This window comes from Oryx dammah, unplaced genomic scaffold, assembly GCF_014754425.2.
Source record: "Oryx dammah isolate SB20612 unplaced genomic scaffold, SCBI_Odam_1.1 HiC_scaffold_22, whole genome shotgun sequence".
Classification (NCBI taxonomy): domain Eukaryota; kingdom Metazoa; phylum Chordata; class Mammalia; order Artiodactyla; family Bovidae; genus Oryx; species Oryx dammah.
The window spans coordinates 21,595,797-21,818,571 of NW_024070206.1; the positions used below are offsets into that span (position 1 = coordinate 21,595,797).

Genomic DNA, 222,775 nt, shown 5'->3' on the forward strand with positions numbered 1-222,775 from the left:
GAGATGCTGGGTTCTTTTTCCCCCAGTTACTCCCCACACTTCCCCCTCACGCTCTCCCTAAACATGCCTCCCGCACAGGAACTGCTGTGTGACTTCCCCTTAAGTCCTTCAGAGCAGCCACCGCCCTCTGAGATTACAGGATTTACGACTTGCTCAGTGCTCCCCGATGGACGTGGACGCCATACAAGGAGACACGGTGCTCCTGTTCTCTGTCACCCTATCCACTGAAACACTGACCCACACATAATAGGTGCTCAATAAATATCTGTTGTGCACACGTACTAAGTCGCTTCAGTTGTGTCCGATCTGTGCAACCCTATGAACTGTAGTCTGCCAGGTTCCTCTGTCCAAGGGGTTCTCCAGGCACAAATACTGGAGTGTGTTGCCATTTCCTTCTCCAGGAAATGTTTGTTGGGTCTTTCCCAAATAAACACCCTCCTGTGGGTGGAGTGTTCATGCTTCACTGTGGTTCAGGGCAGGGAAGAACACAGCCAGCCTAGGAGGTATTTCTTTCCTATTCTGGAGGGTGTTCAGAAGGTTGACAGGATATTTAATACATATCTGTGGAAAAAAGAAAAAATCTAGAGCAGTGGGCTATACAGTGTTGTCATTGTATGTATTCATTAATGTTTCTCACACTTTAAACCCAAGCTTCCTACAGTTGACATAGACATCGCTCAGCATTGCCTGCTTCTGGGAAGTATTACACACACACACACACACACACACACACACACACACACTGGAGTGAGGGAGTGGAGGTCCTTCCTGAGAACCCCAGAAGCTGAAGAAGAGTTAACGAGGTTTCCTTCTGGTCTTTTGCCTCATAAATCTAACAGAGACCTTCCTTTTCTTTCTCTGCTGCAGATACATCGTTTGATTGAGAATCACTGTTTTCCAAGCCAGCAGAGGTTTGGGTGCATCTTAGGAGCAACATGGGGCTTCCCTGGTAGCTCAGTGCTAAAGAATCTGCCTGCAGTGCAGGAGGCCTGGGTTCAATCCCTGGGTTGGGATGATTCCCCTGGAGAAGGGGATGGCAACCCATTCCAGTATTCTTGCCTGGAGAATCCCATGCACAGAGGATCCTGGCAGGCTACAATCCATGGGGTAGAAAAGAGTCAGACACTACTGAGTGAGTGACTAACACTTTCCCTTGCACTAGGAACAATATGGGTTTCCAGTTTGGTTCAGGAGCACTACTGTGTCTGCCTTGCAGACAATGTGGTCATCAAGTGGCAGAATGAACAAGACCATTTGGGGACGGCTCGTGATGTGTGTTTGCTTCTTCAGCAGCTCGATTGATTTCATCCTCATACGAGTCAAAAGAGGTGGGTCCAGTACTCTAGATGCAGATACTAGGCTTAGCCAGGTACCAAGCCTTAACTCTGCTAAGGCCAGCCCCGTAGCATGCTGAACCTGATCTCTGAGCCATCCCTCTGTAGCTCAAGTGTCGTCCTGGCCCCCCAGGTAGCCTCAGTGTCCACAGGGCAGAGCAGAATCAATCGCTCTCTGTTGAGAGGGAGTGGCCGGGGCGTCTTCTCTCCAACCCACACCCCAGCACAGCATCTCAGGGAGGTGACTGCTGCCGCCAGCATCCCAGCCTCATGGTGGCAGGTCCCTGGGGAGCCGTGAAGCAGGCTCACTTTGAGAATGACAGCAGGGTAGTTGAGATAAGAAATAACACAATTCTCCCGGCAGAACTGCAGTCTTCCAGCCCATATAAATGATTCCTTTAGTCATTTTGCCAAGGATTATGTGTTATGTGTGCCTGGGGAACCAGCCCAGCCTGAGAATCCGTCAATATTTCTAGAGAAGGGTGCGTGTAATCAGTCAAACATCTCCCCACAACGCCAAAAAAAAAAAACGTAGTCAGTGATTTTAACAGCAAGTGGTTTTGACTGTGAAAGCATTTAACTATAGTTTTTCAGGTTTTTTTTTCTTGTTCCCCAAGAATCACCCAGAGCGATTTCTTAAAGAATTAAAATGAAATGTTTCTGGGGTAACAAATCACCCAGTATTCTGGCGCAGAGCTTTATCTCTCTGCAGATAATGGGTGTGAAGAGAGATTTTGGAAGCTACTCCAGACTGCCGTAGGCAGCCCGCAGCCAGGGGGAGACACGGGGAGCTGCTGTCGGAAGAAAATCACACAGGTTACAAGCTAGCTTCTTCATTATGCCCTGAAATAACGAGGGGAGGATGGGACAGAGTGAGGGTCCCCAGGGAAGGTGGGGTCCCGCTCAAGGGGAGTATGGGCTGAGGGGGGCCAAGGTGGTCTCCGGGAGAGAGGTGGTGGGTGGGTCTGGCACGACGGGGCCTGTCATTCACGCAGTCCCCTCATTTCTGCCCCAACTGTGCACCCAGGTCTGGCTGGGTTCATGTAATGGCTGTCCTGGTGTGGGGCCATTTGTCATCTTGTGGAGAAACCGAACTGGATGTCTGTCCTGGAAGTGACATTTTCTTTGGCGAAGAAGGTATGATGATTTATTACCAGGTGACTGAATTCTGGACGCTGGCTCAAATTTGTAGTCCTCCAGGGAACATTACTGACAGAGCTTTGCTGGTTTCTAAAAAACATCCATGAGCGCCTCAGCTGCACAAATGATCCCTGAGGGAGAGAGAAGGGCAAGGCGGCCCCCTGCTAAGAACGGAGCCACGTGCTGCCCTCGGGGCTGAGACGACGTTGTCCCCAAACCACCACCTTGTGAAAGGAGGCCAGGATGGACTGGACCGTGACTGAACTGTCTCAGGGGGCCCTGAGAGAGTCACCCGCTGTGAACCCTACAGAGACGGGTTCTGGCCTCACACCCCCACCTCCCGCAGCTTCTCTGTGACCTGTCCCTCTTCTCCATCCCTCCTGGGCCTGTCACACCTGTCACAGGTGACCTGGAGCCAACGCCAGGCCCACGTGCCTATCCTGCTGCTGCTGCTAAGTCACTTCAGTTGTGTCCGACTCTCTTCGACCCCATAGACGGCAGCCCACCAGGCTCCTCCATCCATAGTATTTTCCAAGCAAGAGTACTGGAGTGGGGTGCCATTGCCTTCTCCCCATGCCTATCCTGCCCACCTGAAGTTCTCCTCAGGCCTCTTAGCAATTTCTACTGATTAAAGAGTTCGTGACCCAGGTTGGTTACAGGAGAGGGTGTCTTCAAGTAAAGCCTCCCCGCCTCCGGCCGGGTAGAAAATAGGACTAGAGAGGGAAGGGTTAGAGTGGCCGTGTTGGCTGTCGGGGCCAGGAGGAGACCGGTGCGGAGCCATGGGAGGCCTGAAGAAGACACATCCCTCTCCTCACCCCAGAGGCGCGGGTGCAGATGAAGGCTGAACTTAATGACAGTGCTAGGCACATTTCTGGGTCTTCATTAGCTTAGATTTTGAGTCTCAGACCTGTATTTTCCAGGTGTGGGCGCTGGGCTTGGAAGGGGCAGAGAGGAAAGAGGGTTGGTTGGAGGGTGCGTGTCACCGAATCACACTTGGTTTCACTGAGATTAAGGACCGAAAATAATAGCTCGTAAGAAGTCTGTTTTGAAAACTCAGAGTGCCTGCCCATCCAGAAAGACTGAGCTTTGAAGTCCAAAACGAGTTGAATGAAACATTTTAGAGCCGGAATGGAGAAATTAATCAGCTTATAGTATACACCAAGGCACCTGCAGTGTAAAAAGGAAGGGAAAAAAACACAGAAAGAATTGACTATAAATTTCCCAGGATATCAATAGACATGATTTTTTGAAGAAAAATTCTTTTCCGGGGGTTGGGGAGATCTATTTCGCCTTACAAGAGAGATAGAAGGCGAGGGAGACACTGAAACCAGAAACGTGTTATAAGCTGTTTGGGGAACAATGAGAGTTGGGGTCTATTTTCTCCATGCCCTTGTGTGTGTGTCTCCCCAAAGCTTATGTGAGCGATGTGGCAGAGACTTGGGAGAGGGGCATCCATAGTGCTTAAGTGATTTCTTTATAATCTTTCCCAAAGCACTTATCAGTGCTCATGATATCAAACTAAAAGCATGTAATCCATTCAATATTGGTATTTATATTAAAGGCACCACAATTTGGGAACCACTAATGTGGATGGGATTAGTAATTCAATGATTAAATGATACGGATTTTATGGCAGAGAATGCATTTTCAGATTCTAATTAGAACCAAAATGAGCTGTGTGGGTTCTTGTGAACTCACATGGATTATCTTATACATTATAATATTAATAAAATTCTTATGTGTCATTTCCCAAGGCATCTGGGAGCCAAAGTGGGCAACCACAGGACACAAGTTTCTCCAGCCAAGTCCAACTGTCCCTGGGATCTGAGGACAGGCATGTGTATCACACACATACAACTCCTGAACCCCCACCAACAGGCAAGTCACCCGGGACATCCACAGAATGCTGGGAATCAGGCGTCTGACCAGAGCTGGACAGATGACCTTAAATTCCCTTGTGGCTCCAAGATTGTTGGGTCTATTGTTCTTGAAGAAGTTATTCTGTGCTTTTCCTCTGTGGGCAACTAACTGCCTGCTCCACAAAGGATGGGAAAGATGAGACTTTCCATTTCTGCCTAAGAGGATGATCCTTTCTGGGCACTGAGAAGGTGCAACCATCAGAATTGCTGTTTACTGATAGCAATTCTGCCCAGCCACGGGAGCTTCCCAGCTAACTATTCACACACTTTATTTTTTAATTTTTTTAAGATTTACTTTTATTTATTTGGCTGTGCCAGGATTTGGTTGTGACATGTGAACTCTTAGCTGCAGCATGTGGGATCTAGTTCCCTGAGCAGGGATGGAACCCAGCCAGAGCCCCTGCATTGGGGATGTGGAGTCTTTGCCGCCAGGCCATCAGGAAAGCCCCTCACACACTTTAAGCTCTTACAACGAGTCCCTCTGTGCCAAGACAAACCAGCACCTTCACTAATTGATCTAGAAGACTTAACCAGTCTACGCAAGTCATTAGCACTAACCAGTCTCAGCTCATCCTCCACTCCTGCTTAAGGAAAGAGGCTTCCTTGGTTGTGCCGTGAATCAGAAATGTGGGTCAGCCTCGTTCACCTTACCCTTGGACCTTGAGAAAGACATGATTCTTCACTTCTGAGGAAGAAAAAGGGAAAAGAGAAATAGTACTTTTCTGGTGTCGAAAAACTAGACCCACGCCACTTGTATGAATGTCCTCTCATTGAATTCTCACAAGATCCCAACAGGTAAGTGTTGCTGTCTCCACTTTACAGATGAACAAATTGAGACCAGTGAGGTTAAGCGACAGGCTCATGCTCATACAGCTCTCGCTCAGAGTTGATGTACTGAATGGCCTCTGTTCTACACGGGCCTTCAGCAGGATGACGCGGCTTCGCTGCAGCCACCTTGCTCCTGAAGAAGGCAGCTGCCCAAGTCGCAGAGAGAGGGGCCACACGTACCCACCACAGAGCTCCAGGAGCTGGCGAACTGGCAGGCCTGCACCGTGGACTCTCCCGGCCCCCCTCCCTCCCTAGCCTCCTTCTCCAGCCTGGCCCACTGCGTCTGCAGGGAAACAGTCATAAATGATTGAGGAAACAAACACGTCTCCCGAAGTTTGTGTAGCTCCCATCTCTGCAGACTGGGAGCCTGTGCATTGTTCCTCTCTGCTGAAGACAGTTTTCATATAAATAAGGGTTCCAGCATGACTCCTTTCACCAATGTTAAAATTCCATTTAAAAGTAAATTGACTTCCTGAAATATATGTATTGGCAGCGGTGGCCACTGCAACTGGTATTACATTTTGCATTTAACAGAGTGATGTTTGCCTTGACAGATTCCATATTTTTCCATCCATAAATCAATAGAGTGATGTTTGAGGAGCTGGAATCCATCTCTCACCCTCCCCTCACCCCAACCCTGTGTTCTGAAACCCATAAAGAAGGAACTTTCCAGCAGGTGTCATTTAGGTGGGGACTATTATTTACAGTGTTTGACTGTAGCACCATTGACTGTAAACTCAGACAGGAAATGCTGGCATGGAGAGGAAGGAATCTAGCTCTGAAAGAAAGCATTCTAATAATTTTTAAGAATACATCACATGTGTGTGTGTGTCCGTGTGTGTGTACACATGTATGTGTGTGTGTGTGCATGCACATGTGTGTGATAGTCGCTCAGCCATGTCTGACTCTTTGTGACCCCATGGACTGTAGTCGGCTAGGCTCCTCTGTCCATGGGATTCTCCAGGCAAGAATACTGGAGTGGGGTGCCATGCCCTCCTCCAAATGTGTGTGCATGCATGTATGCTTATGTATGGGGATACGTGTATGCATGTGTGTTTAAGACTAAGTATATGTAGCTTTCTCATGACCCTCTGACCTGACCATGGTGGCCTTTGGTATGGGGAGGAGCTCCCCGCCGCATCGAGAGGCATGAACTGTCAGACTGAGGTTGCTGAGAGAAGTCGGGAACGGACAATGGTGGACAATAGTGGGGTGGTAGATGTGAGAAGTTAAGGGAAGTGTGGCTTCAGAGGAGGCTCAGAGAGGGTGTGCATTTGGCGTTTGCTTGCCAAGGGCCTTTGATCAGCATCTGGCTTTGAGAAGGAAGAAAGCCACTTTGCCTTAAGCCTCTACCCAGTTCTTCCACTCAGCCCTCAAGGAGGCTGGTGCTTACCAGCTGATCACAACCTGGGCTGAAGACCCAGTTCATTTTCTAGGGAATGGAGCCCAGGACTATTCAGGAGCTTGTGAAAACTACAGGGAACCTTCCTGTTGTTTTTTTTTTTTTTTTAAGTAGCAGGAAGTCAAAAGTTTGACTGAAACCTTTTGTGTTGCTTTTGAGACTAATGACCCATCGTTCATTGTTCGCATAGAATGACATGACTTGTACCATTATTTTCTGAATTGGTTGATAGATTTAAGAGTTCGTCAACAACTCTCTGGGGCCCTTTAGTGTGTAACATTTTAGGTGATGTCAGAGATGCTGAGTCATGATAGAGGCCTGATGAAGGGGGATGGAGAGGATGGAGGGGAGAGGGTGGGCATTTCCAGCCAGGGGCTGACCCCAGTGTCCACGTTCAAATGGCCCAAAGGACAACGCCAAGTCCAGCTGCTGCAGGAATCCGATATTCAAGGTCGTCTCCAGAATTCCCCTCCTCAACTTGCTTATGAAAAAAATTTTTTTATTTATTCTAATCTGAAGCATTCTGATTGTTTACAGATTTAAACTTCTCAGAATATCTCACCTCTTTTCTAGGCTATGTAGTGCCTAGATTTTCATATTATGTATTCTTTTCTATAAATGACATTCACTTGAAGGGGCGCCCATTTGATTTGGTTTTTGTTCCTTTGCTGCCTGATGGATTCTAACTTGGGGTCAGAAATGAGGGTCACTCTTGAGACTTTTTAGGGGAGAGGTGTCTCCCTGCGCTACTCTACAGTCAAGGAGAAACAGAGCAGGACCAGCGGCTCCAGCTGTCTTGTCAGGTGGGTCGAGCTTACAGGGAAGCATCCACTGTTACAAGGAAATTAGGGCCCTGTGCTGGTTCTTATCAATCTGGGGTGTAAATATGGCTTTTCTTGGTGGAGCAGTATAATCTGAAATTTAGGTTTGGACAGAGAGAAATGCGACTACTTAGACCTCAGCCTGGACAACTGAGTCTTTGCTCGGATCTGGCTGAGTCTGTTGAAGTTCTGCATGGGGATTTGGGTCAAAAATAAAGGCAGGCTGAGTAATACTCCATTGTGTATATGTACCACAGCTTTCTTATCCATTCATCTGCTGATGGACATCTAGGTTGTTTCCATGTCCTGGCTATTATAAACGGTGTTGCGATGAACATTGGGGTACATGTGTCTCTTTCAATTCTGGTTTCCTCCGTGTGTATGCCCAGCAGTGGGATTGCTGGGTCATAAGGCAGTTCTATTTGCAATTTTTTAAGGAATCTCCACACTGTTCTCCATAGTGGCTGTACTAGTTTGCATTCCCACCAACAGTGTAGGAGGGTTCCCTTCTCTCCACACCCTCTCTAGCATTTATTGCTTGCAGATTTTTGGATCGCAGACATTCTGACTGGTGTGAAGTGGTATCTCATTGTGGTTTTGATTTGCATTTCTCTAATAATGAGTGATGTTGAGCATCTTTTCATGTGTTTGTTAGCCATCCGTATGTCTTCTTTGGAGAAATGTCTATTTAGTTCTTTGGCCCATTTTTTTGATTGGGTCATTTATTTTTCTGGAATTGAGTTTCAGGAGTTGATTGTATATTTTTGAGATTAGTTGTTTGTCAGTTGCTTCATTTGCTATTATTTTCTCCCATTCGGAAGGCTGTCTTTTCACTTTGCTTATGTTTTCCTTTGTTGTGCAGAAGCTTTTAATTTTAATTAGATCCCATTTGTTTATTTTTGCTTTTATTTCCAGAATTCTGGGAGGTGGATCATAGAGGATCCTGCTGTGATTTATGTCAGAGAGTGTTTTGCCTATGTTCTCCTCTAAGAGTTTTATAGTTTCTGGTCTTACATTTAGATCTTTAATCCATTTTGAGTTTATCTTTGTGTGCAGTGTTAGAAAGTGATCTAGTTTCATTCTTTTACAAGTGGTTGACCAGTTTTCCCAGCACCACTTGTTAAAGAGGTTGTCTTTACTCCATTGTATATTCTTGCCTCCTTTGTCAAAGATAAGGTGTCCATATGTGTGTGGATTTATCTCTGGGCTTTGAATCAGTTCTGATGAGGTGGATGAAACTGGAGCCCATTATACAGAGTGAAGTAAGCCAGAAAGAAAAACACCAATACAGTATACTAACACATATATATGGAATTTAGAAAGATGGCAATGATGACCCTGTATGCAGGACAGCAAAAAAGACACAGATGTGTATAGCGGACTTTTGGACTCAGTGGGAGAGGGAGAGGGTGAGATGATTTGGGAGAATGGCATTGAAACATGTATAATATCATGTAAGAATCGAATTGCCAGTCTATGTCTGATGCAGGATATGGCACGCTTGGGGCTAATACGCGGGGATGACCCAGAGAGATGTTGTGGGGAGGGGGGTGGGAGGGGGGTTCATGTTTGGGAAAGCATGTACACCTGTGATGGATTCATGTCAATCTATGCCAAAACCAATACAGAATTGTAAAGTAAAAATTAAAATAAATAAATAAATAAATAAATTTATTAAAAAAAATAATAATAATAAAGGCAGGGACTTTCCTAATGGTCCAGTGGTCAAGACTCCGTGCTCTCAATGCAGAGGGCCTGGGTACAAACCCTGGTCAGGGAACTAGATCCCACATGTTGCAACGAAAAATCCTGCATGCTAAGACCCAACCAATGCAACCAAAGAAATAAATTAGTTTATTAAAAAAGAGGCAGTGCAGATATCCCTTAGCCTTTGACCTACTAATCATAGTCCTTGAACCTCAGAGACTTAGGAGGGAGTTGGTATGATGGGCAGGATTTAATAGCCCTGGCTCCCTGAGCAAGTGCTTGTAACACCATTTAGTGGCTTCCAATCTCCCCATATGACAACTTTACCAATATGTTCCAGGATATTGATTGTTGCTGTTGTTTAGCTGCCAAGTCATGTCCTACTCTTTGCTACCCCATGGACTTCAGCACGCCAGGCTTCCCTGTCCTTTACTATCTCTCCTGGAGTTTGTTCCAACTCATGTTCATTGAGTCAGTGATGCCATCCAACCATCTCATCCTCTGCTACCCCTTTATCCCCCTGCCCTAAATCTTGATAGTTGGGGCATAAAGAGAACTCCAGTCAACCAAGACACATGGCTAAAAATTGGAGGAGAAGAACCCCGTTTAGATTCACTGGCCAGAAGATCACAGAGAGAGAGAAGCAATGTGATGGAGGCAGAGGAGACTCAGTGAGTCCAAGGTTCCCTGACGGGGGCTGGAGGGGAGGGGTCAGCACGTGGCCGTCTCCAGTGAGGTCTCTGATGAGTTTTCACAGCAGATCACTCTGCTTTTCCCATTTAGTGGAGCACAGAACATCCTTTACCACGGTCTAGACCTTCTTTCTTTCTCAAGATCCAGCTGAAGTCCAAAGTCTCCCCCATGACCCCAGACCACAGTGATCCTTCCAGGATTATTTGAAACATAATATGATGGCTTTGTCTGTTCGAGTTTTTCTTTTCTTTTTTATTCTATGTGATTTCTCTTCTCAACTAAGTTATAAACACCTCAAAGGTTGTTATCATATTTTATATTTCGCTGTACTCCCCACAAAGCCTAGCAGAGTGACTTGTATACAGCCAGTGTTCACATATACTATAAATGGGTTTTTGAATGAGAGTCTAAAAGACCAAAGAATGAGAAACCCTACCTGAATTTTTGGTAAAAAGGAAAACAAACTCTTCAGATCTACATCGTCAAATCTTTGATGACTTCTCGGCATACCATCACCTCTACCTATTTGTTTCAATAAATAAATTAATTGGAAAATATCTAGTTTCTCCTCTATTCAGGTATTGATTGATCCTCCCTCCTGTCGGTCCTGGAGTTTCAGGGAGGTCTTACATCACTCCACTCCTGATTGGCTGAAGTCAAGGCCCACACCCCGTTCCAGAGAAAGTATTTAGCAATGGACACGTGACCCAGGTTGGAGCCCTGAGATGTGTGTTTCTGAGAAAGAATATTCTCTCTGCTTCTGAGGAAGCCGGTAGACAAAATGCTTTCCTGTGGCTTGAACGGGGGTGTTTCAAGGCTGTGGTGTCCGTTCTTGATTAAGATTATGTAGATATTTGTTGGCTGACCTAGAAACCCAACCAATTTACATCATTTTTATAATAGATTATTTTTATCTTGGGGAAAACATCGGACGTTTTTTGGGAAACCAACCTGTTCATCGATCCAAAAGTAACAGTGACAATTTTTAAATAATAAGAGTCATTGATATGTATCAAAAAAGTGAAGATCTTTTCTACAATATTTCAAAAATTCGAGAGTGACATTGTGTCCCGAAGTGATATATGAGATTAGAAGAGAATATGACATCCTGATATAAAAAATGCAAGAAACAGAAGTAATTTATGAAGTGCCAGCAGCTAGCTTCATGTTATCTCTCTGGGTGGGCACTAAATTATTTTGGACACTGTGGTGAGATGCTTCAGTAACTCGTGTTTGGAAAGTACCGAGTTCAAGGTCCCATGGTCAAGGTGGGAAGGTCTGGGGAGCAGGGGAAAGTAGGCCTATTTCAGCTCAGTCTGGTCTGAGGAGCAGGCGCCGGGACATCTGAAGGATGAGAATCGTTTAGATCCAGGACGGTTCTGAAGAGTCTGCTTTGTGGGTCATCATCCCACTCACATAATAAATAAGGAAAACAATGACTAACAGCCCATGAGTTCAGAGGATTTTCTAGTTTGCAGGATGCTTGTACATTCGTAGGACTTCCCTGGTGGCTCAGAGGTTAAAGTGTCTGCCTGGAATGCAGGAGACCAAGGTTCAATCCCTGGGTCGGGAAGATCCCCTGGAGAAGGAAATGGCAACCCACAGAATCCCATGGAGGGAGGAGCCTGGTAGGCTACAGTCCATGGGGTCGCAAAGAGTCAGACACGACTGAGCGACTTCACTCTGTCTCTCTGTACAGTCATATCTCAGGTGAAGCTTAGGGAGGGGGACTTTCTCTTCTAGAAAAAACAGCATTTTGGAGAAGGGAAATCTCAGGCTCTCACAGCAGAGCTGGGACCCCAACACCCTTTTTGACTCTCAAACATGAAACTTGAGTTCCTTAACTAACAACCCAGATGCTCCTACCACAACATGTCTTGAGCTTTACCAAGAAAATTGAGACTACCCTTGGGAGTGGGGGAATCCTTTGTTTTCCATCTTCTGCATTTTCATGTGTCTTCCCAATCACCTGTGCTCTCTAAGCATTCTCATCTTAACTAAAAGGAAAACGTGAGCCCTCCCAAATCTACAGAGTGAGTCCAGTGGCCTGCTTCTTCTTCTTCTGTCCACCCGAGACCATCTTTGGTTTCTTTGTTTCCAGCTTCCTTTCCTTCCCTTTTGTCTCCCTTTTGTATCAAGCTCTCCTCTATACAAATAAAAGCCGAAAAACAAAAACAAAACAAAATTTTAATCTGTGGTTATCAGGTTTATCCTTTTTCTCCCTTCCCCTTTGTCCTTACCTTTTAGGAAATACGGTCTCCATGGGCATCTTCTCCCTCGCCCAAACATCCAGCCTTTCACTGAGAGTTGTTAGTTCTGCTTTCATGATAGCTCCAGGTGTCTTTCTTCTTCTCCATGCCCAAGGAAACCATCTTCATTCAAGCCCCTAGTATCCCTGTTATGGACTGAATTGTGCCCCTCTCCTCCCCTGGTGGCTCAGAGGTTTAAGCGTCTGCCTGCAATGCAGGAGACCCGGGTTCGATCCCTGGGTCAGGAAGATCCCCTGGAGAAGGAAATGGCAACCCACTCCAGTATTCTTGCCTGGGAAACCCCATGGATGGAGGAGCCTGGTGGGCTACAGTCCACGGGGTCGCAAAGAGTCGGACACGACTGAGGGACTTCACTCACTCCCCACAAATTCACAGCTTATAGTCCTAACTCCTGGGACCATACAATGTGACTGTGTCTGGAGACAGGGCTTTTGAAGGGGTGATCAAGGTAAAGTGAGGTATTAGGGTGGTCCCTAACACATTAATAATGTGACTGGTGTCTTTGTATGAAGAGGAGATTAAGATGCAGACACACACACACACACAAAAGACCAAGTGAAGACAGAGGAAGAAGACAGCTGCCTTCAAGTCAAGGAGAAAAGCCTCAGATGAAACCCACCCTGCTAACCTCTTGATCTCAGGTTTCCAACCTCCCGAACTGTGACCATCCGTGTCTGTTGTTTAAGTCCCCAGGTCTGAGATGCTTGGTTATGGCAGCCTCAGCAGACAAACACAACACCCAGCTCTCATCAGCTTACTGGCTATTTTCCATGCCCCAGTTTATCCTCCTCCACTGGGGCTTCCCAGGTGGTGCTAGTAGTAAAAAAAAAAAAAAAAAAAACAAAACACCTGCCAATGCCAGAGATGTAAGAGACTCGGTTTTGATCCCTGGGTCAGGAAGATCCCCTAGAGATGGAAATGGCAACCCACCCCAGTCTTCTTGCCTGGAGAATCCCATGGGCAGAGGAGCCTGGTGGGACACAGTCCATAGGGCCGCAGAGTTGGACACAAAGTGAATTAGTTGGCTTTTAGTTGGCTACTTCTTGCCAGAATGCTTTATATATAGCAAGTGATCAGTTACTGCTAATAATAAGATAATAAATCATAGTACAGGTTAAAGTGAGTCCTTACCGTTTCCTCTGTCCTAAAGAGTAAAAATAACATGATGAGAGGTATTAGAAATTTGAGCTCTGTCTCTGTTCTACAATGGACCTTATGTATTTTTATATACTTATGGCCTTGGTTTTCACTTTTACCTCCTGTTTCTAACCTATGGATTGTTTTGTTTTTTATCTGATTACAGGGAACTGTTGGTATAGAATACTGCTCTATTTCACCTGGGTTCTCACTTAATTACTTTTGTAATGTATTCATTGCCTTGTTTGAAGCAAGCAGCTCCTGCATGACTTTCATGATTGAAAGTCTTCATTTCATGCAGATTAAAAATGGATGGCAAGCCATTTTTATTATCCTATATGTGTGGTTAAAGAAATGATGCTATTGCTTTGGAACTTCTGATTCAGAGAGAATTTCCCTTTGTTTACTGTGTGGCTGAATAATTCTCCTGCTCGCCACCCCAGCCACCCTCCAGAATAGCTCTGGCTTGGCAATGCTTGCTGGCTAGACAAATAGATCATTGCGATTGGAAAAATATCACAAGAGGGACAGTTCCAGGTTGGAAAATAGGGCAATTAGCTCTCAGCGTGAAAAGTTGTGTCAGATGTTCTTGAAACTGAATGACAGATAGTGTTGGCTCGAGCCAGACATGATACCAAGGGCTGAGACGGCGACGGGGACTGCTGCCCTGCATGCGTCTGCCAACGAGGATGACTTCTGACCTGCATTCCATTGAATTCTGCTGCTCAGCCCAGGAGAACTTGCCTGTGGGGAGTCCTACAGAGATAGCAGGTGTGCCCGTGCCTGCTCGGTTGCTTCAGTCATCTCCAACTCTTTGCAACCCTATGAACTGCAGCCCACCAGGCTCCTCTGTCCTTAGGATTCTCCAGGCAAGAATACTGGAGTGGGTTGCCATGCCCTCCTCCAGGGGATCTTCCCAACCCAGGGATTGAACCCACATCTCCTGCATCTTCTGCATTGCAGGTGGATTCTTTCCCACTGAGCCACCGGGGACACCCTGCAGAGATGTGTGGATATGGGGTCAAATATTCACTCTCATTGTTTCCTTTATCTGCAGGAGGAGGAATTTGCTGCACACATGATGTGCTGACTCTTCAAAGCAGTCACCACCGTAGACAGTGTGGGAACCTTCCGTTGGAGCCACTTGTCTCAGCTTTTGTGTCTGGTGGGTCTACCGATTCTGGTTTCTGAGACCTGCCAGGGACACAGAGCGCCAGCCCCGTCCCAGTGGCTGGTCACAGCAGTGGGCCAGTCACCCACACCAGGCCAGTGAGGGAGCCTTGGCAGGAGGAAGACACACCTTTCCTCTGGGGTTGCTGCATTGACACGATATAAGCCTGGTTTTAGCTGGCGGATATAAATTGTTTACATTAGAAAGTAAAGAACAAGTTGTTGTTGTTCAGTCGCAGTGTCCCACTCTCGGCGATCCCATGGACTGCAGCACGCCAGGCTCCCTGTCCTCCACTATCTCCTGGAGTTTGCTCAGATTCATGTTCATTGAGTCAGTGATGCTGTCTAACCATCTCATCCTTTCACCCTCTTCTCCTCCTGCCCTCAATCTTTCCCCAAATCAGGGTCTTTTCCAATGAGTCATCTCTTCACATCAGGTGGCCAGAGTATTAGAGCTTCAGCTTCAGTATCAGTCCTTCCAATGAATATTTAGGGTTAATTTCTTTTAGGATTGACTGATTTGATCTCCTTGCAGTCCAAGGAACTCTCAAGAGTCTTCTGCACTACACTACCACAGTTCGAAAGAGCAAGGCAATCTACCAAAATAAGCAAAGACAGGCTGGAGAGGGAGAGCGATGACATTACTTGCATCACTGCCTCCAGTCTTCCCTGAGGCCAGTTCTCCCTTGGCCTTCCCAACCCCAGGAGTATGCAGTTACATCATGGATCCATGTGTGTGTTAGGCTGAAGCGATGCCCCTGGAGAAACTATGGAGGTGGGGTTGTGAAAAGTGGGGGACCCTGCCTCATAGGAGGTCTGTGTCTTTCCCTCCCCATGCATAAGGCATGCCTGGGAACATTGGCTGGGGATCAGGAGTGATTACAGTGTCCTGGTCAGGTTGCTGGGAGCCGAACTGCCAAGCAGGATAGACATGGTGGTTGGGTGTTGCTCTCTGGCTTATATTTTCTGTCCAAGTCTCTTCCAGTCTATTCAAGGAGATCAGACAAGACTCAGAGAAAGAGAATTCTGGGGTATCTGTGTCAGCCCACCAACACGCATGCAGGTTCATCGTGCCACGGGTGCTTGTGGTCCTTGTTCATGGGCTTGGATGGTCAGCTAGAGTTAATAATCAAATAGAATCCCAAGTCTTTTATTAAAGGGTATTCATTATAGTTCCCCCTGCTATGCCATAGGAGCTTGTTGTTTATCCATCCTATGTGTAGTAGTTTGCATCTGCTAACCTCAGACTCCCAAATCATCCCCTTCCTCTCCCTTGGCAGCTGAGTGTCTGTTCTCTATGTTAGTGAGTCAGTTTCATAGATAAGTTCATTTGTATCATATTTTAGATTCCACATACAAATGATACCATACGGTATTTGTCTTTCTGTTTATGACTCACTTCACTTAGTATGATCATCTCTAGGTCCATCCACGTTGCTGCAAATGACATTATTTCATTGTTTGTATGCATGAGTAATATTCCAGGGCTTCCCTCATTACTCAGACAGTGAAGAATCTGCCTATAATTCAGGAGACCCGAGTTTTGTCTCTGGATCTGGAAGATCCCTTGGAGAAGGAAATGGCAATCCATTCCAGTATTCTTGCCTGGAGAATACAGAGGAGCCTGGCGGGCTACAGTCCATGGGGTCACAAAAGAGTCAGACACGACTGAGTGACTAACACTTTCACTTTCAGTATTCCATTGTATACATATATTCCATATATCCCATATATACATATATAGTATATATATCCCATATATACATATGCATTGTATATATACAAATATATATTCCACATATACTATGTATATATATTCTTTATCCATTCATCTGTCAATGAACATTTAGGCTGTTTCCATGTCTTTGGTATTATAAATAGAGCTGCTATGAAAACAGGACTATTATATCTACTACTGTGGGCAAGAATCCCTTAGAAGAAATGGTGTAGCCCTCAGAGTCAACAAAAGAGTCTGAAATGCAGTACTTGGGTGCAGTCTCAAAAACAATAGAATGATCTCTGTTCGTTTCCAAGGCAAACCATTCAATATCGTGGTAATCCAAGTCTATATACCAACCAGCAACACTAAAGAAGCTGAAGTTGAACTAGTTCTATGAAGACTTATAAGACTTTCCAGAACCAACACCCCAAAAAGATGTCCTTTTTAAAAATAGGAAGTCAAGAGATACCTGGAGTAACAGGCAAGTTTGGCCTTGGAGTACAGAATGAAGCAGGACAAAGGTTAACAGAATTTTGCCAAGAGAACACACTGGTCATAGCAAACACCCTCTTCCAACAACACAAGAGATGACTCAACACATGGACATCACCAGATGGTCAATACCAAAATCAGATTGATTATATTCTTTGCAGCTAAAGATGGAGACGCTCTATACAGTCAGCAAAAATAAGATGAAGAGGTGACTGTGGCTCAGATCATGAACTCCCTGCTGCCAAATTCAAACTTAAATTGAAGAAAGTAGGGAAACCACTAGACCATTAAAGTATGACCTAAATCAAACCTCTTATGACTACACAGGGGAAGTGACAAATAGATTCAAGGGATTAGATCTGATAGAATGCCTGAAGAGCCATGGATGGAGATCCGTGACATTGTACAGGAGGCAGGGATCAAGACCATCCCCAAGAAAAAGAAATGCAAAAGGAAAAAAGGAAAAAAGAAGAGAAGCTAAAGGTAAAGGAGAAAAGGAAAGATATACTCATTTGAGTACAGAGTTCCAAAGAATAGCAAGGAGAGATAAGAAAGCCTTCCTCAGTGATCAGTGCAAAGAAATAGAAGAAAAACAATAGAATGGGAAAGACTAGAGATCATGTCAAGAAAATTAGAGATACCAAGGGAATATTCCATGCAAAGATGGGCACAACAAAGGACAGAAATGGTATAAAGGACAGAAGCAGAAGATATTAAGAAGAGGTGGCAAGAATACACAGAAGAACTATACAAAAAAGATCTTCATGACCCAGATAACCATGACAGTGTGATCACTGCCTAGAGCCAGACATCCTGGAATGTGAAGTCAAGTGGGCCTTAGGAAGCATCACTACAAACAAAGCTAGTGGAGGTGATGGAATTCCAATTGAGCTATTTCAAATCCTAAAAGATGATGCTGTGAAATTGCTGCACTCAATATGCCAGCAAATTTGGAAAACTCAGCAGTGGCCACAGTTTTCATTCTAATCCCAAAGAAAGGCAATGCCAAAGAATGTTCAAACTACTGTATAATTGCACTCATTTTACACACTAGCAAAGTAATGCTCAAAATTCTCCAAGCCATACTTCAACAGTACATGAACCATGAACTTCCAGATGTTTAAGCTGGTTTTAGAAAAGGCAGAGGAACCAGAGATCAAATTGCCAACATCTGCTGGATCATCGAAAAAACAAGAGAGTTCCAAAAAAACATCTACTTTTGCTTTATTGACTATGCCGAAGCCTTTGACTCTGTGGATCACAACAAACTGGAAAATTCTTCAAGAGATGGGAATACCAGGCCACCTGATCTGCCTCCTGAGAAATCTGTATGCAGGTCAAGAAGCAGCAGTTAGAACTGGACATGGAACAACAGATTGGTTCCAAATTGGGAAAGGAGTACATCAAGGCTGTATACTATCACTCTGGTTATTTAACTTATATGCAGAGTACATCATGGGAAATGCTGGGCTGAAGTAAACACAAGCTGGAATCAAGCTTGCTGGGAGAAATATCAATAGCTTCAGATACGCAGATGATACCACCCTTATGGCAGAAAGTGAAGAAGAACTAAACAGCCTCTTGTTGAAAGTGAAAGAGGAGAGTGAAAAAGTTGGCTTAAAACTCAACATTCAAAAAACTAAGATCATGGCATCTGGTCCCATCACTTCATGGCAAATAGATGGGGAAGCAGTGGAAACAGTGAAAGACTATCTTGGGGGTTCCAGAATCACTGCAGATAGTGACTGTAGCCATGAAATTAAAAGATGCTTGCTCATTGGAAGAAAAGCTATGATCAACCTAGACAGCATATTAAAAAGCAGAGACATTATTTTGCCAACAAAGGTCCATCTAGTCAAAGCTATGACTTTTCCAGTAGTCACGCATAGATGTGAGAGTTGGACTATAAAGAAAGCTGAGCACAGAAGAATTGATGCTTTTGAACTGTGGTGTTGGAGAAGACTCTTGAGAGTCCCTTGGACTGTAAGGAGATCCAACCAGTCAGTTCTAAAGGAAATCAGTCCTGGATATTCATTGGAAGGACTGATGCTGAAGCTGAAGCTCTGATACTTTGGCCACCTGATGCGAAGACCCAACTCATTGGAAAAGACCCTGATGCTGGGAAATATTGAAGGTGGGAGGAGAAGGGGATGACAGAGGGTGAGATGGTTAGATGGCATCACTGACTTGATGGACTTGAGTTTGAGCAGGCTCTGGGAGTTGGTGATGGACAGGGAAGCCTGGTGTGCTGCAGTCCATGGGGTTGTAAAGAGTCAGACATGACTGAGCAACTGAATTGACTGATACTGATGAAAATAGGGGTGTATGTATCCTTGAATTACAGTTTTGTCCAGATATATGCCCAGAAGTGGGATTCTTGGGCCATATGGCAATTCTTCAGAATCCCAGCTCTTTAAGTGACAGGATACAATTATTCTCTTCAACTTTTAGAATAGCCAGATGTGTTTCATTTCTACTTCCCTGAGGGTTCCAGGGTTTTCTTCCTGTCTTACTCTTTAATTGTCCCAGGGATGATCAAGACCCATCCAAGAGAGCAATACGAGCTCTGCACTAATCCTGTCTTGGCCAAACTGGGGGGCCCGGCTGTCAGAGCCACAGGGAAAGGAGTGGGTCTTTCCAAAGTGGTCAACTGGGGGCATGCTCCTTCTTGCTTTTCCCACCTCCCAGCATTATTATGACCGAACAGTAAGATCAGCTGTGTGACAGCACTCAAGAAAAGCAAATACTGAGCATTACCAATCAATGAGTCTCACTCCAATACATTACCCAAAAGAAATGACCACAGCTTGCAGATTGGGTCTGAGTGGGTCAGCACGGTCCTTTCTCCTTGACAAGATGGACTAGGGGAATCCATCCAGACTGTTATCCTGGCCAGTGATGCTACTGATCCTTCTATTTTTCACTATCTACAAGGAAAGAACTTTTTCAAGCAACTGTGAATGGGAAATAAAAATAAAGCATTGATTGAAACCTCTGCAAGTTATACAATTGCTTTCTATTTATGAACTCATAATACAATGCATATTTAAGACAGACTAAAACTAGAAAAAAAGAACAAATAGTAGTGGGAGACAGAGCAAAGATAAAAAATCTGTGACAAGGACTGTTCACAATGATTTAAAGTTTCAGGGACTACATTCTTTTCCTGTGGATCAAGAACCCCTGGGAAGACAGAATTGATGGAGCCATCTCAATCCATCCCACGTGAGTACTAACACCTTGAGTGAGATAGTGAACAGCTTTTAAAGAGATGAATCTTCATTCTGGGGACGAATATTAAATTTCACATTTCATAAAAGCCTTGAATCAGATTTACTGTGTGAAAAACGATTCTCAGTTAACATTGTCCACAGGAAAGAGGGTGCCCTCTGCTCACTTTTGATTTGGATTGTCTGGCTCATACCAGCAAAAAAAGACGATTGTTTCCTCCAGGAATTCACCTCAGCTGTCCCTTGTACATTAAAGGTACTAGAAGGACATTTTAATTCTGCACCAGGAACAAGAGGTTTCTTTCTGAAGCTATCAAGATTTGTCTGAACCTACATTTGGTCACCAAGAAATGCAGCAAACATAATCTCTCGAGCTTCTTGAAACTTGTCCAACTGGTAAACACACTGACGTAAGACTAACTCATCAGAGAAAATGACTTTATAACGGAATGTGTCTTTTTACTGTGCTCCCCTCACACCTCTGAATTAGTATGTGTTTGTTCACAAAAACAGAGACCACTCTAGTGGATGAAGTAGGAAGGGACTGAGTAGAAGAAATAAGGTGCTTATAAAAATTTTGGAGAAAAGCAAATATCATATTAACACATATATATGGGATTTAGAAAGATGATACTGATGAATCTATCTGCAGGGCAGGAATACAGGTGTGGAGAATGGACTTGCAGACATGGGGGGAAGGGAGGGGAGAGGAGCTGAGAGAGTCGCATTGACATATATACACCAACAGGTGTCAAATAGGCAGCTCGTGGGAAGCTGCTGTTATCAGTTCAGTTCAGTTCAGTTGCTCAGTCGTGTCCGACTCTTTGCAACCCCATGAATCGCAGCACGCCAGGCCTCCCTGTCCATCCCCACTATACAGCGACTCAGCTTGGTGCTCTGTGATGGCCTAGGGGGGTGGGGTGGGGCGGCGGGAGGGAGGTTCACGAGGGAGGGGACAGATGTATACTTATAGCTGATTCACATCGTTGCACAGCAGAAACTAATAAACGTTGTAAAGCAATTATCTTCCAATTATACATATATATATAATTTATAGTGATAGCCTATAATGGAAGAGAATATGTAGTATATATGTTTTTGTTTAGTCGTCCAGTTGCGTCTGACTTGTTTGTGACCCCATGGACTGTAGCCCGCCAGGCCCCTCTGTTCGTGGGATTTCCCAGGCAAGAATACTGGAGTGGGTTGCCATTGCCTCCTCCAGGGATCTTCCCAACCCAGGGATCTTCCAAACCTGGGTATCAGGCCTTGGCAGACAGATTCCTTACCACTGAGCCACCAGGGAAGCCTATATATATATAAAAGTCCCTTTGCTGAACACTTGAAACTAACTTCAGTAAACAAATAAAATTATATAAAAAGCCACACTGGATGCCTGATGGAGCGGGCACTGGGCACTGCTGTAGCTTTCAGCTTTGCAGTTAGAGACCAAAGAGCTGCTGTCTCCCCAAGTCAGAAAGCTACAGAGAGTCGCTGCGAGTCCCCCAGATGAACTCTGCAGGCCGATGCCAATGGCAGGGCGGACACTGCTGATAACTCAGTCCACAGAGACCACAACTGTGGCTTCTGGAGCAAGAAATGAAATGGCTGGCTTCCTCCCACTTTCCAAATATCAAGTGAGCTCCTCTCACTGGATGGAATGTTAAGCATATGCAGAGCACTTCTGGCCGGGGAAAAGGGAAATGGAGGTTCCATAACTTTGGCCTGTGAAACATGGGAAAAAACAGGAGATATATTGCCCAACCTTCATCTTCAGGATTTCTAGCTTGCTACTCTTCCCTGCTGGCTCAGTGGTAAAGAATCTGCCTGCAATGCAGGAGACCTGGGTTCAGCCCCTGCAAGATACCCTGGAGAAGGGAATGGCAACCCACTCCAGGATTTTTGCCTGGAACATCCCATGGACAGAGGAACCTGGTGGGCTACAGCCCATGGGGTGGCAAAGACTCGGATGTGACTGAGCGACCAACACTTTCACTTTCATTTTCACCCTTCCTTCACCCTGCACACGTTTGATTGCTGCTTGTCCTGGATAAATGCATCTCCTGGATGAAAAGCAACAACCGATGATCTTCAAAATAATTCCCCATTCAATTCCATTTTCTCTCCTTTGGACTTCAACCTCCTCAATACCTTCCACCTCTACTTTGCTTGATTTTTTCTTAAATGCGTAGGTCAACATTCTAACAAAGAATGGGAACGCCGATATGTGTCAAATGGATCAGATCTGACAACAGACGTTACCGTCATAATGAAAGCTGTTGAAAGCATAGTTGCTATGAAAGTGCATTAATTCAATTCAACACATCCATTTGCATTTAACAAAAGACCCACGATGACATTTTGGCATACTTTTCAGGCTCTTGTATCTGATTTTGATGAAAAGCAATACCGGGCTAAGAAAACGGGAGGAGGAAATGATAGAAGGGAGGTGAAAGATGAAGCAAGGACATTGTATTTGAATCTTCGAGCAAAAGAGAGGAAATAAAGTTATGCTATGTTCAGTGAAATTTTATGTCACATTGGGGCAATAAAAGGACATGGGTCCTGCTGGGCGTCTGGGTGGAGCCCAGGGGGATGGGAATGAAGCCAAGTTGGTGTGTGTGCAGCGACTCAGCTGTATCTCTACACAAAGCACCCCTCCCTGCGAGGCAGGAGCTATGACGGCTCACTTTTCCTGCTCAGTCCCTCAGTCGCGTCCAGCTCTTTGCAACCCCATGGATGTAGCCTGCCAGGCTCCTCTATCCACTGGATTTTTCAGGCAAGAATACTGGTGTGGGCTGCCATTTTCCCCAGGGGATCTTTCCGACCCAGAGACCGAACCTGCGTCTTCTGCAGCTCCTGCCCTCGCAGGCAAACGCTTGACCCCCGAGCCACCTGGAAGGTCCCTGTGATGGTTCCATCTTCACTTTTGTGCCTTGGCCCTGATCTGCCAGTGGGAGCTCTAGAGGAACCAGCAAGGAAGGAGGAAGAAGCCATTCCTCTGATCAACCCCTCTGCTGCACTTCTTCATCCCAGTGGGGGCAATGCCTGTCCGCAGCAGTGGCCAACTCCAGTTTGCAGGGTTGTTTTTTTTTTTAACACTCACAACACTGTTCTCATCACACAGGCTCAGAGACCTCCACCAGTTGAGCTGAGCCTTCTCAGGGCTGGGACCCAGCAGGTCTGAGCTTTCAGCAATGATACTCCAGCCCCACAACTCCCACCCCAGGGTGGGAGGAGGGTACAGCCACTCCCATCACTACCCCTGGAGGATACTTTACTGTTCTTTCGTCTATCTGGTTGTCTTGTTAAGAATATATACAGAGTTTACAATTCTTTAGAATAAATTCTCTCTTAAAATAGCAGGAGGAGATGGAGGGCAGGAGTAAAAGGGGACGACAGAAGATGAGATGCTTGGATGGCATCACCGACTCAAAAAACATGAGTTTGAGCAAACTCTGGGAGATAGTGAAGGACAGGGAAGCCTGGAGTGCTGCAGTCCATGGGGTCACAAAGAGTAGGACACATCTTAGCGAATGAACAATGAACAACAAAATAACTGATGGATTTTTGTCTCCTGATTGGACCCTGTCTGATACATGGGCAAACCACACTTTGGGAATATAAGAGGTCTTGCGCTTGCTGAATGAATGATTGCAGGAATGATTGAATGAATGAGTGCTCTGTTGCTGACAAAAGGCCAAGCTCAAGCAATAGTGGGAATGATGGTGCCCTGGGAGGCCAGCTGGGTGCCCCTGGGATTTGCCCCTGGCTCACTCCCTTGCCTGCCACCTACTCCCACTCAGCTTTCTGCAGAAACCTTTTCCTGGCTCTGGGCTCCCTCACTGCAGACAGGGGAACAGACAGGCTCCACACTCAGGCAAACAGGACAGTCAAGGGTGTCTGCACGAGGCCACCTGGAACTGTCAAGACACCCAGCTCGGCATGAAAACACAGCACCTCACCGCCTCCCAGACCTGCACTTACCCCTAACTCCCACTCTGGCAAGTCTCAAACCTTTTCCCCTGCTCAAGGAAAGAACACAGCCAAGGGAGAAGTCGGGTTGACTATTACCCAATTGAAGTAACACAGTAGGAAGCAAATGAACCTGATTCTAAAAAATGGAGTACATTTCTGGCTTGGCAGAGGGAAAAAAGTGCATAAATTTTTAAATGCACCTGAAATTTTCCGTGATTACCGCCTCACCGCGGAGCTGGAATCCTAAAACGAGAGCGCCACCTGCTGTTCATAATCAGAACCTACAAGTCGTGCATATTTCAAAGCAGCTGCCCAGAATGGTACAGCTAAGGATAAACGTTCCATGTTAACAATGTACCAAACCAAACATGCGTGATGCCTAGAATTTACTTAGCTCCCCCAAGAGATGTGGCTCAACTCAGAGCAGGTGAACTTACCACACGTCAGAGTGATTCCTAGGAATGCATGTTGTCCAGCATCTGGGACTTTGAAGAGGTTTCTCTCCTAAAGATTGGCAGTATGTCCCACACTTTCTCGCAAAACTCTTGGCAGATGAAACAGAAAACAAACAGTTAATGCGTGAAAATAAATAGTTATGGCTGTGGACTAGACAGGATAAGAAGAGCACAGGAGCCTGTTCCACGGAACTGGCAAACCCAGGATGTTAGGACTAGGAGGGATCTTTGAAATCTTTTACAAGGACCGTAGCAAGCCTTAAGAGTAAGTGATATGATTAACAGCTTGTAGATGTTACTGTAGGGTCCTGGAGGGGATGGTGCTTATGGAAGAGCTTTGAAAGTCCAGAGTGGTGCTGGTGATGATGATGATGATGATAAACATTATTTGTTAGCCCACATGCAGGGAGACAGTGAAAGACAGGGAAGCCTGGCATGCTGCAGTCCATGGAGTCGCAAAGAGTCGGACTTGACTTAGTGACAATCCTAGGAAAAAGAGACTACTTTTCCGGATCAGTTTCTGATAATTCTAAAAAAAAAAAAAAGACATAGCTCTCTTAGAAAAAATTCAGGGCGAGGATTAAAATGCAAATACTGGGACTTCACTGGTGGTCCAGTGGCTAAGACTCCAAGTACCCAATGCAGGGGGCCTGAGTTTGATCCCTGGTTGGGGAACTAGATCCCATAGACTGCATCTAAGAGTTCACATGCTGCAACTAAATATCCTGCAGGCTGCAACTAAGAGCCAGTGCAGCCGTATAAATAAATAAATACAAAATACCACAGAAAAGAAGAAAACGCAGACTCACCTGTGTTTCTCCAAACAGCAAAGTGTGTTATTGCAATAAATTAAGTTCTTCCCTGAAACAAGTTTTGAAGGATGGCGGGGAGGGGCAGAGTGTGTAGTGTGGTGTTGCTAGTGGCTCGGTCATGTCTGACTCTCTGCGACCCCATGGGCTGTAGCCCTCCAGGCTCGTCTGTCCATGGAATACTCCAGGCAAGGATACTGGAGTGGGTAGCTCTTCCTTTCTCCCAGATATTTTCCTGACCCAGGGATCCAAACTGAGTCTCCTGCATTGCAGGCAGATTCTTTACCATCTGAGCCACCAGGGAAGCCCCCTAGCATGGGTGAACAAGAGCTAAAAAACCAAAAAGGGTTGACAACGGCGATCACATCAAAGGGGCCCAAGGAAGCACAGATGACTGGGGTGGCATCAGCCCCAGGACACACGGTCAGGGCAGGTGATCTCAGACCTGCGAGGTTGGGAGGGTCCTTTTCCTGCCAGTTCAGCCCCTCCACCCTGCAGCCTGGGAAAGTGGGCAGGGGCCATGGGAGCCACAGCCCTGCTTACAAAGCCAAGGGCCTGTGTGACCTCTGGGATAACTTGATGCTCTGGTCTCCAAAGGAAGAGGGTCCTTTTCTGTTAGGGTGCAGTGTTTCACCTTTTTTCCTGCCTTGTTTTTACCTCGTGTGGGGCTTATTGCACAACTGCTGGTGGATGTATGATTATCCCCTGTCCCACTGCCAATGAGAGTCTCCATCATGGTCCCCGTGAATTCATGCCATCTCTCTCTGACCAAACAATCCATCATGATCCCCTGACACCCGGCAGAGCCAAGTGGTAGTCAGTGAGACACCACAAGACCCCGAGGTGCTTCTGAACCATCAACAGCTGGGTTATAATCAGTGAGATTCTAGTGTCACGTACATTTTCTGGTGACCCAATTTCCTGAAATCACACATCAGCTTTGCCAAACATGACATTTGGCGATTCCCTGTTAACCAGGATATCAACTGACCAGAATTCCTCTCCTAAGGGTGTTCGCACATCATTTGCAATAAGAGCCTATAAAGCCAAATTAATTTCTATGCTGATATGACATTTTCATTTCACTGATAATTGAAGGCTTTCTGGACCAGAGAAATATTCCTTAAGGTAAATCTGAAAAAACCATTAAAGCATGTCAGTCATAATAGATATTTTTATGATACTGATAACATTGGCTAAGAAAATTATTAATGTTATCCTGTAGCTCCTCGGACTTTGCTCAGCAGTCTAAGGAGGAAGAGTGAATAAGATGGGGTCTTGTCCTCTCTGCAGGAGCTTTTTTTGAGGCTACAAAGATATCATTGCACATATATTTCCCAGAATGATTGGCAGGTGGGCAGAGCAAAGACCTGTCCACGTCACACGCAGCCAATCTGGCCCTGGGTGAGTCTGCAGTTATGCTGTAGAAGGACTTTTTAGGCAGTGAAGAAGGCCATAGGAATGCAGGGACAATTCAAATGTTTTTGTCTCCGTTAGAGGCAATACCATTTAATCACTGTTGACTTAAAAAAAATATACTCACAACCTAAAAGTTGAGAGTTAGGTTTTATTCGGTGGGAATGTTAGGACTCGAGCCCGGGAGACAGCATCTCAGGTGACCGGGAGAGAGCTGATGCCCAGGAGGCAGGGGAGGAGCCAGGCTATATACAAGTTTGCAGCAATGGGCAGGTAATCTGAATATGAAAAGATTATTATTAATTAAGAGAAAATGAAATCTCTCGCATGAAGAGATTTAGCAGTCTCCTATATATGGGAAGATGCAAGCATCTGGCTTGCTGAAATCATTTCTTTCCTATGCATCTGTCTATCTGGGGCCAATCCTGCTTTCTTTATTGTTCAGATACTAATTCCTTGTTTACCGTAAGAGATGGCTAATGTGTTGGATGGCCACTTCTCACGCGGCACGTCTCCAACCCAGCTCCTTAGCACTTACCAGGGAGGCAGTAGCTGATGGCTTCCAAAGAGCTGTCTTTATTTCACCTGGGCTCAGTAATTTGCACTGGAAAAGGCTTATTTAGTGGTAGAGAGTAGAGAATAAAACATTTTGCTTCTCATCATCAAATGAGAATAATCCAGAAATGGATGCAGACTGCCTAATATATGAATTAATAATGGTACCATGAGTTGACTAAGCAGTTTGGTCTCAAATTAACAACTCTATTGATTGTGAGCCTGGGAATTCTGAATAAGGGCTTTTTTTCCTTTTCTTTCTTTTTTTTCCTTTTACACTGCTCAACAGAAAGCTGAAAGTTGACAAAGCCTCAGCTGACCCCAGTTTTGTGAACAAGCAGACCAGCCGCCATGCTGGGGAATGTCTATTGTCTGCCTCCTCCACACACAGCAGACACCAAATTACAAGGTGCCAGCAAAGAGGAAGGATTCTTTCCATCATCCTCTACTCAAGAAGGGAGCTAGCAGGAAGCCTGTGCAGATTCTGTCCACAAGGGAACGAGAGACAGAGTAACTTTCTAGGTGTCCTGAAACTCATGGTTTGTTAATTAGAGGAAAGCACCCCGGGTTCCCTCAGAGGATGGGAAAAGAAGGACCTCCTTCCCCTGACTCGAGGGGGTGCCACGTTCAACCAGCAGTCTTCCAGAATGTTTAGCCACTCAGGTGTCTCATCGGGGGTGTTTTAGATTATTAAATGAGACTCTTGTAAAACAATTGATCATTTTTCACAGGAGGGCTCAGCTTTCAATGCTTTCTTTTGCCACACCTGTGAAACTGTCTCTCTCTTTCTGCTTCCATTGGGTTCCTATTCCCCAAGTGCTGCTGCTGGTGGGGAGTCCTGGAACAGATGGATAGGTTGGGGCATCAGCAGGAAGAAGGCCGAGGGAGGTGTGGACAGACATCTGGTTAGTCTTGTGGACAGGGTCAGGACTCAGGCAACAGACAAGGAAATAAGGGGCCACCCGTAAGTCTGAGCAGTGAGCACACTACTCTGATCCTTGGGGCTGTCGGAATGCCCCAGGCAGAAGTCACTCAAAGGTTGTTCCCACTGAAAGTTTTGTGGTAGGACATCAGTGCACTGTTTGCCTCTTTATTCCAAGATCTATTTCTTCTATATGTAGGAACGATGTCCACATGTTGTCCATATGACGACTTGCAGGACAATTACTAGGTGCTACTATTTACAATAGCCAAGACATGGAAGCGATCTAAATGTCCATTTAGGAGTGAACATATACAATGGAATATTACTCAACTGTAAATAAGAATATTACTTAACCGTAAATAAGAATATTGCTTAACCGTAAATAACGCCATTTGTAGCAACATGAAGGGACCTAGAGATGATCATACTACGTGAAGTAAGTCAGAGGAAGAAAAATATCATATGATATCATTTATATGTGAAATAATGATACAAATGAACTTGTTTACAAAAGAGACTCCCAGACTTCAAAAACAAAGTTATGGTTACCAAAAGGGAAATGTGGTGGGGGGGGAGTGGGGGGGGGAGGGATAAATTAGAAGTTTGGGATTAACAGATATGAACTACTGTACATAAAAGAGGTAATCAATAAGGACCCACTGTACAGCACAAGGACCTTTATTCAATATTCTGTAATAATCTGTGTGGGGAAAGAATCTGAAAAAGAATGGATATGTGTATTGGAGACAAAGCCAGGTCGGCCCAAGGTGAGAAGTCTCCCCCAATGCCACAAAAGAATTTAGCTTCAACCAGATTAAGCCTCAAGATACAAGTAAGCTACAAGTAAATCCACATTCCTCTCCCCAGAGGCGAGCTAGAGAAATGTCTGATTTTAAAGATTTGGGCTGATTCGCGAGAAAAAAAAAAATTCACCGAGAGTTCATAAGGACAAGTCAGGCCTTAAGCAGGCTGTCATTCTCTGAGGAGTCTAAAACTTTAATTCTGTACCTTAGCTAAAAGCCACCCCTGGTAGTCTGGTAGCTGGAGGCGCCTGGAATCAACAGAAGCAACTGCAGAACCTCTCTGAAAGAATCTCCTTTTGACCTTCAACCTGGTTTTCAAAGGGTTCAGTTTCTTCAGGGAAAGCTTCATGGTCCAAAATCATGAGATTTACAAGGAGGACCCATGAGCAAGAGGCAACAGAAACAAAACTCAGCAGAACTGGAATAAGATATTGGATGTTGGATTGTCAGGCAACAGACTTTAAAATAAGCACGTTCGATAAGTTCAATGACATAGGAAAAAAATGGATCAAAAAACAGCAGTGAGGAAGAGATTAGAGAGAAAGACCTAGGCGACTGGATTAAGAACCAAGTGGAATGCCTAGAAATGAAAACTATAACATCGAAGCTTAAAATTCAGTGACTGCTGTTTAACTGATCAAGATTCAGCTGAAGAGAAATTAACAAATTAAAAGATAGACTTAAAGAGATTTTTCTAGAATTCAGTCCAGAGAGGAAAAATCAGATGAAAAGAGGTTAAGTCCCATGATGTGTGCTAAGTCACTTCAGTCGTGTCTGACTCCTTGCAGCCCCATGGACTGCGGCCCCCCAGGCTCCTCTGTCCATGGGACTCTCCAGGCAAGAATACTGAAGTCGGTTGCCACTTCCTCCTCCAGAGGATCTTCCCAACCCAAGGATAGAACCCCGGTCTCCTGCATTGCAGGTGGATTCTTTATCACTATCGCCACCTGGGAAGCCCTTAGGTTAAAATTATAACAAGCACTGCAACATGGTCTCTGTGGCTACTGATTGCACGTCAGGCAGGGTTTCAGGCAGCAGTGGGGTGTGCCATTTAATTCACACATCGCTATAGAGTGTCCACAAGGCCACAAAGCTCCTATCACCCACAGAAGGCACGAAAGGATCTGTTGACTCAATCAGGTGGCATCGTTCGATAAGTGGCCGTCACAGGCATGTATCTGCAACTGTGCTCGGGCGCCATGGGGTCATCAGAGCTGGAGGCTGTGGACACAGGCGGTGTCCCTGTACAGTACTGGGATTAGTCCTGTCGAAGAACGTGATAAATATAGTGCAGGACAGGTGGCTCCACTTCGTGACTTTTGAAATGAGAGGCCCAGCGAGAGCCTCAGAGATGAGTGATGCTAATCCCCTTCCGCCTCTTGACAAGGACAGCCAGGACCGTGTCTCATAGCTCGTGGGGACAGATGATCCCAGGACAGCATCTCAGGAAGTGGGGAGGGGGCTGCCACAGAGCCCTGGGATCAGAGAAGCCAGGGGCTGACCTCCACAGGCGAGATTTCTCCCAACAGAGGGAAATAGCTTCAGAGGACTCGGAAAGCAGAGCCAGAAATGGAGATGGAACCAATGTGACAGGTAGACAATGGGGCTCCACAGTACGGAGACTTTAGGACACAGGAGGAGCACCTGGGCCGTGGGCTTGGGAGGACTCCGCTGGTGAGACAGGGCAAAACGCATCTCTGAGAGATGGGGTGGTCCCGGAGGATCCTGCAAGGATCCAGGGAGGGCCTGGCAGAGCTGCTGACTTCTTGGTTGTTTGTCTCTCCCAAGAGAGGCTAAATGCAGCATAGTGTGCCTGGACTCCCATCTCTTATAAGGATATCCCAGGGCATGGAAGCTCCCATGGGATGAGGCTAAACTTTGCCTGACATAAATTTTTTTTTTCCCTTCTGACCCAGGATGCACAGTGTAAAAAGCATCCTCTGTGTCAGCAGCCAAAGCCACTCACCTGGGACACGCAGCCTCATCCTTCACGTTTGGCATTTTGATCCCCTGTTCTGTCTGCGGCTTAAAATGACACAGCTGCCATGGTATGTGAAAGCCGCCTTCGCTCTGTTTACTGTTTCATTTCATCCTTGATTTCCCATCATTTTTTGAGGTATTGAACGCATTATTGAAAGGCTGGGTTGACGTCTACAACTCTCCTTCAACTGTCTTCGATTTTCTCAGCCAGATATTTTAACAGAGTTACTGCAACTCTGTTGCAGGGTGTAAAAACGTTTGTGTTCTCTTATTGGAAAAAAAAATAATCAGTAAAATCTGACTACAACATCTGTGGATCTTACTACAATGTTTGAGTCAGAAATGATAGAGTTTCCATCCAGACCCAGAGGCATTTGAAATTCTGAACGATGAAGATGTTCTGGAGCCCATGATGCAGGGGCTTAGCGCAGTTAACCATGCTGTCCAGCTGGACTGTGGCCGGGAAGCAAGTCTCAGACAGAGTTCCACTGGGGGACCACTGCTGCCAGCCTGAGCCCAGAGTCCATCTAGGGGGAGGATGCTCGTTGAGGGGGGAAGGAGGTAGGACGGGCCGCTTGAGGCATGGGCAGAGTCCTCTCTGCCAGCACGCGACACACAGGAGACTTTCTTTCCCAGCAAACACCCATCAGGGAAGTCTGGGAACAAGGTACCCACAGAAGCCAAGCATGTACTGGAGCCTGGAGCGGAAGGCCTGCATTGGAAGCACCCTGACTCCCCAGGGCTGCAAGTTTGGGCATCAACCACTAGGGCCTCAAGAATTGTCTTTGGGAGAAATGTGACAGGAGTGAGGGTGATGTCATGCACTCCATGGAGCTAAGGTGCAGAATCTGTCCTTGGAGGATGTGACCAAGGTTACCACGGCACAAAAACACCAGCTTTCTTAGAGGAGCTGGTTGTGATCTCGGAGGGTCCACTCTAACTGTGACAGCAGGGACTCTGCTGGCCAGAAGGGAGGTGACAGGGAGGGCTTCCCAGAAGCAGACAAGACTGTTCCCAAGGCTCCTGGCCGGTGGCCGGAAACACGAGGACCGGCAGGGGTCTGTGTGCCAGGCCAACTTCTTCAGACATATTTACACTCCCAGCATCTGTGTGGAAGCTTTGCCATCTAGCCCTCTCTGGTTTCGCCTGCACTGGCCACCCTGCCTTTCTCTCACTGGCTTCAGCAGGGACTCACACTGACTTTGGCCCTACAGTGGTCCCAGTCCCTGCCTCAGTGACACCCCTCCCCGCCGCCCCATTCACTTGGGTCCTCATGTTTCCCTAAGGCAAGGAGATGAACCCAGCATCCTAGGAGGTGGGGGCGGGGAGACGTCTGCTCCCTCCAGGCTGGCTCCTCCTGGCATATGACCTGGGCACAGTGTTGGTCCCACTTCCCTCACTTATGGAAAGTCACCAGTTCAGAGAGTAGTTATAGAGATGAATTAAGAGACATAAATATAAATTGGGCTTCCTAGGAGGCACTCGTGGTAAAGAATCCACCTGCCAATGCAGGAGACGTAAGGGACTTAGGTTCAATCCCTGGGTTGGGAAGATCCCCTGGAGAAGAAATATTGGCAACCCACTCCAGTATTCTTGCCTGGAGAATCTCATGGACAGAGGAGCCTGGGGGGCTACAGCCCATGAGGTCACGAAGAGTCAGACATGACTGAGCAACTGAGCATGCATGCTCAGAGAATGAGGTGATACTGCCTGCAGTGGCCATTCTGTCCCCAAGCTCATCATTTATTCATTCAACTCATGACTGTCCGTTTAATTATATATGCACTGTTAATGTAAGTGTTAGCCTAAATAAGTGATGACCACTCTCCTCTGTTTATTCTTTGCTTCTCAAGTGCAATATTTTTAAACGAATGTTAACTTTGTTTTCTGCCGAAAAGCACTTCTTCATTAGGGATACATGCACATCATTTACTTCATTTGGTTGATAAAACAAATTTCAATAAAGGCACAATTTCCAAATTAATGATTTTGAATAATTAGATGTGAATGCATTCTGTACAATGCATTCAGTACTTACTGTGGGCCAGAGAGAAAGTTACACGCCAGGCGATGCAACCATGCTGCTGCTGTCACACGTTGCGGGGGGTGGGGGGGGGTAAATCCTTATAAGTTACACATCTGTATGTGTATCTGTGTGTTGACATGCATTTATTCATGATCATACTCTAATGCATGTAATTTCAGCTGTGGTAGGGGCAACGAAGGAAAAGCGGAGAGTCAAGGAAAGCTTTTCTGAGAAAGTGTGTTTGATCTGAAACTTGGAGAGCAAACAGGTGTTAGCCTTCAAGGTCATTTCAAGAAGAGGGAAGAGTGCACTTAAAAGTCCAAAGACAGGATAAAATCTTCAGGAACTAAAGAAGCCAGTATGGGCACACATTTGTAACAGAATGAACAGTGGAGGATCTCTCCTGATGGTCCAGTCGTTAGGAATCTGCCTTGCAGTGCAGGGGATGCAGGTTCAATCCCTGGTCCAGGAGCTAAGGTCCTGGACAGGGCAACTAAGCCCTTGAGCCCCAACTAGAGAACCTGTAAGCTGCAAAGACCCAGAACAGCAAAAATAAAGTAAAATAAGTAAATGAATAACAGAAAATTTCATCTGCCCCCCCCCCAAAAAAACAATGACCAATGGAGCTGAAGTTTGTAAAACCTTATAAATCATGTGAAAGATTTTGGATTCTATTGCAAATGCTGAGCAGGGGTCTGCCACACTCCAATTTGCATATTTAAAAGGCCCCCTTGGTACCTATGCTGGTTGATGAAAAGGGGGTCAAGGAGATGAATGAAGAGGCCAGAATGAGGTGCAGTGTCAGCTTGAACAGGACAATAGAAAAATTTTGGAGGTGGAATCTCAGGACTGGGTGAGAGAGTAGATGAAGGATTAAGAGAGAGAGAAGACTAGAATGCATCTTAGGTTTCTGGGTGGCTTGGGGTATCATTTCCTGAGATGGAAAATGAGGAGAAGACATATCAGGAAATTAATGGACTGAACCATTTGCACATGGGTGAGCCCTCTGTTACTGAGAGTGTTTGAGCATAAATGTTTTTAAAGACATGTATGGGGGAGAAATTTAGATGAGGTGGATTTTAAGATTTGTTTGTTCTAATTCTAGAGTTTGCAAGTATTGGATAGATGTCAGCCTGGTAAAATTAAGAGAAAAAACATAAATACTTGGCCATCTCCTGACCTATAGAAATGGGTACAAGTAAAGTTCTCTATTACCTTCATATGAAAAACTGACACGTCTCTGAAATTATTGCTCAATTGGTAAAGAATCCGCCTGCAATGCAGGAGACCCCAGTTCAATTCCTGGGTCAGGAAGATCTCCTGGAGAAGGAAAAGGCTACCCACTCTAGTATTCTGCCCGGAGAATTCCATGGACTGTATAGTCCATGGGGTCACAAAGAGTCAGACACGACTGAGCGACTTTCCCTTTCTCTGAATTATACAATATTGTTACAGTATATGAAACTTTGAAAGTTTTAAAGATTTGACATAGTACAGTGACATCATTAACAACACTTCATTTTTGCAAAGAATTCTAAATACTGTCAATCTTCTTTCCAAGTTAAAGAAAAATAAGAATTTTCCATCAACAGATCAATGGATTAAAAAGATGTGATATGTACACACACAATAGAATATTAGCCATAAAAATGAATGAAATAATGCAATTTGCAGTAATATGGATGGACCTAGAGATTGCCATACTCAGTGAAGTAAGCCAGACAAAGACAGATATTACCCAATATCACTTATATGTGGAATCTAAAAAAACAATACAAATAAACTTACTTACAAAACAGAAACAAACTCACAGACATAGAAAACAAACATGGCTATCAAAGGGGAAAGGAGGAAAGGATAAATCAGGAGTTGGAGAATGACAGATACACACTATTGTACATAAATAAACAACAAGGATTTACTATATAGCACAGATAACTATGTTCAATTTCCAGTAATAACCTATGATGGAAAAGAATCTAAAAAAGAATTCACTTTGCTTACTTCTGAAACTAACACAATATTGTAAATCAACTATGGTTTCAGTTTAGTTCAGTTGCTCAGTCGTGTCCGACTCTTTGAGACCCCATGAACGGCAGCACGCCAGGCCTCCCTGTCCATCACCAGCTCCCGGAGTTCACTCAGACTCACGTCCATTGAGTCAGGGATGCCATCCAGCCATCTCATCCTCTGTCATCCCCTTTTCCTCCTGTCCCTAATCCTTCCCAGCATCAGAGTCTTTTCCAATGAGTCAACTCTTCGCATGAGGTGGCCAAAGTACTGGAGCTTCAGCTTTAGCATCATTCCTTCCAAAGAAATCGCAGGACTGATCTCGTTCAGAATGGACTGGTTGGATCTCCTTGCAGTCCAAGGGACTCTCAAGAGTCTTCTCCAACACCACAGTTCAAAAGCATCAATTCTTTGGCACTCAGCTTTCTTCACAGTCCAACTCTCACATCCATACATGACCACAGGAAAAACCATAGCCTTGACTAGACAGACCTTAGTCAGCAAAGTAATGTCTCTGCTTTTCAACATGCTATCTAGGTTGGTCATAACTTTTCTTCCAAGAAGTAAGCGTCTTTTAATTTTATGGCTGAAATCACCATCTGCAGTGATTTTGGAGCCCCCAAAAATAAAGTCTGACACTGTTTCCACTGTTTCCCCATCTATTTCCCATGAAGTGATGGGACCAGATGCCATGATCTTAGTTTGCTGAATGTTGAGCTTTAAGCCAACTTTTTCACTCTCCACTTTCACTTTCATCAAGAGGCTTTTTAGTTCCTCTTCATTTTCTGCCATAAGGGTGGTGTCATCTGTATGTCTGAGGTTATTGATATTTCCCCCAGCAATCTTGATTCCAGCTTGTGCTTCTTCCAGCCCAGTGTTTCTCATGATGTACTCTGCATATAAGAAAAATCAGAAGTTGTCATTTCAAAGGTGGTTAATCCTGTGAATGTTGAATTGTGTTTCTGTTCCTTTCCTAAGGCTGTGTAATTTTAGCTGGTAAACAGAAATACTGATCATTCTTTCCTCAAATGAATGGTGAACTATGACAGTTTTGAATTAGGTAAGGAATAGAGGAAAATATCCTCATTTACACTGAGACTTCCTAAGTAGCAGAATTATAGGAACTTAGCTTAGAAATGAACTTGTCCAACTCACATAGATGTAGCTTTATATAATGTAATACAGCCAGTAGAATTACGGAAACTTCTCTTCCAAATATTACACATATCTTCTCAAATGTATTATTTTAAGTTCTTTCTTCTCTTCCCCTTTGTCTCTCATTTTCCCAAAGCATAGATTTAAAGTAAGTTTTTAGCAAGTGTGTAGACAGTCTTTAAACTGCAGTGGTACGTGGGCTGAACGGCAAGTATCAAATCAGAAATTATTCCTTACATTTCTATTCTCCTGAGGAGGAGGAACAGCAAGATGGAAAAGGGCCTGTCATCATCAAAACATATGTGGGGAAAATAATTTCCCAGTGAGAAGATAAAATTCTGGGGCTGTCTCTGTGGCTGGAGCTTGGAGCATGCAATCTGTTCAAAACCCTTGTGTCTGTAAGAAGCAGAGCATCATGGGGTTTCTGGACCAATATGTGGGAAAAATAAGTGCACGAGCATGCCAGCAGGACTTTTTCTTGGTTTTTCAAAATTGTTCAGCATTTTGTTTTGTTTTCTTTCAAATAGCCTGTGCGGGGGTGGGGGGGGGGGAGGCGGACAGAAACAATAGATCATAGCCTGCACTGATCCCAGGAAGAGCATCCTTTTCTGTCTATAACTGGTATAAAACCAGATCAGAATGTACGGGGCAGTTTCTCAGCTTCTCATGTAAGTGCGTGTGTGCTTAGTCATGTCTGATTCTTTTGCAGTCCCATGGACTGTAGCCCACCAAGCTCCTCTGTCCATGGGATTTCCTAGGAAAGAACACTGGAGTGAGTTCCTGCTCCAGGGAATCTTCCCGACCCAGAGATCGAACCTGCGTCTCCTGCTTTGCAGGTGGGTTCTTTATCACTGAGCCACCTGGGAAGCCCAAGCTTAAATAGGAGGGACACTAGCAATTCAGATCAAGAAAAGCAGCAGAATACACATTGCATCAGAGAGTAGCAGAGGAGCCTTCTGGACTTCTTGCCTTCACCATTAGGTGAAGCAGGTGTACACAGTGCTCAGGTGGGAAATTGCTTGTCACATCTTGCATTCTAACATGTTTTTATTAGAGGGAGGTGGGAAGGGGGTAAAGGATCGGGAACTCATGTACACCCATGGCGGATTCATGTCAATGTATGGCAAAACCAAAACAGTATTGTAAAGTAAAATAAAAATTTTTTAAAATTAATTAAAAAATAAATAAATAAAAATAAAATGTTTTTATTAGAATGATAGACTGGAGGGAAAATTTTCCTTTCCAAAGTTTGGAGAGGAAATCTAGCGCGAGTACGAATTTTGCTCCTCCTCATCCTTCATTTAAACAAACTGAATCATGTTCCTTAAGTTCTGCTGCTAAGTCACTTCAGTCACGTCTGACTCTTTGTGACCTCATGGACTGTTGCCCTTGAAGCTCCTCTGTCCATGGGATTCTCCAGGCAAGGATACTGAAGTGGGTTGGCATGCCCTTCTCCATCCTTAAGTTCTAAACAAACTGAAACACGTGGAGAAGGAAAAAGGGAGAAGGAAGAGGAACTGAGGCTTTTCCAACTCTGTTTTGGCGAATCTTGAGCAAAACCAACATATATCTTTTCTTGCTGCTGCTGCTGCTGCTAAGTCGCTTCAGTCGTGTCCGACTCTGTGCGACTCCAGAGACGGCAGCCCACCAGGCTCCCCCGTCCCTGGGATTCTCCAGGCAAGAACACTGGAGTGGGCTGCCATTTCCTCCTCCAATGCACGAAAGTGAAAAGTGAAAGTGAAGTCGCTCAGTCATGTCCCACTCTTAGCGACCCCATGGACTGCAGCCTACCAGGCTCATGGGATTTGCCAGGCAAGAGTACTGGAGTGGGTTGCCATTGCCTTCTCCGATCTTTTCTTGAGAACTGACTAAAATCACCTGGCAGTTAGGGCAGCGGGAGGGGAGGCTGTAATTTAGCAGAAAGAAGGCAAACGGGCATCAGTGTCCACTCAGAACTGGCCTTGCTATGCTCTGATTTCTATGTGACTAGAGGAAGCCTCTCTTCTGTTAACCAACACTTTCAAGGGTTTTCTCCTCTTTAACTCATTCTTTTTGGGGCTCCTAAGAGCACCCTAGGCTCAGTGATTTGCTAGAAGGACTTGTAAAATTCAGAAAATCTGTCATACTCATTATTATGACTTAACACAGGGAAAGGACACAAGTTAAAATCATCAAAGATAAAAGGAGCATATTCAGGCATGGTTTCCCATTGTCATCTCCTGGTGGAGTAATCTGATGATACTTGATTCTCCCAGCAATGATTTGTGACATGTACGCACTATTGCCAACCAAGGAGGCTCAGGTGAGCCTTGGTGTCCAGGGTTTGTTTTGGTTCAGAGTTTGTCTTGGAGGCATGGAGCTTCCCTGTGGCTGACCTTAGCACCTGGGTTCCCAGCCTCTCCAGAGATTATACAGATTGTGTTGCCCAAGACCCTACCATAAATCACAGTGTGAGTGCAGACTATCTGGTATGACCCCTGACCCCAGGTAAACAAAGATGTCTTTATGAGGCAGGGTATTCCAAAGGCTTAGAGATTATTTCCCAGGAGTTTGTCAAAGGCCAGACCTTTCTTTGAAATGTACAGTTTCAACACCCCAGACCTGCTGAGTCAACTTTTTATTACACACGTCATGTGATTTTGTCAAATTCATCCTTGGCCTTTGCACAATAAGATGATGACCACGAAGGACTCGACTTTGGTGGTAAAAAAAAAGGGGGGGGGGAACCTGCTCATCCTGATCAAAAAGGATTACATTGCCTCTTCAGCCACAGAAATAAGTTAGCTAAAATGATGGTAGAGGATGAATCCCTGAAACCTTGGCAAGTGCATTTACAAACTAAGGAGGTCAACTCAGTTTTCTATAACCAACATATTACACGGTCAGATGAACAGTTGAAGTTTTCTACAACAAGCATATTAGATACATTTCTGGGAGAGTAAACAGATTTCTTGATTACCAGCAACAGAAAAGTAATCATGATAATGAGAGGGTAACAGGTAGGAAGGCCAGAGGTCCCCAAATGGAAGGAGGAAATAAACTGCCGTTGCAGACATTTTTTCCTTCTCTGCACAAAATTAAAAGAGGCTTCTTTTAATTCTGTGTTGATGACACCTGGTTCTGCCTTGAGCTAACCGATGTGTTTTTCTTATGGAAATATTTTTCTTCAGCTATGTTAATTAAACTATGTATTTGCTTTGGAAACTGCCTTTCTTCAAAATGGTTCTGCCTAAGACTAACTTTTTTTTCTTTTCTCAAACCTTGGGTTGATAATGGCTCAACAAACCAGTATATTTTTTAATGGCTGAGGGATGATACACCTTGTGCCATCCTATCTCAAAAATTCGTATTGTTGGTGAGGGGCCTGGTGAAACTCCCTCAGCCTTGTGTTTCTTTCATCTGATTAGAAGCTTGCTAACAGACATAAAATGCCTTGCAAAAAGCCAGCTGGCGGGCACTCTTTCTGTCCCCTTCTGATGTCTAGGTCAGAAGCTTTCCCTATCTCTATTATACTTTAATAAAACTTTGCTACACAAAAGCTCCAAGTGGTCAAGCCTCATCTCTGGCCCTGGATCAAGTTCTTCTCCTCCTGAGGCCACAAATCCCGGCGTAGCCCACGGCTCACAGCAGCAACCTTTAATAAGAAAGCATGAAAGTAAAGCATAAAGAAGATGTTCCTTCTTCTTGCTAGATTCTTTGTTTGCACTGCTCCTGTGATTTCCTGGATGAAAATATTCCTGAACCGATACTCACATACCTCGGTGGAGAAGGATCATACCAGAACTGTATTTTCAATTTTCAAAGTACTTATGTATTTCAAGATTACTCAGGAATTCTTATCCAACACAACCGTAATTTGCCCTCCTAGAATGAAGGGAAATAAAAAACCAAATTACAGTCATTAATTTCTAATTTCCACACTGTAGATATTATCCATTTGTGGTTTTGATTAAAACAGTGGGGGCAGAGAAGTAATGTTATTAAGAATCAAAGAAACCAAAGGAAGAGCTGTTTTGCAAATGTCTGTCTACCTGAAGGAGTTGTTTCGGGAAATTTATAGCCGAATTCAAGTTTGACTCACATGTGTATTTGGACTAGGATGCAGAGAAAGCGTGACTCACTACAAATGTTCAGGTCAAGCTCTGGAACAGATTATGCTTTCTCTTCTATAAGACATTTCAGCTCTGTGTACCCAAATGATATTTCATCAAATCCAATTCTTTCTTCAAAAAATGGGAAACAGATAATTAAAAATTCCTTCTCTTCCAGAAACATAAGAGAAGCTTTAAATCTTTCACTCCCTCTGGACCTCCAAGGCAATAAAAAGAGATGGAGCCCATACAATCTAGAGATCTGCAGACTCCTGGATTCACGCTTCACAAAGCCTTAGCTCTTTTCATACTTCTGAAAGTCAACCAAAAGTAAATTATATTTTTTATTGTACTACAAGGAGATACTGATTTTGATCCACTGAGTCAACGTTTTTGGCTTTTCTTGAGTAATTACAATGACTCTAAGCTCAGGTAGCTATGCACTGGGGCATGAGACAAGGAGAAGACAAAGCAAAAAAATATGTATATTATATATATATGTATATTATATATGCATATATATAATATACATATATATATAGTCTGAATTTCAAAGCTAAGAAAAGCTTAAAGTGAGTTGACTTTAAAGTGAATTCAATCAAGGAAACTGGAACCTCAGTCTTACAACCCTATAGAAATGAATTTTGCTACCAGAATGAGAACGGAAATGAATTCTACCCTAGAGCTGACAGAAAGAAACACAGACCAGCTAAACCTTCATTTTAGAGACATCTGTGTTGACCTTCTAACCTACAGAATTAAAAGATAATAAATAATAAAATAAGCGAATTCAGTTGCCTCCCTTTGTAGAAAACTGAATCCTGGACAGGAGACGTCACCTGTACAGACTTGTTCACTTTTTCATTACTCACTGGATATGTTATGATTGAATCCTATGATTGAATCAATCTTATGATTGAATCTTCCCTATGCTGGATGTGAAATCCAAGTCAGCCAAGAGGACAAAGTCCAGTGGCTTTGCAGTCCGGGGACCAACAACATCCAGGAGCCTTGCCGCTGAGGCTAGAATACAGATTTGCCCCAGTGGCATGTCCTGGCTCCTCTGGGGAACTCAAGCTACTCAAGGCTGAAGAATATGGGGGACTCTGTGATGCTCCAAGGGTGACTAGCTCATCCTATGGAAGCCAGGCATCCTGTAAATTTCATAATGTATGTTTCCCTCAAGAATATCCAAAATTACTTTGACACTTTCCAGAAAGACTCAAGTTCACTTTCATTTTCTGTCCTGTGCTGAAATAAGAAGAAAGTTTAAGCAGTGGGAAGCAAGATCTCTCCTTGCAAATAGATTCCTATGACACTACTAAAAAAAAATCTGCATAGCAAGCTTGATGCTAATAGCTTCCAGTTATGCTCGCCTAATGATGCCCAAGCTCTTACAAATTCATTATGAACCCTCTCTGCTTCCCTTTTATTACTATGCTGTCCTTTTTTAAAATTAGTAATGCTTTGGATTCAATGTATAACTTAATGGGTACCTTCAAAGAACACTCGTAAAAAGTTCTTTTCTCAACAAGGTCAAGATTGTTCCTAATACTATTTATAATAGCTTTGATGTTCCTCTGAATTTTATTTCATTTTCTTACAATCTATGAAAAGTTGTATTTTGATGTGCTTGGATTGATTATAATTACCTGATGGTATCAATACTTAGTTGCACATTTAATCTAGGCTGGGAAATTTGTTTTTCTCTGTTTCTCACATGGTGCTGAAAATAAAATTCTTCGGTGGGATAAGAAGATAGAGAACCCACGGATACCTAAGGAGGTATTGTTTAGGATGGAGTGGTTGTTTAGTCGCTAAATTGTGTCTGACTCTTTGTGACCCCATGGACTGCAGCCTACCAGGCTCCTCCATCCTCCACTACCTCCTGGAGTTTGCTTAAATTCGTGATTGCATCGTCTTCCAGGGACCAAGCCCACAGGGCTTTCATCTTTCACTGTGTGTAACGCTTAGCCATCCACATGCATATTCAGTCTGTGCTTGGAGGATAGGAAATGGCATTCCAATGCAGTAACCATTCCCACAAGAAAAGGGTTTAAAGTATCTGTACAGATAATAACAGCTTTCCCTCTCGATCTCTTTGCAGGAGTGTCTTGTTGTGAAGGACAGGTGCATCCCGTCTGTCTCTGGTTACTACAGAGAGGCAGTACGTTGACTCAAGTCTGAGAACAGAGCACATTACTTCTATTAGCCATTTACTAAGTCAACAAGTAACTAATGACGACACGCTTCTTTCTAATGTGCAGCAGTTTTATGCATTTAGTGGTATTATTTCTCGAACAGATGTGTCTTTTCAAAACCATCTTCCTTTCCTAGGAACAGAGAATTTCTTCTTAATTGTGGGTTTGTAAGCTGCTTCAAAAGGTGTCTTCTTACTGAGAGCCTGGTGACATGCAACCACCCCACTATCAGGATGTGAACAGTCAGCTCCCTACATCAAGCCCCCAATTAGCTTGCCTTCTTTGGCTAAATGTACTCCACAGCCCTTGCAGTCAGCCTCAGGGCTTTGATTTCAGAAGTCTTAGAAATACCTGGGAGTGAAAAGCATCAAAACTACAAAAGATAAGCAAGATGCATTTCACCGCCCGTCAGCAAACTGTAGGGTTCTTCAAAACACCCTCCAAACTGTAGGGTTATTCAAAACACCCTCCACGTGGGTGTTTTGAATAACCAAGCACGTTAACCAGGTTTGTGCTCAGCACTTCCCTTTATCAATAAAAAAGGAGCATTCACAAAGAATCAATATCTACAGCCCATCGGGCAACTGCTATTACTTTCATGCAGTACTCAATGCTGACTGTTCACAAAGAAAACCTCGCTCTATACCTCTGAAAGGCACCGATGGAAGCTGCCAACCACACTGATACACCCTTTCCTTAAGAAGTATAATAAGCTCTCGGGTCACCTTCAAAATATGGTTATGTTCTTTCCCTGGAGTAGAGTTACTATGAGGTATCAAGTGACTGAAAAAGTGAGGAGTGGAAATAAAATGATTGCTCAGCAGGAAAAGGGTGATGGTGGTGCCCCAGCCTGACTCTCGGCCCAGAGCAAGGTCATGGAAATTCAGCATGAGCCCAAGTGGGTCTTCGGCAGCGGACACCAGGGGACACCAGAGGGTGAGATCCTGGCACGCACAGTGTTTGTGCGACAGCTGCCTGTATGGTCTCCAGCTCCAGCCTCTGTCCTGCTCTGCATAGAAAGCCTCACACTGCCGTTTCCCTCTGAGTCATGAGGTCGAGTAAGAATTCCACTGATGTCTTTAAATAGCCTTGGCTCCAGCAAGTGAACTTGGGTGAGGTTACTGAGTGTGCCTGTGTGTGCCCGGCAGGGATAAGCAGATCTCCGGTTGCTGCTGGGGGGCAGTGGAGGAGGGGAATGTGGAGGGGACTTCAGCTGCCTCCAGGTGACACTGCTGAGATCCGTTTGCAGTGGTTCAGCACATGTACCCAGGGTGTTCACAGAACAACGGTATCTGATGATAACGGCAATAATGGGCCTCTTTGACGGATGTGCTATTGACTTTGGGGTCTGGTGGGAAATCCATTTGTCCTGTGAATAAGTTACATGGACACACCCCTCCTTGATCAGTGCTTAGAAGAAGACGGCAGCCTATCCCTCCGCCACTAAAGCTGCCTAAGTCAGCACCTGGGAATGAGCCCCACAGTCCCCTGGGCTGTGCTCTCCCCTCCCCAATGCAGGGCAAAGAGGGTGGGGGAATTAGGGTGAGACGGCTGCCAAGAACCGGGGTTTGACTGATTCATCCTAGTTGTGTCCTTTGGTTCTGAAACTTGGGGCTCAGCCTGCGCTGCACACCATCCAGTGTGCTATCTTTTCTTTAATCTCTCTTTAGTGGGGGTCACGACTTGCCACACTGTGGAAACCCACGTACGTCTGTCTCTTTCGGCACACTTGGAGCTCCTTGATAGAAGGAGCTGAGCCTTATTCCTTTCAAGGTGCCTACCCAGGAAAGTTGCTAACAAATATGAATTTAACTGAATTAAACTAAGGGTAGTAAGAAATTAGATGATCCTGGCCACATCCCCCATTCCTGTCTTGCTATTGTTTGCTGTGCCCTGTAGACAAATGTGCCAAGAAACCTAAGCGCTTGTGGACCCACAGATCCAGATCTGTGGATCTGAAGGCATTGTACGTTCACTGCCACGCTCATGCTAATTCTTGAACTCTGAACACACAGTGACATCTCAGGGGCTCACGGCTGGGACAGTGACCGTGCGGCCCAGCGATTCTCGTGGCAGGAACTCTGTAATGGCCATCCTGATTCTGCGTTGAACTAACAGACGTGTAACTCTTGGAACTGAAAACAAAGCAAATAATATTCTTACAGAGCCTTTTCTCCAAACAGCTTTGCATGTTACTCAACTCACTTGTAATTTGTAAAATTTTGAAATAAGTGAGATCTCCAAAGTGTTTTATTTCATTAATTTATTTATTTTTGGCCACGCCCCTTGGCATGCGGGACCCTTGTCCCCTGGTCAGGGATTGAACTTACACTGCCTGCATGGGAAGAGCGGAGTCTTAATCACTGGACCACCAGGGAAGTGCCTCGGCTAAGTTTTAAAGGACCACAGGTGAAAGCCAAGTAGCAAACATCCTCCTCCTTTGAATATGAACAGGTAATGACTTTTGGGGGCGGGCTGTCTATGCCTTACCTCCTCTTTCCTGTCTTTTGAGCTTTTCCCCTGGTTGTTAGCTCACCTCCGAGAAGGCAAATCTAGGAAGAGAGGAGGAGTGAAATTACAACAGGGGAATGTAACCATCAGCCAGTGTCTCTAGAAAAGCTTGAGGATATGACTGGGCGCAAGAGAAGGATTGGAAAGAAGATGGACCCTGAGTGTTGGCTCTGTTTGTGTTTATTCTCTGAAAGCCAGCACGCTGCACCCCATCACCCACCCCCAGACGTCAGCAGGAGTGGCTGGACTGCTGCCCTACAGTCATTCTGGAGGCAAAGTTCCTGTGGCTTGTCTCCCCTGGGACTCAAGGGGAAGCTCTGCTGGATTTGGTCATTGCCGGGAGGGCTGGGCGCCAGCTTCTCTTTGGTCCCAAGGGATGCTGGATGGAGACAAAGGTGGGGGCATGTCTTGCTGGGGCTATGTGGCTGCAGGGTGCCAGCTCAGGGACTGAAACCGGATGCTCTCAGCCCCTCCTATATTATACCTGGCCTACAGTAAGTACTTAGTAAACATTTCACTTTGGGTGAACATTGAATCATACCTGCTGTCCTCTTTTCCAAAGGCTGAATCCCACGGCTCCCCAGAAGAATCAGAATTATTTTTCTTTGGGGAAAAAAACCCAAGTCCTCTATCCACTGATATTCAGAAGGAGATGATATTTGGGAGAGGTTTTTGGGAGAGGCCAGCAGGCTAAGTCTCTTCAGTCGTTTCGGACTCTTTGTGACTCCATGGACTGTAGCCCGCCAGGCTCCTCTGTCCATGGGATTCTTTAGGCAAGAATACTGGAGTGGTTACCATGCCCTCCTCCATGGGATCTTCCCATTACCCAGGGATCGAACCCACATCTCCTGGTGGATTCTTTACAGCTGAGCCACCTAAGAAGCCCATTTATAGAAGTATACAGAGCTAAAAAGCAAACACCTGCTTAGAAGGGGCGTTCAGCACAACTCAGCACATAGTAACACAAGCCTCGACCCACAGCAACAGGAAGAGGAGAGGGTTTAGACTAGGGAAGTCTGTCGGAGTCTGTCGGTGCCTCCAACACCCACATCAGGTATGTTTTCTGTCCTTCAGGTAACTGACGAGCATCTCCAGACCCCCCTCCAGCAGCTCGGGCAGAGGTTTGGATAAAGGGTTGCGGGAAATGTGCAGCCCTTTGTCCATGGGGTTCCAGGCGATCCTGGTCAGCTTGCAGAGCATGTAGAGCTCCGCAGGGAGCGTCTGGATGTCATTGTTGTTCAGGTTCAGCAGCTCCAGGCTTGTGAGCAGGCAGAGCGAGCGTGGGAAGGTGTGGATGTGGTTGCCCTCAGCGATGAAGATCTGCAGGCCGGCCAGGCACTGGATGCTCTCCGCAATGTTCTCCAGGCGGTTGGAGCCCACATGCAGGAAGTCCAGCTCCTTGAGCGAGAACACGCAGACGGGGATGTGAGTGAAGCGGTTGTGGCTGAGGTTCAGCTTGCGCAGCCGGGACAGGTCGGCGAGGCTGGTGGGCAGCTGGGACAGGCAGTTGTGCGACGCGCTCAGGACCTCCAAGCTCCGGCAGGCGCCCAGCTCCGCTGGCAGCTCCGTCAGGCCGTTCATGTGCACGAACAGGACTTTGAGGCTCTGCAGGAGGCTGACCTCCTGGGGTAGCGTCTTCAGGCGGTTCCCGCACAAGTTCAGGACCACCAGCCGCGTCAGCTTCCCCAGCTCGGGAGGGACTGCCCGGAGCTGGTTGTGGGACAGGTTGAGCTTCTGCATCTCCGACAGGCCCCACAGGAAGTCGGGCGCATCCGTCATGCCTTTGGTGACTAGGCTGAAACTGACATGGCGCAGCCCCCGCTTCAGCAGGCAGCGCGGGTCCCTCCCAGGAAGCAGAGCATCTTCCCACGAGGAGAACTTCTGCCTCCCCCGCAGGAGCCCCCGCCCCAGGGGCCCCTTGTCCTTGCGGCGGGCCCCAGACTGCCTGGCCCCCATGTACCTCCTTCCTCCAGCGCCTCTGTCGCCACAGATGGGGATGGAGTCCGGACCCCGCTGCTAAAGTCCAGCAGGGAGCTGATCGGGTGATGGGAGCCGTGGCCGGTGGTGCCGCAGGTGGAGTAAGACTTGGCGGGGATAAGGGGGGTGGGAATCCCGAATGCCCGGCTCTCAGGATCCCTGGTGCCTGGTCCTTGGGGCCCCAGACGCCTGGCTGTGGCTCCAGGAGCTCCGAGCACCCCCGACTGTGTTGAGGTGGCTTCTCTCAGAGAAGCGGGGCTGTAATGGCCCACTTGTCCCCCAGGCTGCGGAACGGAACTGCTTGGTTCCCTCTGAACTCCACGGGCAGCTGTTGCTGTCACTCTGCCTGCACTTTATTGGTCTGGTGTGAGCAAGCAGGTCACAGCGAGGCCGCCTCTGACTGTCCCCTCTCGGCTTCTCTGGGGTGTCACAGCTGAGCAGGGCGATTAACCAGCCCATCTCCAGAGAGAAACCAAGGGGGAAAATTGAAGCCAGGGTGTCGGCAGGTCTCAGGCTCATCCCGACCCCAGAGCAGAGCTGGGCTGACGGCTGGTCGCAAAGCTATTATTATATGTTCTCACAGCCAGGAATCGGTAGAAGGAATACACACACCCATACCCCGATTCAAATTGCTGTGAATCACGGATTGTGAAAACAAGTAGCAGAAGGAGTCTTGATGCCTGGAATCCTCCAGGCCAGGGTTTTACACGGTGCTGGTCAGAGGTGAGTTCTTGAGGAGAAGGTGAGGACAGGTGCAGACTCCACTCGCATTTTTTCCCAGAGGAGCTCTGGGGTCACCTGTTTCACAAAGAACTCCTGGATCTGTTCAGGTGACTCCAAATGTCAGGACAGCACTTGAGTGATGGCTTAGTAAGGAAAAGACGTAAGTAAGGTGCCCATTGTCCTGGAAAGTGGTCTGAAGAGGCTCCCTGGTACACACCTCCCACTCTCTCCATCCCTCTCTCTCTCGTTGAACAAGTTATCTTATTCCCCAAACCGCTAGACTCAGCAGTTGCTGTCATGGGCTAAACTGTACCTGCCCCCCCACCAAGATTTCCAGTGTTGGAGTCCTTCCAGTAACTCAGAATGTGACCGTGTTTGGAGAGGGGGCCACATTGAGGACACGGGGAGCAGATAGCCATCTGCAGGTCAAGGAGCGAGGCCTCAGAAGCAATCTACCTGTTCTCACCTTGTCTTAGATTTGCAGCCTCCGGAATTGTGGAAAAATACATTTCCCTGTTTAAGCCCCTCCATCTATGGAGATTTTTATGGCTGTAACGGTAAGCTCATCCAGCTGGGGCACTGGCGGACACATCTGCATAGATGAAAAATCCTAAAACTAAGTCGTGGTTCAGGGAAGAAGAGATACCAAGGTTGATGACCAGGTTCTGAGAAAAGGGCTAACGGGCTATGGGAGGCTGGCTTGGCCCAGAGGCCCGTGGCTTTCACTGGCAGAAGTCCTGGCCGGACAGTTCTCCTGGACAGTGATACTGGTCCTGTGATCGAGGTCTCAGAGCTGTCACCACCAAGCCGGGAGCTCAAGCTGGGCTCTGGCTGGGTGCCACCCTTGGGGAAGCTCAGATCCCTTCATGGAGGAGGAGCAGCTGGACATGCAAGACAATGCCAGGCCATTCCTGCCCCACTTGGCCTTTGAGAGACATCTGGCCCCTTTTGTCCGCCGAAGCCCCTGGCACTCCTGGACAAAGGTGGAAACCTTGGGTGTTTTTTATAATGGGATTCTTGACTGTTGTAGCTGTTAATTGAAGAGAAGAAAGCACCATGGCTAAATCTGTACCCCAGGATTTAGAGCAGATCACCCCTTATATACGTACATTCCATGTGACGATAGAATTTTGCTGCTTCCATGAGTCTGAGAAATTATGCTAGGATATCTGAACTGTTGGGACTAGCAGAAGCTGGGATGGTTTGAGAAAGAGTCACGGCTTCCTTCTTTGTGACAATTATCTGTCTCTAATACATTCTTACCAATAAATAATTTTTGAGTACTTATCAATAGCCAATATTTATCAAATATTTACTATATAAACCCTAGACACTTTACGGAGAAGATGAATGTTAAAACTACCTCCATTTCACAGATGAGGAAATGAAGACAAGAGAGAGGTTAAGTTACTAATACAAAATCAAGTCACTCTCCTAAGTTCAGGGTCTACTCAGTGGCAGAACCAGAATTCAAACCCAGGGAGTCCGACTCAACAGCCCTGATTAGAACCATAAGAAAGTGCTAGACTTAACCCTGTAGAGAGCTCGAATAACTACAGCTAGGATATGGCTTTCTGTTTTCAAGTTTCTATGGAGTGGGGCTGGAGGGACCATCGGTAAAGAAATGACTATGAAACCACACAATAGAAATAACTACACAATTAGGCATTCACCCTGCTTTCTCTGCCAACACAACCAGGAGAAGCCAGAGTTAAAATATTCCAGAAGACTTTGGCATAACAAATTCAATCCCCTCCCCCAAACAGTTCAGTTCCTTAGCGAGGTTCTCATCTGTCAAGTGGACGAGCTGTGTGAATTGCTGGCTTTCTTCTGAGTTTTTGAAACATGGGTGCTGCCTCTTGTTAACCACAGTGATCCAGTCAGAGCAGGTTCATGGAGGGGATGCTCACTGTCTCTGGGCTGTGTCCCTGTCTATGCCAAGGAAACCCCCTTTCTACCCTACGAGTCAGATTCTTACTGTAAATGAGACCATTGCAAGGAAGTGCAAGTCAGATTTAACCTCTTTCTGGTGAAAACAGGCAAAATCCAAGCAAGCTTTTATCTTGCTCGCATTAAGGCTAGTCCCTGAAGAATAAACAGTAACTGCTGTGGGCTTTAGAGTTCACTGTGAAGCCCATACATCTGACTTTTGCCGAAAGGGACTTTTTGAAGCTGAGTGGATTTCAGTTTGGCATTAAATCTCAGAGCACAGCCTTGTTGACAAGTTCTCGAAATTCCAGGGCATGGTAAGTAATGGGACTGTCTTTAAAACCTAAAAACGGTATGTAATTATCAAAGTATATTTATTATGCCCATCATGGTAACTACAGTTTTATATATTCCAAGTGATTCTTGTCCAACATACATAAATCAACATTTCTTACTTTTTTAATTCCCAATAAAATAAAACTGAAATGAGGAGAGTATAAAATAGTGGGTTATGAAAACATCCAGAACTACTCCTGAATTTACACTAACGGAGCGTCTATTGAAAATAATTCCCTTTACACATCATGTCTGTTAATTTTTGAAGGAAGAAATTTTCCTATTTCAATAGGTTATTAAAATAGCCATTTTACTGATTTTGTTTTAAAGTAGAAAATATAGAAAAATACGGACACAATCTAGTTAATGTTTTGCATGTGTAAATTTTGATATTTTTCCTATACATATCTACTTCGATGTATTTTCTTGTAACAAAAAAGATTTTTTTTTTCATCTCCATTAGCCCATATTTCCTCAATAGCAGAGGTGGAGGTAGGAGCTCCAGGGCTAAGCTGGCCACATCTTTGCCCAAGCTCTGCTTGCTGCTAGGTTTCACAGACATCTGCATAGAAAGCTGGACCACTGTGTCTCAGAACAGTCCCTGGATAAGCATCTGTAAAATATAATGTATAGACATGATCTGAAAAGCCGTAATGAGAATAAAGAGAATTATTTTCAATAGATGTTCTATTAGTGTAAACTTAAGATCTGTAAAATGTAATAGTGAAAGGTGAAAGCCAAAGTACGTAGCAAAATGCCCTAAATTCATGGTTATTAATGGTATAGTGGTGGTTCATGGTGACCTCAGTAAATGACAGTTGCTTTATGAATGGTAGCTATTCCACACATAGACTCCACACACCATTCCCCTAGATTCATTTACTGAACACCCCCACCCGTCTGATGCTGAGTTTGTCCTTGTTTGTGAACTTCACATCCTTGTCAAAGGCAACCAGACATGTGTCTATGAAGAGTTTCTAGATCTTGCACTCACCATCTGTTTACAGAGTATTTATTTAGTGCCAAGAGTTGTTTCAGACACTGTTATACAGTTTAATAGTCAGAAGGCTTATAAGATCACTATTGTTAAAGTGAAAGTGAAGAAGCTCACCAGACTCCTCTGTCTATGGGATTTCCTAGGCAAGAATACTGGAGTGAGCAGCCATTCCCTTCTCCAGGGAATCTTCCCGACCCAGGGATCGAACCTAGATCTCCTGCATTGCAGGCAGGCTCTTTACCATCTGAGCCATCAGAGAAGTCCAATATTGTTAACCTTATGTTAAATATAAGGAAACTGAGAGTCAGTGGGATTAACTGATGCAGAACTAGTTAGTATTAGAATTCTAATCCACACCCAGTCTTCTGATATAAATCCTGTTCTCATACTTGTTCAGTAGCCCAGTCATGTCTGACTCTTTGAGACCTCATGGACTGTAGCACGCCAGGCCTCCCATCGGTCACCATCTCCCAGAGTCTGCCCAAGTTCATGTCCATTGTGTTGGTGATGCCATCCAGCCATCTCATCCTCTGTCACTCCCTTTTCTTCCTGCCCTTAATCTTTCCCAGTATCAGTGTCTTTTCCCATAAGTCAGCTCTTCACATAAGCTGACCAAAATTTTAGAGCTTCAGCATGAGTCCTTCCAATGAATATTCAGGGTTGATTTCCTTTGAGATTGACTAATTTGATCTTGCTGTCGAAGGGACTCTCAAGAGTCTTTTCTAGCACCACAGTTTGAAGGCATCAATTCTTTGGCCCTCTGAATAACCTGCCTCTGTCTGCACAACTTCTCTTCTTAGTAAAGAGGCTTATTACTATTCTGATTAGGGCATGCTCTCAACTGCCACCTCAGAGCTACCGCATTGAGAGACAGCTAGCCTGGTGGTCAGCATTGTGAGCCTTGCTTGCCAGGCCGGGGACTCTTGGGTTGTCATCCTGAGTTTATTACTCAAAGGCCATGTGGCCCAAGGCAAGCTACTTAGCTTGTCTGTGTTTCCATGTTTTCATATGTAAAATGGAGATAATCATAGAATTTCATAATGGTACTGTGGGAATTAAATGGCTTAATACACCTAAGACCCATAGAACCCATCTCCACAAGTAACCTGTGCGTGGATATACAACAGAGCATATGAAGGACGGCCAATTGCACAGCTGCCTTGGGGTTCCGGAACCTCACCCGTGCAGAGCGAGCCTGGTCTCTTTCCTCTCCTGGACCTTCCTCTTAGCCAAGCTGTGCCAACCGTCAGCTTCCCGCGGGGCAAAGCACACTTCCCCCAGAGAGAAGGAAGCCCTCAGGCAGATCCAAATGCAACTCTTTCTCTCTCTAAGTCAAGCTTCTCTCCCAAACACGCTTGTCCACAAAGCTCCTTATCACCTCATGTCCCTGAAACAATTCTGAGGACACAGTAGGTGCTCAATAAATGGTCACTGAAACAAACCGTCTAGGTCCTGTTGGAAGTCTGATGTGAAGAAAAAGAACAACACAGAAGCCTTTTGGCTTTCATGTTTATCTGTGTGCTGTTTTTATCGACTGCTTCATTGATGTATGGTTGATATACAATACTATGTAATTTGCAGGAATGCAATGTAATGATTCGTACTTTTTAAAGGCTGTATTCCATTTACGATTAATATAAAATGTTGGCTATATTCCCCATGTTGTGCAATGCATGGTGTGGCTTGCATGCCCAGTCGTGTCCAACTCTTTGCACCCCTGTAGGAACCCACCCGGCTCCTCTGTCCACAGAATTTCCTGGGCAAGAATACTGGAGTGGGGTGCCATTTCCTACTCCAGAGGGTCTTCCTGACCCAGGGGTCGAAACTCATCTCCTCTGCCTCCTGCATTCACAGGCGGATTCTTTACCACTGGCGCCACCTTGGAAGCCCTGGACAGTGTATCCTCATAGCTTATTTTATGCATAATAGTTTATACTTCTTAATCCTTACCCCTATATTGTCCCTCCTCCCTCTCTCTCCCCACTAGTCATCTCTCTAGTTTGTTCTCTGTGTTTGTGAGTTATCTTTTTTGTTATATTCACTAGTTTGTTGTATCTTTTAAATTTCACACAGAAGTGATATCATACAGTATCTGCCTTTCTCTGTCCGACTTGTTCCACTTAGCACGGTGCCCTCTGGGTCCATCCATGTTGCTGCAAACAGCAAACTTCATTCCTTGTTTATGGCTGAGTGGTGTTAGCCTGTTTGCTTTGCATTGCGTCTCTGTTCCTATATTTTGATATTTGTCTTCCTAGAGTACCCCTCTTTTTACCCACATCCTGCACGCCCAGGCTCATCGCAGAATCCAGAACTGTCTTAATGGAAGTATAATTGACATATGACGTTGTATTACGTTCAGGTGTACCACATAATGATCCATTATTTGTAAACATTGTGAAATGATCCCAACAAGGAGTCTAGTTAACACTCATTGTCATGCACAGTTACAGAATCTTGTTTTCTTGTGATGGGAACTTTTAAGATCTTCTCTCTTAGCATCTTTCAAACAAGCAACATCGTGTTAACTTTAGTCACCATGGTGTACATTTTGTTGTCAGGGCATTTATTTCATAACTTGAGGTGTGTGGGTTTTGCCCACTTCACCCATGTTGCTTATCTTCACCTCTGCAACCCCTACTCCATTCTCCTTATCTATGAGCTCCTTTTTTGTTTGTTTTCAGAACCCCCAGTTTAGCCCCCATCACTGCAGCTCCTTGAACAAAGCTTAGTCCCACAAACCAAGTCTATTTCATCTCTCAGAGGAGACCTCACCTCAAACAATGATAATTGAGCTTTTAAAAGGGTTGCCTCCAGAGAGAAATACATTTTACTATCCCCACTCCTTTCCTTCTCAGGAGATCCTTCTGTGGGGAGAATGCTAGTTCTCCTTACTTCCATTTCCCCTGCATCCTCTGGTTTGTCCCTGCGGAGCTGAGTAACCACTGAAGGCATTATAATAGCTCATTTGGGCCCGATCCTCAGAGCACACTTCATGCTGAACAGCAGTGAAAGAATGAGGAAATAAAAAGATGTTTTGATTAAAAGCCGAGAGAGTAATTAAACACCGAGTCGACATCATGCATAAGTCCATAATGGAAAGCAAGGTCGTGAGTTTAAGAACAATGAGAGTCCACGTAACATCCTCAGACCCAAGCAGAGCTTCATGAAAGATTGAAGTCTCAAATTATTGTGAAATTTTAGGACGATAAATTTTTTAATGGCTCAGAAAATAAAAAATAGAGGCAAAAAGACAAAAGTTCAGTCAAGGGAAATATACAGCCCCATCTGAGACAGTTGCTTCAAACAGGAAATGTAAAATAGGCATGGTGTGTTATTGAACTTACATGTTTGATTAAATTATAAGCTGGAATCTCATTTTAAAACTCCTCCAATGGCCTATTACTGTTTTAATTTCAGATTTGGCGTGAACCATGTTAGCAGAACAAAGCTCCCCACCCTGTCAAGGTGAAGCCCTGAGTTGGAGGGATTCTACATCCAGTTTTAAATTCTTGTTCGAGTAGGATTTGCAGGCAGAGAGCTTGGGATCAAGTCCTGGTCTGTCACTTTCTAGCTGTGTGACCTGGCGCCAACCACTTAACATCTTTAAACCTCAATTCCCTCCTCTGAGAGACAGGGGTAATAATAATTTGGGATTGCTTTGAAGATTAAATGAGATGAAGCAGGTAAACCGTTTAGCTCAGCTCTTGGCAGAAAGTAATCGGTGAATGTTAGTGATGATGAGTACTATTACAATTACCCTTCTACTAGTTTCATGATCTGATAAAGCAAGTTTTCAGTCTGGCTGAGTTTTTTCTGAGGATTAGACTATGTACAACAGTGGCCCAGATTTGGGCTCCAATAAGTGATAATATTGGGGCTTCCCTTGTAGCTCAGTCGGTAAAGAATCTGTCTGCAAGGCCAGAGACCCGGGTTTGATTCCTGGGTTGGGAAGATCCCCTGGAGAAGGAAATGGCAACCCACTCCAGTATTCTTGCCTGGAGAATCCCATGGACAGAGGGGCCTGCCAGGCTACAGTCCATGGGGTCACGAAGAGTGGGGCACGACTTAGCAACTAAACAACAAATATAATATCAACATAATCATCATCGTGATCTGCCTGGGCCATTACTTGATTTTCAAGTGTTTGCATTTTAGCTGAAAGGAAGGGAGTTAAGATGCCTCTATACTTAGAATGAGAAAGACAAACACCATATGATATCACTTACATGTGGAATCTAGACTATGACTACAAATGAACTTATCTACAAAATAGAAACAGACTCACAGACATAGAGAACAAACTGTGGTTGCCAAGGGGGAGGGGGTAGGCAAGGGATGGGCCAGGAGTATGGGGTTAGCAGATGCAAGCTATTATAGAGAGAATGGTTCAATAACAAGGTCCCACTGTATAGTACGAGGAACTATATTCAATATCCTGTAATAAACCACAATGGAAAAGAATATGAAAATGAGTATACATATCTATATATATGTATATGCTGCTGCTGCTAAGTTGCTTCAGTATTAAGTATGGGAAATGGTTTAGAATTTTTGCAGTTACGAATTATGTCCAACTAAGTCAATTTTATTTGCACATTAGCACATGTCCTGTGGTTGCACAGTCTTATCTCTTGTGCTTGTCCCCTCGCAGGCTCTAGGCAGGCACCCAGGCTTCTTCTCCAGCCCAAGCAGGACCTGTGTTCCACTGCTCAGAATTCTGGTCTTTTCAAATCCCTGTGCACTGCCTACTGCCCCAGCTAAGTTCCTGAGGGAGGCACTTGTTGGAGTGGCTGTAAATTGATGGGATCTTGACAACCCCATACCCCTACCCCCCTGTCTAGAGACTAGACTTAAAGAAAGCAGTTGCCCAACTTCCTGTCTGGTTTCCCTACCAGGTTTTGACGTCATAAGTCCAACAGAGAGAGCTCAGAACCAAGGAAAGGATGCTGAAGGAGAAATTTTAAAATTTGGTTGAGTTTAAACCAAAAATTACTGCAAAATCTATGATCTGAATTGTCTTTTTAAGGAAGGTTTTGTGTATGTTTTCCATTTCCAGGCAGCTATGAGAGCTTGAGAAAGACTTCAATTTAGTTCTAAGAAAACAAAAAGTTATTTTTTTGTACACCTCGGTTTGGTTAAAAATCATGCAGGCTCCATCTCCAGAACTTTTTAGAACTCAAAAACAAAATTAATGAAAACATGATGGGAAAGAAAGCAAAACATGTTTTCTTTTTTTTGAAAGGGAAAGAAAACCTTTGCCGTGGTTTGTGGCTCTATAAAAATTTGTGTATTTGGTTCAATTTGTTCTGCAGTTCAGTAAATTGGAGCAGCTTGTTTTGGCTTTTGGTTCAGTTCACATCCCTGTAAATTTGTCCTTTGAGAAGCAAATATGCTCCCAAAGAATAAGTCTAGAATAGTACCTTTGTTATTGTTGTTCAGTTGCTAAGTCATGTCCGACTCTTTGTGACCCCATGGACTGTAGCACGCCGGGCTTCCCTGTCCTTCACCATCTCCCAGAGTTTGCTTAAATTCATGTCTGTTGACTGGTACCTTATGCCCCACAAAATCTCCTCTATCAACTTGTCAGCATATGAAATACAAGGTGTAGAATCAAATGTGCTCTCAGAGGCTTCTGTCTCCATGTGTGGACTTGTGGCCTCAGGGAAGCCCAGTCTCATTCCCATCCTGAGATATTCTCTTGTGCCCCCAGGTGAGCTGGATTCACTGAGAAGCTACTGCAGCTTAACCTTAGGGCATCTCACTTGCTCAAGATACTTCCAAGGCACCAAACAAGTCCCTAGTGATGAGCTCACATTGTAGAATTTTTTAAAAAATGAAATGTATAAAGGTAAGGAAATAATTTTCGCTACAATCCACTTGACTTCCCCTCCAATCGCTCTTCCCCCCAGTTCAAAAGGCATTGGAGCAGCTAAACATCATGGTGGGGTGGGGGGCATATGGGAAGAATTTGGACAAGATACGCATCTTGTTTGGAAGATTCTCTGTCACTTCCATGGATAATTAAATCATTGCCAGCCATCCTGGGGTGGCTTCCAGGATGACTTGACACTCACCATATTCCATGATTAGTGCCACGATGTGGAGGTGCAGAACTGGAGGTCAGATTGAGATATAAATGCATCATAGGGCTCCTGGAACCAGAAGCAAAACTTTGGAAAGTTCTTTCAGCTGTTAGATAATGGTGGTACATTGCTTGCACGTTTGGGTATAATAAGTCTTCCCACTCTGCACACTCACTCTTTCACATTGTTTTTGCTGCACTTCCCATGAAGAAATGGTGTCTGTTTCCCAATGTCTTGCATTCAGGCTACACATGAGACTTAGTTTGACCAACAAAATATAGCGGAAGTGATGGATTCAGTTTCTAAAGGTTGGTGAGTTGTTTAGGCTGAGGGCATTCAGAGTCCACTCTCTCCCTATTTCTATCATATGAAGAAGTCCAGGCTAGCTCCCTTGAGGATGAACATCCATAAGGAAAGAGATGTCCAGCTGACAGCCAATGCCAACCAGTGGAGCCATCGGACGACTGCAGCTCCAGGAGTGATGGCAGGTGAGACCAGCAGAACCACCCAGCTGAGCCCAGCCCAGCTCGCTGACCCAGAGAATCACGAACAAATATAATATCCATTGTTCAAAGTAGTTTTGTTTAAGAGTGACTTGTTATACTACAACAGATAACTAACTCATACAGGTAAAATTGTACACAGTAGATTTGGTTTTCATCCATGCATAGTAAAATCGGAAGTGGTCTTCTGTCTGGGGTGTTCTCAACAATGCCTTGTATAAAATTATAAGTCATACATTTTCCTTTGTTACTTTCCATCCTTCCTTCTTTCCTTGTCTTTCTCTTTTTTTTATAGTAGAAAATAAAGTTAAAGATCACTCAAACCTCTTAAAATGCAATTTGTAAAGATATAAAGTTTTAGTATAAGAAGTAAGAACTCATAGACTTGTTATTTGAATGTATAAGAAGAGAATCTTCTCTTGTGATCTTTAACTTTATTTTTTACTATTAAAAAAAACACAAACAAAAATCAGGTTAAAAAAATAAATAGCAAACCCTAATAGAGCACACCCTTGTTATATGCAGAGTACATCATAAGAAATGCTGGGCTGGAAGAAGCACAAGCAGGAATCACGATTGCCAGGAGAAATATCAATAACCTCAGATATGCAGATGACACCACCCTTATGGCAGAAGTGAAGAAGCACTAAAGAGTCCCTTGATGAAAATGAAAGAGGAGAGTGAAAAATTTGGCTTAAAGTTCAACATTCAGAAAACTAAGATCATGGCATCTGGTCCCATCACTTCATGGCAAATAGATGGGGAAATGGTGGAAACAGTGACAGACTTTATTTTGGGGGGGCTCCAAAATCACTGCAGATGGTGACTGCAGTCATAAAATTAAAAGACGCTTACTCCGTGGAAGGAAAGTTATGACCAAACTAGGCAGCATATTAAAAAGCAGAGATATTACTTTGCCAGCAAAGGTCTGTCTAGTCAAAGCTATGGTTTTTCCACTGGTCATGTATGGATGTGAGAGTTGAACCATAAAGAAGGCTGAGTGCTGAAGAACTGATGCTTTTGACCTGTGGTGTTGGAGAAGACTCTTGAGAGTCCCTTGGACTGCAAGGAGATCCAACCAGTCCATCCTAAAGGAAATCAGTCCTGAATATTCATTGGAAGGACTGATGTTGAAGCTGAAACTCCAATACTTTGGCCACCTTATGTGAAGAACTGACTCATTTGAAAAGACCCTGATGCTGGGAAAGATTGAAGGTGGGAGGAGAAGGGGACAACAGAGGATTATGTGGTTGAATGGCATCACTGACTCAATAGACAGGAGTTTGAGTAAATTCTGGGGATTGGTGATGGACAGGGAGGCCTGGTGTGCTGCAGGCCATGGGGTCACAAAGAGCTGAACACGACTGAGTGACTGAACTGAACTGAACTGAATAGAGCACAATTCTGCAGTGTAGATGGTTTTTACTTTCAAGCCAATAAAAAGAAGAAAAAAAGAACTAGGAAATTGTTCCAGAGAAAAGAAGCAAAAGGAAAACTGACAATTAAAGGTAATATATATGATACTTGATTGGATCTTGAACCAGAAAAAATTAATTTTCTTATTTTATTATGAGGACATTAGTGGGATGATTCTGAAATTTGAATAAGGTCTATAGAGTAGATCACAATGTTGTATCAATGTCAACTTTATGCTTTGAAAATCATTTCATGGTCATATAAGAGAAAGTCATTTTTAAAAAGAAATACATAGTGAAGTATTTAGGAGCAAAGAAGCAGGATGTCTATATCTTACTCTCCAATGTGTATACAAATGTGTAAGAAAATGTGTATAGAAATATAGCTTTATATATATATATATATATAAAAAACCAAATAATAAAGCAAAAGAAGTAAAATATTATTATTGGGGAATTATGGGCTAAGAATATATAGGAATTCTTTGTACCATTTTGAAACTTTTCTCTGTCCAAAATTATTTCAAATTAAAGTGTTGATTTTTTTTTAAGTAATGGGAAGATGAAACAAAAGTGGTAAAGATGAACAATTAAATAAATTGAAATTATTCTTTCAGTGTGGAGCAAACTGTAAGAACCACATGGTGAGTCGACAAGAAGAAAGGAAATTGAAGTTTTAAACAGGAGCAGACACATTTTAATACCTAAAATTAACAAAAGAACTGAGGGATTTACCCAAGATGTGTTTAGGAGGTAGGCAAGTATAGTTAAAGGCAGCAATTGGAGAAAACAAAAGCATTTCACTTTTGTGCTCCGAGCTCAGATTGTTCAATGCACGAGTCTTGCTCTATGACCTTACCTGGAATCTGGAAGAGAATCCTGAAAGCAGAGGGCTGAAGAAAAAGAGGATATAGAATCTATTTCTTCACAGGTGTTACTAGCAGAGGGTGGTGTAGCCGAGGAGATGCTGCTTTCAGGAGTCAGAATGCCAGGATTTACGTTCAGCCCCCGCTTTGCCCTTGGCTCTGGAGACATCACTCAACTCACTGGATCTCGGCTCAGTTATCTATAGATTCAGAGGCAGTAAACCAGAGACCTGGGAGTCCTCCATGCTTTATGGGCTAGGTTTTTGTTAACCTTTCTGTATGTTTGTGGTTGATGTTTATCCTTTTCAACTGTTTTGAGTCATGAGATTAGCATCAGCAGTGGAAGAACACAGACTTCTGTTTGCTGACCTACTTCAGAGGGCCTTTGGTGTCTCCTGGTTAAAAATAATTTGCTTGGCTCCAAAAAGATGGTTGTGAAACTTTTTGACAGGACCTTATATGGAAGGACTCGACTGTGGTTAGCCGGTTTCAAATGGTGCTTGTTGATGCTGCTGAAGACAAACTCTTTCCAGAATACTCTTGTAGAAAAAGAGGCTGCTGTGCCATCTTGATTCTGAGTTCAGCCCGACTCCTACGATGACTTTCAAAGACTGATGACCTTCTCAAATCCCTCCAGCTCTTATCCTCAGGCATCCAACTCCGTGTCCTCTTCGTGTTTACTCCTCACACTTTCTCTTCTTTCCCTCCCTCTCCCTCCCCGCCCCCTGCCTCTCTCCATCTATTTTCTGTTCCATTTACTTTCACTGTCTATTCTACTCTCTGGAAGAATGCCTAGGGCTCACTGTCTTACAGACTTTCAGTAAACAGAAGAGTTTTATTGTGTCATTGGGGCTAATCTAGCTAGTTGATGGAACTGCTGAATCTGTTAAACCTGTAAATGTCATTCTTGGGATTATGGTAAGCCTTGTGATTAGTTAATAAAAACCATTACCCTGCAAAAAGCCTATTTGGCAGTTGGGTTCTCATCTTCAAGGTCCCACCTGCCCCCTCTCCCCCCATCACCCTCCTCCTCTGGCTGCTGCTCAGGGCAGGGGTCCATATCCTGGTACCTTCGCCCTGTGAAGGGAAAGTGAAAGTCATTCGGTGGTCTCCAACTCTTTGCCTCCCATGAACTGTAGGCTGCCAGGCTCCTCTGTCCATAGCATTCTCCAGCCAAGAATACTAGCCCATATGCCTCTGCCCTAGCAAGATGTCACAGTGTCCAATACTCAGCAACGATGCTGGATTCAGAAAGAGACAGAGAACTAGAAAGAGCAGGTGTACCAGATAGTAAATGTACACAGGCAGATCGGAAAGGGAGGAAGGAGAGAAGCAGGAGACTCAGTTCCTTTGATGGTGACTACCTAATTTTCCTAATGTGCTTCCTGATTTCCCTCCCCTCCCCCTGCCTCCCTCCTTCTTCTTCTTCGTCTGGCCTTTGTTAAATCTCTTTTCACATCTTTTCTCTAGGTTCTCTCATAGTTCTTTTCTCATCAGGTATTCCAGTGACCTTATCCTTTCCAGGCCTGTCTACCCGCATAGACCCCCCCATTCCACCCCCTCTGCTTAGGTAACACGTACTAACCTGGTAGCTCTTCCCAGGCACAAGGATATTTGCATTTTCAACTGGGTTTCCCTGACTTTCGGATCTTTTTAGAGACCCAGCAGTCAAGTAAGGGTTATCTGTATTTAAGAAATCACCCACTGTGATCCATTCTGGCTTGGATGAAAAACTGTAGTGTTTTATTCATTTAGCTGACAGCTCTTGGCATTTGGTTTTTATTCAATGTCATCATTTGGTAATGTTATTTTTTAATATTCCTGACTGGCTTAAAAAAAAACAATTAAGGACTTTGGAAGTATGAAACAGTAATCAAAAGTCAGTATTTTTAAAAATTATGAAATGGAAATGAGATAGAGCCTAAATAAATAGTGGCAGATGGTAGAGGACTGGAAATCAGAATGATGGAGAAGAGGACAAAGGAGCCTTAACCAAGGAAAAGAAACATCTGTGCACATTTAGTATCTTAATTCAGGTGGATGTCAAGGAGTGTCAGCTGTGAATGAAACAAGGGAAGCGAGATGTCCTCATTCATATATCACCAACCATCAGGGAAATGCAAATCAAAACTCACATCTCTTAGGATGACTGTTATCAACAAGATAAGAAATAACCTTTGGCCAGGATTTGGAGGAAAGAGAACCCATGTGCACTGTTAATGGGAATGTAACGTGGTGCAGCTAGCATGGAAGGAAATTCCTAAAAAAAAATTAAAAGTAGAAGTACCTAGCAATCCTACTTCTGGGTATTTATCCAAAGAGAATGAATACAGGATGTTAAAGAGGTCTGTGCTTTCCCATGTTCACTGTCGCCCAAATATGGAAATAATTTAAATGTCTGTCATTGGATAAATGGATAAAGAAGATGTGGTATGCACTCATTTGATGGAATACTATCCAGCCACGAGTAAGGAGGACAACCTACCATTTGTGGCAACATGCATGGATCCTGAGAACATTATGCTAAGTGGAATAAGTCAGAGAAAGACAAATATTGTGTGACATCACCTATATGAGGGATATATGACATAACCCAGAGCCACATATTCAGGGCTCAGTCTCAAAGAGGAGTCAGACAAGGTACATAAACACAAGGAACACAAAGATTGAGTCCTAACTGTAGCCAGGTGAAGAGATGGGGAAGAGTTTGCTTCCTGGTACCTTGGTCCCTATGCTTCGTAGGGTCTCACTCCCACCAAAGGCTTGTCTCTACTCCTGAACACCTTCCTAAGCTTCGCTTTCGAGGGAGGGCACAGTTGAGCACCATGCCTATCTACACCCGGAAGATACAGCCCTTTCTTTAGCTAAGTTTCCATTAAGGAGAAGTTACTGCATGATTTGACTGGCAGTTCAAAGAATAAGCAGAAGTCTGAAAATCAACTCATAGCAGATCTGGAGTCTGCGGGGACCACCAGTGTCCCCGTAAAAGTTGGTGGTAGCCTCTTATGAAACATTCATTGGGATTGCAGTTTTGAAAACGACAAATCAATTTAAAGTAATGTTTATTCTGGTAGACGGAGAAACACAGCTAGCCTCACACCCATCCCAGGCTGACATTTCCCTGAACCCCCTAGCTTCGTCCTTTCAGTGTGTGGCAAATGTGTGACACAAATGTAGCAGAACTGAATGCTCCTGCAACAGTGCCAGACACTTTGCAAGGGCTGGCACAGCAGTCCACATGCCCAACATAAATAAAGCATCAGCGACCACAGGACAACAGAAGGCGTAAATGAACAGAGATGCGCACAAGAGTCAGGTTGTTTAAGATCATCCCTGAGTGGATGAAGCTATTGGCTTCATCATTTTTTCCCAGGCCAGGGCTGAATGGTTGAGTAGGAAGCTTTGGGAAGTCCCTAGCAATCAGGGAAGGATCCCAGACATGCAGAACTTCCAAGCAGCAAACCCAAGCTGTCTTGCTGGGGAAATAGTTTTTTGGGAGGCTTAGGAAATGAATGGAGGGAGAAGCATAAGGCAAAAGAGAAACGGGTAAGGGTGTCCTCTTTGTCAAAGTGAAATCCTCAAGTCTCAGAAAACTTTTACTATTTGAAATGTGGTGCTGGAGAAGACTCTTGAGAGTCTCTTGGATTGCAAGGAGATCAAATCAGTCAATCCTAAAAGAAATTAACCCTGAATATTCATTGGAAGGACTGATACTGAAGCTGAAGCTCTAATACTCTGGCCACCTGACGTGAAGAGACGACTCATTAGAAAAGACCCTGATGCTGGGAAAGACTGAGGACAGGAGGAGAAGCAAGTGGCAGAGGATAAGATGGTTGGATGGCATCACTGACTCAGTGGACATAAGTTTAAGCAAACTCCTGGAGATAGTGAAGGACAGGGAAGCCTGGCATGCTGCCGTCCATGGGGTGGCAAAGAATCAGATATGACTTGGTGATTGAACAACAACAACTGCATTTGACTCTAAATCCATAGAAGGTCATGGTTCATGCAAAGTCTAATGGCACCAAGCCTGATGTTTCACAGGTAGGAGGAAACTGCTGAAGGTATTGAACTATTTTTATCTTTAACTTGATTAATTCTTTCTTCCTGCTTTCCCCCAAACCCTGGATTCTCCTTTAACATGACTTTGGTTTCATGAAATCCTAACATCTGATTAGAAGTGGAAAGGCAGGCAGAGAAGACAGAATTATGTAAACTGAAATTAGTATAAATAGTAAATTTGAGGACTTCCCTGGTGGCTCAGATGGTAAAGAATCTGCCTGCAATGTGGGAGACCTGGGTTAGATCCCTGGGTTGGGAAGATTCCCTGGAGGAGGGCATGGCAACCCACTTCAATATTCTTGCCTGGAGAATCCCCATGGACAGAGAAGCTTGGTGGGCTAAAGTCCATGGGGTCACAAAGAGACTTTCACTTCCAGTCAAGATGAGATATAGAAAAAAGAGGACAAAATCCATGAAATGATGATTTTCAGAAATTGGACATGAGCAGAGGAGAATGATTCCTGAGAAAGGAGAAGCAGATGAGGTTAGCCCAGCATCACCTGGAGGGGAGGGCCATCAGGTAGAGCCGGGCAGGCTCTCTGAGTTCACGAGTAGGTACTGGGAGGAAGAGGAAGTCAGAAGGGCTGGAGTTCTCTGGGCAGAGAACCAGAGAGGCAAGAGCTCCATAGACAGAACTCAAAATCTGCAGAGGGCCCCCTCCCCTCAGCTTGCAGAATGCTGATCAGCATCTGCACGTGATGAAACTACCCAAGGCCAGGAAAAGAGCCACCAGAAAGAATTACAGAGAACAGCTGCTTCAGCTCACATGGGACCAGCCATCATTCGGGCAGAAAAACTGGAACCCTTGTCATTTATACATCAGTTGGGGTGCAGGGGGTGGAGGAGGGATGGAGAAGGAGTTTGCATTAGCAGATGCAAACTATTATATATAGGATGGATAAATATGATCCTACTGTATAGCACAGGGAGCTATATTAATATCCTGTAATAAAACCATAGTAGAAAAGAGTATGAGAAAGAACATATGTGTGTGTATGTATAACTGAATCACTCTACTGTAGAGTAGAAATTAGCATGGCGCTGTAAATCAACTATAGTTCAATAAGGTAAATTTAAAACTTATCTTATCAGTTTAAAGACTCATGTAGTACTGACATAGTAGTGAAAAAAACTTCAAAAGAGGATCCGCTTGGACCCAGTCAACAAAGCTAAAGCAAAAGGATCCAGTCCTTCTGAAGGAAATGAATGGCATTCCAGAAAGAAGCTCAGAAATATACATAGTAACACATAATATCCAGATTCTAACAAGGTAAAATTCAAACCACTATTGTTATCCAATCAGAGAGTGCTAGACAGGCAAAGAAACAGGAAAAGATGACTCAGTCGCAGAGTGGAGGTGGGTGGGTGGGAAGGCATTTGCAGCTCTGATACTTAAGGAAGAAATAATATTAATTCTATACAAACTCATCAATGAAATTCCAGATGAGGGAATGCTCACCTATTCATTCTGAGACCAGCATTCCTTGGATACCAAAACTAGACAAAAATATTACAAGAAAGATGACTAATATCCTTAAGAATATAGATATAAAAATCCTTAACAAAGTTGTAGCAAATTTAATCAAACAGTATATTAAAAGGATAACATATCAAGTCCAAGTGGGGTTTATTCTAGAAATACAAGGTTGATTTAACGTTTGAAAATCAATCATATAATTCATATAGTAACACACTATATGATCACCTCTATAAATGCAGGAAAACTACGTGGCAAAATTCAACATCTGATAAAAACTGATATTCCTGATTTTTAAAAAAAAATGTTTACAGACTAGAAATAGAAGGAAATTTCGTTGACCCGATAAACAGCATCTACAAACCACCTACAGCTCACATCATACTTAGTGGCTAAAGACTGGAGTCTTTCTCTCTGAGATCAGAAACAAGGAAAAGATGTCCACTCTCATCACTTCTATTCAACATTGTACTAGAGGTCCTAACCAATACAATTAGAGAGGGAAAAGAAAGAAGAATCTTTTAGATTAGAAAGGAAGAAAGAAAACAGACAGGAGCAAAAATTATCTAAGAATATGAAGAAACTTTGGTATATGTGTGTGTGTGTGCTAAAACTTTTCAACTTATATTTTAAACATGTACCATTTCTTTTATATCCACTATACCTAATAAAACTGAATAAGTAAATTAATTTCCTAAATTGTTCAATTACAAAAAATAATATTATTTGTGTGTGTGTGTGTGTGTGTGTGTGTGTGTGTGTAACCTTCTAGTTTCCAAAGAAATACTACTTTCATTTCTGATTTTCCCAAGACTCTAGGGGAGTTAGGAGGTGGAATAGTGCTGTTTCCATTATTCAGAGGATGTCTGATCTCAGAGAGGCAAAGAATCTTGAAGTTCCCATGATCAAGCAGCGGTAGACCCACAGTTAGAATCCACTGGAACAATCAAAATACCTGCGCTGTTTAGAATACAAGTCTCAGGGGAAACATTGTGGTTGACCTGTTGGAGATTCCATTAGCCAAATTCAACCAATAAATCTCCAACCTCATTGATAATAGGTTTAGAATAAGATCAAAGTTACAAGTGATAGTTTGAGAGGATTTTCAATCACAAAAAGCAAAGTACCTTACACTCCAGCCACCCTGATGAGTTATTGGATAGTTTATTGACCAATCATGTTGGTTAATCATTGTAAATCTGGAAGCTGTAGGACAGAGAACCGGTGTAATGGCACCCAAGTCATTCCCAATAAAAGAAGGAGTGCATAAAGGAAGGTTTTGTTTATGACTAACACACTCTCCTTGTGACTCTCAGATTCCTAGCGATGCTCTTGTTCTTAACTACAGATGCAATTTCTCTCCATGTGTATTTGAGTTTTTCCTTTATCTAAAACATCAAATAGCCAGTGAAGGACAGGGATGGCCCCTGCAGTTCAAAGCTCTACACTGTATCGGTAAAAAGGTTTGAATACATATGGGAACATAAACTCCCAAGTCCTGCTTTATTGCTCCCCAGCTAGGTTTCTTGGACAAGACTTGCACCTGAGCTCCAGCTTTCACGTTGCATCTAAAGAGGGCAGATTGTTACAGAGGAATATCTGAAAGTGACCCTGTTGCCCTTCCAATCAGTCTTTCTAGGAAATGAGGACTAAAGTAGGCAAACAATTCAACCATTGTTTTTATTTCCAGTTTTCTACCGGAAACTGGTCTGTTCAACTTGTGAACTAGACAGACTATTCATCCCTTGTCAGGGCCGCCCCTTTCACCAGTCCTTCTCGGTTAGCCTGATGAGCCCCATTTCGCTGTCTGCCCTCTCCTCTCACTTTACTGGCTGTGCAAGATTCCTAGCTGCTTTTCAGTTCCTCCCTTGAACTTTAATCGTTCAAGGACATTTGTTTCCTTCGGTGCAGTGTAAGCACCTTGAAAGCAGTATTATATTTCACTCAACTGTCTCCAATACTTCAGCCGCCTGACGTGAAGCGCCAACTCATTGGAAACGACCCTGATGCTGGGGAAAATTGAGGGCAGGAGAAGGGGGAAACTGAGCATGAGATGGTTGGCGGTGTCACCGACTCAATGGACATGAGTTTGAGCAAACTCTGGGAGATAGCGAAGGACAGTGACGCCTGCGTGCTGCAGCCCAGGAGGTCACAAAGAATCGGACATGACGCAGTGACTGAACAGCAGCTGGCTCATCATACCGACCTCTCTCCTGGCTAATTCATAACACAGATATGAAGATGGGTAAGAGAAAAGAAAGCAACAGATAAAAGGCACAACCGTGTGTCCATAGCTTAGATTATGAAACGGCGCATTACCACAACCTTGGGGATCCCACCTGTGTCTCTCACCAGTCCCATCGTTAACATTGTTTAACTTAATCACATTTAAAGTCACATAATATCTTAAAAACTTTGCTAAATGATATAAGGAATTTGGAACACCATAACTTTGCATACTCCTCTTTTTGTAGTGCATTTTTTATCTTGATTTTTAAATCCTACAAGTTGATTGATACTATTTTACACAGCCATCATTTGCATAGGTTTATCCCTCCTTGTGCTCCCTCTTATATCTCAGTTCAGTTCAGTTCAGTCGCTCAGTCGTGTCCGACCCTTTGAGACCCCATGAACTGCAGCACGCCAGGCCTCCCTGTCCATCAGCAAGTCCCAGAGTTCACTCAAACTCACATCCATCGAGTCAATGATGCCATCCAGCCATCTCATCCTCTGTCGTCCCCTTCTCTTCCTGCCCCCAATCCCTCCCAGCATCAGAGTCTTTTCCAATGAGTCAACTCTTTGCATGAGGTGGCCAAAGTACTGGAGTTTCAGCTTTAGCATCATTCCTTCCAATGAACACCCAGGGCTGATCTCCTTTAGAATGGACTGGTTGAATCTCCTTGCAGTCCAAGGGACTCTCAAGAGTCTTCTCCAACACCACGGTTCAAAAGCATCAATTCTTCAGCACTCAGCCTTCTTCACAGTCCAACTCTCACATCCATACATGACTACTGGAAAAACCATAGCCTTGACTAGATGGACCTTTGTTGGCAAAGTAATGTCTCTGCTTTTGAATATGCTATCTAGGTTGGTCATAACTTTTCTTCCAAGGAGTAAACGTCTTTTAATTTCATGGCTGAAATCACCATCTGCAGTGATTTTGGAGCCCCCAAAAATAAAGTCTGACACTGTTTCCACTGTTTCCCCATCTATTTCCCATGAAGTGATGGGACCAGATGCCATGATCTTAGTTTTCTGAATGTTGAGCTTTAAGCCAACTTTTTCACTCTCCTCTTTCACTTTCATCAAGAGGCTTTTGAGTTCCTCTTCACTTTCTGCCATAAGGGTGGTGTCATCTGCATAACTGAGGTTACTGAAATTTCTCCCAGCAATCTTGATTCCAGCTTGTGTTTCTTCCAGCCCAGCATTTCTCATGATGTACTCTGCATATAAGTTAAATAAGCAGGGTGACAATATACAGCCTTGACATACTCTTTTTCCTATTTGGAACCAGTCTGTTGTTCCATGTCCAGTTCTAACTGTTGCTTCCCGACCTGCGTACAGGTTTCTCAAGAGACAGGTCAGGTGGTCTGGTATTCCCATCTCTCTCAGAATTTTCCACAGTTTATTGTGATCCACACAGTCAAAGGCTTTGGCATAGTCAATAAAGCAGAAATAGATGTTTTACTGGAACTCTCTTGCTTTTTCGATGATCCAGTGGATGTTGGCAATTTGATCTTTGGTTCCTCTGCCTTTTCTAAAACCAGCTTGAACATCTGGAAGTTCATGGTTCACGTATTGCTGAAGCCTGGCTTGGAGAATTTCGAACATTACTTTACTAGCATGTGAGATGAGTGCAATTGTGCAGTAGTTTGAGCAGTCTTTGGCATTGCCTTTCTTTGGGATTGGAATGAAAACTGACCTTTTCCAGTCCTGTGGCTACTGCTGAGTTTTCCAAATTTGCTGGCATATTGAGTGCAGCACTTTCACAGCATCATCTTTCATCTCAGATCTACATTTGAAGTCCCCTTCCTTTTCATTAAACACTGCCTTCAGAATTTCATTAACAAAAGTTACTGCTAGAAGGCACATCACTGGTGGTCCAGTGGTTAAGACTCCCAGCTTCCAAGGCTGGAGGTGTTGGTTCTATCCCTGATCAGGTAACTAAGATCCCACAGGCCTTGGGACATGGCAAAAAAAGAAAAAAAAAACAGCTGGAAAAGTTTTTATTGATCTGAAAATTAGCTTATTTTACAATTTCTGATAGATTTTCCTTTTGCTAAAAATACAATTCAAGTTGGAATCTGTTTTCTCTGTGTGTGTGCTAAGTCACTTCAGTCATGTCCCACTCTGCAATGCTATGGGCTGTACCCCCCCAGGCTCCTGTGTCCATGGGATTCTACTTCTTCTGTGAGTCTATTTCTGTTTTGTAAACAAGTTCATTTGTATCATTTTTAAAAGATTCTTATTAGGTTATCAATATCTTTTTTTTATTTTGTAGCCCAGCAGGATTTGTTGGTGTAAGTGGAAGAATTGGTCAGGGTATCTTGTATCCAGACTGTTGGAATCAAACTTTCTACTGTCTTTTCATTGTTATTGCAACAGTGATCATGTGTAAACATAGTCTCATTTGCAATGATGGAAAAGATGTTACTCTGGGAAAATATGCTTCCTTTTCTTGTCACCTTAGCAAAGTTCTTGAGAGAGGGGGAAAAACAACAGAATCAAAAAACCAAGGTCACCAGGGAGACACAAAGGATTAAAAGCAGGCAAGTGGGAGGCGGGCTGTATTAACTCCTCAGCTGGAAGCAGTGAGCTCCCCTCAGCTGGATGGACTTCCGTGGTCAGGACAGGTGCATCTCAAGAGGCTTGGGAGGATAATGCTGGACACTAGCAAGGCTCTAAATTTAGATCTCTTTCCAGAAATGACACTCATTTAGATGGGGTTCTTAGACTCATCAGATACTGTTGATGAAAACTAATTGTTTGGAAACTCATTTTTCTAGGTGTCTGCATCAGAAACTCTATAACTCAACATGGATTATTAGACTTGTATTTCTGCCTGAAAATCCAACCAACTTTGAATGTTTCGCTTCCTGGTTCAAAGCTTGAACTTTGCTCTTTTCATTGAATGCCCCCAAATGGTAGATTAATATTAAATATTAACCACTCTATATTGCTAAGAGCTTTTCTGTAACCCGTGAATGCATTTCACCTGTGAATCAATTCCATGAATATGTGTTCTATTCAACAATTAGTAGAATCTGAAAGAAGTAATTTCTTCTCTGTCAAGGCATTTCCACTAGATTGTCAAATCTTATTGATTTGACTTCTGTATGTAATTTGTGGCTCCATGTAATTTGGGCCTTTGGGTCTCTTTTCATTTAATTTTAAAGTCTTCTGGGAATCACTTCTCTCTTGTCATGCATTACTTGAGAGTTATGCAAAATAATTTTCCATTTCAATGAATGAACCAGGTAGGGGAGACAGGAAGATTCCAATCTCTACTAAGCACTGTTCACACCTGGAGAAAAGAAAATTAGAATATGTGTTTCTTTCTTGGCATTTTATAATTTTCCCCAAATGTATTAGTGGAGCTTCTTAGCCATATTTATTAATTTCTCATGAAAATCCAGTCAAAATATTTTGATCTTACCAGTAATCTTTCAATATTTGCTGTTCTTTTAATAAGCCCTTATGACTGTTTTGATAAGTGAAGATGAATGATTGTTCTGAGACAAATTCACTTTTATCTTTTTTTTTTTTTTTTTCAGATTTAAGACATGAGTTTGAGCAAATTCTGAGAGATAATGAAGGACAGGGAAGCCTAGCCTGGTGCAGTCCATGGGGACACAAAAAGTCAGATATGAGTTTGCAACTGAAGAACAACAACAAAACTATGTAAATAAGTATATGGGGGACTTCTGTGATGTTCCAGTGGTTAAGGCTCCGCACTCCCAACGCCACGGGGCCCAGATTCAGTCCTTGGTTGGAGAACTAGATCCCACATGCTGCAACCAAGAGTTCACAAAGATGGAGCATATAAGGTCCAGTGCAGCCAGATATTAAATATTTAAGTAAAATATTTAAAAATAATAATAAACATAAAAATCAAGTGCATTATATGATGAAGTCTTTCAGTTATAAATATAATAGTTAATATATTGTTTAACTTATTCCTAACTGATAATCAGAATTTTTACTGATGGTTTTTTATTCTACTTCTGAAGATCTGCAATAGAAAAAGGTTTGATTCTGAATTCGAGCTGATGTAATAGGTCTCTGAAGTTAGCTCATAGAAATGTTTAGTGTTAGTCTCTCAGCTGTGTCTGACTCTTTGCGATCCCATGAATTGTAGCCCACTAGGCTCCTCTGTCCACGGCACTCTCCAGGCAAGAACACTGGAGTGTGTTGCCATTCCCTACGCAACCCAGGGATCGAACCAGGGTCTCCCGCCTGGCAGGCAGGGTCTTTACCACCTGAGCCACTCGGGAAGCCACAGAAACGTTTAGTACCCCTGTTATTTCACTAGGGGGAGCTGTTGATCCTTCGTTACTCAATGAAGCAGCCCAGGAATCCGCCCTGTCTGTGAGGCTCCTTTCTGATGAAGTGTTTCACCACGTCAAGCTCGGCACAATTATGAACAACCTCTCTAATCCTTCAGAGAGGCAGTAAAGAAGCTCCGAGAAAGCAGCTGATAAACTCAATTCAGATACCTTGGAAACTTCTAAAGCATGTTCAGCTGGCTTCAGGCCCATCATCAAATACTACTCTAATACAAAAAGTAAAAATTATAAAAATTCCATACAAGAAACTCATTAAAGTTGAAAGGCATGATAGATCAAAAGGGACATAGTAAATGGCCTCAAAATTGCTTATTAAAGAAAGAACGGCCATGAAAATGTTGTCAATTAACCAGGTTTTTCTTTTTTTTCCCTATTCAGTTTAAAGAGTATGGATATTCCTAACCCTCACAGCTTGAGGATGTGAAAGATTTCCTATGCTTACCTAGATCTGAATTTCCAGGGGCTTGCTAGACCATTCTGTGCCTTCGGAATCTTAGATCTGGCTTCTTCTGGGGTCCCAGTGGGTACAGAAGCGGGGAGCAAACATTCCCCCCAACCCCACCCCTTACCCCCCGGCACAGCACAGAGCCTTCACTCCCGGGATGTCACTCCAATACTCTGGCCATGTGATGCAAAGAACTGACTCATTGGAAAAGACCCTGATGCTGGGAAAGACGGCGGGCAGGAGGAGAAGGGGGCGAAAGAGGATGAGGTGGTGGGATGGCATCATTGATTTCAGCGACATGAGTCTGAGCAGACTGCAGGAGGTAGTGAAGGACAGGAAGCCTGGTGTGATGCAGTCCATGGGGTATCAAAGAGTCAGAGATGACTGAGCAACTGAACAACAAAACCTTTGCTTTACAGTGTGGTGTTAGTTTCAGGGGTAGAGCAAAGCGGATCAGTTATACATATACACGTGTCCACTTTTTAGAAGATTCTTTCCCCATACACTACTATATATAAAGTAACTAATAAGGACCTACGGTGCCTGGAAAATCCCGTGGACGGAGGAGCTGGTAGGCTGCTGCAGTCCATGGGGTCGCGAAGAGTCGGACACGACTGAGCGACTTCACTTTCACTTTTCACTTTCATGCACTGGAGAAGGAAATGGCAACCCACTCCAGTGTTCTTGCCTGGAGAATCCCAGGGACTCGGGAGCCTGGGGGACTGCCGTCTATGGGGTCGCACAGAGTCGGACACGACTGAAGCGCCTTAGCAGCAGCAGGGAGAACTCTTACTTCTCTTTTCCTCTTTTCTTTCTGTTATCAAATTCCAGCTCCTCAGAAATATCACCCAGATAATCTGCTGATAAGCAGACCAAGTTGTGTTTCTTTTTATTGTGGGGGCGAGCGAGGCAGGGCCTGGGTCGGGAGGGTCAGAGAATCAGAGGGAGGAGGCCAAAGCCGGGATCCTCACTGAGATTCTGACGACCGGTTAAGGCGGGTTTTCACGTGAAGGAGTCTTGATGAAGGTCGGGTGAGCACACCAGCCTCACTATTAGGACTGTTCGACACAGCAGGCAAAGATTCAGAGGCAGGGGTTGAAAGTGACTCGGGGAGTTAATTATCTGCAACGTTCCCTGTTGAAAAGCTGATGGTGTTTCAGGAAGACATGGGAAGACCAAGGAATCTGTAGCTTTCTGAGCAGGCGTTTCCTGGAATAGTAAACACACTCAGGAGAACAGTGGAGTCACGGCGATGCAGACAGAACAGGGGAGTCACATCAATGCAATGAGCTGGGTGGGAGGAGACAGATCCTCCTGAGACAGTAGGGGTCTCAATCCCAGAAGAGTCTGACGTAGAAGAGCCTGGTTCCGACAGGTGCGTGGTCCCCCGCACACGCTCTGCACTTATTCCACAGGCATCTGGGGCTGTTTACGCAGTCTCTGTGCCCGGGAGATAACTCAGCCTTGCATTTAACGTTATCAGATAGTCTCCTGAGCGCTCAGAGAACCTGAGCATTCCTGGAGTTGGAGTCACATGGGAGAGGCTGGGGTGAGGAGCAGGGGTTTCTAGAAGCTCCGGGAAACAGCAGACTAGTGGAAAGGTACATGCATGCTAAGTCGCTTCAGTCACGTCTCTTTGTGCCCGTGGACTGTAGCCCTCCAGGCTCCTCTGTCCATGGGATTCTCCAGGCAAGAATACTGGAGGGGGTTGCCATGCCCTCCTCCGGGGGATCTTCCTGACCCAGGAATCAAGCCCACCTCTCTTATGTTTCCTGAAGGTTCAACCTGCAGGAAAACCTGTCTCACAAGCAGGTTCTTTACCACTAGAGCCACTTGGGAAGCCCAGTGTGCAGATACCGAGTCCTGAATACCCACCAGCCCTCCTTACGCGAACTCAGGAAGAACTCTGCTTTATCCTTGGGGAGAAAGCCTAGGAGAAACACCCAGAAGGAACCAGAAAGAAGCCTCCTCATTTCCTCTCTCAGGGAACCTCGAAGAGCAAAGAAAGGAACAGCTGCTCTCCACCTACTACCATCCCTGGGGGGAGAAAGTTCTAGAAAAGCACTGACAGTGGTATCAGTGGTATAGTCTCCAAGTTGGCACGGCTTTGGTGGCAGTTCCAGATGAGAATCCGGGGTGGTCTTCCCAGGAGGCCCTGGGGGGGGGGGTAGTGCTGAGTGGTGTGCATGGACCCAGGGTGCAGAGCAAGGAGGCCTCCCCCAAGAGGGTCTGGAGGAGCAAGGGCCCAGGAGCCACGCAGGTGAAGAGGGGCCCAGGCTTCATGGTAGGGCGAGGCTGAAGACCCCAGGGTCCTCGGGCAGTCCCAGCCCTAGGCTCAGGGATGCAAGCTCTGTGGTCCTCAGACAGTCCTGGCAACCCAGTGGCAGCATCCATCAAGAACCAGCCAGAGGCCAGAGATTCCCCCAGCAACACGTCCCCCGAACCCACGTTAGCTTGACTTTGCCTGGATCAAGTCCCCAAAATGCCCACAGCCTCCCCAATCCCACTTGACCTTAAAGAACATTCTGGAAAGGACAAGTTGGAGTGAAAAGCCAGGATGCTCTTGAGCCATTGCAGGTAAGTCATCTCAAGAGCGTGAGTCGGACATGTCATTCAGGGCCCTGTGACAACAGTGCGGGTCCCTCTCAGGCCTCATGGGGACCACAGGGAGGAACCTGCAGACTCGCTGCATCTCCAGGGGAGTCTCCTCTGCGGGAAGGGCCCAAGTGTAAAGGGAAACAGAGGAAAAGATGAATATTTCCTCCCAGTGAAGCTTCGACTCATTAAACTTCAGATCTGGTCTCTGTTTAGAGGAAGTATTAACTTTCTTTGAAAAATAAAATAAATAGTAAGTAGCCACATAGTAATAAATTAAAGCTTGCTTATAAAGCCCTCACCATCAAAAATCAGATTTGGAGCAGGTTAAAAACATTTATCTTCAAACATTGAAATGATATGTGCAAGATATGTCTCTACGCACCTGGACATTTAAATATTGGTCGTTGCTTTCTTTTTTATAGTCTTTCTGATCTTTTGTCACTCAGCAGGTTATTGCTGTAGTTTTTGTTCTTGTTTTTTGCTTTATTGTATAGTTAAATTTTTTTTTTCTAAAGCTACTCTGGGGTAGCACATACAGAATATCTCATAATGGTTTCAGAGCACAGTCTTGGGCAAAATAAAGTCATTGCAGGTTAATTAAGAAATTTAAAAGATTTTTTCCATGGACATCTCTCTGCCCTGAGAGGAAGGGTTATAATTAAGATAGATTCAGTGTCATTAGGATCATTTGAGATGCCAGCTCTTCAAAAACTGAAGATAATAAAGTCAGTAGGGAGAAAACGCTCTGTGTGTTTAACTCATTTATGGAATGAACTGACCTTGATTGGGACAAGGAAAAGGGAACTTTTTTGCTCTGCCCACTCTTTCTACACACATGCACGAATGATCCCTATTTCCAAGGTCTGGGTATGCCCCTAAGCTGATTCTATCACTTTCAAGGATTAGAACCATCTCATATTCAGACCTTGAATATGAGAAGGTCAAGGTCAAGACCCTTGTGACTCACAATTAAATCTGTTATTCAAGTTGAACGAAGCCTCCCACAGCTCAGGCCTGGTGCTTTGGGAACTCAGGGGGCAGGGCCCAGAGGCAGGATAGAGCGGGCAAGGAGGAAAGGGCTGCTTTCCTCCCTCCCTCCTTGCCTGCGTGGGAGGAGGGTCCCAGGATGAGGGCTAGCCCCGATGCCTGCTCCCATGGGTCCTTTGGGCTCAGACACACCCAACCTGGGATGACTGAGGCTGCTGCTCCCTGAAGGGATAGATGGACCTTGAGTCCAGCCTGGGAAGCAAGGACAGGAGAATGGGGGAGGGGTGAGGCCAGGGCGAGCCTTCCAAGCCAGGCTCTGGGGGCCAGTAGGCGCAGCGAGGACCTTGTATTCACTTCCTAGGGCTGCTGTCACAAAGCACCAGACCCTTGGGGTGGGGCTGGGAGGGCTTAAAACAACAGAAAAGTATTGCCCCTCAGACCTAGAGGCCCGAAGTCCAAAACCAAGGTGGCCCCAGGGCACCTGTGTGTGCAGGGGACCCTTCCTCATCTGCAACTTCCAGTGTTTTGGGGACAATCTCTGGTGTCCATCCCTGGGCTCATGGCCGTGGGGCTCCAGGTGCTGTCCCTGTCATCACATTCCTGTGTCTCTCCTCTTCCGAGAGTGTTGGACCCCATCTTCCCTTAAGCAATTACATCTGCAGTGTCCTTCTTCCAAACCAGGTCACTTTCAAAGGGACTGGGGTCAAGACTTCATATCTTTCTTGGGAGGAGACACAGTTCACCCCTCAAGAGCCCTGGAAAGCCCTTGCCGGCTCCTCATAGCTTAGTATTTAGGTGGAAATGTCAGAGGGGATCCTCTTGGTCCGTCCTCCGCTTGGTTTCCGCCTTACAATCAGCCGACTCCCACTGACTGTGTACTCAAGCTTCCAGAACTTCTTGTCGGGCGCATGTGGGCCTCCCCAAGCCTTCCCACAGCTCCATTGAGAGAATTCTTTATGTTTCAAGCTCAGCAACACTTCCTCTTCTGGGACTTCCTTCAGCCTTCCACCCTCCACATTTTCTTCCAGCACTCACCACGGGATCCTGTTAACTAACTGTCATCCATGTCAATCATCCCCTTTGGGTTCGGGGCCCCTGATGTGATAGGATTGTTAGGATTGGTGGCTGAGTTCTCCACTAGATGCTCCTCCACCCAACCCATTAGTCCCTAGTCTGCTCATGCGTGGCCTCAGTCGCTTCAGTCATGTCATGGACTGCAGCCCGCCAGGCTCCTCTGCCCATGGAGATTCTCCAGGCAGGAATGCTGGAGTGGGTAGCCATGCTCTCCTCCAGGGGATCTTCCCAACCCAGGGACTGAACCTGCGTCTCTTGTGTCTCCTGCATTGGCAGGGGGGCTCTTTAGCACTGAGCCACTGGGAATGGAGTAAAATGCTGCATTTGACAAGTGGTCAACGTTTCTTGGAAGGAAGACTTGAGATGCCAGGATGCTTCCCTCCCACGGGCAAAGGGAAGCTGAGCCTTGGCTCTGAGTCTGTCTGTGGCTTCCAGAGTCAGACCAGGTGTCAGCAGGCGGGCCTGGCAGGTGGCTGATGAAGGGTGTAGGTGCCCAGAACGAGAGTTCAGGGACTGTGCCTGTTTCAGGGCAGCAGTGGAGTTCTGAGGAAAAGAGGTGGACGGGAGGGAAGGGAGAGAAGGAAATTCTAGGCGTGTGCTGCTGGAGGGGACGACAGCTCTGCAGTCATCTGGGAATCCTCAGGAACGGACTGAAGGTGGGGATGTGTTTGACAGTGGACTGTGTTCTCAGAGTGCTCCATAGTGTCAGGAGAAAGTGTTGCTTGTTTAGTGACAATCAGACTGTTGTTGTTCACTTGCCCAGTTGTGTCCGACTCTACCAGGCCTCTCTATCCCTCACCATCTCCCAGAGTTTGCCCAAATTCGTGTCCATTGCATCGGTGATGCCATCCAGCTGTCTCATCCTCTGATGCCCTCTTCTTCTTCAGGACAAATGAAATGGCACACTCACGCCGTGGTCTTGTCCAGGAATTCACATGTGTTACATTTGAACGGATGCTTGCTTTTGAATTGTGGTGCTGGAAAAGACTCTTGAGAGTCCCTTGGACTGCAAGGAGATGAAACCAGTCAATTTTAAAGGAAATCCACCCTGAATATTCATTGGAAAGAATGCTGCTGAAGCTGAAGCTCCAATACTTTGGCCACCTGATGTGAAGAGCTGACTCACCGGAAAAGACCCCGATGCTGGGAAAGATTGAAAGCAGGAGGAGAAGGGGATGACAGAAGATGAGATGGTTGAATGGCATTACTGACTCAATGGACATGAATTTGAGCAAACTTGAGAGATAGTGGAGGACAGAGGAGTCTGCCTGCTGTAGCCCATGCTACTGCTACTGCTGCTAAGTCGCTCCAGTCGAGACACCCACTTTGTGAGACCCCATAGACGGCAGCCCACCAGGCTCTCCCGTCCCTGGAATTCTCCAGGCAAGAATACTGGAGTGGGTTGCCATTTCCTTCTTCAGCTGTAGCCCATGGAGTCCCCCAAATCAGACACAGCTTAGCAAATGGACAACAGCAACAACATGTGAATAGCATTTGAAAACCAGCTCAGTGTGTGAGCTTTTTCCTGCTAAACGGATATGCCGCGCCATCTAGTGGCGCCCTGGACAAACTACCCGCAGTGTGGAACAGGTTCTCTTTTCCATCCAAACTCTTGTACTCTGGGTGTGCATGTGTCCAGCATAATTGATGCCAGATTAGGATAAAACTCTAATGAGAAAAGACTTTTCAGTGGCCATGATGCCTTTCATTAAAAAAAACTGTTGGAAGGAGAGAAGGGAGGAAACCGGAATCTTTGGCATGAACAATTTATCAATGACTAAATACTGAATGTCCACCGTGTACCAGACCCTGGGCTGTGGTGGGGTCGCAGCACAACGTGCCCTCCTGAGAAAAGTACAGTCATGTGTGCACATCCTCACATTTCCGAGGATCTGGTTCACACGTGTGCATACTCAGAAATTATAGAGAGAGAATCCTGAGTCTATACAATTTTCTAGAACACTAAAAAATCTGTGTTCTTCTCCCTTTCAGTTTTTCAGGTTTGAGGATTAGTGAGTGTTTTCTGAGCCGCCCCGATGGTGGGCTCACTTCAGTCCCAGCCCCTCTCCTCCTCTGCCAGGGCCCCCTGCAGCTGTTCTCAGCCCATGTGCCTGGAGACTTGTGGCTTTTTAAAATGGATTATTATTTTATCTTTTAATTAATTTTTATTGGATTATAGTTGCTTTACAGTATTGCATTAGTTTTGAGTGTACAGCAAAATGAATCAGCCGTACATACATATATATATCCCCTCCCTTCTGGATTTCCTTCCCACTTAGTTCGCCGGAGTGCGCGAAGTAGAGTTTTTATGTTTTATGCTTGCTTTCAAAATGTGAGGAATCCCGTCAGGATTTTTCCATCAGTTGAAATAAATAAGCCATACCAGCAGAAGGACATATACATATAAATGAAATAGATAACCTATCGTTGGGCCTATTTTAGAAGTGAAAATAAAACGACTAAACTTATTATTGGAGAAGGCCTTGTGTTTTTGTTTCATTTTGCTCCCTCATTTAATTTAAATATGCACAATATTTAATAGAACATTCCAGATAATAAAGTAGGGGGCTTGTCAGGAGTCAGCCCCCTTATGTCACTTAACGTTTGGTCCCCTGTAGACATTCCTAGAGAGATGCAGGGTGCTTCATGAATTGGAAGACTTAACTTTATTAGTGTTGATTCTCCTATAGTTGCTCTAGAAAAAAGACTGCTCCATGCCAGTCAGTGTTTAGACATTCCTAGAGAGATGCAGGGTGCTTCATGAATTGGAAGACTTAACTTTATTAGTGTTGATTCTCCTATAGTAGCTCTAGAAAAAAGACTGCTCCATGCCAGTCAGTGTTTGAGAAGCTTTGTGGAGTGAGGAAAAGAGAAGTGCTCACTTTTTCTGTAAATCTTAAAGTGTTCTAAAAATGCAAAACTTTTCATTTAAAAAGTAACTGTTCAGAAAGTGAAAAGACAAGCATATACTGGTAAGAAAATGCTTTTAAAGCATATCTGCTGAAGAACTGACATCCAGAGTACATAAAGCACTTTTACAACTCAGTATTAAGAAGATACCCTGAATTTTTTTAAAAAGGAACAAATGATTTGAACAGACATGTCACCAAAGAAGATATATAAATGGAAAATGAGCACATGAAAAGCTGCTGGTTACATCATATCATGCATCATCTCTGGCAAATGCAAATTCAACTACTTTGAGTCCCACCGCTGGAATCACTGGTATTAAAGAGTGAGAATACTGAATGTAAGCAAGGATGTGGAGCAATTGGAAATGTTGGAAATCAGAACTGTTGATGGGAACGCCGCCTTGGAAGCACTTTTTCAGCTTCTCAAGTCGTTCTCACATAGCTGCCTGTCACTCAGCAATCCCACCCCGTTAGTTACTGGAGAAATGGCGATACATATCCACGTAAAGATTTGTACTTGAATGTTCACAACAGCTTTGCGTGTGGGGGCCAAAAATCTGTCAGCTATCCGAACTGACAAGCGAATCTTACTATAGGCCGGTGGAGGGATCACTCGGCCACATGAGCCAAAGGCCACGGAGTCACAGAGCGTCGTGGAAGGGTCTCAGGGCATTAGGTTAAATGAAAGAAGATACACAGGCCTCAGACTGTACAATTCCACACATGTGATGACTTCACAAAAGCCAGTTCAGAGTAACATAGAGCCAAGCAGTTGTTTCTGGAAGGTGGGGAATGAGCTGACTGCACAAAGACAGTAGGGAATTTGGGGGGCAGTGAAGGAAATGTACATCGTGAATGTGCCAGTGGTTATAGGGCTGTTTACATCACCAGTCTTATCAAACTGCATACTTAAAATTGCTGGATTTTATTTTAGAGGTATAGAGGTATACCTCAGTAACGCTGATTAACAAAAGAACTGAGTCATGAGCCTTATATAAGCCAGCCCCTGGAGAACAGGACAGAATTCCCTAATGGATCTAGATTTATCAAGGTTCATGCCCAGGATGGGGACGAGCCCACCTTCCCTCAAGCACAGACCATCTGAAACCCAGATTAACTAGGGGTTTGTTAGCAAGAACGAAGGTGGAGTTACAGCCAGGTTTGTCTTCTACCTAAGGTCAGATGTACAGGCTTCAGAGAGCACTAACATCCTTATTCAAATTACTCATATATAATCATCTTGTGTTTAAAATCCAGCCTTTAGTGAATAGGTCATTACCTGTAGAACCATTCCTAGAGATGCAAAGTGTGTAGGTGTCGAGGTGTCAGTGGGTCATTCATGTCCAACTCTTTGTGATCCCATGGACTGTAGCCCGCCAGGCTCCTTTATCCATTGAATTCTCCAGGCAAGAATAGATGTCACTGAGCAACAGTTATTCAATGAAAAGACACATTTTGAGAAAATCTTCCAGCTCCTTGAGCTGGCACTTTAGGAAAGAGTGGATAAAGCTCGCCTTGAATGAGCTGTGACATTGTGACCAGCACATGTGGTGTGGGACCTTCATGAAATCTCTTTCCTTTCCTTCGTTTGGGTTATTTTGCTTTCAGTCCTTGGCTGTTTGACCTGTCCTGTTGGCTTTGAAGGGAGGACATTTTTGGCCAAACTCTCAGAGAGAGTTTGGCTGCTTTGCTCCTGAAAACTGTTTATTTTTCCCTGCTACATATGTTTTGTTCCCATTTCTGATGTCTGTGCTGAAATTTAAGAAGCCAGCCTACACCAATGGTTCTCATTAAAATTGACCTGCCCTGGTCCTTGCTACTATCTAGACTTGAAGAACAAAGCTCTTTTTGGGTGAGTATGGAACTGCGCATAGCTGACATTCTCTGTGGGTGATGAGCTCCTGGCCATTGTCAAAGAATCTGGGCATCAGTTGACTGAGCTCTAACCCAGGCTCAGCTGAAACATCTGATATGTAAGAAAGACAATCTGGTAGAAAAATAATCAGTGCCTTCTACATTCTTTAGGTCCTAAATACCTTCGGAATGTAAGTAATCAAAAACCAAACAAACATTATCTGAAGAGTCCCTTTTCTTCCTAAAAGCCCTCCCCAATGACCGACGTAAAGCTGGACACTCAAGCAGGTAATCGGAAGAATCTCTTTGGTTAGCCTGGTCACTTGGGAAAATGTAGTGAAAAATATTGTCTGTTATGCTGGGAATTTACACATAATAAATCCATCCTTGAATGTATTTACACTTAAATGTGTCTCTTTGCAGATAAATATCCAGGTTTCATTTTGTGAGCAAATGAAAACCATGTAGCCCGGGGCATTTTTGTCTCAGTTATTAGGAAACCTGAAGTTAATCCTCTGAAGAGTTGTAATGATGAGTCCGGCTTAGGCACCTATTAAGAGCTGATGTGTTTGTTTTTTTTCGAACCATCTGGCACATGCCCAGCCTTGGAGACCCGGGAATAACAAGACTCTGGTCCCTTCTCCTACTTAAGACCTTTCTGGTCCCAGGTGAAGTCCCCACCGCACACTTGAAATACTCTATCCCGGGGTTGACTTGGAGAATGTCTGGACTGAAAGGGAAAGAACCTTCTCATCCTAATAGGAAATAGAGTTTCCTAGATTGCCAGGGGTATCAGGAGACCCCCACGCTGCTGTGATAAGAGGCTTCTCTGTTCACAGCCTCCTCCATTTACCCCACTACCTTTCAGAGAGTGACGCTGGCTGTGCCTTGATCTTGCTTCCCTCCGCCACACCTGACCTCACCACCCAGCTCTGTCTCTCCTGTTCCCCATTTCATTCTACACGCTCAACTGGGGTCCCTATACCAACCGTGCACCACACCAGTGTTCTTGTTATGTGACTCATGTCATAGGAGAATCCACCAGAATGTGTCTGTGGTTGTCATTAGCAACTTTTCTCCAGTTATTTCTGGTTCTCCTGCACTTACAGGCACAGGGTAAGATTCCACTGAGGCTAATATGACCCAGTGACCTAAGCCCTGGCCTGTGACTTAGCTCTTTTGCAGCCTCCATGATTGTGGAAGCAGGTGTTGAAATGAGGCCTCCATCAGCTTGGACCCTTGAGTTATGAGAGGGAACAGCCCACTGCCAGCCCACCATCATCAGTCAGGAAAGATACCTTGGTCATTTTCTCCTCTGAGGTCCAGGAGTTTGTGTATTGCTACTACCATACAACCTGGCATATCCTAACGATATGGCTTTCCCTGTGTTTGTCAATTTTTCTCTTTCACAGTATTGCATAAACTTTTCACATCCTGTATTTTCCTGGAGCATTCAGGACATGGTTTGTATTCTTTTTTCCCCCCATTTTTTTTGCCTTATTATCCATCATTATTCTTACTGACTATAACAGCCACGTCCAAGAACTTCAGCATCCTCGACTCCCAGTTTCACCCTCCTTACCTTTAGAACTTTTTTCTTTGTGTTAATCAGCATGCAACTGGCTCATGTCCTGGAATTCATTATTCTAAGAAATATACACTGGGACTGAAATTACACAATGAAACCTATCTTCTACATTCCAAACTCCTGACCCCTCTGCCTGGATCCATCTGGGTTAAGCCACCCAGGCATTTTGTGCCTGTTTCCTCACTGGAAGATAAGCTAACAGCCGTGCCTGATGGGGTTGTTGTGGGGATTAAATGAGATCATGCACAAAAGCCCTTGGGTCAGCGGCTGGCCCACTGCGAACTCAGTAATGCCGTCGGCTCTAATCATGGCTGTTACTACTATGTGCTGTCGGCAACTGCTCTCTGCCACATGTTAGACCTGTTACTTTGGGTATGCTGTTCTCATTCTAATTTTATTTATTCTGAGTGTGTTAATTTCTAAGTCATCGTATCTATTAACATCCTAGGACCGTATTGATCTCCTGTGGGTTAGCTTCATGCATCTTGACCACGGCACCCCGAAACCACTATTTCCTTACCCTGGAGTTGATGGCAGGCTTGAGAACACCCCCAGCAAAGACCAACAGGGAAAGGGCCCCACTGAGCTGACCAAACCACACAATTGTCCGGAGGAAAAATACATGGTTATTTCCCTAAGCTATTATGTTGGGGGGTGATTTGTGGCCATAGCAAAAACAAACTGATACACATTTTAAAGACTGAAGGCAGGAGAAGGGGATGACAGAGGATGAGATGGTTGGATGGTATTACGACTCAATGGACATGAGTTTGAGCAAACTCTGGGAGATGGTGAAGGACAGGGAAGCCTGACCTATCACAAAGTCAGACACGATGTAAAGACTGAACAACAACATGCATTTTAGCTATGTGACTTGGAGCAAGTTGGCTAACCTCTCTGAGCCTCTTATTGTTTCACCCTTGAACTGGACATAATACTGATTTTGCACATGAGGGTTAAGCAGCAGGCACTGTAAACGTTCAGTAAAGTGGGTGTCACTCATCTTCCCTATAGCTTCCTGGACCACTCACCAAAGCCACTAGTTCATCCTGTCTTCACTTCTTCATCGAATCTCCTTTCTCCCAGCTCTCGCCTCCCATGGATGAATTCTGCACCTTCTCTCCATGGAAGTCTTCAGCCACCTGCCAGGAGCTCTGCTTTGTCTTGTTCTCACCTGAGCTCCTCATGACCTTTCTCTCTGAGCATCCCACTTCCTGAGTTTGCTTCTGTCCATGGTGTCACCATCACACAGAGAGAACGGAACTCTGTCTCAAATTTCCAGCTGTGTTTCTAACATCTCCCCCAGACTATCTCGTAATATCACAATTACAACAAACAACTGGACTTGTGACTTCCTCTCTCAGTGGCTCACCTTCCCATCTAACCAATTTTTTTTTTTTTTTTGCATTTTCAGAAAGAAAAATTTAAATCTCCAATTTCCTTGATCATCTGTATCCAATTAGTTAGTCATGTTCCTTCTTTTGAAATCTCGTTTCATCCTCTTTCTTCTGCATTCCCACTGCCCTCCTCTCTGCTCTATCCTCCGAACCTCGCCCACCCTCTTCCCCTCAACCCAGACACTTGTCTTCCATTTCTCTTGATTCCATTCTTTCTGTTTACTGCCAGAAGATAGATTTTCCTAAGTAGGACTTTACTCTTGTTTCTCTGATTAAGAATCTATAATTCCTTCTCATCACTTCTGCTTCAAGATCAAAGTCCTCACCTGGGTTTCTTCCTACACACTGTGGACTCAATGCAGCAACCAAACTGACTTCCCACTTCTCTCCAAGTGTTCTGAGCTAGCATCTCAGGCACAGATGAGGAGGCAAAGATTAAAACGCTGATGCTCTATTTGAGAGGTGAAATCCATGGCAACAGAGAAGAGGAGAATGCAGAGAGAAGGGGGAGATGTGACATAGAAGAGTAAGGCATGAAATGCTGATTCTGCTCTGGATGAACCAGAGGAGCTCACGGGGGTCGGGTCGGGGGCTTGGAAGGCATCTGAATGCCAGGCTTATCCGAGCAGAGAAGAGGATCCCGGGGCCTCCTGCAGGGACTGAGAGAGAAGCAGGAGGAATTCTCCGTCTCGCTCATTTGTCTTCTGTTTCTCATCAGTCAGAACTCCTAAGGAAATGGTCCATGCCTCTTCCACCATGACCTTGGGCACAGAATGTAAGCTCAGTGCATGATTGGTTCCCCAGGTTTTGGAAGACGAGCTGGTGAAACAAAGATGGAGCGAGCAGCTGAAGGTCAGATGCCTCTTGTGCTGTAGTTGGTGTCAGCTGTTCTGTTCAGGTCTGTGGTCTTGACCTTGGGCCTGTGGCCAAGCATCTGGAGTTCTCTAGGTTCCCATGCATCCTCCAAGCCTTGTCCTCCAGGTTCCTATGGATTCTGTGACCCCCACTCTTCCCACCCCACAAATATCTCCCCAGTTACCTTGCCCTCTTTAAGGTGGCCAGAGTCAGCTAGCGTTGCTTGTAACTGAGAGCTCTTTTAGCCCTAGTTGCTCACATTGCCTTTTACCACCTGGGGATGTTTAGAAAACTTTGAGATGATTTATATGACATGTCAGAATAATGTAGCAACTGCACCAGTATTATTACATAGTGTTGAATGCATCAACATCATTGTCATTTTCAACAAGTATTTGTTTAATTTCAGACACTATGGCAAGTGTTAAGACAAAATAAAACAAGAGGGGCAAGAATTCATTGTTTAATGTGAAAAATAAGTTAATAAAATTCACAGATCCGTTAAAATGGAGATTGCATTACAAGGTACGTTGGTGGCACAAAGGAACAAGCAGTCTGCGAGCATTGAAGCAATCACAGAAGGCTATCTGCAGGAGGGGATGTTTGAGCTGGGTCTTGAAGGATGGCTAGGAGTTCAATGAGAGGAAAAAGGAAGAGATGATGGGCATCCTAGCCGGAGGGAAATGCAGCTGAGCCCTGAAAAGATGGGATCAGTCAGTGGGATGGGAACAGTTTCCAGCAGGTCCTGAGATTGCTGGGCAATTCTGAAGGTCAGCTTTAATGACTGTGGGCATGGGTTGAAGAGATCCTGGTCGGTCTAGTTCTCCAGTCTTGTTCAGTGGCCATGAGGCAGCCCTAGAACAGAAATTGAAGCAGAACACCTGGGAACACAGATGTAATGTCTCCTTTCAAGGTTCTTTAACACCTGGGAGCTGTTATTACTGTTGCTGTCATTATAGGTAGTAATTATGTCTAGTGGTCTATATTGTTTTCCAGATTTTACAGAGAAGAAACACCGAGGCTCAGAGAAGGTAAATAATCTGTCCCAGAGTCAAATAGCTCATGTTGTCCAGAAACACAATTCTAATTTTAGATCATTTGACTGTCCAGTATACGGCATTGAATTAACTACTACAATGACCAGAATTAACTATTTCCTGAATCCTATAAAGGATCTTTTAATGGGAGGATACTGTCTGTTTCAGCCACAAATCCTATTTCTTAGTATTGGCGTCTTCCTAAAATTTGAATAGCGTCTCTGCTGCCAGATCACTGCAGGGTGTCTAAGTCATTTGACTGTCCTCTGGCTTCCTGATGAAAGGTACATAGGGGTTGTGACAAAATAAGCAAAGATGAGGATCTGGGGGTAAACAAGGAGAAAAGAAAGGCTCTGGGAATGGAAAGTGCAGAATATTGAAGAATATCTGCCTCCACGTGGAGTGAACAGGAGGAAAACTTAATAAAAACAGAAGGAAGCAACGTAAGAGTGATGGTTTATAAGCATCTTCTCCCAAACTAGGGCAGATGAAAATGACACATGACGAGTATCTTCATAAACACCATTTCCTGATGAAAATTATTATACAGGATGGATAAACAAAATCTTACTGTACAGGACAGGGAACAATACTCAATATCTTGTGATAAAACATAAGGGAAAAGAATATGAAAAAGAATATTTCTACACGTATAACTGAGTCACCGTCCTGTACAGCAGAAATTAACACAACACTGTAAATCAGCTATACTTCAATAAAATAAATTTTAAAAGAAATGGACATCTATTTCCTAATTTTCAGATAATTTGTGTCCAGCTTTACCAAGTCACGTGTGCTGCTAATCTTGATTTCCAAATCTAACTTTCCTGTTGGAGGTTTTGTTGTTACAAATATCCAGCAGGCAGAGACACCCTGCAGAGTCTGGGGGACAAATATTGTTTACATGTCCTTGTGAACAGCTGTCTCCCAGACACCCCCCCCACACCAATTTGGCTTCCTCTTCCTCTGTGAGAGAAAAAAGATACTTGCAAAGTTCTTTAATGACCAATTCTCTGCCAAATTTTTTGAAAAACAGATTCTCTTTGGGTCTTGCTGTACTGGTCACTATTTTCCATTAACCTCTTTCTACTACTTGGTTTTCAGGAAGATATTTTCTTCTAGCTTGCCTTTCCCCTCGGAGTCATCTCTGCGTCTTCCCTGTAAATAAGAAGATAAATAATGGTTTATCTCTTCACGTGTGTCCAACAGCCTTTTATAAACCTGTGCTGACAAACTGGCCCATCTTCATGACAACAGCTGTGCAACATTGCTTCCTAATCTTTTGACGATGGTGATGAACACAGTCATTGAAGAAAATAGTTATTGGATACTTACTTGATACTGGGCACTATGCTAAGAACCTTGCTTCTCATCTTTTGATGTAGGTCTTCTATGTGTCCCCATTCTACAGATGAGGAGATGAAGGTCAAGAAACTTAAATAATTTCCCAAAGCTCACTCAGTCAAGTAAATGTGGGAACTGTAATTTGTTCCTGTATTTTTTTTTAACCATGATTTTTTGTGTATGAGATTGCTGTGAAAGTCTATTTAAATGTATTTTTTAAGTCATGCTTTGAAAACTCAGATTTGCAAATTTAAAACACTATAAGTGTTTTAAGAAACCACTAAAGCACTGTCCTTCTCCCGAAGTTTGCCCAAACTCGTGTCCATTGAGCCAGTGATGCTATCCAACCATCTCATCCTCTGTTGTCCCTTTCTCCTTTTGCCTTCAATCTTTCCCAGCATCAGGCTCTTTTCTAGTGAGTTAGCCCTTCGCATCAGGTGGCCAAAGATTTGGAGCCTCTAGAAAGTGTTCCAGCCTCTCGAAGCCTCTCGAATTCCTGGACGCATGGTCCCATTCTCCTGTCTTTCAAAGTCGGCTTTGGCAGAGTGGGTTTCTGTCTCACTGAATTTCTCTGACTCCCTTGTCCCCGCTATTTCACTCACAAGGACTTCTGGGACTACTCTGGGCTCAGCCATAAAAATTGACAAAAATCGCCTCATCTCAAGATCCTTATTTATACAGAGAAATGCATGGATCCTAAATCTGTATAACAGAATGAATTTTGGTAGAGGTTTGTAGCCATAAAACCAACATGCCAATCAGGATACAGAACATTTCTATGACCACAGACTCCTTTTTTTCTTTTTCCAGTCAATCTTCACTCTCTCCATAGGCAACTACTGTTTTCCTTTGATTAGTTTTGTCTGTTGATAAACGTCACAGAAATTGACTCTTTTGTGTCTGGCTTCTTTCACTTAGTATCAGTTTAGTTCAGTCGCTCAGTCCTGTCCGACTCTTTGCGACCCCATGAGCCGCAGCAGGGCCAGGCCTCCCTATCCATCACTAACTCCCAGAGTCCACCCAAACCCATGTCCATTGAGTTGGTGATGCCATCCAACCATCTCATCCTCTGTTGTCCCCTTCTCCTCCTGCCTTCAATCTTTCCCAGCATCAGGGTCTTTTTAAATGAGTCAGCTCTTTACATCAGGTGACCAAAGTATTGGAGTTTCAGCTTCAAAATCAGTCCTACCAATGAACACCCAGGACTGAACTCCTTTAGGATGGACTGGTTGGATCTCCTTGCAGTCCAAGGGACTCTCAAGAGTCTTCTCTAACACCACAGTTCAAAAGCATCAATTCTTCAGCACTCAGCCTTTTTATAGTCCAACTCTCACATCCATACATGACCACTGGTAAAACCATAGCCTTGACTAGATACACCTTTGTTGACAAAGCAATATCTCTGCTTTTTAATATGCTGTCTAGGTTGGTCATAACTTTCCTTCCAAGGAGTAAGCATCTTTTAATTTCATGCTGCAATCACCATCTGCAGTGATTTTGGAGCCCAAAAAATAAAGTCAGCCACTGTTTCCACTGTTTCCCCATCTATTTGCCATGAAGTGATGGGACTGGATGCCATGATCTTCGTTTTCTGAATGTTGAGCTTTAAGCCAACTTTTTCACTCTCCTCTTTCACTTTCATCAAGAGGCTCTTTAGTTCTTCTTCACTTTCTGCCATATGAGTGGTCATCCGCATATCTGAGGTGATTGATATTTCTCCCAGCAGTCTTGATTCCAGCTTGTGCTTCCTCCAGCCCAGCATTTCTCATGATGTACTCTGCATATAAGTTAAATAAGCAGGGTGACAATATACAGCCTTGACGTACTCCTTTCCAGATTTGGAACCAGTCTGTTGTTCCATATCCAGTTCTAACTGTTGCCTCCTGATCTGCCCACAGGTTTCTCAAGGGGCAGGTCAGGTGGTCTGGTATTCCCAACTCTTGAAGAATTTCCCACAGTTTATTGTGATTCACACAGTCAAAGGCTTTGGCATAGTCAAGAAAGCAGAAATAGATGTTTTTCTGGAACTCTCTTGCTTTTTCGATGATCCAGCAGATGTTGGCAATTTGATCTCTGGTTCCTCTGCCTTTTCTAAAACCAGTTTGAACATTTTTCAAATTCATTCATGCTGTGTGAGTCAGTGGTTCATTCTGTCTTATTGCCAAGTTTATTCCATTGCAAACATTTGCAAACATTCCATCCAACATTTTATTTTAATTTTTAAAAATCTTTATTGAATTGTTAAAATATTGCTTCTGTTTTATGTTTTGGTATTTTGGCCAAGAGATGTGTGGAATCTTAACTTCCTGACCAGGGATCGAACTTGTACCCCCTGCATTGGTAGGTGAAGCCTTAATCACTGGTCTGCCAGGGAAGTCCCAAAATATTCGATATTTTAAAATCCATTCTTCTGGTGATGGACACGTGGCTTGGTTCCAGTTTGGGGCTATGAATGAATAAATAAAGTTATCGTAAAATCCTCACTTAATCACATCTGAGACTTTTCATGCACAACGTACTCCCAGGACCCAGCCATTAGGACATTCACATCTCTGTTGTTGTTCAGTGGCTCACTTGTGTCTGACTCTGAGACCCCAAGGACTGCAGCACACCAGGCTTCTCTGTCATTCACCATCTCCTAGAGCTTGCTCAGACTCATGTCCATTGAGTTGGTGATGCCATCCAACCATCTCATCCTCTGATGCCCTCTTCTTTTCCTGCCCTCAATCTTTTCCATCATCAGGGTCTTTTCCAATGAGTTGGCTCTTTGCATCAGGTGGCAAAGTATTCAGCTTCAGCATCAGTCCTTCCAATGAATATTCAGGGTTGATTTCCTTTAGGATTTACTGGTTTGATCTCTTTGCAGTCCAAGGGACTCTTAAGAGTCTTCTCCAACATCTCTGGGGTGATACTATTTTGCCTCCATCCCTAATCTGCCTACTCTGTCTACTGGACCATCCACCCCTCACTCTTGCTGAAGGCTTAGTCTCCTAATCACCTTATTTCTGCCATGGGGGTTTAAGCAACTTAGTTTATACTCAGCCTCTTTAGCTTTGTCCTGGCCCAGACTCTGACATCCTAACCCTATTTTAGTGACTGACCTCTTACCTCTTTCCTGGTAATCACATCCTTCACTTTATACTCCAGCTTGGTGCCCGGATCCTGGTATGATGTTTCTGTGTCCCAGTCCCTGCCTGGGATCTCAATCCCTTTAGAACTAAAGGACAGTCTTGCTTACCCCAACCTCCAGAAAAATGGTCCTGGCCATGCTCTGGGCCTCACTGGCTGGGTTCCTGCCCCACGGCTGTCTGTCCTCGCAGGAAGACATCTGCCAGGGTATGCTTCTTCTTCTTGTCTGTGATCATACTTCTCTGAGACTGGCTCCTGCAGCATGCCTAGCCATGACTAGACCTGGATCATCTTCTCTAGCCATCCAGTCTAGCCCAGGGTGTCTCAAATGTTGTTGCATGTTGGGTTCACCTGGAGAGCCTTAAAATATCTTAATGTCCAGACTCCTCCCCATACCAACTGAATCTGAATCTCGGGGGATAGAAATGAACAATAGTATCTTTTCAAACTTCTCCATCGATTCCAATGTGCAGGCAAGATCAAGGACAGGCAAGCCAGGAACTTCTGTTCAAGGTGCACTCTGCCTACCAGCAGCATGAGCATCACCTAGGAGCTTGTTAGAGGTACAGAAATTTAGCCTCCAACCGCAGCCCTACTGCACTGGAATCAGTATTTTAACATGATCCCCCAAGTGGTTTTGAAAGCTCTGATCTGGCCCATCCCTCTCTGAACTCTTGTTTCTGAAAATGTTCGTAATCAAGCTGGGTTTTCTCTTCTTTTAATTGAAAAATATGGTCATATTATAGAAAAATTGAAATAATAATTCATCTTTCTTGAGCATTTACCATAAGCTAGGCAGAGTGCTGGTGACTGACAGACATTGGCTCATTGAATCCTTATGAATAAGTTTCTCAGCAAAACCTTCCCAAACTGCCAGATCAGGGCTTGGTCTCAAATTCCTTATCTCAGTGACCCTTTAATAAACTTATTAAATTTATAATTTTAGCTTACATTTTTTTCTGCCTTAACTGCCAGACAATGTTCCACAGAGATGAGAACCTGTCTTGTTTAAAGGTGAAGCCATAGAACCTGATACCTAACAGGGACTAAAAAAATATTTGTTGAATGCATGAAGTTGGAACTATTATTATTTCTACGTTACAGATGAGGAAACATGCTCAAGATATCATTTCTAGAAAGTGAGGGGGAAGAATGGGAGCCATCTATGAGGCTGGCCTAAGTTCTTTATCATACGAACAACACTCCCCTCTCCTTGCACTCTTATCAGCTGAACACAACAATTTTCTTCTGCATCTTGCCTTCTAGTATCTTGTTTATACATGTGTTTATTTTATATAATTACAACCAGGACTCCCGTATTAACTGGAATTTTGCTTTTATTACTTTCAGTGTTTTTTGGTAACTTCTAAGTCTCATACTTTAAAAATGGGTACCTAACAGCTTGGTGACTGCAGCCATGAAATTAAAAGACGCTTACTCCTTGGAAGAAAAGTTATGACCAACCTAGACAGCATATTGAAAAGCAGAGACATTAGTTTACCAACAAAGGTCTGTCTAGTCGAGGCTATGGTTTTTCCAGTGGTCATGTATGGATGTGAGAGTTGGACTGTGAAGAAAGCTGAGCGCCGAAGAATTGATGCTTTTGATCTGTGGTGTTGGAGAAGACTCTTGAGAGTCCCTTGGACTGCGAGGAGATCCAACCAGCCCATTCTGAAGGAGATCAGCCCTGGTATTTCTTTGGAGGGAATGATACTGAAGCTGAAACTCCAGTACTTTGGCCACCTCATGCGAAGAGTTGACTCATTGGAAAAGACTGATGCTGGGAGGGATTGGGGGCAGGAGGAGAAGGGGATGACAGAGGATCAGATGGCAGGATGGCATCACCGACTCGATGGACATGAGTCTGAGTGAACTCCGGGAGTTGGTGATGGACAGGGAGGCCTGGCGTGCTGCGATTCATGGGGTCGCAAAGTGTCGGACCCGACTGAGGGACTGAACTGAACAGCTTTTCATGTCATTTACTGTAAATTATTAACCAGTTAACTCTTGCTTAGCATTTAGGCATTTTCGTTGCTCATTATTTACAGGTGACATTGGAGACAGCATCTTCGTGTGCCTTGTTGAGCTGAATTTCTGCTTTCTCACAAACCATGAACATTCTTACATCATTTTCACCTTGAACAGGCCACCCTTGACCTTCCATGGTGCTGTAGCTAATTTAGATATTTCCAAGCCTACTGAGCTTCTTGATGAAAGTGGCTAAAGAGGCTAAAGAACCTCCTGATGAAAGTGAAAGAGGAGAGTGAAAAAGTTGGCTTAAAACTCAACATTCAGAAAACTAAGATCATGGCATCTGGTCCCATCACTTCACGGCAAATAGATGGGGAAACAATGGAAACAGTGACAGACTTTGCTTTTTTGGGATCCAAGATCACTGCAGATGGTGACTGCAGCCATGAAATTAAAAGACGCTTGCTCCTTGGAAGAAAAGCTACAACCAACCTAGACAGCATACTAAAAAGCAGATACATTACTTTACCAACAAAGGTCTGTCTAGTCAAAGCTATGGTTTTTTCCAGTAGTCATGTATGGACGTGAGAGTTGGACTGTGAAGAAAGCTGAGTGCCAAAGAATTGATGCTTTTGAGCTGTGGTGTTGGAGGAGATCCTTGGACTGCAAGGAGACCAAACCGGTCCATCTTAAAGGAAATCAGTCCTGAATATTCATTGGAAGGACTGATGCTAAAGCTGAAACTCCAATACTTTGGCCACTCGATGAGAAGAACTGACTAAGTAGAAAAGACGCTGATGCTGGGAAAGATCACGGGCAGGAGGAGAAGGGGACGATAGAGGATGAGATGGTTGGATGGCATCACCGACTCGATGGACATGACTTTGAGCAAGCTCTGGGAGTTGGTGATGGACAGGGAAGCCTGGCGTGCTGCAGTCCATGGTGTTGCAAAGAGTTGGACTTGACTGAGCAACTGAACTGAACTGAAGCTTGCTGAAGAATGGGAAAACTGGTAGTGAAGGGGAATTGTGACATTTTTTTCTATTCAGACTTACCCAAGCTTGTTCATTACAGTGGCTTCTGAAATTCTTCTTTCACTGAAATCTTTCTGCTTAATTTTGAGCAGGGACAAATTGGGCCAACTTGGTGACTTTGGACACTTCCTACTCACTCCTCAAATGTGCTGACCCTTTGTTTCTCTAAATCAGGAGCGTGAGTTCCCTGTCTGCAGTTCAAAGATAGGGTCTGAAGTCCAGACAGAACTTCTAGGTACCCAGGATATGGGGCTACAGATGTGATTCTGCTGTTGCCTTTCAGATCATCCTCCAGGGTCTCAGTGCAGCAACCAGAGAACTCTGGACCAGAAATCAGCTCTGAGGCTGGCTCTACACCAGACATTTGCTGACACTGAGACCTTAACCTCCTGAATTGATTTCCTCACCTCTTCACACAGGAGTAACTAACTGCTGCCTTTCAGAATTGGGACGATCACACCAGCTAATCAGCATGGATGCTCTTAAGATTCAAAAAGATGTGTCTGCCCATGTATAATGTGCATGCAAAGTTATTTTGGTGCAGAAATACTTATAATTCTCTTTTAATATTAAATGCTTAATACTTGATCACTTGCTAAACACTGAACTTAATCACTGATTTGTTACTTAAATACTTAATACTTTACTACTTCAATGCTTTAACAGTTAATAATCTCTGTGTTTTAAATTTAGTACTGTGATGACTACCTTCTCATCCAACTATATTGCATCCTTTATAAAGGGCCAAATTCTACCCTCTTGTTCTGTATTTCTATGCTTAAAAGTAATAATAATTGCTAATATTACAATGATATTTTTATTCATTAAACGTTGAAGGAAATGTCTTGAGAAAAACTAGAATTGCTAAGGTTGTCACATTGATTAACACAACTAAAATTTAACTATCTCCCTATCAGGCAAAAAAAGAAAAGAGACATTTATGAGAGTGTGGGCCTTAATAAGTAACTTACTTTATTACGCCTGTTTATATTGTGAGAAAGCAAGATCTACAAAGCGTTATGAATACTTTCAATAGAAAAAAAAAAATCAGAGGAAATTAAAAATTCTTTAACAGGGACCATATGTATTTTTAAAAAAAGAACAAAGCAGTTGAGATATCCTATGAAGACTGAACTCCCTTCTCCCTGCTCCCCCATAAGATCTCGAACTGTAAGGGTATGCGAATGATAATAATGATAATAATTAAATCCAAGCGACCTTTCTTGTCTTAGACAAAGTGGGAAGCGAATGACTACTTCTTTTTAGAAAAGGCTTCACAAAACCCTCTGCCAACAGCAGAGGGGGTAAGCTGGTAGTTACGAGCCCCAGTCCCTTTCTGGGAGGCCCAGGCCACCCCTTGGGGGCCAGAGATGCGGGACGGTAAGCCAGGGGTCCCATCCTGGGAGCAAGCCCGACCCCCCGCCCCGCGTGCGGCGCTCCGTGGCGGCTGCTCTGGGGTCCCGGCTCCAGGCTCGGCCGCACGGCCCCCGCGGGGCGGTAAGGGTCAGCAGGGTGAATACTTTCTCGGAATCTACCGCCCAGGCCGGCAGATCTGCCCCCACCCCCGCTCCTCCTCCAGTCACTTTCTCCGTCTGCACCCCCAACTCGGAGCCCGCGGAGGCGGGGCGACCCTCACCCCCGAGTTGGCGATGGCTCAGGCTGTTTGTCCTCGTGAGAGAGAGGGGACCTGTGGCGGGGGGGGGGGCCCTTTAGGGAGAGAGAAGCTATGTCGGGAGGGGTCTCGGGGGGAGGGGTCTCGGATCGGGGGAGGTCTCCGCTGGGAGGGGTCTCCGGGGAGGGGGGAGGGTCTCCCGCGCGGGCTGCAGGCGGTGGGCGGGGCCGGGCGCCGGGGAGGTCGGCGGGGGTGTGTCCGAGGGGCCGGCGGGCAGCGCAGTCTCGCCCTCGGCTGAGTCTCCGCGCGCGGTCGCCGCTTTCACCCCGGAGCTACCCGAGCACGGCGGCGAGATGCGTGACGGCGGCGCGGGGCTGGCGCTCCTGGCCTCGCTGCTCTGGGTCTCCGCACAGGGCCAGCAGAGAGGTGAGCCCGGGTCGCGTCTGGGTCCCCAGGCGGCGGGGGGCTGCGGGACAAAGCCCCACGCCTGGCCGCGGCGAGGTCGGTGCGCGCATCCGCCTTCACCCCCAGCCGGGGATCCGACACGTGGGTCTCCCGCGCGGCCCCTGGAAAGGTCGCCGGGCAGGCAGGAGAGGGGTGGGGGCGCACTCCAGACGGATGCGGCCCCCTCCTCGGTGCCTCGGGCTCTGAGTCCCCGGGTCTGCCTTGGCGACCCGGGAGCCCCAGTGGAAAGCCGCGCGGGCCTGGCTGTCGGTCCGGGCCGCGGTGGGCAGGCGGGCGGGGAATGAATGGGAAAAGCGTCGGCGGAGCACTCTTACCGTCTGGCGGCAGAAAGCCGGTGGTCCGAGGCCCGGCAAAGGGGGGTCCCCGGGCCACTCGTGGAGGGTGGGCGCGCGGGAAGCGCACGGGGAGGCGCAGCCTTGGGGACCCGCTGCGGGCGCCTCCCAGCCACGTTGGGTGCAGGCCCGGAGGTGGCCGAACCGGCCGTTCCGCGCCCAGAGTAGACCGCGGTCACTTAGGGGTGAGGGAGCGCGGGCTCGGATGCCTGGCAACCTCGCGGGGCAGGGTTGGCCGAGAACAGAGATCCGCGGCCAACTTTCAAAGCGTCTGTCACTGCTCGGGAGGACGAGAAGCCCTCCTCCCCTTTCTGCGGACACCCGTGCCCCGCTCTCCCCAGAGACTAAGCCTTCAGGGCGCCGCTTGTTGGCTAGGAGGTCACGAATATTTCTTGAAAACGTCTATGCATGCAACCCGTGACCCCCGGCACACTCCCAAAGATACACGTGTTTTTCAAAACGCAGGAAGGAACAGGTCAAAAGTAGGGAGGCGGAGCGCACAGCACCCGCGTGGGAAAGATGCGTGTTTGGCCTCGTGCCCAGCTGTGCGTCCTGCAGCCAAGGGACCGTCCCTTTCCCGGGCGCATTCGCGGGCGACGCGCTGGACCGGAGCGGGCGACCGGGCTTTGAATGGCTGCGCGTCCTCTCCGCGCGCGGCCGGGCAGGGATGCAGGGAATTTGCATAGTTAGCCTGCAAAGAAAGGGGCCAGCCTTGCGGGAGAGCAGGCTGCGACTCTGCAAGCTGAACGCCTTTCTCTCGCATTGCTGACAGTGAAAAGCCTGGTTTCCCACAGGCTGGAGGGAGAGCAGCTGGACTCAGCTTTATTGTTCTAAGAATTGAAAGTCCTGGTCTAGGGAGATGCCCGGAATGTTTTCCGCGCCCCTCCGGGCGCAGCACTTGGCCTTGGCGGCTGTGAATGGTGTTTGGAGAAAGTGGGACCCCGTGGGGCTTTCCTGCTTTAAGATGCTACGGAAAACCACCCACAGCGGGAGGGCCTTTGAATCTGTCACACTGCCTTCCAGATTTGCAACCCCCACCCCATCAACCCATCACCCTCTTTACAGGCGCCTTTGAGGGAGTTTGACTTTTTAAAATGCAATTTGGGGTCCCATGTATATAGCATGAATGACCAGTGAAATAGTATCATTAGCTCATAATACAATAATAAAATAATTCTGACCAGCATCATCAGTGAGCTAGTTTATCTGGTACTCATATATATATATATATTTATTTAGAACAATCATCTGTTAGCTTTTAGATTATTAGGAATTCTTATTTTTAATGTGGATGATTTTTAAAGTCTTTTTTGAATTTGTTACAACATTGCTTCCGTTTTATGTTTTGGTTTTTTGGCCAAGAGGCATGTGGGATCTTAGTTCCCCAACCAGGGTTGGAACCCACAGCCCCTGCATTGGAAGGCAAAGTCTTAACCACTAGACCACCAGGGAAGTACCTTATTAAGAATCCTTTATCATTTCACAGTCTCTTTGGATTACTATTACTTCTCTGGTGGCTCAGTGGTAAAGAATCGCCTGGCAATGCAGGAGACAGAGGGTTCGATCCCTGGGTTGGGAAAATCCCCTGGAGGAGGGGGTGGCAACCCACTCCAGTATTCTTGCCTGGGAAATTCCATGGACAGAGGTGCTGGCAGGCTACACTCCATGGGGGTCCAAAGAGTTGGACGCGACTGAGCACTTAGACACACGCTGAACTACTGTACCCCTCATGATATGTGGCCCAATAACTCAGTTTCTTTGAGATACAACCTGTGTAAAGTGAGCTATTCCTAGAAGTGCAAAATACTAGGTGGTACCTTTCTAACAATAATGTTAAATCCACAGCTGGCAGTTACATGGAATTACAGTTGCTTCATAGGTTAGTTCATCAAATCTTGTTTTGAACTGTTTTTCTTTTCTAAGTTAAAAGTAGACAATGCCAAGGATAAAGGAAAAACTCTCTTCTATGACTAGAGGAAATTTACTTCATTCTCATAAAGGATGTAGTATTCAAATTGAGCATACATGTGCTGCCCAGCCAAGCGCGTGCCCGAATGGCTTTTAAAGGTGCATTTTTCTTCCCTGTAACTGTATTCCCCAAGTAAGGGCCAAGGAAAAAAACTAATTTTAGCAGTTGGAAACAAGGTTTGTGTAATGAAAACATCACTGCCTACCTCCTACGTATCCCAGACTTTGGCCCATTCCTTTTTCCTCTTCCACTTTTCCAGACGTTAAATATAGATCGGACATCTGTAGTTAATATAGCATGATGGAGAATTCAAATGCAACAAGGATAGGAAATAAACACATGCTGTTCCTTGGTGCTTTGCGCCATTCTTAGAATCACCAGCATCGTAACATGTTTACATGACCACTTATTTCAAGGTAATCATCTTTGAGACACAATTCTACAATTTTAGAATAACTCTTTCATAAAGTTCTGTAAGTACTCATTATCATCTCCAGTAAGTTTTATGGGGGGAATAACAAGATATGCCTTTAAGCTTTAGATGTTTTACTCTTTGGCTTTATAAGCTGTGGGAACTTGGGCAAGTTACTTAACCTCCCTGTGCTTTGGTTTTGTCATCTGTAAATGGGAGTAGTCATGGTGCCTCCTTGGAAAGACTGTTCATGATGGAATGAAAAGTGCTTAGAACAATGCCTAACCCTGGAGGTAGCCCTCAATAAACACCATCTAAGCATCATTATTGGAGAAGGAAATGGCAACCCACTCCAGTATCCTTGCCTGGAGAATCCCATGGATGGAAGAGCCTGGTGGGCTACAGTCCATGAGGTCGCAAAGAGTCGGACACGACTGAGCGAGCTCACTTCACTTCACTTCAAGCATCATAATTACTATTTTGGGCATGACTACATGCAAATATAGAAAATCACTTCCCCGCTATAGTCTCAAATTTAGAGTCTGGTTTTGGAGTCGACTTGAATTCAAACGCCAGCCCCGTTGCTTTGATGAGCCGTGAGGGTGATTAAGTTTCTCGGCGGCTCTGGATGTCAGTCTTCCCGATTTGCTAGACGGAGAGGACTGATGTGATGTAGTGACGCAGGAGAGTGTTGGCCCAGTGTGGGATGTGTCAGCAGCCCGGGCGTGTGGTCCTTGGCGATGGTCTACCTGTGGCACCTGCACTGCATCCTCCCCAGCCTGGATCCACCTTCACTTGGGCGCTAAGACCTATTGACTTGACTTCCTGAAAACCTGTGCAATCCATCTCCGTTATTTTGTCTCCACTGCTGACGAGGCTCAGGAACTGTGTGTGTTTCCCATGAAATGTTGTGATGGTTCCCTCACTGGGTCTCCCTCCTCCCCTGCTCTCCCTCCTCCGCACCATCACCATCATGATTTTTCTAGAAACACCACCCTATGGGCTAGGACTAACGCCTCCCAAACTCCTCATTAATGCACACACAAAAATGACATTGGAGCATCCGATGGGACCAAAGGAGGAGTCTGGGATCCACTGGCCCAGAGCTCAGGGGCGTTACCTGGGACCTCCGTGCCCCTGTTCATAGTGACATGGGATGGTCAGTGCTGGACAGGCCTCCCATTTGGGGCCTAAGCCCTGCAGAAACCTTCCTGATCCCGTCAGTGCTGAAGTATTTATGACATGCCCTTCCCTGGATTGCTGGTGCTCTGGCCACTCATTGCTACTATTGTCCTTATCTTGGTGGCTAAGCCAGTGGCTGGGTGATCAGTCTCACGCCCTGACCTGAACTTCCTGAGGGTGGGGGCTGTTTTATTCCCATCTTCGTGTCTGTCCATTGTGAGTGTGCTCAGTTGCTCAGTCATGTCTGACTCTTTGTGACCCCATAGACTGGCCCGCCAGGCTCCTCTGTCCATGGAAGTTTCTAGACAAGAATACTGGAGTGGGTTGCCATTTACATTGCTTTGCTAATGTTCCTGGTGGTTACTAACCACCTGTCTTGTTGAGTCACATTGAGATTAATATCTTTATTTATGAATCAAGTAATTTCAAATAATAATTTAGACTAGGTAATCCATGGTCGTGGTACAACATTAAAAAAAAACAAAAACAAAACCCAAAAGGTATATAGAAAAAGGTTAAGTCACCTACTTTTGAGGCAACTACTATTTTTAGTTTCTTGAATGTCTTCCCTTAGATGTCTGTTCATGTAACTCTTAAAAGCGAGCTACTTCATAAAAACCTACTTCCTCCTGAGCACTTCCTAATAGTATAAAGAAGGTACGGATTATTTTCTGACAAAACAGGAGACACTCTTCCCATCTCCACCTCCACTGCCCTCCCTCTCTCCTTCTTCTTCAATATCCCCACTGCTGGATGCTAAATGCATCACTAATACACATATACACCTCTCAACTTTTCACTTTCCAACTGTCCCTTTCAACGTGGCCTTTGACAGAAGATATTAGAGCCTTGTTTCCTAGATCTTTTGGATTTAAAAACTATAGCTCATTGATAGATTGCTTGACACTGCAGTCCTTCTGAAAGTATTGCTCACCGTAGCCTTCATGGGCTATTCCTGGAGTCATAAATAAGTTTTAAAAATAAATTTAGGTGATTTGTGATGTAGAGAGGTTAAGTCTGAGAAGAATACTATTAGAAGTTATGGATAGTACGTTTATTTTTCTAAAAACTTTGGTTTATTGCTGGAACATCTATAGTAGACACAGAAAAAGTTAATTTTTAAAAATACTTCCTGCACCCTGAATACGAAGCTAAGTGGAGATAACTAGAGAGAACTCCTGCTCGAAGATCTTAGCTGAAGTTGTTAGTGATATTCCTCAGAAATGTTAGGGTGAACAAGATAAGCCATAGTTTCTCTAGCAGGGTGTATGTAGCCTACTTGCATGCTTGCAAATAATTCTTTTACTTTTTTTATTGCTAAAATACTAACGTGTATCCATGCACAGTTGAGTAAATAAATGCATTTCAAAATTAATGGGGGGGTGCCGGGAAACTCCCTTATTGAAGTAATTTAGGTAAGGTCACGAACTTGGGTTCTGTTGGGACATGCCTGCCAGGGAGCTGTTTCAGTGTAAAATGCCACACTCCGGCTAGGTTCATTGCATCTCACGTCCTCTATACTGAGGGTGACAGCCAGCGCCCAGAGTAACCGTTTCTCGGCACAGACCCCCTTCCCCCGAGAGTCTTTGTTTTCTCAAGGCTGGATGGTGAGAGCTTTCTTTGGGACAGCTTGTTCCCATTTTGTGTCTTGCTTGGAGGCAGAAGATAGACAATAGGAGCACTGAGATTCCCGAACAGCGTGGTGGATAGCTTTCTGCCTAGGTGAGCATTTACTTCAGAGGTTAATCCAGAAAAGATGCTGTGGAGACACATCAGATCCTATTTTCAGCGAGTGTGTGCATTTTTTTTTTCCCCCTTTTTTGATTCAACCATCTGAAGCCTGAATCTCTTCATTCCTGAACTTATCTTTGAAGTCTGATCTGGCCCAGCGGGCAGTGTGACTCCAGTTCTTGTGCCAGAGAGCCTCCTGTCTTGCTGGTGGGAATGTCAAATTTAGCTCCAGAAGTGTTTCTGGGAAGTGCCCATCTTTTCCCATTCCCTGAAAGATTTCCTGCATTTTGCTTCATTGTTCTGTAACTTCCTGCCAGAGCCTCAGGAAACTCGACAACGTTAAAGAAGATGCTTAAGTTGAACAGATCCTGTTTAGTTAAGAGGGGACGTTTAGAAAGGAGAAGACCTCACCCCAGGACACTGATTATTGTACATCCTACATTTAAATGTCTTCTAATCTCTTTGTCATGGCAGGATTTTACTCAACAAAAGTGATTATCTTGTTATCTCAGGCCCAGCACATGAATTCTTTCCTGCTCCAAAGACTACTTTTCCTGTTTCTCCCAGTTGATGGCATTCTTTTGGTCGCCTTGGTTTCATCTTCCATTCCTTTCTTTTCTTTTTTCTGTATTCTCCTTATCCAAATCGTCTCTCTCCATTTTTGTTTCTTCCTTTAAAAAGGTCCCTGGGGACTTTCCTGGTGGTCCAGGGGTTAAGACTCTGCCTTCCAATGCAGGGGTGCAGGTTTGATGCCTGATCAGGGAACTGAGGTCCCTAGTGTGTTAGTGTTAGTCACTCAGTCGTGTCTGACTCTTGGCCACCCCGTGGACCCACCAGAATCATCTGTCCGTGGGAATCTCCCGGCAAGAATACTGGAGTGGGTTGCCATTCCCTTCTCCAGGGGATCCCCCTGACCCAGGGATCAAACCCAGGCCTTCTGCATTGCAGGCAGATTCTTTACCACTGAGCTACCAGGGAACCCAGTAGTGCCTAAGGTGCAGCTAAAAATTAAATAAGTAAGTTTAAAGGTCTCTGATTTTTTGGCCTTTGTTCCTCTTTATGACACTGCAGATGATCACTGGCTGTTAAGATGACTATCACATGAGGAGATAGGGCTTCTAATAGGACGGAAACCTTATTCCTGTTTGGATGCCAGAGGTGGAAGGAGTTTTACAATCAGCCTTCAAGATGGGCCTTTTGGGATTCTATTTTAAATAGTTGTTTCCAGAACTATTCTCTGCCACTTGACGTACTTCCTGTCCCTGTTGCTTGTCCAGTGGTGGGCACTCTTTCCCATCCTCAAAATTCCCATTGTCCATCCTTCAGCCCCTTCCTTCTAAATCTCCAGCTCTGGCGTTTCTGTCTTTGTTTTTCTCCACAATCTAGTTTTTCCAGCTCTTTTACACCTCTGCCCTGACTTCGTGGCTATACTTTTGTTCACTCTAGAAGTTTAGAGGTGGGAGAGTTCGAGATATTCATGACTTTGTGAAATGTCTTTGGGCACTCCACTGCTCTTGTTATAAGGGAGCTGGCATAAAGTCCTTGATATCTTCTTGGGCTATGGAGTAATGTTTTCTTGTGGGATTGTTGTCATTTCTAGTCAGTTTTTCTCCTTTCCCCCCTGTGTTTGCCCATTCATTTACCTGCTCAGCTTCATGGACTGAACATGTAATGGATCCTCCACCAGCCAGGCTCCAAGTCAGGAAGTGTCCCGTGGTCCTTGTTCTCAGCGGCTTTCCTCATTTTGATTCCAAGTGGACATTCTTCACAGAGGAAGTCCAAGTGCGTATCTAGAAAGAAATGTTCTCTGTGAGAAATTATGGTGGAGGAATGGTTGGGAGATTCAAGTAGCACCAGTGGAAATAAGTGTCTATGTTTTGCTTGCTTCCAGTCACATAAATTCGTGTTGCAGCCCAGTGGTGGGCAAGGAATGGGGAGGCAGGGGAATTGAGCTCCTGGTGGCTTCCTCACCAAACTTCCTATTGGGTGACATCTATTCCTCCAGGCTTCCTTTCTGTCATGGAAACACACAGCTCGCCTGTTTGGTGACTCCTCTGAGCCCTCACAGAGAGGGTACCGTTAATACAGACATTTTCTCTCTGGGCTGCACGTTTGATTTGAATCACATCAATGTGGAGGCCCCAGCCCCAGGGATTACAGCTTCTGTGGTCTCAGGTGTGGATTAGTCATTTGCATTTTTAGGAAATCTTTTCAGGGTTTGGCTTATGACTTCCCTCCTAGCTCCACCAGCAAAATAAGAGCCATTCTTCCTTCTACATTCCCAACACCCACCCCCGTCACCCCCCACATACACAACAGACACACTACACATACATACACCACGTAACCGTACATATTCAAAAAGTATTTGTTGAGTTTCTAGAATGTTCCACACTCTGGTGGCCAGTGGTCCTTGAATCCCTAGAGCTGTAGTCAAGCAGGCACGAGAAGTGCCTGAGGAATCCTACTACCTGTGTGCCTCAGCTCGAATTTGGAGGAATTTTTGTTTCTGAATGCCCACCACCATTGCCCAAGTTACTGCAGTGAAATAATGTCACTGAGAACAGAAAGAGAATGCTGGTTAAAAACGCTGGTTATTCCTACTGCACTGGGTTTTAGTTTAAAGACAGTGACTACTCTATTGACTTCAGTCTTATTGGCATTTGTTGACCATTTCTTGGAGTTATATTTTTATATAGAGTTTTTGTTCAAAAGAACTCTACCTGCCTGCGTTTGGAGGATGTTGTTTAAGTGGGAGACAGCTGTTCCCCTCCAGGCTCTTGGGGCTAAGCCAGCCTGGTCTTCTCAGGAACAGAACAAAGGCACACAGAATTTATGTCACAGATGGATGTTTGTTTGATAAAAATCACTTATTACTGAATGAAAGAATGGCCCATTCTCTCCAGAAATATGAGCAGAACATCTAGTAAGCCTTTAGAGCTTCCCACTTTGTTGGTTTGTTTTAACCATTATAATTGACCAAGTTGAGTTGTACCTCTTTTTCTGTGGTCAAACATTCCCTGAAAATTTGTGCATGAGAGGGTTTTCTGTAAGTGACATGATTTCAAATTCAGTGTTCAAATAATTCAGAAATAATATTTGAAGGAATTGGCTAGATTTTTGATATATATTTCTGGACTCTGTTGCTTTGTTGATCCATGTGTCTATTCCTAACCTAACTGTCTGGATTCCTCTGGCTTTGTAGTAAGTTTTGAACTAGGGGGTGTAAACCATTCCACACTGTTGACTTTCTCGGAATTGCTTTGACGGTTCTAGGTCCTTTGCATTTCCATTACTGTCAGCTTGTCAATTTCTACAAAAGAGACGGCTAGGATTTTGGTAGGAATTAGAGTGAATCTATAGATCCGTTTGGGGAGAAGTGCTTTCTGATAATATTGAGTTTTCCTGTCTATGTATAAGAAATATCATCATTCATTTTGATCTGATTTAATTTCTCTCAGAAATGTTTCATAGTTTTCAGCGTATTGGTATTGAATTTCCTTTGTTAATTTTTATTAAGTGTTTTATTCTTTTTCAGTAAAAAGTCTAGAATGTATGGAGAGCTGATCTGGCCCTTCTCTGATGCCCATTTCAGTTCAGTTCAGTTCAGTTCAGTCGCTCAGTCATGTCCGACTCTTTGCGACCCCATGAATCGCAGCACGCCAGGCCTCCCTGTCCATCACCATCTCCCGGAGTTCACTCAGACTCATGTCCATCGAGTCCGTGATGCCATCCAGCCATCTCATCCATGCCCATAAGTATTAATATATGTATAAATGAATCACTTTGCTATATACCTGAATCATTGTAAGTCAAATATACTCAATTAAGAAAAAAGGGAAGTTGTACATAAATGTGGCCTATTTGAGAGTTACCTATTTTGGTGGTCCAGCCTGGGTCTTGATTTCCTCATTGCTAATGTGCAGAAACAGACTAAATTTCCCTGACTGTATTATCATAATGAATATATAGGGAAGAATTTTTAAAATGAAAGAAAATTAATATTATTGTTGTTCAGTCGCTAAATCATGTCCGACTCTCTGCGACCCCACGGATTGTAGCGCTCCAGGTTTCTCCGTCCTTCACTGTCTGCCAGAGTTTGCTCAAACTCATGTCCATTGAGTCTGTGATGCCACCCAACCATTCTTGGTTGCCCCCTTCTCCTCCTGCTCTCAATCTTTCCCAGCATCAGGGTCTTTTCCAAAAAATAACTTGAGAAACCTTAATTGTAATCAGACAAGGGGTGAGGGGAGGGTGCCCAAGGGCACTGCTGTGTCCTTTACCTTCCCTGCATCTTTCCAGCTGTTTGCCTCACTAGGATGGGAAGACGTCCCCTCCTTCTGAGAGTGGCCCTGTTTTGCTAAGATCCTCTCCTCTAGCCCATCACCTAGACCTGGACTGTCTCCCGGAAGCTCAGGGAGGCCAGGGGATGTCCTCTGCCATGCTGTCCCCTCTGGCCCGCCCCCTCCTCCTTGCTGTGCAGGGCCCTCCCCAGGCCTCTGTGAAAAGACAGCGGGTCAGAACACCAGCAGCATCAGGACAGGATGGGCTGAGAGGGCTGGATCTCTGTCAGCGTTAGGCAGGGAGGGTGCATAAACTTCTTTACATTTTAACATCCCTGAAGCCTTTCATTGTGCCTTCAGCAGCATTGTTTTCAGTATGGATGAACTCAGCAGGGGCAGCACCACTCAGACCCTGGTTTGCTTTAATAGCTTGCCTGGTTGACGCAAAGGGGACCTTGTTCCTATGTTACATCTTTCAGTTTCGAGGCCTTGACCTTTTTTCCTTCTTTACAATAAGCCCAAAACCTTGGTTTTAACCAAGGCCCCCCAATTCCCTCTAAAAATAGTTTTCCAAGGTCTCCAAGATGTGAATGTAGGACGGGGAACCTAGAGTTCTGGTTAAATAGTGACAGAACACTCTGGAGGAAGCGTGATCTTACTCATCAGTCTGATGAACTTTGTGCCAAGCCTCAGCCAAATTAACCAATCCCGTTGTGTTAGAGCTGGAAACATCCCAAGAGATCATTTTATCTGTTGAAGTCAGAGCAGCAGCCCCAGGGAGATACTGAACCATGAAGAAGCTTAGCCCCAGCCCAGCCCAGCCCAGCCCTGCAGAATATTTGCATTTGTAACAAGATCTCCGGGTGATTTGATAAAAGTTTGATAAATTCTGCTTGAATGCTCTCTCTGCCCAGCTGAGCCCAGAATGAATTTCAAGTATCTCCTGCAGAGCTCAAGGATAAGGATCACAATTGTGGATGCCAAGGGTCATCTTCTATTCATTCCACCTCAGGTCACATTCACTTTTCTCCTAGCGTCATTTTCCTGTTGTGAGTCCTCATCACTGGGAGCTAGAGCATTTTTTCTATCTTGGCCCAGGTTGTGTGGTGCTTGCTGGTAGGGGGTGGGGTTGTGGGGTGGGGGACTGGTTTGGGGAAATGTGGAAGGTCCCGCACCTCCCACTGGGAGGCTTGTACTTTTTAAAAAATTTCAGCCACTGTTAAGATTCCGCTTATTCCAGAGCCCAGTGGGTTCACTTCCCACATGTTTTGATGCCCTGTTCTGTCCTTTCCCCCGTGGGGCTTGGTCATATTCAACAGGGAAGCGCTGGGCACATGGGATGAAGAACCCAAGTCTGTGTCCTCAAGGCCGTATTCTTTGTGTCACTTCTCTTGGGTTTGGAAATAGCTTTGGGGAAAAGTACATGCCTTCCTGCTTCCCCCTGAGGATCCGCCTGTTGGGGGGGCCTGCCTCTTCTGCTTTTTTCTTGCGACATCGGGTTACAGGAGAGTCTGGATCGCTGGCAGAGACAGCCAGCAAGCCGCTGTAACAGAGGGACAAACTGGGAGTCTGCAGCGTGAGAGAGCCAAGGGAGAGGGGCTTAAAGCCAGAGAGAAAAGCCCTTGTTTACAGAAGCTACTGTGGGGCCAAGTGAACGTCATGCTGGGGAATGGAGACTTTGACAAGGGCCTTTTGAGTAATGTAAGGAATAGAATCTGAACTGAAGTTGAGAGAAGAGCCAGTGTGAGGCCAGGAACCGGAGACAGTGACCACCACTACTCTCATATACATCCTTGATTCAGTAACAGCTTTAAAAAAATAAATAAGAAAAGTGATCACATTAAGTGTATGTATTCCAGGTGGAGCTAGTGCTAAAGAACCTGTCTGCCAGTGCAGAAGATGTAAGAAATGCGGGTTCAATCCCTGGGTCGGGAAGATCTGGTGGAGGAGAGCCTAGTTACCCACTCCAGTATTCTTGCCCAGAGGACCCCTGTGGACAGAGGAGCCTGGCAGCTACGGTCCATATTGTCAGCACGGAGTTGGACATGACTAAAGAGACTTAGCACACACCTTCTGGATAAAGAGGCAGCCCAATCGCTACTAGTACTATTGTTATTTTTCAATTTACCATTGAGAAAATAATGGTGCTAGAACTCAGAAAATGCAGTGTTATCAACCCCAGTGAGGTCAACACCAAGATAACACAACTCTGGACTTTTGATTGGGGTGTTTACCCTGGTTATCAAGTCAATTTGTCTATTGTTGGTCTCAGGTGGAAGATATGGCAAATGCTTTCGTTGTTTATAAGCTGTCCCTCTAGGTATGTTCTGGCTTAAGTGGAGCTGTAACCTGGTGGATGCAGCCTCCTCGGGGTCATTGTTCTGGTGTGAGAGATGGTGACGCATTGGGCGTCTCTACAGCCAAGTGGTTTGACCAGAGGTCCATGGGCACTCCCGAGGTCAGCCCTTGATTGATGCATTCAGGAGGCACATCCAGAACCAGATATGTAATTTTAAGAGAGTTGATGAGAAATGAAAATGTGGGGGGTCTTTGTTTAAATGATGAAAAACTTCCAGACAGTTTTGACAGAGCTTTAAACCAAGGGCGACTGCATACCCATGAAGTAGCCTTTGGAACAGAAAGAGAATGCCAAAACTTAAAGCATAAACAAGTGAAATCTATGTGATAGAACTCAGAAATGGCAGACGAAGAGGAGGAAAATTACTAAGACTGCTAAGACCTTGAAGGGTTTGTGGAAAAGTTGGTGGTCTTTGGAAGCAATGGCTGGTCAGAAAATGTTAAATTAATTGATGTTTTTAGGTATTTAAGCAAATATATAAACATTGCAGACAGGATCAATGATACAAGCAAAATATAACTTCATTTTCATTCTGCAGAGTTGTTCATTTTCCCACTCGAAAGCTGCACTTGTGTTTTGATTTTAAGCTGAATTCACTGACTCAGTGGACACAAATTTGAGCAAACTCCAGGAGATAGTGAAGGACAGGGAAGCCTGGTGTGCTGCAGTCCATGGGGTTGCAAAGAGTCAGACGTGACTTAGCAACTGAACAACAAAATAAACTGAATTCCCTCCTGTAAGAATTTGGAAGGAGGGGAAAAGGCAGCCTTCCCAGGGTAATAAGAATGATTTGAAATTAAAAAATACCTCGAATGTTGAGGTGCTTTTGTGCTTTGCCTGTGTGCAATCATGATTTTGATCAAAAAAAGCTTTTTAATTGCTGCCCTTCAATTTCAGTTTTGTGGCAACAAGAGAAAATCTCTTAATGAATGAATTGTAGCTATGGTCTTTTCTACTAAACTTGGGTGTTGAATAAAAACTCACGGTGTCATCAAACAAAAGCATTAAGGAACCTATGTGGGAGGAGGAGGCAGTCCTGATAAATTGTTATTTTCTACAGACAATATTCGGGCCAAGGTCTTCATGGCTTGTTTATCTTACAGTGAGAAACTCTGCCTTTGTCAAGGACACCTCCAGCCCATTGCCATGGAAATGGACACTGGAAAACGCTTCCAAGGCCTTTTGCCCACCACCCCCTCTGGGTTTTCTGAGATTAGACTTTTTTTTCATCTCCCCATGTGAGAAAAAAAGTTAAGGGTGTTAGATGCCAAACTCCCAGGGGCCGGGATTTGACTTCCTCAAGACCCTGTGAGGTATTTCTCTCTCTCTCCCATCTATTTTTTTCCCCACTGTGCTGGAAAGGGCCTTAGAATCTCTAAAATATTTTAATACTTTTTGTAACAGCCATCAGTGATTAAATTGTTGTTTCTCAGTCACTAAGTCGTGTCCGACTCTTTGCGACCCCGTGGACTGCAGCATGCCAGGCTTCCCTGTCCTTCACTATCTCCCAGAGTTTGCTAAAATTCATGTTCATCGAGTCGGTGATGCTATCTGCTATCTAACCATCATATTCTCTGCGCCCTCTTCTCCTTTTGCCTTCATCAGTCTTTCCCAGCAAAACGGTCTTTTCCAGTGGGTCAGCTCTTTCCACGAGGTGGCCAAAGGATTGGAGCTTCAACGTCAATCCTTCCAATGAATATTCAGGGTTGATTTCCTTTAGGATTGACTGGTTTTATCTCTTCGCTGTCCAAGGGACTGTCAAGAGTCTTCTCCAGCACTACAATTTGAAAGCATCAATTCTTTGGCACTCAGCCTTCTTTATGGTCCAACTCTCACATCCATACTGACTGCTGGGAAAATCATAGCTTTGACTATCTGAACCTTTGCTGGTAAAGTGATGTCTCTGCTTTTGAACACACTGTCTAGGTTTGTTGTAGCTTTTCTTCCAAGGAGCTAGCATCTTTTAATTTCCTGGCTGCAGTTACTGTCCGCAGTGATTTTGGAGCCCAGGCAAATAAAATCAGTTACTGCTTCCACTTTTTCCTTTCTGTTTGCCGTGAAGTGATGGGACGAGATGCCGTGATCTTAGTTTTTTCAATGTTGAATTTTAAGGCAGCTTTTTCAAAATTCTCCTCTTTCACCTTCATCAAGAGACTCTTTAGTTCCTCTTCACTTTCTACCATCAGAATATTATCATCTGCATATCTGAGGTTATTGATATTTCTTCCAGCAGTCTTGATTCCTGCCTGTGATTCATCCAGCTCGGCATTTCACTTGATGTGCTCCGCATAGAAGTTAAATAAGCAGGGTGACAATATACAGGCTTGTCATACTCCTTTCCTAGTTTTGAACCAGTTAGCTGTCCCACATTCCGTTCTAACTGTTGCTTCTTGACACACATGCAGGTTTCTCAGGAGACAGAGTGAGAAGAAAGAGAGTTAAAAAGCAGAGTCTAGTATCTGTCATAGAGAGTGAACTCAGAGAAAAAATATTGTATGTTAACGCATATATGTGGGATCTAGAAGAATGGTACTGATGATTCTATTTGCAGGGCATGAATAGAGACGCAGATGTAGAGAATGTAGATAGAGACGCAGATGTAGAGAATGGACAGGAGGGAGGGGGCGGGGGGAAGAATTGGGAGAGTGGCATTGACCTATACACGCCACCATGTGTAGAATGGCTAGCTAGTGGGAAGCTGCCGTCCAGCACAGGGAGCTCAGCTCGGTGCTCTGTGATGCCCTAGAGGGCTTGAGCGGGGTGGTGGGAGGGAGGCTTTAGAGGGAGGGGATGTATGTGTGTTTAGAGCTGGCTCACTTTGTTGTACAGCAGAAACCAACACGACATCGTAAAGCAACTATACCCCAATTTAAAAATAATTTAAAAAAAACTGCTGGTGAGTGAGAAAGAATTTCTTTCATGCTTGATGGGTTTGGCGTTATGAAGTCTTTAGCCACTGGTTAAACATAGGATGAAAAAATGAATCCATTGTGTGTCCTGAATGAGGGCAAAAGTACGAATCATGGTAACATTAGCTAAAGTAAATAATGTCTCCCGACAAAAGTGTACAGATGTCTCATGCATTAAGTGCACGGCCAGGTGAAGGGAAACCGGGATCCACGTGCCAGCTACAGTCCTCATTCTGCTTCCGATTTTTATGTGTAAATCAATCTTTTTTTCTTGGTGGACTCTTGATCCCAATGCCCTTTCTCACCCTTTAGTTTCCTATTTCTCCTCCTAACTTGAAGCTCATGTTAGTTGTTCTTTATTGAAATACTTCAGTAGTCTTTCGTTATGTATTTAGTGCTGGTTTTTTAAAATTAATTTTTATTGGAGCATAGTTGCTTTACAATGTTGGGTTACTTTCTGCTGCACAGCAAAGTGAATCCGCTCTAGGGATGTATGTGGTGTGCTATGCTTAGTCACTCAGTCGTGTCTGACTCTTTGCAACCCCATAGACTGTAGCCTGCCAGGCATTTCTGTCCATGAGGATTCTCCAGCAAGAGTACTGGAGTGAATTGCCAAACCCTTTTCCAGGGGATCTTCCCAACCCAGGGATGGAACCCAGGTCTCCCCCATTGGAGGCGGATTCTTTACCAGCTGAGCTATCAGGGAAGCCCTGCTGCTGCTAAGTCGCTTCAGTCGTGTCCAACTCTGTGCGACCCCATGGACGGCAGCCCACCAGGCTCCCCTGTCCCTGGGATTCTCCAGGCAAGAACACTGGAGTGGGTTGCCATTTCCTTCTTCAATGCAGGAAAGTGAAAAGTGAAAGTGAAGTCGCTCAGTCGTGTCCGACTCTTAGCGACCTCATGGACTGCAGCCCACCAGGTTCCTCTATCCATGGGATTTTCCAGGCAGGACTGGAGTGGGGTGCCATCGCCTTCTCCGAGGGAAGCCCTGAGGTATATATATATTCCTTCTTTGCTGGATTTCCTTCCCATTTAGGTCACCACAGACCATTGAGTAGAGTTCTCTGAGCTCTGAAATACTGAAGTATTTTGGTAGTCTTTGGAAACATTCAGCAACCTGAGGAATTTTTAAAAATTCTTTTTCAAACATGCTTCCTCCAGTGCAAATTTCCAGCTTTCATCCTCTCACAGCTGTGCTCATAGACAGTGAGGAATAATAATTATTCTAGAACTATGGAATGAGAGCAAATGTAACAAGAATAATTTTTAGTGAATTTTTCCCCCCAAGCATGAGCTTATCTGAGAAGAAAGATTCAGTTTTAGTGAAAGGCAGATGCACCACTGCAGGTTTTTGAAATTAGTCAGTTCAGGGCGTTTCTACATGATCGTGCTAGTGAAGGCGTTTCTCTTTCTTTTGCTTAGGAGTGTCTGCACAATACCAACCAGAGAAGCACCCATCTGCCAATATAGGAGACACGGGTTCGATCTCTGGGTCGGGAAGATCCCCTGAAGGAGGAAATGGCAACCCTCTCCAGGATTTTTGCCTGGGAAACCCCACAGACAGAGGAGGCTGGCGGGCTTCAGCCCAGGGGGTCACAAAGAGTCAGACATGACTGAGCAATTGAGCCTGCACGCAGGTGGTCTAAAACCTGTGTAGTGCACGAACAAGCTGTTGTTGGTTCCTGCAATTCAGATGTTATTCACCGAAATTACGTTGATATTCACACAGCTTAAACTTCTTTTTCTGGGTGACTCAGAGTGTAGGCTCCTGAATGGAGAAGGAGGTGCCCCCCTGACCCCACTCCCTCCAGAACTCAAGGCTCTTGCAGGTCAGGGTGGGGGGAGCCCCGAGCAGGAAGTAGGCAGTTCTCTTGATGTCTCGAAGCTGAGGGGGGGAGGAAAAAAAGAGAAAGTGAGGACATTTTTAAAGTTAGCTGGTAAAGGATTTGTTGACAGAGAAATGCATTGTTAACTAAATTCCTATGACCTTTTTTCTTCTCCTCGCTTGGCTGGGCTGTGGGAAGGGAATGGAGAGGGTTGACTGTACTGCCAATATAGACGCACAGACATGACCCAGAGCCCAGAAAACTCCGGTGCAGCTCTTTAGAGGTGACTCCACAGTTACAAACGTATTGTATTTTAAATTGTCAGTTCATAATATACTTTCAAACCGGATTACTAGAATATTGTGGTCATACAGGAAGGAGAAAATATTTGCCTCAGTACCAAAACCAATAAGTATCAGCTTCTCCCCCCATGTAAGCAGCATTCCCAAGAATTACGTGTCACTTTAAGAATTAGATCATTTTATTGCATAAAATGTGTCTTAACTACTGGTGGATAAAAAGAATAAATTGAGGAACTGCATAATTAAACATAAAAGTACATCTGTTTTATTCCTTAAGCCTTTTAAATTAACAAATCCCAAAAGCATATGATAAAAATGACCAACTTTAAGTTAAAAGTGAAAAATCATGTTTTATACCTAGTATACTGTGTATGTCTGTTATGTTTCAAAATTAAGGGTAATACTCTAGAATACAATATTCCATGACTATTTTCTGTTGAGAAACTTTGATTTGATTTGATTTGATTAATTTGATTAGCGTCATTCTCCTAGAATAAAACTGCTGATTTGTTGTTTTTTAGTAACTCAGTTGTGTCCAACTCTTTGCAACCCCATGAACTGTAGCCTGCCAGGCTATTCTGTCCGTGGGATTTTCCAGGCAAGAATGCTGGAGAGGGTTGCCATTTCCTTCTCCAGGAAATCTTCCCAGATCAGAGATTGAACCCATGTCTCCTGCGTTGGCAGGTGGATTCTTTACCACTGAGCCACCAGAGTAGCCCATAGAACTACTAGGGTAGCTCTGTTTTATGTGGAAAGTCTTTGGAAGACTACCTAGTAAGTTATTATTATTATTTTCTTATTAATAGATGCATGGTGAGGTTTGTTTTTTTTTAATGTACTTGAACTTCCTAGGTAGGACTAATGGTAAAGAACCCTTTTCCCTTTGGTGACCATAAATTGGCCCTCTTCTGTGGCTCAGATGGTAAAGAATCCACCTGCCAAAATGCAGGAGACCCAAGTTCGATCCCTGGGTTGGTAAGATCCCCCTGGAGAAGAGAATGGCAACTCACTCCAGTATTCTTGCCTGAACAATGCTATGGACAGAGGAGGCTGGTAGGGCTCCTACATAGACTGTAGGCTACAGCCCATGGGGTTGCAAAGAGTCAGACATGACTGAGTGACTAACACTTCTGCTTCACCAGCAGAGTGAGATGCAATGATATGACCTGTGCTTTCAAGTGGCTGAGCTGATCTGGTGACTTTGACTTTCAGGCCTGTTCCCTGCCATCCTCAACCTTGCCAGCAATGCACACATCAGCACCAATGCAACCTGTGGGGAGAAGGGGCCAGAGACGTACTGCAAGCTGGTGGAGCATGTGCCTGGGCGGGCCATGCGCAACGCCCAGTGCCGGGTCTGTGATGGCAGCAGCGCCAACCCCAAAGGCAAGTGGGGCCCCGTAGGAACATACCCCTTCCTAAACGATTACTGGAGACTTCTATTAGGAAGCCACGGGCCTGTGTTCTCCTTACTGCTGTTCATTTCCACTGTATTACAGTTGAGGGGTTAACAACATTAAACCACAATCTGAGAGCGTAGTGGGTTTTTTGTTTTCCTTCAACAGAACGGCATCCGATATCCAACGCCATCGACGGCACCAACAACTGGTGGCAGAGTCCTAGTATTCAGAACGGGAGAGAGTACCACTGGGTCACGATCACGCTGGACCTGAGGCAGGTGGGTGAGGCTGGAAGCGCTGCAGGATGCGGTGGGTGGCTGCGTTGTAATCTCACGTTGTTGTTGCTTAGTCGTTAAGTCATGTCTGACTGTGACCCCATGGACCGCAGCACACTAGACTTCCCTGACCTTCACCATCTCTTGAAGTTTGCTCAAACTCATGTCCATTGAGTCAATGATGCCATCCAACCATCTCATCCTCTGTCTCCTTCTCCTCCTGCCCTCAGTCTTTCCCAGCATCAGGGTCTTTTGCAAAGAATTGGCGCCTTGCATCAGGTGGCCAAAATATTGGAGCTTCAGCTTCAGTATCAGTCCTTCCAATGAATATTCGGGGTGATTTCCTTTAGGATTGACTGGTTTCATCTCCTTGCTGTCCAAATGACTCTCAAGAGTCTTTTCTAGCACCACAGTTTGAAAGCATCAGTTCTTCAGCACTCAGCCTTCTTTATGGTCCAAGACTCACATCCATTCATGACTACTGGAAAAATCATAGCTTTGACTATCTGGACCTTTGTCAGCAAAGTGATGTCTCTGCTTTTTAATCCACTGGGTTTGTCATAGCTTTTCTTCCAAGGAGCAAGCGTCTTTTAAATGCTCTTTATACACAAGGAAAGTCCACTTGTTCCTAACATGTTTACGTCCTGGTCTCACTGTTTTTCCACTTGGTGGATTTGAGAGAAGCACAGAGTTTGTCCTTGGTACTGGTTCTGGTCACATTTATCATGCCCAGGTATCCTTGGGGTGATGAATGGAATTGTTCCCATGTGGTTTGATGTTCTTAGACATTGTGTCAGGATGCTAATCATCTATCCACCCGTGATGCCTTGACAAGTGGTACCCAGTGTCCACACACACACAGCTGGTGGGGGCACAAAACACATGCATTTGCTGCCTTTCAAGCTTATTATCTTACTGTTTTTACCATGCAGCTCTAGTAAAGGGTGCTGTGTAGAAAATAAGGCTTGGAAACAGAAGGAGATAGCATTAAACCTCTGGACTCTTTGATGCTGTGTATGAGAGCTGTGAGCACCCTAGTGCTCAGTGAGGAAGCCTTCAGCACCAGCTAGGAAAGGCAGGGTTTAATTGGCTTAGATCACATGTGTATCTCCCTAGCTTTGCTCAAGACCACTCAGGAGAATGGAGCGAAATACAATATAAGCCCTGGTTGCCCCAAATATTTCTAGGGAAAGGAAGGAAAAGGAAAGAAATCCGAGTGAAAGGGATGAAAAAGAAAGGTGGCAGCTTTTTCTATTTCAGTTCTCCAGAAAAGCCATAACATAGCCTTCTTATTTATTTCCATTCTGTTCTTCTTGGGTCAGAACTCATCAGTATAATGGGAAATATGCAATGAAAGAGACAACTCGTTCAAAAAGTGTACAGTATGAATTTTGGAGACTTCATGATGAGGAATCATAATTTTTTGAATGAAAGTGAAACATGAAAGTGTTAGTCATTCTATCGTGTCCAACTGTTTGTAACCTTATGGACTGCAGCCCAAAGACTCCTCTGTCCATGGAATTCTCCAGCCAAGAATACTGGAGTGGGTAGCTATTCCCTTTTCCAGGAGATCTTCCCGACTCAGGGATCGAACCTATATCTCCTGTATTGCAGGAGATTCTTTACCATCTGAGCCACCAGGGAAATCACAAAATATGCAGAATTTTAAGTAAAAGCAAGACAATACTGTATATGTTCACATAAAAGGAACTTTTGAGCTCTAATCATAATGGTAAATGAGGTAGTAAGATGTGAAGCTGAGGAGACATTTTCCAAGTTCAGGTTCATAGAATCACGTAACTAAACTAATACATCTGGGCGTTTTCAGCCACAGATCCTGAATTAATGTGACATGCCTTTGCCTTTACAAATCCACCGAAAGGAAAAGAGCAAAACTCCCTTTTTGCCTTGGCTTTTTTTGTCTTTGTTTCAGTGGTAAGGATGCTTCTGCAGGAAGTGTTGGTTTTCTCATCATCTTCTCAATGTATTTTCCTTCTTTGAGGGAAAAAAGTACAACATTTTCATTATTAGGATGTGATACTATGTGAGTTTGGCCAAATTAACAGCTGGACATTTTACAGAGAAACTTCAAATCCCAAGTTCGACTGCTATTTATCTTGCAGTTTGTCGATCTTGGCTTCTCCTAATGAGAGCTTTTGCCATAAGTTGGACTGAATCAGCCTGAGGAATCCAGGGGCCTCAGTTTTAGGTCTTTAAGTATTATGCACACCGAGTCCTGGACAGAGTTATACAGGCTTCTGGGGCTTCCCAGGTGGCACTAGTGGTAAAGAACCTGCCCGCCAGTCGATCCCTGAGTCGGGAATATCCCCAGGAGTAGGAAATGGCAACCCATTCCAGTATTCTTGCCTGGAGAATTCCATGGACAGAGGAGCCTGGGGGGCTATGGTGCATGGAGTTGCAAAGAGTCGTACACGACTGAAGCAACTTAGCACAGCACAGCAGGTAAATTCTAGTGTTTTTAGATAAGCTTCTAAATTAAGATAATTTTAAATAACAAAATACTCAGAATTTTCTTCATCTTTTGCAGAATATAAAATTTCTACTGTGCTTTAAGTTTTTTTTAAAAAAAAGTTCAGATGGTTATATCTGAGCAAACCTTTCTCAGATATATTTATTTATTATTTTTATTGTGAAATATTTTGAATATGTAACAAATGTATTATTGTGACGCACATATAACCACCCCCAAGATTCAGGGATTTTTAAACATTTTGCCACATTGGGAATACTTTCCAAGTGAATTGCAGTCATGGTGACATTGGACCAATATGAGGTTTTTTGTATCTTCAGAAAATAGGACATTTGTTACGAATAGGCACTGTGCCATTAGCTAACAAAGCTGACAGCAATGTCCTAGTAACTATTTCTTCACTGAGATCCAGTTGTCCCAATTTAATCACGGATGTCTTTTATAAGTTTTGTTTTGTTTTTCAAACCAGGATCAATAAGGAACCCACATTGCATTTGATGACTATGCTTCTTAAACCTCTTCTAACCTGAATTGTTCTCCCTTTGGGGGAGGGGGGTGCTTCCCAGGTTTTACTAGTGGTAAAGAACTTACCTGTCAATGCAGGAGACACAGGGGATGCGGTTTCAGTCCCTGGGTAAGGAAGATCCTCTGAAGGAGGGCATAGCAACCCACTCCAGTATTCTTGCCTAGAGAATCCCATGGACAGAAGAGCCTGACAGACTACCATCCATGGGGTTGCAAAGACTCAGATATGACTGAAGCAACTTAGCATGCACACACTGTTTTTAAAAAGTGATATTCAGTTTTTGAAAACACAAGGCTTTTTGTCTTGTAGAATATCCCACATTCTGGACTTGTCAAGTGGTTTCATTGTGATTTTAGTATGTTCCTTTATGTCCTTTATTTCTCATGAACTGAACTTAGCTGTAAGACTTGATTACATTCCAGTGAAGTAGTTTTGGCCAGAACCCATGCGTGGCAATCCTGGCTGCTCTGTTGCGTCCAGGGCTGGTTGTCTCATGAGAAGCAAGGCTCTCTTTGGGTCCCACTTAGGTATTGGCGTCTGGATCACTCCCTCGTCATGCTGTTCCCTTTTTTTTACCATCTCTTATCCTTGTTTCCTGGGTCTCATTGACATGCAACTTTTAGAACGTGAAAGTGGTTACAGCTTCTGATGACTTTTCCATTGTCAAAGTCTGTAAGTTTCCCTGTCAGGCCAGCTATTCACCAGCTGCTAGTTAATTTCTAGATTATACACCCCATGAAAGCAGGGACCACAGCTGTCTGCTTCCTCTTTTCTTCCTCCTCTTTCTCTCCCTTCCTTGTTAACACTTATAGAGGCTTGTCTTGCATGCCCAGACATCAGCAGAGTTGAGGCAGTGAGTGTGGAATCACTGTGAACCAGTGCTTTATTTTTGCATTCCTTTTTTGGGTTCACAACTGGATTAAAAGATAAACAGCCATCAGCTGTAACCTATCAACTGCTTTGTTTCCCTTCTGTAAAAATGTAAGCTCTGAAGTACAGGTTTTAAAGTAAAATTGCTGCTGCTGCTGCTAAGTCGCTTCAGTCATGTCCAACTCTGTGTGACCCCAGAGACGGCAGCCCACCAGGCTCCCCCGTCCCTGGGATTCTCCAGGCAAGAACACTGGAGTGGGTTGCCATTTCCTCCTCCAATGCATGAAAGTGAAAAGTGAAAGTGAAGTCGCTCAGTCGTGTCCGACTCTTAGCGACCCCATGGACTGCAGCCCACCAGGCTCCTCCGTCCATGGGATTTTCCAGGCAAGAGTCCTGGAGTGGGGTGCCATTGCCTTCTTCGAAAGTAAAATTAGGCAGACCTTAATGTTATCAAGAATCATAGCAACTTCATGTTGTAAATGTGTTCATGCAACTTAAATATGTCAGCTCTAAGGTTTTATGACGAAATCAGTCAGCTTCATTCTGTTGGCAAGTGCCAAAGACATTGATCCTGTTCGTGACTTTCTAGTTGATGACAGCTGTAGAAATTATGGCATTTTTAGCTTCTGTATACAATGTTTGGTTACCTGAAAGATAAACTGAAGAAAAGATAGAAAGTGGTGTTATCAGAAAGTCCATAAATGTTGTTTGGTTTCCAGTAAGATTTAACTGTGGAGTGTTTGCCTTAGTAACATATTATAGGAGGAACGATTCAATTTATCTTTTTACTTCTTTAAAATAATGCCCGTGATTCATTTCTTTCATCGATTCACCGTATGTTAGAATTTACACTGTTACTTAGCAATGTCTTACTTAAAAAGAAAACAATCTGTAGGAATTGTTTTAAGAAAAAACTGATGAGTCACTTAACAAATATAAAACTAACATATACATGGATGGTGTCCTGGAGAAGGAAATGGCAACTCACTCCAGTATTCTTGCCTAGACAACCCCACAGACAGAGGAGCAGGGCAGGCTACAGTCCATGGAGTCGGAAGAGTCGGACATGACTTAGCGACTAAACCACCAACACATGGATAGTGTCCAGTCATAAACTATTGCTCACTGTCCAGTGACTTAAGAATATGTTCCATGGTGTTTTACCACTGACACAAGCCAGAGATCCTTTGTGATGACTTAAAAATTTAAAGATATCATTCTGAGAGAGGGAGCATGCACATTTGATAGATCTTGAATTCTATGACTGTCCGCATTCTTTCAGTTGTTAATCATAGGACACTGTATATATTCTACTGAACATATTTAAATGTATTCCTGTGGTAGTATTTTTCAACCAAGTAACTCAAGGATTTCCAGTTTGAGATACTCTGTGTTAGGATGCTGGGCCAATGAAAAGATGCTCAACATCTTTTGACACTGTGGAAATGAAAATCCACAATGAGATACCACTTCATACCCATCAACGTGGCTGTTATCAAAAAAAAAAAAAAACCAAAACCAGAAAATAAGGGTTGGTGAGGGTATGGAGAAGTTAGAAGCCTTGTGCAGGGCTGGTTGGTGCAGTGCTATGGAAAACAGTATGGTGGCTTCCTTAAACGTAGCATTTCCATATGATCCAGCAATTCCACTTCTAGATGTATCCTCAGAGGAATTGAAAATACGAATTCAAAAATGATATTATATTCGAACACCCATGTGTTATCGCAGCCTATTCACAACAGCTGGAAAGTAGAAGGAACCAGGTGTCTATCAACAACGAACGGATGAACAAAATGTGGTCTCTACATCGAATGGATCCTTTTGCCTTAAAAAGGGAACCGTTGTGATATATATGCTTAAACGCGGGTGAACCTTGAAAACATGTTAAGTGAAATTAGCACTTTTATTACCTATTCCCCTGGGCCAAGGGTCCTGCAGCCCCCTCATCCTGCACTGGCTCGTGGAACCCTCATAATCACACAATGAGTCTGGTTCCCCATTCGCTCCTTTTGACAAATGATGGAACTGAGGCTTAGTTGAAGTAATTCAAGGGTAGAACTCATGACTGTCTGCATTCTTGGACAGTATCGACCCTCTGGCTGGCTAAGGTTTGTGACAAATATGTTTGTGTCCTGATGTTTTATTTAACTGTATAGCATGATCATTTCCCAATATAACTGAAATCATTATGAATCATTTTAAAGCTCCACTAACATCCTGTTCTAGGGCTTACCCATCATTTGCACAATAGTTTACGCCTGACATTTTGGTTGCTTCTCTGTTATGGGTAATTACTTGAGGTTTCAGTGAAAAAGGAGTACCTGCCAGTGAAGGAGTGCAGTGTGGCCAGATCATTTCCAAGGCTCAGAATGCACGTTTCTAGTTAGTGTTGAGTATTTCTTTTAAAAGAAATATTCACTGCCTGTTGCGTAGAGGGATCTATACTACTACTACTACTAAGTCGATTCAGTCATGTCCGACTGTCCGACCCCACACACAGCAGTCCACCAGGCTCCCCTGTCCCTGGGATTCTCCAGGCAAGAACACTGGAGTGGGTTGCCATTTCCTTCTCCAAGAGGGATCTATACATGTATTCATATATACAGTTATATGTAAAGAATCTATACATAGTATATAGATTATACAGTATAGGTAGTACATAATCTATATATAATATATATGATTTAGTATTTCAGAATTTAGAATAGTATAGAGTTTAGTAATAGTGTATATAGAATATACATAGTATATTATCTACGTACCATATATAATCTATTAATGTTGTTGTTATTCACTCCCTAAGTTGTGTCTGACTCTTTGTGACCCCATGGACTACAGCACGCAAGGTTTCCCTGTCCTTCAGTATCTCCTGGAGTTTGCTCAAGTTCATATCCATTGAGCTGGTGATGCCATCCAACCATCTTATCCTCTGCCACCCTTTTCTTCTTTTGCCTCCAATCTTTTTGCCTCCCTTTGCCTTCAGTCTATTAATACATATGCATGAACGTTCAACCTATGTATTGTACACTCACATACTATGTGTGTGTATATATGTGTGTGTGTATATTGTTGCTGTTGTTCAGTTGCTAAGTCGAGTCTGACTCTTTGTGACCCCATGGACTGCCGCACGGGAGGCTTCCTTGTCCTTCACTATCTCCCAGAGTTTGCTCAAACTCATGTCCATGGACTAGGTGATGCCATCCAACCATCTCATACACACATACACACACACACATACATGTATCTACACAGGTATAGTTTGTAGACTCTACGGCATTTTTTCTTGTCCATATTACTTCATCTCTGATAGTCCTGGAGAGGAGACGGCCCTCTCCTTGGAGATTAGGAGGTAGCAGTGCAGAGTGTGGTCCACTGGCTTGCCCAGAGTCACATGGCTGTACAGCTACCCCTGGGGCTGGACACTGTGACTTCCATCTCCTTCCACACCGTCCAGGTAGTCTCCTCTCCTTTGTTCTGGTCTCCTATGATTGTTCCCTCTCTGTTATGAATTCACGGGGAGACTGGCAGGCACTCTGACAATTTCCTCCTGCCTTGGGAGTGTCTGGATTCTTCCTAAACCCCTCCTCTCTTTGCCACCCAGCAGGGTCCTATCCCCTGGGAAATGGGGCGGAGTATCAATGCTCCTTGCATGGTAAATCTGGGTGCCCCCTAACGTGTTTTTTGGTCAATAAGCAGGAAAATGCATCAATGTTTAGTAATCTCCTTTAAAAATGTTTCAACCTGGGCAAAATTTTCCCTGGGAGTGGCCCGATTTGTGAGTAAAAATTTGTAATGTCTCTTTAGAAGACAAAGTGTGTTTCGTAAAAAGAGGAAACATTTTCTATGGCATTGAAGATAAAGGCTGCTTTTTGAAGCAGTGCTTTATACTCTGTGTAGGTTTAATTAGGAAGTAGCACTTTGTTGTGGGAACATAATCACAGAAGGGCCTTTGTTTTACCCAAACCTTTAGACAAGAGCTGCTTGTGTGCTGGGTTTTATAAAACCTCATTAATCTGGATGTCTGCTGTTGTTTTTTTTTTCCCCCCCAAATTTCTGAAAAATTGGCAAGAGCTGGATTGAGGTCTGTCATTGTATCATCCAAATGTAAAGTGTTTGCTAAGCACATTGACAGGTAAACAAGAAAAGAACAGGCAAATTTTACATTGTTAAGGCAGAAAATCTTGAAAGACTTTTAGAACAAGAGTTGCATGTAAATTGGAGCTTCTCATTACGAATGAGTCTTGGGTGTTTGTTAAAACAGGTCAGGCAGAAATTCTTCCTGGAGATCCTGGTTGAAATGACCAGTGGCTGTGTATTTGCATCTATTCAAAATGATTTTATTTCAATTTTGTATTACTTCACATGGGTCTCAACTGATTTCAAATACTAAGTTTTTGTTGAATTTGTTTGGCAAAATGAATTGATTGGAAGAAACCAAGTCCCTCATGAGTTGGAAGTAAGCCACGAGAAATCCTTGCCCTTCAGACGTTTTTATCTCTTTTGTCCTGTTCTCCGTGAAGCCTCTAGTCTCAGAGACATGTCTGTCTTTTGTTTTCACATTTTTATTATCTCACTTTGTTTTCCCCTTCGCAGTGTCTCTTCCAGTTATCTACTGTTGTATAAGAGACCACTGCAAAACGTTATGGCTTGAAGCAACATTCATGTCTTTCTGGGATTGTTTCTGGGAGTCAGGGTTTCAGGAAGACTGAGTGGGTGTGTCTCAGGCTGCAGTGCATTGCCAGGGGAGCAGCTGGAGAGGGTGGTCCGGAGGAGGAGCCCCTGGGCAGTTGAGGGTAGGGTCTGGGCAGCTAAGGGAGGGGTGCTAGGGTAGCTGGGGAGGGGTCTGGGCTTCTGGAGGAGGGGCCCTGGGGCAGTTGAGGGGGGTGTCTGGGAAGCTAGGGAGAGGTCTGGGCAGCTGGGAAGGCGGGCTGGCCAAGGCTCTCCCCTCGTGTGGTCTCAGGGCTCCTCCTTGTGAGCTCTCCTTGTGGGCTAGGGTCTTCCTCACAGCACGGCGGCCCAAGGCAGGCTGCGACTGGGCAGTTCAGGGCTCCGGCACAGGCGTTGCAGAGAAAGTGACAGGTTGCATCCCTTTAGGGCCTGGCCTCAGTGCCACTCAGCATCTCCTTTGCTCTGTGGACCTCCCAGTCCCTGAAGTTGGCTGAGATTCAAGTGGAGGAAACACAGGGCAACCCCCACCTTTCACAGGAAGAGGGGTAACCACTCTGAGACATCTCGGAACCCCCGCTGCCTCACACTTCTGAAAAGAGGCTTCTCTCTGCTGTCTCCCATAGCTTACCTTTTAGGGGCTGTGCCTTTGTATTTAGGCGACATAAAGAGTGTGGACATACAGAAATCACACCTTAAATTGTTCAATGTTAATGATAAGTGAGCTGAATTTGTTGTTGTTCAGTTGCTAAGTCGAGTTTGATTCTTTGTGATCCCATGGACTGCAGTGCCTCAGGCTCCTCTGTCCTCCAGTATCTGAGTTTATTCAAACTCAGGTCCATTGGGTTGGTGGTGCCATCCAACCATCTCACGCTCTGCTGCCATTTTCTCCTTTTGCCCTCAGTCTTTCCCAGCATCAGGGTCTTTTCCAGTGAGTCAGCTCTTTGCATCAGGTGGCCAAAGAATTGGAGCTTCAACTTCAGCATCAGTCCTTTCAATGAATATTCAGGGTTGATTTCCCTGGTTGACTGGTTTTATCTCCTTGCTGTCCAAGGGATTCTCGAGTTTTCTCCAGCACCACAGTTCAAAAGCATCAATTCTTTGGTGCTCAACTTTCTTTATGGTCCAACTCTCACATCTGCACATGGCTACTGGAAAAACCATAGCTTTGACTATCCGGACCATTGTCGACAAAGTGATGTCTCTGCTTTTTAATACATGAACATAATTGAGGGCATATGTGGAGTTTCCTTTCCTGACAAGATTTATTTTTAAGCTTTATCCAATGTGTGTCATCAGTGGTAGTTTGCCAAATAGTCAAGCGTAACCATTTTTCCAGTTAGCACAACTTAGTTTACCAAAGCTCCCTGCTTTTTCTTTTCCTGATTTAAATGGCAGAGTGTTGGCTGTACTGTTAGTCTTGCTTGCTCTACGGGGCTTCTTAGATCAGCCTTGGGAGGATTTTGGAAAGTGAGTGAAGAGAATTTTGCAGGACTCTGTCAAAATATACTTTCCTATCTCCAACTGTTTTGGCTTCAAAATAAAGCTTTTTTGTATATTTATGGAAAGAAAGGGAGGTCTGTTCTGGAATTATTTCTTCCTGTTATAGTAAAGCTAAAAAAAAAAAGATGTTTTAATTGCTGAAGAAATTTTTCTTTGAAAAATACATTTTGGAATCCATTCTTTTGTTTGCTTTTAACTTTTTTTCCCCTGCTTTTTACTTTGCAATGTATTCAAATGGTAACATCTAACATCTTCATCTTTAAAAGGAAAGCTGTGGCAAAGTGAAAAAGAAAAAAAAAGTAGCTCATGAATACCTCTGCTGTATTTCAAAATGCTTTTAATGCCTTCAATGGACCTCTCTATGCAGAACTTCCTTTATTCTGATATAGAAGCAGAAAATATTTAACGTAAGAAAAAACTTAAACAAAAATCACTTGTGATGCTAACAGCCAGGAATTATCTTGTGATCCATTCCATCATATCTGAGAACACTGTCTATGTTTAATAATTCATGACATCTGCTTCTGAAGGGCTGACATCTCAGGATTCCTTGATGAATCCTGGGATTCAGTGGCCACATCCCTGGAAAGTAATCAACAAACAATTGGTTCCATATAAATGTAGATATGGTCGCTGTGTCTTGAATTGTCATTTAAGGTTGATCTTGGCCTTCAAGGGCTTCTGGTCTAGCAGGGGAGAGAGGCAAGAAAGCAGATGAGTGGTGTGGGGGATGGAGGGTTGAGCAGGCTCGGGGCACAGGCAGGAAGAGCAGCTGAGAGCATCAGAAAGTGAAGGTGTTAGTTCACTCAGTCCTTTCCGACTCTTTGGGACCCCATGAACTGTGGCCCACCAGGCTCTTCTGTCCATGGGATTCTCCAGGCAAGAATACTGGACTGGGTTGCCATTTCCTCCTCCAGAGGATCTTCCTGACCCAGGAATAGAACCCTGGTTTCCCACATTGTAAGCAGATTCTTTACCACCTGAGCCACTTGGGAAGCTTGAGGGTATCAGAGAAACAACCCAAATGCAGGACTGGGTGAGGGAAGGGTGCCCAGGAGTCAGCGGCACAGGAAAGGCCTGTTTATGGTGCTAAAATAGTCCATCCAGTGTGATCATAATGGATATCTTTCATTTTTCTTTTTACTGAGATACATAGTTTACATATGGGCTTCCCTGGTAGCTCAGATGGTAAAGAATCCACCTGCCATGTGGGAGACCCGGGTTCGATCCCTGGGTCGGGAAGATCCCCTGTAGAAGGAAATGGCAATCTAGTCCAGTATTCTTGCGTGGAGAATTCCATGGACACACAGTTTACATATAGTGAGGTGCACATTCAAAAATACAGCTCCGTTTATACACTCACTAACAGTGAATGAAAGGTGTGTCATAACCCCTTAGTAGCGTGGACGCTAACAGTTTCTTTTTTTGTTCTTTGTTTATTAAATAGCAAGGAATTTTCATTCATTTGGATATAATATTTACATTTTGTTACTTTATGGAACACCTATTTGGGAGCACTGAGCTGAATTCAGATGCTTAACAGTTTGTCTGATATTGTTGATCACCTTCTCAGGTGTAAATAATGCCATGTTTATTCATCTCTGCCCAGGCAAATGTTTTGTCAAATGGTGGTGACAGTTTTAGATCCTTGAATATGGTTGTAAGAGGCAGGAAAGAATTTTCAAGTCATAACAAAAGAGAACAAAGTTGAATGAACTCTAAATACCACCCTTTTGAGAGGTGCCAGTTGTCAGGAGAATAGCTATGGTACTTAGGGAAGTACCATAAAGTCAAAAGTCCGATAGTGATACCTGACATCCCTACTCTGCATTTTATAAAATGTTTCCTATTTATTATTTCACACCTATGATGTGAGAAATCTAAAGAACATGTAGTTCATAGTTATATTACTCATTGTGAATAATGCATTGTAGTATAGAGAATACAACTGGATTGATTATTTTAAGCCTGAATCCTGGAAACCATTATATTAAAAAAAATTTTTTTGTTTTATATTGGAGCATAGCTGATTAACAATGCTGTAATAATTCCACCTCATGTGAAGAGTTGACTCATTGGAAAAGACTCTGATGCTGGGAGGGATTGGAGGCAGGAGGAGAAGGGGACGACAGAGGATGAGATGGCTGGATGGCATCACTGACTTCATGGACGTGAGTCTGAGTGAACTCCGGGAGTTGGTGATGGACAGGGAGGCCTGGCGTGCTGTGATTCATGGGGTTGCATAAGAGTCAGACGCGACTGAGAGACTGAACTGAACTGAACTGAATTGAATAATTTCAGGTGCACATCAGAGTGACTCAGCCATATATGTATATACATGCCTCCATTCTCCCCCAAACTCCTCTCCCATCCAGGTTGCCACATAATATTGAGCAGAGTTCTCTGTGCTCCACAGTAAGTCCTTGTTGGTTATTCATTTTAAATACAGCAATATGTTCATGTCCATCTCAAACTCCCTAACTCTCCCTTCCCCACATCCTTCCCTCTGGCAATGAAAAGCTCGGTCTCTAAGTCTGTGAGTCTCTTTCTCTTGATTGTAAGAAATTTAAATCTATTAATCACCAATCAGACTTCCTTGGACTGCAAGGAGATCAAAGCAGTCAATCCTAAAGGAAATCAACCCTGAATATTCATTGGAAGTACTGATGCTGAAGCTGAAGCTCCAAGACTTTGGCCGCCTGATGCAAAGAGATAACTCATTGGAAAAGACCGTGATGCTGAGAAAGATTGACGGCAGGAGGAGAAGGGGTCGACGGAGGATGAGATGGTTGGATGGCATCACCAACTTGATGGATATGAGTTTGAGCAAACTCTGGGAGATGGAGGACAAGAAAGTCTGGCATGCTATAGTCCATGGAGTTGCAAGGAGTCGGACACGACTTAGCGACTGAACAGCAATAAATCACAAAGCGTTACCCTTTTTAGTGCATGGGTGGGGATTAATTCTGGAAGTCGGACTCTGCAAGCGTTGGTCTTAGTGAGATGATGACGCTGCCGAAGTCGTGACAAAGATGGAAACTCTTAGGGACTGAGGCGGCTGCGTGCTTGTGCCAGGGCATGCAGACCTGTTGCTCCTTTGAAATCTGTGCTCAGGTACGTGGAGGCACTGGCTTGCCCTGGCCTGGTGGCCTCCATGCCCTATAAGGTATGGAAATGAAGCCTGGGAAAGCTGGGAGATCAGATTAAAAGCTGCAGATAATTAGCTGGGATGCCCACATACCTGAGAAGCTCAGTGAAGCCTGAAAAGCACTCATCACCTTCTGTGCACCAGCTGCGGTGGCTTATGCTTTCTTAGAGTAGCTGATAGCCACTGCAACAGGTGCAAATGGCCCTGTCCTTTGTTTCGTGTGTGTGTTTTAATTAGGAGACTTCCTTTTCCAGCAAAGTTTTAGATTGGAGAAAAATTGAGTGGAAAGTATGGATTCCCATATACTCCCACATAAGAGTTTTTTTTTTTTTTAATCAAATTTGGGTTATTCTTTATCATTATATTTAACGTGAAATCATAAAGTGACTGAGCTAATGTAGTTTTAATAGTTTCCAAGACCTTTCCTCCGACAAGTAGGTGACTGTTGGGAATTGTCAGTCTTATAATTTAAAATTTTCTCTTTTCTCTACTATTTTATGACATGTAATCAGAAGATATTTATCTTTGTGCTTCATGTGCTAGAAGCACGAGAAAGCCCATGAAATAACTGTTTCTTAGGTTTCCACTGCGGTGGCGACCATTTAGCATCATTTACAACCTCGAACCAGACTCTAGGACCAGGCGAGGAGCAGGACTGCCCAGCGGTCAGCCCAGCATGTAGGAAACATCACCAGGAGGAAAGCCCGCCTCTGAGCTGTGGGTTTCCAATCACGTCATGCAGAAGCCTCCTTTCACAGTCAAACCCTAACGTTTGTCCTCCGATTCTGTATTTTGTGAAGCCATCAGGCCTTGCCAGGGCTTAGTAAGAGCCTGACAGAACCAGGGCTGGGGGAAAGACAGGACTTCATTCTCCCCTCTGAGCTGCTGGCCTGCCCTCCAGACTGCTCGGTGGGCTGCTCCAGACTTGGTTCCTGTTATTTTGGTTCAGTCCCTCAGTCATATCTGATTCTTTGCTGCCCCATGGACTACAACACGCCAGGCTTCCCTGTCCTCCACTGTCTCCCAGAGTTTGCTCAAACTTATGTCTATTGAGTCAGTGATGCCATCCAGCCATCTCATCCTCTGTCGTCCCCTTCTCCTCCTGCCTTCAGTCTTTTGCAGTATCAGGATCTTTTCCAATTTCTAAACAAGGGTTGGTTCCTAATCATTCTCTATTTAGAAATCTTCATTTTCCCCAAAACAGTTGAGTCTTTATATCATTCACTTTTCTCTCCCTAATTTCACATCTTTTTTTCTCTTGTGGTAAAACATACATAACCTAAAATTACCATTTTAACCATTTCTGGGTTCACTGGCATTCACATTGCTATGTAACCGTCACCACCATCTACCTCTGGAACTTTTCATCTTGGCTAACTGAAACTCTGTCCTCATTAAACACTAATCCCTATCCTTCCTTCCCTCCGCAGCCCCAGTTTTCCACAGTTCTAATATTCATTTCCATGAGTTTGATTATTCTCCACAACTCATATGAGGGGAATCATATAGTATCTATCCTTTTGTGTCCAGCTGACTTCATTTAACATAACGTCCTCCAGTTTTATCCATGTTGTAGCGTGTATCAGAATTTCGTTCCCTTTTTAGGCTCAATAATATTCCACTGTATCCCAGAGCTTGTTTAGCCATTTATTTTATTGCTTTTAAAATTTCATTTATTATTTATTTATTTATGGCTGTGCAGGGTCTTCACAGCTGTGTGGGCAGCTCTCCAGTTGTGGTCTACAGGCCCTTCACCATGCTGGCCTTCCTTTTTTTGGAGCACAGGCTCTAGGCTGTGCGGGCTTAATAGTTGTCACACCTGGACTCCAGGGCACAGGCTCAGTAGTTGTGGCACACCAGCTTAGTTGCTCTGTATGGCATGTGGAATCTTCCCAGAGCAGGGATCGAACCCATGTCCCCTGCATTGGCAGGCAGACTCTCCACCACTGAGCCACCAGGGAAGCCCCCGTTTAGCCATTTAGCCATGATTTTTGGAGGAATCACCATATTCTTTTCCGTAATGGCTACATCGATTTACATTCCCACCACATTTTTTAAATAAACAAAAGCCTTCCTGTATAAGACATTTATTTAGCAGTTTTTAAGTGTAACGGTTTGTCAAGTCGATGCCTGAGAAATTCTAGATGTTCCGTGAAGTTAGAGGTTCCTAAAGAAAGACGGGAATCTTCAAATAGGATGTGGACCAAGGTTCCACGTACTGAGTGAAATCTTGCAGAAACAAAAGAATGCTTTCTAATCTCTCTAGGGCCAATACTGTAAGCGATTCAGCTAGATTTAGGGACCAAAGGAAAGAAGCACATAATCATTGTGTCCAGAGGCTGTAAATGTGTAACTCAAAGGTTAATGTTTAATGGACTCGGTCAGGTGCAGATTCACACAATTTCTCTAGACGACATTGCCAGTTGGATTTCTGAGGCTTAATGATTAGGGGCCCCTTTTACTTTTAGGGAGTGATGGACTGTTTTCCCACGATGAGGGCTGAGCAGAGGGCTGTGGGGCTGTCTGCTTCTAACTTGCTGAATCTCCTGGGCACCAGAGGTCAGCGTGAGGACCAGGAGAGGAAGTGAAAGGAAGTTTTCAAGTGTCTTCAGCCAGAAATTCTCCGGGACTGAGGACAGAAGAGGGGAGTGGTGGCTTTGAGGCCACACGAGGGAGGCTTGTCCTGTCTTCCTGAGGTGTCTGGCCAAAGCTGGAAAAGCTTATTGGGCCTCCACGTTTTTCTTTCTCACTCACATTAGATCTTTAGGAAAACTCTTTAAGACTCACTGGCTTTTTCTCTACTTTAGTCTTGATCTTTGCTTTGTCACCACCACCATCTCTCCCGACTTCCTAGCACCAGCATCCAGTTCCATCTTCTCTTCGTCCCTGGTGATCTCGTAACTCTCCCTGGTGCAGGGTACTCAAAGGGGCAAGAACTTTGAACGTTCTGCAAAGAGCCCTGTCCTGTCTGCTCCCCTCCCGTCTCAACACTCAGGCCAGCTGGGCCTCCCGTTGTGTCCCACCTCCGTGCTCTGGCCTTGTAGGGTCCCAGCTTCCTGTCCCCCAGCAGCTCTCCCTCCTCCCCTAGATGTCTCCCTCTCTTTCCAGAGATCCTTCAGAGAAACCTTCCCTGACCCTACCGCTTCTCCAGACGAGGGTGCCCCCCCAGACATCCTGATCACCTTCTGCCCTTCTTCTGGGGCCCTGGCCCACCTGTCTGCCCATCAGGGCATCCAGGCCATAGTGATGACTGTGTCCCCCGCTTCAGCGCTGTCTTCATGGCCCCTGACACAGTCCTGTTACTAATACGGAGCAGACGTTCAATCAGTATCTCCAGTGAAAGGGTGTTAGAAGCATCCTTTGCTCTCAGCCTCCTGTGTCCTGGGGAGGGTGTTGGTGGCGAGGGGTGGGGACATCTCTGACAGCAGCAGCTCTGCCTTCCCACCCCTTCCCAGGAGAGGGGCTGTTGTTTTTCTAACGGGGAGCCAAGCTGACCCATCCCTCTGGGCTCCATCTGGCTCTGCGCTTCTCCTCCTGGACAGGCTGTTCTCAGGAGGCACAGCTCCTGACCCCAGGACAAGGCCACCAAGCAGTCGGGCATGTGTCTCTTAGCCTGTGATGCCAGAGGCTGAGCATTGGGCTGGCCTCTGCAGCCACCTTCTAGGCCACCACCTCCAGCTCTGCTTTTTCCTGGATCATCCCTGACCTCCTCCGGTCTCCATGACGGATTCCTGAGCCTGCTTCCACGGTCGGGAGGGAAGGAGGGACTGGTATTGACCGCCCACTCTGTTCCAACATGAACAAGTGGCACTGCGTCTGGGGGAGAAAGTCCAGTGTAATTTCAAAGGCTGAGATGTTCCTGGGTGAAAACCTGTGTCCCTAGGTGATGGGTGGTCAGGAGTCTGGGGACAGGAAAGGTGCTTTTTAGGTTTCTCAGGTCCTAGAAGGGTTGGTACCTGCATTTCCCACATGGGTTTATCTCATTCTTGGGCTCAGCTGTCACCCGGCACCTCCAGGTGGGGAAAAGTAGTGAAGATCTCCACAAAGAGTATTTGGGGACCTTCCTGGCTGTGCTTTTGAGGTTGTTCCAGTTCATCTTTCACAAAACTTAGCCAGATCTTCCCAGAATGCTTGGAGAAATTAAATGCTAGGAGCATTTCTACAGAGAGATCTATGAGACAAGGGATGGAAACCAGCCTAGTACTTCCAGTTTTGATTCTTCAAGCGGCTCAACATGTATCCTTGGAAATAATCCCCTGAGTCATCCTGAGATGGAACCAGGGGCTCGTGAACCCTGGGACTCCTTACCAGTGGGCTTTTAGAAAGAGCTTTCTTAGTTGATGAAAAACAGAACTTCTCCTGCAGGGGTTTAATTACCCCTTTCCCATCCCCAGGTAACTGGCCCCGGTTCCCTTTTAATTCTGCAATGGGCCCCTCTCTCTGCCCTTCCTTCCTTGCTCATCAGCTTTCTCACCCTGGCTTTTCCTGTGTCTATGTGGAGAATCTGAACTTGGTTCCAGAATAAGCCAACCTTGATTTTCTGAGACAGGAAGCTTAAGAATTTTCAGAAGAGAAACCTATTTGATCTACATTTGCCACTATAAGTAGCTAGTCCCTCCTCACCTCCATAAAAAGAAAAAACAAGAAGAAAAGAAAGATGGGAAAAGACAGTGGATTCTAACCTGTTTACCCTGCACTTCTAAGGACAGCAGCAGATTTAAAGAGCAACAAACCTCTTTTATTTCACACTTCTCTTCTCATTCATGAAGTCAAGTCCTTTTGTCTGGTCATTTTGGGTACTGGTCCTAAAATGAGGCAATAGGAGTATAACAGTCATTAGCATCAAATAGAAATGATATTTTAAGATCACTGTCCATTAGAGATTTACCTAAAATGTGAATCCCGTGGATTCTCCATACCAAGTAAAGGTCCAAGACCCAAACTCTTCTCATTCTGCCGAGTGTTTGATGCTGTTTCATATCTTTATCAATTGACAAGCTACTTCGGGATACATACTCTGTAAAACCAGAAGGGAATCATAGCTGCGTTAGTAATTAGCCTTCTGGTAAATAATTGCTTCTTTATTCTTAAGTAATAAATATTAGCTCAAATGATCACTCTGAATTTTATTTTCTGATAATATCCAAGGAAATACACTTTTACAAAGCACAGATTCACCAGCTTTATAAGAATAGTTGAGCAGTTGTCATACTCAGTCACTCAGTTGCTCAGTCGTGGCTGACTCTTTTGCAACTCCATGGGCTATAGCCTGCCAGGCTCCTCTGTCCTTGGGATTCTCCAGGCAAGAATACTGGAGTGGGTTGCCATTTCCTTCTCCGGGGAATCTTCCCGACCCAAAGATTGAACCCGTGTGTCCTGCATTGGCCGGTGGATTCTTTACCACTGTGCTACCTGGGAAGTGCCAGTTGAACAGTATGACTGAACTCTCTCTTTTCTAAAATGTAATTTGACTACAAAACTAAATCTCTTTTGGACTTCACTGGTGGTCCAGTGGTTAAGAATGAACGTGGCAATGAAGACCCAATGCAGCCAAAAATAAATAAAATGAATGAAAATTTACAAAACAAACAAACAAAAAACTTAAAAAAAATCTAAATCTCTTTTGCCTATGAAAAGGTCATTCCCACTGGGTGAGAGAAAACAATCCTCCATCCACTGTTTCACTATGGCCTGGGAGGCAGGTACGTGCTTGTGGGCAGAATTTCCAGCCGGGGTCCCGTGTGGCATCTGGGCCCCTGCAGCTACACAGCTGAGCTTTCCGGGGAGCAGAGACGCTTGGCTTCCCCAGCACATGTGAAGCTGAGCCCTGACGCTGGAGAATTAGGCTCCGTGTATTGTTCTTATCTGTGTGCCTGAGGTGGATTTAATGCATTAAAGATTGAGGCCACATGAAAGTTCCTGTCTGGATTCCTGTGTCGAAAGCGGTGTTGGGTGCGCATGCACTTTATTTATGTGGCACTGTTTATGTGCATTCCAGCGATCATTAACAAAGGCCGCTTGGTGGAAAACCCTGATGAAAGTGGATTTGAAAGTGGCTGTATCAGCTACAGGTTTTGGCAAGACCTCAGTGACGCTGAATGTAGTGAAAGCCCTGTGTCATCAATTTGTGTTCAGCCAACCTTATATGGAGAGACAAGGCAGTTCGGTCAACCATGCTAAAGAGCAGCAACAGAAATATCATGGATTTCATTTGGGCAAAGGTTCTATATATTAACAAAGAAGCCCTCACTTTTTTTTTTTTTACATTTGGTGCTAAGACTTGTTTGTCAGCACACAACGGGTGAATTAGACAAGCTTGTGTTCATTTGCTTAGGGCTGCTATAGCCCATACGGAAGACCTCGGGGTTTAAACAGCAGAAATGTGTTAGCAGAGTTCTGGGAACTGGAAGTTCAAGATCAAGGTGCTTGCAGGGTCAGTTCCGTCTGAGACCTCGGCTCTTGGCTTGCAGGTGGCCATCTTTTCACTGTGTCCTCACAGGGTTGACCCTCCATCTGTGTGTATGGGTCCTAATCTTCTCTTCTTAAAAGTACAACAGTCAGACAGGCTTATGACCTCCCTTGACCTTGATTAACTCTTTAAACACCTCTATCCAGATACAGTCTCATTCTGAGGTACTAGGGGTTAGGACTTCAGCATTTGGATTTTGGGGAGACATTTCTGCCAGTAACGTGATTTAACATATTGCATCTAGATGCTTCATAGCCCCCTCTTCCACTTTTGCAGATTTACATCTCATAATCTCTTTTTTGGTTTGTTTCCCAGTCTCCAGTTGGGGAACTACTCAGAGATTGTGAGAACAACGCCCAGCGTCATATCTGAAGGCCTTGATCAAGATACTTAAACAATTTGTCCTAAAGTTTTCCCAGTACGTTTGTTCTTCCACTGGATATCATTTTGTGACATGTGACTGACCTCTCTGTCTAAAAGCCAACAAGGGTTTGATGAAAGTACAAGAACATGGTATTGAAACAGTTGCTGCTGGTTGAGGTCAGATATATGGAAAACTGGGTTGGTGCTCACTTGTTGCTCAGCTCAGGGTTTCATTCTCTTCCCTTGCAACCTATAGAAGTGTGGTTTACATTTCAGTACCTGTGAGATCCTGGGAAGATTACTTAATCTATCTATGCCTCAGTTTCCTCATCTGAAGTAGCGGGAGTAACAGTACATATTTCATGAGAAGAATATAGTTAGAAAGGTTTGAAGTGCTAGTAATTCTAATAAAGCACTTAACTTGTTCTCAGCCACAGCAAGTACTGTGGCTGAGCAGCTAAAGAATCTGCCTACAATGCAGGAGACACAGGAAACTCAGGTTTGATTCCTGGGTCAGGAAAATCCCCTGGAAAAGAAATGGCAACCCACTCCAGTATTCTTGCCTGGAGAATTTCATGGATAGAGCAGCCTGACAGGCTATAGTCCATGGGTCTCAAAGAGTCCGACACAACTAAGCAACTGAGCAAACAAAATATAGTAAATAAAAAAGCATATAAATGATAGAATTTATGAATTACAAAATTGGGGAAAGGTTTAAAAAAAAATCTCCCCCAAAGAAAAAACCATGTCATTATGTTCATAGGAAAATTTTCTTGAGATGTTTATGCTCCAGCAGAATAGCCTTTGCCTTATTTTAATTATTGTAAGTGATTTAAATTGATGAAGATGGTTCTAGATTTTTAAACATGGAATTCAGTTCTGGATACAAGCAGTTCTTGATTTTCCTCATTACTGAAATCCAAAAACATTATTTTGCTTTTAATATGCTTTAGAAACAGGGGTTGTGCTTTATTGGGGGACGTTTCTTGTAGGTGACCAAAGTTATTGTAATGAGGTAGAATTGGCCTTCCCAGGGAATAGTTCAGTAGATAAAAGTAAAATATTTTGGTTTATGGTGAGTTAATTTTGAGGAATTGTGTTCCTGGAATTGGTGAGGGCTAAGAGGAGAGTGAAAATTTTGATTTTAAGCGACTGAACTGAACTGAACTGAAGATGGGGAGAGGCTTAAGACAAAAAACAGAAAACCAACAAGCCCAGAGGTCATATATAGTTGGACTCATCCAGTACGTAGCCTTTTTAGACTGGCTTCTTTCACTTAGCAATATGCATTTAAGGTTCCTGTATGTCTGTTTGTCTTCTTGTGACCTTAGAGCTCAATTTTTAAAATTATTATTACTGAATAATATTCTGTTGTATGGACATCACACTTCCTTTATCCATTCACCTGTGGAAGTTTTCAACTCCTTTGGGTAAATACCAAGGAGCATGATTGTTAGATTGTATGGTTCAGTTCAGTTCAGTTCAGTCACTCAGTCATGTCCGACTTTTTGAGATCCCATGAATCACAGCACACCAGGCCTCCCTGTCCATCACCAACTCCCAGAGTTCACTGAAACTCACATCCATCAAGTGGGTGATGCCATCCAGCCATCTCATCCTCTGCCATCCCCTTCTCCTGCCCCCAATCCCTCCCAGCATCACAGTCTTTTCCAGTGAGTCAACTCTTCTCATGAGGTAGCCAAAGTACTGGAGTTTCAGCCTCAGCATCAGTCCTTCCAATGAACACCCAGGACTGATCTCCTTTAGGATGGACTGGTTGGATCTCCTTGCAGTCCAGGGGACTCTCAAGAGTCTTCTCCAACACCACAGTTCAAAAGTATCAATTCTTCGGTGCTCAGCTTTCTTCACAGTCCAACTCATAGCCGTGACTAGATGGACCTTTTTTGGCAAAGTAATGTCTCTGCTTTTCAATATGCTGTCTAGGTTGGTAATAACTTTCTTTCCAAGGAGTAAGTGTCTTTTAATTTCATGGCAGCAATCACCATCTGCAGTGATTTTGGAGCCCAAAAAAATAAAGTCTGACACTGTTTCCACTGTTTCCCCATCTATTTCCCATGAAGTGATGGGACCAGATGCCATGATCTTCGTTTTCTGAATGTTGAGCTTTAAGCCAACTTTTTCACTCTCCACTTTCACTTTCATCAAGAGGCTTTTTAGTTCCTCTTCACTTTCTGCCATAAGGATGGTGTCATCTGCATATCTGAGGTTATTGATATTTTTCCTGGCAGTCTTGATTCCAGCTTGTGCTTCTTCCAGCCCAGCATTTCTCATGATGTACTCTGCATATAAGTTAAATAAGCAGGGTGACAATATACAGCCGTGACGTACTCTTTTTCCTATTTGGAACCAGTCTGTTGTTCCATGTCCAGTTCTAACTGTTGCTTCCTGACCTGCATACAGATTTCTCAAGAGGCAGGTCAGGTGGTCTGGTATTCCCATCTCTTTCAGAATTTTCCACAGTTTATTGTGATCCATACAGTCAAAGGCTTTGGCATAGTCAATAAAGCAGAAATAGATGTTTTCTGGAACTCTCTTGCTTTTTCGATGATCCAGCGGATGTTGGCAATTTGATCTCTGGTTCCTCTGCCTTTTCTAAAACCAGCTTGAACATCTGGAAGTTCACGGTTCACGTATTGCTGAAGCCTGGCTTGGAGAATTTTGAGCATTACTTTACTAGTGTGTGAGATGAGTGCAATTGTGTGGTAGTTTGAGCATTCTTTGGCATTGCCTTTCTTTTGGATTGGAATGAAAACTGCCCTTTTCCAGTCCTGTGGCCACTGCTGAGTTATCCAAATTTGCTGGCATATTGAGTGCAGCACTTTCACAGCATCATCTTCCAGGATTTGAAATAGCTCAACTGGAATTCCATCACCTCCACTAGCTTTGTTTGTAGTGATGCTTTCTAAGACCCACTTGACTTCACATTCCAGGATGTCTGGCTCTAGGTGAGAGTGATCACACCATTGTATGGTTAGATCATATTTAATTTCGTAAGAAATCACCAAACTATCTTCTGAAGTAGCTGTAGCATTTTGCATTTCCACTAGCTCTGAACGAGAGTTCCTGTCACTCCACAACCTCACCAGCATTTCGTGTTGTTAGTGGTCTGGATTGTAACCGTTGTGATAGGTGTGTAGTAAGTTAACTTTTTTTTCTCATGTTCAGATGTGTTATCTCCAAATCAATGTATGAGAAATACATTTAACACTACTATTAATGAAATATATTGCAGCTATGACCATTAAGAATCCTGCTGGAAAAAGACACTGAAAACAAGAAAACAGACACTTATTAACATTATTGGGAATTCCCTAGTGGTCCAGTGGTTAAGACTTCATGCTGCCATGCAGGGTGCACAGGTTGCACGTCTGATGGGGAAACTAGATCCCACATGGTACATAGCACACTCAAAATATATTTTAAAAATTACACTGCTAATAACAATAATACAGATTCACTTGTGAACAGTTTGAGTATATTTTGAAAGCAAATGCCACCAGCAAAACATTTACAAGATACATCTCTGATGAACACTTATGAGCAGTTATCTTCAAAAGGAGTAAAAGACACTGGAAGTCATCATATGCAGTGCTCTCAAGAGGCACTTTGGTTTCTGAGCACTTGTTACTGATTATTGATTGAGACTTTTCAATGGCTTTGTTCCAGGTCTTCCAGGTCGCTTATGTCATCATCAAGGCAGCTAATGCCCCTCGGCCTGGAAACTGGATTTTGGAACGTTCTGTGGATGGTGTCGAGTTCAGCCCCTGGCAGTACTATGCGGTCAGTGACACGGAATGTTTGACGCATTACAACATCACTCCGAGACGGGGGCCGCCCACCTACAGGGCGGATGACGAAGTCATCTGCACCTCCTATTACTCCAGACTGGTGCCGCTTGAGCACGGAGAGGTAAGGCGCCCCCTACCGGCTGGGAGGTCTGTTTTTCCCCACCTCCAATGACAACACAGCTGTCATAGGAGCCAAAGTGGAGGACTCCAAATAGATCTCTCCTGGTGCAGATCACAGAGATCTTTAACTGTTGAGATGCTGGAGCTGAGGTATCATTGCCTGCTGTCTACTGATGCTTCATGATGCCCCGGACACATGTTACTTTAGTGATTTCTTCCCTTCAAGGAGGTCCCTCAACTTCACTCTGCTGTGATTTACTAATTCATCAGGTCCTCCCTGGAGGATCCTTCCCATGACACCAGGGCAACAATATTTCTTGATAGAGCTCCCGGTTTTCTCCAGGAAGTTCTCGCTCTCCCTGGGGATGTTGTGGGTTGGATATGGTTGATGAAGTGTTCCAGTTCCGTGCTCTACATGCCCAGACTGCACACACATTAAATCAGGGTGTGATCAAAAATTAGCCATGCCTTGATAGAATGCCTTAATGAGCTAAAACCACAAAAACCCTCCAAAAAAAAAGTGCTTTTTCACACAGGAACTCTGCAGCAGGCCCTGCATTGTTTCAAGAGCAGAGATGAGTTGAGAGAGTGGGAGTTACAAAGCTCCCAGGCACCTTTTCCCACTCTCCTCAGTCTATCCTTGACATTTAGACTCTGGTTCACAGATGCCTGCGGATCCATGTTAAAATGCTCTCATCACACCAGGAGAAGTGTTCTTGTTTAAAGGTTTCCTGCAATCCCTGAGACACTAGAATGAATGACTTTAATAAACTGAACTTGGGTTGTGATCATTGCTGTTCACAAGCGTCAGTGAATATTAGATTCCTATAAGAACCTAGTTATTTAGTTTGATTTTAGATAATATCTGTAAAGATTATGTCCTGAATTTGAACCATTAGAGTTATATTTTTTTGAATGCTTAAAATGGATATTTCTTTATTTTAATGTTTTATCTTTAGATTCACACATCGTTAATCAACGGCAGACCAAGCTCTGACGATCTTTCACCCAAGTTACTGGATTTCACTTCTGCACGATACATCCGCCTGCGTTTACAGCGCATCCGAACCCTCAACGCCGATCTTATGACCCTCAGCCACCGGGACCCTAAAGATCTGGACCCTATCGTCACCAGACGAGTAAGTCTGGCCAGGCTCCTGACCTATGGAAAAACTTTATGTCATTTAAGGGAAATAGACATTTCTTCCCTGGTTGGCCTTTTTTCTTATTTTTGTTGACATTAAATACCACCTTTAAGTGAGGTAGAAGTTCTGATGTGGTGTCCTCAGGCCCCCTTGTCTCCACTCATCTGCTGACATCGTCTTGCAGGGGATGTGGTGGCCATTTCTTCATTCCGATCTGGCTCCACGACTGACCAAGCAAGTGAGAGTTGTTGGGTTTTGTTTTTTTTCACTTAAAAGTTTAAACTTTGAGATATACGTATAGTAAATGTACAAGGTTCATAGGGACAGACATTTTCAAACCCCTTGGATAAAGTAGGAGTGGGACGACCAAGTTATAGGATAGCTGTATGTTTAATTTTGGGGAATCTGCTGAGACATCAGAAGCAGCTGTGCCATTCTGCAGCGGTGTGTGAGGGCTCTGGGTACAGCACACACGTCCACACTGGGGTGTCGGTCACTGTCACCTCAGCCGTGCCGACGTGCATGGAGGAGTATCTCCTTGGGTATTAATTTGTATCTCCCTGAGAATTATGTTGTGTGTGCTTATTTGTATCTGATCACATTTTTATCCATCTTTAAACTGGGTTAGCTGTCTTTTTATTCCTGAGTTATAAATTATATATCTTGTGTACAAGTCCTTTGTCTGATGTGTCTCTACTGAAAATCCATTCTCCATCCTCTGTCTCTTGCTTATCCACTTTCTTAACTGACTTTTGATGAGTAGAAGTTTTAATTTTGATAAAATGCAATTTATTATTTTTTCCTCAGAATTAATCTTTCTATTCCTCTCTGAAAAATACTTGTTTACCCCAAGTTTACAAAAATATTTTCTGATGCTTTTTTGTAATAGTTTTATAGTTTTAGTTTTCACATCTATTATCTATTCTTCATTTTTTATTTGGTGTAAGGTAGAAGCTATTTATTCTCCATGTGCACCTACAATTGTTCCACATGACTTGTTGAAAATATATGCATTGTTTTTTTCTTTAAATTATTTTGTGGCCTGTTGAAAATTACTTGACCTTATTATTGTGGATGCATTTCTGGACACTGAACTGTTCTAATGATCTATTTGTCTATCCGTATGCCAGTAAAGGTCTTTCTCCATTACTGTAGAAAGTCTTGAAGTCAGGTACTGTAACAGTCCACTTCAATTCTTTTCCAGGATTGGTTAGGCTGTTCCAAGTTCACTGTGTTTCCTTATGAGTTTTAGAATCAGTTTGTAAATTTCTGCCCAAAAAGAAAGAAAGAAAGCCTGCTGAGACCCTCACTGGGAGTCCATTGATTCCATAGATCAAATAGATCAATTTAGGAGGAATTTTGGAAGACATTTTGATAGTATTGGGTCATCCAGTTCACAAATGTGCTATACGTCTCCACTTACGTCTGACTTCTTTCACTCCTCTTGGCATTGATCTGTTGTTTATTGTCCATTTTCTGTTCAGTTTATTTTTAAGTATTTCATGTTTTTGAATGTTTGTGTTAATGGCTTGCTTTCTAAAATTTCTTTTCCATTTGTTCATTCTAGTATATAGACGTGTAATTCATTTTTGTTCATCCCAATTTACAAATTCTTGTAGCTTTTGACAGATTTTCTATGCACACAATCATTTTATCTACAAATAATGACAGTTCAGTCTTACTGTGCCCTCTATTTGCCTTTGACTCCCTTTTTCTTGCATTATTGAACTGTATGGGCTACTAAAATGTTGATTAGAAATGGTGAGAGCTGATTCTAGGAGGAAAGTGCTTAACCTTCCACGGTTTGATCCAGGTTTTCCATAGACGCACCTTTATTAGTCTGAAGAAGCTTGCTTCTGCTTCTGGTTTGCTGAGTTTTTTGAATGATGGTGTTGCCTTCTTTAAAATGCTTTTTCTGCATCTAATGAAAGGATCTTAGTTTTTCTCCTTTATTCTGTTAATATGGTGATTCACATTTATTGATTTTTACATGTTAAATTAACTCTGCACCCTTAGGATAAGTCCTACTTGGTCATGAGTTATCATTTTTATATAGTGAAAAAGTGAAAGTCGCTCAGTCATCTATGACTCTTTGCAACTCCATGGACTTCTCTAGTCCATGGAATTCTCTAGGCCAGAATACTGGAGTGGGTAGTTTATATAGGGCTGTATTCAATTTAGGAATATTTTTAGAGTTTTCAGTAGCCTAGGTTTCGAATATGACTGCCTCAGTTTATGATGCAGCCAAGTTGGGAAATTCTTTTTCAACTCCTTTGGTTTCTGTTGATGAGATAATTTGAACATTATTTACTTCAATTGAACATAAATATTTTATTTATATTTATTTGTGCATGAAATATGATTTAAAAGGTATATGTGTATTTTTGATTACTGATAGCAACTGAGATATTTGTTTGAATGTCAACATTTTCTTTGCACTGAAATAGAAGAGGTTTTAAACTTTTTTTAAACTTTCTTTTTCCTTAGTATTATTATTCAATAAAAGACATTTCTGTTGGAGGAATGTGTATCTGTTACGGCCATGCTAGTAGCTGCCCATGGGATGAAGCTACAAAGGTGAGTAGTAGTATTTCACATTTTACTAAAACTTCAGAAGTTGTAGCTATAATGTTGGCATTGCACTTTCTATTTAAGGCAAGTGTTGAAAGTTTTAAAATCATGCCACAAAAAAAGAACTTTTCAGATAATTTAACTGGTTTAATTTTTTAAAGAGTTTAGTTTTGCTTTGGTTGAAGAATACGTTTTAATTAAATCTTTCTAGGAATTATTTTTGTTGCAAAACAAGATATAATATTTGCCATTTTAACCTTTAACTGTAAAATAGTGTCCAATCCAGTGGCCTTTTGAATTTTAAAGCTCTTTTCTGTAATATAGTAAGTGAAAATCATGTGCCATTAGAAATTATGCTTATGTTTTTAAGAGTCCCTTCCTCTTTCCTTTCTGTGGTGCTAAATCAAGATAAAGTTTTCCTGTTTTAGCATCATATTAAGTGAAGAAGAAGACATTCTCTTTTCTTCTTCTCTTAAACAACTTACATGGAATAACTTTTTATTTTTTCCAAATCTTTGTTATAATTTAACTCCTGAATAGGATTATTCTCTTATTAATGCTGAAAAATATAGAAATGAATATTAAGAAAGTTATTCAGGAACTTCTCTGGTGGTCCAGTGGGTAAGATTCTGTGCTCCCAATGTAGGGGGCCCAGGTTTGATCCCCGATCAGGGAACTAGATACTGAATTCTACAACTAAGAACTGATGCAGCCAAAATAAATTTTTTTTTTTTTAAAGAAAGTTGCTCTTAGGAGCTTCCAAACCTTTCAAGTCAACATATCTCTTTTGAAAAGTTTTTGTTAGTTAACCCATGTTAGTTTGTTTTATTTCTTCTCAATACTGCATGTAACCAGGTTCTATGTTTATTTTTATCTTTAAAAATGAAATACCAATTTGCTTATATCGTATATCCTCAACTGCAAACCCTTGCTATATATTTGACTGTGATGAATTTTTCTTGAAATAAACTTAAGAAAAGCATGCAGATCAATTTTCAGATGCAGTTTTATGTTCGTTATCGTCTAGAAATTCCAGTGTCAGTGTGAACATAACACGTGTGGGGACAGATGCAATCGATGCTGTCCTGGGTACCACCAGCAGCCTTGGAGACCTGGCACTGTTTCTTCCGGGAACACGTGTGAAGGTGAGGCCGATCAGAGGTGCAAGAATGTGAAGTCTTCCCCCTTTGTCTCCTTCAGTTTACAGTGACTTCATATTTATAGTGTGTAATGGTTAGGAAAAGACCCCGATGCTGGGAAAGATTGAGGACAGGAGAAGAGGGTGACAGAGGATGAGATAGTTGAATTGTATCACCGACTCAATAGACATGAACAACCCCAGGGAGATGGTGAAGAACAGGGCAGCCTGCTCTGTTGCAGTCTGGAGGGTTGCAAAGAGTCAGACACGACTTAGCAACTGAACAACAATAAAATGGTTTTCTTAGATACTCAAGTAATTCCCAAAGCTGCAGACTACTGTCTTAAGACATGAAGGATTGGGACCTGATATATCATTATGATTTACTGTTTATTTGATTTCCCTTACCATGTATTCATTTATTCTGTATTAATTTGGATTTAGATTTTAAATAGACAATATATTCAAAAGGTTCCAATATCTACAATATAGTAAAGCATACTTATATATTTCTATCTCCACCCTTCTCACTTTTTTATTTCTAGTAGGTTCTTCCTGAAATGTTTATGCAAGTAAAGCATGTTAACACCTTACACAATTTGTGCATAGAATCTAATGTACTGTGCATGTTGATCTGTGCATTGCTTTTATATTTAACAATATATCTTAAAGAAAATCTTTCCACATTAACGGTATAAAATGCTGCTTTAAAAATATTTGCACTGGGGAAATTTCTCTGCTGGTCCAGTGGCAAAGACTCTGCATTCCCACTTCAGGGGACTCAGGTTCGATCCCTGATCAGGGAAATAGATCCCACATGCTGCAATGAAGACCTGTTGCAGCCAAATTAATTAATTAATTTTTAAAAATAGTTGCATTGAACTCCATTATATAGATGTAACATTATCAAAGCATATACTTACCTATAGTATTTTGTTTGTTATCAGAGATGGTTAGATAGCATCACCCACTCAATGGACAGTTTGAGCAAACCTCAGGAGATAGTGAAGGACAGAGGAACCTGGCTGGCATGCTGGGGTCTATGGGAGTCACAATGAGTCACACACAACTTAGCGACTGAACAACAACAGCAAGTCTTCTGTTAACACAGGCAGTGGTACAGTGATTCACCTTCGTCACTGACAAGTGAGCAGGTACTTCTGCAGAATGTGATCCCAGGAAAGAGGTTGATGGATCCAGTGGAGGTGCAAACTCATAATTCAGATAGCTATTCCCCAACGCCTCCAAAAGGTGGCCCATGTCCTACTAGAATGACTTACTCTGTCATTTTAATTTATAGCCAGGCTTGCCTGGTAGCTCAGCTGGTAAAAAATCTGCCTGCAACGCAAGAGACCCTGGTTCAATTCCTGGGTTGGGAAGATTCACTGGAGAAGGGACAGGCTACTCACCCCAGTATTCTTGGGCTTCCCTGGTGGCTCAGCTGGTAAAGAATCCGCCTGCAGTGCAGGAGACCTAGGTTTGATCCCTGGGTTGGGAAGATCCCCTGGAGAAGGGAAAGGCTACCCACTCCAGTATTCTGGCCTGGAGAATTCCATGGACTGTATAATCTATAGGGTCACAGAGAGTCAAACACAGCTGAGCAACTTTCACTTTCTTCAAAACTGACTTAGGGAGGGAACGCTTGTGTTTATCTAGACTATGACGTCTATATTAACTGAGATGTGAAAATATTCTCCTAGAATGCAATTGCCACAATAAAGCCAAAGACTGTTACTATGATGAAGATGTGGCCAATCAGAGGAGAAGCCTGAATATTGCTGGACAGTTCAGAGGAGGAGGGGTTTGCATCGGCTGCCTGCAGAACACCGTGGGTGTCAACTGTGAAACCTGTGTGGATGGATTTTACAGACCCCATGGGGTAAGAGCGCCTTGGCTGTCGCCCAGCTTTGTGGTAGAAGGAAAGAGCCTCAGACCACCACGCACAACCACAGTACTGCAGACATTTCCTTCTATAACGTTTGTCTGTATTCTTTGACTGAAGATTTATTAGGGAGTGTTTTATAATCCAAGCAATAGAAGGCATACAAAGGTGAAAAAGAAACTTAAAACTTGATTGGGGAGACAGATGTGCCCAACAGTTAACTATAAAATCAATCACTAATGAAAGGGCTGAAATAGAGTCACAGGCAACCAACCATGAAGATAAAGAAGGTTTTGAGTCCTGACCATTTCTCACTTGTTTTGTTTTCTGGTTCAGAATCCCTTTATTGGAATGCTAGTAAGGGGTATGTGCATGTAATTATAAGGATTCTGGTTCTTAGGACCTTTCTTAGACTCATGATTTTTCTTCTGTCCTTCTACTGGCAGTTGCCCTGGGAATACCTGCCTCTTAATCTTTGTTTTTTAGCTTGTAGTGTTCTTCAGTAGAGATATCCTGCTCTATTGTCCTCTTTTCTGGCTCAGAGTAGGATGTTTGGTCACTGCTACTTAATTTGAATTCAGAGCCCCCTGGCTGCATCCTCTCAGAGTTTTGTGATACTCAGTGTTCACGCGGAGGGTCAGCCAAAAACTGAAGCAGCTGTCTCCTGCTCAAAGGAAGTGCTTACTTCTCACTTGACATGTAGCTGACATGGGAATCCCGTGGTGGCTGGGTTCTAGGAGATGCTTCTAAATAACTCCGGGTCACAGCAGAGCTAGGGGGCCTGAGAGCTGTGATAATGGGAAAGGAGGACACTTTGCTAATGAGGCCAGCGGCTCTCACCATCAAAAGGATGTTTGGTATTTTCTGGCTTGACCTACACAGCCTGGGTACATAAAATCATGGTGATAGCCACATCTGGGATGAAAAGTTTTACCACTTTGTCATTGATGTTATTGTCAGTGTTAATGCCAAGATTGCTATTATTTCTAGCAAGAGAATCTAGGACAACCTCTGCCTTTCAGGTGTCTCCTTACGAGGACAACCCTTGTCGCCCCTGTGACTGTGACCCTCTGGGGTCCCTCAGTTCTGTCTGTATTAAGGATGACCTTCACTCTGACTTACACAGAGGTACTTGATTCATTTCTGTGCTCGTAATCGATGTGTGTGTGTGTAAGATTTGCACCTAGCAAGACTGTTACCATTGTGTAATAATTTGGTGATGATTCTCTATTGATGTTTTGCTTATCAGATATTTATGAAGCACCTACTACTATGTGCCAGGCAGTTTTTTAGGACCTGGGAACATATATACATAGTTGAACAGATGACCAAGGTCTCTGCTCACAGGCAGATACTAAATGAACAAGTCCAGGAATAATATAAAGCCAAGTCTTGGTGCCCTGGGCATAAAGCAAAATTAACAGTTGTGATGGATTTGAGGAAGGGCGGGGTGGAGATGGTGATGTCAAGGTGACGAAATGACATTTGAGAGGTTAATTGAGCTTTTGATGAAAGAAGAAATGAGGCTTTGTTTCAGGTCATATGTGGAACAGTAAATATCAATCACTGCATTTAGCTCTCAGAAGACAGGCGGAGGCTTAAGCATACATCCTCCTACAATGCAGGCAAATCCTCCAGGTAACCTTGTAAATGTCAGTGTTCTTTCCATTTCCAAAACTGGCAAATGGACGTGCAAATGCCAGAGTCCCCTGAATAGATTGTATCTGCTCAGAGACCCCTGCGACCCCCTCCAGTGCTCAGTCGCTGGCAGTGGAAGTGGATATTGATCACCTGAGAAGGATGTGCTCACTGTGAGGCCTGCTGGTTGGGGGGTGTGGTGAATTACAGGAACTAGTGATTCATATCTGCAGCCCACAATAAGATGATGCTGATGATGACAATTACCTTTGATTGGGTTCACTAAAAAATATACATGATTTTAATTTTTAATCATAGCAAGTAAAAGTTATTTTACCCACTCCACGGGCAAGGAAACTGTAGCTCAGAGCACTTGAGAGACTTGGCCAAGAGTCTGCAACTTTCAAAGCTGGCGTTAAAGCAAAAGACAGTGCTCATCATCCTCCACCACTGGCTTCTGTGCCTTTTTTTAAAAAGAATTTTCTTATATAATTGACTAGCATACCGTACACCCATTTAAAGTACAGTTTCAGGATATTTATGGGTACAGCCATCACCACAATCCAGTATTGGAATATTTCCATCACCCTGTAAAGAAGCCCCCCTACCCCTTGGCAGTTTCACTGCCTGTTTCCCTTCACCCTTCCCCCGCCCCTGCCCCAGTTCTAGGCAACCACTGAGCTACTTTCTTTCTAGAGATTTGCTTATTCTAGCCATTTCATAGAAATAAAAGCTTAGAATATGTGGTCTTTAGTGACTGGCTTCTTTCACCGATCATACTGTTTTCAGGTTTCACCCCTGTTGTAGCAGGTGGTGGCATTTCGTCCCTTTTTTCTTGCTGTATGATAGTCCATTGTATGTGTGTTTAACTTGTTCAGTCATCAGTAGATGAATATTTGAGTTGTTTTGACTTTTTGCCTGTCGTCAATAATGCTGCTATGAGCCTTTGTGTAAAAGTTTTGGGGAAGACATGTTTCCATTTCTCTTGGCTAGGTACTTCAGAGTGGCATCTCTAGATCTTATGGCTACTCTCTGCTCAGCCTTTCAAGGAGGAACTGAATGGTTTTCAAAAGCTACTGCATCATTTTACAGTTACATGTGTCTTCCATCTTTTCTTTCTTTAAACCGGGGTGCTTGTCAACTACGTTCTGTAGGCCATATCTGGCACCATTGTCTTTATAAATAAAGTTTTATTGGAACAGAGCTGTTTCCATCTGTTTATGTATCATCTGTGGCTGCCTTCAAGCCATATGGGCTGAGTTGAATAGTTGCAGCAGAGACTGGGCAAAAAGCCTACAGTATGTACTCTCTGGCCTTTTACAGAAATAGTTGGCTGACCCCTGCTTTAAACCCCTTTTAGTTTCCTGTTGGATCATTTTGCCACTTTTCTTTGCAGGGAAGTGGCCAGGTCAGTGTCCATGCAAGGAAGGTTATGCGGGAGAAAAATGTGATCGCTGCCAAGTCGGCTATAAGGGTTACCCAGAGTGTGTGTCCTGTGACTGCAACCCAGCTGGCAGCGTGAATGAGGAACCCTGCTCTGAGTCCTGTCTCTGTAAGGTACGTTATGACAGAAAATAATCTTGAGCATTCATTTACAAGATGAATAAAGTCCCCTTCAGATTTTAAAATGCTTGAAAGTTTGGAAAACATAGAAGATTTAAGACAAAACGATACGAAAAAGCCATTTCAATATAACCACCAAGCTCTAGATCCTTAGCTTCAGTCTTGAGTACAAAACCAGGTGATGCTATTTCGGACTATGTGGAAGTGGTGACATCGTGAGGCTTTGCATCTGTCTTTTTGCCTCCCTGTGTCTGGGTCTCCAGACATGTTTCCTGCTAACGTCATGTTTGTTTTTATTGTCCAGTTGTTCAGTTGTGTTCGACTCTTTGTGACCCCCTGTGGCACATCAGGCTTCCCTGTCCTCCACTATCTCCTGGAGTTTGCCCAAATCCATGTCTGTTGACTCAGTGATGCTACCTAACCAGCTCGTCCTCTGCCACCGTCTTCTCCTTTTGCCTTCAGTCTTTCCCAGCATCAGGGTCTCTTCCAATGAGATGGCTCTTCGTATTAGGTGGCCAAAGTATGGGAGCTTCAGCTTCAGCATTAGCCCTTCCAATGAATATTCAGAGTTGGTTTCCTTTAGGATTGACTTGTTTGATCTCCTTGCTGTCCAAGGGACTCTCCAGCACCACGTGTCATGTTTGTGTCATTTTATTCTGTCCATTATTGGTTTCAAAAGCTAACTTTTTGCTTCGCTTGCAGGAAAATGTTGAGGGGAGTCACTGTGATCGCTGCAAGCCAGGATTCTATAACTTGGAGGAAAGGAACCCCCAGGGCTGCTCCGAGTGCTTCTGCTTCGGCGTCTCTGACGTTTGTGAAAGCCTCTCCTGGCCTGTCAGTCAGGTGGGGGCACCTTCCGAAAGCTGGAGTGTGGCAGGTGGCATGGGGATTACGAGGACAGGCACGGTGTCCTAGCTGTTTGGGAAACAGAGAGTCTGAGGGGTTGGTTTCTAGAGGGACAGCATGCTGGCTCGAGCTTAGGGCTCTTCCCTGACCTCCTTTCTCCTTCCTTGCTAGTGCCTGGGGAGGGGGGATTCTGGTCAATACTTGAGAAGGGCGAAGTGTGTCTGTGGGTGGTCTGTCATCTCTACATAGGTGACAGATTAGGAGGATAGTATCTGGAGGTTTTATACAGGTTTTGGCATTGGCTAAGAAGTAGGGGACAGCAATGAAGAAGTCAGCATTAGCCAGAGATGTTTTATTCAGTGCATTTATTGAGTTCTTTGCTATTCTTTTAATCTGAGATATGTATCCATGGGCTGTACAGTTTTGCTCATCTATTTGCTTCTAACTGACCTGGGTTTGGGGGACATGTGACTCATTCTTAGATTTTCTGGGTCCTTTGATGAGTAGAAGCCATAGTGTGTGAACTCCATCCTGGTTGAGCTCTCTGGGTCTGCCCCTTCATTGTGAAGTTGCTAGCACTGGGCTGAGGGAAACCCTAAGGGATCCACAGATCTGAAATTCTTGGATCTTTTTTGAAGGTGAGAGATATGTCCGGGTGGCTGGTCACCGACTTGGTCAGTTCCAACCAGATCCGGTCCCAGCAGGATGCGCTGGGTGGGCATCACCAGATCAGCATCAACAACTCGGCGGTGGAGCAGAGGCTGACCTCCCAGTACTACTGGGCGGCCCCGGAGGCCTACCTGGGAAACAAGGTATTTGTGGTGATGGTGTCTGGGGCAGGGATCTCGAGCACATTCTCAAAGAACTTTGGTTGGCCTTTCACGCAGTCTCGTTGTGCTCTTGGGCATTTGGCAGAATATCACATAGTGTTTACTCCCACCTGACTCCCATGGTCTTTTTATCCCTGCTTGACTTGACTACATCATTAAAATACGAACTTGTGTCCTTCCTGGCTCCATGGTAAGCCCCTGGTAGGTAGGGGAAACCTGTCCCCTTCTCCCATACAGACTTTCTGCCTTGCTTTGGGTTCCTGGGTCACCCGGGCCTTTGTGAAGGTCCCTTGTGTCCCTGTTTTGTGGAGTCAGCCGTGTACCAGTTTTGTGCTCAGTCCTGTCTGCTTCTTTGCGACCCCATGGATTGTAGCCTGCTAGGCTCCTCTGTCCATGGGGTTTCCCAGGCAAGAATACCAGAATGGGTTGCCATTTCCTTCTCCAGAGGATCTTCCCGACCCAGGGATCGAACTGTGTCTCCAGCATCCCCTGCTTTGGCAGGCGAGTTCTTTAGTACTGAGCCATCTGGGAAGCCCATACCTGTCTCACCGGGTGTATAGAACACTCCTAGGAAGGGTGTGCAGGGGACCCCCTGCTTCTTTCTCATGATTGTTACTCATGTGAAGTTCATGTTTAAGAACAGATAGGATCCTTTCCATTCTAAGAAAATGCTCAAAGGGCATTCTACAAAGTGGGAAGTTGGTTGATATGATTTAACTTCTCCCTCCTGTGACATGGTCCTGTCCCTCCTCACCAATCATGCACCTTCTCCAGATTCTGATCTGAAAATATATTCAGTGGAGTAACCCTCAATGGCTCTGGCTCCCTGCTTGCCTTAGCCTCGCCTTTGGTTTAAGTCGTGGTGTAGGTCTCATACCATAGTCCATTTCTAGTTAATCTGATGGTTACATTTAAAATTTTATAGCTGTTTTGTGTATGTTTAATTGGTGTTTTTGTTTTTTTTTAATGACTGCTTTTCCGCACTAAATTACAATCTTAGAAGTCATTTTCTGTTTAGAATGAGGTCTTATCACCAAAATTCAGTAGTTTGTGTGTCTGGGGATCACCTCTCCAATTTTTTAATGGTGTAGAAATTGGCTTCTGAACATTGTGGTGTTGTACCATACCTGGCAGGAAAAAAAAAATGTCTTTCTTTTACATTAAAGAATATGGGGTCAGGGAGAGAACCTTTAGTCCTTCCTTTGGCTGATCACGCATGTGTCTGTCGTCTTCCCACAAGCACAGTGATGAGACCCAATGTTGAGGCTATAGTCGGGGCAAACTCCCCACCTGCTGCAGTTCTTCCATGAAATAAAGGTCTGTTGCTGGACTAGCAGAAGTTCATAGAAATTTACCTCCTTAGCTCTAAGAAGGAGTGCATTTTCTGTGCATTTAAACAATACCCTGCATTTGGTGATGTCAGTTAAGCAGAAGATTCGTGTAACAGGCTTCCTGTCCACTGCCTTACATGTGAAGTCCTTACGTGCTGGGGCCTCGGGGACGCCTCGCAGCCCAGCAGTTTCCAGATGAGTCCTAGCCACCGTGTCCTCTGACTGCGGGCTATGCTCCTTCCTCTCGGGGCTCACTGTCCCTTCATGGTTCCAGCTGACGGCCTTTGGTGGATTCCTGAAGTACACAGTGTCCTACGAGGTCCCAGTGGAAGCGGTGGATGGTGACCTCCTGTCTCATGCCGACGTTATCATTAAGGTAACTGCTTTCTTGTCACTGTGCTAGAGCCGAGGGCTTCATCGGGGGGTCAGTTTTATGACGAAAAGTGTCTAAGAGGGGGTGCGATGTAGCGAGGAGCTCAGAGACAGGAGGACTTCCAGCAGTGGTCTGCTTCTCAGATCCCCTGAGACTAGAATTTCCAGAACTGCCTGGGGGCCGCGCTGTGGCTCTTCCCTTTATCCTGTAGTGGAGTTGTCTATTCACACTCGAAAGGGAGAAGGTTTTCCTCCATGTGGGGACTTCCTGAGCGGCCTTGGAGCCCCTCCGCCCCTCGGGTCTTGTCCTCCCCACTGAGTGACCAGAGTCTGGCTGGTCACAGAGTCTGGCTGTGTGGGGACAGGAGATGTGTCAATGTTTTTATCTCACCTCTGTCCCCTCCATCCCTGTCCTCACTCCCATCACAAAAAGAAACATAACTAATGAGAACCTCTGCACAGCACAGGGAATTCTCAGTGCTCTGTGGTGACCTGAAGGAAATCCAAAAAAAGAGGGAATATGTGTATACATATAGCTGACTCACTTTGCTGTGCAGCAGAAACTAACACAACACTGTAAAGCAACTATGTGCTTAGTCGTTCAGTTGTGTCCAATTCTTCGGGACCCCATGGACTGTAGCCCACCAGGCCCCTCTGTCCATGGGGATTCCCCAGGCAAGAAGACTGGACTGGGTTGCCGTGCCCTCCACCAGGGGGTCTTCCCAACCCAGGGATCGAACCCTGGGCTCCTGCACTGCAGGCAGATTCTTTACCATCTGAGTCACTGTGGGGTTTCCTAAAAGAAATGCTAATTGTCATATCAGTCCTTGAAATTCATTTTACAAGAATTAAATTTTCTAATTAAAATAAGTATTCTTCTAATTGTTATTTGACAGACTAGGTTAACAAACACTCCATGTAAACAAAACCTAAGGTTGTGAAAAAATGAAATATGAACATTACCCTTGGGGGTACACACATAGGTCAGAAAACACATGATGATAAACGGGCTCCTATGTGATTACGTTTATGACTTTTAAGAAGTGAGCATGACAATGAAATCTTTGTTTTCAGTTAGAGGAGGTCAGGTTCACAGTTTTAGCTCGTGACATAAAGTGAACCAGGAGACAAATCTACATCCATCAGATACAACTAATGGACTGACTTTTAAAATCCAGGCTATTGAAAGCTTGCAACATACCAGATATTGGTGTGTATTCTCTAGGGACAGAATGCCAGCAAAAGCTGACAATGAGTAGAACTTGTGGGGTTTTAATAGGTATTTTCTTACATTGCTAGAAATCAGGAGGTTTATTACATGTTTGTGTCCAGAAATGGGTTAAGATACTATATTCCAGTAAAAATTGCAACAAAACCAAACAAAAAACTCAGCAAGGCCTTGGCCTTTGCTATACCCCTGAAACATTGTAAATCAACTGTGCTTCAATTTAAAAAAAGACGAGGGGTATCAGATTGGTTGCTTTGAGGAAAACTTGGTCTGCCGCTCCTTCTAAGTCGCTTCAGTCGTGTTCGACTCTGTGCGACCCCAGAGACGGCAGCCCACCAGGCTCCCCCGTCCCTGGGATTCTCCGGGCAAGAACACTGGAGTGGGTCGCCATTTCCTTCTCCAGTGTATGAAAGTGAAAAGTGAAAGTGAAGTCGCTCACTCGTGTCCGACCCTCAGCGACCCCATGGACTGCAGCCTTCCAGGCTCCTCCTTCCATGGGATTTTCCATGCAAGAGTACTGGAGTGGGGTGCCATTGCCTTCTCCGAAACTTGGTCTAGTGCTTGCCTTTGTTTCTTTTCTGAGATTAGCAGAGGCACAGTCTTTAGACTTATTATCCAAATTCCTCTGGGAGGAACACAGTGAAATATCTCTGATCTTTCTGGACCAAGGGCAACATGGATATCATTACACGTTTGGCCAAGACATGAAAAGCCAGGTAGCTGAATACAAAATTTGCTTTTCGTGTTTCATCATGAAAATGAATCATGAATGTATTTCCTCCTTGTTTTAAAAATGTTAGGGAAACGGAATCACTTTAAGCACCCAGGCTGAGGGCCTGCTGTTGCAGCCGTATGAAGAGTACTTGAACGTGGTTAGACTGCTGCCAGAGAACTTCCGAGATTTCAAGAGCAAGAGGGAGATAGATCGCGACCAGTTGATGACTGTCCTCGCCAATGTGACCCATCTCTTGATCAGAGCCAACTACAACTCTGCTAGGACAGCTCTTTACAGGTGTGTACTGGAAAGGGGGGAAAATTTACAGTGGTCTTGCCTTTTGTATAGTTTATGAATTGTCAATTTTATGCATTATGCGTTTTAAGTTGAATACACTTGATTATTTTAAGGATGCAGCTAATGGAGCTGTCTGTCTTGAAATTATTTTTTGTCACTATAAGTTTATTAAAAGTGTAAGAAGAGTTGTCCATGGCCGATGTATCTAGTAGGAAATAGACTTGGTGTTAGGATCAGAAACTTTCAGGGTGGTTTTCTGAGAAATGAGGGGTCAGTTGCCAGCAATGTTGCACCTAGTGTTCACCTTCTTGATGTTAATGGTCTTAGATTTTCACAGCTTATGAGTTCAGCCTTAGTCGTTTTGTTACTTCAAGAAGGTCTGTTTCTGGCAATACCAGTCAGAGCGTGCACAAAGAATACGGCTAAAGCAAGCCAAAGGGCACACCCAGTGACAGTCTCTCTGCACTAGAGAGAGTTCGGCCGCCTGGGCTTGTTCTTCTGAAGTTCATTCTTCAAAAGGGGCCCCACAGAGCCTTGCCTCAGCTATGTTGGGCAGTAGCTCATCTTTTTCCAAATTTCGAAGGCATTTCCAGGGACTAATGACAGCTCCCAGAAAATGTTCTTTTGTGAAAATCTCTCGTTACTTAGAACACACTCACCTTTTTAGTTAAAAAAAAAAAAAAAAAAACCATTTTGTTGGAATTAAACCTTTTTTAGCAATTCGTCTTTTTTGAGGTTCTAGATGCTACGTGCAAGCGTGTTAAGTTGTGTAACGGGCCCTATCTGTCTGTTGGTAGGTTGGATTCTGTCTCTCTGGACGTGGCCAGCCCTAACGTCATAGACCTGTCCCTGGCCACAGAGGTGGAGCACTGCGAGTGTCCTCAGGGCTATGCAGGCATCTCCTGCGAGGTAACCCTCCTCCTCCTTCCTGTCTGCTTCCTTTGCTCCTTCCTATGGGGGAAAAATGCGTTGACGGTGATGTCATGATGTACGTTTGAATTTTAATTTTGGAAATCCAGTGTTTCTAAGTTTCAGACTTTTGAGGGATCTTGGAATATAGGAAACACATTGCTTAAAGAAATCTAGGGACTTTCTTGGCTGTCCACTGGTTAAGACTTTGTCTGTCAACGCAGCAGGTGCAGGTTTGATCCCTGGTCAGGGAGCTAAGATTCTGTGTGCTTCACAGCCAAAAAAAAAAAAACCAAACCCCAAACAGAAGCAATATTGTAACAAATTCAATAAAGACTTTAAAAATGGCCCACATCAAAAAATCTTTAAAAAAATAAATCTGATTTCTCTGAAGCCCCTGGGAATACCCTCAGTAGGTGTCACTGTCTGGCTTAGTCATTAGGAAAGTTGCAGCACCCAAGCCATATTTTGCATCATTCCAATCCCAAAGAAAGGCAATGCCCCAAAATGCTCAAACTACCACACAATTGCACTCATCTCACACACTAGCAAAGTAATGCTCAAAATTCTCCAAGCCAGGCTTCAGCAGTACGTGAACCATGAACTTCCTGATGTTCAAGCTGGTTTTAGAAAAGGAACCAGAGGAAGCAGAGGAACCAGAGATCAAATTGCCAACATCCGCTGGATCATCGAAAAAGCAAGGGAGTTCCAGAAAAACATCTATTTCTGCTTTATTGACTATGCCAAAGCCTTTGAGTGTATGGATCACAATAAACTGTGGAAAATTCTTCAAGAGATGGGAATACCAGACCACCTGACCTGCCTCTTGAGAAATCTGTATGCAGGTCAGGAAGCAACAGTTAGAACTGGACATGGAACAACAGACTGGTTCCAAATAGGAAAAGGAGTACATCAAGGCTGTATATTATCACCCTGCTTATTTAACTTCTATGCAGAGTATATCATGAGAAATGCTGGGCTGGAAGAAGCACAAGCTGGAATCAAGATTTTCTGGAGAAATATCAATAACCTCAGATATGCAGATGACACCACCCTTATGGCAGAAAGTGAAGAGGAACTAAAAAGCCTCTTGATGAAAGTGAAAGAAGAGAGTGAAAAAGTTGGCTTAAAGTTCAACGTTCAGAAAACGAAGATCAGGCATCCGGTCCCATCACTTCATGGGAAATAGATGGGGAAACAGTGGAAACAGTGTCAGACTTTATTTTTTTGGGCTCCAAAATCACTGCAGATGGTGATTGCAGCCATGAAATGAAAAGATGCTTACTCCTTGGAAGAAAAGTTATGAGCAACCTAGATAGCATATTCAAAAGCAGAGACATTACTTTGCCAACAAAGGTCCGTCTAGTCAAGGCTATGGTTTTTCCAGTAGTCATGTATGGATGTGAGAGTTGGACTGTGAAGAAAGCTGAGCACCGAAGAATTGATGCTTTTGAACTGTGGTGTTGGAGAAGACTCTTGAGAGTCCCTTGGACTGCAAGGAGATCCAACCAGTCCATTCTGAAGGAGATCAACCCTGGGATTTCTTTGGAAGGAATAATGCTAAAGCTGAAACTCCAGTCCTTTGGCCACCTCATGGAAAGAGTTGACTCATTGGAAAAGACTCTGATGCTGGGAGGGATTGGAGGCAGGAGGAGAAGGGGACAACAGAGGATGAGATGGCTGGATGGCATCACTGACTCGATGGACGTGAGTCTGAGTGAACTCCGGGAGTTGGTAATGGATAGGGAGGCCTGCTGTGCTGCGATTCATGAGGTCGCAAAGAGTCGGACACGACTGAGCGACTGAACTGAACTGAAGGAGGATCGAACTTTGATCATATTTGAACATTTACCAGTTACCAACACTTGACCTGGAAAGCTTTAGCCAAGCCAGCCCTGTGTGGAGACCTTTGACGACCCCCGGCTGTGTTGCATGTGTGGGCTCTGCGTCACATAGTCAGTGTATGAAAATACTCTTTCCTTCATTGCTAAAAGTAATCTGTTGCTTAAAAATGTTGAGGTATGTTTTGAATTATTTGGACATCCATATTGATAATAGCTCTCTCTTACTGAGAACTTTGTATGTATCTGGCACTGTTCTGAAACTTTTCCACATATTACCCCATTTAATCCTTACAACAGCCCCGTCAGGTAGGCCCTTCATATACTTCCTGTTCCACAGATGAGGAAACAGAGACACAGAGAGGTTAAGTAACTTGACCGAGGTCACACAGCCAGCAAGCGGTCATCTTAGGATTTGAACTTCACCCCTGGCTACTGCCATGAGGTCCTCTCACGTGTCCATGACTGACTGTAATTGTGAACATTTGTCATTGGCTGTGATTTCTTGGCTTGCACTTTTAAAAAGTGAGAACGTTTAACTTATAATCTGTTTTTACGTTTACTAACTTTGTAGTTAATAAGGTTGGCCTGAAGCCTCCTGGTGCAGATATTTAATTAAATATTTTTATCTCTATTTTAAATATTTAGAAAAGTATTTTTGGTATGGGGTGGGGACCAAAGAACTTTTTTTTTTTTTACATGTCATTTATTTTTAGGACCAACAAGAGTTCATAGGTCCTAATCCCTGTGGGTCTTGTGCTTAATGGAAAAATGACCCTCAGACCACCTCACAGTATGTGGATGTGGGCTTGGGGAGGCACAAGTAGTGCAGAGATAAGGGTGAAGTGGGAGCCTTGCCAGCTAGACTGGAAGGGGGAGTTACGGCTGGAGGGAAAGTGGGCGGGGCTTTGGAAAGCAGCGTTGGTGTGGGCGGGGCTTTGGAGGGTACAGTGCTGATGTGGGTGGAGCTTTGGGGGGAAAGTGCTGGTGTGGGCAGGGCTTTGGAGGGCAAGTGCTGGTGTAGGTGTGGCTTTGGAGCAAAACTGTGAGTGTGTGTGGGATGATGCTCAGGCAGGAACAGGAAGCTCAAGTCCTCTTTGTCAGGGTTTGTGTCAAGCAGAACTCATTCTGTAATCCAACTCTTGCTCAGAAGCTGACTTAAAGAATCAGGCAGCTGTTCACTGAGGATGGAATTTGGGGAGCCCTGTAGCTGCCACACAGACCCCCAGGCGGTTGCCTGCTCAATGCCCATCTGTAGAGAAGCCTGCTGTCCCCAGGGGAGCATGGCTGTGGGAGGTGATAGTGTACATTCCCGAGATCAGTGTGAATGAAGGCATCATATATTATCACTATAATGAAATGCTCTCTAAGAATCCTTAGAACAATAAAAAACAAACCCACACCCCCTCGTGCCATGGCCCCAATGGAGTGTGCCAGCCTCAAATTAATCAGTCCCTAGTCTGCACTCTGGATGCGTTTCTTGTCTGCCGTCGCCCTGGGCGGCTCATGGACAGGAGTCTTGCAGGTGTGCACACCTGGCGTTGAATCATTGTATGAGCGCCGAGGACCAGAGCTAATGCTTCATGTTTCAGATTGCATGTCTGTCAAATAGAGAGTCAATTTCTCAGGGTCACCAGGAAGATGACATGAAGTACAGTGTCTAGGGGACTCCTTGTCCCTGAACCTCCAAGTTGTCAGACCAGCAGGAAGACCAAGGGAAGCTCACCTGTAACACTTGTTTTATTAAACGGATGTTATTTGACACAGATGTGCATTTAACACTATGATGGCAACATTTCATAAATTTCAAGCAAAAGAAAAAATAGTAGAGGGAAAAATATCCTCTCCATTGAAATACTGGTTAAATGACTATTACATGATTTCTAAGAATGTTGCAGTGGAAAACTGCTATGATGAATGCTGGTTTATTGAATAGCTGTTAAGTTGTTGTGTGCATGTTTCTGCCTTTAAAACATATAAGGAGCTGGATTATGGTGGTAGCTGCACCACTCAGTAAATTTACTGAAAAAAACAAATCATTGAATCGTATGCATCATATGGGTGCATTTGATGGCATGTTTGGGCAAAAAAATAAGTTTTCTGTTCATGGAAGATGCGCGGTTTTTGTTTCTAACATATTTGGGAAAAGATGATTTGCCTTTTGTATAAAAAGTTACCTTCACCTGCATGGTCACCTGTCCTTTTGCAGTCCTGTCTTCCTGGCTATTACCGCGTGGACGGAATACTTTTCGGAGGAATCTGTCAGCCCTGTGAATGCCACGGCCATGCAGCCGAGTGTGATGCTCATGGTGTTTGCTTTGTGAGTCTGAGACCTCATGTGCCCCTCCCCCACCCTGAAGCCCCGGCTCTACTCAGAAGTGATTTTTAAAAACATACTTCCTCCACAGGGAACATCCCTGCCTTTGTGAACCCCAAAGGAAATCTGGAGATTTAAGTTCAAGACATAGACTATCTCCTGCTTTTTATTATTATTTTTTTTTGGAAGAAAAGTTGCTTTGGTAATAATAGAAAAGGGAGGTATCATTTCACTGCAGGTTTTTTCTTAAGACAGTAAGTAATGACTTACTTTACAAGACTAAAAAGTAACATAAAGGTAGAAAATATCCACTAATTAAGCAAAAAAGAACAGATCTTTTAAATGCAAATGCTAGTAGATTTTAACATTATATTACATAGTATATCATAAGAGGAATAATAAGATATCTGATAATCTCACTCATTTCTGCAATATATAATGCTTCATCATTGTTAGCAAATGATCTCTGCAAACAAGTCCCTCTTTCATGCAGTAGAAGTTGAAACAGGGCTTAACAAATGTGTGGTTAATCTTGAGAATGAACTTTGGGGCAGATACAGGGCAAGACTTGTTTTTTAACTTCAATCAGGAATTCTTTTAGGCTCTTGTGCCTGGGAGCCAGGCCACACTCCTGGGCTCTAATGGATTCACCGCTCAGAGACGGAATGAATGTGTATGGAGCCCTATTCACTGGCACAGCACAGAGGGAGGTTCATGCTTTTTCCCTAAGAGATTGATTGAGTAGCAGGGCAGGGAAAATTTAATGATCAGACCCATGGGGAAGACCTCGGCGTGGTGCCGCCCATTGCTTATGCTCTCTGGAGCCTCATTTTTCTGTTTCTCGAGAAGGACAGCTTTCATTTAGCTCTTTGTCCGTGTCTTTGTTCTCTATAAGTGAAGTGTCTGTAGGGTGGCGTGGAAGGATGGCTTGTACGCAGACTCAGTCTTTCCACGATAAGTTTCTCAAGCTCAGCTTCCCGTTGCTTGATGCGGTTGTTGTTCCTTTAAAAGCTCTCTCCCTTTCCCTTTCGGGTTTGGGGGCCTCTGCCCACACCTGGGTCCGGGGGAGGCGGGGGGTCCACATTCTGCACCCTCTGCCGTCCAGGATCCGAGAGCAGCTCTTGATCCACTTTGTTACTGCAGAGGAGACGAAATACAGTGGTTGGAAGTGAAAGGTCTCTTGCTTCCTGTTTTCACAAATTAAAAGATTTTATCAACCAGTCTGGAAATAGGCAGCCACTCCTCATGCAGGAGTGTTTGGTGGCTTGTTTTAGGGTTTTGCCTTTTTCTTCTGCTTGGACTGCAAGTTGTTTGTGGGTAACTCTGGGGCTCGCTCAGCAGGCCAGAGCCAAGCCTCTCCACACGTGTGTCCTAGGCCTGCCAGCACAACACCGCCGGGGACCACTGCGAGCGCTGTCTGCCCGGCTTCTATGGGCTGCCTTCCCGAGGGACCCCCGGGGACTGCCAGCCCTGCGCTTGCCCGCTCTCCACGGCCTCCAACAAGTAAGCCTGGCCCCTCCACCAACCAGTCCTGCCCTGAGGGGCCAAGGTCCCCATCCAGACCCGCACTGATGTCTTCAGAGCAAGACCTGTGTGCAATGAGAGTGTGAATTTGCCCCATGGTAATTAATTGGGACTCAAGATGGAGGAAAAGACTCTGTCTTTTAAGAAAAGCTTGACGTATTGAAGTATATAAGGCAAGTTGTATGGTGGCAAGGACATTTGCCTGCCTTTTTTCCTCTTGGTCTAATGTTGATCATCACTTCCTTCAGTGTTGTGTGCCTACCAGTGGGCTAGGAAGTAGAGGGGGACATGGATATGAATAAAACTTGTTCCTGGGCTTCAGGAGTTATTTGAGCTAATGACCAAAATATGTAAATATGAGGCTCATTGGGAATGAACTGAATTCATTAAGTTGATTCAACAAATCTGTATTGAGTGCCTGGTATGTGCTGGGTATCATGGTAGGTGTCCTGAGCATCAGAGTGTTCAGCCGTGGCTGCCGGCGCCATGGCATCCTCTGTGTGATCATGAGGACAGGGGAAGTATGTCCACTCTGCAGGGGGCATCTACCGGGGGTGATGCCCTGAGGAACCTCTCAATCTGAGACTTGAAGGAGGAGAGGAAATTGGAAGTGACCTTGCTCTTGGCCAGTGTGGGCAGCTCTGAGGCAGGCAGCCAGCCCCAGGGACTGGAGGAGAGGAACTTGGCTTGAGCATCAGAGCCGGCCTCCTGGAGGAGACCACTGAGGAGGGCATTGAGGGTGAGCCGGTGAGCGCAGACAGAGTGGGGAGAAACGCAGCCCAGGCGAAGGGACAAACAGGGAGTGTCTGGTGCCCACTGGGTGGGCTGTGTGACTGGGGGCCTTCGTTTCTGGGCTGAGGAGTGAGGAGCCAGTGAAGGTGTGTAAGGAGTGGTGGAAGGCAAGCGTTTCAATATTTAGGGGTTCCACACCATCCACCAGAGAACTGCATTCATCTCTGCTGTTTTGTCAGTTTCAGCCCCACCTGCCGCCTGAATGATGGTGACGAAGTGGTGTGTGACCAGTGTGCCCCAGGATACACGGGGGATTGGTGCGAGAGGTACTCCTTCTCTCAGCCGGTTTCCAAAAATGTTTACAATGTGTTTGTTTTTAAATGTGTAGTTACGTGTGGCTTTAGAGTTTTTGATATGTAATTATTATTTTATAGACTCAGAGAGGGAAGCCAGTCAATCAATTAAAAAATTAATGTTGAAAGTCCATGGGAATACTTTGATCTCTCTGAGCTAACCTGAGTTCTCATCAGTAGCAATGGGAAACAGCCAGGAGTTCATACGTCTGTTCACACATTTGAATGTCCTTTTACTCTGGAAATTCCACAAGTGAGAGCTAGTTTGATATAAGTGTCTCCTGGCGCCTGGAGGCCAGGGGCTGTCTTTCTCATGTGAGTCGTCGTGCCAGGTCTGGCTGGTCTCCAGGGGAGGTGGCCTTCCTGAATGGTGAGATGTGGGTTGAGTTGCCCGGGTCCCGAGCCTGTCCCAGGAGATTGTTGGCTTATTTGGGCGCATTCCCCATGTTTCACAATGAGTGATGGGATCTGTGAATGCCTGAACTGGGAGCCGCGTTCCTCTCCCAGTAAATCTTAGGTAAAGAGTCAGTCTGATTGATTAACCACTCAGAGAGTCCCTGGATGGTGGGGTACAGTCTATAGTAATTGCATTTGTGTGCATCTCTGTCTCCATCTTTTATACAGATGTGCAGACGGTTACTATGGAAACCCAACAGTGCCTGGAGACTCCTGCGTCCCATGTAACTGCAGTGGCAACGTCGACCTCTCAGAGCCTGGGAGCTGTGATTCCGTCACTGGAGAATGCCTGCGATGCCTTGGGAACACTGACGGCCCTCACTGTGAGAGGTGTGCTGACGGTTTCTATGGGGACGCGGTGACCGCGAAGAACTGCCATGGTGAGTGTGTGGGCTGTTACAGTTGGGTCCACTGCTTACCACCTTGTGAAGAGTGCACTCATCTTGTGCTCAGTTGCTAAATCATTTTGGACTCTTTTTTGACTGGACTGTAGCCCACCAGGCTCCTCTGTCCGTGGGATTTCTCAGGCAAGAATACTGGAGTGGGTTGCCATGGACTGTAGCCCACCAGGCTCCTCTGTCCGTGGGATTTCTTAGGCAAGAATACTGGAGTGGGTTGCCATGGACTGTAGCCCACCAGGCTCCTCTGTCCTTGGGATTTCTCAGGCAAGAATACTGGAGTAGGTTGCCAGTTCCTCCTTCAGGGAATCTTCTTGACCCAGGGATTGAACTTGAGTTTCCTGCATTGGCAAGTGGATTCTCTACCCCTGAGCCACTGGGGAAATTCCTCCATCCATCTATCTACCATCAAACAGTGCTTGGCCCAGGAGGTCACTTGACCCCATCTGCACGGGGTTAGCTCGCTCAGTTACTCCAAATGGAGGTCAAGTGACCTAGAAAACACAGAGCCTCCCGTTTCAGGAGGAAGTGGTACTCCACAGAGTGCTGGCACTGCTCCCAGGGACTGAGGAGGTGAAGGAAGCCTGTCCTGTTTGTCAGGTAGATGCTAAGGGCTTCTTGAGGCAGATGGGATTTCAAGATGTGGAGTGGGAAATGGGGAGACCCTAGCCCTCAAATTGGCACATCTCAGTGGTCTTTGCCTGAACTGCTGACTCCACGTTGCTCTGTAGGGCTCATCTCAGACCCTTGAAATGACAGACCATGCAGAATCAGTTACTGAGAAAAGCAGATTTCAAATTCCCAGGATGACAAACGTATGGCCTTAAGGCTGATACAGCTCTCAGTTTTATTTTTTGCACGGTTCTTGAAAAGGGAATGAAAGAGTAAAAATTGCAGTGATACGTTGTTTTGATGCACGCGTGTTAAGTTTCTTCAGTTGTGTCTGACTCTGTGTGACCTGTAGACTGTAGCCCTCCAGGCTCCGTCTGTCCATGGGATTCTCCAGGCAAGAATACTGGAGTGGGTTGCCATGCCCTCCTGCAGGGGATCCTTCCCACACAGGGATTGAACCCGTGTCTCTTATGTCACCTGCATTGGTAGGCAGGTTCTTTACCACCATCACTACCTTTTTGATAGTGAAGTCGCTCAGTCGTGTCTGACTCTTTGTGACCCCATGAACTGTAGTCTGTCAGGCTCCTCCGTCCATGGGATTTTCCAGGTAAGAATACTGGAGTGGGTTGCCATTTCCTTCTCCAGGGGATCTTCCCGTCCCAGGGATTGAACCCGGGTCTCCCACAGACAGACTATTTACCATCTGAGCTACCAGGGAAGCCCCTTTTGATGATTTCACCTTTCTGATGATTTCCTATAACTACTGAAGCCCTACTATGCTATTACAATGTAGAGACACAAGAGGGAGCCAGTGATACAGAAAAGATGCTGCCTAGGAGGACAAGAGATGAACAAGGTGTTAATCCCCCTGGGCTTAGGAGACTGACGTTCAGCATCTTGATTGATTATCATAGGAGATGATAATTATCATGATTATTATAACCTGTGATTGTGTAAAGCTTCAGAGTTTACCGAATGCCTTCACCGTTCTCATGGCTTTTCTTTTCGTGCTTATTGCAAACCTTGATGACAGTTCACTTGTCAGTTATTGCCTGCCTGTTACTTCCCAGGCACTATGCTAAGTATTGTGATGGGAGTTGGAACTTTTTCAGACTTGAAAATCCCAAGTCTAGTGTGGAGCTATACAGGATGGTGTTTCAGGGAAGCACATGTGTGGGTTCAGGGCTTTAGGGTCTGAATAACACAAGGTAGCATCCAGGGTTACACGGTCACCAAGCAGCTGTGTTATATTAGGCAAATTTATTAACCTCTCCTAGCTGCTATTTCCTCATGTGTAAAATGGACATAAGTATATGTGTACACTAGGCCTTTCTGAAAAATAAATGGGATAACAAATTTGAAGTTCTAGACAGTAAATAAATGGTAGCAATTATAATTGCTAGCAATAAGAGCAGTAATTTTTATTATTTTTCTGTATCAATAGTGTCCGATATAAATGCAAGCCATGTATGTAATTGAAAATTTTCTAGTAGCCACCTTTTAAAAATTATAAAGAAATTAGATGAAATACATGTTAATAACACATTGTATTTAACTCAGTATATAGAAAGTGTTATTTTATCCATGTAATCAGATTTTCAAAGTGCTAATGAGATGATTGCTTTCTTTTTTTTAATGAGTCTTCAAAATTCAGTGCGTCTTTTATAGCCTATCCTAATTAGTATGGGCTTTCCACGTGACTCCGTGGTAAAGAATCAGCCTGCAATGCAGGAGGAGCAAGAGACCCGGGTTCAGTCCCTTGGTAGGGAGGATCCCCTGGAGAAGGAAATGACAGCCCACTCCAGTACTCTTGCTTGGGAAATCCCATGGACAGAGGAGCCTGGTGGGGTACAGTCCATGGGGTTGCAGAAGCGTCTGACACAACTGAGTGACTAAACAACAACAATAATAAGGATGCTAAATTTTCATCAGAAATACTCAATCTGCATTTAGGTTACATAAAATTTAGTGTTGAAGAAGTGGATTCATACACCCAAGCTTTTCAAACACATTTACAAGTTTTCCTTTATGTACATCCAGCCTGACATAGCTGTGTGTCTATGGTAAATTATATCATCTTTCTAAGTCTTAGATTTCTCACCAAATAGAAAAACAGATTTTTCACCAAATAGAAAAATGTTAGTGCTCCCCTTCTGTGTTTGTTATGAAGGTTAATTCACTTATTCCACATTTTGACTATAATGTGACAGACATAAGCTGACGGGTGTATGCCCTGCAAAGCCTGCCACACACAGTGTGCTTGGGCCTGAGATATTTTGTGACGTTTTTCTTACATGATTATGCCATCGGACAGAGAGTGTGCATTTTCTAAGCCCAAGCATTCCTGAATAGTACACATCCTGGGATATCTTATCAGTGAACATATTACAAATCTTAATTAAGTTGACATGTTGACAACTGTGGTATGAATATCAATTAAACCTTTCTTGGACTCATTAAATTGCATCATTTTGAGAAGGTGGGGGACTTTGTAGCTTTAAACATCAATATTCTGGCTGGAGAGGAAACTGAAACCTCAGGGACTCAGGTCTTAGAATAAGAAATATTTCATTAAATCATGAACTATAATATTAATTATCTACATGGCTATAATTCAACTTAAAATATTTATATATGATTGGAATGAGCAAATGGCTAAATCGATTTTGAAATCTTCTTTGCATGTTTTTTATGAAGATTGGTTGATTTACATTGGCAGCTCATTTTAAAAATTTCAAGGGATTCATGAAATTGGTGAAGCTCATTTGCAGATTATTACCTTAATAGTTTCAGTACATTTTTTTCTCTATGATGGTTCCTTCCACCAACCTTATGTTGGCTCACTCAGAAAAAGAGTAAATTTTTAAAGTTACTGCAAAGCAATCATTTTGTTCTCATTTTCCGGTTTGAAACATGAATGTGTAAGATTTCTCCTTTGGGGAGTAAGGGATTATATAAGAGCCATATCCAGAAATAGGCACAAATATGTCCTCTGTGTGTGTTAGCCTGTGAATGTCATGGCCAAGGCTCCCTTTCTGCCGTCTGCCACCCGGAAACTGGACTCTGTGAGTGCAAACCACACGTGACCGGACAGCGATGTGACCAGTGCTTGGTAAGATGCCTCCAGGTCCTCGCGTACAATTCATGTGTGCGTCAGTGTTGACGTCTGGAACTGGTTCAGATGAAATGGGATCACGACTGCCAGAAAGAGTGGGTGCCTGCAGCACGGTGGTGGGAGCAGCTGTGCGTCCCGATCTGGAGAGTGTGTATCAGTTCCCAGGGTGGTGGGATGATGTCACGAGTCCTTTGTGAGCTTGTGACACATGCAGGTGCTGATTTGGGAAATGTTCTAGTAGGTACTTTTGGTTTTGCCATTCAGTCCCTAAGTCATGTCCGACTCTTTGCCATCCCATGGACAGCAGCGTGCCAGGCTCCTCTGTCCTCTGCTATCTCCCGGAGTTTGCTCAAACTCACGTCCATCGAGGCGGTGGTTAGTAGGTTGCTGCTACTGCTAAGTTGCTTCAGTCACGTCTGACTTTGTGCAACCCCATGGATAGCAGCCCACCAGGCTCCTCTGTCCCTGGGATTCTCCAGGCAAGAGTACTGGAGTGGGGTGCCATTTCCTTCTCCATTAGTAGGTACTAGTCATTGACTAAAATCAGTTCTGTCTTCCTCTGCTCTGCCCCCATGAAACAGTACGGCTACTATGGGCTGGACTCGGGGCTCGGGTGCCTGCCCTGTAACTGCAGTGCCGGCTCCCTGTCGGATGACTGCACGCCGGAAGGCCGGTGTCTCTGCGTCCCGGGTGTGGCCGGGGAGAAGTGCGACAGGTGTGCCCGTGGCTTCTACGCCTACCAGGATGGCGGCTGTACACGTAAGCGCTGGGATTCAGCGTTTCAGACTTTCATGTAATGCCTAAACTTTTCTTGGACCCCTGCTTAGACTTCGGACTGATTCTGTTAAGTTCCTTTATGCTTTTTCTTCACATGTAGGATTTCATTGCTTTTTTCTGTTTCCCGATCCCTGTTCTGGGAAGTCCATAAGCCTTGGTCAGGCTGTACTAACTGTGTGAGCTTAGGCTAATGACTTGCCTTAGCTTCGGTCTCCTCAACTATAAAGCGGGGGAGCCGATTAGACTCCGTCCAGGAGTTATTGTCAAGGTGGTACTTAGAGTTCTTGGCATAGTGATTGGCACACAGAGGCTCAGTAAGCCGTAGCGGTCTGCTCTGCCCGCCTGTGGAGGCCTTGCCTGGCCTTCTCTCTGTTTCTCCACTGCCTCCTGATCATCTCTCATGCAACAGCCTCTCTTCAACAAGGAGGAGCCTCCGCCTCTCATGAGACATGGTGGGGTCCTGCGGACCATGAGGTCTCTTCAGGAACTACAGGAGTGGTTGCGATTATTAACACAGGCAGACACTGCAGCAGCAGGATCGACTCCTTTGGTTGACCCGACGGTCCTGATCCCTAACAAGAACCCATCTCTCTCTCGTAGCCTGCGACTGCGCTCACACCCAGAATACCTGTGACCTGGAGACCGGGGAGTGTGTGTGCCCGCCTCACACGCGGGGTGCAGCATGCAAGGAGTGTGCAGACGGACACTGGGGCCACGACCCAGAGCTCGGATGCCAGGTGCGTGCGGCCACCTGCCTGTTTTCCCCGCTGAGAACTGCTTTGCTGTGTCAGGTTTCATCCTGTTTCTTTTATCTGTGTGCTTAATTTTAACCTGTTGAGTGGCTTAATTAGTCATAACTCAGCACCCATGGTGGGAATCAAAGTGGAAGAAGTGACAACCTTAAAACAATATTCTAAATTTTCTTGAAGAGCCTACCTTTGAGAAATTGATAGGTTAGTAGATCAAAATTTTATTTTACTGCCTTTTAAATATATTGTGCAATATACGCTGTCCTCCAGGAGAAGGACATACAGAGCTTTCCTGGGGCGGGGCACATACGTCCCATCTTCCGTGGTTCTATTTGCTGTGTTACTTTTGTCTGTTAAACGTAGAGTTTGCATTTTGAAAACAGAGGGAACATTACTCGTCTTCTAACGTGATTTTGCTGGACTGCTTTGACCTACTAAGTAGACTGAATTTCAGTCTACACCTGTGGCCCAGCATGCAGGGGTTCGATGATGTCCAGCAATATGGGTCCTGTCTCTTGATGGCTTGTGTCGTGAGTCCAAAAAGCAGTAGTGAGAGAGGTCCGTTTGCTTGTATGGTTTCTCCAGGTTTCCTCTCGTTCCTGTTTGTACACATTATGAAAATGTAAAAGCTACCTTTTGATTTATTTCACTGTTTTCTCTTCCAGGCCTGTAATTGCAGCAGTGTGGGATCAGCCAGCCAGCAGTGTGATACAGTCACTGGCCACTGCCCCTGTAAGCCTGCATTCGGTGGACGGGCCTGCGACCAGTGCTCCCCAGGGTACAAAGGCTTCCCCAACTGCGTGGCCTGTGACTGTGACCCGAGGGGGACCCTGGCCGACACCTGTGACCAGGAGCAGGGTCTCTGCAGCTGTGCCCAGGAAACCGGAGCCTGCTCTTGCAAGGTACTGGCCTCGACCCCACTTCCTTTCCACCCTCTCACTCGTCATCATGACTTCGGGGCTTTCACTATTTAAATAAGCACCTGGCTTCTAGATGCTTCTCTTAATGAGCTTGCACCGCCTTCTGGGTCTGAGGTTAAATTCTGTGTGTGCTCTTCTAGAGTGATGGATGATGCTTTAAATGGAATTTGTACAGTTTATTACAAGTGTCAGACGATGGAACTGATTTGAAAAACACGCCGAGTTTTCTATCATGTGTCCCAGTTGGCTGAATAGCCAATCTGTCTTGAATATACAGGTAAAATAGATAACAGGGCTTCAGGAAAATGTATGGTTGTACAGCTGGTAAGTAACTGTTCTCTTGTGCCTGCTGGGCAGACTGGAAGAAATTTGCATTGATTATTCTCCCAGGAGATTAGATTTCAACATCATACCTAACTCTGTATTTTCATTCATTTTCCCACTGTGCTTTGTTACTAGACGGTCCTTGACCACTTTCTCTGGTCCTTTCCTTGGGCCCAGGAGATGGAAGCCTGGTCCTGGGCTGATTGGTTGGGGGGGATGAGGGAGGGGAAACTCGAGTGGGTCGGGGGTGATGGGATCCTCAGTGGATGTGTGCTTGGTTACCCGCATCTGTGGTCTCAATTCTCACCACAGACGGCCAGTGCAGGAGAACCGGCCCAAGGCTCTTTACCTGACTGCTCACCAATCCCCTGGGGCCTCACTCCAGGAGGATCCAGGCCCCGTCCTGGAGACTTACTAGGGTGTCTGCATTTTCCTGAAGCTTCTGAGATAATTCAGATGATTAGCTGAGCTTGGGAATCACTGATTCTGAGAGAACTGATGCTCAGAGAGGTTGAGGAGCCAGCCTAAGAAGCACCTGGTTCATCTGTGCCTGTTCATCCAAAATGGTTTCTGTGTGATTCCATTTCTGTTTGTTCAGAAACCGTGTCTCCTTTTCTCAAGTAGAAGTGAGTCTATTGCTTTGTCCCCTTTAGGAAAATGTCGCTGGTCCTCAGTGCGGTGAGTGCCGAGCTGGCACCTTTGCTCTGGACAAGGAGGACCCTCGGGGATGCACGCCCTGCTTCTGCTTCGGGCTGTCACAGCTGTGCTCGGAGGCCGAGGGCTACGTGAGGATGCCGGTGAGTCACACGCTCATTAAGCGTTCTGTTTTTGACCCTCTGTCCTCGGGAGCTGGGTGCAGGTGGGAGAGACAGTTAAGTGCTTGTGTTGCGTTTTCCTCTTACTGGGTCAGAAATTCTAGGAAGCTGATTTGAGATCATTAAGAATCAGAACTCTAGGATTTCCCTGGTGGTCCAGTGGCTAAAGACTCCGAGCGCCCAATGCAGGGGGCCAGGTTTGATCCCTGGTCAGGAAACTAAATGCCGTGTGTCACAGTAAAGATTCCACGAGCTGCAATTCAGACCTGTGAGGCCTGAAAAATAAAAGACTCAGAGCCCTGCCTCTGCCGTCCAGGAAATAAATGGAGCAGGAACGAAGACGTTGGTGTCGCTCTGTGCTAACTTACCCACCGCTTTAGTCGAAAGATGAAGTTGCAGTATGTCAGTGGTCTCCTTCGTGTAGCTGAACATTGCCCAGTATAGCACTTTCAGTTCATTTTAGTCCAGCTGTTTAAGTTTAAAAGAAAAGCCTTTCTTATTCCTGTTTGAGTAATGAAGCCATGTCACCTGAAACAGCAAAGCCTCTAACAGTCCGAGGTGCAGAGTTCATTCACGTTCTGAAGTGGCTTGTCCTCCCCTCCCTGACCAGGTGACGCTGGGCTCAGATCAGCCTCTCCTGCGTGTGGTTTCTCAGAGTAACCTCAAGGGCACGACCGAGGGGGTGTACTACCAGGCCCCCGATTTCCTGCTGGACGCCGTGACCGTCAGGCAGCAGGTCCATGCGGAGCCGTTTTACTGGCGGCTGCCTGGGCCGTTTCAGGGAGACCAGGTGAGACAAACACCCAGCCTAGAGCCCTGTCCACCTTTCCTGGGGGCAGAGGTGCCCGTGGGAATCACAAGGGCCTGGGTTGGCCTATTCCTAACTGGAGTGGGTATTAGTCTTCTCTTCTGCAAGGGGATGGAGTGGTTAACACTTAGAAAAAGTCCTCCAGATGAATGGTTCTTTGCCTGTGATGCAGGAGACCCTGGTTCAATCCCTGCATTAGGAGGATCCCCTGGCGAAGGGAATGGCTGCCCACTCCAGTATTCTTGCCTGCAGAATCTCCATGGACAGAAGAGCCTGGCAGGCTACAGTCCATAGGGTCACAAATGACTTAGCACACACACACATCAATTTTTAAAAGTCTTTTCAGGTGAAAGTCATATTATTTTTCCCCCTTTTTAAAGCAATCACTCAACAAACTTTTTTTTTTTTTTTTTTTTTACTAATAGAGGCTCAATACAAGCCCGGGTGCTATGGCCTAGGAGGGTCTTCTCAAGAATTTGTCAACTATTTGGGGGGAAGAAAAGAAACTTGAAGACATTGTTTGCATTTTTGCTTATATAAATAAATGAGTCTGTGTGTGAATTCATCCTGAGTTTTGAAACTTGGAAACAGGTTCTCCAATGGTTATAGTCATGTTTAATTCAAAGGAGCTTGAGAATCATTAGAATGATTATCACGTTGCTTTGTTACTTTGGAGCTCACCTTTGTTGGCATCATCAAGAGAAGACACTGGGAGGTGATGGGTTTGACTGTGACTTTGATGGTGGTGGTGGTGGTTTCAAAGGTGTACTTATTCCCAACCCATCAACTTGTATTCAATACATAAATGCAGCTTTTTACAGCCAAACACACCTTTATAAAGTGGTTTGTAAAACTTCTAAAGGATTGCGTACTTAAGAACTACAGCTTATATCAACTTAAGAATCCGGAACTAAGTAGAATTAGAAGGAAGCACTTGTCAAATAACATATTACACTCACGTGATGTATTTTTAAGGGACAAGATTTCCTTCAAGTGGCAGCAGGCTTATGCTGAAATATCTTTAAACCAAGGCTATGTCAGAGACGTAAACAACACTTCTTTCCGACAGCTCCTGGCCTACGGCGGCACACTGCGCTACAGCGTGGCCTTCTATGCTTCCGATGGGATTGGCACCTCCAACCTGGAACCTCAGGTGCTCATCAAAGGAGGCCGGACCAGGAAGCAGGTCATCTACGTGGACGCGCCAGCCCCCGAGAACGGAGTGAGGCAGGAGCAGGAAGTGGGGATGAAAGAGGTGAGTGAGCACTCTTTCCACATACACTCTTTGGGCTGGGAACTCTGCATGTAATGAAATCATGAAGCTGCTGTACACAAGAGAGAGTGAAGGAGAAGGCTTTGGGTCAGAATTCCAATGGGTTTAGCAAGGTTTCTAAAAGGATTCAAATTTCTGTTCTCAAGAAATGCATATGAGGCTCATGTTAATTTAGTGTGAATGCAGCTTAAATCCTTTATCTGAATACAGGAGTCTCAGCCGTATGAGTATAATGGTTCTGGGTTTTTGGATGCCCTTGAATTTGGGACGTGTGTGTTCCTTCCTTCCTTCCTCCAGGAGAGGTTTACTGATTGTTCTCTGTGTGGCTGGCCCCTGTGGAGGTGTTATGAGGTTGTTGATAAATGAGGTGGTGGGACTACTGCGCCCAGCAAATGACAGGGGAGCTTCCATAGTTAAATTTAGGGTCACACACAGAGCTGGGCTTACTGCTGGAGAAATCTCTAAAGGAATTAAGTTCATGTGCCTCTGAGGATCTGTACCCTAACTTTAGTTGAATGTGCTTCTCATCCGCAGAATTTTTGGAAATATTTTAACTCTGTTTCTGAAGAACCTGTCACACGCTCAGATTTTATGTCTGTTCTTAGCAACATTGAGTACATCCTCATCAAAGCCTCCTATGGCCAAGGATTACAGCAAAGCAGGTACTTGGAAACTTCTAGAAGTTTTAATATATCCTTCTTATTTGAAAGCATACCTTAAGGACTTGGTTCACTTCATCTCCCATTACCCCATGTTGTTAATATATGTATTTCTGTTCCTCACCAAAATCTTATTAAATATTAACATTATTATGAAGTATGTGAAAATGATATAGATTATCCATCTCCTATAGTAATGTGGAGATAACTTGTAAGTACATGAGGATGATACCTTCCATATAAACAGCAAAACAGTTCTACCGTTTTCTGCCCTTCAACTGCAAGGCCCATTGTTTGTCGCAGTGCATCAAGAATGCCATTCCTTGCTCATTTAGTATCATGATACTTATCCCCTAAAGAAAGCCACCTAAGTTATGGCCAGGCTAGCACTTCGAGCTCTTGCAGGTGTGCTCTCTCTAACAGTGTTCTTAAGTTCTGAAAATCTGACCGAGGATTTTCCCTGTGGAATGACTAATGTGCTTTTTGTGTGTTTTTACCCATTTCCTTTATAACTGTGAACAGGAACGACCCTCCACCCGGCAGGAAAGTTCTGGTTTTCTAGGTGCGCCAACATGATTGTGTAATGTGCTGTTTCTGAAAACTCTCTTTGTAAATATTAGTGCCTGCTTTCACACTTCTTAACCCAACGGTTTCACAGAATCTCAAATATTTCAATGGAGGTTGGCAGAAAGGCGGAAGAGTCACACGCAGGCAGGGAGGTGACCCTCCTGTTAGAGAAGTGTGTCTGTCCTCCTGGCACGGCTGGACTCTCATGTCAGGTAGGAGATGGTGGTTGAAACCTGGCTCCTGGTTTGGGGTTGAAATATGCTTGATCAGCAGCTCTGAGTGATGAATAGTGCTGTGCATTTCTGTTATGTCGTTTTTTTTCCCTTTTGAAAATTACTTGTGGTAGGTTAGGCATTTATCATCTTGACTATTTCTAAAGTGTGCAGTTCATCAGCGGGTGGGTCAGTCCCCTTCAGAATTCTTCATCTTATAAAACTGAAACTCTGTACCCATTAAACACTAACCCCTATGCCCACCCCCAGTCTCACCCTTCTACTTTCTGTCTTATGAAACTGCTACTCTAGGCCCTTCATATAAGTGGAGTCATGCAGTATTTATCTTTTGGTGACTGGCCAATTTCACAGGGCATGATACCCTCAAGATTGATCTATGTTGTAGGCCGTGTCAGAGTCTGCTTCCTTCTTAAGGTTGAATCACATTCCACTGGATGGATGGACCACATTGTGTTTCTCCATCCATCCATTAGTGGACATCTGAGTTGCTTTCACCTTTGGCTATTGTGAATAATGCTGCTACAAACATGAGTGTACAAATCCAAGACCCTGGATTCAGGTCTTTGGGGTTTATACCCAGAAGCAGAATTGCTGGATCATGCGATAACTTTAGCTTTTTGATGATCCACCTCACTAACCATCATACTGCTTTCCTTAGTGACACACTTTTCTTTGTTCCCACCAGCAAAGCAGCAGCGTTCCAGTTTCCCCACCTCCCCGCCAACACTTACTGTTTTCTGGGTTTTTGTTTGTTTTTTTGATAGTAACCATATGAGCTGGCATCTCATGGTGGTTTTGATTTGCACGTCCATGATGATTAGTGATACTGAGCATCTTTTCATGTGCCAGTCACCTATGCATCTTCTCTGGAGAAATGTGTATTCAAATCCTCTACCCATTTCTTAATCGGGTTTTTTTTTGTTGTTCACTTCCTTCCCTTTTGCTTCCCTCCAGGACTGCGCACCTGGTTACCACAGAGGGAAGCTTCCGGAAGGTGACGGCAGGAGACCACGCCCTCTGCTGGACCCGTGTGTGCCCTGCAATTGCAACAACCACAGTGACACCTGTGACCCAGAAACCGGGAAGTGTCTGGTACGCTGGTTTGTGTGGGTGCTTGCCTGACACTCAAAATTACAGGGGGCTCTGAGTGTCTACTTTTCTGGTTGGAGATCAAACCAGTTCCTTGATTTAGAGTATTTAAATTTAGCTAAATGTAAAGTATACAAATATTTCCTTCAGAATGGTCTAGCTAAGTGGCCTGACATTTATGGTGGGAATTCTTTTATAAATTCTTTGAATTTGTTTGTGGGTATCAATTTGGAAATGAGTTAAGTGTCTCCTGTTTTAACCTGCAGTAGAGGTGGTACATGAGAACTTGCTGTCATAGAATCTGAAGGGTCACCTGGACGTTTTTAGATGAGTTAAGGCCAAAGTTGAAAATGTATTTCTCTGTGTAAGGTATTGCTCTCTCCTTGCCTTTGTTAAAAAGTACATGTTTTCCTGGAGGTCTTAGTGTGCATTTGCTTCCTGGCTCTCTCCCCCTAGACCATCAGTGACATAAGGAGAGCTCTGATCCCTGAAAAGGACCAAGAGCCTCAGACAGAAGGCTCGTGACCTTGACTGAAGACAAACTCTTGTGTCCAGGGTTTTGCTTTAGTCAATAAGATCTTATTGATAACACAGAATAATCTGATATTTTTTCCTTACTCCTGAAATCTCATTCTTTATGATAACTCATATGGGAACATTGATTCCCTGTCTAAATTGTGCCAAGACTGACTTGATGCAGGCAAAATAGCTCATTCAAGCAAAATGAGCTGCCCACCAAGACACACCAAAGCCTCCTAGATCCTGGCTGTAGCCTCATCACAGGAACCAGGGCTCCCACAGCAGATCTGTCTTCCTCTTCTTTTATTCGGAAGTGTCTTTCATATGCAGAATTTAAAGGCAATCTCCCCTGGGAAAACTGTTAAACCATAGCCATGCACAGGTGAATTTAAAAGCTGAAATGTTGCATGGATTTCCTCAATTAAAAAGATGTGTGTTCACCTTTGCTGACTCCGTTAGATATCTGGGATTAAAGAATTGTTCCATTCATTCAAGGTAAAATGAAGATGCAGATAGCTACAACACTATTAAAAAATTTATTCATTCTAATCAGTTCATGCCCCAGGCAAAAGTAAAGTCCTAATACCGAAAATGAGAAAATCTCATTTAAGGATTTAAGGAGAATCGATTTCAGGCAACTTCGGGCAAGAGGTAATTAGCTAGGAAGGTCCCTTGGCCCATCACAGAGACAAAGGTCATGTGGATAGTTGGGGAAATTCATGGTTCTTTCATGATGCTTCTTTCCTTGGGGCAACTAATCATTTAACAAGATTAGGTGCTCCTAGAGGCACTGAATCAGAGAAGGCAATGGCAACCCACTCCAATACTCTTGCCTGGGAAATCCCATGGGCGGAGGAGCCTGGTAGGCTATAGTCTATGGGGTCTCGAAGAGTCAGACACGACTGAGCGACTTCACTTTCACTTTTCACTTTCATGCACTGGAGGAGGAAATGGCAACCCACTCCAGTGTTCTAGCCTGGAGAATCCCATGGATAGAGGAGCCTGGCGGGCTACAGTCCATAAGGTCACAAAGAGTTGGACATGATTTGGTGACCCAGCATGCACACACCCGTTGGGTGAATGCAGTCTTGTGATGAATGAGGGCCACAGAGCAGCCAGTGTTCAGGATTTTTAAAATATGACAAAAAATGCTCACCCTCCCTTGAGAATAAAAAAAAATGTCAACTGATATGAATTGGGGTGTTGCTGGGCTGTCTCCACGTGAGAAGGTGTTCTAACAGTTTCCTATTGTTTTCTTCTCCTTTTGAAACGTGGGATCCCAGAACTGTGGCCACAACACCACTGGCGACCACTGTGACATGTGTGCCCCTGGGTACTATGGGAAGGTGACCGGCTCGGCCAGGGACTGCTCTCCGTGCACCTGTCCTCACAGCCTGCCGGCCAGGTGAGCACACAGGTGTGCCGGCATGCCTCTGCCGCCCACCACCCAGGCTGGATTGCTTCCACGGTCACCTTCACTTTCCAGGGTTTCCACGTGATCCATCTTAGTGGGTACTCTTCGTGTGTCCAGAAAGGCTAATTTTAAGAAAAAAGTGTTCATTCTCCCAATATTCAAAGAGAATCTTGGCAAAAACAAAGTATTTGTGTGTTAGCACTGAGTGTTAGAATGAAACTAATAAAGGAAAGGAGGTTCAGGTTTGGTTTCTTTGAAGACTAATTTTAGCCTCCAACCTCCATATACAGTGTGCCCAGAGATGAATTATTATTAATTTTATGAAGAATTCAGTTCTTATTTAATGTAAGGTGTTGGGATTAGAATGTATATATGCTGATGACTGATGAAGTTCAGAAATGTTGCGTGGTGGTGAAATTTGGGCCAGGTTCCACCTTGTACACATGATGCTTGTACAGAATTATCTGAACACGTAAAAAAACAGATTTTTAGCGGAAATTGGAATATCTGAGGGTCCTTTTTGGTTTCGATGAAAATTGTAATTCATAAATAACATTTCATTCTTGCTTAGAGTATTTGGTAAGGCATTGAACATGTATAGATCAAATACCAACTTTTGGTATACCGAAATGAAGTTTTCCTTTTAATTTGTTTGAATTTTGTCTCTTTTGTTGTCTCCAAGTGTTGCTTGACGTTGAATGCCTAATGAGAGGCACTGTATAAACTTCTCTTGCAAATTGTCAGGCATCTTAAAATTTATTGCTTACTATTGTTTACTGTTACTTAACTTTCTGTATTAAATCTGTGTATAAATGTTGAATCATTAATTCCACCCCTGTCATCTGAGCTATAGGAATACTTGCAAATGTGCATAAAGATGGGCACTGTTTATGTTGTTGTTTAGTTGCTCAGCCATGTTCGACTCTTTGTGAGCCCCTGGACGATAGCCTGCTAGGCTTCTCTGTCCATGGAATTCTCCAGGCAAGAATACTGGAGTGGGGTGGCATTTCCCTCTCCAGGGTATCTTTCTGACCCAGGAATGGAACCTGTGTCTCCTGCTTCACAGGTGGATTCTTTACTCCTGAGCTACCTGGGAAGCCTGGCATTGCTTGCACTCACAAGAAATTGGAGGTGTGGAGCTGAAATATACCTACAGGGGATTGATTAAATGCCTCAAGTGTCTTTTGGTAGACACCTAGAGTGCAATATTATACTAACACTGAGAAAAGAATAAGGCATATCTGTGTGTACTGAATTGGAGAAATGCCAGTCAAATTAAGAAATTGAATATATGATGTGATGCCATTTGGAGAAGCATTCAAATCCATATGTGTGTCCACATCCACAGCTCCATGGCTATACATGCCTGGAATGTCAGGATGGGTATTTCACCTTTCTACTTTGCACAGTTCTGTATTGGTGTATTTTACTTCTTCAGTCACAGAACGTCCACACCATCCCCATAACCTCCCTCACGCTGGTAAATTAATAGCTACACAATTAGGAAGTGGCTGTGAGATTGTGAACATGCCGTGTGGGCTGTGCATCTGAGAGGCCCCCAGAGATGTGCTTTTTCTCTATTCATACACATTTTGTGCTTCCATTGATGTCTGTCTCTTTAGTGCTGAAGGAGGAAAAAGGTCAGAAGTGAAGTGGGGCTCATAGCAACCAACTGACTCATGCTGGGAACTTCTCTTACTGGCCAGATACCGTGGCATTTTTTTTAGTGGCTTGCAGGTACCCAGCTGAGCCTCCAGTTGGTGACTTAAAAAGTGGAGGCTAAAGTGGTTAGAAAAAAAGGAATACACCAGAAGCTGAAGTCCCAGAGTGAGGGCTCAGCATCCAAACGGATTGTTCAGTTTTGAGAGGCTCCATCTTATTGCTACTAAAGCTCCTCATCTGACTCCCTACCTTAGGTCCAGGCACCCTTGAGCCCACCTTCACTCTCTGCTCTTTCCAGACTTTTCCCCCGGCCTTTCACTGCAGTCGGGTGAATTCCCAGCACTCTTCCAGCTCACTTCTCCCTGCTGGTCCCACGTTTGCTCACGGTCAGCTATAGTTCTCCAGCCACCCTTTCATCTAATCAGTCAGATAATTCACGCAAGTCTTAAACAAGCCCCTTTCCACTTGAGCAGCTTTCTCGTTTGGTGACTAATTGGTTGTCCTCTGTAAATGGGTCTCCATCCTCTCAACACTCATGTGGTTGTCACTGGATAGGCATCAGTGAATGTCTTCTGGACCCACTTGTATTGACTACATGGTTGTTTTGCTTCTGCCCAACAGAGTTTAAGCCCTAAAAAGCTTGCCCAGGTGTCTAGTTTGTAATCACTTATTTTTTAGAATAGTATCATGTACTCTTAAGAGTAATGAATAAGTACCGTAAGAAAGATCTGAAGTTGTATGTCTGAAAATTGAAAACAATTCTTCTTTTCCAGCTACAGTCCCACTTGCGTCTTGGAAGGCGATCATGATTTCCGATGCGATGCCTGTTTTGTGGGTTATGAAGGACAGTATTGTGAAAGGTATGTCGTCTGCTCCTTTTATATGCACAGGACATATTTACAGAAGCGATGGGGAGTCGTTACCAGTTTGATAATGCAAAACCAGGCCTCCTGGGTAATAAGGCAGGTAAAGGCACTTCCTTGTGACCGTCTTGTCCTCCTTTGAGGGAACAGAGTGCAGAGGGAGGTGAGTGGACCCCTGTGTGCTCTGCGCTTCACGGGGCAGAAGTGATGCCTGTCCTTAGGTGGCTGCTCTGTGTATTCACTCACTCACTGGTGTGGACCCTGCCTTCTGTCCTCCCGTCTTCTTCTGCAGGTGCTCACCCGGTTACTATGGGAACCCTCAGATGCCAGGCGGCACTTGCCAGAGGTGTGAGTGCAGCCCGCACGGCTCTGTCCACGGCGACTGTGACCGTGGGTCCGGGCAGTGCGTCTGCCGGCCAGGGGCCACAGGGCTCCGCTGCGGGGAGTGTGAACCGAGGCACATTTTGGTGGAAAGCGACTGTGTGTGTGAGTGTCACCCCTCCGAAGGGCTAAGGAGGGTTTCTTTTCTTGGATGGTTTCCTGGTGCCCAGTGGTGTCTGCAGGCTAAGCTCAAGGGCTTAGTTGCTCTGCGGCCTGTGAGATCTTAGTTCCCTGCCCAGGGATTGAACCCGCATCTCCTGCATTGCAAGGTGGATTCCTAACCACTGGAGCCCCAGGGAAGTCCCTAGATGTTATTACAAGATGCTATGGGCACCCATGGGAACCCGGGCAGACTCTTTGCTGTAACTTGAACATCTTCTTTCTTGTAGCCTGTGATGATGACTGTGTGGGTGTCCTGCTGAATGACTTGGCCCACATTGGGGATGCCGTCCTGTCTGTGAACCTCACCAGCACCATCCCTCTCCCATATGGGGTTTTGTCAGCCCTGGAAAGTAGAACAAAGTCTCTCTGGGTAGGTACTGTGCGTACAGAGATGGATAGAAGTGTGTGTCACAGGAAGTTGAAGAGTTGGTTGGGACCCTAGGGGTCATTCTGTCTGTCCTCCACCAGTGCGGGAGTCTCAGCCCCAAGTCTGGTGCTGGGAGGCGCCTAGCCTTCTCCCTCTGAACCTGGCCGAGAACTGCATTGTCCACACGATTACCGGTTTCACTGTGCAGCAGCCCTGACTGTTCAAGACTTGATCCACAGATACCTCCTGTGTATAAATTCTTCCTCTGTGCTCCTCCTGCTGCCCTGTGGAAGAAGCCAAGGTCACTCGCCCCTGTTGATAACAGGTCTTTGGACAGAAAGCAACTCTCTTAATACAAACACAGAAAATGCATTGAGACGGCATTGTCTTTAATGTGCTGAATGACGAGTCACTGTTTTCCATCAGTGTATTATTCTTAACTGGAGTTGCAGGACACAAAGGTTCCTCCTCCCTCGAAGACTATATAAAAATCTCAGGGGATAAATCATAATTTTATGTTTAGTTAAAATCTGTGTTTTTGATCTGGGTCCAAAAGACGATGGGAAGGTAAGAAACTGACTTGCTAGACAGCATTTTTTATTCTAATTGGGGGGAAGAAAATGAATCTAAATTTGGCTCAAACCCCATGCTTTAGAATTTGAGGTATTTAATTCACCATGTCATGACATAATGCCAATGTGTGTTTGTGTGTGCAATCCAGCTGCTTCAGTGATCCACTCTTGTTAATATTGGTCCTTTATAGATTTAATGGAGTTAAGAAAGGTTAGGAACCTGTAAGAGGTGTTTCTATGTTATTTTTCCTGAAATGGAACAAAATGTTTTCAAAGATAAGGGGGAAAAAAAAAGAAAGAAACAAATGTTGAAATTTCTTTTCCACTCACCAGAGACACAATCAATAAATACTACCTTCCGTCAGTTTGGTCTCCAACTGTATGACTATATTTTTTACCACGTGAGATGAATACTTGATTTCAACTTTAACTCTTAAGTGATTTGCTCCCATTTAAAGCACTTTGTCAGTTCCTTTGTATGAGTTTTTATGTTTATATAAAGTACTCAGGAGCTTGAGTTTGTGAACCCTCAACTATTTCTTGTTTCCACTGTTGACCTACATAGTGACTTGGGCAGGTTAATAACTGTCCTGACCATAGACAGTAATCTCGCCCCTTCACAGGTTGTTATAAGGTCTGAGTAGCGTCACACAAATAAAGAAATTAGAGGAGTGTTGGCATAAATTAAGTACTTAATTGTTGTAATTATAAAGGTTCTTCTTTGCTTAATACTTTTGTATTTTAGGTTAGTACGCTTTTTTTTTTAGGTGTTAGCAATTACAATTAAAATTTATGTGACTCTGCTGTTGAAATTCAGCCAGAGCCACCCAGGAACTGCAGCGGTTCTACATGGTACACCAGGCTTTACGTTTATATTTGCATAGGAAATATAATGCGAAAGACTGCAGTCTGGAAACGTGTTCTGTAATCCAGACTTCAGTGAATGTGATTCATTTTATTTTTTAATGCAACGTCAGGGAAAAGAGAATTTCTTTCCGTGAACAGAAAACGTAATGACAGGTGATTCTTAGTTACGAACCAGAAGATTTATTTTGAAGCATTATAATTTGTTTCCTTCATTCTTTTAGGACTCTTTATTAAAAGAAAATATGCAAAAAGAACTGGTGAAAATTCAACTTGAAGGCGTCTCAGAACAAACGGAGGACCTGCAAAGAGAAGTAAGTTCTTCATATGAAGGGTCTGCTCCGCCTGCTCCCCAACCCCCAGCCCTTGTGAACACTGGCACGGGGACTTCTGGGAAGGTTATGAACAGATCAGGGCAGTCCCCTCCTCCCAGGAGCTGTGTTCCAGCTACTGTAAAGTCAGATTAAGTAGGTTCTGATGCAGCCAGTCTCCATGCTTTGGTGGGAAGGGGCCCCTGACTTAATTTCTGCTGTCCCCTCTGCTGAAGGTGGAGTCGGGCTGTCGGTTCACATCACCGCTTACTTTCTCCTGTGAACCAAGGTTGGGCAGGATGAAGAGATGGGGGTCTCTTCCCCATCCTGTATTCACTGCACATGGTGAACAGTGAGTTTCCCCCCTCACCTGCCCCCAACACCAACACAGGCAGCTCCTCCTGGGGTATCTACAACGCTCAGACTTCGGCCCCTCCTTCTGATGGTCTCACTTTGAATGGCAGGAGAGGTCACTTTGATGTCAGCAGGGGATTATTCATTCTCTTCAGCCCAGGAGTGGTTTTTAGTGACCAAAAAAAAGAATCTGCTTATTTGCAGATGGCGAGGGAGGCCTATTGTCAAATTCATGATTTTCACTTTAAAATTGTGTGCCTATGTGTGTGCATGCACATATATGTGTGTCTTTGAAAGTGAAAGTGTTAGTTACTTTTGACCCCATGGATTGTAGCCTGCTGGGCTCCTCTGTCCATGGGATTCTCCAGGCAAGAATACTGGGGTGGGTTGCCATTCCCTTCTCCAGGGGATCTTCCTGCCCAGAGGTGAAACTCAGGTCTCCCGCTTTGCAGGCACATTCCTCACCTCCCAAGCCACCAGGAAAGCCCCGTCTGTGTATATGTACGTTTTGTCTCTCTCAGTGTTCACACATGCATACAATCATGCACCCTAAAATGCAGGAGCTTGGCTTCTGTTAATTTAGAATTAGTGACCATTTGGGAAGAGTTTAAGGGTTTCTGTGTGGGCTTTTAAAGTACCTGAGCAAGCATATGTTTGGTAGGAAGTGATAAGCCAATTAAAATAAATTCTTTCTATCCATTAAACAAGATTCTCTTTGGGGTTTGACTAGAAAACACTTTTAGAACCATTCTGAGTTACTTACTTTGGGCTTCCCTTGTGGATCAGCTGGTAAAGAATCCGCCTGCAATGCGGGAGACCTGGGTTCAATCACAGGGTTGGGAAGATCCCCTGGAGAAGTGAAAGGCTACCCACTCCAGTATTCTGGCCTAGAGAATTCCATGGACTGTGTAGTCCATGGGGTCGCAAAGAGTCGGACACGACTGAGCTACTTTCAGTTCAATGAGTTACTTTACATTCCTAGAAATTACAGACAACCTTCCTTCCCACAAATTGTTGTTGTTTAGTCTCACTAAGTCCTGTCCGACTCTTTTGCGATCCCATGAACTGTAAGTTCATCAGGCTCCTCTGTCCATGGGATTTCCCAGGCAAGAATACTAGAGTGGGTTGCCATTTCCTCCTCCAGAAGATCTTCCCGGATCAAGGAATGAACTTGGGTTTCCTGCATTGGCAGGTGGATTCTTTACTGTTGAGCCACCAGGGAAGCCTTTCACAAATTAGAATACCCTTAATAAAAACAACGGCTGAGAGTAACTAACAGGCATCATCACATATAATCCTCATGAACTCCTGTGATTCAAGTGTTCTAATTACTCCAAGTTATGGTTGAGGCTGTCCAGCCTGGCAGATGCCTAACTGTTTGCCTAACTCTGTGTCTTAACCGCTTGACTTAAGTTCTCATGGTTAATACAAATTAGTAAGATTTTACTTTCTAGGTTCTGCAGATTTGGGTCCTAGCATGAGCATGAGGTCTCCACAGTGGGCACACCCGGGAGAGTCTGTGGTTTGACAGCCGATTAGGCTGCTTTTTTAAATGTACCGTCTTTTTTCACAAAGAGTGAGCAGCCCATCATTTCATGAGCCACCTAGTCCGTTTCCAGCCCTGCACTGTTGACCTTGGGTTCCACGATGGTGAACCTTTTCTGTGTTCTAGAATATGTTTTGTTGCTTAAAAGAGACACCATCTGGCATACTGAAGCTTGCATTTTATTCAGAGTGAAACTCACCCGAGGCCTTTATTTTCCATCAGCTTGACAGAGTGTTGACTCGTAGTGAGCAGGTAACCAGGACCACCGAAAGAATCCTGGACAAGAGTGTGGACCTCATTAAGTTGACCGAGAAGCTGCAGACAGACATCGAAGGTAGTGTCCTCAGAACTTTGCTTGACGAGTCTGGCTTATTTGATAGGGAAAGCCTACTCTCTTCACTCAGCACTTGAATAGCCCTGACTTGCACTGGACTCCTGGGGCCTTCCGCTGTCCACACACAATGTGCTAAGTCAGTTCAGTCATGTCCAACTCTTTGAGACCCCATGAACTGTAGCCCATCAGGCTCCTCTGTCCATGGGATTTCCCAGGCAAGAATACTGGGGTGAGTAGCCATTCCCTTCTCCAGGGGATCTTCCCGACGGGTTGAAACCCAGGTCTTCTGCCTTGGCAGGTGGATTCTTTACCGCTGAGCCAATACAAATCAGACTTTATAAGGCAGAAAGTAAAGACATTATTAGGACGAAAGACATTTTTTAAAAAGGAGTAGTATCAAGTGTTGGTGGTTGTTCAAAGAGTAAATGTTACTGAGAGCTTCTGCACGCAGATGTTCCTGGCCGGGGCAGGGAATGCTGCAGTGATTGTGGTGCCTCGGCCCTGCCTGGACAGGGTTCATGGGTACCAGGGAAGCAGACAGGAAATAAACCAGGATCCCAGGTTCCTGAGTGTTTTTTTTTAACACTTTAAAAAATATTTATCTTGGGCTGTGCTGGGTCTTTAGTGCTGTGTGGTTTTTTCTCTAGTTGTGGCGGGCGGGGGGTACTCTCCAGTTGTGGTGCAAGGGCTTCTCATTGTGGTGGCATCTTATTGCAGAGCATGGGCTTCGGTAGTCATGATGTGGGCTCAGCAGTTGCAGCTCCTGGGCTCTAGAGCACAGGCTCGGTAGTTGTGCCACACGGGCTTAGTTGCTCCTTGACTTGTGGGCTCTTCCCAGACCAGGGATCGAACCCAAGTCTCCTGTATTGGCAGGCAGGTTTTTTACTACTAAGCCACCAGGGAAGCCCCTCCCAAGTGTGTTGACAGGGCATGTCCAGAGTGCACTGGATACACGGACTAACCTGCCCTGGTTAGAGGGTCAGCCCAGTGTAGGTGGGCAGAGCAGCCTCCCTGGAGAAGGTTCTAAGTTCTCCCATCCTAGGACTGTCTACTTTTGAGAGACTTATTCAGTGATTGATGAACTTTCTCCACAGAAATGATCGAGAAGGCTACGAGTCTAAATCAGACGCTGGATAACGATGTCCAGCTGCCCAGCTCTGCTCTCCAGGACATGCAGGAGAACATCACGGCTTTGCTGGAAGTCCTACGGAAAAGGCGGTTCCTGCCGCTGCACCAGAACGCCACCCTGGAACTCAAGTAAGTTCCTGAACAGCACCCATGACACGACCAGTTAGAGGGAAGAATGTGACAGCGGAGGGGGAGGGAGGCAGGTGGGAGGAGGGGAGGGGAAGTAAGTTCGCAGAGGGACAGAGTGCCGCAGGGGAAGAGAGGGGTGCCCCGCCCCCACCAACAGAGCACAGCGTGACCGATGGCAGTGCTTCGCCCTGTGCCATTACGTCCTGGGTTTGGTTTTTCTCCGTGACCCTGAAACACTTTTTCTACTTAGTATGAACAAACAAACCTCCTGATACTGTCTTTATTGAAGATTAAGTATAATGCAGGAAACTCTCACGGAAGCAAAGCTGTGAACTCTATGACAGACTGACATCATGCCAGAATAATTTTGCTCAGTTATGCAAACTGTCATCGAAACCTGGGCTTTGAAAAACAGGTCACAAAGAACTGTTGGACGTGGTCACGAGAAACTTTCAGTTTGCTTTCAGGCTCTTTTTTTCTTAGTATTTTCACACAAATTATTACTTGATGCAATAATAGCAAAGCTGTCTTTCTGCCAGGTTGTGATAAATATTTGATTACGTACTGGCCTCAGTGGTCACACCACACTCCATCAAAACTCCAATCTCTGTAATGAGATATTTAAGCTATTTTAATACATTATGCTATTTTAAATAACATTTTATAGAATAACTTAGATCAAAATCTTTTTCTGAATTTCACATTATTATCTTATCAGGGTGAATGTGAAGAAGTGAAGTCATTTAACCAGAGTTTGCATTTTGAGGATTCCTGACTTGCATTGCCACATTATTTTCTACATGGGTTTTAATTACTTTGAAAGTTACCTTTTATTTAGTGGGAATTTTTAGAACTTAAGCCTGGGAGGCAGTATCTCGAGTAACCACAAGAGAACTGCTCCAAGGAGGCAAGGGGTGAGCCTAGTTATATAGAAGTTTTACAGCGATGGACAGCCAGCCTGAACATCAAAAGATTATTGTTAATTAAAGAAAACAGATATCCCAAGTTTAGGAATTTAAAACAACATCCACTTCTACCAGCAGGACCCCGGAGAGCTGAGTTTATATATATTTTCATCATTGAGTGGGATTTTTGACATTGTTGTTGATATGGTAGGTGAAAAACGAAAGGTGGAACTTACTGTCACACAGGCTTTGGAGAAAAGGACTAGTAATTTAATTATGGGATATTTGTTAGGGCCCAAGAAGGGCCCCGAAAGGACTCTGGACTGGACAAGGGGAGCTCAGAATTGGGCGAGGACTCAGGAGATGGGAAGGGGGCCATTGTCTAGGGAGCACTCCTCTGCCGGATGAGTGGGGAGCTGTAGGTTTCCGCCCTCACCTCTGCATGTGCTCATCCTCGCCTCCTTGTGAGGTGGGAAGGATGCAGCTGAAGTAACTGAGGCCCAGAGAATATTTGCAACTCCATCAACGTTGAGCTGCCAGGACAATGTGAAACCTGGTGTGTTCAAAATATTCAAAGTTCTGATAAATTGAAGGAAGAAGTTAATAGGATATATTCAACCACTGCAAACTATATAGTTTCACTTTAAACTATAACAGTGAAATAAACCAAGCAATCAGGAAAAAAAAGAATCAATAAAGAGAAAAGTTAAAATCAAAAAAAAAAAGAAAGAAACCTGGTGTGTCCTGCATGTTAAGTCACTTCAGTCGTGTCCGACTCTTTGCAACGCTATGGACTGTCGCCCACCAGGCTCCTCTGTCCACGGGATTTTCCAGGCAGGAATACTGGTGGGGGTTGCTAGTTCCTTCTCCAGGTAACCTTCTCAACCCAGGGATCAAACCTGCATCTCCTGTATCTCCTTCGTTGGCAGGCGGGTTCTTTACCGCTGAGCCACCAGGGAAACCCATCTTTCTCTTTACAGCACCCTGCAAGTGATCCTTTGTAGCTGTGTTTCCTGACTGTTTTCCAGTTTCTTATGCAGAGGCCGAGTCGCTACCACAAGTCTTCAGGCTGAGTACTTAATCTTGAATCTCCACAGTGAGCCTGGAGAAGACAGCTGACTACGTGGCACCACGCAACCCTTTCTCATGGAACTTGCTTACCTGCTCACGGCACTAGTGTGGTGGAGAAATGCCACTTGAGAAACCGTGTTTTACTGTATTAATTGAATTTTACAGGAAGAAGCTGATCAGGAGTGCTGAGGGGTTTTGTGATTTTTCTTTGTAGTCTTTCAAGTCATTGTCAACTATATCATTTCATTTGGTCGTGGTTTAGATGGTAGTCATTTCACAGATGAAAATTTGATCTCTATTTTCAATTTCTTAGAGCAATACTTGATGTGAACTGAAGGATTCATGGCTAGATATTAGAAATATATTGGACTTTTTTGTGTGTCTCCTATGTACTATTTTTAGTTCTCTTTGTAACTATCATAATATAGCATCTTACTGTCTTTTTTATAATTCTTAAAATCACAAGAATGTTCAAATAATTCCTGATGATGCTCTAATGATGTCAGAGTTCAAACATATACCTTTGGAAAAATTTTTTTGTGGTGTTTTAGCTCAGCAATCTGATCATCAGAAAACTAAGGGGGATTTATAAGGCATTTTCCACAAAAATATTCAAAGTTCTTCTGACAAATTTAAGGAAGAAGTTAATAGGATATATTCAACCACTGCAAAGTTCTGTAGTGTGGAAACTGTATTATTTTATTCTAGCTTTAAGTTCAAATTTGATTTAAATAGCAATTTGATAGCACATTTATAAAAGAATAGAGGGAAATGTCTTTTGATTTCTTGAAGCTTGCTTTTATCAAAGTGGTAGAAATTATATCTTTCTGGCAATTTGGATTTGAAAGTTTTTATAAAATTTGTTTCTTTACTAGCTGCAGGAAGAACCTTTGTATTGTATGGATACATTGGTGACTTTGGAGCAAATCACTGAAGCATCTCCTTTTTTCGATTTCTGACCATATTGTAATGAAGATTTCAGTTGCCATCATTCACAGGCTGTGGCCCCAGTTTTCTGAATCCAAATCCACTGAGATGGTTTCTTTAATTCCACTGAATATGTTAGGAAGTTTGTTAAATCAAGAAAGATCATTAAGGATAAAGTGTAAACCTGCCATACATATAGCGGCCTTAGGGAAATTTTTTCCCTTTTTAAGGGATTGCGATGTACCACTTAGGACTTCAAGATGGAACTGAGAAGGGATATGTAAAAGTTCCTTTCGCTATACATCAATGCTGTGAGCTTTGTTGTTCATTTCTCACCATCTTTTATGTTCCCAGCGCTGCCGAAGAATTATTGTCGCAAATTCAGGAAAATTACCAGAAGCCACAGGAAGAGTTGGCGGTGTTAAAAGAAGCAGTAAGTAGCCTCCTTTCAACACACAACAGTGATATGCGGGCTGCAGAAGAGCTCCTGAGCGAAGCAGAGATGAAGACCCAGGAGAGCAGTCGCTTGCTGCTCCTCATCGGGGCCAACCTGCGAGAGTTCAACGTGAGTCCTGCCCTTTCTCGCCCGCTTAGAGCTGGTCCCAGATTCTCCCACGTAAATGACGTCATCCTTTGCTTTTTAAGAAAATGAGCCTCAGGGCTGACTTCAGCACACAGTGTCAGGCACCTGAGGTTCAGAGGCTGACTTGCTTTTATGAAGCATCCTTAGAGGTGATGTTTGCTGCAGGAGAAGAAGCTGCGTGTCCAGCAAGAACAGAACTTGACATCAGCGCTGATTGCTGAAGGAAGAGGACTGCTGGATGCGGCCGCTGCTCCTGCAAACGCATCGGGGGAGGCTCTCGCGGTAAGTCCCAACTCAGCACAGCCCAGGGTTTCCAGGGAAGCCTCCCAGGCCCCAGACAGGCTGTTAAACAGACGGGCACGTGGTCACAGTGTTAATCTCTGTGTAGCAACTAGAGCAACACCGGGACGAGCTGCTACTGTGGACTGCCCAAATCAGGCGCCACGTGGATGACCTGGTCATGCAGATGTCTGAAAAGAGAGCGCTGGAGCTTGTGTACAGGGCGGAGGATCACGCTGCTGAGCTGCAGAGACTGGCAGGTGCTCTGGACAGGTGAGGCATATCTGGCAGGAACCCCACAAGTTGTGATCCACAGATCAGAGAGAATAATTAGCCTGGCTGTTTCATTCACAGTGTCGAGTCACATTCTTTTTTGTGTGTAAAAACAAAGACCTCTTTTATTTTCGCGGCAAGGAGGGTTTCCTCCTAAGTCTGGTAGTGTATTTGACCATCGGCAGGAATGTACGATGGAAAAATGTGAACTGAAGCAGATAGGAATGAAAACAAATATGCTACGATATCAAGGCCTTCAGTATCTACCTGGTACTCAGGACTTTATGAGTTTGCCCATGGACAGAACCAGTTACTGATTTCCTTATGCGTCTTGCCTTCTTGGGACTTGTGAGCCAGCCGGCTTTCTGCATGGATGCAGGTTGTGGTTGCCCACCCTGGACTGCTAGAAGCGTTGAGGATCTATTTGCCAACTCCTGAAAGATACCATCTCCATTATTTTCTATTGCCTAAAAGGCTACCATTGTACTCATTACTTTAACATATATTTTTGGATATTTGTCAAGTATATCCTCAGTTTGTTAGATGTGCCTTTAAAAGAGAAGCGAGACTTTAGGCCAGTGGTTCCTGAATTGTTGCAGGAGGAGCCTGGGGAACTTCAGAGTACTGATGGTTCTGTCCCCTGACCCCTCCCGTGTCCCCCAGACTGTGGGATATGGCCTGTACTTTAAATTGTTTTTAAGTCCCCAGGTAATCTGATGGCAGCAAATGAGGAAATTGGGCTTTAAGGCTTTACACAATATTGTGAGTTAGTAAATTTATTTCTTTAGAATCTGCTATTAATTATGAGTGGAAAAAGTCTGGACACACTGGGCATATGTGTATTTCTGTGTGTGTTGGTGTGTTTTATGGCAGGAGAAAAATGAGTATGTTTTCTAATTTGAGGAGTGCTGCTGTAAAAGACAAGTTCACACAACGAAAGCAATTAAAAATGACTATTGTATAAGTCTTGTGCTTCAGTGAGCTCTACGGCCTCCGTTTGTTGTTGGAATCAGTAACAGAAAATGAAGTTAGGTACCCAGTTAGTTTTTCTCCTTTCCACATCTTTCCCCATTTTCCAAAAAGGAAAAGGATATTCTGACTACATCTGTAGCTACAACAAAATCTTTGTTACTTAGTATGAGTTGTAAAAGCAGTTTGGTGTGATGCCTAAAATTAATTAACTTTGTCTTTTGTTTGTAAGTCACTGAAATTTGCCAGTCAAGTAGTAGCAAGTAATAACTGCTGGTTTCTGCTTTGGAAAGCACCCAACTCAATAACCTTGGGGAGAAAATTAAGTGGGCTACTCAGCAGGCAAAGATGTGTCTGTTGTCAGGTTTCATTTTGAAGCGAGAGCGAGCTGGATGAAACAGCACCATTACCAGCTGGCAAGTTCCTGAGTGATCAGTCCCCTTACAAGAGTGAAGTTCAGATGACTGAAGTATTATCTCATCCTCCTCCCAAACCCCTGGTGAACTTCATCAAATTGGTGTATACTGTTTGAGGAATAAGCCTCAGCATCCTCACATATGCTTAGCTAAGAAAGCCTTTTTAAAATGAACACGTGTGTAGCAGGAGAGATTAAAACCAGCGCAAACAGGCAGGGGATTTGAACAGAGATGAAAGACTGGATGGTCTAAAAGGTGAGATCATCCCTTCTCTGGGTGTTAATTAAGCAGTAGTTCTTAGTGTTACCGAGACAAGGTGACCACAGCTTCTTATTTATTTATTTATTTATTTTCATTTTACTTTATTTCACTTTACAATACTGGCGTTTGGAATTAGAGTGGAATCCACACGTTGACACAGACTCCTGTCTTCCTCGTTCATGATGTTTCTCTAAGTGGGAGGCTTTTAGGAACAGTGGGCAGATTCAGTTCCATTGATCATAACATCTCTAAATACGCCGATTGCACAGTGGCCTTGGGAATGTCAGACACGTGTCCCTGAATGCCACCAGCGCAGCCCACGTCCACTCCAACATCCGGAGTCTGATTGAGGAATCAGAGAGGTTGGCGACAGATGCACTTGGAACTGTGAAAGAGGCGAGCGCGGTAAGAAGGGCCCCTCGGGTTTCCCTGTGTGCCTGCTTTGTCTGGGCGCTGTGGTCCAGTGAGCCTTCCGTGAGATGCTCAAGCAGAGAGGCAGCGGCTTAAATCTACGCTTATCAAAATTCTTTTCTGGTGGAATTTTGTCATCGTGTGCACTGTCTTTTCCTGCATGCCTAGTCACTCAGTTGTATCTGACTCTTTGCGACCTTGTGGGCTATAGCCCACCAGGCTCCTCAGTCCATGAGATTTCTTAGTCAAGAATACTGGAGTGGGTTGCCATTTCTTTCTCCGTAATTTATTCTAATGCATTAAAAATATTGTCTTTTCCTATGGGAGTAAATAGTGGGCCTTAAGCAAGCTCATTTACCCCTTAGACTACTTCCCTGTCCAATCCTGGATTCAGGGATTGAGCCCGCGTCTCCTGCATTGGCAGGCAGATTCTTTACCTGCTCAGCCATCTAAGTCGTAAATAATTCTTAGAACAAAAATGATAATGTTAATTGATATCTGTCTTGGACATCTCTTCTTACCCGTGGTGAACATTTTCATTTAAGGGCTGGTTTTTGTGTTTATAGATTTAAAAATGACTGTGTTCCTTCTCTTCAGCCGCAAATTAGCACATATGTTAATAGGCCTACTTGAGTTGTCCCTGCCTGCTATCTGCTTGACTTCCTAGTTCGGAAGGACCCTGGGAGATATTCTGACCAGACAGAGTTGCTCTCTCCACCTTCAGCCAGAGCCCAGCCTGCCCTCCAGGTCCATGTTTCAGTTGTTCTGTTTTACAGGCTTCCGAATCTCTTGTTTCTAATGGGAGAGCGGCCCTCCGGCGCAGTTCCGAGTTTCTCAAAGAAGGCAACCGCCTGAGCAGAAAGCATCGAGGTCAGTTCCCAGCTGGGGCTCTGTTGATGCCAGAGTGATTGTGGACACACCTCTGAACGTACTTCCAGAACATTCTTCTTTCCTGGAGCAAGTTGAATCTTAACATTTCTTTGTCACAATAATATTCCAATTTCCTATCCTAGACACATCATGTAATTTTTATTGTGCAGTCCCCTCCAATCTTCCATAGACTCAACAAGCCTCCCCTGAGAACGAAACCTTCTGCTCGCTTCTCTAGCTCCTGAGCTCAGGCTGGTCCTCATGGCGTTTGTCAGGATACCTGTGATGTCACATGCTTCTCTGTCCATCTCAGGGTCTCACCATTTCTTGAAGAGTCGTATTATGTTTGACTCTTGTCTTCTGCACAGGGCTAAGGCATTGTTAGAGCCATGGTAGGTTCTCATAAAGTTATTGAATTAAATCAATATTGATTTATCTATTTAAAATACCTATGCAAAAAAAATACCAATGTGGTTTCATTTTGCCTAAGACTTTCAGTAAGCAGTTTTTGGCACATGTAAGAGTTAGTCAGTAAGCATAATGCAGAATGGCAGACGACTCTGTTGTGTAAGAGAAACAGACAAGTTTTATAACATATAGTTTTATATATATATATATATATATATATATAAAACGTGAAGTCCTCAGTCGTGTCCGACTCTTTGTGACCCTATGGACTATAGCCTACCAGGCTTCTCCGCCCATAGGATTTTCTAGGCAAGAATACTAGAGTGGGTTATATCACCTTAATATACCCTGCCACTGCTCAGTCACCCAGTCATGTCCAACTCTTTGCAACCCTATGGACTGCAGCCCGCCAGGCTCCTCTGTCCCTGGGATTCTCCAGGCAAGAATACTAGAGTGGGTTGCCATGCCCTCCTCCAGGGGATCTTTCTGACCCAGGGATTGAACCCATATCTTTTATGTCCTCTGCACTGGCAGGTGGGTTCTTTACCACTAGCGCCACCTGGGAAGCCCTTTTCGACCTAAAGCTCTAATTGAATCAAGCATGAATTTAAGAAGTATTAGTGAGAAGGAAAACAAAGTAAAAAAAAAAAAATTATCAAGTAAGCCCCCAAGCATACAATTTGAGTGTGGGTTGAGTGGTGCTAAATCTTGTTAGACAAACTTTCAATATTTGGGCTCCCTGTAGAAAGCTGCTGATTTTATAGATGGGTCAGAAACGATAAAACTGTCATCCAGGCAACTTTTTAGGGTCAGCTTAAAAGGAAACACTTTTTCCCCTTTGAATAGGTATCACATTGGAACTGAGTAGATTGAAAGATACTGCAAAGAGATTTCAAGAGGATGCTGATAAAATTACCAGGCAGACCAACGAATCACTCTTGATACTTAGAGCACTTCCTGAAGGTAAGTAGAAAGGGGGGTTCTTGATTTAGATTAATATCTTCTCATTGCAGAACACTTGCAGATGAGCAGAAGACCTGCCGCAAGTCCGATGGAGACCCCTCACCCAAAACAAAACCAAGATTGACAGAATTTTCACTTGCAGAGGGATATTGTTTGGAAGGAAGAGCACTGTGTTTTTTATAGCTTCGGAACACCTGCATTGAAGTAGTAAAATTAAACTCTAAAAAAACAAAGCTTTAGATTCTGTATGCTATCATGTTAATTGCTAACTATTAAAATAGGCCTGAGATGAAAGAAGAGACATTCAAAGAAGCTAGCAAGTAAAGAAGCTGAAATATTCCTGCTTTAAGGCAAAATGCTAAATTCATTATAAATGTGATAATTTAGAGAATTCTTGTTTGGAAATTAAGGAAATCTTCCTTTTGTGAGACAATACGCATTCTAAAATAGATCACTTTAATATTGATGGCTTGAAAATACAGCGTTCCTTAAAATTTTAAGTAGGGTAACTTTTTAACACAGGCAAGTTGCACTGTGGTGCATTATTTATCTTACATTCCTTCAGCCTTTTCTTTTTTCTTAAGTCTTGCAAGATACTGAAAACATCTCCCAAGTTCTTCTTTTTTTTTTTTTTTAATTTAATTTATTTATTTTAATTGGAGGTTAGTTACTTTACAATATTGTATTGGTTTTGCCATACATCAACATGAATCCACCATGGGTGTACATGTGTTCGCCATCCTGAAACCCCCTCCCACCTCCCTCCCTGTACCATCCCTCTGGGTCATCCCAGTGCACCAGCCCCAAGCATCCTGTATCATGCATCAAACCTGGACTGGCGATTCATTTCATATATGATAATATCCCAAGTTCTTCTGTCTGCTGGTTCGCCTTATTATTGTTCTGTCGCCCAGTCGTGTCCGACTCTTTTCGACCCCATGGACTGCAGCACACCAGACCTCCCTGTCCCTCAACACCTCCCAGAGTTTGCCCAAGTTTCACATTCATTGTATCGGTCACTTTATAAGCAAGAAAATTACCGTGGGAAGCTGGACTTTGGGACACTTTGGACTGACTCCCTACGTTAGAAGAGTGGAGCATTTTCTGATCTGAAATTTTCTTTTTCTTTTATTTGTCTGTTTTTAAGGATACATGGTGTATGTTGATCAAACATTCAAAACTAACTTTTTAGTTGGAATCAATTTCACATTTGCAGAAAAATTACAAGAAGATTTAAAAGAATACCTGTATACCCTGCATCCAGCTTCTTCTAGTGTTAATCTTTGTCCCTTTTGCGTTAAACCCTTTAAAAATGAATAAAAGTGCCTTAAAAAAAAAACTCACCCAGATTTTCTAGAATAATTGAACTCCAGTTTATCTGTAGTGACCATTTAGTTCTTACTGTGCTGTTATTTCCAGGAGCCAGTTGTGGGCAAATACACTTCCTCTGGCCTAGGATACTTCTATGGCACCTTCAGGTTTAAATTCCTAAACCTTCTTATCCAGTCATGGAATGATTTGGAGAAGCTGTTAGTGACTATAAGAAAGGAATGATCGGAAAGAGAGCAACTAAGTTTAGATTGTTAACATATAAGATGCTGAGCAAATGGTGACTAGCAGTTGCTTTTGTAATCTCATTGTGTATTGAAATCATACTTCAATATAGTATTGTCACCAAAAACATTTCAGTTCAGTTTAGTTCAGTCACTCAGTCATGTCTGACTCTTTGCAATCCCATGGACTGCAGCACGCCAGCCTCCCTTGTCCATCGCCAACTCCTGGAGTTTGCTCAAATTCATGTTCATTGAGTTGATGATGCCATCCAACTATCTCATCCTCTGTTATCCCCTTCTCCTCCTGCCTTCAATCTTTCCCAGCATCAGAGTCTTTTCTAATGAGTCAGTCCTTCACATCAGATGGCCAAAGTATTAGAGCTTCCGCTTCAAGATCAGTCCTTCCAATGAATATTCAGGATTGAATTCATTTGGAATTGACTGGTTTGCTCTCCTTGCAGTCCAAGGGACTCTCAAGAGCCTTCTCCACTGCACTTCTAAAGCATCAATTCTTTGGCGCTCATGAATGAAAATCATTTCATTCATCCGAAAAAGGAAGTGGTAGCACACATGTGTGTGTGTGCTCTGTCACTTCAGTCGTGTCTGACTCTTTGTGACCCCATGGACTATAGCCCCCAAGGCTCCTCTGTCCATGGGATTCTCCAGGCAAGAATATTGGAGTGGGTTGGCATTTCCTACTCCAGGGGATCTTCCCAACCCAGGGATCCAACCTGAATCTCCTGTGTCTCCCACATTGCAGGTGCATTCTTTACCACTGAGCCACCAGGGAAACCCCAGCACATGTGATAGGCAGCCTTAATACTGTCATTAGAAACAGAAGCCCCCTTTTGTGTTCAAGGACCAGAAAGAAATTCTGTAACATGTTTCTGTTACATTGCATTCGTTGTGGTCTTATGGTTTTCTGCATGTTATAACCACGTGTATAACCACCAGAGTACGTACTTTAGTATAAATTTATTTCAGGTGTCAGAGACAGAGGAGCCAAAGTCAAAGGCCTGGCCATGTCGGCAAACCAGAGCGCCACCAGCACACTCAAGAATGTCATGGGGCTGAGCCAGAAGCTGCTGAACACGTCCACTGACCTGTCCAGGGTTAACGCCACGTTACAGGAAACAGACGAACTCCTACGAGACTCCTCAATGACCAGTAGGTCGTGGTCTCCCGTCCCGTTAGGAAAGTTTGCATCATGCCACGTGAGCTGGCCCAGGGCACATGGGTGTTCGCAGACAGCAATCCTAAATAATAAAAATGTGGCAACATCTGGATTTGCATTTATAAAGGAAGAGAAGGGCCTCGGGTACTGCCTTGGGATGGTGCATTTTTTATATATTTACCAAAATATCAGGGCTTTGATGATTTGGATATTCTAGTATACTCAGCACATATTCTAGTCATGACCAGCTAATTTCTCTTGTTTCCTCCCTGCCTCCCCCTGTTCCGCCCCTGCCACCTTTTTGTCACCTTCATATATTAGCTTTCTTAGCTGGAAGGAAAGTCAAAGATGTGGAAACACAAGCCAACCTCTTGTTGGATCGGCTGAAGCCTCTGAAGATGTTAGAAGAGAACCTGAGCAGAAACCTGTCAGAAATCAAACTGCTGATCAGCCAGGCCCGGAAACAAGCCGCGTCTGTGAGTGTGGGGCCCACGGGTCTCGGGAGCCCGGCACCACCCCACCAGCTGAAGCTCCTGGAACCACACATCCCAGGGGTCTCCTGTGCAGAGGGCTTCGGCCACACTTTCTACTGACAAGTTCTCAGAAATGCCCAATTTCTCACAGCCTTGTCTCCAAGTGTATTTAAAGCCTTGTCTTATATATTTTACTTTGTTGTTCAGTCGCTAAGTCATGTCCAACATTTTGTGACCCCCATGGACTGCAGCACGCCAGGCTTCCCTGTCCTTCACTATCTCCCTGAGTCTGCTCAGACTCATGTCCATGGAGTCAGTGATGCCATCCAACCATCTCATCCTCTGTCGCCCCCTTGTCCTCCTGCCCTCAGTCTTTCCCAGCATCAGGGTCTTTTCCAGTGAGTCAGTGCTTGGCATCAGCTAGCCAAAGGAAAGGAGCTTCAGCTTAGGCATCATTGAAGCTTCAGTTCTTCCAATGAATATTCAGTGTTGATATTTACATTAAGTATATTTTAATGAGTCCCATTTTCCTTGATTCCTGCTTTTGTTCTGTGTGTTTCAGAATGTTGTTAGCAAAAAGATCTCCGTGTCCTTATGGAGATTTATAATCATGGCCTAGATTTCTAGGTCCCCACCGATTCGCTGGATAGTACAAACACATTGGTTTAAGTGTTAGCATTGCTGGAAGTCTCACTGGTTGCAGTGTTCTTTCCATCATTTTCCCAACTCGGTGTTATCATAATCCAAGTGTTCTCCAGAATGTTTGTGCAGTGTGGGCCGCATCTCTAGAATTCTGACAAAACAGCTACCACCCTATGAATGTTGCTCAAACCCAGGTCACTACCTGCATAAAACACACAGCTTGAGAGAATGTTTCCTGGCCATCCTTTGCCATGGCCTTGGCCATGTGCTAAAGGAGAGGCGTTTCAGGGGAATGAGATTGAGAGAATATCATTTGTCGTGCTCCTGGGGACCTATAGACAATAATAAAGGTGACCTCTGGTCTAATGTTTACCTTCCTGAAGCTTCTAGCCAAGAAAAAGGAGCTCTGGATTCTTTGATCCTTGAGTGATTTCACTTTGGGAAAAGAGCTGGAGGTTTATAAGAGCTCTGGTTTCCATCTGCCTTAGTTCCAGTTGCCAAATAAAAAACCTGACGGATGGTTCCAAGTGCTCTGGTTAATATAAACTTATAGTCTTGAGGGTTAATATAAAGATTATGTGCAAGTAATTATTTACCAGAGTGATATGTGAGTGAAATAACTGGTCTATAAATATTTGCTGAGTGATAGATCAACCCTCCATTTACTACATATTATGCATGCTCGGTTGCATCCAACTTTCCTGCAGCCCTGCAGACTGTAGCCCGCCAGGCTTCTCTGTCCATGGGATTTCCCAGGTAAATGATCGTCAAATAGCCTCTCTGTGTCAGGTGTAAGATTCCAAAGTGATTTAGAAAAACTCCTTATCTTTAAGGAATCAAGTCTCACAAAATAGAGTTCCTTGTGTAAAATTCTTTTTTAAAACCTCACGACTGGCTTTTCCATAGTAAAATATTTTACCAAATGCAGTAAGTTTCAGCCCCATCCGATTTTCACCTTTTGAGACACATAGCACTATTATCCGGAGAGAAATCCTGCCTAGCAGCAAAGAGTCAGAACAGCACAGCACTTCTGAACTCCAGGCATGCTGCCAGCGTGAGTCCTGATGATTCTAAGGCACTTGGGGACAAATCTCTTCTCCTTCTCCAGATCAAAGTTGCTGTGTCTGCAGACCGAGACTGCATCCGGGCCTACCAGCCCCAGATTTCTTCTACCAACTACAACAGCCTAACGCTCAGCGTGAAGACAAGTGAACCCGACAACCTTCTCTTCTACCTGGGCAGCAGCACTAGCGTGAGTATGGCCCGCGGAAGCTACGCTGAGTCTCTTAGGCCAGAGGATATTTTCTTAATTGGTACATTTTTGGCTAAAAAAAAAAAAAAATAAGGCCTTCATGAAATCACTAGTGCTTCTAAGGTAATTAACCTTTTGCTAAGCTGGTAATGTTAGATTGAAAACAAACTGTGAAACTGCATGCATGTAAAAAGGAGAGCGGCGTTTATGAGCAGTGCCTCCCTCTGCCCCTTTAACTGTGAGCTATGGGGACAGAGCTTTTTGTAATGTCTCCTGTGACCTCTGAAGCCACGGAGCTTCACTTCGAGTCTGTGAAGTCGACCTTGGCAGTTGTCACCAGGAGAGGAGGTGTGCACCCCGAGGGACATGTCAGAATTGTCAAGCTTCCCCCAGACTCTTCCACCCACTGTGATTCTCGCGGTTCCCAGAGGGCAAGTCCCCTGGGGAAGACGGTTGCTTCTTTAGGCTGTGTCGGTGGGAACGGGTCAGACCCTTGGGCAGAAGATACTAGCAAGCACAAATGCCATCTGAAACGTATTCTTAAGACACAAGGTGCAAAGCACAGGTCAGTCCGTGCTGTAGGGTTTCATGGCTTCTGTCTTGTTGCACGATTCGCATTCATGTGTCGCCTTTTCAGGCTGGGCAGACAGACAAGTGCAGCGCCTTCCTTATGACCCCTGTAGAGGCTGCTGACCCGTAGCGAGTTTTCTTGGAGAACTTCATGGGAGGTTCCATGGAGGGCCATGCCAGGGAAGGGTGGTGGGTACAGATGGCTAATGGTGGCCACTGTCTCCAATACAATCCTTCAGGTCATGCTCCAGCTCCAGGGGAGGGGAGCATTTAAAGACAATAGAAGGTCTTTTTTTGGTGTTCATTTTTTAACTTTTTAAGAATAGAGAAAATGCTGTAAGAACTCCTCCTTTAAAGTGTGTCAGTGGTCATGCCCACAGTCTGGCCTGTGGACTAACCCCAGCTCATGCCTTGCACCCCAGGCTGATTTCCTGGCAGTGGAGATGCGGCGAGGAAAAGTGGCCTTCCTCTGGGATTTGGGCTCTGGATCAACACGCTTGGAATTTCCAGACTTCCCAATTGATGACAACAAGTGGCACAGCATCTATGTGACCAGGTAGCAGACGAAGTTCTGTCTGAGCTTCTCTCATTTCTCTGCCGCATCTTTTAAGTAACTACGTGTTTACCCTGATGCTGGGAAGGATTGAAGGCAGGAGGAGAAGGGGGCAACAGAGGATGAGACGATTGGATGGCATCACTGACACAATGGACATGAGTTTAAGCAAACTCCGGGAGATGGTGAAGACAGGGAGGCCTCGTGTCTACAGTCCATGGGGTCACAAAAAGTCGGACACGACTTAGTGACTGAACAACAACATGTTTGTAATATCACATAACAGTCCTTGAAATTTCTGGGGAGTGGGATTATAGTGAAAGAATAATTGGTTTAGATTTACTGTAGGGATTTTTTTCATTATTATAAGAGAAATAAACTTTGTTGCTAAAATCAACCATCAAATGAAGAAAAAAGTTAAAAGTTTGTATTACCTTCAGAATGTCAGGTCTAAGTCTGGGCAGCCAACCCAGAAGAGGGCAGTAATGTGCAGCATAGTGGAGACGCCACATGGCTGGCAGCGGGACAAAATGAGGGCAGGCCAGGAGGGAACCAGTGGGGTTGTGTTTTCTTAGAATTCAGGCAGGACGTGAAATTCTTCCTTTTACAGCCCCTCTGCAGGGACTTCCCTGGCAGTCCAGTGGTTAGGACTCTGTGCTTCCAACTCTAGGGGGCAAGGGTTTGATCCTGGTCATGGAACCAAGATCCTGCCTGTCATGTGGTTCTGCCAAAAAATAATAAAAGTTATGAAAAATAAAGCCCCTCCCCAGAGGCAACTACTGTTAAACAGCTTTATGTATATCTTTCTCTTCACTTTTCTGTAATATCACATTTTGTGGTGGTGGTGGTGGTGTTGGGAATTTGTGATTTTTACTTTGTTATTTGAGAAAACAGGGATATAATTAAAGCAGTGGGCTGTTGAAACATATTTAGTCCATTATCTGTAACTATTGTAACCGAGAAGATAACAGGATGGAATTGATGCTTTAGAAGAAATGCTCCACAAGATACTAGAGTGCACACTAGGGCTGGGCTGGGCAAACCTAGAAGCAGAGAGGCCAGTGGAGACGTGGGCAGAAGCCGGTGGAGGCTGTGTGTAGAACAGATGTGTGTGTGTGTGTGCGTGCGCGTGTGTGCACACGTGTGGACCAATTTGTCGCTCTGAAAGTGCTCTTTTTGCAACTGTCTGTGACCCCCAGGTTTGGAAACATTGGTTCATTGAGCATAAAGGAAATGAGTGCAGCTCAAAAGCCTCCACCAAGAACAAGTAAATCCCCTGGAACAGCCAAAGTTCTGGATGTAAACAACTCAACCATGATGTTTGTTGGAGGGCTTGGCGGACAGATCAAGGTAACATTCTGAAGGCTCATCTGAACAGGCTGATTTACCAATAGATGAAATGAATATGCTTACAGTTTTGAAAATATTCTAGGCAGAGAACGATTTTCCTGCTTCTATTATTTTGTTTAATGACAGTTCATCTGCAGAGTTGGGTTGGTTTTGTAAAGGATCATGCTTTAGAAATGGTATAAAGGGAAAAGCAGCCAACGGTTCATTTTACTATTTTTTTCCCCCTCAATAATGAAAGAAGAAATTCAGTATTCCACATTAATTTTTGTGAACTCCCTTATCTCTATTCTGACTCTAGAGGTGTATTAGTCATTTAGCCATGTCCAGCTCTTTGTGACCCCAGGGACTGTATAGCCTGCTCGGCTTCTCTGTCCGTGGAATTCTCCAGGCAAGATTACCAGAGTGGGGTGCCTTGCCCTTCTCCAGGGGATCTTCCCAACCCAGGGATTAAACCTGGGTCTCCTGCACTGCAGGTAGATTCTTTATCATCTGAGCCACCAAGAAAGCCCCGACTCTATCCTAACCCTAGTGTTTAGCAAAAGAGTTCATGGTATATTTTATGACATCAGTTATCCTCCCACCCAGTAAAGCTGGGGCTACCTGGACCTGGTTCAGTGCTCTGAAATGAGAGTGAGAGTCTCTGTTCCTGGCAGGCGTCATCTGACTGCATCCTCTGGGTCTTTTCTCATCTGGTAAAGGGCCTTCTCCCCAGTGACCCTAGTAATTGATGTGACCTCTGAGTTCTCGTCCTGCTGTCTGTCACTCATTCTAGGATCCCATTTCATGATTGGAAAGAAGTCCAGTGATTACAAACTGGCCATTTTCCTGGATGTTGTTTTCTCAAAATTTGGATCTGTGAAATTTGAGCTCCCAAGGAAGAGCTTTGGACACTTAAAGAATGTATTTCTTTTCACTCATTGTTTGTGTGTCTGTTTACACCAGAAGTCTTCTGCCGTGAAGGTTACTCATTTTAAAGGCTGCATGGGAGAAGCCTTCCTGAATGGACAGTCGATCGGCCTGTGGAACTATATTGAGAGGGAGGGGGAGTGCCACGGCTGCTTCGGAAGGTAACTCGCCCCACAGGTGACACCTCAGATGCTAATATGTACAGTGACCTCGTCCAGGGAAAAGGTTCGAGTTGTAGCATTTCTCAAATGCATTTGACCTTGCATGCGTGCTTAGTCGCTCAGTCATGTGCTTTGAGACCCCATGGACTGTAGCCCACCAGGCTCCTGTGTCCGTGGGATTCTCCGGGCAAGAATACTAGGGATTGCCATTTCCTCCTCCAGGGGATCTTCCCAACCTGGGGATCAAACTCGAGCCTCCTGTGTCTCCTGCATTGGCGGGCAGATTCTTTACCACTGAGCCACCCTGAACTCTTGCTAAAAATAAGGTTTTTTTAATGTTCTGTAGAACGCACTTTGTAAATGCTGATACAGACACAAACTGATGCTTTATGTCTGCATTTGTCACTGGATTAAATTGTCTTCATTTTAGATAAGTGTCCCTACCTAGACAAAAACTTTGCTCAGTGAGTTAATAAACTACTTCTAGTAACTGAATCCATTTGAGCAGGCCAGTAATTAGAATTCATTGTGCTTTTCACCTTTGTGTGTACTTTTCCATTATTAAATCATTAATATGGTCCAGTGATGCCCTTTAGATTTTAAAAAAGTTTTTTTCTCAGTGTGATCATGTACCTTTAGCTTTGGCTTATATTACCAAGGAGGCTAACTGGTTTTTTTTTTTTTAATTCCTCTTTGAATATATTTGTACTCCTTTAGAGTGGTGTCAGCATACATTTATAATTATGAAAAATCTCTTAGATCCTTAAAGGATCATATAAAATCATTGATTTTAACAGTTCACATCTAAATATGGGGGGGGGGGATCTTTAATCGGCAGGCCTTTATTCCTGTATAAGTTCTGAGTGGCTGGAACAGTAGCACATGGGCTGCTTAGCTGACCTTTGATAGGGCAGTCTTCTTTTCTTTACACATATTAAATCATGTATAACCCTTCCAGAGAGGTTCTCTCAGGATCCCTGTTTTACCGACAGAGGGAATGAGACACAGAGGGGTTGGGTGATTTTTCTGAGGTCACACAGCTAGTAAGTTGGGGAGCTGAAATTTGAACCCCAGCAATCTACTTCTAGAATCTGTGTCCTTCACTACATGAATCCAGTTGTCCGAAGGTAAAGCAATGGGACTTGCTTCTAGGAGGTGATTGAGAATTAGACTATAGCTGATTTATGCACAGTGCATTTCTTATACTTCTTTATGGGAGATCTCAAGACAGAAATTTTCAGAAAGAATAGGGCTATAGAAAGCTATCAATTTGAAACCTGGGGTTTTGCAGAGTACCACTATGTTTTACTTTGTTAATGGAAACCCTGTCATTGTTGGGTCTTCTGTCTCTGCTTGGAGTTGTGACATAAAGTTTGGTTATTACACCTTTACCAGGAGAAAGTGCAAATTCATACCCTCTGCCCAGACAGTCTAATCTAAATTTCACTCTCAAACCCTATGACATTCCAGAAAAGTACCTTTTGAACATAATAATGACATATTCCAAGTCCTTTATATTTGAAGAGTAAATCAAGTCAGCTTTTTGAAGCATGGGGAAAACTGGAAAACATTTATCTAAGATGTGCTGGGGTCCACAGTGTGTGACTGTGAGTTGTAAGCTCATCTTGCAGATTTTTGAGACTCTGTTCAGTCAATGATATTTTTGTAAGCTTATCCTTCTGGCACATTGGTACGGATTTGCTTCCCATTATTAGTCCAGTTTAGTTGATGCATTTAGTTAAAACCAGCACCAGGTCATAAATGCCAATATAAAATTTGTTCCAAAAGTGCTGAAATTAAGACAGGACATTAAAGGAAATGAGATATTAAAGGACATCAAAGTCACATTAAAGGAAATTAGAGTAAACGAAAATCTAGTTGCTAAGTAGAACTATTTTTAGCAGCAGTCCATCCTTTGAGGGGATTTCTTTTTACCACAGTGAATGCTGCCTACGTTAGTTAACTCTCTTTTCTTTATAAAGCAACTGGGTGCTTGTCTCGCATAATCTCATGGGGGACACATTTTAAGATATTATGACTTAACACTTGCAATCAAATTATGAAATAAATGCTCTATGACAGTTTTGTGAGGAGGAACTCATGAATGTCATGTGTCCTTGTGAACTACCTTCCTAAGAACAGGTTATATTTCACCCTCTCTCTTTGCAGCCCCCAGGATGAAGATGCCTCTTTCCATTTTGCTGGGAGTGGGTATTCTGTCGTGGAGAAGACTCTCCGGGCTACTGTGACTCAGATAATTATGCTTTTTAGTACCTATTCACCTAACGGGCTGCTTCTGTACCTGGCTTCAAATGGCACTGTAAGGGTCTTTAAGGGTACTGTGCCCTGCTGTGTATATACAGTTGGATTGCTGTGAGGGTCTTTATTAAATGATTGTGTTATGAGCACATACAAGGATAATATATACACATGTATGCCATACTAGTTTCCCATTTTAAATTATTATCAGTACAAACTCACTGACAAGCTTTTGGAAAAGCATGTCAAATATAAGATAGCTTCCCATCATTATGTGCATTTAGCCATGTCCAATTCTTTGCGACCCTACGAACTGGAACCCACCAGGCTGTTGTGTCTATGGGATTCTCCAGGCAAGAGTACTGGAGTGGGTTGCCAATGCCCTCCTCCAGGGGAATCTTCCCAACCCGTGGATCCAACCTGAGTCTCCTGTACTGCAGGTGGACTCTACCCACTGAGCCGCCTGGGAAGCCACGTCACTTAAACATTTATTATTAGATTTTGAGCCTAAATAAGAGGTCTTGTTTTATTCACTGTGACTTCCTAACCTTATTTGAATTCCATCAGAGGAGTTCATGTTCTTGTTCTTATCTTGAGTGCTGGTGATCTTTCTGGTTTGTGGTTGTATTTTTAGGACTGGCTCATTTGTCAATCTAAGTGAACAAGATGCAGAGAGTCCACTTGTCTTACTGTGTTGTGGACTTTGATGTTCATGAGTTTATCTCACATACGTCTGTATGTTAATCTAGAAAGCCTTGTGGACACTTTTAATGTCCAACTATTAGGCCAGATCCTGTTCTCTCAGTTTGACTGTAGGAGGTTTCCACCCTCCCTGACTTGGAGAGGAAAGAAATCTTGTGATAATAATGTAACCATGGATAAGTGTTTTCTCTTGTTTTTTTATAGAAAGACTTTTTATCCATTGACCTGGTCGACGGCAGAGTCAGGGTGACAGTTGACCTGGGTTCTGGGCCCCTTGCTCTGATTACCGACCGACGCTATAATAATGGAACATGGTACAAAATTGCCTTCCAGCGAAATAAAAAGCAAGGTAAGTGTGAGGACAGATGGACAAAATGCCCTGGTAGGAATGGAAATCTTTCCAAAGTTAGCAGTCTTTTTTTTTTTCTTTAGCTTTGTGAGTTCTTGAATGACATTCTATTCAAAAGCCCTTGTTTCTTTGGAATTCTGAGCACCAGGATTCACAGCTTGGTGAAGGAATATTCTGTTTGTCTGTGGTTTCCAAATGCATTGGGCTTCCCCTGGTAGCTCAGTTGGTAAAGAATTCCCCTGCAATGCAGGAGACCCCGGCTTGGTTCCTGGGTCGGGAAGATCCACTGGAGAAGGGATACGCTACTCACTCCAATATTCTTTGGCTTCCCTGGTGGCTCAGCTGAGAATCCCCCTGCAATTTGGGAGACCTGGATTTGATCCCTGGGCTGGGAAGATCGCCTGGAGATGGGAAAGGCTATCCACTCCAGTATTCTGGCCTGGAGAATTCCATGGACTGTATAGTCCTTGGGGTTGCAAAGAGTTGGACAGGAATGAGGAACTTTCACTTTTGTAAATGCATTATTTAACATTAAAGGCTAAATTAGAATCAAGGATCAAGTTGATTCCGTTTTCTTTCACACATTCTGGTGCTGTTTAGCGTGCGCATTCTGGATTTATTGACTTTTGTAAAGATGGTTTTCATTTGCCCTTTAACAGTCAAGAGGATTCCTTGATCAAATTTGCAGGATGGAAAAGAATGTCTTTGTTAATGAACTTTGTGAGACATCTGTGTTTTGTTTTACTGTAGAAAATGATTTTCTTATCCCCTTGATCTCCTCTAGGGCTCCTAGCAGTTATTGACGCTTATAACACCACCTACAAAGAAACCAAGCAAGGGGAGACTCCAGGGGCATCTTCTGACCTCAATCGTCTGGATAAGGATCCAATTTATGTGGGTGGATTACCGAGGTCGAGGGTGGTGAGGTATGATACCACACTGCAGAATTGTCGTGTCCCTAATTACTCTTTTAGTTTCCATAACAACATCCCACAAACCGGGCAGCTTAAACAACAGAAGTGATTAACAAATGTATAAGAAATGTCTCTTACAGTATCTGGAGCCTGCGATTCTGAAATCAGGTGTCCACAGAGCTGCTTCCTTCTGAGGATCATGAGAAAGATATCTGTTCCATGCTGTCTCTGGGCTTCTGGTAGCTTCAGGCATTCCTCAGCTTGTAGGTGGCATTCTTTGTCTGTGTGGACACATTGTCTTCCCTCTGTGTCTCTCTGTGACCAAATTTCCCCTTTTTATAAGGGCACCACTCGTACTGGATTAGAACCTATCCTAATGACCTCATCCTAACTTGATTACAACCACAAAGACCTATTTCCCAGTATGGTTACATTCAGTACCTTATGAATACTACGTCAAAGTAGGATGTTAGAAAGTCGAAATCTTTTTTGATAGGAGGTAGAGAACATAACTGAGCCCGTAGCACCCTGTTTTGACTGGTATGCCATGTTTCTTGTCGTTTGGTCTTCCAGTTGTGTCCAACTCTTTGCAACCCCGTGGACTGCAGCATGCCAGGCCTCTCTGTCCCTCACTGTCTCCTGGATTTTGCTCAGATTCGTGTCCATTGAATCGGCGATGCTATTTAACCATCTCATCTTCTGCCTTCCTCTTCCCCTGTTGCCCTCAATCTTTCCCAGCATCCGGGTCTTTTCCAGAGAGTCAGCTCTTCACATCAGGTGGCCCACGTATTGGAGCTTCAGCTCCAGCATCAGTCCTTGCAGTGAATATTCAGGACTTATTTCCAAGTATGCCATATACTTGGGAAGTAAAGAAAGCCTTTTGTAGTAAAATTTATGATGTTCTACTTACTGCCTGTAGAACATCTAAAAATGGTAACTGTGCAGTATTTGGAGACCTCACTTTCCATCACGCATCATTCTCCTGTCCAGACTTTCTACTAGAAAAATCTCTTTGGAGACCAAAAAAAAAAAAAGATCGTGCTTTTTTCAAACTTATCTGGATTCCCCTTTTGTGTGATTAGAGTGAATAATGTATGTGAAAGCTGAAAGACCAGTATCAGCAAGTTGGATTAGAGATAGCAGAGAAGAGGTGCACTGATTCTTATTCTTGTTTAGCTTTGCGACTTTAATAATTCACATAAACTTCCTGTAGTTTGCTGTTCTCAATTTTGTAATTTTGAATTGGGGACAAATTAAGCGAGACGTTTCTTTCACACCATTAAAAAAAAAGAATGCATACACAGCTGGCAGTCAAGGCAGCCGAGCTCCCAGAGACTGAACTGTAAACTATGAGCCGTAATTTCCTTATGACAGTGCACTGTCTTTCTTATAACTGGCCCCTGTTTTGGTGAGTACGTCCAAATGGTAATGACTGTAATAGTTTCCCTTAAAAATATTAAGCAGGCTTTTGTCTAGGTAGCCACCTAGGTTGTTGTTGTTCAGTTGCTCAGTTTTGACTGACTCTTTATGACCCCATGAACTGCAGCCCTCCAGGCTTCCCTGTCCTTCATTATCTCCTGGAGTTTGCTCAAACTCATGTCCATTGAGGCAGTGATGCCATCCAACCATCGCATCCTCTGTCGCCCCCTTCTCCTCCCACCTTCAGTCTTTCCCAGCATCAGGGTCTTTTCCAGTGAGTCAGCTCTTGGCATCAGGTGTCCAAAGAAAGGGAACTGCAGCTTCAGCATCAGTCCTTCCAATGAATATTCAGGGTTGATTTCCTTTACAATTGACTGGTTTGATCTTCTTGTGTCCAATGGGCTCTCAAGAGTCTTCTCCAACATCACAGTTTGAAAGCATCAATTCTTCGGTGTTCAGCCTTCTTTGTGGCCATCTGGGTAGTTCTGCTCACTAAATTTGATCCTTTTCTTTAGTCATAAGGCGAGCACATGTTTGACCTGAATTCTCACCGTCTCATGGTCAGTAGCCTTTTTACAGGGAGACCTAGACATTTCTGAGAATGACACCTGGAAGATCTTCCTTGTTTTTATTTCTTCTTTCAAACCTGGAGTTATAAGATCCAAACTTTGTTGTTGCTGCTCTCCTGTCCTTCCCTACAGGAAAGGTGTCTCCAGCAAAAGCTACGTGGGCTGCATCAAAAACCTGGAAATATCCAGATCGACCTTTGATTTACTCCGAAATTCCTATGGCGTGAGGAAAGGCTGTATACTGGAGGTGGGGAGTGTTTTATGAGTATTGAGAGAAGTGTAATAATATTAGGACAAGTAAATCAAATGCCTGTAGATTTACTAATGTCATAAGGCAACAGGATCTAAACCAGGGGATTGAATAGAAAAGAGGGGGTGGGGTAAACAGCAGCAGCCTCTGGGTGATGGTTGGGTTGGGGAGGTTCCACACACGGCGGACCTGATGGGCTTTCTTCTCTCCTCTCTGACCAGCCCGTCCGAAGCGTCAGCTTCTTGAGAGGTGGCTACGTTGAATTGCCACCCAAGTCTCTGTCACCAGACACGGAGTTGTTGGCAACATTTGCCACCAGGAACAGCAGTGGCATCATCCTGGCTGCCCTGAGCCAGGGTGGTGAGAAGCCAGCTGATCGTCAGGCCCATGGGGTGAGTGACTCAGAGGCTCTCAAGCCAGGAGCTCAGGGAGGAAATGACTTCAGGAAACATTGGATGGAAGATGACTTAGTCCTAACGTGTATTCTAGCCGTGTGCCTGGTTGTTTAGGGGGGCGCGCATTTTTACTTAGGAAACGTGTTCATTGCTGAATGTGTTTTCCTTCATGAGTCAGTGGTGTCTTTGTGTTGCAAAGTCCATCTTCCTTGTCCAGCCACTGAGAAGAAAGACATTTAGTGTCTACCTCGGATTGTAATAAATTAGGTGATATTTACCCTTTCCTCTCCTTAGACTTTATATATTACGTAATTTGAAGAGACTCAGAGAATGCTAATGTACTGTATTAATGAAATAGAAGTCACAGAGCTACAATTTAGAGTACGGCTCTCTACTGTGCAAGATATTTTATGGACACTCTGTGTGTGTGTGTGTGTGTGTGTGTGTGTGTGTGTTTATTCAGTGAAGTTTTATTCAGCCATAAAATAGGAGGAAATACTATGAATGAACATGTATGACCCTCGAGGACATTACATTACGTGAAATAAGTTAAATGGAGAAAGACAAGCACTGTATGATCTCATTTATATGGGGAAACTTTAAAAGAGGACAACTCAGAGAAACAGAGCAGACGGCTGGTCAGCAGAGTTTGTAAGGGCAGGAGGGAATTGGGTGGCGAGGGCCAAAAGGCGCAAACGTCCAGCTGTAAGACAAGATCAGGGGCGATGTACAGCACGGTGACTATAGTCACAACACCATATTGCATTTGAAAGTTGCTAAGAGAGTGGGTCTTAAAAGCTCTCACCATAGGAAAAAGATGTTGCAACGATATGAGGTGATCGATGTTAACTAAGCTCATTGTGGTGATCATTTTGTGATATATTCAAATATCCAATGGCTGTGTTATATACCTAAGGCTAATACAGTGGTATATGTCAATTATGTCTCAGTAAACCTGGGGAAAGGGGGAAATAGATCAGTGACTTACAGCATGACTATTGGTTAGTACGTAACGTAGCAATAAGTAAGTGTGAAGACTGTGCAGAAGTGGAAATCTTTGATGTGGTTAGTGATAACAGCCTAATGCAGAAAGTAAATTATGTGAGCAGAGATTAGAAAGTAGCATACGAAGTAGAAAACAGTTCTGTCACATGGTAATATTTTTAAGGAGCTGCTTTCTTGGCACTAATACAGCCACATTGCCTTCATCAGATGATAATTCTTTAAATCCTATAGTAATGTCTTTTCTATGGGAATTCTCTGTGTCTCCTTCCTAGCCCTTCTGGTCCATCATGCTAATTGAAGGCCACGTTGAAGTGCATGTTAACCCTGGGGACGGAACCAGCCTGAGAAGAGCTCTCCTGCATGCTCCCACAGGCACCTATGGTGATGGTCAAGAGCATTCCATCTCCATGATAAGGAGCGGAAGGTATTTGCCTTACCTTATGAAGGTTCCCCAGTAGGACGCTTGTATGGGGCTCTATGCAGTGAAATGATTGGGATAATTAGTATGATGTCATTAACATTCAGTTTTTAGAGTTCCAATATAATTCTAGAAGCTTGCTGGAAGACCTCCTTGGAAATCAATTTCATTTGCTTTGTAATAAGACATTTGCAGATTTTTCATAATTGAACAACCTTAACCCCGCCCTTTCGTGGGGCCCAGCATAAATTGTCTTTAGTTGGAGAAATTCTGTGTCAAATACCATTACAGTGTTAGTAAATTCTAATAGTGAATGGGAAAATAGTAAATAACTGTAGTGTGCTCAACTGTGTCTGACTCTTTGCGATTGAACCCACAGTCTGTAGCCTGCGAGGCTCCTCCGTCCCTGGGATTTTCCAAGCAGGAATATTGGAGTGGGTTGCCATTTTCTCCTTCAGGGGATCTTCCTAACCCAGGGCTTGAACCTGCCTCTCCTGTATGGCAGGCGGATTTTTTACCGCTGAGCCACCCAAGAAGCAAATTTTAATAGTGAATGGTATAATAGTAAATAGCAACAATGCAAATAGTAAAATGTAAATAGTAGTAAATAGAGTAACATATCTATATTAATCTCCCTCAAAAACTATGGACCAAATGTTTTAAAAACACACTGGACATTTTGTCACAGATAAAGAAATAAAGGACTTCCCTGGTGGCTCAGACGGTAAAGCATCTGCCTACAATGTGGGAGACCCGGGTTCGATCCCTGGGTCGGGAAGATCCCCTGGGGAAGGAAATGGCAACCCAGTCCAGTACTCTTGCCTGGAGAAATCCACGGATGGAGGAGCCTAATGGGCTACAGCCCATGGGGCTGCAAAGAGTTGGACACGACTAAGCGACTTCACTTTCACTTTCACTTTCTCCAAAAAGCACTCGAACTGAATAATGTTTAATCACATTACATTCATTTTGGGAAAATGTTCAGCTGTCTCTTTTCATGTTCAAGAGTTGCCTTTTTTTATTCACACATGTTAAATTTCGTGTTAAAAAATTTCTTCCAGGGAAAACTTTTATTAGTAAGAACTTGCTGGAATAAAATGGACAGTGATGTTTCATTGTATTTAAAAACCTTTATTTTCTCCTTTGACTCTTTAGAGTTGTCACTGTTCAAGTGGATGAGACAACTCCTGTGGAAATGAAGTTGGGCCCATCAGCAGAAAGCAAGACCATAAATGTGTCCAGCCTGTACGTTGGGGGCATTCCAAAGGGTGAGGGGACACCCATGCTCAAGATGAGAAGCTCGTTCCATGGCTGTATCCGAAACCTGGTCTTTAACATGGAGTAAGTATGACTGTACTCTCAGCCTGACTGTGCCCATCCTGATCTTTCAATACCCAGTACCGACACTAATCTACAGTCTAATTTTGCCATTGGAGCTGACCTCAAATTCTGCAAGTTCCCAGATAATAAGTGGATCCCATGTTTTATCATGAAAGTCCCCCCAGATGGACTTTACTGAACTAGAATGATGGACAGTCTGGTCATCATGCATGAGAAAGAAAAGAAACCCTAGGCATTAGTTCCACGGGTGGTGCTAGTGGTAAAGAACCTTCTTGCCAATGCAGGAGACTTAGGACATGTGGGTTCTATCCTTGGGTCAGGAAAATCCCCTAGAGGAGGGCATAGCCACCCACTCCAATATCCTTGCCTGGAGAATTCTATGGACAGAGGAGCCTGGTGGGCTACAGTCCACGGGGTCTCAGAGTCGGACGCGACTGAGGAGAGTGAGCATGCACATGGGCTTCTAGCCATTGTGGAAGACGGTCGATTCGGTTCCTCTTAAGAGTATCGTATTAGTATTTTTTAATGGGTTTTAAGTGTTCAGTAATCCTGTGACCTTGGTGCATGTGTTGGCTTGTATTATCATCATTGATTCTGAAACGCTTTGTGTCTAGACTTCTGGATTTCACGAGTGCCACCGACTATGAACACGCAGACCTGGACTCCTGCTCACTCTCAGAGAGGCCAAAACTAGCTGTCTACCGAGAGGACGGAGAGCTCCCGCCAGAGCCCCAGCCTTTACCAAGTCCAGTAAGAAGGCCCTTCCATTATGCAGTCTAGTGTTAGTCGCTCAGTCGTGTCTGAATCTTTGTGACCCCATGGACTGTAGCCCGCCAGGCTCCTCTGTCCATGGGATTCTCCAGGCAAGAATACTGGAGTGGGTGGGTTGCAATTCCTTTCTCCGAGGGATCTTCCCTACCCAGGGATCGAACTCGTGTCTCCTGAATTGCAGGCAGATTCTTTACCATCTGAGCCACTAGGGAAGCCCTTGTTAGCTTTCACTTTCCTTTCCGTTTGATGATTTCTCTGCTTCCTTGGTTGAAAACTCATGCTCTGATGAAGCAAATGGCTCAGTTGTACAGAGCAAGACCTGTCTCTGAGTTCAGGGTGGTGGTATCGGTAGTCTCCATCCACCGACCTGGGAAACTGAGTCTACGGCCTTACTCAGCCTGGACCCAGGTCACCTGCCCTCCAGCCCGGCTCCTCCTGGCTACACCTCGCTCCTGTCCAGGAGGAACCACCTTGGCCTGTCCCCTGTGGGCACGTACAGTCTCCTGCTGCCCGTGGGCCAGCTGTTCCTGCAGCCGCTGACCCCTCAGGCCCCCCCAGAGCAGTTTTTTTTTTTTTTTTTTTGAGGGAGTGGGCATTTGGGGCACAAGCAAGGTCTTTGCCCTTTGGACCTGATGAAAATTCATGGGAGTTTGGTGAACTTGAGTGGGGTTGAGGTAAAAAAACAGAAGCTCTAATTGCCTTCTAAGAGAGACAGAGGGGTGTGGAATTAACAGCCAGGAAGGTAAAGGCAGTGCTGGTGTGTTTGTGTTGCTGGTGTGTTTGTGTTGCTGGTGTGTTTGTGTTGCTGGTGCTCTGACACCCTTGCTTCTGAGATGTTTCCTTCGTGGAAAGACATGTTTGTGTTGCAGGGTGTGGGGAAAGGCAGGGATGGCGGGCCTGGCCTTGCATGGCTGTGAGCCGTGTGTATCTCTTACAGGAACTGTGCGCCACAGAAAGGCCCCCAGAATACGTGCCCAACGCCCTCCAGTTAGGCCTCGCAGAAGGCAGCCACTTGGTGCTACCTTTTAACCAGCTGGCTGTCCGAAAGAGGTAGGCGATGCTCTAATGTCCTCACGAGATGGCTCATTGCTAGAAGAATCCAGGGCATATTCTTCAGCAGTGAGTCTTTTCCGGAAGAACCTTCTCGTGTTTCACGAGAAATGAACACTTTGGAGTGTTCAGCTTGCCACCACGTGGCGGCAGTGAGAGGCAAAGAGAAACGCAGCTTCTGTGAGGCTCAGATGTGCCAGCGTGGCTCGGCCGGGTTTTGTGGTTTGTCTGGACCCTGTCTTGATGATGGTGGGTGGCTGCTTCTCTGGGGGTGTGGAGGAGAGCCCTGGCTACCTAAACCCCTCTTCCTTCTGGAAGCCCAAGTCCCCTGAAGCTGTTATCTGGACGCTGAACCCCATTCTACAGGAAGCATTCACTAATCTGCAGAAACGGCCCCTCCAGCTCTATCATCATGACCCCAAATTCCTGGAGCCACACACATGCCAGCCTGCGCGTTCCCTCTGCTCTTCACCCCTGGCTGTCCCAGGCAGCCTTCTCCAACCGGGAATGCTGGCTCACATCCCAGAGGGCTTGTGGCTGAGGCTCCTCAGGACCCACAGGCCTCCCTGTCCTCCTGTGGGTCTCAGCCCTGCAGTCCACGCCCTCGGCTCTGCAGTGTTCTATGCCTCTGTTGCCGCCATCTGGGGTCACTGCCCCTTGGCTCCTGCCTGCAGTCCCCATGAGCTTGGCAGCTTCCCAGCCCCTGATCTTTGAGGTCCTCTGGCTCCAATCTGTCAGAGGTCTTTCCCTCATTCCTCCCTGGCTGCCTTCTCCCCGTGGTCACACCGCTGAGCACTTCCTAAGTACCTACCCCACCTGCACAATCTCTGCTTTAAGCATCCTGCTAACCACCTCTCTCTCCTCCTTACTTCTCTCTCCAGCAGCTGCTCACCCCCATCAAGACCTCTGAGCCCTCCGGCTTCCTTGCCATCATCACCATTTTTTGCCACAGCTCATTAGCCCCCTTCTCCACTGGCCTCCACGTGACCCAGTTTTAACTCTGTGGTATATTTCTGATGTTAGTTTTGGGGAGAAAGGGACCCTCCTCTGTTCACTGCTTGATCCTCTGCTCCTAGGAAGATTCCTGGCAGACGGAGGTAGGCAGTTACCATGAGTGAATGAATAGATAGGTCAGTGAAGGGATGGATGACCTGAGATGTTCAAAACAGATGTTGAAACACTTACTGGGCTCTTTGAATTTAAAGAGAGACAGTGAGAGCGTGTTCCTTCCTGAGAGCCCTCGCCTCCCTCCAGGCTCTCAGTTCAGCTGAGCATCCGCACGTTCGCCTCCAGCGGCCTGGTGTACTACATGGCTCACCAGAACCAGGTGGACTCCGCTGCGCTCCAGCTGCACGCGGGCCGCCTCCATTTCACCTTCGACCTTGGGAAGGGCAGGACCAAGGTCTCACACCCCGCACTGCTCAGCGACGGCCAGTGGCACACGGTAGGCTCTCGGGAAGGTGGCGTCACTTGTGCTGAGCTCTGATCCACCAGCCCCTCGTGTCCACTCCATTTCACAGTAGTGGGATCAACCTCCAGCTTGCTCTGTGTCTGATATCTGCCCCATAGAATGTAGGCTCCTGAGGGGCACAGCCTTTTCTGCTTCCTGAAATACCCTCAAGGGCTCATTCAGTGCATGACAGTAGGCACGCAGCAAACATTGGTAGAATGAATGAAATGTTCATTTACCAGATATGTTCTTGGTTTGACGAGAAGTAAACCAAGCCCATGGGTGGCGTGAATGGGCCCAACCTGATGTCCTGGCCTCCGTGTTGCTGTGACGGGGACTCTCCAGCAGGTCCTGTGCTAACCTGCTCCAGGCTCAGCCTCCTCTCAACCTTGGAGGTGCAAACACGTGAGCCGTTCTTGAGGGTTCCATTCGGGTTATTACTCCTGCAATGAACAGATGCTGCAAACAGCTGTTATTTTCTCAGATTCCTTAGAAATGACTCCTGTCTTCGGATCGCTCTAGGTCAAGACAGAGTACTTTAAAAGGAGGGGCTTCATGACGGTCGACAGCCAGGAATCGCCCGTGGTGACCACGGTGGGAGATGCCACCACGCTAGACGTGGAAGGAAAGCTGTACCTCGGAGGCCTCCCCTCCGAGTACAGGGCCAGGAACATTGGAAACGTAAGCAGCGTTTTCTCCGTAGGCCCATTTTTACCTTTATTGTGGTTGTTGTTTGTCTTGTGGAGGAATGTATTTATGTTTAAATTGCGTTTTTGGGTCTGGAGCTTGGCCACAAAATGGAAACATTTGGAACCACATCCCTCGACTGTGTGTTGGGGCTTCTCCTTGAAGCCCAGCCTGCCTTCCTGTTGGTTAGCGAACTAACAGTTCCCTTCCCACAGGCATTTAGCCCCAGTGCAACTCAGGAAAAGTCCAGCAAATTGGTATTTGCAGGTTAGAACACTCCACAGTCTTTTTCTTTTTCCTGATTTTTCATTTATCATTTTCGGCTGTGCAGGGTCTTTGTTGCTGCGCCTGGGCTTTTCTCTGGTTGTAGCAAGAGGGGGCCGCTCTCTGGTTGTGGGGCACGGGCTTCATTGCAGTGGCTCCTCCTGTTGCGGAGCACAGGCTCTAGGACGCACGGGCTTTGGTAGTTGCAGCCCCCCGGTTCTAAAGCACTGGCTCAATAGTTGTGTGACACACGGGCTTAGCTGCTCCATGGCATGTGGGGTCTTCCCAACCGGGGATCGAACCTGTGTCTCCTTCACTGGCACGTGGATTCTCTACCCCTGAGCCCCCAGGGAAGCCCCACTCCACAGTCTTGATTCCACAATATTTACTCAATAGAAAACCCTTTTAACTATATTATAGTAGCTTTTTTTAAACTGAATTTCATACTTTATTGATAAACACTTTTATTTATTCCCCCCCACAGGCAAATTCTATTTTTTTTTCTTTTATGGTTTCGGTTTTTTTTTTTTTAATATAAATTTATTTAAAGTTAGACCTTCATGTGAAGTATGGTGGCCACTGGATTTTTAAAACCAAAAGACAGTGTTTTACTGTGTTGTGTTGAAGGGTGGGAACAGTGTGTGCTGTTCTTCTCTTGTCCTCACCGTCACCTACTCCTGCATCGTTTCACTTAGATCACTCGTAGCATCCCTGCCTGCCTCGGGGAGGTGACAGTGAACGGCCAGAAGCTGGACACAGACAGCCCCGTGTCTGCGTTTGCAGTGACCAGGTGCTATGCCGTGGCCCAGGAAGGAACTTTCTTTGAAGGCAGTGGATATGCAGCCCTCGGTATGTACGATCAACCATCTCACAGGCAGTCTCTGGGATGCCCTGCAGTCTAAGATGATAAGGATCCAGGAATCATCTGATAGGACAGGACCCGCTGCACAAGCTGCAGTGAGACCACGAATTCTGGATTCTCAGCATCTTGTGTAAAAACCTGCTCACCTGTCATGGTACCCAGATGGCCTTCTCTCACCAGGAGAGGTGGCCCTCCAGACGGCAACATGTGGTCCTGGTGTCATCTGTCCTGGCCCCAGATTTACATAAGGCAAAAGCTGTCACTGTTCAGGTTAATAAAGACCTTTGAATTCAAAACCAGCACTGTAAAATGTCTGGACCAGCCAGCCAAGTGCAACTCAGTTTTGATGAAAAAATTAACTCTGTTTAGACTGTTGAAATATTCATGAGTTGTAAGTAGAGGAATTTAAATCTCGAAAATGCTTTAGGATGGAAATTCCTCAAGGCTTAGAAGTAGCCCTTGTTATATATCTTACGTGCTCTCCCACTTCAGATGCTTGATTGGCTGGCTAAACCTGGTGGTTCAGTGGTAAAGAATCCGCCTGCCAAGCAGGGGATGTGGGTTTGATCTCTGGATCAGGAAGATCCCCTGGGGGAGGGCGTGAACCCATTCCAGTATTCTTGCCTGGAGAATCCCATGGACAGAGGAGCCTGGCGGGCTACGGTCCGTGAAATCGCAAGGAATCTGACACGACGTAGGGACTAAACAACAGCATCTTGCCGGCTGACTCCTGTTTGCACTCAAACGGTGCTCCCCTGGCCCCTGTTCCATTTCCTATCGCAGGGAACTAATTTCTGGCTCCTTTGCCGGGGGCTTCCAGGGAGGCTCTGGTGGAAGATGGAGGTTGGGAGGGAGGAGAGGAAAAGCCAGCAGGCTTTTCTCTTGCGCTCTGTGCTTCTGGTAACACCACCTCCCACTTTTCCTTCAGCCCTGGGCCCCATAGATAACAACTGCCTGCTATTGCTAATATCCCTAACTTAGCCCAGCTTTTTTATCACCTGAATGAAAAATTCATTCAATTAAAACCCCACTTAAAAAAAAATGCATAGTGTGGAGTCTAACACACTTGACAGACTCAGCAAACGATGACACACCGGCTAGTGGGTCCTGGGAAAGTAAAGCGCTCTACTGTTTGGGTGGATGATGACCCTATTACATGGACCAAATCCCTTCTCAGTTTTACCTACGTGGCTCTGGATAAAAGCATGTGCCCACCTCAGCTCTAGCCAGGCTCAGTCCAGCTGGTTGTGTGTTTTCTTTAAAAGCATCACTTCATCCTACGGAGGTGCAAGCCGAGGCTCGGGGGTGGAAGAGACTTGCTGGTGAGGCTGGAGCTGGACCCTGAGAAGGAGCTGGAGCTAAGTCTCCTGACCCTCATCAGGAGCCCCAAAGCACAGCCAGCCAGCCAGCCCAGCCCCTGGCCTCTCTGAGCCTGTGCCTTCGTGCATCAGGCAGGCCCCATCACCAAATGAGTGTCTTCCTTGTGTGTTTCAGTCAGAGAAGGCTACAAAGTGCGATCCGACGTGAACATCACGCTGGAGTTCCGTACCTCGTCGGAGAACGGCGTCCTCCTGGGGATCAGCAGCGCCAAAGTGGATGCCATTGGACTGGAGATTGTAGATGGAAAGGTGGATGCTTAATCTGGATGCCCCCTCACCCCCCACCCACATCTCATCCCAGTGTCAGAGAGAGCAGTTGAGAAACAGTAGAAATATCTAGATCCAAATTTCTAATTATTCACTTTCATAGAATGGAGAAAAGATTCAGTTAGTATTTTAAAATAGATAATCCTAAAAAAGGACTTCCCCAGTGACTCAGTGGTCAAGAATCTGCCTGCAATGCAGGAGACACAGGTTCAATTCCTGAGTTAAGAAGATCCTCTGGAGTAGGAAATAGCAACCCACTCCACTGTTCTTGCCTGGGAAATCCCATGGACAGAGGAGCCTGGTGGGCTACAGTCCAGGGGATCACCAAGAATCAGACACGACTGAAGTGACTAAAGAACAACAGCAAAGCTTCACATACAGCATAAGAAGCTGAAAATAGGATGCTTAGTGTTTCCTTCCCACCTTCTGCAGGTCTCAGATTTTTTGTGCTACCACCTGGGGTAGTAGAGTATCCATGGTTTTTCAGGAGGGAGTTAGTAAATGTTCCTTCACAGGTGCTATCGCAACAGCTGTGAACTGACTTTCTTAGTAGACCCATGGGCTCCTGTCATGCTGAAAATACGACACTGATTTGAGGATTCATCACTAAGATTGTGGCTCAGGTTTGCTCCCATGGTGGTGGCCGTTTTCCCTTCTGAAGCCTTGGGAATAGGCTAGCATCAGAATCCTTAGGACACTGTCTTACAAAACCACTGTTTGTTTTTCATAGGTTCAGTTCAGTTGCTCAGTCATATCTGACTCTTTGTGACCCCATGGACTGCAGCACGCCAGGCCTCCATGTCCATCACCAACTCCTAGAGTTTACTCAAACTCATGTCCATTGAGCTCGTGATGCCATCCAACCATCTCATCCTCTGTCAATCCCTTCTCCTCCCACCTTCAGTCTTTCCCAGCATCAGGGTCTTTTCAAATGAGTCAGTTCTTCACATCAGGTGGCCAGAGTATTGGAATTTCAGCTTCAACATCAGTCCTTCCAATGAATATTCAGGACTGATTTCCTTTAGGATGGACTGGTTGGATCTCCTTGCAGTCCAAGGGACTCTCAAGAGTCTTCTCCAACACCACAGTTCAAAAGCATCAATTCTTTGGCACTCAGCTTTCTTTATAGTTCAACTCTCACATCCATACATGACCACTGGAAAAACCATAGCCTTGACTAGACGGACCTTTGTTGGCAAAGTAATGTCTCTGCTTTTTAATATGCTGTCTAGGTTGGTCATAACTTTCCTTCCAAGGAGTAAGCGTCTTTTAATTTCATGACTGGCTGCAGTCACCATCTGCAGTGATTCTGGAGCCTGATAAAGTCTGCCACTGTTTCCCCATCTATTTCCCATGAAGTGATGGGACTGGATGCCATGATTTTTGTTTTCTGAATGTTGAGCTTTAAGCCAACATTTTCATAGGTAGCCCTCCCTTTTAGCAGAATGCTCTGATTTTATCCACTCTAAGAACATCGTGTGAATGGACTGTGTTCCTTGAATAGGAAAAAATTCACCGAGGTATTGGATTATGTCTCATTTGTTTAGCTCTCATTTCACGTTAACAACGGTGCTGGGAGGATAACAGCCACGTACGAGCCCAAAGCTCCCAGTAGGCTCTGCGATGGGAGATGGCACACCCTTCAGGCAAACAAGAGCAAGCATCGAGTGGTTCTGATTGTCGACGGGAACGCGGTTCGAGCGGAAAGTCCGCACACCCAGTCCACCTCCGCTGACACCAACGATCCCATTTATGTCGGCGGCTATCCTGGTGCGTGTGATGTGTACTCTGCTCACTTTTCGGGGGGCATTGCCTCTGGGGGAAGTCTTATTCGGGGGAATAAAGAATAGGGGTGAAGAAAGATACATGGTTTGGGTGACAAATCCTTTGCCATTTTAGGTCTATTCCAAATACCTAAGAATTTTTGTAAAAATCAAAATAATCTGCATATATAAGTTGATCGGGGCTTCCCAGGTGGCACTAGTGGTTAAAAAAACAAAAGAAAACAAAAAACCTACCTGCTAACGTAAGAGATGCGGGTTCAATCCCTGGGTTGGGAAGATCCTCTGAAAGAGGGCATAGCAACCCACTCCAGTATTCTTGCCTGGAGAATCCCATGAACAGAGGAGCCTGGCGGACTACAGTCCACGGGGTCTGACAGAGTCAGACACGACTGAAGTCACTTAGCATGCTTGCACGCGGAAGCCGATTATTGGGTAGCACTCTGAGAACATCGGGTATGGTGTATAGTAAGCTGGGTGACTTTACTGACAGAAATCTCAAATGATGCCCGGAAGTGGGAATCATTTTACAGGTCGGTAATCATTTTAGAGGACAAACATGTGTCTTACCCTCTCACGTCGCTTTTCAGATTCTCCAAGTAATTAATACAAATGTCAATAAGATAAAAATCCCTTTTATGACAAGTCACAACTATGCCTTAAAATTATTGTTTATTAATAGTTTTCTATAAATTATGCTATCACTGAAGCCACTTATATGGAAAAATAGTCTTCTACTCTTGATGTGGAAACCACAAGCGGTTAGTTTCGTTTCTACTGCTCTCCTCATGTCATTTTAACACAACAAGATTTATTTTCTCTTCTTTCCTAAACAGCTGATGTGAAGCAGAACTGTCTGAGCAGCCGGACCTCCTTCCGGGGCTGTGTGCGGAGGCTCACTCTGACTAAGGGCCCGCAAGTACAGTCCTTCGACTTGAGCACAGCTTTCAACCTGCAAGGAGTTTTCCCTCATTCCTGTCCTGGGAGTGAGTCCTGAACTTTGGGGAGTGCCTCGGTTGGCAACCATCATTTATATTTTGAGGAGAATTATTTTGTGAACTAAAATCTTTACAGTTCAGATTTCATTTCCAACTCAGGTTCAGTGTTTCCAGAGAGAACGTTTTTGTTTATGTTTAACTAAAACCATGTGTACAACAAATACCTCCATTAAATAGTTTAAAATGTAAATTGAAATCACTGGCTCTTTTAAGTTTTTTTAATGAAACTTTTGAGATGTTCTGTTGATCGCCTGATAATACTTCATGTTTTGCATTTTAAACTTTTAAAAACTATCATTATAGACTATCATAGATTAGAGTGGCGTATGAATACTTCCATGGGCTTTCCCTGTGCCTCAGTGGTAAAGAACCCACCTGCCAATGTAGGAAAAGAGAGTTCCATCCCTGGGTCGAGAAGATCCCCTGGAGAAGGGAATGGCAACCTACTCCAGTATTCTTGCCTGGGCAATCCCAGGGACAGAGGAGCCTGGCTGGCTACAGTCGATGGGGTTGAAAAAAGAGTCGGACATAACTTAGCAACTAAACAACAACAACATGAATACTTTCATTTCTTTATCAAGAATTTAAGCTCCAGTTTGTACAGTGAACAAGTAACACTGTTGGTTGTATTCCAGCAGAGGGCACCAACTGTTTGCCACATAAGCACGTTAAATAGACTTCAGCAAGTCAGAAAGCAGAACACAGGAAGACAGAGCCTGGTCTAGACAAAGCTTTGCTCTGAGAAGACCTAACCTAACAGAGCATTTTGCAAGATTAAAAAAAGAAGTAGCATCATAACTAGATAGCTAGTTAGCCCTTACTATTTTAACTGTTTTTAAGTGTACAGTTCTCTGTATGAGGTACATTCACGCTGTTGTACAACCGTCACCACCATCCAGTTCCAAGACTCACTCCATCTTGCAAAACAAGCTCTGTACCTATTAAATACTAATTCCCAGCTGCCCTCTCTCCCCAGCTCCCGGCATCCACCATTTTTCTTCCCGTGTGCATGGGTCTGGCGACTCGAGTCACCAGAATCATTCAGCATCGGTCGGTCTGTGACTGGCTTATTTTTCATGGCATAAGGTCC

General features: G+C 44.5%; 2 protein-coding genes and 1 long non-coding RNA gene across 6 annotated transcripts; 1 reads left to right on the top strand and 2 right to left on the bottom strand.

The window, feature by feature from the left end:
- Positions 1-39,510: 39,510 nt before the first annotated feature.
- On the bottom strand, positions 39,511-48,752 carry LRRC30 (leucine rich repeat containing 30). Of its 3 annotated transcripts, XR_005725206.1 has the most exons (3): positions 45,317-48,752; positions 44,755-44,816; positions 39,511-39,606 (listed from the first exon to the last, which is right to left on the bottom strand). XR_005725206.1 is itself a non-coding variant. In XM_040264648.1 (1 exon), the coding sequence occupies exon 1, from the start codon at positions 46,729-46,731 to the stop codon at positions 45,826-45,828; it is 906 nt and encodes a 301-aa protein (XP_040120582.1). In that variant the 3' UTR covers positions 44,940-45,825. The 3 variants fall into 3 exon arrangements, 1 of the variants encoding a protein (XP_040120582.1); XR_005725205.1 differs by lacking the exon at positions 39,511-39,606 and having other exon boundaries at positions 44,513-44,816; XM_040264648.1 differs by lacking the exons at positions 39,511-39,606; positions 44,755-44,816 and having other exon boundaries at positions 44,940-46,731.
- A 37,116-nt stretch (positions 48,753-85,868) lies between these two features.
- On the bottom strand, positions 85,869-96,969 carry LOC120881082. 2 transcript variants are annotated; one of them, XR_005725207.1, is made up of 2 exons: positions 96,326-96,969; positions 85,869-86,274 (listed from the first exon to the last, which is right to left on the bottom strand). It is a non-coding gene; the product is annotated as an uncharacterized LOC120881082 (long non-coding RNA). The 2 variants fall into 2 exon arrangements; XR_005725208.1 differs by lacking the exon at positions 96,326-96,969 and adding an exon at positions 95,883-96,053.
- LAMA1 (laminin subunit alpha 1) lies at positions 95,897-221,881 on the top strand. Its single transcript, XM_040264649.1, has 63 exons — positions 95,897-95,972; positions 114,529-114,699; positions 114,879-114,991; positions 138,711-138,953; positions 139,912-140,091; positions 142,585-142,674; positions 143,696-143,813; positions 145,507-145,685; positions 146,711-146,816; positions 148,723-148,883; positions 149,592-149,732; positions 150,374-150,547; positions 152,171-152,272; positions 154,297-154,508; positions 155,306-155,417; positions 159,468-159,578; positions 160,951-161,078; positions 162,071-162,157; positions 162,809-163,020; positions 166,656-166,762; positions 167,347-167,524; positions 168,143-168,279; positions 168,957-169,193; positions 170,189-170,332; positions 170,961-171,140; positions 172,228-172,413; positions 172,966-173,093; positions 173,749-173,869; positions 174,845-174,982; positions 176,782-176,903; positions 179,348-179,434; positions 179,730-179,923; positions 180,208-180,350; positions 182,008-182,097; positions 184,217-184,328; positions 185,423-185,585; positions 188,843-189,053; positions 189,237-189,353; positions 189,460-189,623; positions 191,539-191,674; positions 192,457-192,550; positions 193,805-193,921; positions 196,459-196,641; positions 196,970-197,124; positions 198,872-199,015; positions 200,008-200,141; positions 201,338-201,488; positions 202,431-202,555; positions 204,725-204,875; positions 205,721-205,865; positions 206,650-206,791; positions 208,900-209,014; positions 209,239-209,409; positions 210,690-210,841; positions 211,991-212,176; positions 212,791-212,926; positions 213,885-213,997; positions 215,252-215,441; positions 215,970-216,128; positions 217,094-217,247; positions 218,755-218,888; positions 220,454-220,676; positions 221,524-221,881. Exons 1-63 carry the CDS (start codon positions 95,900-95,902, stop codon positions 221,682-221,684), a joined length of 9,243 nt encoding a protein of 3,080 aa, XP_040120583.1. The 5' UTR covers positions 95,897-95,899; the 3' UTR covers positions 221,685-221,881.
- Positions 221,882-222,775: the final 894 nt, after the last annotated feature.

What these genes read in the sequence shown, in the direction of transcription:
- LRRC30 (XM_040264648.1), bottom strand. Translation starts at nt 46,731, where the DNA reads ATGGGGGCCAGGCAGTCTGGGGCCCGCCGCAAGGACAAGGGGCCCCTG.
- LAMA1 (XM_040264649.1), top strand. Translation starts at nt 95,900, where the DNA reads ATGCGTGACGGCGGCGCGGGGCTGGCGCTCCTGGCCTCGCTGCTCTGG. An exon ending in AGCGATGTGACCAGTGCTTG is followed by an intron (nt 166,763 to 167,346) that starts GTAAGATGCCTC and finishes CCCATGAAACAG; the next exon opens with TACGGCTACTATGGGCTGGA. An exon ending in GCGACGGCCAGTGGCACACG is followed by an intron (nt 215,442 to 215,969) that starts GTAGGCTCTCGG and finishes GGATCGCTCTAG; the next exon opens with GTCAAGACAGAGTACTTTAA.